We start from the raw sequence: 234377 nt of genomic DNA, 5'->3' as shown, positions 1-234377 counted from the left end.
TATATATATATATATATATATATATATACCTCAAATTACAGAGGTATAAGTTTGTTGAGTATTCCTGGTAAATTATATGGGAGGGTACTGATTGAGAGGGTGAAGGCATGTACAGAGCATCAGATTGGGGAAGAGCAGTGTGGTTTCAGAAGTGGTAGAGGATGTGTGGATCAGGTGTTTGCTTTGAAGAATGTATGTGAGGAATACTTAGAAAAGCAAATGGATTTGTATGTAGCATTTATGGATCTGGAGAAGGCATATGATAGAGTTGATAGAGATGCTCTGTGGAAGGTATTAAGAATATATGGTGTGGGAGGCAAGTTGTTAGAAGCAGTGAAAAGTTTTTATCGAGGATGTAAGGCATGTGTACGTGTAGGAAGAGAGGAAAGTGATTGGTTCTCAGTGAATGTAGGTTTGCGGCAGGGGTGTGTGATGTCTCCATGGTTGTTTAATTTGTTTATGGATGGGGTTGTTAGGGAGGTAAATGCAAGAGTTTTGGAAAGAGGGGCAAGTATGAGGTCTGTTGGGGATGAGAGAGCTTGGGAAGTGAGTCAGTTGTTGTTCGCTGATGATACAGCGCTGGTGGCGGATTCATGTGAGAAACTGCAGAAGCTGGTGACGGAGTTTGGTAAAGTGTGTGGAAGAAGAAAGTTAAGAGTAAATGTGAATAAGAGCAAGGTTATTAGGTACAGTAGGGTTGAGGGTCAAGTCAATTGGGAGGTGAGTTTGAATGGAGAAAAACTGGAGGAAGTGAAGTGTTTTAGATATCTGGGAGTGGATCTGTCAGCGGATGGAACCATGGAAGCGGAAGTGGATCATAGGGTGGGGGAGGGGGCGAAAATTTTGGGAGCCTTGAAAAATGTGTGGAAGTCGAGAACATTATCCCGGAAAGCAAAAATGGGTATGTTTGAAGGAATAGTGGTTCCAACAATGTTGTATGGTTGCGAGGCGTGGGCTATGGATAGTTGTGAGCAGGAGGATGGATGTGCTGGAAATGAGATGCTTGAGGACAATGTGTGGTGTGAGGTGGTTTGATCGAGTAAGTAACGTAAGGGTAAGAGAGATGTGTGGAAATAAAAAGAGCGTGGTTGAGAGAGCAGAGGAGGGTGTTTTGAAATGGTTTGGGCACATGGAGAGAATGAGTGAGGAAAGATTGACCAAGAGGATATATGTGTCGGAGGTGGAGGGAACGAGGAGAAGAGGGAGACCAAATTGGAGGTGGAAAGATGGAGTGAAAAGGATTTTGTGTGATCGGGGCCTGAACATGCAGGAGGGTGAAAGGAGGGCAAGAAATAGAGCGAATTGGAGTGATGTGGTATACAGGGGTTGACGTGCTGTCAGTGGATTGAACCAAGGCATGTGAAGCGTCCGGGGTAAACCATGGAAAGCTGTGTAGGTATGTATATTTGCGTGTGTGGACGTGTGTATGTACATGCGTATGGGGGGGGGGTTGGGCCATTTCTTTCGTCTGTTTCCTTGCGCTACCTCGCAAACGCGGGAGACAGCGACAAAGTATAAAAAAAAAAAAAAAAAAAAAAAAAAAAATATATATATATACATAGTAAAGGAACTAAGAAAAAAATTTTGAGCTTAATTTTCAAATGATGATACATGTATGAACTGTGGTGTCAAGACTCTCCTGGATCAATAAGAAAAAAAATCAACAATGAAAATTCTTTCAATTTTCAATATTTGTTCACTCAATGCATATTTCTAAAATGTCTGCTATTTCCCTCAAGTCAAATGGCATTACATGGCTAATCCTTTGTCTTTCTGCACATATAGAAACATTTTGTGGCAGCTCTAAAAATGCTGCACAAATATTCCCTTTTCCTAATCTGTCCTTGTCTCAAACCCAAAACAATAAACAGGTTAATGATGAAGATATTTAAAGATGAAGGAACAATGCTACAAATCATCATGGTTGTACACTATATCTATACCCAAAAACAAGAAACCACATACTGTAATATAAAAGACAGATTATATCAATGAAACAATTTCACTATCATTAACATCAAGTAAAACCCTGACAGACAAAAGTGGAAGACAATAAACATTTGGAAGAGGAGGGAGACTATAAGAAGAAAGGAAAGAGAAGAATAAACAAGTTATAATTTGCTTTACACCAACATATTTGCATTGCAGTTAAATAATTCATGAAGCACTGAAACTTAAGAAGTGAATAAAACTTTACCATCACCTATGAATATCATGCACGGGAATATCTTGTGAACTTTATTCTCAAATGAAAACTTATCAAATTCTGAGGTAAGAAAGCAAGATTCAAATCAGCACTGGCTGATGTACAATGATCAATTTTGAGAATACAAGTTGTTTCACAGGCTCTTCACAGTAATCTCAGATATAACTGTGACAAAGTAATGATCCATTTTCTTGGTACTATGGTTTTTATTTCTAAATGCAAAACTACCTTATATGTTCATCTCTTAATATATGGAATGAAACCATTTCACTTATACAAGGATATCTTTTTTACTTACTTCATTCCTTCCAGTCATATATACAAATACATAATTTTCTTGAAAAGAAGATGCAAATAACAATCAAAAGGGTATTGCGTGGAAATAAATAATAAAAGCTGCATCTATTAACAGGTTATAATTTTCATCTATACATCATAAATGTGAAGATAGCACAAAGTACCTAATATATGAATATCTTGTAACCCTTCTTATTAAATGAAAAAGTTTCCAAATTCAATACATTAAAAACTAAGTAATGGCTATGCACAGGAAATTGGTGATCCAAGAAATCTGGTCATGAATAACCTTAAGAAGTACATGGTAATAACTGCATTGGAAATAAGTGATAACATCATTAATAAAAGTTGCATCAATTACTGGCCTGTAATCATTGTTATGTACATTAATATATGAATATGCATTTTGTAATTATTACATATATCAGCACGTGAAGATGCAATTATTCATAAGTGACAACATGAATTTATCATTATGCAGCAGACATTCAATAAACCCATTACTAAAATCAAGCATATCAGTTTTTAGAAAGAAGTCATTATTCAGTGGAAAACACACTTTCTGAAAGGTTTGACACCCACGATTACATTTTACTGTTGAAAGAAAAAAGCTCAAATAATCATTCTATACTCAAAAATCTAAAATCTGTAGGAAAATGGCAATTAATGAGAGCTCTTAAGATCCTCTTGCCCAAGTAATGGATATCAATACTGACTTCAAATAGCAAATGTTGTTCATTATATCATGTTTCCAACACACAACAGTTAACCTGTAAATAGATCATGTTTATGACCCTGTAAATTTCTCATATATATAAGGTATTAATCACCGAAGTATTTTTGAAACCTGATGACTCTTACTATTCAAAATCAAATGTTTTGAAAATCATTCACAATAAAAAAGAGCTAGCTAATTCATAAGCATCTACACCATTTTTTATCAATGATTATCCCCATGACCAATAGCAATGAAAGAGTCCTTATGTTACCCAAGACCTTTCAAAAGGCTCCTGCAGTCAAGAGGATACACTACTATTTCCTGTAGCAGGGGAATGTAGACTCCTTGGGAGTGACAATGTCTTTGACAAGACTGTACTTCTAATAATACAGCCTCACCAAAGGGGAATTTTCACTCATGGTCTAACATCAAGCAGGTATAGTCCAGCAACATCCCTTTACAAGATTTACACCTAACAGTACTGCAACAAATACAGAAAAAGGATTGTCAGTCTGTTTGCTCAGCATCTACTGCCAACATGAAATTCTAGAAAATACTTAGCCAGGGTGAACATTTTCCTTTCTTGCCCACTCAATAGTATTACTAAAATCACATACAGAGTGGCTGGAGTGGGACAAAAATGTATCTAACTATTTATCACACACCATATAATTCAGATTCAATGTCTTATCAAAGTAATTTCTTTATTTCCATTTAAGCATTGAATAACATGTCCTTTAGTGGAAACAATAAATTTTACACAAACTCAGTTTCTCTAATATAATATACAAATAATACGAGTATAAAGAAGTTCAGTGAAGTCAAAAAATATGAATATCCTCATCCTATCAAACATTTTGTTCTATGCACATTGTCATTAAAATTCTTAATCAATACCCTTAAATACTAAAATACAACAGAGCTAGAGGTAGTTGATAAACTGTAAAAGTGCATATATCAGGACTAACTGCTGCAAATACATAAACTGTAAATCACTGGAGAAAGACGGATCTAAAAATTAAGGGGATAAGGAAAGGCAACAAGGTGACAATCACTGAAGTACATTAAAAGTATACAGTAATAGTGATACATATGATCTTAAGATGTTTCTAGAGATGTATTTCATTTATCAATACCACTAAAAATCTAAAAAAGTAACTGAGATAAGAATTACCAGTTTCTAAAAAAAAAGAGGTTTTCTTCTGTTTTTCATACTTGTTCACTGTTTCCTGCATTAGCAAGGTAGGGCCAGGAACTGACAAAGCCGCATAAATTCTTTTTTGAACAACTCAGTGAATTCATCCTACTATATTGTAACAATTGTTTAAATACATTCAAATAATCAATTTTTCAACAAGAATATGGATTACATGTTTAACAAAAATATAAATATACTACAAAAAACAATGCACTATATATGCCATAAACAACACAGTTGTGTACTAGCAAACTACTAGGCATAGTTTTGCAGTAAGTTATCAATCAAACAGCACTGTGACTTTATTTGGTTAGGCAATTTATTTAATGAAGACAAAATACTCCTTGCCATAAACGATAGCTTATACTCCAAGGCTAACGGTATATTTTGTAAACGTAAACAACTAAGTGAATCCCACACACTGACTTCATATCATAAACCCTTACTGCTACCGAATATAAACCATGCAAATCTCCACCTGATTTACGGTCATTCCCAAAATATAAGGGCAGGAGTACTCTTGCTAGACTGTGAGTCAGTGAATGAATTAATCATTTCATCTGTCCATCCCAGCTAAAATTCCACACATTTCCAGGCAAGATTATTCAGCTGCTCATTATGAGCTTCAAAGGGTCCCTTCTGAGTGTTTTGTCAATACAAGGTCTATGGTCATGATAAGAAAGCCTCTGTTTCAACCAACTTCTATAGTGTGTACAGTATACTGCAATACATAATGAACTTATTAAAACTAAAACTAATGGGTCATGTAAATGCGCAGACACCCAATAATTTTTCACAATATTGTCTTTTTATATAGATGAAGTTTACTGCATGCTAAATTATTCTAAGTGAAAGTTCATATTTCTATTCTATGTATACTGTATGCACACTGCACCTCTGGGTGATTTAGAAGATTAACTAAATACAGTCTCCAGTTGCTTTAAAGAGGTTGATATATATTAATTCTTTTTTTAAATCAAACATGATGATGGTTACCAAAATTTCATACAAATCCTAATCAAACAATCTAACAACACAAGAATTCTTTGGAGGATACTAAATCCAGTTAAACATCCTGCCACTATGCCTTCCCACACTCTTTGGAGGATAACTGCACCCATAGAGGTCACTTTTCTCTTTATATAAAACTATCACATGCTTTAAGTATATATCTATTTATCACTTAAAAGCAATTTACATGTATTCCAACCAAATGTGACCACTCAGTCCAAGACCACAACACATGACCCTATTAACAGCGTGTTAGTGTTGTCATATGGCAGTGAAGAGGAATATTGTGATTAACAGGGCTTGGTACTAGTCATGTTTTGTCACTTATATTAGTGACAAAACATAACTAACTGTTCCATTCATCCACTACTCTTATACTAAAAATTTCTTTACATCCTTTTTAACAAGTTTCTTGTTTATTTTCATATTATGTCCTCTGGTTGCTTAATTCCTACATCTCTCAATGAATTGGTCACTGCCCAAATCGTCAATTTTTAAAAGCTTAAGGTTGTAATCAGGGTGACATCATCCCTCACTCTTCTCTCTTCCAAGGTAGGCAAATTCAAAGCCTCCAAACATTCTTTATAACATAGCTCTCTTCATTCTGATCCCATCTTTGTTGCCCTCCCCTTTACCTTCTCCATAAGCTCTATGTGCTTCATTAGGTTCAGTGAACAAACCCAAGAACCATATGCCAGTTTTGGCCTTATGTAGAATATGTAAAGCACTCTAAATATCACCTTATCTACTTATGGCTATTCTGATATTTGCTAGAAGAGTTTCTCTCCTTAAAAATTCTCCTAATACAGGACTCTGGCAACAGGTTTAGGGATGTCAACTCTCAAGTCCTTCTCACACACAGAATCCTGAAGTTTATTCCTGCTAGATAAAATCATACTGAGGCCTTCTTTCAATTTATACCATGCTAATTACTTTTTCTGCTCAGGCTGAATTTCACCAACCATGTATCAGACCAACTTTGGAGTCTGTTTTTGTCCCCTTGTAAGCTAATGCAATCCTCCTTGCTTTTCATTTCCATCATGACCTTTGCATCTTTTGCAAACACATTCAGGTTAGATTCCATCCCTTTAGACAGAGGTGTGTGTGTGCGTGTTTGTGTGTGTGTATGCGTGTGTGTGTGTGTGTGTGTTTCTATCTGACTGTCTGTACATACATTTTTTCCCACTACTCTATCTTCCTTTAGATCATACAATTATTTTCAGCTTAACACCATCTCGGAGCATGAAAATAAACAGTTCATTATGGGGAATTCTGTTTCTAAAAATCTATATGACAACCTCTGCACATCACATGTAAATATACTTGAGCACCATTAATCATCTGTTTGTACAACAAATTTCAATTAACCAAGCAATAGAGATATAAGGACATCAGAGTATCTAGATCACAGAAATTTGAATCAATCATTCACCAACATGATTCATACTTAGATGCTGGGCATCTATATAAATATGATAATAAGCAAAAGCAAGTGAAGGTAGCTAAATTAATCACAATGAAGCAAACCTCTCCTCAGCTAAACACAGAATGTGTCATAACATCTATGAACCAATCACAATTACATCTTTCCCACAACCCTCGTTTCTGCTGAACACTGCTTAGCTTGTGTAATGCTACAGTTCTATATTTACTGGGTTACTTTCCGCTGGACATGGTTATGATGCTGCATCCATAGCACCAAGCTACAGATTAATAATAATTTACAGTTAAAAGGTTCTTCTGCCATTCTGAGTGGAGGAATTGTGAAAACTTTCTTCTGGCATCAAAAACATGGTCCTCTGGATCAGAAGATACTCCATGTTACATTCAATCTTTTTCACTTTTTACAACTCTTCACCTGATATCATAAATGTTCACACAATACTTTTCACGTTAAAAGTCATAAATTTCAAGATGATATTATAGTTAAACAAGTACACACATCAAAGAAAGGAGGATTAGGCATAAGAGATGTTCCTAGGGCAAATGTTTTAAGTCTTATCATGCTACAACTGCACTTGTGTAATGAAGTACTTTCAATCTATATCTCTGATGCCCATTCCCTCCAGAAACTTCCAACAAGGGAGTAGCCAAGGCAAAAGGGTCTTCACTTATCCCTGTACTTACATGTCTCCCTCACATACACCATTCCATGCATTATTCCTCCATTTCTATCCCTCTAGTACTTTTTCACCCTATTTCCCCCATGTCACAGGTTGTCTTTCTCTCACACCAACTATTTTGATCATATTAGCATACATTCTCCTTGTAAACTCCCATCTTGCATTCTTTCCACATGCCCAAATCATCTTAAAGTATCCACATGCTCAAACCACCTCAAAGTATTGTGTTTCACTCACACTACCACTTCACTATTCACTCACTTTGCATTCCCTGCCATACCAAATCACTCATACACCCCTTCAATACTTCATTCATTCAATCTAGTCATACCACATGTTCCTCTCAAATAACTCATTTCCACAGCCTCAATCCTTGACCTCTGTCACTCATCTCACAACTATGTTTCAGCTGCATAATTAGAGCTGGGAGGTTATTCAAGACAATATATCCAGTGATGTTTTCATATTTTATTTTGTTTACTTCTATATTGTTAAAATACTTGTGTTTAAATGTATAAATAACTAACTCATATGAAGAAATAACAGAAATAAGTGTACTTTTTTCATTCATGTTATGCAACCCTGTTTATCCCATCTATGATTGATAACTCTACATCATGCCCTACCTGCTCATGTGAGAAGGCAAAGCACATCTGCATAATCAAGCGTTGCAGTGTGTATTCTGTTGAAAAGACAAACATGAATACAAAAACAAAGGGACAACTCTACATTACAAGAGAGCTCTCTTTCTATATAATGTATCTGATAAATGCAATAAACAATGCTATATGCTTAAAACAACGTATGTATTAAGTTGAAAGAATGAATGAACATTAACCTATTCACTGCAGCTGGTATCTATATGTGGTAAAAACCCCTGGGTGGGAGCTTAGCAGGCAATTACTATGATAGAAGACCTAACTGGCATCATCTATAATGGTGCCTAAGATATGGGCATTTTTCAAACTGTACGAGTCAGCGTGCTTGATCACAGCAGGAGGGGTGGTACAATAACAACAGGTTTCTGCTATGCTGTTCCAACCTGACAAATTATGCTGATATTTTTGCTGGATTTGACTCAGATCAACTAGTTTATTAATAAGAGAAGATGAATGTCCATTTAATTAACTTGAGACACACAGTGACACTGGGGGAGAGGAGACGGTGAGGGTGAACATGATCCACGCACATTTACAGTCACCAAAACAAAGTCGGTGAGTGAATGGTGGGGATGGAGCAGTGGTTGTTTATGGGCTAGCAAGCTATATCTTTACACCAAAAGACTTTTTGTTTGATTCCTCAAATTCAGGTACTTGATATTTTCTACAGGTTATGGACATGGATATAATGCATAAAAATTGTCCTTTAAATTTGATGATTACTGCCACACAGGGGTATACACCATAAAGCCAACCAGCCAGAAAGAATGGGTTAAACATAAGTTGAGGTACTTACAGGGAGAGAAGACACATTCCCTCTTAAACTTTTCCCTAATGTTGCTAACCCTACACATCATCTCTTACTCTAATTCAGATACCAAGGGCTGAAGAACATAAGCTGAAAGTAAATAATGCTCTTCTACTTCAACCTTAAATGATTTATCACAGTCATAGTTAGTCATACAATTAACCAACCTGTTTCATAAAAGTGAAATTGTGAAACTGCAGGAAAATAACCAAATGATACTGAAAATGAATTACCTTATGAACACTCTGTTTACCAGAAAAGTTACTGTAATCAGACACATACATTTCAGAATGCTTCCTTAGTATCATAAATTTAACTATGAATGAATATTTTTATTACCAAAGGAATATAACTTTATACTATCTTCAAAGAACAGGGAACATTCTACAAGTTTTTTTCAATACTCTATCCTTTAACAATAACAAGCAAGCACATCAAAAAAATTTTGGTTTCCATTTTTAGATATCTTCTCAGCATGCACTATGCTGGATGCATTTAAATATCATAAAACAATTTATGAAACTTTAATAATCAATTAACTTTCCATCACTTCTATTCACATACATACAAGCTCTTTTGTTTAGCTTTGCAGAAAGGTGGATCATCCAGACTCTCCTTACTTAAATACCACAGATAAATCTAACAAAACTCAACTTTCTACATTATCACTTTTTAACATAAAACACTTAACAGTAAAAGAATGTTTAAGGAATTACAAGTTTATGAAGTCTCATGCAGAGTTCAGCAGAGAATAACATGTTACTGCAGAGTATTTTTTATGAAAATTAGGAAACAATACTAACAGGTACATAACTGACCAAGTGTACTCAGTGACTCATGAAAAAAACAACTATAAGAGGAGTAAATCTACACTTTCTTCTACAGATAATTCTCTTGTCTAGCCACATCACTGATGTGGCAATAATGTGTTATATTTCACTTTTTCTCAAGCCTACATCTTTCATAAAGATACTTTTCAAGTGTCTCCAAGAGTTTCTCCATAATTTTAGTTTTAATGTTTCTCAAACTTTTGTTTCCTTTAGTTTATGATTACTAAGGCAACCATCTTCCTTCTAACAAATTCTAATTTCTTATAGTATAACTACCTGACACCTGCTTCATATATGAGGCATTCAGCACAACAGTGATGAGATTGGTACAGGCATTCACATGATGGGCTCATCACAACTGTGCTGAAATTTCAATGGTTTTAAAGCAGTTGATCAGCTATGCACTCAGGCTACAAAATGCAAAAACTGAGAGTGCTACAATAAGGAGCCCACCAGAAGCAAGAACTAATGAGTGTAACAGTATCAAGCTTCTGACTCCCTAAACCAATGAGCATCAAGCCAAGCCTCCCAGGCTAGTCTTTCACTCAACATTGAATATAGTAATAGTTCATCTGATAGTAAAAATGCAGCCTTGTGTGCCATGCTACTCTCAAAAGAGAAAGAGGAATGTACAGTAGTAGAAAAGTATGAAAGCAAAGCAGAAACCTTGTCCGATTATTATTACTATTATACCTTTTGCAATTTGTTATCCTTTCTCATTTATCATTCCCATAATTTTGTACAAAATTCCTTCAAAATGAGATGAAATTCATACAAATCCATGAGTTCTTGTTAGTTATACCCATGTACTTTCTTGAATACTGATGCTTGTTTTCTTGAACATTTAATTTGGCATGCTCATCACTGTCATATTCAATGCCTCATGTACAAGTCAAATCAAATCAACAAAAAAGATATTCAGCTAATGGTTGCTTTAAGCACTGATTTAGGGTTAGATGTCATAACATTTAGAGGTGACTACATGCATCACCCCAATTTAACTTGCAAAACTGAGACAGAAATAGAAATGCATTCTCTTCATATCTAATTCATAATCTGTCCATCTCTATCTCTAAAGCTGGTTCCCTTCAAGAACTCCAATGCTGCTTTAAAGCCAAGAGTGCCTCACCCTTAACAGGCAACTGGCAGAGGGGGTCTCTAAAACAGTGTTTTCAGAGGCTCCTATTTAATGTTCCGACTGACAATTTCGTAGTATCACAACATTTCCCAATTATCAGAAAATATCCTATCCCATTCCTGTTGACAAATAGTTGTCTTAAATCACACCATGAATCACCTTGCATACAAAGAAATATAATAATGGCTGCTTTAAAAACCATGACCGAGAACTCAAACCATAATTCAATGAATAATGTTGTTGTCATCCTTCTCTGTTCTTCATCTTCAGTAAAAATCTGAAATATATAGTGAAACCTTTAACAACAGCTAAATGTCAAAATCTCTCTTAGCAAATCGTACCTCCTGCCCTTCCATTTAAAGTACAAAGGCCAATCATTCTAAAAATATCCTAAAGTTCTTCAAATATAAAGGCTACTGCAATCTAGCTAGTACTCATCAAAGCTTGCACTTTGATGAGTACTTGAGCAACACCAAAGTGCACCACAAAAGAAACTCAAAGAGAACAATAACCAACATGATAAGAGAAATCTAAATAAATATGCAAAGAAAAACTAAGCAACTCACATGTCAAAGTTAAATGTCATGAAACAAAATTACTAAAAACAGTGAAAGAAACTCTAAAATCTTAAACTTATGTTACAACTCAGAGTCAATTGGTCTACTAATTACAGAAAATGGTGAATTAGACAAAAACAATGAACCACAGCAAACATCTTAAATGACATTTTTCATGTTTTTTCCAGTGAATACAGCTCATGTCCCACACCCAATCCCACTCTTAGGAGAGGATTACATTCTACGACACAAAAGATTTCCTATTAACATTAGATGGAACTGAAGTAAATAAAACAGCAGGGATATACTACCAGCATTAGACAAAATAAAAGTAAATAAAACAGCAGGCCCTGATAAATAATATTTGAGAACAAAAGAAGCCAAAAATGAGTCAGTGAGTCACTGGCTACAAGGGATGTTGCACAAGTCTGAAAATTTCAATATATAACACTGATATTCACAAGAGGTAATAAGTCCCTCCCCAGTAATTACTGCCATCATGCAAGACAAGACTGTATATCATTTACAGGATCACCACTTAAACAGTGATTTTCAGGATGGCTTTTGACATAATTGTTCATGTCTGACAAATCTGCTTGATTTCTTTTATTATATAATCAACATGCATGATGAATGTGAAGAGGATAATGTCATTCATTTACATATGAAGAAAAAATACGATAAAGTCCCACATCAAAGATTACCAACAAAAGTTAAGGCAGATGGTATAGTCCATGTTATAATTCAGTGGTTAGAAAATTTGGCGACTGACTGTAACTACAAAGCAATGATAATAGTCAATCCTCAGAATGCGAAGATGAAATTGTGGTGTGCCACAGGGATTAGTCTAGGGACCAATTATCTTTCTCAAATACATCAATGGCAATGATAATAGGCTGAGTTGTAAGAAATTCATAAACAACAGCAACCTCAGAAATAAAGCTACAACAATGACTTAACATCCACAGCTTTGTCACAGACAAACTGATGGAATGGGCAAAAATGTGGCAAAAGAACTTTAATACTGATGAATGCACAGTTGTAGAAGGTAGCAAAAATGAAAAGGCATGCTAAATTTGGAATTCTGTAGGGCTACAAAATGTATATACTGTATTGAACAAGACATAGATATATTAATCTCTGATGACCTACATAAAACAAATAAACAGACCAAAGAGGAAGTCAAATAAGGTGACCAAAATTCTGGGATTCATAGGAAAGGCATTCATACTTAATACCAAGGAAATAATCCTCATTCTTTACAATCCACTGGTGCACCCCCAACATTATTCTTTTTAATGAATCATGCATTACATAAGCACTGCCTGTATTGTATGCATTTGCATTTTGTTTTTGTTCTATAATTAAAAATCAGACTAAAACCATTAACTGTATCATACAGGCTTATGTATAATATGCAAAGCAATAAGCACATAATACAAACTTAATGGAATTCATTTACAGCATCAAACAAATTTCCCATATGCATAGGAATAAGCATATCCACAAATGACAAATTTCTTCTACTTCATTGCCAACATTTTCCTCAAATGTACCATCATTACTAAATCCCAGTAATTTGTAAGCATAGGTATGCTACCGTGTCTTATACCCAACTGTGAAAATAATACTGGTTTGTTTAATGCCCTTAAAAAAGGAAATTCCACTCTAATTTACACATGTAAATAGGACATAAACTGCTTGCACTGAAGACTCAGAATGACAAATCATGAGGTGACTGGCAAATGCTTTGAAGATATATTGTGATGACAGTGAAGCATAATGGACAGACCATGGGACAAATGAAAGGACAGACAGAAAGAATGAGTAGACCATGGTACCAATGAAAAGACAGACAAAAAGAATGAAAGAGAAAAGCCTAATTTTATGAGTTATTTATTCTTTATACAAAAATAAAGCAGACACAAACATCAGCAGGCTTTGAAGACATATCCCTAATGTTAAGAGCAGCAAAGCACAGAAAATACACAACAACTATCATTAACACTCACCTGTTAGCATGCTCCCTGAAGTTCAAAGGCTACATAACAGAGCATCCACTATCATTCTTGTGGTCCTTTGTTGATTGATGTACATCAACTTCCTTCACTGGTGGTAAATCACCCTCCGCTTTCTGGGCTGCTTTCTGATGATGAAAAAAGGCTCTTTTTATGTGAACAGTTCTTATTTTCTTATTACAAATAACAAATCTAAAACTAAATCTGTACCTTTCACTTTCACACTACTATGATACTCCAGGATGAGCATGATTATGGATCACTCATCCACATCTATGAAATGAGGTGCTCTACTTTACAAATGTTTCATTTAATTCTTAAAGCAATGACTGGCTGGCTCAGAGGAAACAGCTATTGGGATTGTAGATACTTTATCAGAGCAGCTGAAATATGCTCTGTGTACAGTTGCTTTGACTGATAAGGACTGTTTAGCATGCATCATTAGGATCAGATGAGTGCAAACAAAAGCTATAGTAGTGAAAAAAAAAAAAGCTGGGAAGTAAAGAGAGAGAGAGAGAGAGAGAGAGAGAGAGAGAGAGAGAGAGAGAGAGAGAGAGAGAGAGAGAGAGATTAGTACTCACTGGATTAGCACTGGGATCCTCAGAAAGGTTCTTGGTTAAGTCAAATGCGCTATATGTGACTGGTGACCACAGTGGGGCAGCTGGAGGAAGTGTATAATCATCTGGAGACACCAAGCCATACGTTGCTCTTAATTCCAGTTCAGGAGGATCATATGGAACTTTCTGATGGTAGCTACAAAAATAAATGTTAGTGTAAATTAATATCTTTACCTACCAAAATCTAGACAGATGGCGATGTGTCTGATAGAAAATTTGAGATATGGAAATGTTCAAGTGTTAAAATTTGATATCAAAATGACTAAAACAACAAAAGTAATTAAGAAAATACATAAGTTAGCAGATAAAGAGATAATAATAAACACTTGCTTAGTATAAGATTTTCTTATCACAATACTGTAAATGATCCACTTCACATAACTGGGCAAAGATAAAACAAAACTTTGTAATTACAAATCAAATAAAATACTTTATTCATTTATTATACTTTGTCGCTGTCTCCCACGTCAGCGAGGTAACGCAAGGAAACAGACGAAACAATGGCCCAACCCACCCACATACACATATACACACATACACGCCCACACACATACATATGCATACCTATACATTTCAACATATACATATATATACATACACAGGCACATACATATAAACTTGTACATATTCACACTTGCTGCCTTCATCTATTGCCATCGCCACCCCTCCACACATGAAATGGCACCCCCCCCTCACACGCACGAGGTAGCGCTGGGAAAAGACAACATAAGCCACATTCGTTCGCACTCAGTCTCTAGCTGTCATGTGTAATGCACCGAAACCACATATACATTTCAATTTTACCAAATCAAATATATTTTTTATTTCTTAAATTTATTATACTTAGTCACTGTCTCCCGTGTTAGCGAGGTAGTGCAAGGAAACAGACAAAAGAATGGCCCAACCCATCCACATACACATGTATATACATAAACACCCACACACACACATATACATACCTATACATTTCAACGTATTCACATACATACACAGACATATACATATATACACATGTACATATTCATACTTGCTGCCTTCATCCATTCCCGTCGCCCCCCTGCCATACATGAAATCGCACCCCTCTCTCCTCCCGCACACACACGAGGTAGTTCTATGAAAAGACAACAAAGGCCACAATCGTTCCCACTCAGTCTCTAGCTGTCATGTACAATGCACCAAAAAACATCTCCCTTTCCATATCCAGGCCCTACAAAACTTTCAATGGTTTGCCCCAGACGCTTCACATGCCCTGGTTCAAATATATTTCAACTCAACCCTTTCATGTTCTGGCATGTTGCTGGCCAATATAAAAGGTCATGATATGCAAAATTTCACCCACTCCAGCATTCCCACAACTAACTTCTACATTCTTTTCTTCTGAAAGTAAGTCTACATAATGAACTCCCAAAATCTTCTCCTTTTAAACTAAGATTACTGTAACTGCCCATTTCTTCAAAAACTTTTTACAGAAACTGAGCTGCTAGTCCCTTTTCAAAACAAGAACCTCACTCATATACCCCTACTTACTTTCAACATCCTCCTGAATAAATACATCAAAAATGCAAACCAACATTCTACCAAATCCTCCTCACATTCAGCTAACAGAGTAGCACTATCAGCATGCAACACTTGTGATAGAATGCAACCCAACTTTCTACCAACTCCTCCTCACATTCAGCTAACACAGTAGCACTATCAGCATGCAACACTTGTGATAGAATGCAACCCAACTTTCTACCAACTCCTCCTCACATTCAGCTAACAGAGTAGCACTATCAGCATGCAACACTCGTGATAGCTTTCATTCTGTTCCACAACAGTTCAGTCACAACCTAAAACAGCTATACAGTACTGTTATGTTGCACAATACCTAATTCACACAAATACAAAATAATCATGGTGACATTAAACAGCCATAAAACAATCCCACATCTATTTCATATCATTCAATCATACCATTTATTACAGTAACAAAAGTGAAACTTCCATCAAATGAGCTCTAAAGAGCTTTCAAGATTCTTTTGTATATTACAGAAATAGAACTTCTCTGGCCATTTAGCAAATGTCTAAAGGTTTTCTAATCCTTTTAAATGTACAGTAGATCAGCTTCAGCTTCCTTATTAAGTTCATGGCATCATTTAGATGACTGGTAGGAATGACTTGAGAAAAAGATATAGTCCACACAAATTCATCATAAAGTACTCACATCATGCCATTCTCCCTCTCACACTTTTCAAGGGTGCGAGCAACTATTGGAGCCAGCCGGCGGAAGAACTGATGTTTCTCTGGTTTAGCCTGTGACCCTGGTCCCTTGGTACGTGCATACTCCTTGCAAAGGTCACCAGCCTCCTCATATTCTTATATGAAACAAATACTCTGAATGTAAAAATGTTTCTATCGGTAATCTGACCAATACGACTACAAAAAATTGAAAAATCATTTCTACTGCTTCTAAGAGTTCAAGCTACAATTCAACATTTTATTTCCTACAATAAAAACAGCTGCAACAAAGATGAGGCTATTATGTTCAATAAAGTTAATGGCAGCTTCCAATACTATTACAATTCATTACATAAGACCTCCCTACATCTTGACTGCCATGTAATTCCTCTTTGGCACCAGTAATGGCAGCTAGCCACCCAAACTCAATCTGGAAAAGACATCTGCCTAAGTGTGATTAATTCCTCTTTGGCACCAGTAATGGCAGCTAGCCATCCAAACAACTCAATCTGGAAAAGACATCTGCCTAAGTGTGATGTGTGAGAGCAATGGCCTATCAAGAAGAAACCAACTACATAAGTAAAGAAAACATCCTATATTATAGTTGTTTTTCATGTATGATGAGTAATCGTTTCAAAAGGTCATCCACATGTGTCAACAAGTACGAATGGAGAGAGCAAATTATCCACACTCAATGATCAAATCTAAATCAAGCATATTTTCTAGTTCTCATGAGTTCACTTACGAAACTTTGGCATGAAAATCAAAACATTAAGTACAGTTCAGATAAACTGGAATCCTAGACATAAGACCTACTTAAACAAAAAGTTTCTCCAAAGACATATGCAACATTAAAGAAGTGTAAGTACAAATATATTTGTCTTTAATAAGGCTTTTATGAAACTCTAAATTAATCAATTAAAGATAAATCAGCCAACCACCTAAACAGTAAATCCATACTTAAGCATTCTTAAATGTTCCAGATTGAAAACTGTTAATGATTCATCATCAAACCAGATGCATCTCTAGTAGACACAAAAAAGCACATAGCAATGCACCATCAAGGGCATATGAAGAGATCTTGAAGACTAAGAAAAGGATACAGGATACCGGAAAATGTTCTTTTACTAATCATACCCCTGACATAGACTCTGCTATGTCATATGATCATCTAGTAAACAAACAGATAAATGACAGGTGATAAGAATTGCTTTATAGCTCAAAATGAAGAAAAAGATACATGGCACTCAACGCCATGCTCTAAGAATAGGCACAACCTTAAAGCTGCAGAAGGCTAATCAAAGGGGTCTTGGGGTTGCACAACTAACTAAACTGTATCACGATAAAGTATTCTATCATTTCAACATTTACAATAATAAACATTATCTACATTAAGTATACATAGAAGAAAAATTCAAATATTTCTTACTCTTTTTAGCTTCTTGCAGTGCTCGGATAGCTTCCCCACATTTGTCTTGGTTCAGCATATTCTGTCCTGCATAATTATATGCCTGTGAAATAAATAAGAGCATCACAAAAATAAAGGTAATCACAGAGAAGAAAAAGAAGACTAAATTTTTTTTCTATTCACAGTTTACATATGTGGTGTAATCAGGGCAAGATACATCAAACAAAAATGAAAAATCATGTAATTCTTACATAAGCAGCATAGAAGGCAGCTTTTAAGTTAAGGTATGTTGTCCAATGACCAAACTTTTTTTCCTCCAGTGATGATATAGCATTGGCAGCTGTTGTGAACATCTTCGAGGTTTCATTGGAAAGGGCAGATATCAGTCCAGCATTGTGTTTCAACTCGATGGCTCTAGCTATTGTTACTGAAAATACTTGAATTATCAGTCATGAATCCAAAATACTATAAGAATCTAACACACATGAAGTGGATATCTTGTTCAAATACAAACACTCTAAATCCAGCAAAGAGCTTACTAGGAATAAATGGGGAAATGTAATTAATGTCACAACATATCACAAAAATTAGAGCAATCTAAACAATCACTAGCTGTAAGCAATTAAATCATCCAATGCCTGCACAATGAAACAAAGATACTTCTAATTCAATTTCCCTTCTGGTTTGATCAAGTAAGTAATGAAAGGGTGAGAGATGTGTGGAAATAAAGAGTATGGTTGAAAGAGTAGAAGAGGGTGTGTTGAAATGGTTTGGACATATGGAGAGAATGAGAGAGGAAAGGTTGACAAAGAGGATATATGTGTCAGAGGTAGAGGGAACAAGGAGAAGCAGAAGACCAAATTGGAGGTGGAAGGATGGAGTGAAAAAGGTTTTGAGCAATCAGGACCTGAACATACAGGGGGGTGAGAGGCATGCAAGGAATAGAGTGAATTGGAATGATGTGGTATGCCAGGCCTGACATCCTGTCAAGGGACTAAACCAAGGCATGTGAAACTTCTGGGGTAAACCATGAAAAGGTCTGTTGGGCCTGGATGCGGATATGGAGCTGTGGTTTCAGTGCATTGCACATGACAGCTAGAGACTGAATGTGAACAAATGAGGCCTTTTTTGTCTGTTCTCTTGGCACTACCTCGCTGTGTGTGTGTGTGTGTGTGTGTGTGTGTGTGTGGCAGGCTGACACCACAGACGTGTGGATACACATATATGTCTGTGTATGTATACGCTGAAATGTAAATGTATGCATGTGTGTGTATGGGCGTTTATGTACATATATGAGTATGTGAGCGGTTGGGCCATTCTTTGTCTGTTTCCTTGCGCTACCTCGCTGATGTGGGAAACAGTGATTGAGTATAATAATATAAAAAAAAACACATTCAACCCTGGGTGTCCCATGAATATGCAAATCAGGCTATTGTTTGTTTATTCCTGATACTATCTCACTATGGCAGAAAGAACTGTGTATAAAAAAAACAAACTATGAATTATCCAACTAACCTTCCTGAGCCTCAGCTGTGGCCTGATTGAGGTAAGCTGTGTGAACTCTAGGGTCACTATCACTGCCTCCTTCTGGGGATTCCAACAACTTGTTCACCCACTCCTCATTAGCATATTTCAGCAAACCAGCTCCACGACGTAAACTACGATGTACTATCTTTGCTTCATCCATGCTTACCCTTGTTGTTCAAAAAGGCATTTGACATTAAAATAAGTACCATATCCCAACTCGCAAAAGAATAAACGATACCTCTCCATGGTAACAATAATGCAAACATACAATTAACAAAAAAATTAATACACTTGCTGTATTTTACACTTTAAACAATGGGCAAAGACTTTTGATATATTCTCCCAGGTTCTCATTATGTATTGGTATTCCAGTTCTCCTTATTTGGCAATAAAATTTTTCTATATGTTGGTTTGTTTACGTAAAGTGCTAACTATGCTTTTGATTTTCATCTTTTCACTGTATAGCACAATACAATGCCCTCTTTTATTTTTTGAGGCAGATACAGCAGTATTTTCAACACTCTTCATGGTCTAGATCCTTCAATTTTGACACCATCCAAATCATACACACTTTTGCACTTTCTCCAACATGTCTATTTACTTCTGTCTCAAAGGTTTTGGGTTTCTAATGATAATCATGATTTACAATTTCATTTAGTGCTCTACAAATATACCAAAAATAATCAAGACATCATTCACAACACTTCTTTGACTATGGACAGACAATACATATACATCATGCCTCTCAAAGGGACACAGCAATAAAACAATGATCAATAACTATCAACTAACAAAAATTAAACAAAATGCTCTAATGTCAAAGAAAATCATTCATTACACAATACTCTTAACATTTGAGTGAAATGGTATATAATAAATCTGTGCTTAACAATGAAAGGAAAGTAAAACCAGGTAAAAAGTAATGTAAAAGAAACTCACTCCTCCTGTGCAGATATCTTGGAGGCATGTTTCATGTACCAGAAGGCAGCATTCTGTAGAACTGACACCAGTTCAAACACAGCATCAAAGTGAGACCTAAGTAATATAAAAATTTAAGAATATTCTGTTACAGATATCAAAAGGAAAATACAATTATGAGTTTTTCAACTATCTAAGATACTCAGAAACAAAGGTAATTTCCAAAGACCCCTAAATATCTTAATAATAATAAGTCTTCATAAAGGTCTTCCCATATGAAGCATAGATATGGACAAACACAGATTTAGTGATGAAGATTAAGCACAGTTTATTCTTTTCAAAGTTGTATTTGAATGGAATATTATTATAATTCTGTAATGAAGGATATGGTTCCTGTGATAAGACATGTCTTTTGAAGAGATGCTGCTCATTACAAAATTCAACCACAACAAATAAAATCATTGAGATAATAATCAAGCAATAGCATGGATGAGATATTTTAAGATGCATTCTTCAAAGAACAGCTAAGAAAACATATCCATGGCAGAAAATGATTATTAATGGGCATCATGAACATAATTTTGTGTGAATATGAAATGGTTTGTGTGTTGCAAACATGTTATTTCATCATAAGGATATTCATAAAAAAAAAGGGGTGACAAGATAGGATATAAGGAAGTATAAGTACTGTGATTTTGCTAAGTATGAATATGATAAGAAGCATACATGATATAAGACCTGTAAAGGCTTTTTAGTTAGGAATTAGGCTAGTATATTGTTTTACAAAGTCAAGGACTAAGACTGAATGAAAATGCAGATGAAAATGTTGAGAAGCTGAGGAATGAAATTATCAATCTAAATTTCCTAAAAGTGTTACAAGGTGAAGCTGAAGGACAATCATAAAACAATACAATATGAGATTGAAATGAAGTGGAAACACCTAAAGGGTACATTAACAGAGGCTGCCTTAGAAATACGCACACACACACATAGGGGAGAAGGAATACTTCTCACGTATTCCCTGCGTGTCGTAGAAAGCGACTAAAAGGGAAGGGAGTGGGGGGCTGGAAATCCTCCTCTCTCATTTTAATATTCCAAAAGAAGGAACAGAGAAGGGGGCCAAGTGAGGATATTCCCTCAAATGCTCAGTCCTCTGTTCTTAATGCTACCTCACTAATGCGGGAAATAGCGAATAGTATAAAGAAAAAAAAATATATATATATAATAATAATAATAATAATAATAATAATAAACATATATATATATATATAATATATATATATATATATATATATATATATATATATACATATATATATTATCCCTGGGGATAGGGGAGAAAGATTTCTTCCCACATATTCCCTGCATGTCATAGAAGGCAACTAAAGGGGGGGGGGGGTCTGGAAATCCTCCCCTCGTTTTTTACTTTTGCAAAAAAAAGGGGAACAGAGAAGGGGGCCAGTGAGGATTTTCCCTTCAGGCTTAGTCCTCTGTTCTAAACGCTACCTCGCTAATGTGGAAAATGGCAAATATGCATGAAAAAATATACATATTTGGTTCATCTTCAGAAAATGGGCATAACTGATTAACCTCACAAAAAATTTCTCTACATGAGATTTTCTACACATTTACACACATTACTATGCAACGAATGCCATGAAAAAAAATTCATCTAGCACATGCTAATGCAGCAGATATTTTACTACTCTATGACTACAAGACATATTTCCAATATCATCTAACATGTGTGTTCAGTGACTTCCAAAGAAAATTCACTGGATATCCATGTCATACTGCTCAGGTTCACATTAGCATAAGGATTTATTCAGAATTTGAACGTACTCTGGTGTATTTCCTAACATGGAGTGAGTCCAACGAAAGCGAATAGCATGCCGCATCTTGCTCCATCCTGAACTCTCCCCCTCTGGTGCTTCTATAACACCACGTAACAGGGACAGGTACAACGTAAGGGCTGGTTCCACAACATCAATTTCATGATTAGCATCAGGCAGTAACTGCAAGAGTCTTGATCTCGCCTGCCGTAGATCACTAAAATGAAACAGACACAAATTACAGGAAATCAACCTGCTTTAACTCAAATACAAAACATACTACACAACTGTAAGGTAAACCACTAGCTCAGGGTAAAGCATTCATATTCTACAGTACAATACAAACATCTCAAAATCACTATTAAACATACACTATCTTATACTGCCCTATCATCAATCAATACATTCTGTAAGGTGATAATGGCAATTATATCAATGTTATCTTTATCTACTTACACCTACTGGATACACTCACTGGAATGAGTCTTCAAATATATATAACTAATTTTTTATCATAAATGAGGATTCTTGAACTTTATACAGACTTATTCTATATTTCAATGATGTGACTGATGACAATGTCAGGGATTGAAGAGATTAAAAACAAAAGAAACAACTAGAATTCATATTCAGAGGATGACTTGATACATTATAATGAGAGGAACATAAATGGAGATTAATCTTTTTCAAAAAATATGAGAGACAGATCTCAGTATTTCTCAATAACTCAAGTGGATTCTGACACTAGTTCATGCTAACTTGCTCACTACGAATTTGAGATTTTGAGTCCATTTCCAAATAGACAGCAGTGGTTCATTAGTTATTTGGCAGAATCATTGTTCAAAAGGCTGTTATTTCCAAGATGAAAATGGTTTCATCAGTTCCACATCAATGCAAGAACACTGTCTTCCTCAGATTAAGGTAAGTTGTATGATACATTTCAGTCTTTTGCTGTAACTAGAGGTGTGCTGGTCACAGGAGGGATGCCAGCTGACAACACAGATCCACATCATATTTTGTTAAGATTCCTAAGAACTTTAGTCCGTTTGTAAACCGATTTACAAAGTGAATATATATCTATAGAACCTGTGCACAGCAACGGGTGGATGTTTGCTGTCAGCCAACCACAGGACCAGCAATCTGCAAAGGGTCTCACACAAAATTCAAGCTTCCTCTTGTTCATGTTCTACATAATGGATTGTGATAAAACTTTGTACAGTAGTTATGAAGAGGATTTGCCATACGATTTCCCTCTACTTCACTGCCCTGCCCACTTTGTGGGAAGTATACCTGAAAGAGTAGAAGCTAAACATGACATACCCCACTATAATAACACAGAGTAAAGAATACATTAGTACCACTTTCATTAAATCAAAATCTCTCACCTGGACTACGTGCGTCTTTCGATAAATTCGACAGCGCCTTGCCCACTTTCGGGAAATGTTTGGTATACCAACCATAGTCCTTAAGTTTTCCAATGAAACAATGAAAAAGTCATTCAAGCTGCACCGCTAAAGTGCATTTAACAACATTTTGAAAACCAACTGAAAGTCGACCAATACATATCGATGACTCAGTGTCACTCGTCTATGACGTAAAAATAAGGTGCTTCGGCTGAGCGATTAACTGAACATCACAAAATAACAATTGGTATACTTCACACACATAAACTTTGCAGCCTTACCTGCATATTTTTAAAGCCTGACTATCAGATGCTACCATTTTAAGGTCAAACTTGACCTCAGCCGTAGCTTTGAGAGGATTTCTGTGGAACCAATGTGCCATGTTTGTTTACGTCTAAGCGACAGTATTACCAACTTCTCCGCTGAAATTCTTGTATATAAATCGTGATGGTTTCAATTGTAAGTTATCTATTAGAGTATTTTGTTACTGCTGAATACATAGAAATGAGAAAATTGTCTCAAAAAAGGTAACTGTTGAAAATTTTGTGTTCTGAATACACATTAAAATGTCACTACGACTGTTGTACTCCTGTAATCTGCGTAAAGCTCATGGGTGCATTCCGACCACATAATCTGGATCAAATCAATTATAGTCATAATTTCACTACATGTCATACACCACAATTCTACTTCTTTGCTGTCAAATAGTGTTTACTGATATTCCCATATCTGGGATCCACCTCTTTAATTCTACTGATAAAAAGATAATTCTTTGTTCACAAAATAATTTGGAAACGATATTTTGAATTAGAAAGCAACATTCCTGTCAATATAGTGCCCTTTTTTCCTGTTGTATCTGACCAGTTCATTTTATTTGGCGGCCATCATCAATCATAATGACGGTTACATAACCTATTAAAGAGGTGGATAGTTTCTTCCGGACCATTTCAACATTTCTCAGGAAGAACTATCATACATTCAGGTTTATAGGATCCCTGAATAAATACAGTAGTCAACCTCCATTCGTGACGGCAATGACATTATGTGTAGAGGAAATGTGACAAATTATACTAGCGAGCGTGATTAGGTACATTTACTGTACACTCTGCATAGCATGACGTTCAAAGGGTTAGCTTTTTCCGCCCCCCATCCGGTCGCAGTCCGTTTGTCGTCTGCGCCGCACTTCAACCTGCAATTTAATTTGGTCACACCTTGAAAAATCTTAATCAGATACTCAAGAGAATCTACTTAGTTATCTCCCAACACCTAAAGACTCGAATGACATAAAATCCACCCATATTTCTATTTTGAATTTTGTCTAAGTTATGCCCATCATGGAAATTTTAAGCCTGGATCTCAACCAAACCTCATGAAATAAATAAAATTCTTTTCAAAACCCTAGTCTGAGACATGGGTCTTATATAAGTCCGCCAGTTTTTTGAACGAAGGGAAATAAACTTTATGACCAAAGTTCCAGTTTAAACCTTTTTATATAGGTGGCATAACTCGGGGAAACCCAAACTAGCTTCCCCAGTTGAGAAAAACTCCGAATAAAGTTTCAAGTCATGAACAAGATCAAGTTGCAGGTTAATGTGATTCCAGGCGACACAGAAACAACGACGATGGACAAAGCGATGCATCAGCCCTGCTACCAATTCAAAAGGAAAATGCACTATAAATGGAATGCATTTTTTGGCGTTAGTTCATATACTACAATATGATAAGAGAGCGGAAGGAATGCGTGTAAGACTTCGCTTTCTCGACATGCGAAATATTTACAAGATTTTATTCAGACTTCATAGACGTGAACTAAAAGTACATTATAAGTACTCATTCAGCAAGTTAGAGGGAGAGAGAGAGAGAGAGAGAGAGAGAGAGAGAGAGAGAGAGAGAGAGAGAGAGAGAGAGAGAGAGAGAGAGAGAGAGAGAGAGAGAGATTAAAACTTTCAATCTTTTAAATCTTAAGGTAGAAATATTATTTCATATACGGAAATTTAGGATGAACAGACAGAATGTCACATCACGAATTTCAAAACTGATTAGGTAGTTATATAATTAATCCTAACCCATATCTCTAGGTGTGAACTCAGAAATGACAGCTTTTAAATACGCAACGAGTCTTTGATACTTCTCTACACGATCTACGTGTGGGATGTCTTGTTTCTGAGCCTGAGGTTTGATATCCGGACAATATTCTCGAAGATACAATGTCACACTGCGTGAAAAAAAAAAAATTATAATATCTTCATTTTCTTGTATTATGAATCATTTTTAGTGACACCTTCCCTATGTCGCTCAAAAGCCAATCCTGCAAACAGCCATGGTACTCCTAAGTCCTTCCACTATCGCCTTCTCCCTCCCCCAGATAATGAGCAACAAAGCCTTGGGAAATGTTAACCCGTGCAGTCCACATAAGCATTACTATGAAGTGCCTGTGGCCTACACTTAATAGTGTCCGGTGCAAACGCTCTCGTATCGTACGTAGGAACGCCTAACCTTTAAACCATGTATAACCAGCGCTGGTCACCGTTAAGGCTTTGTATACAACGATATTTTGGTGACTTGTGATTACGTATAATTCAACGTTAAAAGTCTTCATAATCCTGGCCATGCTCAACTCTCCTTCTTAGATTATATATGTAAAATATGGGTGCCATGGCGCATGACTACAATTATTTCAATGAACTCTGGTTTACTGCTTCATACCGGTATGACCTAAGGTTACTATATAATCAGTCTTCTATCTACATAAGCCTCAGTTACAACTCAAGCTTTTCCCCAGCTTTAATCATCCATAGAGGCGGCCAAACATATCTGAAAGTATGATGAACAAAAAACAGGAAACTACCTCAATAGGAATGATAATTCTATTTGATAACATTTGATGAAATCTTAAAACAGTATTATGAGACAAAAACATATCCTCAAAAGAAGTAAATCATAATGATCCATCAATGAAAATTTATTCTATAAATAGCAGAGGAAATTACAGCTACGTTTAACAGAAAGAATTATTACGAATGCATTAAGTTATAAACTTAAAACCCTTGCTTCGCTAACAAATATCCTGACAGAATTACACAAAAGTCTCTGAGCTTACAACCCATTGTTCACAGACAACTAAATCTACGGACTTGCAATCTTTGTTTCACACTAACATAAAAAATAAAGTCTACAGCAGCGTTTCCCAAACTTCTTTCTACGACGATCTATTTCAAGTTTTACAACATTATGGTGACGCAACCCAAAAAAAAAAAAAAATAATTGGTAATAATAATAAAAAGAAACGACAGTAAATCTAGGAATATTAGTTAATGAACAAAGTAAAACAACGCAGGTTCTAATAACTCGTTTAAAATAGTCAGTGACGCGGGAGAACTGCCAACCATGTGCCGACCTTGGCAACAGTAGACAGGTCTCCATGGCCTCATCACTGGTCTACAGATTTACATCCTACGCCTCATGACAGAAACTACACACTTTCAAACAGAGTTTCACGCAAAAATTCTGCGCACTTATGACCCACGTTTTACAATATCATCCGTCCAATTGTCTGTTTATCCATACATCCAATTTTTCATCATCTATGCTCTCGTCATCAGTACTTCTGTAAGTTCATCTGTCTATCCATCTCTCATCCCATCTCTTAATGAACATTGTATCATACATATGTCTCACACTGATCGAATCTGACCATATCTCGAACAAAGAGAAACGTCTGTCATTCAATCAATGTAGATGACTTCAGCACATGTTATCGTTGTGTATTCAAGGAATTTTAAAGAATTTTGGCTAAATGGCTTTCAGGTGATGCCATCTCTTAAAAATCCAACAACAACACACATCTGATCCATAGCTGAGATTTGCGAGTCGATCACAGCGGCATACGAAAGGTCGCTAACCTCGTAGAAAAAAAGCTGGGGTTCTGAAGTGTTACGGTAACTGACGTGAGGTGTAGAGTTATAGGGATGTCTGTAAGTCCTTGTATATCTTAAGATTCAATCTCATGGTTGTCACTTCTTGCTTGCTGTGATATAAAAAAAAAAAAAAACCTCAAACTTCAGATTTATGAATAAACCGAAACATATCGTCCATCAATTCATTGCTCAGTATCACAAAGCCTTTATGTATCAGTTTTGTATGGTGAATTGATGATAATCAAGAGTGGAACAGAGAACGCGATCAACGAGTAAGGCACGACATATAACAAGACATATGAAATGAAGTAATTAACACCTCACGAAAGTATTCGTCCTCCCTGCCTTTCTCCGTCTTGATCGTTCCAAACTTCACACTGAAGTCTTTCATATGAAGTTCCCGGAGTTGCGACAATCGGCAGCGAATTTAACTACATTGCTGCTCTGAAAACTGTTCCTGTTCCATCTTAGGAAAACTTTATATACGATTGATAGGAACCATCACATACATGCATATGGACTCATGATCTATGTATTAATCTATTAATCTATCTATCTATCTATCTATCTATCTATCTATCTATATATATATATATATATATATATATATATATATATATATATATATATATAAAATAACTATAAGCGAGAATTCCTTTCACTCCTAGACAATCCACTCACCTTTGACCTCATTTGTGACTGCCTTCCGTGTTTATGAGTCTGTGAAGTGTTTACTAATGAATGTGTGTTTAAGTCTGCCCTTTTATGCAATACATATTTTCCCAGTGAAAATAAGATTCGTGTCTGAATACATGAATAAGTCCCTTTAAACAATTTTTTCTCTTATTTTTAGGATTTTGTGATGAACGTAAGTCTGTCACAAGCGAGCTGTTTATGCATCCCTTTTACTGAGTCTGTTCGTCATTATTTGAACTTCATTGATTGCTTTGATATCTAGTATGCCAGCACGATACATCCTCGGGTATACTACATTCCACCTATCTCCTCTTCTATCAGCAGATACGAAACAAGAGCAGTGTTGTGTGTGGCTGCGACTGAGGCAGCAAACACCACGATTCTTCCCGTCTTTTAATAATAAATTCGCACATGCGTCGTACCGATCCCTCTCCCTCCCTTCCCTTTCTTCCAGGATTAACGCACAGGCACACCTAAACCGATTTACGCACAATCTTCTATATTTTTTGTTCGTGTGATACATAACGTTTGACACAACAGATTATATTTCTACTATAGTCACAGTCTTTCCTTCGCAGACTTGTGAAGGTCTAGCTGGGAGGACGTGTCTTATGTGCCAGTAAGAATATATTTCTTCTTCATAATGCATACACATATATGGTTATAAATTTCAGGAAACACAGGTCACGAATCAGGGTGGCAGCGTAAGTGATCTGGCAAAATCTGGCAATGAGTATGGCAGCGCGGGCCAGGGGTCCGTCGTGAGCGGTTCAATTTGTCAGTGCACGTGACAACCGGAGGTGTTGCTACCGGTGGGTGCACTTGTATCCCTCGTCCTCTACAACCTCCCTAGCAAGCTCAGACCATCTCAACATTGCCCACTGTGTCATCTTATCACAGCCGCTGGAACTATATCTAATACTCGACATCTTACGTATCATGAACACTGGCTTGTGCTTGATTATAAATGAGTGTTGGAACTTGCTAAGACGAAGGACCGCTCTGTGACACAGTCGTGACCTCGTGCCAGGACCAACACAGGGTTGACGATAAAGTTGCTCACGTCCGCAAGTAATGAATCCCACTGTGCATTCGAATTACCGCTGGTCGGTTGGTTATTAGCCTACAACACCGTGAAGTATTACTGCCTTCGATAAACTCAAATATATGTGGTAAGGGTATATAACTTTATGTAGTCATTGATTGAATGTATGTATATTCACACCATTTTTTTCATATTCGTACTGTATTTAGAAAAATTCTTAGAAAAATAAAAATAATCGTTAAAGGTATATTCTGTATACGATCATTAGGACTAGATATGATGTAAAAGATTATCAACTGATTAGAGCTACGTAATGTATGTGTACAGAGGGGGATTTACAACTGGTGCGGGAGAGTGTGCCTCTCCAGCGCCGTGGTGGCGTTTGTATTGCTCCTGGAAGGGTCTCCAGCGGAGAATATGTGGGTAGCTGTGTCGCCGCCATGATCGACAAGTTTACAGATCTCGGTTGGTTGGCTGCTACACGCCAGGGTTAGCCACGATATCCAAAGGACTTGAACAGGAAAACTAGAGCACAATTTTTTTTTATAAAGATAACACTCTGGGAACCTAAATTCACTTTTATGTATAACCTCTTGTTTGCACAGTTTATAAGAAATGCATATTCAATCTTATATGTTTCTGTGATTTCAATTATTTATGAAAATGTCGACTGCAACCATTTGGTACCTTAAAATGTCTGTACACATATATATGCGTCTGTCGTCATAGTTTGTTTACAATATGTGCATCATGACTCGGATGTGCTTTTAGTGTAGTCTACGCTAAATTATTCCTTAAACTCGTATTTCTTGGAAAATGACTCCCATGAACCCTGAGGACCACAAGGAATACATATTGGCTGCCCCATTTGGAAGAAACACGAGTGTATACTGTATTGATCTCCCTCAATGATTATTCATGGCTCGGTAAGGAAGGCAAATGTAGGTAGGGTATCGAACGATCGTGTGGAGACGCGTTTTATAAATATTCACTTGCGGTTCAGGGGAGACGAGATTATAAGATATGCGATAATTACACATCTTGATACACTTGTTCAGTATTGATTTAACCAGTTTAGGACCCAAGCCGTTTTGTCAAGATGGACTTTAATGTGAAAATTTAGTGTCGAGTGCAAAGCAACGACACATTAAAACAGGTAAACTGTTACTACATCTATTCAGTATTAGTAGATATGAAAACAAAAGTTTTAAACATTTTGCTCACCTTCCTCGTGATCCCCGCTATGTTCTCCGAAAAGAAAAAAAAAAATATGGAATCATCACCAGCCGTAAGTAACTTGATTCTAAAAGATGAAGCCAGTTATTAACGTCAGTTCTATCAATTCTTTCACGTTTCGGTATTCAGATCATCAACACAAGCACGATTTCATTCATTGTCCGCTGTGTAGATGCAAAACTGTGAAGAAAGAATCTAATGGGACTGTTTAAGGAATACTGGGCAGTGATGTACACACAAGGTACAAAACCCAAAGTATCATCACACCATAGAGCCACTTCTATATAGGCTTCGTGGCTGTTGCGCTATACGCAGCAGGGAAGCGTCGGAGTCATTTGGGGGTGAGAAGGTACTCGACGCGAGGGTAATTCCCTTTCCGTTCACCGACGATGTTAACAGCCTCGCTAGAATGACTTCTCGCACTCGAGTGTACCAGTTACAGACGAAATCTGGTTAACACCAAACCCGGAATAGTAGTCGTATATATTAATAAACATACTGGTAGTAGTAGTAGCATACTGACGCATAGATTTGTCGGCGGTACCAGAAAAAGCAAGAAAAATACTTCATTTCGAAATAAGGTTGTACTACAAGCATATCATCATTAGACGATTATGGGTTTTTCATGTTTATATGTTTATAGGATATGGTTTTGGCTGATGTATTTAGCTGAAGCGTATCATATTCATTTCGATGGGAATATATAAATAGGATTGTTACAAGGTTACGACTCAAATTACGCTGAGCTACACAGTGTTTAGGACATTTAAGTTCAATAAGTTGAAAATAAGTTTATCGAGTATCATTTAGGCCTATTGCCCACTCCTTCCTTCCGCACGCCCTTCATATACTCATACCTCTACGTCTATTTACATCCAGTAATATATTCATCCCTCCATTTTCACGACCACGAACTTGTTTGACTAGTTTTCTAAATCAGGGACACAAGGACGTTAAAGCACCAACACTGAATAAATATTGTTCGATCTCCCGTAGTATAGGTGTCAGGTTAGCAGCGGCGACGGTGCTGGGAACACCTGCCGTGACCCACTAAACCAAAACAAGACGAGGCCACTACTTTACGCGTTCACCTGCAGTGTATCGAGATGGATTTCTTTAGGGTTTAACTTGAGGTCGATTTTCACTATTTACGAAGCACTTCCTATGAGTGTTATGCTGCATATAATCAGACTGTGCAATCCCCACCACCATTAAGGTTTAGTTTGTTTACCAAAGTATTTGCCAGTATTATATGCACCAGAGCGCCACCACAGTGTGCTGTGTCGCCTTTTATTGAATTCAAATGTCAGTCCTGCAAATAATAAACCTTGGCCTTATAACAAGAGTGTATAATAATGTATTTATTAACGCCATTGTTTATACTATTTCATCAATAGTGGAAAGGCTTCTAAGAATCAGATACCATCTGAAAACAACTTTATCTATGAAATCTCTACAGTCACCTAGACATCTTTGGACTTAGGAAAATAAACTATTAAACACACACACACACACATAAACAGTTAATTTTTAGGTAACCTTGACTGACAACCTCATTAAGGCAGAGTGATGACGCATCGCGGTAATTGTGACCTTGGCAAATGTTTTTTTTTTTTTTTTTTGAGCTGGCCTTCTGCCAGCATGCCCCCCTTTTGCTTCAGTTTGTTATGGCTTTGCTCAAGATTTATCGTGGTGTCGCGCGGGTGACTCCATTCATATCAACACCGTACGTAAAGTACCTGAAATATACGTTAGCCAGGGTTTTGCGTGCATGACCACGATCAAGCAGGTAAGGTGACAATCTTTTATGTCAATCCTCGTCAAGTTTTCCATCGATCACGTCATCTTAATTACGTCACGTATTGATTCTTGTGGGGTCAAACTATCAGTCGTTAAGTCATGTCTCCTACTGATCCATACACGTCCGCTGTGTGGCCGTCAGTCACGCCATATCTCATCTATCCAATTCAACCTGGCAACCGGTGATGCTTCACTGCTCACTATAGAGGGTCAGGTTAGTCATATGAATACCTCACAGGCTGCAGAGCTCTTCCTTTTGTTGTGATCTGCCTTGGTGTATTGTTGTCGCTTTGTGAATACCCCTCACGTGGATGTTTCTTAGAATTATGGTTTATTCCTGGGATGATGTTCCCTCGTTTTCGTTCGGTCAGTGATAATGGTATAGGACTCTTAAGACTTAATCTAAGAGGCCCATAAAACCCCTTCTGATGGCTGGTAACCAAAGAGAGAGCAAGAAAGCATCACTTTGAAAAAATATAGAGAGAGTTGGCGTTGAAGGAAGACTAAAATGAGTCGAATATGAGCGATTCGGGTTCAGGAACCCAAGTGCCGGCGAGCTGGGATGCTAAATGAATCGGTAAGCGCTCACTTCGTTTTATTTTCAAGCTAGTAACTGATACGGCACGAGCAAGTGTGAACACCCTAACGAGGGCCATCTCAATGATATATATACACACACACACACACACACACACACATATATATATATTTTTTTTTTTTTCTTTTAATTTTCCAAAAGAGAAGGGGAACAGAGAAGGGGCCCAGGTGAGGATATTCCCTCAAGGGCCCAGTCCTCTGTTCTCAACGCTACCTCGCTGATGCGGGAAATGGCGAATAGTATGAAAGAAAAAGAAAAGAAAGATATATATATATATATATATATATATATATATATATATATATATATATATATATATATATATATATATATATATATATTAGATTAGCATAATCCAGTTATCCAATATATCGACTAATCCCGAGGGAGCATGAAAAGCTGGGTTGGTTACGGGTCTATCTGCCCCACCAGGATTCGAACCTTATTCGTGCCCGACTCCGGGAGCATGCATTACGGTCGGCAAAGTTAACCAATACACCATTAAACTGGTTCATCCCCCATACTTTATTTACAGATGACGCGATACTAGGACAACAACTACGTAATCCATTGATAAACAATTTACATGAAGTTAATGTACGCTGGGTTATAGCGAAAATACATATTAGCGTGGATTTGCGAAAAATACTTTAAATGAGCCGAATATGTAAAATCATGAGAAAAAGCTGAAGATACTGAAACTACCTGATAGAATATTTAAGACTTCTGATACAAGGATACGAGAAAAATAAAACTAGGCACAGTAATGAAGCAATGATTATATACGATGTGATGAATAGCGAGGCAGCATCGATGACTGATTGGTCGCCTAGAGACCTATCGATTAATAGCCTCGCCTTACATGCCCCTCGCTTCGTACTATACTTTTTTTTTCGCCGTGTTATTCTCGTCAGCAAATCACTTTGATGTTTAAGCAATATGAGTGACACACTGCGTCCCCTATAATACTGTGATATACAGAGTAAACGAATAGGTCTGTGGCCTGGGTATGAGACCGTAAATGATATGTTTATGGTCCTGGTAAACTTACATGTAAATAACAAAAAAGAAAGATATGTACCTTAGAAGTGTGGGTAAAGATAAACTGGTAAAGCACTACTGTAATTATTTGTTTGTACATTGGGGCGAAAGGTGTTCAATCGTGTGGGCCCCATCTTTCATTAAGACGTTCCTGGTCTTCATTACTAATAATTAATGACCATGGTTACTGAATATGGTGCAAAACTAGGTTAAGCTTCAAAAAAGAAAAAAAAAAGTTATGTGGGATGCCAACTCTAGGACTGGCCACTGGTATATAAGCCCTACGTAATTTTCTGCCGAGTACGAACGAAAAGCGCTCCATATCTGATAAGTAGCTGTTGGAAATGGATTACGATAAGCTAAACACGCCAGCTAGTAACAGCAGGTATTCGATATACGACTGAACATGATGTATATTCATGCTTTAGTACCGATGCACGAATAAGTTCACGGTAAAACTACATGCATGCGTACACAGAAGTGCTTAGACGCACACGCACACAGGTGACACTTATACACAATGCACAGAACATATCGATCAGGTTCACGGACGCACTTCACAAGCACACATAACGAACTCGTATTTATACTCATGCAATGACGTCATATGTTTAAGCAACATTCACGTACATTACTTATATGTACAGACGCATACAGTATGCTCAAAACAAGATCACGTAATTACATAAGGCCGATGTACGTGGATGTACGTTACATGACCCGTGCATAGAGCTACAACCTTGTCTTCCACTGTGTCGCACTTCGCCCACTCACATAACAGCACATGACACTGTCCAGAGTCACGCGCTGCCATACTCATGCATGCATTTTCATGAATGGATGGTGTCACGGCTCCTGATGACGTCAGCAGGACGCCACCTGCCCCAATACACGCACACTCAACACTCCCCCTGTACTTACGTATCACACCTCCTCCTACTCGGTGTTAAATGTACCTTTAGTTAGAGAAATAAATGGAAATTCAATCTTACGACACCAGACTAATAGAACCTCAGAGCAGCGAAGATATTAAAACGAACATGAAAAATATGAATAAGCCTTACCCAACGAAACAGTATAGATTCAGAGGCCACCCCCCTCACTTTTTTTTCCACTTTTACTGACAATCGTATTAATGGACACTTGTAGACAAAAGCAAGTATGGGGTCCCAGCGAAGAGATCAGTGGCGGTCTACAATTTATGGCAATACTGGACGCTGTAGGGGTGCAGCTAAGCGACGCCCTCTTCAACCCCTCCTTGGAAGGGAATATGCGCATGGTCAATGGTTCTCATCTTTGTGGACAGGAACTAGAGTGTCCTTTGTAAGATGACAATGTGGTGACAGGGCCTTGACTGGGACAATAAATCATGCGTTTTTTGTTTGTTTCTTATTGTTAACGCTGGCCAGCCATCCTTCACTCCTGCCTGCCCATCATACTGATCCCCGTTAAACTGACGCACCATTTTTTACCCCAGCCTGGATCAGTATATGATACTCCCAGCTGTAATCTGCTAACCTGGGCACAAGTACATCCAACTGTGTTCGTATGTAATTTAGTTACCGGTTAAAATTATACAAGGTTAAGAAATAAGACCACGTGTAAAACTCTTCCTGTAGCACACACACACACACACACACACACACCAGTGGAGTGCCGCAGGTTTCTGTACTAGGACCGTTACTCTTCTTGATCCGTGTGGATGACTTGCCAGAAGGTATAGACTCTAGACTCCTATCTGAATATTCTGAAGGTGATGCAAAGGTGTCATAAGGGTACTGAAAAGCGTGAAGGATTGCACCAACCTACAAAGGGACCTAGACATACTCCACAGTTGGTCTAACATAAATGAGTTTAGTCCGAGTGAATGTAAATTAATGGGGATATGACACATTGAAAGGCATCCACATGAATATCATCTAGCGGGGAGCAGCCTTCAGAAATCTATGTGTAAGAGGAAGATGGGAGTTGATAGCGTCACTTACCCGTCACCATAACCCCATAGTTCAATGATAAAGGAAACAAATTAACTTGACAAATGTCACGACAGCATTCAAGAATATGGAAAAGAGAATACTCAGTTATATGTTCACATCCCACATAAGGCCAAAAGTAGAATGTGCTTCTCCAGTTTGCTTACTGCACTTAAAGAAACACAAAGAGCTAACAGAGGTCTAGAAGAAGGCAACAAAGAAAGTGCCAGAATTAAGACAGTAAATTACACGCGCATACAACCAGGTTTATGACGTTCTTTGAAAGTTACAGGGATAGAGCAACTAGAGACTATGACAAGAAATTTTAAAACTTGCTAGAAAGGATATAAAAAGTGCTTTTGTAGTAGGAGTAATGAATGAATGTAATACACGCAATAAGAATAAAGTAATTGCGGAACAGCATACAGAAATATCTGGTAGCTGGGATTGGGTCCCACAAGTATAAAAGCCCTTCCCCTTACTGTAGAAATAGGTAATTATAGTACACCTTGTTTTCTTGGATATTAAATGAAAACATGCATTTATATCCTCGCGACAGATGTAGAATGGATACGTTGTAAGGATCTATGGCTAAATGTCCTGTCAGCATTATAAAACGCTGATGGACGACTTTTAGTTTTTATATAGCGCAAGAGTTAGAGTAACGAAGTAAATATAACCGCGTAGCTTTATTTCATGCTCTCTTTTCCCCCCATCAGTATCGATGTTGCTGTATTTTAAAAAGAAAAAAAAAATCGTATAGATATGAGCCCTATGGCTGGCAAGGTGTGAATGAATTGTATACGTATTGTGTTTTGTGCTGGCATAGTGCCCAACTTACCTATTGAGTGCGTGTGTATGGCTGAGAAGGTGCGCGTTTGTATGTGCAAGGAGCGCGCGCCACGTCCTTCACTACTTAGGGAAGGTCACAGAACCCAGTAACGCTAGCCCGCCGCCACCACCCTGGTGAAGCCGCCTCACGGCGTACGACAGCCTATTATCACCGGTAATCCCCTCCTACATTACTACTTTAAATCCCTCCATTACCTCACGTCCTGGCCACCGTTGACTAAAGCCCGTGAAGACTGGGTGAGGATCAGTGAACCCTGGATCGTCTCTTGCTTAAAATTATTTTGGTTAGGAATCATCCGCATTAACGAAGTCAACCACGAAAAAACTAAGTAATTTAGGGCCGTATATATATATATATATATATATATATATATATATATATATATATATATATATATATATATATATATATATATATAAGTTGAATACTGTTGAAGGCATTCTAGTTCGGGTACTGTGCATCATTTGGTATACTGTGTTAACCAACTCATCGCCTAAAACGCTAAGTTTTTGTAGCTTTTATACCGAATCAAATGGCGAGATAATAACCTTGATGACTCGTTCCCTTCATTTTCCAAATGATATTCAGAACAATAAATACACTTACGTACTCGTATTAATTATTCACTAACTTAATTGGTCATGGGCTCGAGGTCCGCGGGGGGAGGAGGTCCCAAAATGTTCTGGATTATCTGTGATCGACCCGGCCACACGCTAGGCTATCGACATTAAATTCAAATACAGTAGCTAAAGTAAGGCGTTAAAGACGTATATTTTCAATACATATTTCACAAACGCTGAAAAAACAAAACATGGAGTAAATACTAACCTTACCTTGCCCTGTTTTTCAGAAGTTAAAACTCACTGGGAACACTTTGAAACAACTAGGCTACCCTACTCTACGATGGATGATGGACATGAAAGTAACTCCGGCTGGGAACCAGTTTTTTGCTACAAAGACAAGAATTTAGTGCTCAGGTGAAGATGTGTCAGGAACATATCCCCTGAGTCTTGTTCGTTCTTCAAAATCCCAAAGCAGCCAACCTGTATCGATGAACTTCATATACGTTCTAGAATCCATTGAGACCAACCAAGATGTGGCATTTGTGCATGATGATGATCGTCACAGCTTAAGAGTTTTGCTCAAGTTTCGCGTCGCTGATGGATGGCTTCTAGAACGTTAGTACTACGAGATTCTCACCAAAATGAGCGTTACTGACAAGATGAGGAATAACAAGTTGGAATATTTCCTCATGAAGAACCTCCATCCAAGTGTCTACAACAACATAAGGTAAGTTGTAGTCTATGTTCGTTTTAGGATTTGGATCAAGTAATCTTAGGCTGCAGTAGCCAGGCTCACCAGTGGAAAACGGCTTTAATGTGATGGCTAGCATGCAAGGACGTGATTAATCCGTTTGAATAACGGTGCTCAGATGGCTTCTGTCGTGCTGCCATGTACGCATGAGGAAGTGATCTTTTCGTTTCTTAGGAAATCGGAAAGCGGAAGTGTTGATTTTTTTCTATTACTGATAAAACTTTCTCCTAAGAGAAACTCCAGAATCAGGTGATAAAGTCTGGAAGATTGTGTGAAAGATAAGAGTAAATGTGAATAAGGCAATGAGGTGCAGCTGGGGAATGAGACAGAATGGTTGGAAAGTGAGTTTGAATGGGACGGTTCGGACGGAAGGGGAGTGGGATGAGAGAAGGAGCTATAGCTATTACTAGGGAGATTGTTGAGCGAGTGGCAGGAGAGGACAATAACTGTTACAGCAAAGATGGGTATCTTTGAAGGTGTAGCAGTCCCGACAATGCTGTAAGACTGTGCGTCTTGGGCCCTGAATGCAAAAGAATGAAAAGGGTTGACGTCATGGAAATGAAATACCCGAGGTCGCTATTTGGTGCAAGGCGGGTTAATTGTGTTAGGAGTGACGGTGTAAGGGAGAGGAGAGGTGTAGTAGTGATCACATTATGATTGAGAGTGTTGAAGAGGGTATGCTGTTTCAAAAGGTTCGGACATCTGGAGAAGATATATGAATAAAGAATGAGAGGAAGGAGGTTTGGGGGCCCAAAGAGAAGATAGATTAGAGGGAAAGAGGCTCTTAAGTATCAGAAAAAGAACATTCAGGAAGGTAAGTGGCGTAAATGGGATAGAATTAATTAGACGGAGTAGTATACGGGGGGCGACGTGCTGGCACTGGCTGCATCTGGGCATATGCAGTGGTAACAATGGACAACTTTTCCACACTAAGTTGGTGTCAGATTTTACCAAAAGTATAATTCTAATCTGAGGTTGTTATTTAAAGACAACGATAATCAGGATTCACAACTATTCTTGCGGTAGCTATATATTCCTTAATCGGTCTAATGTTTTTTCTGGGTGAAGCAGTGTCACTGTTAAGTGCATATACGACCTCATAGTTTGGCGTCATTTGCAAGCACCGAAGCACTGCATACCTGACTTTCTGACTTGGAGTGCCAAGCAGTGGTTTCAAAAACGAGGAATGGCTGATATGCAAATATTAAAAAAAAGACAAATGACAAAAGTCTTAAGCTTAATGACCTCTTATAGCAGGTGAACAAGTCTTTTTATTTTTTATTCTAATTATAAAACGTTTTCCGATCTCAGGTTTGAAGAGACAGAATAGCCAAAGTATGTGATTACTATATGTACGTTAAGGGGAGGGAATTTTCTACTCATGCTTCCCTCTCAATATATATATATATATATATATATATATATATATATATATATATATATATATATATATATATATATATGTATAATGTCTTTGTGTGTGCGCGTGGAATGAAAATAGTGCCGTCGATTGCCAATAAATTTAATAGCGAGCACTTGACTTTGATGTGACAGCCACACTCCTGCATTTGTATGTCCGTTTGTGGATATAATAACGACCAGACGAAAAGTTGAACTGCTTTCATGATCTTTGATGAAAAAAAAAATGATCTGCGTTAAAATGACTTATGATGAACTGCTGGCTGTTAAAATGTGTACTGAACTGACCGACTAGCTGTTAAAAATGTGTACTCCTTAAGTTACGACGTATATAGAGTGTGAGGTGGAAAGGAGAGGAAGAGTTAATACGAAAAAAAAAAAATGATTTATTGACTATTTGATGTGGAACACAAGTACTTTTGCCACGCGGCGATAATGGCTCTGGATATTGAGTGATTTTGTTTTGCAGTGATCGTGTGGTGTTTACAGAAGAGAACAACAAGGGTAGTGGGGCATTATACTTTATTCCCTGATATTGCAAATGGCGACTTTTAAGAAGCATATTTTTCAGATCATGCCTGAATTAACATCTTTGCCGTTGGGTAAGTTAGGCGATGTTTTCTGCATTTTGTTTCTTTCCGTTATGTTAAGATTAAGTGACATATTTTACGCTTAAAACAACAAAATAACTCAATTTCCATAGCTCTCAGTACGGCGTGGGTAAAGTACTTATTTATCTTACATAAGAAAAACAAAGATGCTACGTATATAAATCATGTTAACAGCTAAGAAAGACCGAAGAGCAATCACTTAGGAAAATCTAACAAAACTCAAAGTACAGCAGTACCAGTACAAGGAGCAGGTCCCTCGACAACTGGAAATGCCTTGTTCTATAAATCAATGCCCAGCGGTAGCTCCATATGACGTGCAGTCTTCACGTGTGTGTGTGGCTCTTGATGATAGCCATTACTTCCTCCTGCACGACTACTAGTTAACCAGGAGTTCTCCATTTTCTCCGCGGGCAATGCCGTGTATATGTGTTGTTGTTGGACTTAAATGGCAATCGAGTATTGAATAACTACTACGCTACAACCCTGTACATGTACGTTGTAGTTGTAAATATACAATACGCAGTACTCCCTTTGATGTGTGAACTTTATGCCATGTATTTGTTACAAGTAGCTTACTGTACAACCCGTTTTTTTTTTCTTTCTTTTCTGTGGCAACTGAGTTGACATGAAACATAGTGTGCGTTGTTAGTGTGTAAATATTTGATTGTGAGTAAAGTAGGATCTTTTTTTGTGATTGTGTATATGTTGAGTAAGATGTGTCACACACAAAAAAAGCACTATTTTCTGTGTGGCTATAGTATAGATAATGTACGCCGGTTTAGTTGTGTGCTCAGGGGCTGGTGCGTTAGACATGAGATCGTGATTGGTCAAGAGCTTCGCTTTCGTGCTAGTATATTGCACTTTCATGATGGCAGGGACGTATCAAGTCCTTTCATATTACTCCTTGTACTTTGATAGATACGTCCTTACTAGACTTTTTCGACAGAACACCACGGTGATAGTGCCACTGTACTGTGATGAGAAGGTATACCCCATTTTCTCTGAAACTGACACATTTATGTGGCCCCTGTGATGACATGCAGGGTTAGTAGTCTGTGTGTTTGATAAATTGTGTGAAAAATGTCTTACTGATCGGTTAACAACTATGAAATCGAAGATTATACAATCAGCGCATTTGTTTTCTTACACGTAAGTATGGATCCGTCCAATCTACATTCGTTCACGGACAAATCGAAATATCTTATTTCTAAACCGAAAAAACTATAGGACCTTTGAGAAGGAAAACATAATATGAGCAAGAGATTAAACTTTTGGCAAAAGCGAGTCATGCTTTTTATAACTTTAAAATCAATAATAATAATAATAATAATGATAATAATAATAATAATAATAATAATAATAATAATAATAATAATAATAAAAACATTTTCATGGAAAGTCGATGCACTGCGAGAAAATGTTTCCTCTGGAATATTTCTACGTCCATTTGCCTAGTCTTTGCCATAGCCCCTGCCTTCCGTCCTTGCTGACGTTAGAATATCGAATAACACAGGGACGACACGAGCATCATTTGCTGAAATGACACAAGGACAACTCGGACATAATTTGTGGGAGAATTACAAGATTTGTGTAGCTCCCACGCAGGGGTCACCCGTTTCGTTATTTGGCTTTACTAAATCTTAAAAGTCGCATTGTGAGAACTTTGGACCTGGTCCATATTATTAGAATAACTCTGGTCAAGCTTTGATTATTTAAGATCATCATGGATTATCTGTCGCAAAGGTCATCTTGAACTTTGTGTCTGAAATCTTAGGTTAACTTTTTATAAGTTTATAGATTATCCTGATTGACGAGAATAAATACTGAAACTAAGAGTAAAACAAGCTTAACTGAATATCTTTAAAACTCGTGTGCTTTCTATCCAGTTCTATAGTCATAAGAATATGTTGTTCATACTGAATTGTCTTGTAAGAAATGAAAAATCTATGAAGTGAGAGAACTGGATAGAGATCTGGGCAGTGAAGGGTGAACTCAAGTCTGTCTTGGCCTACAAACGCTTGGTCATTGATGATGTTTTTTGTTTTTTTTTCAGGTTCATGGCTAATCACGGAAGAAATTTCCAGATTTCTGTTAGGTCGTTTAGTGTTATATTTCATTTCATAAAGAAACTGAAATTTCTGTTCACTGACATTAATGTTACAAGCTCTTATATTATTGAGTTACTGCAGAAAACTGAATCTCTCTTAGCCAAGTGCATGGTCGGACCTTATCTTACAACCTAATGTATAACGAATGAAAAACATTTGATATTTAGTAATTTGTAGTTAAAATCCAGCTTCTGTTCTGCTGTGAGACTTAAATAAAGAAATGCAAGACTTCATTTTCATGTAAATAATTGTCACCACGAAAATTCAGGGGAGAAAATTAATTTATGTCTCACCTTTCCCTGGCATTAACGTGGACCAAATGATTTGTTTATGTCTGAGTCTTGCACCTGAACAGTGTGGCTTAACACACTCTCCTCCCCGACTTCTTTATTGGTTATTAAATAGATTTCTGTTACCTGAAATCGCCGGACTGCCTTGTTGCGCTCTGACTTTGTAATTAAACCCATGCACGCAAGTTGAACTGAATTATCATTTTTATGCGTGCAACCCATTCGTTTATGAATTTTCTCTATAAGTGGGTAACTTCGAGCATGTCTTGACATGCGTATGACATTTCGAGAAAACGTTTACATATACATGTAATAAGATACGACCATGAAAGACTGGTAGACAGCGGTTGGCTCTTACCCATAAACTTAATTGCTTTATTGATATGAGTTGGCCGTGATGGAGTTAGATTTGTTAGGTGTGGGAGTATCAATTTGAGCCTTATGATGATTGTGGGCCTGTAACAGTTTAATGGGTATGATAATCCCTGTATACTGACAGTTGTGCGAGATTAAATTCCCTTCCCCGCCTACGGTAGAGGGTGGGCTGAATATTACTTCAAAAATTTCAATAAATGTGGACAGGAAGGCCTAGCATTGCAGAGTGCAGCGTAAAATGACAAAGCAGTACTCGCAGCTGCATCAGAATGGTACAAAATAAGTTATATCTTAAATGACTTATAAGAGGTAGCTGTTTTGACTCAAAGATGGTGGTGGCATCAAGCCAAGCAGTACGAGTTGGACGACATACCTTCACTTGAATTATAATGTGTTCACGTGCCGCCTGCTTCCAATTTTTTTTTTTCATATCTAATTGGTCGAATTTACCAACACTGCGGTAGGAGAGTGCAGGAAGTGAAATATCTGGTAACACACTCCATGAATGAGTTACTCTGACCTTTAGACTTGACTTTTAAATGAGACCGGGTGGCATTCTCATCGGATACAATACGAGATGTTATCTTAGTCCAGTGTGGTACACCGTGCTCGAGAATGTGGGATTTTAATGATTTTCTATCTAGATATTTACTATGATTAGATGTTTACATAAAAATAATATCACTTCAAAATATGCAGAAATATGAAGCTTCCTTTATACAGTTTATGGCGTGTTTAATGATTTACAATAAATTTGTTTTCATAAATTTGTAGATACCTGCAGGCGCTCAAATGCTGACTGAAATAAGGTTAGTTTAGGGAATGACGTTCCAACACGGGCACAAAATACACGCCACTGTACTTCATACATGTAGCATTAAGTAAACAGCGTGTTTCGTATATTCTAAGAAGGACTATATAAGCAGTGAGCAGTCTTGGTAATCGCGAGGAAACATTTCATGAATTCTCAGTTGGACCAAGTATGCAATGTATGTACTTTACGTTTTAATTTTTCACGTGACGTAATGTTTGAACAGCTTCTTAAGGATATGAAGCCAGTCTCCAAGTTTTGTGCTCTATGGGAAATATTACGTGACAAGCTCACTTTCAGCCAATAAGGCCTTAAATTTACTGCAAATATCAATACATGCTGTAACAGGTCCCATAGGAGTATTACCGAATTGCAGCTGAGAACGTCAAACTAACGTTTGTATTAGTTTAATAAACTGACAAGGTTGATATGTAGGAATTTGTTAACGTTCGTTTTGAACTCTTAAATACTGAAACAACTGGTTCTAATTTGTTATTTAAGCTTTCTCAGTACCTAGCATTTAACTAACATTCCCTGACATGCACAAATGTAAGATTACTAAGGAAAAAATCACCATAATTCCGGGATAAATGTCTGTAAACAATCGTAAGCATAAGATAACTAATTTTGGCCTGGAAGGAAAAATGAAAAAGAAAATCGAAAATGGACGTATACATAGTAACAGAAAACATACAGCTACGACCAGGCGCCAGCTAGGCTACGAAGTGTAGCTATGCCGAGCGCCCACACATAATTCTTACACAGGTAAATCATGTAGTGTTGGTTTAGTTCCTCCTAGCGCTAAAGGTGTACTGAAATTATTCTAGTCGTACTGTACATTAATAACCAGGTAACATACCAAGTTTGAACGAGTTCTTAGTCCGTGTGGTCTGCTGCCGCTGCTCGACGTCATTTTTGTTCCTCATTATGCCAAGATTATCTGTTGCTATGGGCTCAAACCGGTGCCAGGCAAAGACCCTCTCATTCCCGAGAAAGTTTTATAAAGCTTCATAGCTTATCCTAGCTGTCCAGATCAAAATCACTACGTAATATTTAGCAGCAAACATTTAGTAATCCACTGAGCTCTGTGATGTTCACCTTTGTTATGACGATGAGCCTGGTGCGACGCCAATACGAGGCGAAATGGAAGGTGGCACAAACAAGATAAATATGAACTGCGGAATATGAGGTTTCATTTTAATTCCCTAAATATCTTAATGTTCAAGGCCTTTGATAACCATGCTGAGCTATTCTGCTGATTTATAAAAATTCATTTTTTATGATTTCCAGACTTTTTCGAACAGAATCTAATTTGGAAAACGGAGTTTTTCTTTTATATACATTAAAATGTTAGCTGCTGTACTTCACAGTCTGTTGAACAGAAATAGCCAAAGGAAATGAGCATGTTTATGGCTTCATGTGGGAATACTAATCTATTTCATGCACGCACTAACATAAACTTTCACCCATCTGCAAATGCATACAAAGTAACATACACAAAAAAATACTTTATCACACATTTATATCAACTTTAATTTGAAAATAAACAATCATTAGAAAAGGACGACTGGCTTAAAGGCTCGCTTCCCCTCGCCAACCCCAACACTGGCTATGGTTACATGATATAAAGGTGTATATGATACCCTTTTTCCGGCATGTTGCTAATAAAATTATTTGTTTCCTAATAATAATATATCCTTAGATTATGTGACTTCTCGTTATGCTGATGAGGATTTAAAAAAAAAAAAAGTCAAAAGTTTGATTGAAATCAGGTTCAGTTAGAGATCTTGCATTTGCTTATATATATATATATGGAACAAAGGACGAGACATGGGGTGAATTTATTTGGAATGAAGCAATTCTTCACATTTTACACAAAAAATATCTACCTAAGAGCCCAATACACTACAGCTACACATGGGTCACTCCGTACCATTAACGGCACCTTGGGCAAACACCCCCATTTGTGCCAGTAGCGGCACACTCGAGAACAAGTTGGCATTGACAAGAGTCCAACCCAAGCTTACTCTTGGCGAATCTTTACACACACTAGAAATGCTTCCATTGGAAACGGCAGCCCGTGGCCAGAGTCTTGCGCACGTAAGTACGATCCTATGACTCAATCCTTAAAGGTCAGAACATCATATCTCAGAGCCGCCTTCGTGGTCAAGGACTTAAGCTCAAAGAAGGTGCAAAACCGTGAAATACGTTTGCGTGCGACACCACCACTGACGGGGGGGGGGGGGGGGGTTGCAAGAGTTTACCCAAATCATAAGAAATAAACACAAGGCCACAGTGACCTACATCTAGGGTGATGGCATGAGAATGTCTCCCCAGATGGGAGGAGTATCCACCCGCCATCACTCCATCTACGACTAACATACACCAGACTAGTCATTCAAGTCTTTCTCTCTGAAAGAAAGGAAAAGAAGCAGACTGATTATAACGAGGGGTAGGTGGGACTGATTTACAACAAAGGGTAGGTGGAACAGTAAGGAAGGTTGTGTATAAAGCCTAGTTAGTGTCATTTTTGCAGGAGTCGTCAGAAAGATTTCAAGATGGCAGTGTTGATCGTGAGATTGTCCATACCCTACTCTACCTATGTAATAAGAGCAGATATATAAGATGAAGACAGATATTTAGAGAGATGAATTCATTAGAATGTAATTCTTTAAAAAAAAATTACATATATGTGAAACAACACTGCAAGCCCAATTTGAAGGAAATGGATTTGGGTGTCATTAAAGAGATAAGTCACAGGTAATAACAAAACGATATGAAGTATTAGAATGAGTGCTTGAAAAATATTAGGCTGTATGTTTGAAAGGGTTTAAACACAGGGAAAGAATCTATGTAGATCTGATGTGTAAGAAAGTGTTTAGGCAGCAAGGTGAAGGTCAAATACGAAGGGAGTTATCAGGTACAAAACCCTAAAGAGATAGTGGTGTGTGAGGACATACTATATCGCCCACTATGCCTGATTGTAATAACTCTTTTAATTATAACACAGTGATACTAGTCCTATAATTATACTGCAGCAACACCCGGGCCTAGCATTACTCCACGTTCCCGCTCCTTCTCTCTAGCCTATCTCGTCACGTAGCTCCATAAAAGAAAAATCTTTAACGCTGATAATATCTTGTCTAACGTCAGGTTCCGGGAATTTGTAATTTCGGGTGTATGAAGCCGACTGCTGGATCCTCTCTATCTCTCGTTTGATGAGCTGATTGTAAATATGGATGTAAAAGACCCGGATACAAATACGATTGTGATTATAGATAAATACAGAAAATTATATCTCAGGGCAGAAATAGAAACCTCCAGAGATTAATATCTGTAAGGACGTGCTGCATGAGAGAGGAGGTGGTGTTCTGTTGGATTTAAATATATTTAAATACAGTAGACACTGTTGAAAACGAAGCTTATGGTTCTTAGATTGTGCACGTAAACTGGTAAGGAAAATAAAGTTTAACGTAATAAACAAATCCCAAAACAAATCGAGGAAGAAAACGAAGCTAAAGCTAATCTCAAGCTAACTCATGGAACGTACTACAACGGGTGAATGTAAAAAACGAAAATCTTGGTAAGGTACGTAGAGAAAGACAACAAATATAGTAACGCCGAGAGAAATGGACCGCAGTAAGAGATTGTAATGACTAATATTTTAAGCGGTCGACCTTGGAATGAGCTCGGGTGAAGCAGTTAAGTGGATATTCCTTCATGTGGTTGAAGAAGTCTTATTTTTCTTCGTGTGTTTATTTAAAGTATATCTCCCAGATCCTCAAGTACTTTGCGTACCAACATGAAAATATTATGTAGAGAATTTAAGTATGTGATGGTACTCTCTCTGTGTGTGTGTGTGTGCCAAAATGCGCCATGATTTCAGATATGTAAAGTGGATGAAAATGAGGTATATGAAAACAGTTATATCACCAGAAAAAGTTCGGTTCCAATATCGAAAAAATATTCCGAGCCTGAAAAAAGACAGGCCACCAGATGGAGTAAAAAAAAATCAATCTTTGAAAGTGAAGTTTTTGTTGAAAAAGAAATACTCTGAGAACGTTGTTTACGATGAATACTGAATCAAATTTAGTAAAATCAGAATTCACAAACGATGATGAAAAAAGTAATTTAAGAATTTTACACATAAGTATACGGGAAAAAATAATTATAGGATCATTTTCAGTGCTTAATAAAAACGGGACCATCATTTACATAGTGAAAACTTCCTAATCCCTGGTTTAGGTTTAAGGCAACTCGACTGGGAATCATTGGTATATGACCTTAATATAATCTTGAACATGTTAAAAAAAAGGTGTTCAAGAACTTTTCGGTTTGTAGTTACATTATGACAGTGACGACTTTTATGACCCCGACAATCGACAGGTTTAAAGCCCAAATAACCAAGCAACGTATGAAGGACATTACTGTTGTCCTAAACACGCCAAGGAAAGAAAAAGATAGATGGATATAGAGGAAGAGAAGTGTATATTTGAAAGGCCCAAATGACCTCTCATCCAAGGTTTCGATAGCATTAAGTCTGAGTCAGGGTTTTCCGTTGCTGAAAGTTTCATTAATATCACCTAAGGACTGGAAGCCATTAGTGTCACCCACATAATGAAGAACGCTGATAAGAAATTTCCAATAGATTACCGTCCAATTAGTCTCGCTTCAATAATCGAGAAAATTACGGTAATTATAACGAGAAGTGTTCGTGTGTGTGTTGGTGGGGTAAGCGATCGCCTGCAGACGTACAGACGCGACGCTGCCTTTCTGTTATGGCGAGTTATACTGACGTCACTAGACATATGATTGTTGTTAATAACTCATTTTTGCGTGTAGTGAGGTATAGATTATTCGTAATGCAGTAGCCTGGATACTCCTCTCTTGTATTATTGTCTGGATTTAGTCCATAACGCGTCCTTGTACGGCGACCTGACCTTGGAACCCATTCCCGCTCCATATATGGCCATAACTCGGGAGGGGCTTCTCTCCTGGCTTGATGGCGCAGTCGTGCTGTTTCACCCAACCCTAATCATAAGCGATATATATATATATATATATATATATATATATATATATATATATATATATATATATATATATTATATACATTCGCCATTTCCCGCGTTAGCGTTAAGAACAGATGACTGAGCCTGAGGGAAAAATCCTCACTTGGCCTCCTTCTCTGTTCTTTCTTATCGAAAAGTAAAAACTGGAGGGGAGGATTTCCAACCCTCCGCTCCCATGACGCCTTCTACAAACACGCAGATAATACTTGGGAGGTATTCTTTCTCCCTTATCCCCAGGGATATATATATATATATATATATATATATATATATATATATATATATATATATATATATATATATATATATATATATATATTACTGGACTCTGAGTGCTTTTGGTTTAGATGACCCCTAGCGGCAGCTTTTATAAGACTTTTATTGCCGAGACTATTATGAGGCGGGTTGGTGATGGGTCTGACCCACATATATATATTGACCACACCTCCCATGACCCTCCGCAATTACGTGATCCAGTGTGTGATATATTCTTAGAACAAAAGTTACTTAATGTATTGATGTCTAATTATATGTACACGCGACAGTAAATTAGTAGCCATGTTAACCAGCCCTCAGCGTAGATATCGGGTTAAATGATTTAACTTCAGAATTTATGGGCTGGACTTCGTAAATTGCTATTTTCATAGTTGAAAATTTTGTATTGAAATTTCAGTTTGATTGTCCTTAAAAGATTTAAATGTCAGTAAATCCTAAGATTGTGGGCTGGACTTGGTAAAATAGCTATTTTCATAGTTGAAAATTTGCATCGAAGTTTCATTTTGATTGTCCTTACGATGTGTAAGTATGGGTATAGCTCTAAAAGCGTACTTACTTACGCGCCATAACGAAGTAATTCGTAAGTATGAACTGGGAAAGCCTTTACTCTGACAAAGTCTAGTATTGTTCAGTGTTGTGCGTCTTTGCATATCAGTATAGCTCATGGCTGACAGCCAACACCTACGAACTTTTATTAAGATTTGGATTTATATAACTTTCTCCTAATTTATTTACATTCTTTGCATCTTACCCGCTTGATTACGACGGTATGACCCCTTTGATATGATGGCTTGGCCTTTTGACCCGACCTTTGATAATAAGGTCAAATCACATGCCATCAAACCCAAGGGTCGTACCGTTATGTTCAATGGATCGTACCGTCACGCTCAAGAATTGTACCGTAGCGCTTAAGGGTCGAACGATCGTACCGTTGTGCTCATGGTTCACACGCTGCTGTCTGATTGTGTTACAATATACACAGGACATACCTCTAGTGTTGTGTTGTGTCGCAAGTTGGGCAACACTGCAGTGGTCGTGTTTGGCAGTAAGTCGTCAACGTGGGCGAGTCAACCTGGTAAGTACCTGTAATTCATATAATAATTTAGTTCTGTGTTTCGTGAATTAATAATATTCAAAACAGCAGTGCAATAGCATTTACCACTCGCGGAGGTCGTCATGGTTGTGATCACTGTATTGTTCCTTAACTGTTTAACCACGATTATAACCACTGGATTATAGTTACTTCTTTTATATACATTTTTCTATATATTTCTACCATTCATGTTTCAGTTGCACACTTGCAACGTGCCTTTGTGTAGTACTAGTGCTATGTCAGGGTCATTTAATACCACTAATTTACATATTTACATTCGATTAAATTTTCACGCTTTTCACTGGAATGGTATTTTCACGTTGCTGGATGTGTGTAGTTTCAATAAGATCAACATATCCTAAGTTAAATTAGCAAAAAAATTTATATAAAACTTTAATACTTCTATGTAAAGCATATATATATATATATATATATATATATATATATATATATATAAACACACGTGTATAATGTCATTGCATTTTATAGCTTGTGTTATTCCCATTTTCTGTTGGTATATATGAAAATCTTTTTCTGGTTAGTTTCCCATCGTGTCATCAACTTGAAGGCTGCCCCTCAGCTTCAGACACTTGCTCAATATCGCCCGCATGGAGGCCACTGGGGAAACCTGAATATATACATAACACTGCCTCCCCTTGACCTATCTGCTGATGTGGGTAACTGTGGATGCCCTCGTTTTGTACCGAAAGGTCACATCACTTTGTTCCGGTACATTATTTGTGGCCTGCCAACGTCTCTGTGTGACCAAACTGACAATACAGATTGTAACTTGTTTTTAATATAATGGTTAGACTATCACCATGAACATGTCCGTGTGTCTGAGGGTTAACCGGTCACGGACCAAGTCGTGATGCGTTTCAGTGGCGAACCTTCCCACCCATGTAGGGGATGCTTGTGAGATGTTTGTTATCATTATTATGTCAGGTATAATACATGCCCGTTAAGTAACTTTTAATCCATGGAAGGAACCTAAAGAAACAGAAATAGGAGTCTAATGCGGGACGCTACCATATTGCGTCTCCTGGTAGTATAGTAACACAGAGCCAGGCAGCCGCTGAAAGCAATAGCCAGGTTAGGTAGTACAGATGTGGAGGACTTTGACAGTAATGGAACTGTAGAACCCAAGGGTTCATCCATTCTTTTTTATACCTACACAAATATGACTTAAAACATGGTACAGATATACAAATTGTGGCGAAGGGGCAGCACGAGTGTAAAACTCTCTCCCCGTAACACACAGTTGGCACACACACACACACGACTACATATATGCGTGACCTCGTTTAATTACATCTCGATCTGTTTTCCAAGAGCCAGTGGAAGTTTTTATCAGAAAGTAAGAGAGTGGAGTCATGCCGGGACGACGACAGCTCCGCCTTCCCCGATATCCGGTATCGGATCCTGGTCGCCTCCACTAGCTGAGCCCCTCACAATATTTTCCTCCTCCCTCCTCCACAGTTGTGAACCCAGCACAGTTTCCTACGTCACCCGACTTCAGGTACTCTGGTGGAGGAACTGTACTTCTTCCAACAACATCTCGAACTATGACTCTCAGGAGTTTTAATGTTCTTGATGTCGTGAAGTTAACTTTTAAAGGTGAAGGTTGACGATAATTAGACGAACGTTGTCTAGAAGTTGACTTTAGCGATGCGAGACACTGCCTCTTCCCCTGTGACCCACAATAGGTCACTTGAGTTCACACTGTCAGCAGCACACCCCCCCCCCCCCCCACGCACGCCCCCCCTAGTAGCGTCACGCCTCCACAAAGTGACCTGGGAGAGGTCACTGTGTCACCCTGTTAGTGACTCCAGGAGTGTCACGCACACAAACAGCAGCTGTTGGCGTGTGTGGCTACATCGATCACATCACTCCGCCGCAGCTGCTGTGCTTACTGGAACCCAGCCGTCCATTCAGCGGCACCTTCCCGGACCTTGCTGGTATCTTCGAAAACCTTTAAGTACGATGAGACGACCCTCATGCACGACGGTACGACCTAACTCATAAGGGTCATCAGATCAAAGGCCCATCGTGAGTGCTCATTTCATCCACCGTGTGAGCCAGCCGCAGCTTGCCGCAGCCAGGACAGGTTTTTCCCAGCCGTAGTTAAGACCAGGTGCATGTGTGGTGCCTTAAGACGTATGTCCACCACTCGCCCGAGGGTTCTCGCTCAGACCATCAGCGCCGGCACGCTATCAACCTCCCCCTTCCCTCCACACGGTCCTTGGAGAGAGAGAGAGAGAGAGAGAGAGAGAGAGAGAGAGAGAGAGAGAGAGAGAGAGAGAGAGAGAGAGAGAGAGAGGTGGAGAACAGGGTAGTCTTCATGCCACCCTCCAAGTCTCATCACATACGTTCTCTTCACTTGTCATGTGTTTCTCCTCCGTATATGTCACCGACCACTTGTTACTGTCTCAAGATATCCTCATTCCCCGTTCGTATCCCCTCACTCTACCTCACTCCACGCCCTTGTCATGGAAAATCTACTGGCTGTCATTTCTCCAGCCTCCCGCTACTTCTGCTGCTACAGTCACGTTGATCAACACTTTTGGCCAGCAAGTCCCCAGCTGCAGACCTACCCATGTCAGCAGTACTATAAGTGCTGCACATCTCGCCATCTCTCCTTCATTTGTTTCCTGACTAACCGTAAACCTCCGGGCGTTTTACTGGCTCTCAGTGCTGTAATATCTCCACTGACTGCCACTCCACCATCACCACAAAATTTACCATCCAAACATGTGTTTAAACTTTTCATTTGTGTCTACCTATTCGTATTCAACCGTCGGGCTGAAATGTCGTAACGTCGTGCTCAAGGATCCTGCAATCGTGTTCAAGTTGATCCAGTCCCTCCCAACACTGCCACCTGCAGCACATGCTCTACTCCCTGTGGAAGTTTTCACTGGAATATCACTACATAAACTCGGTTTTAGATAAAGAACCGCTTTAAACTCTCAGCCCAAGATGAACGACAGGTAACAAATATGTGTGAACAGTAGACTTGGGGTAAACAAGAGATTCTTCAAGCCACAGTGCGATACATACACAACCGTAGGTAACAACAGTGTAACCCTCTCTGGAGGTACATAAGGATGGAGAGAACACATATACAGTGGGGCTCCACGAGTGTAAAACTCCCTCCGCCGTCCACTGCATACAGTAGTTACACACATTCGCACATGCACTGTAAGCAACAACACTGGAAAGTACTGCACAACTGCGACTGGTTTCACATGACCCAGTGACCTTCACCTTAATTAAACTATTTACCTCAGAAAACACAGCGCGAGGAGGAGCTGCTACTACATGTGACGTCTTCATTATATAATCATCAGGCAGCAGGCAGGCAGAACTCTCCAAACCTCACAGAATTTATAGCCTCAATCTTTTTTATAATAATTTCGTCAGCCACCTGATAACTCACGAGCAGTGAATATCATTATTACCAGTACGTGTCACCACTGTCCAGCCTCGCCCTCCCTCGTATTGAACTCAACACGTAGACCTAGCCGCTGGAGATCCTGGTTTCAAAACATTTATCATAATGGTAATCTAAACTCCCAAACAAACCGATTACTATCTTTATATATCCTAGGACATTCTGTCCATCACTCGTATGGGTGTGTCGACTGTATGGTATGCAGGAGAACAGATTTACCAAATGAATGTCATTACCTCAATCCATGTCCGGTTCGAAACCCTTAACTGAGTAACTTGCAAACCGCTGATCAAAATATGGGCAGAAAAGTTTTTTCAAAAATTTTCTCGCTCGCGCATCAAAATGAAAGAAGTACATGTAAAAGTAAGAACATATTAAGATAAATGAGCTAACATTCCCTGTATGTCCGCGGTATAACGCTGAAGTTAACGCGTATGGATCCATACCGCTGAAGTTAAGGGGTATAGATCTATCATGGGAATGGTGGAGAAAAGGGTGAGGAAGTTGTGCGTCACTGAGTCGTTTACGCACGCAGCCACGCACCCGCGTTAGGCATAATAAACCAAGGCCACACCAGGACCTATACAAATGTCATGTTACTACCCCAAAGTTCAAAGCCCCCGATGTTTCCAATGCTACCACGATTCCCGTCGTTTAATGTTTTCATCACAAGATTTCAATGATAGTATTCTAGACCTTAAAAAAAATGTTTCAATATCCATACCTAGTATGAACCGGAGTACCTAACTATAGGTTACGTTACAGACAGACTGACAGATGCATTCCCTCATGTTCACCCAAAACGCAGAATCATTCAAATATATCAGTTCCATATCTCACAATAGTTAAGAAATGCATGAAAATTAATCCTCGTCCTTGTATACCGTAAAACTAACAGTGGATTCAGGCGTGGTTGGTAAAGGCTTCCCTCTTGTCATCCAGCTGGCAAACGAAGCCAATTGGCGCTGCTGCTGCTGCTCTGAACCAATTAACGCTCACACAACCCAAGGATAGTGACATCCTGTCACAACGAAGGGACACAAGACGTGTAAATAAGTAACGAACAACCTTCAGCTCCTCCTTGGGGAAGAAGTTCAGGGCCAGTGGTGGCGGTGAAGGTCGGCAGGACCGGAGAAGAACCTGAGCGTTTGCGCATCATATTATTAATTCATCTCAAAAAGAAAACTAAAAGTTGGAAGTACAGTGATATTCTTAAACTCGTTGTAATCGAAACCATTTCTTTGTCGCATCAGTTTCCAATGACTCAAAACGAAATATGGGAAATATTGCCGAAAGAGCAGTTGATGATTCTTGGTGCCAGTCTTCTTCACGTAACGAAAGACAAGACACAACAGCGTACCAACTAATATGTATAATTTTCGACCTCAATTGTAGACGCATGATGGTCCGTTCCTATTCATCCTGTGGTAGTCTAGGTAGCTCCATATTTCAGGTGGTTTTTTTTCTACTTATTCTGAATTTTGGTCTTCACCTCTCAAAGGAATGACTAAGTTTGATGAAAGATCCAGTCATCTTGGATAGATATTAGATTTATTTATGACTGTTTGAAGCCCTAGGTATTAAGATTGAAACAAAAAAAAAAAAGACTAATTGGGTCGGAGTGAGATTGTTCATAATCGTTGTCTTGTCTGGTTACATAAAGTTGGGTTTGTATTTACTGCTTTTCCTCATCTTAAATGGATCGTTCATCTTTGACATGGAACTAACATTTTACATTCATTTTTCCATCGGCTTTATCAGTTCTATCTCGCGTGTTCAAACTACCCAGAAAACGCCTTCAAGCAACCAATAAGTTTAAGACTGAATTGTCTTTACCGTCTTAACGGTGGTGTGTTTTGGAACCTTAGATAGAGCGAGGCTTCGTGCCTCACGGTAACCGGAGGCGCCCATAAGCCTAACTCTTGAGGACCGACTGGTTTCATTAATTCAGAAAGGTCACACAGATACAAGGAAGGGAATGTCATTGACCCTTGTTTATCAAGTCACATCGGCGTGTTTATCATAGTACGTGTCATGGTGTGTACTGCATGTTTCTCTCTCTCTCTCTCTCTCTCTCTCTCTCTCTGTTATGAAGTTTTATACTCATGTCTGTTAACTTTATATATATATATATATATATATATATATATATATATATATATATATATATATATATATATATATATATATATATACACACACACACACACACACACACAGTACCCCAACTTCAATCAAGTACCCATTTGTCGACCAGCGCCGCGGGGAGAAATGAACACCTGGGTTGGGTGTACGCCAACTGGGTCTCCAGGAGTCTAACCCATGCAAGCCACGCGGCTGTCCTAACTCATGGTTATTAATTACAAGATTACATATATATGACCACTTATTTGTAATGTACGGGGAGGGAGTTTTACACTCATTGGGCCCCATCTGTGTGTGTGTGTGTGTATGGGTAATTATGTATTTGCACCGTGTTGGGAGAGTGTTTTACACTCGTATATGTAGGTTGACGCTGTTTTACACTCGTATATGCAGATTGACGCGGCCAAGCAAGCCGTAGTCAAGTATTTGCTCTGCCCGTTTTCCCCTAAAGAATGACAGTCATTGGGCACAACCTTATATATCATGGCCTAACTTTTAAGGAATCCTTAAGTCGGTTCAAAGGCCATACCATGATGTGCAAGGGTAATATCCTCTTTAAGGGATTAATGAATTTCGTTCATTTAATCGCAACATGATTTTGTAGGTCACTGTAAGAAGTTTTCAAGCTGGGTCAGAAGGTTCGGGCGTCCAGCAATAATTGAGCATGATTACCATGCTATCAGCTAGGCAGATCTGACCCAGGTACTGCTAGTCCCTCACGCAACTCCTTATGTGTCAGGTCAGTCTTGTTGTCAGCTTGACGACAGTGTCAACAGACGGGCAGACAACTTAGCAACGGTGGTGCACCATACTCAGGCAAGCCTATCGTTATCTTCGCTTACCCTCAGTTTAAGCCAGTTTTATGAATACGGGTATAGATATGATCAGCTCAATGCTATATACTCTTAACAAAACTTAGGAAATAAAGCCAAATGGTTGGCAGAATTATCATTACACCCAGCTCTTGGTATGATGTTTTCTTCGTGTTGGACAGAATTCTTCGTATAGTCAGTAATCTCGAAATAACATCTATGCACTGTTTCAATATAATTTTAGAAGTCTGTTCAGAGACAATATCACACTGGTCTTTCGTATGCATTCTGTCTTGATGCAAATATGCACATGTCTTTCTTGCTGACTCCATCCCTTCCCCTGGTTGAGGAACAAGGTGATATTGCAGGAGTGTTGACGGTGTGGCTCCCCAGTGACCCTCACACCCACGAACGTTACATAGATCGTCCGTAACCTGTCACGTACGGATCATGGACGGCATTCACGACAGTAATTGTGACTGAACACTATTGTCACAATGGTGGATGGTAAAATTAACCACAGACGCCACTGTCACCTTTAGCCTGTACTGCAGACCCCATCACAATTACTTAAGAAGCTAATTCTACAAACAAAAATATATCCAATTGTAAATCTTGTTGCCCGGCAACAGGTGCGTGTCAGCACTGGCCTGTCTTAGACCAGACATGTCATTTACATTGATTATTTTTTTCACTGGGAAAGTGGGCACAGTGTAAACATGCCTCATATTTACAATATTGGATACACTGTTGCCAAACCAGTTTTGGATACGCAGTAGTTGCCAAACCAGTGTTAGTTACAACTGGTGTTAGACGAGCGTTGGATACTATGTTGTCAGACATACTCTCTAGTCAGCCAAGTGATGGTACACTGTGCTAGACTAATGTTGAATACGCTGGGGTACCTTGGTACCTGAGAATTGTTGAGTACGTTAATCCCAGACGTGAATACTAAATGCACTGGTACTTAAATTGTACTAGAGTCTGGAGTCATAATTACATAACTGTAATTATATTCGTCATAATTACATAATTTCCAGACTGATGTAGAGCACAATGTTAACTGGGAGTATATGGATAAGCCGGATAACAGACCTGACGGTCTACGATGAAGTTATCTTTTGGAGGATAGTAATAGTATACTACATTCCTAAATTAAAGAAATGGAGACAGGATGGTAAAGCAGAAGGCCAGCGGATATATACCAATAATTCATCTGGACGTAAAAGACGATTCGCTTTAACTCAACTTCTTTGCAGAATGCAAGAATAGTATATTTGTCCAATAATAGACAGTTATGAAATACCGTTTATGTCACCTCACTATAAGAAGAATGCCATCTATATATAGGTTACTTAAGTCTACGTTGTTATCAATATAGATATATCAACCTTCAAAAGTTTGTGGCTAGAAATACTGAGTGCTTCACTCCCACTATTAGACCAGAAGCAAATGTTGTCCATATCCTGATATTTTTCATATAAGTAGAGACGGCACAAGCTGCTGAATGCTCTAATCAAAGCCATATCATTTATGCTTTTTACATATATATATATATATATATATATATATATATATATATATATATATATATATATATATATATATATATATATATATATAGCAAATCAGATACCCAATTCATCAATCAACTCAAAAGGAAGGATGAACAGCTAGGGGAACTGCTGGCCGATACGATCCCAGGATTCGAAGTTGGGAAGGCGCATGTGTGATAATCACAATATTATTCCATCAGTATTTAAGCTCTTTAGCACAGCGGTATGGTCTTTGAATATGGTGTCCTAGCCTTTATATCCCGGGATCTTATCGTCGTGCAGGGATTAAACAATCATGAAGAAGCAAACCTCGAAATGGTCAAACATAATCTTAAATTCCATTAGATGAAGTCTTCTGGGCTGTGTCCGGCTACTTGTCACGGTAACTGTTAAAAGGACAAAGGGATTCAAACATGTCAGATGTTTGCGTTAGGCTTCAGGCTGCTGAATTTATCAAAACTTTGTTTCAGTAACTGTTTTTAAAAACATGGACAACACTGTTCTCTTGTAGATGAATAGTGGAAGATACAATTGTTGTTAAGCTCGTGTGGACAAGATGCCCTAGCATTTTGACCTGATGGTCACCAGGCCATCATACCCTATCGTAAGGCTTACCAAACATTGTCGCTGTGGATGTAATTAAAGCCCCGTATCTGTGTGTAACTGTCTGTCACCGTTGCGGCAGTTACTGATAATAAGGACGTGTGTTCCAGGCTCTACGAGGCGGTGATTGTGCGCATCGGCAACTCCCTATCCTACAGACAAGCGGTGCTGACGGGGGAGGACCTCTACCTGACGGAGACGCCGCCCCGCACGCTCACGCACCTCCTCACCGCTGCCAACATCACCGACGTCCAATTGGTGAGCTATCTGTGCTATCTATCTATCTATCTATCTATCTATCTATCTATCTATATATATATATATATATATATATATATATATATATATATATATATATATATATCTCGGTGAAAAATCGCACGATAATTTCGCAGCTCTGCGTCAAAAATCAGATTAAAGGAGCATATTCTTGTGACGCCGATGTTTCTAAGGACCTCATGAATATCATATGTGACAGATCCTGGATTTCTGATGAAACAATTTAAAGTTGTTTTTTTCTTAAGCTTTTATTTAGACTATAATTCAAAGACGTCACAGAGACAAGGAATCCTCAAATCACTAATCTATTTGAAAGTTTATGCTGCTTTGTCACACAATTGATTAATCCTCAGAAGTCTGACGTCAGGGAAGCCTTCTGTTTGTGTTGGGTTGGGAGGTGACAGGGGTCAGGATCTTCTTCAGTTTTATGGCGGATGGAAGGACTTGATAAAGCCTTGAACATGACAGTATGATCCTTAGAGCACGACCCTTGGGTGTGATAACCTACCCTTTGACCTAACCCTTAAAGATCAGGTCATACGTAATGCTCTCATACCCGAGGGTCGTATCATGGTGTCGAAAAGGTGTAAATCGACCTTTGAGCAAGACTAAGGAGACCAACTGTGCATCATTAAGATGTGCGTGTGTGGAACACTGTGCTCGACATCATTTTGACTTAAGGCAACAGCTGGTAGTGTAGCTACGCCGCCTCCCAGTGATGATAATGTTACCACAGTTCCGTCCTGGTCCCAGACACTACCACCTCCATCCCCCCCTTGTGTTGTAGGTGGAGCAACGGGCGTCCCTTCTCCCCTTTACGGTAACCCTTCCCTTACACTCAACCCTCCCAAGTATACTGTAGTTCCAACCCCCTTCCCCAACCCCCACACCACACACACACACACACACACACACACACACACACACACCAGTCCCTGCCTCGGCCGCCCCCGTGGTGTTCCCGGATCAATCCCTCCCATAACCACTTCATGTTGTCGGGCGGGTCCGCACGGTACTGCTGGGGTCAGTAGAAAGCCCCACACTGTGCCACCTGCCTCATTATAACGATAATCATAGTATTACAGGCCAAGTCTTTCTCCTTCATACAGTACTGGTGACTAGGTCAATACAGTTTTGAGCCACTGCTGCCTGGATTCGTACAGTGTTTCATGCAATATTTTTGTGTTTGTCGGCGTGCAACATTTTGTATTGCGTCCACATTCAGTTTCTCATAACTCAGTTTATTCCATTCATTCAGCACAATTGTGATAAAAAGTACTTCTTTCCGTCCTTTCTTACATTTTTTTTTATAATTTCAAGTTATGGCCTCTAGTTGCTCTACCCTTGTATTTAAAGGTTGTGATTGGGTCATTCCCCTAACTCTTCTCTCTTCTTTGGTAGAACAATTTAAGGTCTCTAACCCACGTAATGCAGCGTTCTCAACTCTGGTACCATCTTTGTTGCCCTCCTCTTGACCTTTCCTATCAGCTCTTTGTGCTGCTTAAGCGCGGCGACCAAACCTGGGAAGCATATCAAACTTTGGGCCGACTGTACCATGTTAAAAGCTTGCTGAATACTTCCTTATGCATATACATGACTCCTCTTGTGATATACGTTGGCAGACAGTGTATCTTCTTAACTATCGTCCTAAAGTGGGACTCTGGCGCTAAGGTTAAGGACGATGTGTACACCCAAGTCTCACAGACAGATTCCTGCGGCCTGTTTCCTGCTAGATGATAGTCATATCGAGGCATTTTGCTGGCGTCTCCTCATTTCGTTTACATATACCTGCGCTGAATTTCATCATCTGACAACCTTTGGAGTTTGTGTAGGTCCTCCTTGTACGGTGATGCATTCCTTTTCGTTTTTCACTTCTCTCATGACTTTGACATAATCCTCAAAGACATTCTAATAATTGCCCAGTCCTTCTGGCAAGTAATTTCCAAAGATCCAGAAAAGTAATGGACCAAGAATAAACCCTAGCGGCACGCCACTGGTGACCTCAACTTATTTCGAGAAGGCTCCCCTGATGCGTGTCCTTTGTTCCCTTCCGCAAAGATCATCCATCCGTTATTCTTCCCCTTATTCATGTCTGAAGATTCAGCTACTTGCCAGATTCCCAGGTACAATAGCAAATGCTTTCTGTTAATTCACATACAGGCAATCCACCTAGCCTCCATGTTCTAAATAGAGCTCACTCTCTCGTAGAAATCTAAGAGGTTTGTTTTGCATGACACCTTTCCCTGAAACCTTGTTTCTTAGGTACTTTTGCCTCAACAAGAAGTCTTATCTATTTGCTCTCCGATTATCTTTTCCAGTGTGTGTGTGTGTGTGTGTGTGTGTGTGTGTGTGTGTGTGTGTGCGTGCGCGTTTACCAACTGGGAAAGATGTTTGTCGAAAACTGTCAATCTTAACTGAGGAACAATGAACATAACCTTACAGCCCCATGTCACCAGTTATCACGCTAAAGAATGATTTTGTTCATGGATTTTACGTGTTCATGGTAACGTATTACTTATGATACCCTGAGGTATATGCGAGTTTATGCAGATCTCTTATGTGACACTGTTCATAGAAAACGACATCAGTTGAGTTGACAGACATCTAGAAAACTAATGCATTTATTAATTACAGTTCTCTGTTAATACTGTTAGTAGATATATCCTCTAAGGTGAAGGTATAATATTAAAAAGCAATAATTACTTACAGTTATTAGTAAGATTAGTGTGTTGAACGGATGGAATATTAAATACGTAAAAATACGATACTAGCATGTCGCGTCTCCATGACAACGGTTGCCATGGCAGGTAAACAAGGCGACCGGCGGCCTAGTGAGTGACTGACACACACTCGGTCGCTCTCGTGAATATGAGGATCAGATAAGCTATACTACCGCTCGTTATGTTATCTTGCCGTGGCCTTCACGTTAGGTTATAGCTACAGATCTCTGTATCGTCTTACGTGAGGTAAATTTGAGAATACACACGCTACGGGATAAAAGTTATTGAGATTTTTACCTGAACCCTTCTTGTAAAACTCAACTGAAATGCTGCCCTAACCTCTCACCTTTACCATCCCCACACTCCTGTTTCCTAAATATATCCTTCGCGCGCTCTTTCTGTTTTACCCTGCCTCTCACGTCCTCATTCGTCGCTCATTTACTTGAACATTACCCGTGCTCCCTTCTTTCATGTCGACCTTTACATTCGTTAAGGATTTCCCGGAGCCCTCTGACGCTACCCACACTAGTCTCGTAGATTTATGAGCTCCTAAAATTATACTTCTACCTAAGTCAGTACGATGGGTCACGAACCTTGAGATCGTAGGCTATGTCAATGGATGGGTGACATGTCCTTGGGCCATCATGTCCTTGGGCCGGGTCACACTCTATTATGTGAGCCTAGTCGCATGGTACGTCATGGGTCATAGGCCGGGTCATGGTCTAGGTAACTGGCAAGGTCATATTGAAGGTTAAAGGGGGCGGGTCTCACACTTGGTAACAGGCTACCGGCTGGGCCAAAATCTAAGACGATCTGGTTTACCGTGTGAGACACTGAGGATCACACCTCCCGTACGCTAGGTTGTGCAGCACTACCTCACCCCAGCCGTGTCTCACAACACACCTTGGAAGCTTCTTTTCTTAATAACTAACGTCCTCGTACATAGCTTATGTAAAACCCGTCGTTTAGCCGGAATATGTGTGTGTGATTACTATTTGTAAGTAGCGGGTAGAGAGTTTTACCCTCGCGTTGCCCCGTCTCTTAACCTTGTATAGATGTACCATGTCTTGTTTCCTGTGAATGCACACACACACACACACACACACACACACACACACACACACACACACACACCTGCCTTAGCTAGCTAGGTATGGTGTGTTTGTTTGTCTGTCTGTCAACCTGTTTGTCGGTGTGTATCAGTCTGTTTGCATGCATGTTATCATTTGTATGTACGTATGGAAGGAGCGAACTTTACTCTGATGTAAACCATCCTCTCATTTTTATTTTACTGTCATATATTTCCTTAAATTTTCGACGGCTGTCTGCGCTTGTTTGTTCTCGGCTCTGTTCCACAAGTCCAGAAATTTTAGCCATCTTCTGATCGTATTTGAGGAAGTGTAAGAACCGATCAAAGGATTGGGGGGGGGGGGGGGGAAATCATAATTATTAAACGAATGTAGACACTCAGTCGAAAGCCGAGACTGATGATACTGTGAATGCAGATGAGATGAATACGTTTGAAATATATGTAACCTGAGAGTGCTTGAGGTCAACCCCCCCACGAGTGTAGATCTCCCTTCCCATAATGTAGGAAGGAATAACCACACCCACACACGCATACAAATTTACGCCAGATAACCATTCATCGATCTGCCCCAAAGGGAAGGATGAGCAGTTGGGTTGCACCAAGCCGGCTGGCCTTTCCAGGAATCGAACAGAGGCTCTTGAGATTTTCAAGTTGTAGCGTCAACTGTACACTGAAGGCTTGTACACGAGTGTATATGTGAGTTCAGTTTTGTTTATGCGTTTATTACAGCATACAGTTTTCCATTTCGTGTAATCCCGTATGAGGCTCCATTTCTTGGAACTTTCTCTTCTATTATGTAACTTAAACTTGTATATACGTTCCACGTTAAGTTTCATCCATCAGTATATTCCATTAATCCAGTGGCCTTATACTACAAAAATACTTCTTTACATCTTCTCAGATAAGTTTCTTGCCTAATTCCCTGTTATGGCCTTTAGTTGTTCTACCTTTGCTTCTTTCGTAGAACTGTTCACTGTTGCCATCCCTGAACAGGGTCAAAAACGTAAAGGTTATCAGATCACCCCTTACTCTTTTGCTTTGTCACATCCTCTTTACTATACATATACTTGGGTTGAAATTCATCAACCTGATACCAAATAGAGTTTGTCTACATTACCTTGTAGGTTCATTCAATCCTCTTCATTTTTTGCTCTCTCAAGACCCTAGCACCATCCTCAAACATATTCGGGTGGGAGCCAATCCCTCTGGCAAGTCATTTATAGAGATGTAGAGAAGCTATACACCAAAAGCAGTCCTCTACTGGTGACTTCAACCCGTTTCAAAAAGGCTCCTTTGATAAGCATCATTGTTCTCATCCAATAATCTTGTATCTATTGAGTCTCCCTCTTACTTCTGCTTGAAGATCCAGCCTCTTCGCCAGCCTTCTTTGTGGTTCAGTGGCAAATTCTGTCATTCCAGGTGCAGACAATCCACCCATCCTTCTCTTTTGTCTAAAACAGAGCTCTCTCTCTCTTGTAGAAATATATAAACATTAAAAATGTCACTACAAATGTCACTACGTTGCTACAGTTTCTTTCCTTTTGGTAGGGGGAGAATCGTTTTCTACTTGCTTACATGAAGGTATGGGAATATACAAAAGCAGCTGGGAAACGTGGAGATGAAAGTGTAGAAAAAAAAATCCATCGTACAGTGTCATCAAAGCTACCATCAGGATCATATCACTCGAAGCTAAAGAGTGTCGGCACTTGTGGTGGATGTATAACTCTTGAATCTCAGACATATCTTTCATTAACAAGAGGTACTAATTATTGTCTCGGTTGAAGGCAAAATATATATTCTGCATTTAAAAAAGTATTCATCTGAGTAGATTTAACAGTATCTACCTACAATTATACTGTACTAACATTGCCTAGTTGCTTGCCTGACTAAATGTCTTTTGGGAGAAATGGAAGATGGGTGATTGATGAAAAATTTGTCATACTGTGGTTGAAGCTATGAAAGACGGCAGACCACGAGAGAGCTGGGAATGTGCGTCAGTGAATGAATTACTGAAGGCAATTAAGTCAGGAGGATTTCAGAGGCGAAATATGACTAACTATGCAGTTGTGGTATTATACTTTTGAGGTTGAGTGTACACGCTTAATGTGAATGTTCCTGATTATGAAGGGCTTTAGTAATGTGAAACACATTGTTCTCTGAATCACTTTGGATAATAGTTGAGGGTTGTGTGGGTGAGCTAGGAAGCTGTATAATTAATCTTCATGTTAAGTGTTCTTGTACCTAGCCAAGCTTTCCTTTCTCTAAGTTTCCAAAAAGGGTCCTTTCACAACTATGCCATGGGACAAGCTAATCATTCGTCGTCATTAACAAGTACTCTTTTCACCTTGTGACTAAATGCAATGACTTAACTTCCCTTCCTGCAGATACATGACCTTCCTGAATTCTTGCGAGGGGGTGTGCGAGATAAGACGACCCATATCATGGTGAGATATCGTCCTGCTACCCACTATTTTGGCAAACTCAAGACACCAAGACAAGGTCATCCTGCCACTTATTCAGAGCCCAGGTAAAAGAGTTGTATAGACTGTTACAATTGATATTTACTGCTAAGGAGTTTATGGGAGGCTTTCATAGGTTTTGGTAATCATTTAAAAATGCATTATCCGCTTTTACACCAGTTAACTCCATAATCTTATGGACTTTCCTGGTTTAGCTATAATGTAAGCACTCCTGACTGTGATGCATTTACAAGCCATATAAATTCAACTGGTCGCGGCATTTAGTTCGAAGTCGACTCAGCTGTTCATCATTCTCCAAGGCTGGCTGATAAATTGGGTATCCTGTCTTTTTTTTTTTCCCCAAAAGGAGGAACAGAGGGGGGCCAGGTGAGGATATCCCACAAAGGCCCAGTCCTCTGTTCTCAACGCTACCTCGCTGACGCGGGAAATGGCGAATAGTTTAAAAAAAAAAAAAAAAAAAAAAAAATATATATATATATATATATATATATATATATATATATATATATATATATATATATATTATCCCTGGGGATAGGGGATTAAGAATACTTCCCACGTATTCCCTGCGTGTCGTAGAAGGCGACTAAAAGGGGAGGGAGCGGGGGGCTGGAAATCCTCCCCTCTCTTTTTTTTTTTTTCATTTTCCAAATGCAGGAACAGAGGGGGCCAGGTGAGGATAATCCAAAAAAGGCCCAGTCCTCTGTTCTTAACGCTACCTCGCTAACGCGGGAAATGGCGAATAGTTTAAAAGAAAAGAAAAAGAATATATATATATATATATATATATATATATATATATATATATATATATATATATATATATATATATATATATATATATATTCCTATGAGTCCATGGGGAAAATGAAACACGAAAAGTTCCCAAGTGCACTTTCGTGTAATAATCACATCATCAGGGGAGACACAAGAGAGAAATACAACAGTCAGTTGATATACATCGAAGAGACGAAGCTAGGACTCCATTTGGTAAACATGTGATTGGACAATCACATGTTTACCAAATGCACAGTACATGTTTACCGTGGACTCATAGGAATATCCCTGGGGATAAGGGAGGAAGAATACTTCCCACATATTCACTGCGTGTCATAGAAAGATAGATCGGTCTATTGTAGGTATTCCTGCAATTACAATGAACTTCCCAAACCAGCGAAGACATAAGTGAACATTTCCCAAAGCTAACTTCCATGAGGAGTTAAAATATACTTCTGTCTGTTGGACCTCAGTCTAAGACCAAATAATTTGTTGAGATTGTAAATTTTCAGTCACGTCCATTTGAAAATGTTTCCATGACTGACCACTTGTTAATATAGTTGCCTTCTTTGTGTTTTTGTTTCCTCGTTTATTATTTTAAATTTACTGTGAAATAATACAAAAAATTTCACGGGTCTTTCTCAACTTTCAGTACTACCTCCATCGACGAAGAGGATGAGCACGAGTCAGGGCCTGGCACTCATGCTGCCCATGCTTTGGCCCTTGCAGCCCATGACACTGCTAGCATCTGCAGTGATCCAGTAGTTTCTCCTCGCCTCTCATTGGATTCCATGCCCACTAGGAATGCTGACATACTTCCTATAAACAGGTGACCCACATTCTTTTTTTTTCTAGCTGTGATCAGTGTTAAAGACTTGAATAAGCGGCTAGTATCAAAAAGAACCATAAATTTCCGAATTAGTTATACAGAAACAGCTATGGAGTTTGAGTGATTTTCTTCTGCAGTGGGAGTGTAATGTTTGAGAATACAATTTGAATTGTGGAGCATGATTTGAACACTGTATCTTATTCTGCTTCAATAAATAGTAGGAAAACTAAAAAAAAAATTTCAAAAGCAATACCAGAGGCGTTGTTGTTGAGGTGAGGCAAATGCTGACACCACTGCCTTCACTTTTGCATATAAACCTTCTCCTGTCTCATCTCGGTCAACTTTTGATGTTGAAAGAGTTAATGACCATATAATTATTCTCCGCACAATCTGAAGACAGTACATTTATCATCAAATAATTCAGGACCTTCTACCTGGTCTTTAAAGATATAGCTAGAATTACTCTCCACACATGTGAAGACAGTAAATTATCATCAGATAGCTTTCTCTTTAGAAAACCTGAACATTTGCTCTCACTGGCATGGCCAGAGGATGAGTGACAGTGATAGGAATGTACTGTGCACTGCTACCCAGTCTTAGTGGATGGCCTTGAAATTGAAGTGAGAACTCATTGCACAAATATTCATTTTTAGTTGTACTTCAGCTTACGTAAATATCCATCTGTAGGTGTTGAGGGGTTAAAGACTTCTGATTAATATTGTTTTTTGAAGGTCACATGCACAGTTTTAAATTGATGTTAATTTCATCCCCATTGTTTTTATTTGACAGCTCGAAGATTAAAAGGTGGGAAGGGAACCTTGCCACCCATCACAGTTTGGCCAATGGAACTCTTGGGTCAAACAGTCGTTCCTCACACTTAACATTAACAGCCCACAATACCTTGTCTTCTGTAAATGGTGCCAAACTGCCAGTCAGGCCACAGTCTCCAAATTTGGATAATACGCTTGATGACCGCTCTCACACACCCATGATAGCAGACCTTCTGAGCCGAGGTAATAATACCATAAAACATTGTGTTTATGGTTGTGCAGTGCAGACATATGAGGTATGTATCAGGACTTTAATGACTATGTTTTCCCTTGCTGTGACATCTCATTTAGCAAAGAAAGACCAGCACTCACAGTATGATAACCCTAACAACCCCATCCGTAAACAAATTAAACAACTATGGAGACATCACACAGCCCTGCCGCAAACCGACATTCACTGGGAACCACTCACTTTCCTCTCTTCCTACTCGTACACATGCCTTACATCCTCGATAAAAACTTTTCACTGTATATATATATATACCCTAGCCTGAGCCAGGTACCCATTTGATGTACCCATTTGATCGACCAACCCCTGGGGGTGGATGAACAGCTTGGCTGACTGTGGACCAACTGCCAGCACCAGGATTCGAACCTATGCACTCAATCCTGGCCAGCCCGTGAATACGTCACAGTCAGGAACACTAATCGCGATACCATGAGAGTTTTTGCTTATAGAATAAGATTGTTTCCTCTGTATATATGCCACTTTTCCTTTTCAAATATACACAAAATGCCTAATTCCATGTCTGTTCTGTTTCAGAAGTTTATTAACCTTGGGAATCTGCTGGTACTAAGAAACAAAAAATATCTCTTGACTGCCTCACAAGTGGAAAATGACAAACAGTCATGAAAAAATAACTCCCATATGATAACTGTGTTATGGACATAGTTCATAGCTTATTTGGCAAATACTTCTACAGGATGTTGTAAGAATGGAGGTCTGTACTGTATGAATCCCACCATTTGCTGAACGACATTCAAGCAAATGCCTCAATACATAATTCTGAGAATAGTACTGTATGAATTCCACCACTTGCTGAACAACATTCAAGCAAATGCCTCAATACATAATTCTGAGAATTCCATCTGTTTTCTATGATTGCAAAAAATCATTGCCTATATAATTTAGGAACAGTTTGTCTTATTTGGCTTGAGAATACTTTGTAATCATGATTTAGAAAGCATGTATGTTTTAATCTCCCAAAGTCTGTAGTAGAACTGGATCTAAAATCCTAATTTTTTTATTCACCCAGTATCAGGTCGACAAGTGACTCGCTCCACAACTCCAGATGCACTGCCTCATACCAAGATACATCGCTCTTTAAGTGCTCTTGAGAACTATCACCGATCATCGCCACTTGGTCTTGACATACCAACCAGGAGCAAGAGTGTCCTAGACAAACCCTCAACAGGGTAAAATCCATACTTGTGCAACATATGCAATACAATATGCAACAAATAGAAATATAATTAGTAAAGGAATTGGATTAGTATAGCTTAGGTTACTGGACTCTACCTGCTTGAGGTTACACCACGAGTGAGAAGGCACCTTTGGGGAGACTATCATTGGGAGTACACTCTTTTCATATAATTTCGAACTCCAAGGGAGTCTGCATTTCCCTGATACCAGAAGTAGCACACGCATGGGCTACAGGGGCCTTTCAAAAGTTCCTAGGGAGGGAGCGAAGGTTCTGGGGGTGCTTAAGAATGTGCAGAAAGAGAAAATGTTATCTGAAAGGACAAAAATGGATATGTTTGAAGGAACAGTAGTCCTAGCAATATCATATAGATGCAAGGCACAGGCTATAGATAAGGTCATGCAGAGGAGGGTGAATGTATTGGAAATGAAATGTTTCAGGACAATATGTGGCGTGAGGTGGTTTGATCAAGTAAGTAATGAAACAATAAGAGAAATATGTGGTAATAAAAAGAGTATGGTTGAGAGAGCAGAGGAGGGAGTGCTGAAATGGTTTGGACATATGGAGAGAATGAGTGGGGAAAGGTTGAGAAAATGGACATATGTGTCAGAAGTGGAGGGAACAAGGAGAACAGGGAGAGCAAATTGGAGATGGAAGAAGGAGTGAAAAATATTTTGAGCAACTGGGGCCTGAGCATGCAGGAGAAGGAAAGGTGTGCATGGGATACAGTGAATTCGAATGATGTGGTTTACTGGGGTTGACATGCTGTCAATGGACGGAACCAGGATGTGAAACATTTTGGGTAAACCACAAAAAGTTCTGTGGGGCCTGGATAGGGAGCTGTGGTTTTGGTGCATTACACATGATAACTGAAGAAAGGATGTGAGTGGATATGGTGGCCTTTCTTTGTCTGTTCCTGATGCTACCTTCCCAATGCGGCAAAAGATGATTAAGTATGAAAGATAATATATATATATATATATATATATTTTCTATTTCTGAAAAGTATTGTACACCTGCCCTCTACATAATGGAATGAATATCATCCTGAAAAGTTGTTAGGTGTAATTCCAGTCAGCAAAATCTGATTTCTCACTGACTTTCATTGTAAAACTGGACATGAAGGAAACCTTTAAAGTTTTTCTTTTTATAAACTTTGTTTGCCTTTCTAGTGTTTTTTGGTAATAACTGAAAAGAATTTCTAATTCTTTTTACTTGAAAGTCTTATAATTATTTGTTTTCAGAGGGTTATGCAGCTTTAATATTTCACTGTATGATTATGGGAGAATTTACCCAATTATCTGTGAGAGAAAATCTATTGCATTATTGCTGGTTTTTTCATACGTTCAGGCTTAAATTCTCATTTTACTAATACAATTTCATTGTCACCTGCACAGGCATGCACCACAGCAGAGTCACAGTCTAAACTTCACAGATGTCACAGACAGTAAAGAAGATGAGAAAGAAGTCCACCTTTACACACTCTCTACCTCCACCTTACTCTTCCACCTCCTCCATTCCCTTTGGGTATCATCCTCCTTGGTAAGTGCTATCCAATTAAAGAAGTGAAGGGCAAGGGTAAAAATATTTCAACAAAGAAATATCAAGATTCTTCCTCACTGGATCCATTTAGCTCCCAACCATCACTTGTTGTAAGCACCTTTTCTTTATCCAAAGTTGACATCCATAATTTCTATGATAATTTTATCCCACAGAAGGTCAGACAGCAAAAGATGAATAAATATACAAAAAAAGTAAATTAAGGAAAAGTAATGGAAACTGAAATGGTAACTGAAAAAGCAGTAGTAGTAAAAGTAATAATAATGATAATGATAATTATAATAATAATAATATAGATAATGATAATTTCCCCTTGGGATAGGGGAGAAAGAATACTTCCCACGTATTCCCTGCATGTCGTAAAAGGCGATTAAAAGGGGAGGGAGTGGGGGGGGTGGCTGGAAATCCTCCCCTTCAGTTTTTACTTTTCCAAAAGAAGGAACAGAGAAAGGGGCCAAGTGAGGATTTTCCCTCTTAGGCTCAGTCCCCTGTTCTTAATACTACCTCGCTAATGTGAGAAATGGTGAGTATTTACGAAAAAAGAATCAATAATAGTACACTAAATATCAAGGCTATTTGTTGTCATTGGATGGGAAGGAGTACTTTACAATACTGTCCCTACAGATCCACCCTGTTCCATAATTTTTTAGGCAAGGCCCCACATCCATTCCACATCATTGTTACTACTATACCCTTAAACATACCCATCTTTGCCGACACAGACAGTGACCCCTCTTTCCACAAACTCCTCAATGCACCCAGGACCATAGTTCCCTCACCCACCCTATGGCTCATTTCAACTCCCAGAGTTCCACTTGCTGCCATGTTTGCTCTCAAGTATCTAAAACATTCCACTCCTTCTAGGTTCTCTCCATTCAAAATAGCACCCCATCTGATCTGTCTTTCTCTGCAGCAAATCCTGATAGCCTGCTTTTGTTCACATTTACTCTCAGGTTTCTCCTTTCGCTCACTTTCTCCAACTCAGAAACCACCTTCTGCATCTTCTCTGTTAAATCTCCCATCAGTACTGTATCATTAGCAAACAGTAACTGACTCACCTTCTAGACCTCCCCATTCCTGACAGACAGCAGAGTTGCCTCTCTCTCTCTCTCCAAGACCCCTCTGTTCACCTTCATCACCACCCCATCCACACACAAATTAAATAGCAATGGTGATATCACACACTCCTGCTACAAACCCAGCTTCAATTAGAGTATGGCCCAACCCACCCCCATACACATGTATATACATACGTCCACACACGCAAATATACATACCTACACAGCTTTCCATGGTTTACCCCAGACGCTTCACATGCCCTGATTCAATCCACTGACAGCACGTCAACCCCGGTATACCACATCGATCCAATTCACTCTATTCCTTGCCCTCCTTTCACCCCCCTACACGTTCAGGCCCCGATCACACAAAATCTTTTTCACTCCATCTTTCCACCTCCAATTTGGTCTCCCACTTCTCCTCGTTCCCTCCACCTCCGACACATATATCCTCTTGGTCAATCTTTCCTCACTCATTCTCTCCATGTGCCCAAACCATTTCAAAACACCCTCTTCTGCTCTCTCAACCACGCTCTTTTTATTTCCACACATCTCTCTTACCCTTACGTTACTTACTCGATCAAACCACCTCACACCACACATTGTCCTCAAACATCTCATTTCCAGCACATCCATTCTCCTGCGCACAACTCTATCCATAGTCCACGCCTCGCAACCATACAACATTGTTGGAACCACTATTCCTTCAAACATACCCATTTTTGTTTTCCGAGATAATGTTCTCGACTTCCACACATTCTTCAAGGCTCCCAGGATTTTCGCGCCCTCCCCCACCCATATTATATATATATATATATATATTATCCCTGGGGATGGGGGATTAAGAATACTTCCCACGTATTCCCTGCGTGTCATAGAAGGCGACTAAAAGGGGAGGGAGCGGGGGGCTGGAAATCCTCCCCTCTCGTTTTTTTTTTTTTTTTAATTTTCCAAAAGAAGGAACAGAGGGGGCCAGGTGAGGATATTCCAAAAAAGGCCCAGTCCTCTGTTCTTAACGCTACCTCGCTAATGCGGGAAATGGCGAATAGTTTAATAGAAAAGAAATATATATATATATATATATATATATATATATATATATATATATATATATATATATATATATATATATATATAATATGGTGTACTTGCTAATGTAATGGATCATAGAAGATTTCAATATATTCTGTTTTTCTTTAGATCAAGACACAGAAGCTAGAAAAGATAAGACCTGCATTCCAAGAAGTTTGTCATGAACATACTCTAGATCATGCTTTTGGTCAGCTGCAGGCAGAGCTGTTGGCAGCTTCAACTCTTGAGGATCAGTTCTCTATCCTACAGGAACTTCAACAAGGAATCAGGAAATACAGTACCATCAGGAGGCTTGTTTGGAGGGTTAGTTGTTACTGATGTTCCATAGCTAAGTAATTCAACAGGTTTATCCTAGTGGTACCCAGATTTATGGAGGTTGTCGCTAATTTGATGCCTGTAAATTTTTACAGTATCATTCTGGGATATAAACATATGTCAGATTATCATTTACACTAATGGATCTGTATTTTTGCATAAATATGCTACAATGGAAGGGTTAGGATAAATGCTGAAATGTACTTGTAAATCGCTGTTAGGGACCTCTTAAAGGTATGATACCACTTATTTTTCACGGATGTTATCATACTCACCTCTGTGAGGTTACATCGTGACTAAAAGTCAACCTGGGTGATGCTGTATCATTGGGAGTACAGTTTCATCAAAGAGCTTCTCACTTCAAAGGGGTCTATATTTCCCAGTATTGGATTCAGTGCAGCCTTGGGCTGCAGGAGCCACTGGAAAGAAGTTTTGAGAACCATATTTTCACTTGGGAGCAGTAAAATAATCCTTTCCAAACAGCTAGTAGGAAACTGAATTGCACCAAGGTCTACCATTTTTCATTAATGAGTTACACAATTATTAAGCTTCATGATGGAATTTTTTTTTGTCTTTTATAAGACTGTTTTTGATTATGTCCCTAAGGTTGGGATCTGTAATTAAGCAGATGATCTTTCTTGGTTCATTGTTATATATAATCTTATAGTAAGATAACATTTTATCATTTCTGCATTCAGTAAACCCTTGATTTAATGGACCCCAATATAACGGATTTTGTACTTAATGGACAAATAATAACTCAGTACATTAATCAATAATATTCTAAGAAATATACAAATAATATATCTCAAATGCCGCACCATGTGCATTTCATATCACACTTGTTTTTGGATAGTGTGTGGGACTTGCTTTGTTTCGGCCTCAGTCTGCCTCAAGCTATCATGCAGTCAGGTTGTATACATAGTGTTTCTGTTATTTCAGAATTGTGACCTTATTTTTTAAATAATTTTGCAATCCTTTCAATTCAAAATGGCATCACGTGATTGTAAGGAGTGCAGTGAAAGCAGGTAGTCCATCCTCACTTTGTTGAAAAGAAGTATCCTTTCACAGGGGAGGGGTGGGATCACCTCTTTCTCAGTTTGACCCCTGCCTCCAACTGCCCAGCAAACGTTCCCATGCTGCTAGGTGCCCGCCACCCAATTATTGTATCACACACTAAACATAGTGATACAAGAGTTAAAAGAAAGCATGTGAACTTAAACATGACACAGAAATAGGTTACATTTGATTTATTGGAGTTTCAGCATTAATGGACACCCCATTTGCCCCTCTTAGTCCGTTAAATTGAGGGTTTACTGTATTTTGTGTTTGGTTAATATTTTCATTATAAGTAGTGTTTTATTGTATAAAATAAGACAAAAAATAGCTACTAATATTGCTTTTCTTTCAAGGATTCTGATGTCATCAGTAAAATGAGAAGTTTCATAAAGCAATATATGAAACATTCCAGTAGTCCTCGAAGAGGAGAAGATACAGAGGAAGAGCTACAAGTGCGACAAGATGAGCTTGAAATGTTAACCTTGACACTAGAGACTTTGACAATGTGCCTCAGAGGTACTCAGTGGTGTCCATTCAAAATGAAGGTAAACAACATATTAAAGGTCAATTTGGTACATTTATTGTATGTGCATTTTGCTGTACAGCTTAGTGGTACATGGACAAGCTCTTCTAAACACCTCACTTCTTGCTGATCTGCACAGATAATCCCTCATACTTTCCCTGCACCAAATTCCATCAACTTTTGTCATACATTTTCAATTTTTTTGTGTCCTTTCTTTCGTTATGTCCTTACTTCCTTCCCATTTCTGGTGATTTGCATTTCTCCTTTCACCATTCTTAGGGTACTGGATTTACTTGATTTTCATGTATCATGTATTTCAACTTCCAGCATATTAATCTGACAAAATATAATACATGAATATTTGCTCTGGCAGGCAAAATTTTGATGTCCGTACAGCACCAAATAAGGTTAAGTTTGACTGATTTTTCTGGTTTAACTTTTCTTGATATTTTCTGTTACTTATTTGAAATAGAATACATATATATATATATATATATATATATATATATATATATATATATATATATATATATATATATATATATATATAAATATCCCTGGGGATAGGGGATTAAGAGTACTTTCCACGTATTCCCTGCGTGTCGTAGAAGGCGACTAAAAGGGGAGGGAGCGGGGGGCTGGAAATCCTCCCCTCTCTTTTTTTTTTTTTTTTTTTTTTTCCAAAAAAAGGAACAGAGAATTGGGCCAGGTGAGGGTATTCCCTCAAAGGCCCAGTCCTCTGTTCTTAACGCTACCTCGCTAATGCGGGAAATGGCGAATAGTTTGAAAAAAAAAGAAAGAAATATATATATATATATATATATATATATATATATATATATATATATATATATATATATATATATATATATATTCTTTATTTTGTGTTAAACCTTTAAACAGGGGCTTCATTAATTGTCAAGGCTTTCATAATCTAAGGGTTGAAATAACATTATGTGAACATGTGCTATACAGTATTGTACAGAAGCTCAACTTGTTTTCTTTTTATCTCTCAGAGGCCACATTCTTCCCCCCAGATCATATACTTTGTGCATACCACTACCCTCTCTTACATCATTATCTCACCCAGCATGCCAGATATACTCAACACATTTTTTTTTTTTTTTTTTTTTTTTTTTTTGTCGCTGTCTCCCGCGTTTGCGAGGTAGCGCAAGGAAACAGACGAAAGAAATGGCCCAACCCCCCCCCATACACATGTATATACATACGTCCACACACGCAAATATACATACCTACACAGCTTTCCATGGTTTACCCCAGACGCTTCACATGCCCTGATTCAATCCACTGACAGCACGTCAACCCCGGTATACCACATCGCTCCAATTCACTCTATTCCTTGCCCTCCTTTCACCCTCCTGCATGTTCAGGCCCCGATCACACAAAATCTTTTTCACTCCATCTTTCCACCTCCAATTTGGTCTCCCTCTTCTCCTTGCTCCCTCCACCTCCGACACATATATCCTCTTGGTCAATCTTTCCTCACTCACCCTCTCCATGTGCCCAAACCACTTCAAAACACCCTCTTCTGCTCTCTCAACCACGCTCTTTTTATTTCCACACATCTCTCTTACCCTTACGTTACTCACTCGATCAAACCACCTCACACCACACATTGTCCTCAAACATCTCATTTCCAGCACATCCATCCTCCTGCGCACAACTCTATCCATAGCCCACGCCTCGCAACCATACAACATTGTTGGAACCACTATTCCTTCAAACATACCCATTTTTGCTTTCCGAGATAATGTTCTCGACTTCCACACATTCTTCAAGGCCCCCAGAATTTTCGCCCCCTCCCCCACCCTATGATCCACTTCCGCTTCCATGGTTCCATCCGCTGCCAGATCCACTCCCAGATATCTAAAACACTTCACTTCCTCCAGTTTTTCTCCATTCAAACTCACCTCCCAATTGACTTGACCCTCAACCCTACTGTACCTAATAACCTTGCTCTTATTCACATTTACTCTTAACTTTCTTCTTCCACACACTTTACCAAACTCAGTCACCAGCTTCTGCAGTTTCTCACATGAATCAGCCACCAGCGCTGTATCATCAGCGAACAACAACTGACTCACTTCCCAAGCTCTCTCATCCCCAACGGACTTCATACTTGCCCCTCTTTCCAAAACTCTTGCATTTACCTCCCTAACAACCCCATCCATAAACAAATTAAACAACCATGGAGACATCACACACCCCTGCCGCAAACCTACATTCACTGAGAACCAATCACTTTCCTCTCTTCCTACACGTACACATGCCTTACATCCTCGATAAAAACTTTTCACTGCTTCTAACAACTTTCCTCCCACACCATATATTCTTAATACCTTCCACAGAGCATCTCTATCAACTCTATCATATGCCTTCTCCAGATCCATAAATGCTACATACAAATCCATTTGCTTTTCTAAGTATTTCTCACATACACAAATTTATACCTCTGTAATTTGAGCTGTCACTTTTGTCCTCCTTGACTTTATATAAAGGACCTATATATGCATTCTGCCAGTCCTTAGGGACCTCACTTTGGACCATTCAAACAATTAATAACCTGGCTATCTATCTATGTCTCTGATGCCTCTTCCAAATTGAAACTCTCTCAAAGGGGTGGCCACAGCAATAGTCACCATAACAAGTGAACTCCAGTGCCGCTTCATAGCCTTTAGTGACTCACCCTTAAAAGGCCACTGGTAGGGGGTAACTCTACCACAGTGTTTGCTGAGGCTCCTACTTAATGTTCCTACCGACTACCTCTATCTAATGTTCCTACTTCTACTTAATAACCTGGCTAACTAGTCAACGTAACTATTATCACTTTCTTTTTTTTTTAAACTGAATTGCAATTCCTTCCACTCCTGTCCTTTGTCACTTCATTTTATGCAACATTATCCTACTTTCTCTGTGTTCACCCTTTGTTTGCCATGACTCTCAGTTTGCACACCACCTTCTCTCAAAAATGCCATATCTTCCATCCATTCATCTGTTTCATTCAAGAGCCCTTCAAAATACTAACTGTCTTTTTTTATCTCTTTGCATGTTTCCTTATCTACTTTCCCCACTGTTGTTCCAATTTTTCTCACTGCCTTCCTAAACATTTTTTGGTTCTCTCTGAAATTTATCAACACTTTTTCATGCTGTCTTTGCTTTTCACTTTCTTTATTTTTTTTAACTGTAGTATCACTCTCTTGAATTCTTGCTGCTTTCTTTTGTACCCCTCCCAGTTACTGGCACTCTTTCCTTGCAGATACTGTCCACACATCTTATTTTCTTTCATAAGTAATTTAACTTCCTCATCCCACCACTCACTACACTTTCTCATAGGTCCACATCCCACCACCCACATGCTACACACTGCACATGCACGGAATTACTTCTCTCTTAAGGACCTTCCACTCGTTATGTATTTACTCTCACGGTATTCCAGTCTTCCCTTAATCTCTCATGGTATCTCTATACTAAAGCCTCTCTCCTAAAACCCATACACATTTACCACTTTTTTTCACACATATTCCCTCTTTTCCTGATAATATTACTGCTGCCTCTCTCAGCATGATCACATTCACCAACCTCTCCTTTAAATTCCTGTCAGTCAACACATCATTTATACACTTATCTATAATTGCCTAAAGGACCCCTTTGTGAAAGGGTCTGGGTGTTTCCCCAACACCCTTTCACCAGGGGCTTCTGCAGCTCCTAGCCTGTACTACACTCAGTAACAGGGACAGGATGGACTCCTTCAAAGTGAGAAGTTCTCTAACGAGACTGTACTCGCTGATGATGGTAAAGCCTTGCCAAGGTGACTTTCTCTACCAATGTAATCACAAGCAGCAAGAATTTTGTGGCCCATAAACCAACTTAAACATGGAAAAAATTGACAGCCAACAAATATGTATGGGGCCAAAGGGTTAAAGGCAAGTAATTAAAATTCATTATTTATGTGTATCACCTACTTATGACCTTGTGACTTATGACCATCCATATATATGACCGGAAAAAATACAAACAAAAAAATATACATAAATAAAAAACTTAAGCTCGGTCATACATCTGTCAGTACTAACAGCTGCATGCATACAACAGTGACTGTCAGATATACCGGCATTATGTACATCACAGCATCTCTCTCAGTTCTCGTTATCAGTTACCAATCAGTAAGCAAGCATTATTCAAATTTTTGTGCTGGATTACACCATTTTTGTATTAAACCCCAAAGAAGATAACAAGTAAGAGGAAAAACCCATCGCATGCTGATAGATATAGCAAGAAGCTGAGGAAAACTCGATTTAGAACTGAAAATGAAGGTAATCAATCAATATGAAGAAGGAAAAAATATTAATGTGACTGCACGTGGTTAACAGTTGTCCCATTTGATGGTCTCCCTAATTTTAAAGGACAAAGAAAAAATACATGAAGCAGTGAAAGGTTCAGCAAGTATGAAGTCTATGATAATAAAGCAACAACAAGGGCCCATCCATGAAATGGAAAAGTTGTTGATGCTGTGGATGGAAGACCAAATTAAAAAATATGTACTGCTAAGCTTCCTAACGATTAAGATGAAGGCTAGAAGTCTTTTTGAGACTTTGAAGGGGTGAGCAGGCGAGGATTACATCAAGAACTTCACAGCAAGTCATGGTTGGTTCAGTAGATTTCAAAGATATGGCTTGCACAATGTTTGAGTCACAGGTGAAGCAGCAAAAGCCAATGAAGGAACTGGCAAAAATGTAAAAAATAAACCAAAGAATTTTTTTTTCAATAAACCAGAGGGTGATTTAAATGTTAATTCATAAAACTGGTCAAACAAAATTGAGATATTCATGATAGAACTTGCACAACATAAAAAATAAAAATGATGAAATATGAACTTTCTTTAAAGAAACTACAGAATCATATAATAAAGCTGGTTAATAAGAAAACAGGATAATCATGATAGAAACTGAGTAGGATAAAAGAATGCTGTACAGGTATATGAATTCTACATGCCAAGCTGACATACGTCCAATTCGAGATCCGACTGATCAGTCAGAACGGAACTCAGACTTATGTCGGGGATATATAGTAATTCTTATCTGCTTGTAATAATAATAAAGGTATTTGAAAGCAGCATTTCCTTTTATTTTACTTCTGCTCTGAGTGATATATCATGTCCCACCGGAGATTTCAAGGACAGTATCAACCCTCTGGGTTCTAAGACCCTTGTGACCTCTGTAATCCTTTTGCACTACTGATCCCAGAATGAGCATGGGGTGCACAATAAATTTGCCAGTGATACTGGCACAAATCAGTCAAAATAAGAAATGCATGGTGTGTACCACTTTTTTTTGTTAGCTGAGACAGCACAGCTAATTGAAGCCCTAATCAATGTCATCTCATTAATGCTAATTTTATATATATATATATATATATATATATATATATATATATATATATATATATATATATATATATATATATATATATTTGCGCCCTTCACTGAAGTTCCCATTTGCTCCCTTGTCTTACGCACTTTATTTACCTCCTTCCAGAACATCTTTTTATTATTCCTAAAATTTAATGATACTCTCTCACCCCAACTCTCATTTGCCCTCTTTTTCACCTCTTGCACCTTTCTCTTGACCTCCTGTCTCTTTCTTTTATACATCTCCCACTCAATTGCATTTTTTCCCTGCAAAAATCGTCCAAATGCCTCTCTCTTCTCTTTCACTAATAATCTTACTTCTTCATCCCACCACTCACTACCCTTTCTAATCAACCCACCTCCCACTCTTCTCATGCCACAAGCATCTTTTGCGCAATCCATCACTGATTCCCTAAATACATCCCATTCCTCCCCCACTCCCCTTACTTCCATTGTTCTCACCTTTTTCCATTCTGTACTCAGTCTCTCCTGGTACTTCCTCACACAAGTCTCCTTCCCAAGCTCACTTACTCTCACCACCCTCTTCACCCCAACATTCACTCTTCTTTTCTGAAAACCCATACAAATCTTCACCTTAGCCTCCACAAGATAATGATCAGACATCCCTCCAGTTGCACCTCTCAGCACACTAACATCCAAAAGTCTCTCTTTCGCGCGCCTGTCAATTAACACGTAATCCAATAACGCTCTCTGGCCATCTCTCCTACTTACATACGTATACTTATGTATAACTCGCTTTTTAAACCAGGTATTCCCAATCACCAGTCCTTTTTCAGCACATAAATCTACAAGCTCTTCACCATTTCCATTTACAACACTGAACACCCCATGTATAGCAATTATTCCCTCAACTGCCACATTACTCACCTTTGCATTCAAATCACCCATCACTATAGCCCGGTCTCGTGCATCAAAACCACTAACACACTCATTCAGCTGCTCCCAAAACACTTGCCTATATATATATATATATATATATATATATATATATATATATATATATATATATATATATATATATATATTGAGCTACCTCGCTAACGCGGGAGACAGTGACAAAGTAAAATGAATATAATAATAAAAAAATACACTCTACCCTCAGCCAGTTACCCATTTTATCAACCAACCTGCTGCGACCAGGATTCGAACCTTGTGCACTCGACCTTAGGCGACCCATGAATGTGTCATGGTCAGGAATTCTAACTATTACACTATGGAAGGCCACAGAAATTTTTTTTCAATTCTTAAGTATATGTAATTTGTAAAAGTTGATTGGATCCTCCATATTCTTATGTTTTGAAATATAGTTTTAAAAATCTACTAATGTAAGGTTTTTGTGGTTTCAAAGGTGCCACAAACTGGCTTTTCAACTTAATTTTATGTACAAAATAATTTTTTGGGATTATCCATCTTTCTATTATCAGCTTTGTTTCTAGTTCCACAAGATGGATCAGATACATATATCCTTAACTCATGCCCAGTATGTTCATGTGAAGCATTAACTTTTTCTTTCAAAGAAGTTACCTTCTTATTTTTATTATTTGATTAATTGGTTACTCATTTGCAGATGCTGAAACACAACAAATATGAATGTTTACGCAACTTAATAATGGAGACAGTGAAAACACCCGAGGTTCCTGCCTCCTTCAAATTAACATGTAGGCACTGGCTGACTGACTTTAGAGAGTTATCATCACATGCTTGGGAAAACCTCCCAGAAAGTGAGGTAAGGAGAATTATTTGTAAGATGTTCATTTGGAGACAAGGTTATCAGTATTCATTATTGCTGATAAGAGTTAAATTCCTTAGTTCATGTTACAGTTCCAAGTACAGTAGGCACTGAGGAAATTCTTATGAAGTTTCTGTGGCATCAGCTCATAACACTGATTTTTTCATTTTCATCATGTAAACATACAATTATAGAATTCATGATAATGCACCTTTATCCTTTTAGCTCCTGAAACTTGTCCAAGAAGTAACACATACAAGCACCAGTGCTTTGTATGAGTTGCTAGGGTCAGTCAATGAGCTTTCTTGGGTCTATGATGTCCAGCCAGATGCTCAAGATATCACACCCAACTTAAATGCTCTTCTTCAGGTAAGGAAATATGTAATTATAGCATTTTTAATGGCAAGAAGATAGAGATTAGTTGTTTTCTTCATGCACTAAAGTAGTAGGATGACTACGCTAAATAATTAGGTTACATTGCTAAGAGGAAATGTCCTTCTCAGAGATAGTTCCTTAGTAACTTATACAACACAGCAACACATGGGCAGTCTGCCTAACATTCTGAATGCCACAATTAGTAACTGACAGTTTTTTTCTGTGAATGCTTTTGTTTCTTATTCTTCTTCATTAGTCATACTTTCCTGTATGTATTTTTAGAGGCAACCTGTATTTTTTGCTCATTCAAATTTCTGTCTTGAGGAGCTGAGAGCAAAGGATTACTCAACCTAGGCCAACTATACTTTGGAAGTGCAAACAACCTCCCATGATGCTTAAATTCAACTTTGAATGGGAGTGGTTACTTAAGTTATCAGAAAATTTTTGTCCTTAGATTTATTAACACTGTATAGATTGCTCTTAAGCTCAAACTATGAAAAGAATACAAATATTGTTGCCACTTTTTAAAGATTTCAGCCCACTAGTGGACTTGAGCTTTATCTGTTTAATGATTTATGTATAGCTGGGTACCATGAATGTTTTTTCTTTTATTGATGAATGTATGAAACATCAGGCAATTACCTTTATTATGAGGCTATTTTGATCATGATCAGTTGACATGAATATTTACCATCCTCAGTGAAATTAAACAAATTGCTTTATGTCAAAAAACTAAGGCATTTTTGTACAGGTATATTTGTATGTAAGTTTGAACCTTCCAGACATTGTGGTTAGTGTGGTTTTATTTCTTTTTACCAGTTCATAGCCTTGGGGAATACAGTGATAGCATCTTACAACAGCAGTAGCCTTTCTTCTTCCTCATCTGGTGATAGAGAAAGGATTGAAGCTTGAAAGATCACACAAATTAAGGATACATAATAATGAGAGGAAGTAATTTCGTGGTATCATATCTTTAATTCAGTTAACTATAAGTAGTTAACAAAAAAATTTAGGACAAAGGGAACTTTGACTGTAGTGATCTCATACTGTTCTCTTCTGGGCTATACTGATTGCCTTCACTTGTTAATCTATTAGGGATCAGGCTTAAAACATAAAATGGTTTTACTTCAGGGCATATTCTTTAAGCAGTGCTGATTTCCTTGATACCTCATCTTTCATCAGGCTTTGAAATGGACTGTTACCAGACTCGGAAAACTAATTAAGAAAGGTTCCCACATTATTATTTTTGACTGAGGTGTTTGCATATTACTTCTTTGGTTTGTTTGAGAATAGGCTCTAAATTTAGCTAAATACAGCTACAGAAGTCTATACTGATTGCCTTCACTTGTTAATCTATTAGGGATCAGGCTTAAAACATAAAATGGTTTTACTTCAGGGCATATTCTTTAAGCAGTGCTGATTTCCTTGATACCTCATCTTTCATCAGGCTTTGAAATGGACTGTTACCAGACTCGGAAAACTAATTAAGAAAGGTTCCCACATTATTATTTTTGACTGAGGTGTTTGCATATTACTTCTTTGGTTTGTTTGAGAATAGGCTCTAAATTTAGCTAAATACAGCTACAGAAGTCTTAACATTAATGATTGCAGCCAACTAAGGTGCACTAAACATGATCATGATGTGCTTACTCAAGCTCATTTGGTAAATATAGTTAATCCAATCATGTAAAAAAAATCACCCATGACTTGCTCAGGATAAACAAATGGCAAAAGTTAAATTTTCAACCAACGCACACACAAGAGAATTAAAACAAATGCTTAACCAAAATATCAAGAGGATTCACAGCCCGTAAGTAAAGAAACAACTGAAGAGGGGAAAAAGAACTAGGAGAGCAACTCTGGGTCATGTGAAACCAAAGGAGATGATGGAGTTTTGGTACATTATCACCAGTTTAGTTTGTTTTTACCCAAATGTCTGGCTTTTTATAGAATTCATAAAGTAAGGTCTATACCTCTGTGTTGGAACCATGAATAAAGTTCCTTGAGAGTAATCAGTTTCTCAAATTGTTGAAAAATTTTTTCTCAACTATTTGAAGTAATAAACCCTCATTCCACAGCATGTTCCAGTTGAGGGCTGGCTGTCATACAGTGTCCCACAGCTGCTGGTCCTGTTGCAGCCAGAGCGTGTTGGTAAAGACACTGAGAGTAATCCTGCACTTATCCATCAGTACTGCAGTGTCCTGGCTGTTCTTCTCCACCATAGTCCACGAGCACTGCAGTACTGCACTACACATTATGCAGAAGAACTCAGGTAAGGTACTTTATACTTTTTAGGTTATTTCCTATCATCTATAGAATGTAGTCAATGTAATGATTTGGAATTACTCATTTAATAGTGCTGTATATGTTGAATATATGAAGGGGATAGTATGGGTATAATTAACAGTTGAGAAGTTGTTTGATTTGAGCTGGTTGTGATACAGACAGTAGTTATGAGTGGCATGAATAGGCCTTTGATAGTAAGGCATGATAAGACTGGACCAACTGCATGTTTGAGCTCATAATAGGTAGCTTGGGGTTGGGTTGGATAATAAATTGGAAAGTCAGACATGGTTAGGTAATGAGTTGTTGGTTGTAGGAAAGATGTTTGTGATAAAGACAGACCATAGGTAAGGTCTTAGGAGGCCAAGGAGTATGTTTTCTTGTCTTGAACTCATGCAAGTTAAAATTTCATAGGTGACATGCACTAAGTAACAATTACTGTAACTTTGAAATGTAAAGATCTACAATTAAGCTCACAGACAGTCACCATCCAGATATATATAATAATTAAGTATTAAAAAAGGTATGGCATCCATGGTCCCATCTGCTAGATATATCTCTGTACCATGTTCACCCAGAAGAACATATACAGTATTTATGAAGTAAACCAACATATTATTCTAGTAGTATTTATAAATTAAGCCAATATATTCTAGTGGTACAAAACAGCGTTATATGTATATACAGCCTGTGAAAATGTGACAAAATAGGGCCAGTAACTCATTACTGAAGTGGTAAACTACTGTGTCATATACTTAGCAACCCTGTGCCACCCTCCTCATGCACTTGTGTTGTATCTCACACTCAGAATACAGTCCCATTTGATATTACTTCATTTACTTTATAGAAAATAACTATGATTTTTGTGTAATTATTTTATGGTTCACATTTTCAAATATTGTAAAGTTCCTCAAAATAATGTTGTAGCACGATTAAATAATACTACCCTATGTTTATCCAGTACTACCTTTTCTTATATTGGCTGAACTTGAGTATTACACTGTTTCCAATGTAGCAAATGCAGAAAGGGCTGATAACATCACAGTGCAACATCTTGCATAGAATGACAACACTTTTTTTTGATGTGGCTGAGTTTTTTGTCTGGTTAGAAACTAATGTATGGAAATTCTTGCAAAATGTTTCTGATATGAAATTTCTCTCAATACAGTAGTGTTGGGAGTGCATCCCTATTTTTCTAATGAATTATTTCCCCTTTAACCACAGTTCCTGTAGATCTGTGTTTTCCTGTAAAGGTGATCTCTTGTAAATCTGGGATTTGAGAAAGCAGTTGAATTTCACCTGATCCATGGTGGCAGTGTAAAATGCTTAAGGCCTATTCAGGCATGGCATGGGAAGGCTCTTAAAGAGGAGTGCTAAGTGCAAATGACATCAAGCAACATTTGCTCCCTAGTGATAAGGAGTCTAGTGATCCAGATAATAATCTGTTTGGTGATGATAAAAAGAACACTGCATCAAAACACTACATAAACAAGGTGGTGACAATTGAGACATGTCAACAAAAGGCTGTGTAGAACTTGGTGCTATTTTAACAATACAATCCCACAAGTTTTTGTTTTTCCTATTTCACTTGTTTCTGTGTTGTCTTCTTTTTCATATATGACGGTCTTTTATTTCATGAGAGAAAGTATTCTCCCTTTCCTTGAAAAAACAGCCATTTTTTTGAATCATCAAAAAAAATTTTATGCCTTCTAGGGGATAAGCTAGCTATATGTGGATTACCCACACACATTTTTCCAGGATCATGTCCCCTCTGATTACTGTGCATAGCTGAGGAGGCTCCTTATTATATTTACATCAGGTGTTCTTGGGCTTCACCTGCAAGTGATTACACCTTGAGCAAAAAGTCACCTTCAACGAGGCTATATCATTGTCAGCAGATTGGAGGGCTACAGACTCATCAAGGACCTTCATATCCCAAAAGAGCCTAACTTATGCTGTTCCATGTAGCATGAGCCTTGAAGCTGCAAGAACCCTAAAACAGTGGTATCGGAGTCAACAAGCAAACAGATTACATATATCAAACACAACACACCAGTTTGTGCCAGATACCCATTCTTTGACCATTTCCAATACTTACACAGCAGTGCTACATAACTAAAATGTTTTGCATTGAGCAAACCTTTTCCAGATAAAATCGAGGAAATTTTGTTAATTCTTCAAGACTTTTATTACAAAACACGCTAACTATACTTTTTCCTGTATGTATTCTAATGCCTATCTTGTATATCCCTACAGATACTACGTTCATGAATCTTTGATAAGTTGTCGCCTTAGTGAAAGCTGCCCAATCCGGCCCCACACACTGAAAATAGTGCAGATGATAGCTCAGTTAATAAGGTCTAAAAGTAGTCTTCGTGCAAGATGAAAATAAATTAGTTGAAATAGAACAGGATATTGAATTTAAGTAATTTTATGCAACACAAATTTTTCATCAAAAAATTCTATTCTGTAATATATAAGCTAAAAGCTGTAGGGAACATTAGGTGGGAGAATTAGGGAGAAGTAGTACATTGAAACATTAGGCAGGAACTTTAAGTAGAAGTAGTTGGTAGAAACATTTGGCAAGAGCCTCTGAAAGCACTACACTAAAGTTGCCCTCTACCAGCGGCCTGTTAAGGGTGAAGCATTAAAGGCTAAGAAGTGGCACTAAAGTACGCCAGTTATGGAGACTTTTTTTTTGTTATGGGCACCACCTTGAGGGAGTTCCTGAAGGGAATGGGCATTAGAGATGTAGATAGATACATAGATAGGGCTGTACAGAGTTTAGGTAACTAAGTCATGCTCTCTCTTTCCCCTACTTCCCTCCTTTTTTAGATCTTAAAGTACCTCAGTCTTCTGTTTTCAGCACTGTGGCTGATGAAAAATAACTATAACCTACAATTGTAGTGCATTATTTATTATACCTTTATCATGACTCCCCTCACACATGTTCTCTCTCACTTCTTTCTTCCGTACCTTTGGTTTTCCTTTTCATCTAGTCCCAGGCACCCCATACTTTCACAGTACGTCAATATGTTGACTTTTGCCTCATTTCCCCTGATTTCCTGCTTCTTTTTTCTGTCCACTCTAAACACCCCAACCATTTCATGGAAGATCTTTCCAAACTGTTTGTACTCCCACTACAGAACCATGTTTTACTAGCATACACTAATAAGGATATCTCACCATTGCCTCATCTAACTGTTCACAATATTTTCTTAATTGCAAGTTTTGAGTTTACTGTTTTGTTTTGTTTTTTAATATGTTGATATCTCTTTTCTGCTTAAAATAATATCAGAATATTTAAATTTCTAACTCTTCATTAGTCACTGACGTTAAAGATACTACACGAGCAATAGAATTTTAACCTCTCTTCTGCCTGTCAAACAAATTTTCATATTTTGACTTCTGTGTCAGTCATAACCCAGCAAGCAAATAAATGGGTTGGATTATGTGCATGCAACCTTTCAACAGTCTTCCACAACACAACAGCCATTTTTAATTACTCACTTTACATCAAGGTTAGTAATATGACTAATGCTTTTATTCACACGTCCACCATCACAAATAAAATGTCTCCCTTGGAATCACTACCCAGGCAACCTTTTTGGAAATATCTGAAGCCTTCAACAGTTCTCTTAATGCATATTCAATTAAAGTCTTCCTCTTATCCATGTATCTTTAGCCATACAATTGTTTACCTTTTTGTCATCATATCTACCATATGACCAACATGACCTTTTTGTCTTTAAACTTATCTGTAGGCCTCCAACAGTTTCTTCAAGCTAACTGTAGTTTTTACATCTTCATTCTTCTATCTATGCATTTTCATTTAGCCATTCCTTTTTCACGGGGTGGATTTTGTGTATACAGCAGCTATAGCTTGTCATATTAAATAGTCTCTCATCTTGCACCAGTAAGCTAAAGCAAACATACAATTCAGTTTAGTGGCTACACCAGTCTGAGAATCAAATACCTGAGTTTGCTAATGGCAAAAGGTTTAAACCAAGCTCTGCCATATTATCATCATCTATTAATGAAAGCCACTAGCCACTCTTCTTATGTGACGACCTGTGGAGCACTAATTCAAGTAACCTGTTTTGGGGTGGAAAGTGCATTGACATCTTTTTATGAAATCAAAACTAGGTTCCCAGATTGTTTGCTATAATGAGATGTAAAAGGTGACTGTAAAGCTTTTTAGGTGGCTAGTGGCTGTGTTACAGCTTTACCTTGCTTTCTACATGTGTCCTGTTAATGATTACAGAAGTACAAGTGGAACAGCACCTCACTGATTTGATGTAAAAGCCTCACAGGCCAAGCCTTAAACAGCATAATCTGGCTGTATACCACCAATTAGTATTCCAAACAAAAGGTGCACAAGCAGAGAATGATGACGTGGCAAACTGAATGAAAAATTGTAATAAAGGAGATTACGCTGGAAAGTGTCAGTTTAGAGTTCCCATATAAAATAATTTTTTCTGTTACTTTGGCATTAACACTAGCTAGTAATTATAATAGCTACTTTAGGTGTGCTTGAAAGGAGCACAAAAGAAGGGCAGGGTGAAATGGGACTTTTTCGAGTCTTTGGTGGCTGGGAATACATGCAGGAGCTACACATCTATAACACTTGAACCATGAGATGAATTGCAAGCCTCCCATAATCAACAGGTGGCTGTAACTGTTGTGAGGGCTCCTATTTACTGACCACCCTTGTCCCTTTTACTGTTCAGAAATATAGTCATTAGCTCAGAGCACACCCACATCACCAAATGGACAGAAATAGAGGCCTCCACCAATATGTTTATATTTTGGAAACACATGTAAATAATGTGTTAGCTGCTCTACACGGACATAATAAAGGTGTTTGTTTTTTAGTGGTGGGGTTAGTAAATAATTTCTTTCCTATGCCCTATAGTGAATATATATGAGAACATATACATGTATCTTCAAGTATATTTAAGCAGAAAATGATATTGAAGTTTTTCTTGCTTGTTTAAAATTTGTTGTTTTTAAGACCCTGTATCCTTAACCATAAATCATGGGAGTTCTTGATATATCAAAGTCTCCTACATTTTAAGGTTCATGGCTTACTATATGAGAGTTTTCTTATTTCGAAACTCCATAGAGTGGGATGTGCATATTAGCCTTTGCTTTCTTTGCAGCCACTATGTTTAGTCTAATTCTGTGATGAAAAAAGTGCCGCTTATTTAAATGTATTTTTGAGTAAAATGTGTGCTTTTTAATTATTGATTTGTAAAGTTTTACATTAATTGAAAGTATGATATATGTCTGGTTAGAGCATATTGCTTAAAAATTAAGAAATTTTGAAATAAATTTCATAGGTAACATATTTTATATATAATTTTTTGGCCAATTCACATGGGGAAAAAAGGCCAAAGGTGTCATGATCTGAGTTTTCAGATCTGAATGTGATAGTCATATGCACAAATGCACCTGTTCAGTATTGCCAAAGATATACTGTGAATGCAATTATTTAGAAGTGTTTCAGTCTTGCATTTTAGTCTGTAAGACACTAAGCAGATAAGTGCTGTATTGTATTCAATATGCACATCAAGGAAGTGATTTAACTTTTTTGTGTATGATCACATGCATCTTCCTCCCATAAGAACTCTTTGTTAGTTAAACCTAAGAGTCTTAGCAAATACATAATACTGTACTATTTGTGTGCCTCCAGCACAACCACTACTAAAGCCTCAGCAAACACAATGCAGTTTTCCTTATTATTTTTGCAACTTACATTGCAGGGAATTTTCAGTTTTATATGAGGTACCTATTTTGTGGTCAAAGAAAGCCATGTGCTTTCAAACAAGAGACTTGCATGCTTTAAATGACTGTATAATGTAGAAAGATTTAGTATTTGACTGTTTCTTGGCCAGATAATGATTTTAAGGATGATGGCAATGAATGCATAACCTCTTCAAATGACTGATATGCTGTAGACAAATAGAATGCTAATGGTAAAAATATTTGGATATCAAATCTCCCCCCCATTTAAGTAACACATACCAGCATGAGTATTTCTTTTTACTTATCAATCTGGCATGGGCAAAATGTGTGCCAATCAAAGGCCATTTTGGACAAAAAATGAAAAATGAAATATAAATCAAAGTTCCACAAGTGTTTGTAGACCTGATGCTGAAAGAAAGGTTATGTGAAGAGGGAAAGTGGCTGGTCTCCAGGTAGAAACTGGGAAACAATATCCAAATGCATGCTTTGGGTCCAGCTCAAAAGAACAGTGGCCAAAATAATACTTGTAGAACAGAAAGTGAGCTTCAACATCATGACCTACAATAAAGGAAGGTTGAACAGAGATGATACCAGGAGAATTAATAAGCCTAAAGGCATTTCATTCCACTGTGGTTCAGAGAGAGGTGGAGGATGATCTAACCCAGATGTGTGAGCAGAACTCCATACCTGGGCAAATATGACACTTGCAAAAATTAAATAGCTGCTCACAAGGAAAATAAGTATGGCACTCATATAACATTCCCAACTTTTAGGAAGCAGATTTTACACTCGTGGGGCCGCATCTCTTGAACTTTCTTAACCTATGTGTGGAACTTAATGCATTCTTGTGCATGTACTAGTGATGTGTGTTATAATTTAAATTCAAAGTTACATGCATACTCGGTTCATCCTAATTATAGTGTGGTTTACATTAGTTCCAAAACTTATTAAGGTCACATAAGAGCTGATCACTAACTGAAAAGAATGGACTTTATGTCATGAGGTTTACCGACAAGAAATTAAAGCATTCTACACTGATACCATTACAATTTTATAAAGGAACTTATTAAATCAAGCATTTAGTCCATGATGTTTTGAATTCTTTTTTTGATGACTATCCAAATTTTACTTAATACCATTATTTTTTCATGAAGTGGCAGCATTTAGTCAAGTTAACGTTTGGATAGGTCAGAAAAAGAAAAGGGTTAAAACTTAGAGCTGTTGCTGTTTACATTAATCCTGACTTGCAAGGATAAAAAATTACAATCAGGCTAATTTTCTATTAGTCATAATTCCCATTCCTTGGTAGTAAATACCAAGGTTTCAGAACCTTACAGTTCATTAGCTCATGAATGAATTATACTGAAATCTCCAAAAAACTACCAGCAAAAAATGTAAACATATGAATAGTTAAAACCTAACAACAGACTTGAATGTGATTTCTTTGATATTCTGTGTGTGGTTTTATAGTGACAGATAAATCATCAAAAACAGAACCACCATATATTTATTCCAACTTTTCACGTGAAATCAGGAATATGCACTCAAGTCTAGTTACAATAAAACTACTTTGTACCAAGCTGTGCTTCAAGAGCACTATTGCTAAACAAAATGAAAAGCCAATATTTTCAGGTAAAGCTATTTACAAAAACCACCAGTAGTGCCTCTGTTAATTGTAAATTTACTGCTATCTCACCAAGTAAGGAACATGAACAGAAAACCTGAGTGTTTTCATAGATACTGATAAATGATACAAATGCTTGACACAAAGGTGATAAATATAAAACAGCACAAAGATACTAGGAACGAGTGAGCAGACATTTCTTATCTTCATTAAAATGAATATAGTTTCCATTAACTATCAAGAATAATTCACATTTGAAAATATTTCTATACTGCTCCTATAAAGGAGCAATACCAAACATGAGTAGATATTCATAAGTAGTATTTATATATGTGGACATTGGCTGTGCAATAGTAAGCCAAAGCCAGTGGCCAGTTACAGTGAAAGCAATAATGAAAGTTGACAGCTTTCAGCAACAGTGTATCCAGATAAATTTGATGAAGTATGATACCATCACATCATACTCAGAATTTTAATGTAAAGAAAATCAACTTTACATCCAGCTGTAAAAACATTCTAAATTTGAATATAAGTTGACTGCAAAATTCCTAATTTGTAAGTAATCTGGGAAAAATACTTAAAAATAATGCAAAAATATGATTGCAGTGTTATGAAATTTTCAAGCAACTTTAGTAAGTGAATTTGTTTTCTAAAATGAGATGCATCTAGTGTTGCAGGTCATAATCAACACAAACTTTTGTGTAAGCCACACTGGACACTGACCTATACAGTCAAAGCAACAAAGGCACTTTCTCCATAGTCAAGAACAACTTAAAAAATATACAGGCTATACCATAAAAGATACATATCCATTAGAAAATATGTATCTACTGTGTAACTGGGTGCCTCCTTTTATACCAATAAAGGCTTGTATATTGTGGTTATATATTTATTTTCTTTTTAAAGAGCATGGAATGTGACAATTTTGGTTACCCTTTTTATGAAATATCAGAAAATCATCAAAGCTTTTCTAGGTTTGCAACTTATTGTTATTGAGATCTTTGTGCAGTGTTCCATACTTGGTGATATAGCAATAAAATATGAATATATCTACAAATATTGCTTTATATTTTTTAAAATACATTCCAAATATTTTATGATCTTACAAACTGTTATTGGTGATAATATTAGATTCTTATGGAACACTTGTAATTATTATCTAAAGTATTTATGAAAAGCTCATTATCTACTGTTTTAATTATATTTCAGTGTTTACTTGCAAAAATACATTGTATATAGTGACTGCATTGTATCATTTTCCATGTGGGTCTTAAATATTCATGGTCTAACAGGCATGATCTGTAAAGTAATATTAATGAAAAATCAAAATGATGCTAGTAGAGAAAAGATTTAAATGAGAAACAACAAGGTGGTCAGAGAAAAGAGGTCCTGCATGAAGAGTTTTCAAGACTGCAAAGACAGAAAGCCGACTAGCATCAAAGTACAGTAAGGGATGGGAGGACTGCGAGTTCTAGGACTGCCGCTGTTCTACACTAGAGGGTGATAAAGAAACAGGGTTTCCAGGCAGGCATAAAAAGGGAAACTCCTTCAGCATACTGAATAGCATCTGAGACAAAAGAAACAAAGGACATGTAAAAGGTGCTTTCACAACAGGGTTGAAGTAACCAGCAGTGTTTCACAGGGCTGTTTTCAGGCCAGTGTTATTTCTATGCACAAGGAAACTTGAACTATGTGCATCTTCTATATACTAATATTCAGCCTCCAAGGACTTTCTCAAAAATATGTCCTATCAACACAAATTTGAAAAATGAGTGGAGGAAAATTTAAGGAAGTGAAGTGTTTTAGATGACTAGGAGTACCCTTGGCAGCGAATGGAACCATGGAAGTGGAAGTGAGTCATAGAGTGGGGGAGGGGGCGAAGGTTCTGGGAGCAATGAAGAATGTGTGGAAAGAGAGAACATTACCTCGGAGAGCAAAAATGGGCATGTTTGAAGGAATAGTAGTTCCAACATTACAGGGCTGCAAGGCACCGGCTATAGATAGAGTTGTAGGGAGGAGGGTGGATGTGTTGGAAATGAGATGTTTGAAGACAATATGTGGTGTAAGGTGGTTTGATCAAGTAAGTAATGAAAGGGTATAAGAGATATGTGGTAATAAAGAGTGTCGTTGAGAGAGCAGAAGAGGGTGTGTTGAAATGTTCTGGACATATGGAGAGAATGAGTGAAGAAAGGGTGACAAAGAGGGATATATGTGTCAGAGGTGGAGGGAACAAGGAAAAGCAGTAGACCAAACAGGAGGTGGAAGGATAGAGTGAAAAGGATTTTGAGCAATTGGGGCTTGAGCATACAGGAGTGTGAGAGGCATGCAAGGAATAGAATGAATAGGAATGATGTGGTATACTGGGGTCAATGTGCTGTCAATGGACTAGACCAGGGAAAGTGAAACATCAGGGATAAACTACAGAAAGGTCTGTGGGTCCTGGATGTGGATAGGGACCTCTGGTTTCAGTGCATTACACATGACAGCTAAAGACTGAGTGTGAGCAAATGTGGCCTTTCTTGTCTGTTTTCCTGGTGCTTCCTTGCTAAAGTTGGGTGTAGTGATGCTGTTTCCTGTGGGGCAGGGTGGTGCAAGGAATATGTACATGTGTTTACATGTGTATGTCTGTATATGTGTATATGTTGATATGTGTATGTGTATATGTACGTGTATGGGCGTTTATGTATATATATATGTGTGTATATCAGTGGATGGTTCATTCTTCGTCTGTTTCCTGGCACTACCTTGCTAATGCGGGAAGCGGCGACAAAGTACAGTAAATAATAAATATATATTTTTTATATGTATTCACCATTTACCACGTTAGCAAGGTAGTGTATGGAACAGACGACTGAGTCTTTGAGGGAAAAGCCTCACTTGGCCCCATTCTTTGTTCCTTCTTTTGGAAAAGTAGTAGAATTGGAATTTCCAGACCCCCCCATCCATTCACCCTTTTTAGCTGCCTTCTATGACACACAGAGAATATGTGAAGAGTATGTATTCTTTCTCCCCTAGCCCCAAGGATATATGCATATATATATATATATATATATATATTTTTTTTTTTTCATATTCACAATTTCCCGCATTTGCCTCCTCATAAGTTTTAAAGGCAACATCACACTTATGTTTTATTATTCTATCATCTCTTCTTTAACCTTCATTACTATCTGCAAATGTCTGGGCATGGAATTGGGAAGGTTCCTGAAGTATTCTATGTCTATGTTTTAGGTCTTGATCTCATGAAAGAAGCATGAGGTGATGTAGGAAGCAGCCACCCGATCATGCATTCTAACTGCCCAGTGCACCTACAAATCTCATAAGTACCCACATTTTCCTGCTTCCAGGTGAGAAGACAGGCTTTTTCCTCCTTAGAAATGTATGAGCCAACCATCTTGAAGCACAGGTGGAAGAAATACAGCATGTAAAAATTAAATTCCCCAAAAGAAATGACAACTTGGAAGAGTATAGAAAGAACATCCTTCTTTCAACAACTTGGAAGAGTACAGAAAGAGCATCCTTCTTTCAACATAGCCTGAGTCACAATGAGACATGTTGCTGGTACTCACACTGTTAAAAACACTAATCTTATCAACCAGATGTATGATGACCACCATGAAAGCCCTCAAATGCTTGTACCTACAATGAACCTTATCAGTGTAATGCCTATGAAAACATATGGGGTGGAAGGGCAATGTTTTTTTTTGCATACAATATATATACAAAAAGGCCAATCCTTACTACTGGCAGCAATGGCACAAGGCCTTTGAAAATATATGGGGGACGGACAATGTTTTCAGCGAACAACATACAGATAAAAAGGCCAATCCTAAGTACAGTCAGCAGCAGCACAGAGCTTGGTGATAAAAATAGCAGGGGCACTGAAGTAAGCACTATAGATGCAAAGAAAGGCATGAAAGGATCCATCATGATCATTAGAGGGTTACTGAGGACTCTAGGATCTCCAATGACTTAACCTTTGTTTGGGTTGCCATCTATGGCCCATAATTCAACTTGTGGTGGGGAGCAATTGGAGCCTGCTACATAAGTGTCAACCGGTGTAAAGTTACACAAATACAGTAATTCTAAACCTGTTGTAGTTAAATTCCTTTACTAATAATCTAGAGCATACTCACAGGCAATCAAACATCTCTGGAAAGCCACTCACCTTTCATAAAAATTCTTATAACACTAACAAGCCTGATCGTACACCAAGTACTCCATTCCAATCAGAAGTTCCACTAAACACTAACCCTTAACTCTGTCTTGGACTTACCTATCTAAATCAAATCCTAAAAATATATACAACTTTCATCACCATATATTCATCATTATTCATCTCAAACTCCTTAGAAAAAAGAATTACAAAGCTGTACTTCTCTTGAAATTCCACAAATTGACTGAATATAATTATCTGTATTATTCAATATCATACAAACAGTGAAAACATAAAACAACCAATCTAAACAAAAATCATAAGGTAGATATAAATATCTTTCCTTTTTTAACCTTCAACAGAACAAAAACAATAATAACACAAAATACTTCATACAGAAAAATAACTGTAATAAAGTAAAACAAATTCTCCCCTGACCTCTGCTTGCGTTCATCGGGCTGATATCCCAAACTTTTTGTTCCACTCTTCATACGAATGAAGGTCTCTTTCAGAGACACTGGCTTTGATACAATGCAAAGCACTTGTGAAGTCATCAGCAGAGATTGGGCGTACCTAATGAACAAGCATATAATATAAAACAAGTTAAATGTGCTCTCACATAATGCTACCTATTCTGATAAATAATATTACCATGTGTTTATAATCTACCAAAATTCATCATGTACTATACACATAGGTGGTGTCAACAATATCTCCAACATCATATTTATTGCATTTCTTATATATCTATATACATTTGACACACTTTCCACCACTACTTTACTACTAACACAACTCTCAAGTAAACTCATTCATTCATCCACACCATACCTTCTTTTCCATCCTATCTCAGCACTACCTTTTCACTACTAACTTTCTATTATGCAAATCACTCAATCTAACCATCCTTCTGACTTCACCTTCATCTCCCTACAATCCATCTCAACTTCCTTCAATCTCTTACTTCACTATTACAGGCCAAAGTTATTGCTAGTACAACTTAGTGGATTAAACAATTCTTTGCAACTGTTGCTATACCCAAAAGCTCAATTTTTTTTTGTTTTCCTTTTATCTGCTTCTTAGAACTCTTAATCAGTTCACTAACAAATACTTCCAGCCACAACCTCTTCCACTATTGTGCTGATGAAGTAAAAGAAGCAATCATTCTTGATTTACATTCAGAGTGGTATTATATTAACTGAGGTCCCCAAAGAAAAAAAATATGGTATATGGTTTGATACCTATCAAACTGTCTCCAAAAGATCAGCTATCTCTCACTTGGAGCTAAGTGTCCCATGCAGAATCTCCTATGTGATCTGTACATTATATGTGCAAGGAAAGTTAAATTTGTAAGTTTTGAATGCTTGTCCAACTGTAATGTATGATGCAAAGCATAATCTTTCTTTGTCCAGACAAGCCATAATACAGCAAGATTCAAGAAATCAAAGAGCAAAAAAAATATCAGAAAGGCAAGATGTGTACAGAAATCTTTAATTGCATGGGTAAAAGCTTTTTATGCTCGTAATGCCATGTATATGGCAGAGCAGATGTTGATGAAGATTTATGGCAGCACAGTTGAAGCTGCAAGAAGTGTTAAAAAAGCATATGCAGTAAGTGAAAAGTTTAGAATTTTATATATTCAAGATGAGGCTGCAGAAGCTAAAGAAGTCTTAGACACATGGATGAAAGCTTTTTAAGATGGTTTTTCCCAGTAAAAGGCACTGCAAATAATATATTGGTCAAAATATATGGTAGCAAAGTTGAAGCTAAATGTAAAGTTACAAAGCAAGAGAGATGGAAAATGCAATAAGAGAAATGTTTAAAACTAAATTGCTTCAAGTGATGCAGATGCAGCTTTTTGATTGGGTATAATGAAATAATTCTGTGTGCAAAAATTAAAGTAAGACCAGAAATGACAGTCTTGTCTCATGAATCAACTTAGTAAGTTAAGTAAAGAATTAAGCAGTGCTTCTATCACCGCTGAAGCCTATGATCACTGCAGCACACTGGATACTTGTTGAAGATGTATCTGAGTGAAAAGAGAAGCCGTATGCTCTAAATTCTCCCCAGTGTAAATAAGAATTCCTTATGCACCAAATCCACCCCAATGTAAATAAGAATTAAATCTTTTGTTTCATATTTGTTCACCAGTTTCCATTTAAGTACGATAACACCAGTAACAGACTAAGCAATGGCGTCATGAAACATAAAATTCATAAAGAATGTCTATCTATAAATGCATACACAGTGTTTCACCAAAACGTACAAGCATAGCAGGATCTAACAAATGGAGAATGTGATACAAAAATACTCGTTGCTTTAGATGTATTACATACCTGATCAACGGAGATGTGATGGATATCACCAAAGTTAATGGACCTAATGGGTCCTAGTGCAGCTTCCCGACACAGATTAGACATATCAGCACCTGAGTATCCATCAGTTATCTGGCAGATGTGATCAATATCACAGGGCATTAAACTGTGCCTCTGGTCTGCCATCAGTTTTTCCACAATTTGCTGGCGAGCCTAAAATTCAATGTTATGAAGAGATAGAGTAATCAATTATACTACAAAAGAAATCTCAACATGTTCCAGTACTGGTCAGATACATGGTTTATGATATTTAACTCAACCAAATACACGGTGACAAAGACTGGACAAAAAGAAAATTAGGTCACATGACATCCTTTTACATGGAGCAAATTGCATGAATCCACCTTTTAAAGAGATTGACGTAGTTTATTTCCTTGTCACCAGATTAACAAATTCATTTAGTTATAAAGAAGGTAAACTATATACTAGTCAGTGTTAAAACTACCTGGTAGTACAAATATACAATACTGAAACTCCAAGATCTAGTGACAAAGTTTGTGAAAGAGTGTAAATGTGAACAAAACTGAGAATGAATTTAAATGGGAAGGCCTAAAGGAAGTGAAATGCTTTAGGCACACAAGAATGAATATAACTGATGAAACCATGGGAGCTGAAGAGAATTGCAGGATCAAAGAGGTAGCTAAGGTCCTGGATGTGATATAGTCCCAACAGTGATATATGGAGGTGTCTTAGACTTTTAATACAAAAGACATGAGGGTGGATGTGTTGGAAATGAAAGCTCAAGGAAAATATGTGACATTCTGAAGGATACTGATATGATGATATTTCCCTCTGTACTTCATACTGTTATCTTATCTTTAGGCTGAATACAAAATAGGCAGCAGGAGGGGAACAGGATATCCACATAATTAATCTTAGCAGAAGAAAGCTGTTATACTTCATACTCTTCTTTAAGTAACTAAGAGATGGTAGTGAGTATTGTTCATAAAATTCAAAAAGACATCATACCTTAAAATCAGGCAGAGGTATATAAAGCTTTTTAACCAATCTTCTTCGAGCTGCCTCATCTAATTCCTGTGGCCGATTTGTTGCTCCAACCACCAAGAGTCTCTCATCATTTCCTGTTGTAGCTCCATCCTAAAGATATATAATTAGTTATTCATTTATTTATCTATCTATCTATCTATCTATCTATCTATATATATATATATATATATATATATATATATATATATATATATTATCCCTGGGGATAGGGGAGCAAGAATACTTCCCACGTATTCCCTGCGTGTCGTAGAAGGCGACTAAAAGGGGAGGGAGCGGGGGGCTGGAAATCCTCCCCTCTCGGTTTTTTTTTTAATTTTCCAAAAGAAGGAACAGAGAATTGGGCCAGGTGAGGGTAGTCCCTCAAAGGCTCAGTCCTCTGTTCTTAACGCTACCTCGCTAATGCGGGAAATGGCGAATAGTTTGAAAAAAAAAAAAAAAAAATATATATATATATATATATATATATATATATATATATATATATATATATATATATATATATATATATATGTTTATGGATGGGGTTGTTAGGGAGGTAAATGCAAGAGTTTTGGAAAGAGGGGCAAGTATGAAGTCTGTTGGGGATGAGAGAGCTTGGGAAGTGAGTCAGTTGTTGTTCGGTGATGATACAGCACTGGTGGCTGATTCATGTGAGAAACTGCATAAGCTGGTGACTGAGTTTGGTAAAGTGTGTGAAAGAAGAAAGTTAAGAGTAAATGTGAATAAGAGCAAGGTTATTAGGTACAGTAGGGTTGAGGGTCAAGTCAATTGGGAGGTAAGTTTGAATGGAGAAAAACTGGAGGAAGTAAAGTGTTTTAGATATCTGGGAGTGGATCTGGCAGCGGATGGAACCATGGAAGCGGAAGTGGATCATAGGGTGGGGGAGGGGGCGAAAATCCTGGGAGCCTTGAAGAATGTGTGGAAGTCGAGAACATTATCTCGGAAAGCAAAAATGGGTATGTTTGAAGGAACAGTGGTTCCAACAATGTTGTATGGTTGCGAGGCGTGGGCTATGGATAGAGTTGTGCACAGGAGGATGGATGTGCTGGAAATGAGATGTTTGAGGACAATGTGTGGTGTGAGGTGGTTTGATCGAGTAAGTAATGTAAGGGTAAGAGAGATGTGTGGAAATAAAAAGAGCGTGGTTGAGAGAGCAGAAGAGGGTGTTTTGAAGTGGTTTGGGCACATGGAGAGGATGAGTGAGGAAAGATTGACCAAGAGACTATATGTGTCGGAGGTGGAGGGAACGAGGAGAAGTGGGAGACCAAACTGGAGGTGGAAAGATGGAGTGAAAAAGATTTTGTGTGATCGGGGCCTGAACATGCAGGAGGGTGAAAGGAGGGCAAGGAATAGAGTGAATTGGATCGATGTGGTATACCGGGGTTGACGTGCTGTCAGTGGATTGAATCAGGGCATGTGAAGCGTCTGGGGTAAACCATGGAAAGCTGTGTAGGTATGTATATTTGCGTGTGTGGACGTGTGTATATACATGTGTATGGGGGTGGGTTGGGCCATTTCTTTCGTTTGTTTCCTTGCGCTACCTCGCAAATGCGGGAGACAGCGCAAAAAAAAAAAAAAAAAAAAAAAAAACCTTTAATAATGTTACAGTTGTGCAACAAGAGTAGTATAACATCAACTTCAGTAAAAAACTGAAACACTAACAGAGTAGAGCATTATATTACTAAATAGGAATTTCCATTTCTGTTTTGGACTCTTTATTGAAATAAAACAATTCATATCTTTTGGACCGTCAAAAAATCATTCTAGTGACAAGATTTTTAAAAAGATAATCTAATTTACTTAATTTAGCCTACTCAAAACTACAAAATCAGTTTTATGGAGTACCGGAATAAGCTACTCCATGAAAACTAAAAAAAATATCAGCAAGAGCAAATGTAAGTACTGAATCATCTAAAATTTACAACTTACCAACTGAACAAGGAATTCTGTTTTAATTCGTCTTGAGCTCTCATGCTCTGAATCTGAGCGCTGGGTGAGAAGGGAATCAATCTCATCTATGAAAATAACAGCTGGCTGGTGACATCTGGGGAAACAATTTTGTTAGTTTACACTGATTGAATATATATCTTAAAATCTGCTTAATCTAATCCTTTAAATATTACTAGCTGAAACACAAACAAAATGCAAATCAGATAAATCACAATGCATCAAGCCACAGGCCACTGATCTGAAGTGATTTATAACAAGAGCAATAAACCACAGAATAATGTATGTGAGGAAGGCATATAAGGACAGGGATAAGTGGAGACCCTTCTGCAGTGGCAACCCCCTTGATGGGTTCCTAGTGGGAACAGGCAAAAGAGATAAAGATAGATAAACAGACAGAGGTGAAACAGTGTTCGGGGGAAGAAGGGAAGTATGTCTGCAAATCTGCAGTAATGGTAGTTATGTATTCTACAACCAAAGACGTACAATGTGAGAAGTGAATTTTCCTGAGGAAAGCCATAAACTTCATATGAATACAGTACAAAGCCAGTGAGTTAATTGGCCTTTAAAAGAGAATGAAAGATTAAAAAAACATGAGTAACCAGATCTCAGTGAAGTGAAACAATAACAATATAGGGAGTTCCACATTTATCATGCAAGCTGAAAATTACAAAGTACAAACTCACCTTGCCACAGCAAACATGGCCCGCACCATCTTCTCACCTTCACCAACCCATTTGGATGTCAAAGATGAAGCACTGATACTGAAGAATGTTGAACCACTTTGACATGCTATGCATTTACCTAGGGAGTTCCAAGTCATATGAGTACCACTCAAACAAATGTATATGATGGAATGCAAAGACTGGATGCTGGGAATGTTCATTTCAGTACAACAAAATTCAATGGCACGAGATCATACAACAGTTACAGTTTAAAAGTATTAAGGAAGGAATGCAAGAAAAACTGAATATGAATGCAAACAAAATCACTGTTTCAAAAATCACTCATGAGAAAAAATATATCAGTACCAATCATAGTTTTTCCTGTTCCAGGGGGACCAAAGAGTAGTATTCCCTTTGGTGGACCTCTTAATCCAGTGAAAATATCTGGGCGCAGCATTGGCCATACCACAATCTCCTGTAAAGCAAGAGTATTTACAAAATATCACACACATACTCTAATATTAGTATGTAAAACACATTTACTCCTTAATTACATAATTTCACTGCTTCAGATGATGTTAAGAGCAAACTCCAATAAACATATAAATGTTTTTTCCTAACAGATGACTGTTTCCAGTACAAGCAAGATAGCACCAAGAACAGCAAAAGAAAGGCTGCATTTGCTCAAATCCATTCTCTAGCCAAGTAATGGCAATCAAGTTTGAAAAAATCTTATTACTATTACCAGACTCTGCCTGCTTGCAGTTACACCATGAGCAAAAATTCACCTCTGACAAGGCTTTATCATCACCAGAAATGGAGTACAGTCTTGTCAAGGACATTTTCACTCCAAAGGAGTCCATGATTTACCGGCTTCTGATTGTAAAACAGCCACCAAAGTGCAGAAGCCACAAAGAAAGAGTCTTCAGGTTATCTTTACATAATAATACTGAAAATAATACAAATAATAAAACAGTATTTACAATCGCTCTAGGACACCATTCTTGAATGGGTCATGGTTATATTCTAGAACAACTTTTGCAGAAGCTCCTAAAGCTATATAGCACTGTACTACTTGCAGTAGCAAGGAAATGTTCAACTCCTTTGGAGTGGAAAGTTCCTCAACAAGGCCGTACTCCCTTTCATCAACACACAATGATATGGCCTTGCCGAAAGTGACTTTTCTCTTGCAATGTAGCCACAAGCAGGTCGAGTCCTGTAACACCAATGGTAAAATGTATATCTACAAAATGCAATTCAACATATAATCAATGAATCTAACCTGAATTGTACTCTTAGCCAGTTCTAGGCCAGCTATGTCATCCCATGTTACAGATGTCCCACTGTCCATAATTTCATTCATTATAAGTTCAACCATCTTCAGCTCAATATTCTGAAAGATTAATTCACTGTATGACTTTCAAGGAGACTTTAGGAGGCTATAAATGAAAGATGCTGTTGCATAATGCCTGTTTTGAATGATAAAAACTATACTGCAAATATGTATTTATAATTCAACCATACAGTATGTTCTTCACAAAGATTTTTTTTGTTTTGCCTCTAAAAAACAGAGCGAGAATTATTCTAACATCCTAAGCATCAAAATCTGAGTAAACCTGTGTATCTACATCTTGGTTAGTCTTAACATTCAAAATCAGTTCTCAGACAGTGTTTCATGCACATTCATGTAACTTCATGGGCAGATGCATAATGATAAGCAACTTATCCATGCCACTAAAACTAGGTGACCCTGATTCACATTTCACACCTTAGAAGTTATCTTCATAACAGGATATTACCAATGTTTTTATATAAATTAAGTGCTGTAGAGATGTTGATGCTTGTCCTTCACATTCCGAACATCCATCTAATCTACTGATTTTATGTGGATGATTTAAGTTCTACCTTCAGAGAACCCTATACATTAACTGGCCTTGGATACACACTTAAGCACTTCTATCAATATTTTTTCTTAGGAGGATAATGGTTCGTCTCTCTGCCAGTTTTAACCCTCAAGTACTCTGACATTTGAACATGAAGTTTTTAAATCTGAAAGTTCTCTCTAAAATGTGGGTAACATGCAAAAATTACAACTAACACAACCAGTATAAGAAAAACTAATTTCTCTCAAAACTGGCCAAACATTAAAATATTATGAATCAATGTATGACATGCTGGCCTTACCTTAAGTCTTTCATCAGTCATGAGTGCAGCATAAGGGACTCTCTTCAGCTTCACTGTTGCCACCTCCACGGTGCCCAGAGGTACCACGTGGTATGCATCTCCTAATTAACTCTTCACTATCTAGAGTACTGTAAAACATAATATTCCAGTTACTATCATCAGAGAGGTGCATAAGACTAATGCCTGGTCAAGACAAAGACTGGATGTCTGTTTACATATATCTAAAAAGCCATCTCTCTTTTAGATTTGGTATCACTTGCACATCTTTTATAATTACAGTACACCAGTACACCTTCAAACACATCTATACATATTCTGCTATGGAAAACCACACAACCCATTAACACATACATGTCTTCCAAAATTCTTGATGGTGTGACAATTGCATCATAGGATTAAGTAGAATGCCTTTCTGTTTCCATCAAGATTAATGTTATAAGTCACCAAGAACAAGTGCCCATAAAAAGATAAATCCAAGCCTAATGAGATCTAGATATATGAATGGCCATATAGCATGAGTGATGCACATACAAATCATTAAAAAAAATAATAAGAAGAATGTGATACTCAAGAAAACTCCTGAAAAAACTTTCTGCAATAAAAATGCTTCTCATGGGAATGAAACCTCACTTAAAAATTAATACACTCCAAGACTACAAACACCCTAAAATGAACACAGCTTTCGTTTCTTAAGTGAACAAGAAATTTAGGCTCCAACAGGATTAGCAAACCTTAACAGAATATGGACATATGACAAACCATCTGGCAGGATAATAAATATACTATATTCTAATCATAATACTCATATTTGTAACTTTTAAAATACTTCTCCTGACACTGAACAAAGATCTTTTTAAAATAAAAAAGGTTAATTATCACTAGTGACACTTTGAACCCCATGGGCGTTATTTGTTTTTAGACAAAAGGTTGAACAAGCAGTCCTTCCTGATTATCCTACTGATACAATTCTACCAATTGTGCAGACAAGAACAACTGCCTTTTTTGTAACTTTACAGCAAACAATCAACAAACAACATGGCTTACTCCTCCTCATCATCCCTTCTCACAGGTGGGACAAACTTTGTGTTGACAGCTCTTCTGAGACCAAGGGACCGCTTGCCTGTTCCATATGAGGCTCCACTCACTCCTCCTCTACCATACTTCTTCTGTTGTTCAAGCTGCTGGAAAATTTTTGCCTTTCTACTGAGATGAAACTGACAACTATGCACAATGTATAAAAATGTAGATATTAAGTATAATCACAGTAAAACCATTAGGTTGCACTTTTTGATCCACAGTATTTCATACTACATTATATGTCCATAGATGAGAAATTTTCTCCCCCATGGAAACAACCCTATGAGCATAAGAGAAAACATTTAATTGGTGCATCCATCATCAACCTTTATCAGACATATGGGACCAGCAGATGCTTTCTTCACAGGGCACAGTGACAGCACAGGAACCCACCTAGGTCTATGAAGTCATGGCTCTGAGTGGAGGTAGGGCTAAGCAGCCAGCCACCTTCATTCAGATCACTTCTGTGCTATGATGCTGCACAAACCTACATACCGTTTCTTGATGTTAGCTTATAGTGTCTTTCATTCATAGTTTTCCTTGATATGGATCATAAGAAATATGTAGTGTCTTGAGAACCAGCATATCTACAGGTGCCACTGGGATTAGCTGCCACAAGAGAGGCAGCAGAGGTCAATGATATGACCTTACTTTAGCATATTTCAAACTACATTTATGTTCCCTTCAATAAAGATCCAAGAGAATATGATTATGAAACTGACTGCTTTTTCAGAGCTCGGTAATCAACTCACCCTTCTGATATGTAACCAAAATACCAGTTAGATTACAACTCATCTCAGGTTTTTCTGGAGGATTCTGACAATCTGACTCTAACAGGATCAGCATCTTCGACATTTTTTTGTTATATCTTTCATGACTAGAATAAAAAGGAGGTTAATATGTTTCAAACCTTTCAAATGTCCACAACAGACTGACCTATATCTAAAGCAAAGGGGAAGATTGCCACAAAGCATTTGACACTATATCACATAGGATGCTGGTTAAGAAACTGAATCGCCAAGCATTAATAAAGGGTGAATCCTTCAATGTATACAAGATTATCTTAGTGAAATGGATTAAAGAATACATGTCAGAGGAGCCTTCTCAAAATGGATGGAGGTCACCAGTGGATGCTCTGCTAAGGACCATACCTCTTCTTGATCTATATGAATGCTTTGCTGAAAGATATGAACTCCTATCTGAATAAGTTTACAGATAACACAGAGGTTACGAGGAAAGGAAAAAGCAAAGAGGATTGCATATACTTACGAAAGGACCTAAACAGACTCAAAAACTGATCTGATGTATGGTTGGTGAAATTCAACCTGAAAAAATGTGAAGTAATGAGGATGGAACACAGTGGATCAGTGAAGTCATTTCTGTAGTGCTCTGTGATTGGCAATGGGCAGACCCAATCAGACTGACAGAGGGTAGAAATGACTTATAACCAATATTCTTATAGAATATCTCCTATACTAGCAGGCCAAAGTTTAAAAACCAAAATCTTTATGAAAATATACTTCAAAATCACATGCCATTTATATAAATATACTACCTCTATCAATTTCATTTAAATTCTTTTATATATGTTGACCTACCAGTTGATGAGAAGCTGTTTTGAAGCAGGAAACAGATGAACTACTCTCAGCCTTGCCAGAACCATTCTCACTAAATTCTTCAAAGTCACTCTTCCAGTAATGAGTCCCTCCACCTAACCAAGAGAAATAGTTAAAGAAAACAATGTTTCTTATTTCTAAAATTCAAATCCCACCATATATACTTTTTCAACTAGAGACTGAGTGTGAGTGAATGTGGCCTTTTTCTTTGTCTGTTTTCATGGCACTACCTCACTGACACGGATTGGTGATGCCGTTTCCTGTAGGGTGGATGACGCCAGGAATGGATGAAGATAAGCAAGTATGAATTTAGTGACTGAGTTTGGTAAAGTGTGTGAAAGAAGAAAGTTAAGAGTAAATGTGAATAAGAGCAAGGTAATTAGGTACAGTAGGATTGAGGGTCAAGTCAATTGGGAGGTAAGTTTGAATGAAGAAAAACTGGAGGAAGTAAAGTGTTTTAGATATCTGGGAGTGGATCTGGCAGCGGATGGAACCATGGAAGCAGAAGTGGATCATAGGGTGGGGGAGGGGGCGAAAATCCTGGGAGCCTTGAAGAATGTGTGGAAGTCGAGAACATTATCTCGGAAAGCAAAAATGGGTATGTTTGAAGGAATAGTGGTTCCAACAATGTTGTATGGTTGCGAGGCGTGGGCTATGGATAGAGTTGTGCGCAGGAGGATGGATGTGCTGGAAATGAGATGTTTGAGGACAATGTGTGGTGTGAGGTGGTTTGATCGAGTAAGTAACGTAAGGGTAAGAGAGATGTGTGGAAATAAAAAGAGCGTGGTTGAGAGAGCAGAAGAGGGTGTTTTGAAATGGTTTGGGCACATGGAGAGAATGAGTGAGGAAAGATTGACCAAGAGGATATATGTGTCGGAGGTGGAGGGAACGAGGAGAAGTGGGAGACCAAATTGGAGGTGGAAAGATGGAGTGAAAAAGATTTTGTGTGATCGGGGCCTGAACATGCAGGAGGGTGAAAGGAGGCCAAGAATAGAGTGAATTGGATCGATGTGGTATACCGGGGTTGACGTGCTGTCAGTGGATTGAATCAGGGCATGTGAAGCGTCTGGGGTAAACCATGGAAAGCTGTGTAGGTATGTATATTTGCGTGTGTGGACGTATGTATATACATGTGTATGGGGGTGGGTTGGGCCATTTCTTTCGTCTGTTTCCTTGCGCTACCTCGCAAACGCGGGAGACAGCAAAAAAGAAAAAAAAAAATGTATATAAATGTGTATAAGCGTGTGTGTATCTAAGTGTGTATATGAGTGAATGGGTCATTCTTCATGTTTCTTGATGCTACCTAACACAACCTTGCTAATGCAGGAAATGGTGAATATGTATGAAAAAATATATACATATATACTATTTTCCACTGTACAGTAAACTGGCCTGTACAGCATCTCTCTCTGTGCACTTTAATTACAGTACTTAATATCATAAGCGACTGTGATCTAATTTTCTTCCTACCTTTTCCTCTACCACTCATGTTCTTGTCAGAGCCACCATATTTCTGCCCATATGAATTGAAAACAGACTCAGTCCTCGAGTTATCTCTAGGCCTGTCTGATTTCTGTCCAAAACATCTTCCTTGTCTAGAAATATCAGATGCTCCACCAGAGGCACCAATAAAAGGGTCTTGTGGCATCCTGCTGGGTATGTTGCTCCTTCCTCTACCAATTAAATCTTCATTGCCACAATATCTTTCCCTACTTGTACCAGGCAAGTCTTCTCTGTTCCATGGATAGGAGGATCCTTTTTCAAGAAATCCTCTTCCTCTACTGATGACTGCAGCACTGCTGTAGAGCTGTGAATCTGTCTCTCTAAAAGGCCCTAAAACAGAAAATTCATCAAAGCTTAGCAATCCACAAAATAAGAAATTACCTAAAAGTTATGAAAAATGAAGCTAGGCTGTGCATCAAAATGTGTGAGAGAATGTAGATGAATTTGGTTTTATTAATCAATTTATTTGAAAAGTACACCAATACAAAGCACACTAAAATAATGTGAAAATTCAAACAAAAGAAATGTACTGATGCAGTAAGTGAACTGCTTTGGATCGGAGGTACCTAGATACTAAGGAGAGAGGTATCTAGAAAAAATTCAGATGAAAATGCTAATAGAATATTTGTTGATCTAGTGCAACTGAATAATTTAATGCATAGGGTGGTGATGTGAATGTATATGCTAATCTCAAATGACAAGTCTACTTTGTGTACATATGTGAAAGTAGAAAACTAAGACATGCTTAAACTAGCATGGAAGCCCACGTTTACTTTTTCATACAGTGGACATAATGTGAGGATGTGCTACAGAAAACTGTTAGATTGTTTTCACTTAAAGTAACCCATAAGAATGGAAACAGAGTCAAAGATAATGCACTAAGTTAATGCTTCATTAACTCATTTGTTTTGTCTCGCTTCTTTGTTAACTGCTAGTGAAACAAAAAATGGAAATTTATGGTCAATACCTGATGGGAAAAAGTGCAAATGACTGAAAGGAGTACATGAGAAAGCAATACAAGTCATGGTCAGGGTATGAGAGCTGAAAAAGAGGGCAAGTGAGAGATGGGGAGAGAGCATACTGATAGAATTAAGAGAATATAAAAATGATGAGCTGTGTGAGGAGAACAACTGAACAAATGGAGGTGATAATGAGAAGAGTGAACTGGGAAGTGGTAACAGGAAAAGGCCTCCTGAATGTGTTAAACAACAGGCAGGTGGACAAGGTGAATCTGGGATGAGGAATGAGAGCTGTAGTAAATGAGATGATAAAAAGTGAGAAAGTAATGAAAGCACTGCACAAGGTGAAATGCAGTAAAGCACCGAAAGTGGCTGAGATTGTTGTTGAGATTCTAAAGAAAAGGGGTGATGTTGATGTTGATTCATTAGTCAGGCTGTTTGACATATATTTGGATAAAGGTGATATAGGCTGCCTAAGAAATGGTGAAGTACATGTAAGGTGCCCATGCAGGCACCCAAGGCCAGAACGTCCTGGAGGGTGAGGCATGTGCCCTGAATAGAAAGAATTGGAGCAATATAGTATACAATGGGCCATATGTTATCAATTGGTTGAACCAGGGCATACGATGCAGTTATGGTAAATAATGAAGTAGTCTGGGGTTTTGTTGTAAACACTAAACTCTGGTCTTGGTGTTTTATATATGATGGAAATAGTGAATACAAGCAAATGAGGCTGTCATTTGTCTGTTCCTGATACCACCTTATGAGACAAAAAGTGGGTACGAAGGAAAATATATCTTAATAATGGTGATCCAGCCTAAGAAGAAGAATTAGAGTTAAGGTCAGTGCAACAGAATACCATGAAACTCAATACTTTTTTTCTGCCCACTAACTAATGTTTTATGCATTCAAACTGGAAACATAAAAATATTACCAACTCAAAGCTCAAAGTAAGTAAAACTTCATATTTCCATTTTAGGTCATATACAAAATATCAATTCCCTCCCACTGGTTTTGTAAACTTTATGTGATAATAATCTGGGATACCTACCACTGAATTCAGTTAATGCGCTTTCATCAGGTGCCTCCAATCCACTCTGCAAACATGTAATATGTGTTAACTATCATTCCTGGAAAATCTATCAGAACTTATACAAATAGGAATATAACTATCACAAAACTGAATTCCTAGAATCATCTTGCACCTTGCATGTACAGCTTGATCATTTTGCTTTGTCTGTCATAACTAAGCTACTGTTTAAATTCCACCCTACCAGACATATGCTCACTGGTAACTATATTCCCCAGGAACAGAGGAGTTAGGCCTTCCTATCATAGTTACACTTATTACCTTTCCCTTACAAACACCATAAACATACTTTTTTCTCTTTACCTCCGGTTGTAACACTCATTTTCTCACCCTCTCTTTACATTTAAGAATTTCACCTTTTTTTCACCACAGAAGGCCTGGCCTCAATGAGGACTTCTTTCTATATCAAACTTTCATAAAAATGTACATCTCTATCATACCCATATTTTCCTGCACTACCTCAATCACAGCATATCTTATAAGTTAACTACAACCATGAGTAAAAATACACCTTTTGTCTGTCACTTCACTTTGAGTAAAAATACACCTTTTGTCTGTCATTTCACTTTATCTTTGGTCCAGCCATATACCAATATTTAGTAACCTTACTCTACACTGTATATATACATGTATATTTCTTTTGTCAATTTCCCCAAACCCATTTTTTCTAAATGGCCATACTACTTTACCATGTCAGCCATTATACTGGGAAGAATTTCTTTTACCTTTACAAATGTTTATAACTTTTCATCTACTTTTACAATTTTTTTTTTTCCGCTGTCTCCCTGCGTTTGCGAGGTAGCGCAAGGAAACAGACGAAAGAAATGGCCCAACCCACCCCATACACATGTATATACATACGTCCACACACACGCAAATATACATACCTACACAGCTTTCCATGGTTTACCCCAGACGCTTCACATGCCTTGATTCAATCCACTGACAGCACGTCAACCCCGGTATACCACATCGCTCCAATTCACTCTATTCCTTGCCCTCCTTTCACCCTCCTGCATGTTCAGGCCCCGATCACACAAAATCTTTTTCACTCCATCTTTCCACCTCCAATTTGATCTCCCTCTTCTCCTCATTCCCTCCACCTCCGACACATATATCCTCTTGGTCAATCTTTCCTCACTCATTCTCTCCATGTGCCCAAACCATTTCAAAACACCCTCTTCTGCTCTCTCAACCACGCTCTTTTTATTTCCACACATCTCTCTTACCCTTACGTTACTTACTCAATCAAACCACCTCACACCACACATTGTCCTCAAACATCTCATTTCCAGCACATCCATCCTCCTGTGCACAACTCTATCCATAGTCCACGCCTCGCAACCAAACAACATTGTTGGAACCACTATTCCTTCAAACATACCCATTTTTGCTTTCCGAGATAATGTTCTCGACTTCCACACATTCTTCAAGGCTCCCAGAATTTTCGCCCCCTCCCCCACCCTATGATCCACTTCCGCTTCCATGGTTCCATCCGCTGCCAGATCCACTCCCAGATATCTAAAACACTTCACTTCCTCTAGTTTTTCTCCATTCAAACTCACCTCCCAATTGACTTGACCCTCAACCCTACTGTACCTAATAACCTTGTTCTTATTCACATTTACTCTTAACTTTCTTCTTTCACACACTTTACCAAACTCAGTCACCAGCTTCTGCAGTTTCTCACATGAATCAGCCACCAGCGCTGTATCATCAGCGAACAACAACTGACTCACTTCCCAAGCTCTCTCATCCCTAACAGACTTCATACTTGCCCCTCTTTCCAAAACTCTTGCATTCACCTCCCTAACAACCCCATCCATAAACAAATTAAACAACCATGGAGACATCACACACCCCTGCCGCAAACCTACATTCACTGAGAACCAATCACTTTCCTCTCTTCCTACACGTACACATGCCTTACATCCTCGATAAAAACTTTTTACTGCTTCTAACACCTTGCCTCCCACACCATATATTCTTAATACCTTCCACAGAGCATCTCTATCAACTCTATCATATGCCTTCTCCAGATCCATAAATGCTACATACAAATCCATTTGCTTTTCTAAGTATTTCTCACATACATTTTTCAAAGCAAACACCTGATCCACACATCCTCTACCACTTCTGAAACCACACTGCTCTTCCCCAATCTGATGCTCTGTACATGCCTTCACCCTCTCAATCAATACCCTCCCATATAATTTGCCAGGAATACTCAACAAACTTATACCTCTGTAATTTGAGCACTCACTCTTATCCCCTTTGCCTTTGTACAACAGGCACTATGCACGCATTCCGCCAATCCTCAGGCACCTCACCATGAGTCATACATACATTAAATAACCTTACCAACCAGTCAACAATACAGTCACCCCCTTTTTTAATAAATTCCACTGCAATACCATCCAAACCTACTGCCTTGCCAGCTTTCATCTTCCGCAAAGCTTTTACTTCCTCTTCTCTGTTTACCAAATCATTTTCCCTAACCCTCGCACTTTGCACACCACCTCGACCAAAACACCCTATATCTGCCACTCTATCATCAAACACATTCAACAAACCTTCAAAATACTCACTCCATCTCCTTCTCACATCACCACTACTTGTTATCACCTCCCCATTTGTGCCCTTCACTGAAGTTCCCATTTGCTCCCTTGTCTTACGCACTTTATTTACCTCCTTCCAGAACATCTTTTTATTCTCCCTAAAATTTAATGATACTCTCTCACCCCAACTTTTACAATTTACAACTACTTATACTGCTCAACAGCACACACTATTCATGGTGTATCATTTGAAATGCAAAGCCTCTAAATCACTTATCCTACCTGACCTGTGTTGTCTCCTGCACCAGATTCTGCGATATTTTCATCAAATAAGTTAAAGGACAACACCTTGTTCTCCTGGTTCACATCCTGTTGCTCAGAGGCTGTTATCTTTCTGCTTCCAAAACTACTGTTTCCTTTAACTTGTGGAGGCATCCTCTCATCACTTTTGTTCAAGAGAAGTGCCAGTTTCTTGTATTCTTCATTGTGGGTACTGGACATAGATGGATGGGGTTTCAGGTACTTACTGATGATGTCATTAGGTTGCAAGTTACACTTCCAGTTCTTGCTGTCTGAGTAAAAAAGTTGAAGACACTCTTATTCATAGTCACTCCACTAATATTCATCTAGCTCACACTACCTGAAGAATCCCTCATTCACAAAGACAAGAATTCCAAGTTTCTCTTTTATATCCATGCATCAACCAAATTAAACCACAGAGGGTTACAATTTACTTCTGCTAACATTGTTAAAATTAAAACCATGAAATCACTTCTGTACTCTGCATTACTTACTATGATCTTTTAGAGTATAGAGGTTACTGCTTTCCCATGTCTTTATACAATTTAAGAGTACCCACAATCATTGCTGGTATGCTTCTGCTTCAAATCTGATCCATAAAACTCCCAGGATGATTCTGAGAACTTACATCATAAGCTCCTTAAGGATGCTGACATTCATATCAGTATGTACATTTAACCCTCCAAATAACAACCCAGCATGTACTGACACAAAATGTTACTTTGTATAGGTAAAACTAAATAGTTCATCAAAATTATGGTGAACGAAGAAAATATACTTATTCATATGGGCTCTACACATCATCATATCAAAACGTGTTTGTTTGTATTCAAGAGACATATAAAATCAACCCTAGATCAGCTGCAGAGGTACATGCTCTGGCCAAATCCTCATTATGGGTTTGGATTAATATCACTTGAAAGCTAAACTTTCTACACAGACTTCCCGAACTGATCAATAAAAATCTAACCAAAATCTAAGATTAACGAATAGCAGCCTAATGCAAACAGTTACTGATTATAAAAGACTTCAGAAATTCAAATGGCAAAGATGTGTGGTCAACCTACTAGTTTACTGCATAATGTAAAGAAAGAATCCACCCCCAAGCACACTAAGTGCAAAGGAAGAGAGACCTATCATCAAGAGATATGAAAGCTGGCTTAAATGGTCAAGAGCAATCCAGTATGAAACATGGACAGATGAAGTGAAAAAGCTAACAGGTTATATGGATATTTCTGGTGAAGACAAGAGATTGACTGGAACTTGTATGCAACAGAAGTACTCTGTGTGGAGTTGGAATTAATGGATACACTGGTCTCACTGACAAATCAAACTAGCTTGTAAAGTGAAAACGAAAGCAGTTTTTTAATATGGAATGTGAAAAAATATGAAGCCAACGTTCCACTTTATCACAAATACCATGTGTGATCCTTTGGTCAAAGGCACTAAGTGGTCTAACCTTTCAAAAGAGGGGTTGAAACGCTAAACAATTTTGAAGATCATGAAGATAGTGAAAAAAAAACTGGGATTAGGTGGGTAACAGAGATCAAATACATATTAAGATGTAAGTTATGTAAATGAAGCATCTGCAAACCTTTCTGCATGGGGCACTTTGCTGTACAGCGGTGAATAAGACATATGACACCATATGACAGGTCAATACTCAATGATGCAGTATTATATGGTCTTTCTTAAAACCAAAATAGCATTTCATGAAAAGCATATTCGACAGGAAAATAATTTCCCTGAATACTGGGATAACGATACCTGAGTGTGCTCATGAAATGCCCATTGACGTAAGGAAGAATTCCTCAGAAGAAAACCTTCGAAAATTCCCACCTAAGTAGTGCAAATGACAATGTGTAACTATGCTACACAAAATACACACCATTTTTACTATTTCCAATAAGGGTGATAATAGGATCTGCATAGTTGTTAAGCCCTCCTTCTTTTTCTGTCCTGTCCATGAGCTTCCCATACTCATGCAACAATTTCTGTGTTTTACTTGAAACTGTTGCATCATCAATATCACTGAAAAAGAGCAAAATTTTATGTGATACACATGAATAAATGAAAAGGCTAAATCACTAATTCAATGCATAATATGACTATCTTACAAAATTTCCAAACTCCAGGTCTCCTGTGCTGATCTGAAGGTATCTGATGTCAAAATTTCAGGTTATGGGGTAAACACTGACCTACTCTCAAATCAGTACAGACCAACCTAACCTAATTTCTTAACTAAAGGGCTACTCCCATTAGACCCCGACCAACAAGGGGCTTTGGAGATCATATACGAAATTGATTAAAATTTCATGATATCAGCCAGAGAAAGTAAAGAACTTTATTCATTTATAAAATTCCAATCCAATCCAACTTAATCTCACTCAATCCGATCAATCTAACATTCTGCACAAAAAATAGGTAACCATTTACTTTCCTTACCATTTCATTTGAAATATTTCCAAATTTCTATATAAAAAAGTTTGAAATATAAAAAAAGGACACATTTGTGAGGGAAGAAAGAAAATAATGACGACTTTTAGCCCTTAAACGGATATATTCATAGACTGACTATGCAATGTTCATTGTTATTACCATCAACTAATGATCCAATTGTTCATGTCTTCTTTTGAATTTCCAGCTGATATTTGATTCCTTAATCATCCACAATTGTTCCCTAGCATTCTTCTACCACAGCTGGTTGAATCTATCATAGGCCTTAATCTCCACATGTATCATTATCAAAAAGGTTTACGTTCCATAGATTACCATCCTCTCTCCCCATGAAAAACACTAAGTAATGGAAATTAATGAGTATAAAAGATAACCATCTGGTCAATTATGTCAAAAAAAAAATTGTAAATATAAGTAAACTTACATAGAAAAGGTATGTGTGTGGCATGTATAGCATATAAACCTACACAGCTTTCCATGGTTTACCCCAGACGCTTCACATGCCTTGATTCAATCCACTGACAGCACGTCAACCCCGGTATACCACATCGCTCCAATTCACTCTATTCCTTGCCCTCCTTTCACCCTCCTGCATGTTCAGGCCCCGATCACACAAAATCTTTTTCACTCCATCTTTCCACCTCCAATTTGGTCTCCCTCTTCTCCTTGTTCCCTCCACCTCCGACACATATATTCTCTTGGTCAATCTTTCCTCACTCATCCTCTCCATATGCCCAAACCACTTCAAAACACCCTCTTCTGCTCTCTCAACAACGCTCTTTTTATTTCCACACATCTCTCTTACCCTTACGTTGCTCACTCGATCAAACCACCTCACACCACACATTGTCCTCAAACATCTCATTTCCAGCACATCCATCCTCCTGCGCACAACTCTATCCATAGCCCATGCCTCGCAACCATACAACATTGTTGGAACCACTATTCCTTCAAACATACCCATTTTTGCTTTCCGAGATAATGTTCTCGACTTCCACACATTCTTCAAGGCCCCCAGGATTTTCGCCCCCTCCCCCACCCTATGATCCACCTCCGCTTCCATGGTTCCATCCGCTGCCAGATCCACTCCCAGATATCTAAAACACTTCACTTCCTCCAGTTTTTCTCCATTCAAACTCACCTCCCAATTGACTTGACCCTCAACCCTACTGTACCTAATAACCTTGCTCTTATTCACATTTACTCTTAACTTTCTTCTTCCACACACTTTTCCAAACTCAGTCACCAGCTTCTGCAGTTTCTCACATGAATCAGCCACCAGCGCTGTATCATCAGCGAACAACAACTGACTCACTTCCCAAGCTCTCTCATCCCCAACAGACTTCATACTTGCCCCTCTTTCCAAAACTCTTGCATTTACCTCCCTAACAACCCCATCCATAAACAAATTAAACAACCATGGAGACATCACACACCCCTGCCGCAAACCTACATTCACTGAGAACCAATCACTTTCCTCTCTTCCTATACGTACACATGCCTTACATCCTCGATAAAAACTTTTCACTGCTTCTAACAACTTTCCTCCCACACCATATATTCTTAATACCTTCCACAGAGCATCTCTATCAACTCTATCATATGCCTTCTCCAGATCCATAAATGCTACATACAAAGTAAAGTAAGTAAAGACCTGAAAAATAATATAAATTGTGTATTTTTCTTAAATACACTTTAGTAAACACAAGCGAAGATAAGACACTTGTGTAACTAAATAACAGAACCTATGACAACCTCATCTAACTTCCCAAACCAACCAACAAAGATCGTATTTCTAATGTTAATTAAAACATATCATGTGCAGTCTTAGGTGTGAATCCAGTTGTGGTGGTGTACTGTGTGAGAGTTCAAGTGCATTCAAATGTAAACTAACAACTTAAACTGTACATAACACATGACAGGAAGGTACAGACAACCTAACACTATTCACTGGATTTCAAAAAAGGTAATAATACCAATACAAACTTATCACTGAGACATATTTTGATATTACCACTGAAAATATAGTAAACCTCACCTACAACAAGATGTCAGATATTTCATTGATGTTTTCACTGAAGTTCGACCTTCCTAACAACTTATCTCTTACCCGTTGGGAGAAAAATTCTAATTCATGTTTTCCCTAAATAAATAATTCTTACTAGGTAACAGGATAAGCATTTCATCCAAATTCATATTATTTCGATAAGTTGGAACAGTGCCAAATATCTTACATACAATTAGTTCTTACCTAAAATTATTCTTCAAGAAGTCTAACTGAGCTAGGTTGAATCTTATAACATCAGCCTTTCCTGACACACCTTGTGTTTCACTTTCAAAGTTTCTTATTTGCCACAAATGAAGAAAAATATCTCCTAAATTATTAGCCTCCATACTCTTATTTTGTTGGAGGCGCCGCGCCGCTCGGCACATAGGAGGATACAAGCAGCAATTTATTTACCACAACACATCAATGATTTTATGAAATATACCATATTCACCACTCACAATCTCTCTGTTCTGATAGTTAGTTAAAATATCAATCAGATTTATTAATGAATGAAAGTGAAAATGGGCATGTATAAGGGTAAATTCTAATCTATTTCTTAATGCACATACAAATTTGCATATGTATTCATATTCAAAAATTTTCGTTACTGCCAATGATTTTCGTAATCCGAAGTCCCTAGCCGAGGAATCAATGGAATACAACTTCCTAATTTAATTAGGTAGGTCTCCACTAGCGCGAGATTTATTTACAAATTGGTGTGAGACTGAAGGGGGCGACCTTCTTTTACATTAGTTATGGACTGTGAAAAATGAATGACAGCAGCCTAACTTTCAAAGAAACGGAGGGGAAAGACTCCGGTATGTACCTTGCTTATCACATATCTAATTATATACCGTTGTACTAGAAAAAAAAAGAGATCAAAGTTAACGGGAATCCAAAGTTCACAACTGGGGAATCCTAGGAGTGCTTTTCCTTAGAACTTTTGGTGAGATTGGAAGACTGCCCTATTATATTCATATGATGAAAAAAAAAAGTATATATTGGGGTGTGCCTTTGATATGATAAAGTCTGACTGGCGCCATAAAATTTGTCTTGATATTCATCAAGAAATTGTAGTATTAGATGTTGTCTATGCTTAGTTTTTTTTTTTTTTTCAAGCTGACCTTACCTTAATTGGTTAGGCGATATATAATTTGAATTTCAGGTCTACCGAATGCCAGAGTCATGAAGGCCGTCAGCATCAAGTAATAGCTACCTGTCGAAAATCTCATACACATTTACGTGCTTATTCTAAAACCATACACCCATACACACTCACTGCATTCATGGCTCTTTCTTGATCAGCTAGTTCAGTTGTTATTTTGGCTTTATGCCTATTGACTGCCGAGATAAATAAGGCCGTCAGCGTGACTTTGTAGCCATCAAATGAAAACTCTTGAACCCACTCAGGTGTCCAATATAATTCGATAACCTTAAATCCTTCACCCGTCACTCACTTCTCTCTTCCAAAGTAGGAAAATTTTAAGCGTCTAGCCTTTCCCCGTAACTCAGCTCACCTGATTCTGGTACCGTCTATGTTGTCTTCCGGACATGCTTAGTTAGCTTTGTGCTTCTTCAGTTGCGGTGACCAAACCTGAAAAACATTTTGTTTTGGCCTTATGTAGGATGCGAAATATTTCCTTATCCATACAACTGAAAGCTACTCTGATATTTGTCAGAAAGCAGTTTGCCTCCAGAAATATTCTCATGTGATTGGTTGGGGATGATATCAACTCGTAAGTCTTTCCCCAATACAGAATCCTGAAGCTTATTTCCTGTTAAATAATAACCACAATGAGGCCCTCTTTCCATCTTCAATGCTTTACACTTGCTCGGATTGAATTTCATGAACCATGTGTCACATCAACGTTGGAGTGTTTAAGACCCTTGTAGACTGATGCAATTCTCCTCTTTTCAATCCCTCCATGACTTGTGCATTGTCTGCAAACATATTCAAGTAGGAGTCCATACCTTCAGGCAAGTCATTTACAGAAATCGAATAATGGCCCAGAACAGAACCCTGTCGCACTCAGCTTGTCACCTCGACCCATATAGAGAAGGCTTCCCTGACATGCACCCTTCCTTTGCTTCGACGGATTTTGTAGATTAGGATTTACGATCATCGTTTTCAATAAATGTTATGTATCTTATGATCTTGGATAGGATTTACGATCATCGTTTTCAATAAATGTTATGTACCTTATGATCTTGGAGACGAAGTTTGGTCTACCAATCACCTGTCCTGTTACTGCAAACTATTTCATTTTTCAAGTATAATCCTTGCTTATTCGTCGTGTTCCATTATCAAGATCCTTAGTAAGACAAGCTGCATTTCCTTGGTCCCAGCGGAAGGTGATAATTGGCAGCTGCTAGTAGTGTTGGTGGCCGTGATGGGGACGCTGATGGGAGTAGTTGTCATATTGGGCGGAGTTTGGGTGTGTGTGATGTGTAGCAGACGTAGTAGCCGCCTTGCGAAACGCAACTCCCGAGGACAGGAGCGTGCGTTTCCTCCAGTCCAACGGGAAATGGTCGAGCTCGGTTGGCTTCCGGCTTCCCTGCGCAACCATAGGTTGGACTCGCCACCTCGTGCCATCAACGACTATTCAGGTATGTATTACATTCTCCTCACCTGAAAGGCAATCTCATTCCCGTGAGCACGACAGTACAACCCTTAGGTATAACGACGTGATCTTTAACTTTACACTTTAGTCTAACTCATAATACTCAAGGGTCCCCACTGTTCTGCTTAAAGGTTTCCAAACTGTTAGGTTTTGTGATTGAACTCTTTCTCCAAGCTACTGTCCGGTCTGTACCCTCACATATTCGATGAGAGTGCAACTACCTGGTGACTCTGTTACCTGGGCGCATATATATATATATATATATATATATATATATATATATATATATATATATATATATATATATATATGTATTACACAACCGCCGTCTCCCGCGTTAGCCAAGTAGCGCGAGGAATGGCCCAACCCACCCACATACACATGTATATACATAAACGCCCACGGACATATACACATAAACATATGTGCATAATCATACTTGCTTGCCTTCTTCCATTATGGCGCTACCACGCCCCACAGGAAACAGCATCGCTACCCCCTGCTTCAGCGAGGCAGCGCCAGGAAAACACAAAAAAGGCCACATTCGTTCACACTCAGTCTGTAGATGTCATGTGTAATGCACCGAAACCACAGCTACCCATCCACATCCTGGCCCCACAGACCTTTCCATGGTTTACCCCAGAGGTTTCACACGCCCTGGTTCAATCCATTGACAGCACGTTGACCCAGGTATACCATATCGTTCCAATTCACTATTCCTTGCACTCTCTCACCCTCCTTTATGTTCAGGCCTCAATCGCTTAAAATCTTTTTCACCCTATTCTTCCACCTCCAATTTGGTCTCCTGCTTCTCCTTGTTCCCTTCACCTCTGGCGCATGCATCTTCTTTGTCAATCTTTCCTCACTCATTCTCTCCATGTGTCTAAGCTATTTCAACACCCTCTTCTGCTCTCTCAATCACACTTTTTATTTCCACACATCTCTCTTATCCTTTCATTATTTAATCAAACCACCTCACACCACATACTGTTATCAAACATTTCATTTCCAACACATTCACCCTCCTCCAAACAACCCCTCTATAGCCCATGCCTGGCAACCATATATATTTGGAACTACTATTCCTTCAAACATCCATTTTTGCTGTCCAAGATAACGTTTTCTCCACATTCTTCATCACTCCCAGAACCTTCACCCCCCTCCCCCATCATGTGTCTCACTTCCACGGTTTCATTCACTGCCAGGTCCACTCTCAGTTATCTAAAACACTTCACTTCCTCCAATTTTTCTCCATTCAAACTTACATCCCAATTAACTTGTCCCTCAACCTTACTGAACCTAATGACCTCACTCTTATTCACATTTCCTCTCAACTTTCTCCTTTCACACACTTTCCCAGAGTCAGTCGCCAGCTTCTGCAGTTTCTCACTCAAATCAGACACCATAGCTGTATCATCGGCGAACAACAACCAACTTACTTCCCAAGCTCTCATCCCCAACAAATTGCATACTTGCCCCTCTCTCCAAAACTCTGCACTTACCTCCCTAACCACCCCATCCATACATAAACAAATTAAACAACCATGGGGACATCACTCACCCTTACCGCAGACCAACCTTCACTGGGAACCAGTCACTCTCCTCTTTTCCTACTCATGCACATGCCTTACATCCTTGGTAAAATCTTTTCACTGCTTCCAGCAGCTTACCTCCTTCACCATATACTCCTTAAGACATTCCATAAAGCATCTCTAGCAACCTTATCATATGACTTCTCCAGATCCATAAATGCTACATACAAATCCATCTGTTTTTCTAAGTATTTCTCACACACATTCTTCAAAGCAAACACCTGATCCATACATCCTCTACCACTTCTGAAACCACAGTGTTCCTCCCCAGTCTGATGCTCTGTACATGCCTTCACCCTCTCAGTCAATACCATATAATTTCCCAGGAGTACTCAACAAACTTATGCCTCTATGTTTGAATTTGAATTAAAAAATTTTGTCTTTCATCCAACAGGGATTTCAGGAGGTTTAGGTCTAGGAGTTTCCTATCCAACAGAACATATCCCTTCTCCTCCTACACCACACAGCTGGACCCCTAGTCCCCCATTTGACTCTCATCCAATCAAGATCCCAACGCACAGGCTTCATGTGCCACAGCCTGAGAGCATGGCGAATCCTGCAGCAAATGGGTGGATCAGTGAGAGGGAACATGAGGCAAGGAGTACTCTATATGGCAGTAGGGCGCAAACATCTCCATACAACCCACGGTACAATACCCTTGCCACTGGCATCTCCAATGCTCCAAGTATCCATACCCACTCCTCAAGTTATCATACACATCCAAAGCCTACAAGTTGGAAGAGCAAGGCGCATGAACAACGGGAAATTCTCAGTGATCCCCACTATTGCAAATGCTCAAAAACCACTGCACTCAAGACTTCCAAGAAGGCTCTGAGGAGTCGGAGACATGGGACACGTGAGGAGCTTGGCAAAAGTGATAGAAGATGGTATCAAAATCCTCGGATCTGCCTACAGGACCCTTTGGAAAATAAGATAGATCTCCTGTGGGAAGAAAGCAGCAGCGAGCCACCTGCTGCACGCTCAAGCTGCCATGGCTCCCCACACCGCCATAACCCTACTTCAGTATCTAGATCTGCCAGTTGCCATCTTGGCCTTTCCAGGGTGATTCCCTTAAATTACATATGTCCAGATCAGCTACAAGAGTCCAGGACAGGCTCTGGGAAGGAAAGCAATTACCAGCGGGAGAGCCACCTCCCAACTGCCCGAAGCAGACGGAGGGCAAGGCCACATTTGATGAGAGAGCAGGAGGGGAAGACCAGGCCCAGGGTCCCAAATTCCACCCTGCATGCTCCCAGGCCTCACTGGATGAAGCATTATAAGGTAACCTTCAGCACAGATGCTTTGTTAGTTGTCTCCAGGCCGTGCTATTTAAATCACATGAACAAAGTTGTCCAATATTCGTCATTAAGACTGTGAGGAAAGATTACAGTGAAATGTTTCCTGATGCTACCTCACTGATGCGGGATATGGTGGTCAAGTATTATAATAATGGTAATAATAATAGTAATATATATTATTTTTTTTATTTTCTCTATTATGCTTAGTTGCTGTCTCCCGTGTTAGCGAGGTAGTGCAAGGAAACAGATGAAAGAACGGCCCAACCCACCCATAAATACGTGCATATATATAAACGCCAACACACACATATACATATGTACATATTCATGCTTGCTGCCTTCATCCATTCCCATTGCCACTCCACCACACATGAAACAGCACTACCCTCCCCCCTACCTTTATTCATTCCCATCGCCACCCCACCAAACATGAAATAACAACCCCCTCCCCCACATGTGTGCGAGGTAGCACTTGGAAAAGACAACAAAGGCCACATTCGTTCACACTCAGTCTCTAGCTTTCATGTGTAATGCACCGAAACCACAGCTCCCTTTCCACATCCAGGCCCAAAAAATCTTTCCATGGTTTACACCAAACACTTCACATGCCTTGGTTCAATCCATTGACAGCACGTCAACCCGGGTATATCACATCGTTCCAATTCACTCTATTCCTTTTACATCTTTCACCCTCCTGTATGTTCAGGCCCCATCGCTCAAAATCTTTTTCTCTCCATCCTTCCACTTCCAATTTGGTTTCCCACTTTTCCTCATTCCCTCTACCTGTGACATATATCCTCTTTGTCAATCTTTCCTCACTCATTCTCTCCATGTGACCAAACCATTTCAATACACCCTCTTCTGCTCTCTCAACCACACTCTTTTTATTACCACATGTCTCTCTTACCCTTTCATTACTTACTTGATCAAACCACCTCACACTATATATTGTCCTCACCTCAAACATTTCATTTGCAACATATCAACCTTCCTCCGCACAACCTTATTTATAGCCCATGCCTAGCAACCATATAACATTGTTGGAACCACTATTCCTTCAAACTTACCTATTTTTGCTCCGAAATAATGTTCTCGCCTTCCACACATTCTTCAACACTCTCAGAACCTTCGCTACCTCCCCCACTCTGTGACTCACTTCCAGTTCCATGGTTCCATCTGCTGCTAAATCCACTCCCAGGTATCTAAAACACTTCACTTCCTCCAGCTTTTCTCCAATCAAACTTACCTTCCAATTAACTTGTCCCTCAACTCTACTGAACCTGATAACCTTGCTCTTATTCACATTTACTCTCAGCTTCCTTCTTTCACACATTTTATCAGTCACCAACTTCTGCAGTTTCTCACCTGAATCAGCCACCAGCACTGTATCATCAGGGAACAACAACTGACTCCCTTCCCAAGCCCTCTCTCCAAAATTCTTGCATTCACCTCCCTGACAACCCCATCCATAAACAAATTAAACAACCATGGAGACATCACGCACCCATGAAACAAACCAACATTCACTGGGAACCAATCACTTTCCTCTCTTCCTAATCATACCCATGCCTTACACCCTTTGATAAAAACTTTTCACTGCTTCTAGCAACTTACCTCCCATGCCATATACTCTGAATACCTTCCAAAAAGCATCTCTCTCAACTCTGTCATATGCCTTCTGCAGATCCGTAAATGCTACATACAAATCATCTGTTTTTCTAAGTATTTCTCACATACATTTTCAAAGCAAACACCTGATCCACACATCCTCTACCACTTCTGAAACCACTGCTCTTCCCCAATCTGATGCTCTGTACATGCCTTTGTTGTCTTTTCCTAGCGCTACCTCGCGCACATGAGGGGGGGAGGGGGTTGTTATTTCATGTGTGGTGGGGTGGTAATGGGAATGAATAAAGGCAGACAGTATGAATTATGTACATACGCTGAGATATATAGGTATGTATATGTGCGTGTGTGGACATGTATGTATATACATGTGTATGTGGGTGGGTTGGGCCATACTTTTGTCTGTTTCCTTGCGCTAACTCGCTAATGCGGGAGACGGCGACAAAGAAAAATAAATAAATAAATATTTTTTTTCATACATATTTGCTATTTCCCGCATTAGCGAGGTAGCGTTAAGAACAGAAGGACTGAACCTTAGAGGGAATATCCTCACTTGGCCTCCTTCTGTTCCTTCTTTTAAAAATTAAAGAAAAAATGAGAGGGGAGGATTTCCAGCCCCTTGCTCCGTCCATATATAAGGAAGTAAAGTGTTTTAGATATCTGGGAGTGGATCTGGCAGCGGATGGAACCATGGAAGCGGAAGTGGATCATAGGGTGGGGGAGGGGGCGAAAATTCTGGGAGCCTTGAAGAATGTGTGGAAGTCGAGAACATTATCTCGGAAAGCAAAAATGGGTATGTTTGAAGGAACAGTGGTTCCAACAATGTTGTATGGTTGCGAGGCGTGGGCTATGGATAGAGTTGTGCGCAGGAGGATGGATGTGCTGGAAATGAGATGTTTGAGGACAATGTGTGGTGTGAAGTGGTTTGATCGAGTAAGTAACGTAAGGGTAAGAGAGATGTGTGGAAATAAAAAGAGCGTGGTTGAGAGAGCAGAAGAGGGTGTTTTGAAATGGTTTGGGCACATGGAGAGAATGAGTGAGGAAAGATTGACCAAGAGGATATATGTGTCAGAGGTGGAGGGAACGAGGAGAAGTGGGAGACCAAATTTTAGGTGGAAAGATGGAGTGAAAAAGATTTTGTGTGATCGGGGCCTGAACATGCAGGAGGGTGAAAGGAGGGCAAGGAATAGAGTGAATTGGATCGATGTGGTATACCGGGGTTGACGTGCTGTCAGTGGATTGAATCAGGGCATGTGAAGCGTCTGGGGTAAACCATGGAAAGCTGTGTAGGTATGTATATTTGCGTGTGTGGATGTATGTATATACATGTGTATGGGGGTGGGTTGGGCCATTTCTTTCGTCTGTTTCCTTGCACTACCTCGCAAACGCAGGAGACAGCGATGTTACCAGACTTTGTCTTCTTGAGGTTACACTGTCAGTGAAAAGTCACATTTTCCAAGGCTGTATCATTGGGAGTACAATCTCATCAAAGACCTCACTCCAGAGGAGTTCATACTTCCCTGCTACTGGAAGCAGCACTATCTTTGGCAGTGGGAACCTCTCGAAAATTATTCTGGGGTAATCACAAACAAATTATTAAACATTTTTATTCTAATCAGGTGAAGGAGACGAGCACCTTGGCTTACAGTAGTATCACCCACAGGACTGCCAGGACCATGGCCTGTGGCTGCCCCAACAACAACCCAGCTCCCTGCTGTCCACTCCTCACAATCAACAGGGCCCACATGTTGAGCATGACCAAGCAGTGGCTAGACATCTCGCACTGAAATATGGGTTTTGTCCAGCTTGCGGTGTCCAAAAATCATTAAAACAGGTAGCTTAAAAATACACTATATACACAGAGTATACTTACTCCTGCCGCAGGAGTCCTATCATTATGGGGCTTCTTCAGCACTTAGACAATCTATATGCAAGTATAGAAGTGGTAACCTAAATCTTAGGGAGAAATTCTTTATATACTACTCTCTTTTTATACTTGTTGACATAATTTGATGGTTATATTTTAAGGTATAGGAGTCCCAATAGTGTGATATGGACATGAGTTTTGGGTTTGACTGCAAAAGAATTGGAGTGAATATATAGAAAATGGAACATCATGGACATTGTATGGTGTGAGGTGGTTTGACAGTGAAAGGCATGGCAGTTTAAGTAAGAAGTGTGGTAGTAAACATGGTGCTGAGAGAGCTGGGCTGGTTGTGCTGAAATGTCAGATGTATGGAGAGGATGAGGAAGGGTCAAAGTGAAAGAGGGGCTCAATATGATTATTATCTAAATTAAACTTAGGATTCTGTGTGAGGACTTGGGAGCTGACATCATTCCTTACCTTTCACCAGAGTCCAATATTAAGAGAATAGTTAAGGAGACAAACTGTTGGCTGGCAAATATCAAAATAGCTTTCAAGTATATGGATAATGAAATATTTAGCAAGGTATTCATATCCTATACAAGGACAAAACTAGAACGTGTTTCACATGTTTGGTCACTGTACCTGAAGAAGTAGCAGCAAGAGCTAACAGAGAAGGCCCATAAGAATGCACCAAAGATGATACCAGAATTACTAAAGCTGTATAATAGGGAAAGGGTAAAGGCTTTAAATTTACCCACCATGTAAGAGAAGAATAAGAGGTGACCTAATCACAACCTTTTGAGTTTTGAAAACAAGACTGATGATGTGGATAGGGAAACATGTTAAAAAGTTTAAAACAAATCCTTTCATAGTATAAAAGTGGCGGATGAAAGAAACAGTGATTGGGGACATGGTTAATGAAGACAGACTTCGTACATTTAAGAGGTTGTTTGATAGAAGGTTGAAGAGATGGGGCCCCACAATGTAAAACTCCCTCCCTGTACAGTACAAATAGGTAAAAAAAAAAAGTAAGAAACACTGATTATGATCTCGTGTCAGAAATGAAGAGAAAAAGGGGAAGGCCAAAAAGAAGATGGATGATTGGAGTGAAAGAGGCATTAGCATATCAGGGTCAGAGCTTTCAAGATAAACAGGGGTGACATGCTGTTAGTAAGGTAAACTTCAGAATAGTCTGTAGAGCTTGGCTCTGGATAGAAGGTTCTCTTTTCTGTGCATTATACATGACATCTAGAGAAAGGATGGATGCAAATGATGCCATCTTTTTATCTGTTCCTGACCCTACCTTGCTAAAATGAAATAAGCAATTTGTGCATGAGATAAAAAAAAAAAATGCTGGTTTCACACTTGTAATTTGCAGTACATGTTTGAAATAATCATTATCCTTACATCATTTTACTCTCAGTATTCTTGAGGATCACTTTATATTATCTGTGACTATGTTGTTCTCCCTAGCAGCCGAGGATCCCAGGCTGTGCACCTTATGGTAATCAACAGAAGAGTCGATACACTCAGACAGAGTGGGATGACCTTAACTCGTCCATTAACAATAGTCTCAACCTTACCTACGATCCTACTCCCTCAATGTCATGGGACAACCTCACCCCAGACCCCTCACCAGTCCTCACAAATACACTGGAAGACAGTCGGGCACTGGAGGCTTTAGCTGATGTAGCTGATGGTGGTGAAACTCTTGATGAACTTTCCACTCCGGCTGGTGTGCAGGTAGACCATGTCAGTGGTGGAGAAATGGCTCATAGTGTTCAATACCCAGGTGAAAGTAGTTCATGTAATGGTGAATGATGGCATCAGTGTTGGTCTCCATACATTTCTTTAATGCTACTTACTGCACATATGTTGTAACTCCCATGATTCTAGTAGTCCACAATCCTACTATAATAACCTAATTGATGTCATAACATTAACTTTAGTGTATGATGTATACTTTTAACATGAGTAGGTTATAATGTAAGCTCTTGCTCAATCAAGGAATTCCTTGTATTCGTACACTTACAAACATTATTTCACAAGAAGTCAGTTATTGTTCCAGATAAATTATGAGACATTACTTTTACAGTTACACTCATATGTCTTTGATGATCCTGAATCAAGTCGTCCCTGATGTTGAAACCAAACGACAGTAAATATTCATTCTTGCATGAAACTGTTGCTGTACCTTTAAGCTTGCTCAGAGTTATCCCTTCTTTCTTTTCTTGGAATACGTGAGTCTACATTGTTGTAGCTAAGTTGGGCTGTTTTATCATACGAGAAAAATAAAATCAAAACAGCATTCAGCACTCAGTTTTGCCAGTTTCTAGACTTAACACTTCATCTGTGTTACTGTAGCATCCTTAACACCTGAAAGATTGTGAACTAGCAATAGCAATGATCCATATATGCTAATACTGAAGACAAACAAGAGCCAGGACAATGCTGCTGGAAATCTAGTCATATTTGATTCTAGGTGTATAACTGTCCTTAAAAGCAAAAATAGTCAAACTCCTTGTGATAATGCATATCCTCCAGTGAACCACATGAATGTTGTAGGTTTCAATCCTTTAAGTATGACAGTATGATCCTTAAGCACAACAGTATGACCCTTAGCCTGGCATTCAAGGGTCATTCATTGTACTCAAGTGGATGAGTAAACTTATAGATGATGCTGTCAACCACAGCATATGCAACCCAGCTTGTACTTGTGCCATCCAGCACCACAGTTCTCATAACTTTAGGCATCTGCATATTTATGACTTACCGATGTTAAGAGTCATGATAGCCCTACTAATAAGTGACTTGGTAATAGATGTACCATCCACCATTATATCTGCAGGTAATAACTGACGTGTCGCCTGAGATCAACAGACCATCCACCACAAGTGATGTGTAACCTACAAATACAGGGATCATCCACTCCTATGGCTGTTGGCAGGTATTTGTGTATGACCTGAAGATACATGGACTATCCACCATGATAGCTGTTAACAGCTATTGTCCTGTGAACCAGAGATACATAGGAAATTCATCTCATCATAGTTCTCAACGTTTAAGTTGTTCCATATAAGTGCAGCATATCTTTGGCTGTCAACTAAATAGTACTTCTGCTCTTAGTTCCTGTATAGATTCTAGCCTGATGTGTAAAATTATCCTTACTCAATGATAAATATTTTATCCAATTCATTTTAATTTTCTTATTAATATAACTCAAGCAAGTAGAACAAATAGTTTTATTCAAAACCCTTTTGGGTTTATCATTTTCTTATGTCAGGGTTACTTCCTCTATAAGTAGCAGAGAGTATTATGCATAATAACTTATGTTCCACAAGTAGGTCTAACTAGGAGGAATATGGCTGCTGTTATAACATCATGTCAATGCTTGTAAAGGATTGCATTGAGTCTATAGGGCATATCCTTAACCTTGAGAAAATTTCTTATTTCCTGCTTATATTCAATTAATTCCAAAGTCTAGTTCTTGGCTTGCCTTCTCCTATTACCTTAATATTTTATTTATTTATTTTGCTTTGTCGCTGTCTCCCGCGTTTGCGAGGTAGCGCAAGGAAACAGACGAAAGAAATGGTCCAACGCACCCCCATACACAATGTATACATACACACTTCCACGCACGCAAATATACATACCTATACATCTCAATGTACACATATATATATATACACAGACACATACATACATATACCCATGCACACAATTCACACTGTCTGCCCCCATTCACTCCCATCGCCACCTCGCCACACATGGAATACCTTCCCCCTCCCCCCTTATGTGTGCGAGGTAGCACTAGGAAAAGACAACAAAGGCCCCATTCGTTCACACTCAGTCTATAGCTGCCACGCAATAATGCCCGAAACCACAGCTCCCTTTCCACATCCAGGCCCCACACAGTTTTCCATGGTTTACCCCAGACGCCTCACATGCCCCGATTCAATCCACCGACAGCACGTCAACCCCGGCACACCACATCGATCCAATTCACTCTATTCCCCGCCCTCCCCTCACCCCCCTGCATGTTCAGGCCCCGATCACACAAAATCTTTTTCACTCCATCTTTCCACCTCCAATTTGGTCTCCCACTTCTCCTCGTTCCCTCCACCTCCGACACATATATCCTCTTGGTCAATCTTTTCCCACCTTAATAGTTTCATTTATAACCACTCCATACTGCCATATCTTCTTTAATGTATTCTGTTACTTTTTTAAGTGGGAATGATTTATTACATATATGGGGATTGCACTTGGTTTTGCTGCAGTATCTGCTCCTCCATTTCCAGTTGCTTATAAGTGTCTTAGAACACTACAAAAGCTGATGTGCTTATTCACAGAGTACCATGGTAAACCACAAGGACAAGGTCTTATTTAAGACACAGGAATATAAAGACCATAAACCAATCTATGAATCTGAATTGTACATTTACTTACATCAATGCTCCTTGTGTTGATGGCTAAAAAACAACCTCTCACGTCCAACCTGGAATCATCAGTAAAAGTATGAAAGCCATCGTGCTCTTTCAAATTAAAGAAACATATATTTATGATAAAGGAATATTAGGTAGAAGTAATTGGTGGGGACAACTGGTGGAAGCATTAGGTAAAAGTAGTATGTTGAAATTTCAGGCAGGAATATTAGGTATAGGTAGACTCACTAAGTAGTAGTAGTAGTAGTCAGTAGGGACATTAGGTAAAAGCCTCTGGAAGCACTGCACAAGAGTTGCCCTCTGCCAGTGGCCTGGTAAGGGTGAGGCACTTAAAGCTAAGAAGTTATGTAAACTCTTTTGCCTTGACCAACCCTTGACAAAATTCCTGGAGGAAACAGGCATCAGAGATACAGACCGATATGTAATCACCAATATTCGTCATTTAATGAATGTGGGTCAGAGGGTTAATTCCCACCACCTCTGCAGGGGGGAATTACACATTATTTTTAGAGCTATCTCACAGCTATGTAGTGTTAGCTCTCATTTCTACATATATTTAATATGTACATGTAATTCTTTCACTAACAGTGATGGGGTCATTACTCCACCTGCTCCTCATTCCCAACACCACCCTTAACCAACGGCTCTATGTGTTAACTTCCAAACAATACCATGGTCATAAAGGTTATGTCCAAAACAAGTCAGTTATACATCAACTTATGAAATGGGGAGATTCAAGAGCCCACATACAGACCATGCAGCGAGAATCTGATGCTGTCAGGATGAGCAGAATGCAATTATGACCTACAATGTGGTAAACGAAACTAGTAATGCAGAGTATATTCAATGTTGCTCTTCTCAGATACTAACCAAATGAAAGCAGCGGACCAGAAATAGACATAAAAAATTTATCTTCAAATTACTTTAAAACCTATTAAATTAGTTTTTTTACATTGAAGGCTTCAGTCATGGACAGCAGTCCACATCAAGGCTGTGCCCTAATTGAAATATAGAGAGAATTATGACAATGAAAAAGAATAGCATTCATTCATGTTCAAATATTAAGAAAAACAATATACAAGTTCAATGTTCAAGAGCTTCCATGTTATAATAAAGGCAAATGAAACATAAGTTCATGATGTACTTCTAATAATGTTATGATAAATGTAACTGAAACAAAGGTTAGTGGTGTACTTCAAATAATGTCATAATAAAAGCATCTGAAATGGATAATAATGTACTCCTAATAATGTTACAATAAATGTACCTGAAAAAGAGACAAATGTTATGTACCATACTATATCAAGTCTTTCTATGGTAAGATTTGTAATTACAACTAGAAATAATATTAATGACAAAACTCTAAAATGTGAAAAAATCACTCCTGTTTTAAAACCAAATACAAAAGGATACATTGCATAAGAAATTAAATGCAAAAAAGTAACCTTATCTAGTGTCCAAAAATATGAGATATAAAATTTTCAGCATGATGCAACCCTCAGGGAACGAACTGAGTCTATTTGAATGAAGCAATTCATCTAATTTTATACACAGAAACAGTAATAAGCATCAGCAATTTTGTTCTTTTGTAAGGCCCACCATCTTCTCTGAAATAAGCCACAACTTCTCTGCTGCTTCATCATCTTGGGCTTCAGGACTAGCATGGCCAAGAGAACAGTCACTGTTTTAGAAAAGGAAGAGAAAGGAACTTACATAAACAAAGGTGACTAGAGTTGCCCAATGTCTTGCCATGAATTAAATATTAAGGAAAGTTAATAATCTTCATACCATGATATTTGTGTTCTGCCTAATACACATTTTCAATTTGAATTTCCAGTCACACAAAAATGCAGTTACAGAACTCAGAAAATAGGATTTTCCTAATTAATATGCAATTCTACACAACTGCATATCACAAAATCTGATCAATTTGTCATTTTCACTATTGGTGCCTATGGTGTAAGTAAGCAATGCATATGAAAAAACACACCTGTAGTAGTAAGGGTCCTCCTGATTAGCTTCAAGGGCACAATGTAATGTGGTCTGTATGCCCTCAATGGTAGTTTTCAGTAAAATGGTAGAAAAACTCCATGCTGATAATCCCCCTACAATATGGCGACCTAGATTTGACTGTACAATTCCTGGGTGAACAGAAAACACCTGGATGTTTGTACCTAGAAAAGTGGAGTACAATGAATTTTAACTTTTGCATGCTTAACAGTGGAGATACAAATGAGGTACTGAGTACATGTGATACCCTTCTGTGCTGTACAAACAGTACATGTAAGTAAATTCTAAAACATTTCCATTACTAAAGTTTCTCCTCTGTTTATTAAACCCTAACTTGAACTGCTAATATGCTGATCATTATTCTGGTCCTCTTATCATATGCATTTCAGTTTGTGTTATGTGATGGACTTAATCTAATGAAATACTAATTATGAAGGAAGAATATCATAATAAAACACTATTTCACTTCCTGAGAAGGATAAAAGGTAGGACAGTTGAGGGTTATCACTGGGTCAATATGTTTACCTTTAAGTCTCTTTGCCAACTGGCGAGTAAAGAGAATGTTGGCTAGCTTGCTGCGTCCATAGGCAACAAGACGATTATAATCTTTCTCATTATTCATGTCATCAAATCTAATAACACTTCCTGGAATGAAATTATTTCTTTTGAAAATCTAAAGAAAATGAAGATACAATGCAAGACTGATAGCAAAGTGTCATAAAACTGCTCTGTCCAACTTAAATGAACTACCACTGAAGAAAAAATCTTTTTAAAAAGATTTTATTCATTTTCATCTTTCACTAAAAATTGAATTTCTTTATAAATAAACATAAACTAGTCCCTACAAGAAACTAATAACCTCAAAATTAACTCGCAGCATAACAAGTCTACTCCAGGGAGCTTGGCATCTCTGCCCATTTCTGACAGAGGCTTTTTCATGAGAATTTGACGTACCTAATGGAATGGACATAATGATAACAGATAGACAGACAGAGAAAACAGTTTTTATCCTACGACAAAAGATTTAAAGGACACTTGTTTTTGTCTTCTCTCTAATCAATATAACTCACCCCTATGTAAAGCAGGCCCATGCCACTCTTAAAAAGCATTCATCTCTCAAAACAGCCCATCATACTGATAACCAGTATCCATCTCTTAAAACAGCCCATCATACTGATAACAAGTATCCATCTCTTAAAACAGCCCATCTTACAGAGGCTTATCACAGTCCTGAAAAGAGTACACACAAACAATCAGTAGGGTGTATTTCCAACCCTCCACAAGCAAGCAGTCAGTATCATTCCTACAAACAAACAGCCATAACACATCATCAATCACCAAATGTTAAAACCACTACAGCCATATATTTGACAATAAAAAGTTGTACAGGTTAATTCATACCTGCATGTGCCAGAGAACTGACAGTGATAATGCATGCAGGTTCAGAATGTGTCAATAATGGCAGTAAAAGGCAAGTCAGCAAGAAATGGCCTAGATGGTTGGTGCCCATCTGCATTTCAAACCCATCTTCTGTTTTCATAAAGGGGCACATCATAACACCTGAGAAAACAGAAACAAGCACAAAAGAAGATTTAATGAAACAACTGCAGAAATACAACTTCATAAAGGTGCAGGTAAGTTAGTTACACCTATGACAGAGGAACATGAGTTACTTTATTAAATATATAGGAGTTGGAAAGGAATGAAAAGTTCATTCATCAGAGTACAGATAAATGATATAAAAAAATGTACATGCCACAAAAGCTAACCTGCATTATTGATCAACATGTGAATCTGAGTTTCTTGGGATTTAACACTAGCAGCAAGTGCTCGGACAGATGTCAAAGATGCAAGATCCAGCTTCATGACCACTAACTGTCCACCAGTCTGGCTACTTATCTCCTTTGCCACTTTCTCTGCTGTCTTTGTGTCTCTGCATGCCATGATAATTTTAGCCCCTGTAATAAACACAAGCAATGAATATAAACTAATGGGGGAGCTAAAGATAACTCTTAAATGTAGGGTAACTAAAACAAAAACATTCAAATAGAGGAAGGGGACTACCAGAAATACAGACATGATGTCATCCATATCTGTCTCCATTGTGATTAACTGATTCTTTTTTCTTTCCAAATCATAACATGGTTATAAGTGTACCATTTTATTCTCTTCATAGAGGATACATCTCAAGCTTCTGATACTTATAAAACCACAGGTTTGCCTGCACTCTCAACTATCATTCACATATTAGATTCTTTTGATAAACAGTTAATCTCATCTTAATTGAAGTAATCACCTTCATCTAATTATTCTCTTGAAAAAAAAAATCTCTGCAACAGAAATATATAATAATCTGCCTATCTATCCATTAGCACTACGAATCATCATCATCAGTATCACCATAATAATAAATGGTTTGGACATATGGTGGGAATGAGTGAGGAAAGATTGACAAAGAGGATAAATGTGTCAGAGGTGGAGGGAACAAGGAGAAGCAGGAGACCAAATTGGAGGTGGAAGGATGAAGTGAAAAAGATTTTGAGCAATGACAAACTTTCCTAAAATCAAACTTTTCAATCAGATTACATTGCCTACAGATTACATTGCCTAACAGATTACATTGCCTACAGGTTACATTACCTACAACTTCCTTAACAGAAAAAGGAATAAAGTTACTGGTCATAATAGTTGCATTTAAAGTATAACTTCCTAGCCTGACTATAATTTTGATCTAAAACTCCTCACTTAATCCATGAAACATTTTGGTGTATGTTCAATGAAACAAAAGAACAGCACACATTAAATGTCATCAGTCAATGAACAAGGATGACAGTCTACAATAAGAAGCTGGTACGAGTCACTGACCTACACTAACCAACACTGCAATGCTGTTACATACCATGCAAGGGTACTAACAATTCAAAATCTGTCCTTCATTCCTACACAACTTTCTTCAACACTAAAACAAATCTTTAACCATATCATGGACACAAACTTTCAGATATTTATACATATCACCTCTTCTGCTCAAGTCCCTTGCAGTCTCACGTCCAATTCCAACATTGCATCCTGTGATGATAACAGTTTTCCCATCCAATCGTTTCGTGGATGTACATATCCCGCCAGCCAAAATGCGACGAATGAGCACAATCAAGATCATGTGACTCAACATGCAGAACAGACTGTTACCTCGAAGTACATCAATAATACATGCTGGAATGGAACAAATTAATAGTACTGTAAACAAATACGTAAGAATGGAAATGTCATCGTTATACATGAAAGCACAAATGCATCACACACTTTTAAGACATATTTGAATTTCGAAAATGCTTTCAAAGTAAAGATAACAAGCATCAGGTATCATGCATTTCAGGTTATATACAACACTCATTACTTTGATGTAGTTGGCTAGCCTGAAATCAACGACAGCATACATGCAAATTCATACAGCTGAAAGAAAAGACACTGGATTATAGACTGACAAAACAATGAAATGGGCAAATACTTTTAGCTAGGGTAATCTGATCAAATGCTAAAAATGAGATAAAATGCAACAATAATCTACCTGCCTGGTATGAAATAATCTGTGTCATAATGGACTTATTATCGAGTGAAAAGATGAGACACATCTCGTGAAGATGCGTAAAGTATATGATCAGCTTCATAATACAAAATGTAAATCTGAAACATGTGCAACTATGCTTATGTATACTGCTTTAACCATTAGACTGCAGCAATGGTCTGAAATGATACTAACTCAGTGCACAAAAAAATAACAAAATCTAAAAAAATTCATACACAATATTTCTGTATCATATGTTATATATAAAAAAAGAAATTCTTTCCTTTCTAAAGGTGCAAGGGAGTGTGGAGTTGACAGGGTAAAGCCATGACTGACAGCACGGATGCTCTTAATTCAAGCAAGTATATGATGAGTATGGGCTTTTCCTTAGTGTGATTTTCTTCTACAGAAACCTAACCACATTGCACCCTTCATGGTTTTCTTTCAAACCATGATTTTACACATCTCATACTTATCATTTATATATTGTTTTATGTCATACATATTTCTATGTATTGTAAGCAATATCTATGTATCTATGTATAATATACACATGCACAACATTCTTTACACGAATAAATGAAAAAATATCCTTATATTTATCTATTTATCAAGCTTAAAAATCCAAAACAAAAGAATTTTTCATCCATAAAATTGATTATATCAGTCTCCATATATTTCTGGCATCCTACCCTGATAGTGCAATCACACTCTCTTTGACGATTTATAGGTGACTGTGTTGCATATTTTTCCAACATGTGTTTCTGGGATGGTAGCGACATCTATGGATAAGACATAAAATCATACATCAGCTGAGAATTTAAAACATTAACACCAAAAGTTTAACACTACTGGCACAAGGTATCCTGTCATGCAGACTACTCTACTGATATATCACAGTCTTAGGTTTAAAGCGGAAGGTTTGTTGACATAAAAAAAAAAAGAGAGAGAGAGAAGATAATGGAGGGAGCAGATCCAAATCAGAAGCTCAGGTGACTGTGATAAGCTATCTGAATGCATGGGTGAGTCACAAAGTCCTTGGTGTCATATGAAAATAATCATAGTACTGTAATAAGATAGAGGCCTCTGTGCATCAGTGGATCTTAGTGCTGTTACATGTCATTAAAAACAATTCAATTCACAGAATGGCAAATTTTGCAGACAGGGAAGGAGGATAACATATACTTCCTGACTCAAGATGTTTACAGAAAACTTGATATGGATAAGCTCATCCAAAATAGTATGGAAAAATAAAAATTAGAGGCAAGTACAGAATTATCAAAATGCCTTTGCCTTGGAAAATAAAAAGCAAGCGGTAAGTACAGTACTATCTAAATGCCTTTGCCTCTAAAACCAAGAGGTATTGATGCTGTCATTATCAAGGCAATAGGGTAACCAGGACAGACTGATATTCAGTCAACTTCATGAAACATATATCTAATAGACAGAACTGGTAAATGTACAGGGTGGAATTGTACACTGTTGAGGAGTGTAGCGTTAACTATATTTTGTGAGAGGATGTGTTGGGGGCCTCAAATGCTTTGTTGATGTCTATTGCTATCACTAATGTGCATGAAGAAGGTGTGTGTAATATTTTAGTGGCATTGTGGGTTGGGTTGCCTGAGTGGAGTAATAAAAAAAAGTAGTCAGTGAACAGTTCATGTAGCATAATCCAAGTGATCTTTTCGTGTCACACTGGGCTGAAATCAGTAACATGCAGAACCAATTGTCCTATTGGGTCCAGTGCTTGTATCACCTTCACAACCTGAATCATCCAATTGTGTCTTAACAGATGGGAATGCTAATTCAGGCATGTGTAATAAGTCTAGTGTCTTTATAGAATATAATGGTGATTAACTATTATTCAAGAGGACTTATGTGGTCATAAATTCATGAAATTTAAAACCTCAGTTCCGGCAAAGTGCTTTTGGCTCTCATGAAGTTAACATTATAAGTGTTTTTATACCAGGAAGAGTTATTTAAGACAAACAAAAATTAAGCACACTTTCTGTTTTGTTCGATAAGAATTTATTTGGTTAAACCAAATGAGACACGGACAAACTTAACAAAGATTGGTTGCACTATGAGGCACTCAAGGCAGGTTGGAACCCTCAGCTGCCTATTTGGAAATCTCCTAAGTAATCTTTGTTATGATTCTTACTTCTAAATAATAGTTTTTGGCTGCTGCAATGGCAAAGCCTCCAGAAGTACAAATGAACTGAACTAAACTCATCTCTGGGCGGGTCTCAAGCAGTTGAAGTCCTCCTCAAATAACCCAAGAAAAGCTGGAACTGATTTTCAAACGAAAATTAATCCAACAACAGCAGTCTTCCATTTTTCTATTGTATTTCTTGTTTATGTGGTTATCATAAATTACTGGTTACCATAAATTATAAAATTTCTGTAACTCTTGATTATGACTACATTTTTGGTAATCTAGTGGCAAGCCTGTTTGCAGATGATACTGTGTTGTTTGCAAGAGTGAAGAGGAGTTGCATAAAGTTTTAAGTGTGTTTTATGATGTGAGTAAGTGAAGGAGATCGAAGGTAAATGCAGGTTGCAGTAAAGTAATGGTGTTTGAAACGAAACAGAGTGAAAGTGTAGATTTTGTAAAACCATATAAGGTGAAAGAAGAAAGTGTACTAAATTGTGCAGTGGATATGGAGGGAAAAAGACTGGAAAAAGTGAGGGAATTTAAGTATCTGGGAGCTGCCTTGAGTAAGTGTGGTGATATAGGAGAGATAAGGGAGAAAGCAGTATAGGGTAGAAGAGTCACCAGGTCCCTTTATAAAATGATGGAGGGTTGAGGTGTAAGTATGGAGGTGTGTAAGTATGTAAGTGTGGAATGAGGCACAGAGGTCAAGAATTCTGGCTGTGAAAATAAGCTATTTGAAAAGAGCTTGTGGTATGACCAGATGGAATGAAAGAAATGAAAGGGTAGACGAGAGATGTGGTATGGCAAGGAATGCAAAGAGAATGAATTGTGGAGTGGCAGAATGGGTGAAACGTAACACTTTGAGGTAGTTTGGGCATTTGGAAAGAATGCAAGAATGGGAGTTTACCAGGAAAGTATATGATAGTACAATGAAAGAGGTTGGTGCACTAACTGTAACATGGACAAATAGGGTAGGGGAATACTGGAGGGAGAAAAACAGAAGAATGCGTGGAATGGTGTAAGTGAGGGAGGCATGTAAGAACAGGGATAATTGGAGATTCTTTTGCCATGGCCACCCCTTGATGGGAGTTCCCAAGGGGAATGGGTGTCACACACACACACACACACACATATATATATATATATATATATATATATATATATATATATATATATGAAAATTTAGATTGATAGATAAATACACTACCAGTTAAGTTATGCATGAAAATTAGCTTTGTATATTGAGTGATTTTGTTTTGTAATGCTAGTGTAGGATGAAGAGAAAATCATATATTGCACAGCACAACTTGAAGCATTATATTTCATTCAGTATTACTAATAGAGACGATTATCGAGTTATCAATATCAGGGAAAATATGGGATTAATTTATGTTAAAGTATGTAAAACACCTGTAAAAATTCAATGAAACCTATAAGAACCTCACCTAACCTCTCATAGCAACCAAGAGATATACAAGAGTAGAAATGTAGCATTAAATTGGTGTGGTGCACAAGGAATAACTGCTCATAGGGAGGTTCGGTTGATGTGAATGGCCGCTTGGTCTGTCATATGTGTAGACAATTGTTGGCAGTTAGCACTATACTCAATCGTGGATGCGTCTGAAATTTTGACCAGAATATTGAAAATTAACAGAGCTCTCAGCTTCCTGGGAGGTTATCATGGGTTCTGTTGGTAAGAATTCTTACAAGTGCCAAACTTACTTGTACATTACCTGACCACATTCTCCCTCATATTCACAACACTCACTACAACTGCCTTGTGTGATATGCTGCAGCACATTATATCATACTGCAGCAAATTATTCTCTAAACAGTGCATTTACACTGCAGAACAAAATAATTCAATACCCAAAGTTACTTTCAATGCTTCAAGGAACTGGTAATTGTCTAGAATTGCCCTGCACTGCTACTAGCTTTGAATATTCACAGAATGTGACTAGAGAATACATGTTTTCAGTAAACACAAGAAGTTTTGAGTTTGATTTAAAGCATTTTTCTAAAAGTTACCAAAGAAGGCAATAAGGGTTCAACATATCAGGGAAAATGTGGGTTTATCTAATATCAAATTAGGTAATATATTTATATCAACAGAATCTATTTACACCTAATAGGTGAAATGATAGCTGAAATATAATAACATTATATCAATTTCTTGCTGGAGATAACAAGGCCACTTCTGATGTCTTGTGTGGACATTCATCACCATGTTGGTGGTATAATTTCAAGGGTGTGACTGGTATATTTCAACAAGAATATTGAATAATAAGATACATGTTGACTACTGGGGATATTAGATGAGGTTTGCATAAGTTCTAATGATACTTTCAATTGTATCAATTACCTTAACACCAGTTTCCCTACTATATACCTACTGTTTTATTTTATCATTTCATACAAAAGACAAGGTAGATCATTCCTCCTCAGATACTTCTGTAAAACAAAAGTGGCCATTTTACCAAAAAAGTATCAATACAGAGATAAGACATCTTTTATCGCGAATACATGATACATAATTCATAGCTGTTCAGTTTAGCTCCTGGTAGGTTGTTACAGAGTTGAAGTGAATTCGAACATAAATGTACTAGTTGCAGCACACATCCTTCCGACATGAAGGGAAAGAACAGATGAAAGCATTTGTATATATCATCACATCTATGGAAAATACGTTATTTCTAAACTACTGAGGGAAGTTTGGTAACGTTTCCATGGCTTGTTTTATTCCTGAAAACCTCCCAACTACTTTTCCATCAAATAACCTCACACTTTCCTGAGCTTCATAACCCCTTTGCTTGACAGCCTCCCCATTAGTGACTATTGTAAATCAAAATTTCTCATCTTGATAATTTCCCATTACTAGAATCAGTTCAACTGCCTGTGAAGTTACTTTTAAAAACCTCAAGTAACTACTCAAATCTTAAGAAGTTTCCGCTTAGATAAACTTTTTTTTTTTTTACATACCTGTACAGTAATGTAAATGTCATTCTAAAAGCCACGTACTGTCCGTTTTACTATTGTTTTATTCTTCTGTAGAATTACCTAGGCAGTTTTAAACATTATGAGTATGGTGCTTGTTACAAATAACAGTAAATACAACTGTACCTATATAAACCTAATCCAACTACCTTTTACCTACAATTTAAGTTTAATGTAGATAATGACATTTGTTCTCCGTTATTTTCGTTACAAAATGTAGTTTAGCCAAAGTGTCGCACACCGTTACCAAATATTTGAAAATGGAAAACATTGTCTTTGGGAACGGGGATGCTGTATGAAAATCTTTCCTGAATTCTCTCACAAGATTTCATGAGGTCATAACCTATTATTGGTTAATACATAATTCATAATATATTATGACTGAAGACAAAACACAATTGTTATGAGGACTTCAGAACAGCTACACATCTGAATGTCCCTCCAGCCTTACCCTACACCACTTTCATCAGTTCTGAAGGTTTTATCTAAAGAAGCACTGCATCACTTATACAGAACGACAATATTCTAAGTTAAAACACATCAACTGTACCCCAAGGTTAACATCTTTACATTTCACTTCCAAACAGTGTCTATTAATACTGCATTTCTTAAATATTGCTCAATACACTATCATCTACTTTCGTTGATCATTTACTCTTACTAACAAATTCAACATAATGTCACTTACCTAACGTGCATAAAACTGAGAGACCGTAGTATTCTTGCTCGAAAAAGGTTCCCCATCCTCTGGTAAAATAATGCACAGACACCCAATGTAAACTTAAGGAACTGCGTACTTTCTCCATAACTCTCCGTCCTTTGTTCGAGAAATCACTGATGATGGCGAGTGTGCTGGAGCATCTTTTGTCAAGAGCCCCAAGGTTGGGATGGGCGTTGGGCTTGTTTCCCTAGGAGGAACGAGAACAATATCCCCTATAGTCATATGCATGCGATATTATTACGAGGTAAGTCGTGGCTGACTCCCAACTGGTTGGAGTCGATACCGACGTCACATGTATCCTGCTTTGAATATATAAATCATATTCCACATACAAACACAACTAAGATGTTTTGAATGACTTCTGATACTCAAGGGTATCCTACTTCTTAAGAAAGCACATCACATATTCTTGTTAACCTCTTAACAATGACGAGGCATTCCTTGGGTATGATGGCGTAACCTTAAATCATGAGTTATCCCGTCGTATTCAAGTACTTTACCATCGTCAGAAAGGATATTAATATCATCCTTTAGATTAGAATACCAAATACAATGAACGAAACGAAACGATTTTTAGGAAGTATTCAATCGACTAACTTAGAATTTAATACTTTGCAGAAGACTTAAAAGATTCAGTGAATAACTTAATGCAGAGGATTAGGATCTCTAGAGCAGCTCAAATTGCAGTGATAGGAAATAGCTGAGCTTTTCAGACAAGCAAAAAGTGACGGGATAAATCACGTATTTACCCATCAATATCATTATGCAGTTAAGGGGAAAGTATGCAGTCTGTTGTGGATGAGAGAGCTTGGGAAGGGAGTCAGTTGTTCGATGATGATACAGCGCTGGTGGCTGATTCGTGAGAAACTGCAGAAGCTGGTGACTGAGTTTGGTAAAGTGTGTGAAAGTAGAAAGCTGAGAGTAAACGTGAATAAGAGCAAGGTTATTAGGTACAGTAGGGTTGAGGGACAAGTCAATTGGGAGGTAAGTTTGAATGGAGAAAAACAGGAAGTGAAGTGTTTTAGATATCTGGGAGTGGATTTGGCAGCAGATGGAACCATGGAAGCGGAAGTGAATCATAGGGTGGGGGAGGGGGCGAAAGTTCTGGGAGCGTTGAAGAATGTGTGAAAGTCGAGAGCATTATCTTGGAAAGCAAAAATGGGTGTTTGAAGGAATAGTGGTTCCAACGATGTTGTATAGTTGCGAGGCGTGAGCTATAGGTAGAGTTGTGAGGAGGAAGGTGGATGTGCTGGAAATGAGATGTTTGAGGACAATCTGTGGTGTGAGGTGGTTTGATCGGGTAAGTAATAATAGGGTAAAAGAAATCTGCGGCAATAAAAAGAGTGTGGTTGAGAGAGCAGAAGAGGGTATTTTGAAATGGTTTGGTCACATGGAGAGAATGAGTGAGGAAAGATTGACCAAGAGGATATATGTGTCAGAGGTGGAGGGAACGAGAAGTGGGAGACCCAATTGGAGGTGGAAAGATGGAGTGAAAAAGATTTTGAGTGATCGGGGCCTGAACATGCAGGAGGGTGAAAGACGTGCAAGGAATAGAGTGAAGTGGAACGATGTGGTATACCGGGGTCGACGTGCTGTCGATGGATTGAACCAGGGCATGTGAAGCGTCTGGGGTAAACCATGGAAAGTTCTGTGGGGCCTGGATGTGGAAAGGGAAATGTGATTTCGGTGCAGTATTACATGACAGCTAGAGACTGTGAACGAATGTGGCCTTGTCTTTTCCTAGCGCAACCTCGCGCACATGCGGGGGAAGAGGGTTGTTATTTCATGTGTGGCGGGGTAGCAGTGGGAATGAATAAAGGCAGACAGTATGAATTATGTACATGTGTATATATGTATATGTTTGTGTGTATATATATATGTATACGTTGATATGTATAGGTATGTATATTTGCGTGTGTGGACGTATATATATATATATATATATATAATATATATATATATATATATATATATATATATATATATATATTATATATATATATATATATATTATATATATATATATAATATATATATATATATATATATATATATATATATATATATATATTTTTTTTTTTTTTTTTTTTTTTTTTTTTTTATACTTTGTCGCTGTCTCCCGCGTTTGCGAGGTAGCGCAAGGAAACAGACGAAAGAAATGGCCCAACCCCCCCCCCCCCATACACATGTACATACACACGTCCACACACGCAAATATACATACCTACACAGCTTTCCATGGTTTACCCCAGACGCTTCACATGCCTTGATTCAATCCACTGACAGCACGTCAACCCCTGTATACCACATGGCTCCAATTCACTCTATTCCTTGCCCTCCTTTCACCCTCCTGCATGTTCAGGCCCCGATCACACAAAATCTTTTTCACTCCATCTTTCCACCTCCAATTTGGTCTCCCTCTTCTCCTCGTTCCCTCCACCTCCGACACATATATCCTCTTGGTCAATCTTTCCTCACTCATTCTCTCCATGTGCCCAAACCATTTCAAAACACCCTCTTCTGCTCTCTCAACCACGCTCTTTTTATTTCCACACATCTCTCTTACCCTTACGTTACTTACTCGATCAAACCACCTCACACCACACATTGTCCTCAAACATCTCATTTCCAGCACATCCATCCTCCTGCGCACATCTCTATCCATAGCCCACGCCTCGCAACCATACAACATTGTTGGAACCACTATTCCTTCAAACATACCCATTTTTGCTTTCCGAGATAATGTTCTCGACTTCCACACATTTTTCAAGGCTCCCAAAATTTTCGCCCCCTCCCCCACCCTATGATCCACTTCCGCTTCCATGGTTCCATCCGCTGCCAGATCCACTCCCAGATATCTAAAACACTTCACTTCCTCCAGTTTTTCTCCATTCAAACTCACCTCCCAATTGACTTGACCCTCACCCCTACTGTACCTAATAACCTTGCTCTTATTCCCATTTACTCTTAACTTTCTTCTTCCACACACTTTACCAAACTCAGTCACCAGCTTCTGCAGTTTCTCACATGAATCAGCCACCAGTGCTGTATCATCAGCGAACAACAACTGACTCACTTCCCAAGCTCTCTCATCCCCAACAGACTTCATACTTGCCCCTCTTTCCAGGACTCTTGCATTTACCTCCCTAACAACCCCATCCATAAACAAATTAAACAACCAAGGAGACATCACACACCCCTGCCGCAAACCTACATTCACTGAGAACCAATCACTTTCCTCTCTTCCTACACGTACACATGCCTTACATCCTCGATAAAAACTTTTCACTGCTTCTAACAACTTGCCTCCCACACCATATATTCTTAATACCTTCCACAGAGCATCTCTATCAACTCTATCATATGCCTTCTCCAGATCCATAAATGCTACATACAAATCCATTTGCTTTTCTAAGTATTTCTCACATACATTCTTCAAAGCAAACACCTGATCCACACATCCTCTACCACTTCTGAAACCGCACTGCTCTTCCCCAATCTGATGCTCTGTACATGCCTTCACCCTCTCAATCAATACCCTCCCATATAATTTACCAGGAATACTCAACAAACTTATACCTCTGTAATTTGAGCACTCACTCTTATCCCCTTTGCCTTTGTACAATGGCACTATGCACGCATTCCGCCAATCCTCAGGCACCTCACCATGAGTCATACATACATTAAATAACCTTACCAACCAGTCAACAATACAGTCACCCCCTTTTTTAATAAATTCCACTGCAATACCATCCAAACCTGCTGCCTTGCCGGCTTTCATCTTCCGCAAAGCTTTTACTACCTCTTCTCTGTTTACCAAATCATTTTCCCTAACCCTCTCACTTTGCACACCACCTCGACCAAAACACCCTATATCTGCCACTCTGTCATCAGACACATTCAACAAACCTTCAAAATACTCATTCCATCTCCTTCTCACATCACCGCTACTTGTTATCACCTCCCCATTTACGCCCTTCACTGAAGTTCCCATTTGCTCCCTTGTCTTACGCACCCTATTTACCTCCTTCCAGAACATCTTTTTATTCTCCCTAAAATTTACTGATAGTCTCTCACCCCAACTCTCATTTGCCCTTTTTTTTGCCGCTGTCTCCCGCGTTTGCATATATATATATATTTTCTTGCAAACTATTCGCCATTTCCCGCGTTAGCGAGGTAGCATCAAGAACAGAGGACTGGGCCTCTGAGGGAATATCCTCACCTGGCCCCCTTCTCTGTTCCTTCTTTTGAAAAAAAAAAAAATATATATATATATATATATATATATATATATATATATATATATATATATATATATATATATATATATTTTCTTTTTTCTTTCAAACTATTCGCCATTTCCCACATTAGCGAGGTAGCGTTAAGAACAGAGGACTGGGCCTTTGAGGGAATACCCTCATCTGGCCCAATTCTCTGTTCCTTCTTTTGGAAAATTAAAAAAAAAAAAAAAAAGAGGCTGGAAATCCTCTCCTCTCGTTTTTTTTTTTTTTTTTTTATTTTCCAAAAGAAGGAACAGAGAAGAGGGCCAGGTGAGGATATTCCCTCAAAGGCCCAGTCCTCTGTTCTTAACGCTACCTCGCCAGCGCGGGAAATGGCGAATAGCATTAAAGAAAGAAAAAAAAAAAAAAATATATATATATATATATATATATATATATATATATATATATATATATATATATATATATATATATAACTTCCATCTTCCAAGACTATATTTCCATATTAAGCACGAAAAATCTCAGTGGAACAGATTAGATATATCTGGTAAGGTTAATGATTAAATGAATACGGCAAACTCAAGCATTTTTTTTCCAGTGTGAATAACGATATCTACCTTGTCATTGGCCCTAAGGCTTCAGCGACGCACTCAATTGCCATTGGCTTAGTTTCTCTATAATTGCCAGATTCTTCTTTCAGAAAACTTTAACTCATCCGTCTGTGTTAGAAATTCCATTATACATTAAATACATTTCCTGTCAATTGAAGTCGTACATTGTGTCACTTTTTAACTGATTTAACATTCGCTCACGTACATGTGTATCCTCATGGGGTCTTTCTCGATTTATTAACCACTTTCACTATTTTTTTTTTCTTTGTATGAGAGTCGGACTGGATAACTCGGTAACTTCACACACACACACACACACACATCATTAAACATAGTAACCCTAAAAATAATATGTCCAAATGAACTTTGGAAAACAATAATTCTCATAGGTAGATTCGCTGAAATAAGTCCGACCACTCAGTTCTGCAGCATCACAATGGGCATCACAACGGTGAGATTTGAAAATGTGAGCTTGGCACTTACGTCTCCCAAGGGTGTTTTGTCATTTTCTTCAAGTCACCTTTATTGGGCATCAAAGGATCACGGAACCCCAAAACCTAGGAACAATCTACTTAAACTTATGTTTAGTCCAAATGTGCATAATGTCCAATGCGAACTATCACTGCAGTCTGGGCGGAGTGACTGACGCTTTTCACGAGATCACACGTGACCATGGAAGAATTATCGTGGGCAGTTTAGAACGGGAGGTTTAGCATAATTAAAGTGAATTAAAACGATCTGTAATGGGTAACACGCCTGTGTTGATCGCAGCCACGATAGTCTGTCGCAAAAATAGATGATTTAATAATCAAGTTGAGCCATCGACCACATATTTTCCAATAAAAACGCAAATCTCCTTTAACAGAAAATGTGGTTAATTAAAAGGAATATACTTATCTGAAAATATAAAAAATTCCTGTATAAAAATATTACCCTTATCTTTCACGATTTTCAGTAACTGGAACAATATTTTCCTACTTGACAGAACGAGTAAATGTACTAAATTTACTACACGGGCATTGGAAGCCCTCTTCCGAGTCTGTCATTCTCTCACCTGGCTAAGTGTTGTGCTCTGTTCGGTATATCCCTGTATTACATGTTCAAAAGCTTGTCTAAAGTAACTTATTGTACTGCGTAGCTACACTATAGGCTTGACTTAAAAAACTCTTTGCAAAAAGCGTTACAGGTCTTATATGCCTTATTTTTCACCAAGAGGATGTCTGATTTGTTTTATGCACCAAAAATGAACATGCAACTGTGCTTAAATGTTCTAAGTGTAGTAGGTACAGAGAATTTGTTAAAGTGCGACAAAAGCTGATCATATGGTACCATGTGATATATATGTGTCTGCAGGTCCTGCAATGTTTTTCCCTAATACCCGTGCCTGGCGCCATTTTTGTAACATGAATAATGACTGATGTTAATGATATTGTACTAATTAAGGGATCAATCTTTCAGTAGTAGCATCATGTCTTCGGGCAACTAACCTTTGTTATTTCTTTCGTGTTACTGGAAACCTATTCCTCGACCTTAGGGTCTTGCAAAATCATCTTGCTGATGTTCGGAATCGTCTGCCGCCTAAGTGACGTACTGTTTTGCTTCCCCGTTTTCTTGGTCATTCTTTGATTTTCGAATCTAGCATTCGTTTAGGGATAATATATATATATATATATATATATATATATATATATATATATATATATATATATATATATTTTTTTTTTTTTTCTTACATATTCGCCTTAATCTGCGTTAGCGAGGTAGCGTTAAGAAAAGAGGAGTGATCCTTAGAGGGAATATCCTCACTTGGCCCACCTCCCCGTTCGTTCCTTCTTATGGAAAATTATAAACGGGTAGGCGAGGATTTCCAACCCCCCCCCCCCTCCCTTCCCTCTTAGTCGCCTTTTACGACACGCAGGGATTGCCGCAGCCAGGATTCGAACTCATGAGGGATAGACGCCGGGCGGCCCATGCATACATCATTTTTGTTACCGGTAACCGATGTACCACGATTGTGCACATGGGAAGTAGGTTGTCAAAGTGTGCATGCATGTTTGAGCGCGCACCATTACAGTGCTTCTCGTTTGATCTTGCTTATTTAATGAACATTATCACGACTTCCTGTGAAAATGATGTCATGTGTAAACTTATTCTGCAGCAGTTTTACTGTAATTCTCTCATGTGGAAGTACAGTTAGGTACGAATAATGATTACTCTGCAATTGCATTTTTATTATATTATAGAAACGTGTACGTGCTATTAATAAGTTATAGACGGAAAAAAAAATGAAACTAAAAAGGTGCCTATACATCCAATATATTGTTTTAATATATTCACTTTGCAGATGCAAACGAAATGAATTATTATGTGCATAATTTTGATCGTGTTTCAATTCAAAATTTTTGATTTATGAAAAGCTATACAGTTACACAGTTCATAGTTAAAATTAGATAGAATGCCTACGTGTCTGAGAGTGTTTGGCATCTACTGGGACTCGCAGTGGTGGCCAATGGGAGAACAGAGCGAGTGAGACCACAGTGGGGTGAGGTGGTCTACACACATCTGCAGATTCATTTGTCTGATCAACAGGGTTCTCGTTGTTATTACTTCAGTTATCCTTCGACAGTACTGTCAGAGTAAAAGGTAAGCTCATTCCGTTGTCATGCTCCTCTTATTATGACAGTGTGAAACTGCTTGGTTATTCACAGGCGCTTACAACAGCTGACTGTCAAACCCGGCAAAGGAGTTGTGTACCGTTGCGACTTGTGGTTGATGTATATTAAACTGAAGGAAATTTGCTGCTCTTCATACGTATTTCTAGATTTTATTGGCGAATAACATAAAAAGGTGATATTGTTCCATATTAAACTGCTGTACATTATAAAAGAATTCCAACGGGTGAAAAGGTTTTCTGTTGATCACATTGTAGCGGTTTTGATTAACCCCGGTAAAAAGAACAATGGATACCTAGCACGTGAGGAGATATATTTCTGAGGTTTGTAAAAGGATTATGTATGTTTAACACTTATATATTTTTGTTTCGAAAGATTTGATTACGGCGATGTTTATCAGCGTTGGGAGTTGGGTTGTACGGCATTGAGGTAAAACCAGTTTGTGGTGTACAGGGGAAGGACTTGAAGGTACTGATCACTGGCCTGTCTTGTTTAAGCATAGTGTAGGCAAGATGCCTCGGGAATGAATTCAACAATTTGATGAAGAATTAGTAACTTAGTTCTGAGGTATGTGGGTCTCGGTGAATGGTAATAAATGAAAGCGTACTGTGCCCGATTTGTGTAGAATTGGGTCGAAACTGTAACCCGAAGCTAAGCCAAAAATAATATGTTTTTTTTATGGGGAAGGAATGTTAATTTTCCTGGGTCAGCTTCTGCTCCCACGATAGTAAGAGTTTTTAGGCCTGTAGGAACAAACCGCTCACCATTTGTGTGACTCTCAGAAGTGGACACCCTTTCATCCACTGACCTTTTCATGCACCGCTCAAAGGATGAATGATCCTCTTGACACTTTCAGTTGAACGAATATCCGGTAAATACTACAGGGTATTGAATATGCGACTGTGAGAACTGGTTATATTACGTTTGATTGACAAGGATGTCTAATTTCCTCATACGTAAAGCAGTTTTGACCTTTGACATTGTTAGTACTGCTTTTATGGTATTACGACCAACACGGTGTTAACATATCTCCATTTAGTCTGCACCACAGAGATACACTAGGTGGCAAGATATGCGACAGGGTTACATAGTAGTCAGCATCACAGAACCACTAACCAGCACGGTAGGTGACGGGTCACAATATTTGACACCATAGAACTGCTCTCACTATCACGGCATGCTGGCAGGGTCACTGGGTAAGTACTGCTGTACGGTGTTTAGGACCGCCAGAAAGTATTACCCAGACCTACGATGGCCAGCACAGCACAACAGACAATACAGCCACCAAGTCGTCAGTTTTACAGTAGTGAGTGAGTTCATCAAAATGATTAACAGCTTCATAAAGTTGTCAGTTTAGTTATTCAGGTAAGCACAGGCTTACAGTAATTTCAGGTAGAGTTACCGTGGGAAAGTCTAGAATCCTTAAAGTTGTCCACTGTGCAAGAGAGAATAGGAAGCTATGACCAAATTTCAACCACTATGTGTAATGAAGTGACTAGACTTTCATGAAAGATGTATTGATAGAACAACCAGGGGCCATAATAAGAAATTGGGCGAGAAACTTGTTACAAGAGATGGAAAGAAGCACCCTTATTGTGTGAGTAGAGAATGATTGGTAGGTAATATGAAATAGTATGGTATAGTGTTAGATCCCATACTTGTGGAAACAAGCGTAAGATTATCATCAGATTAAGGCAAGGGTACAAAATGATAGTAATGAGTAAGTTTTAAGAATTAAACAGTATCTCTAGACATGTTTTGCAGACAAAAAATATATACGAGGATTTTATTCTAGAATGGGTATTTTTTTCGAACATGGACCAACGTGTATTTGATACATTTTGACGAAAGTGGTACCACTGGAATCCTTACATTCTGTGGCGGCCTAAATGTACTATGTCGTGTTATAGATGTAGCACCTTTGATAATTATTTAGTATGTCACTATTTACGTGAGGTTAGGTGAGGGCTTCATATGTCATGTGATTGTTGGATGTTCAAACGTCTATAATGATATAGGGATCGGATTATTGCATAAGGGATTTCGACTAAAGGTGAATAAGTGACTGCAAAGTATCAGACATGGAGACTTACTAATATAGCAGTTTTGATTATTTGTTCGGAATTGACGTGGCATACTTATTTTTATATTAGGTGTAAATGTTTTCTAGTCGAATTAAAACCCGTTCATACACGAGAGTTTAAGTTAGGAGCTTGTTTTATCTTCCTTCGTCCGATGGTCCGAGAGCAACTGTCTGATGATTCTGTTGAGTGGTAGTTCGTTCGTCCAATCAGTTTGACACAACCTATTCAGTTGTCATCCTGTCATCTCCCTCCCATAGTGATCAATACAGCTGGCCAGTGTTAATTAGAGCCACAGAGTAGTCATCACAGCCGTACAGTAGTCATCACGACGACAGTAGTAATAACAAAAATTAGATTGTATAAATCACGGTAATCGGCACGGTACATTGTACATTAGGGAGCACCTGTCAACATAGCAACAGCGTAGTAGCATAGCCTCTCATCCGAGCAGAAAAGAGGTAATCACGTGCACGATGATCAGTAGTATAGCAACAAAGCACAGTAATCTCGGCGAGGCGAGGAATATCATAAGTGGGCTGGGAGTAGCGTTGCCACAGTAACGCGGCGGATTGCGTGGCACCGGTGAGATATGATGGCTTTACTCGTGCACAAAGGTCATGTGCTACGCTTGGGATGTGGAGGTGCACTTCCTCGTATGATGTCTACGATTAAGTACCTTATCATGGCCGGGGGAGGGGGGGGCCTCAGTTGTCTAGTCAAGGGAACTGATAACCTCTTACCTCACCAAGTTAATTGATTCGAATTATGTAACTGTAGTTGTGATGGAGGTGTTGCCAATCAGTCATGATGAGGTAAGGTGTTGGCTAAGTTTATTTAAGTGAATCTTTAGAAACAAATGAGCTAAATGAATACCATTGTATGTTTTCTATCCATTTTGAATGATACATGGCTAGAAGGGTTGGTGATATTCATATAAAGAGGTTAATATGTACTGGTCTCGTATTCGAACTCAATGTTGCCATCGCGAAGACTCTGGAGGATTAAATCTACACGAACTTGTGGAGCTATTTTATATACTTTGGTTTTCTTTGGAGTCATTCATTATTGGGAAAAGCGGGGCAGTCAGTGCCTTTGCCGAATGTTCATCATGTTTAATGTTTTTGCAATATTACAAAAAAAAATCGGATCTAAGATTTCAGCGTGGGTTCTACTCAAAGAAAGTTTGGTAATTGATCAGTCAGTGAATAATGGCGTTCTTCTCGAATCACCTGACATGATGCAACAAAGGCAATTGGTTTGGAACATCTTGATAACAAAAATCATATTGAAATGATATGTCAGAGATCACGACTTCCTTGTCAGATTTGTTTTTCCTTCTTGGAACTTAATGTTGACGAGGAGAAATTGGTTTATCCTCATGTGGAGGTGCGCAAACTTGATGGAATGGTCTGTGTTAGAATGTGTCTGAAAATGCAAGGTGCGCAAACTTGATGGTATGGTCTGTATTAGAATGTCTTTGAAAATACTTATATTGACAGGGCCAAGTACAATGATGCTTGATGTGGAACTCCGTTCAAGAGCAATAAAGTTTTTTCTTTGGGAACCCATCCGAGTCATGTAGGTGATGGACCTCTTTGCAACACCACGTGGGCCATTTCAATCAGCCCGTTTTACCCTGTGGGCTTTCCTGCGTATCCTGTTTTACTCTGTGAACCTTCCGTCGTATGCTATGAAGACGTGGACCTTTTAGCGTGGTAATATTAATCTGCGGACTTGTGAATCGTTCTTATTATACCGTATGGCCTCCTCTGAATAATTGGGAAAGTACTTTCTGAACCTTGACAGCTATTTCTAAACGGGATCAGCAACTCCGTTGCGTAGTTCGGAGAGTTTGACCCCCCTTGATCTGAAAATTTAACGGCCCATGTGATGTAGACCGTCCCGGATAAGCATGTAATGTTTGTTATTCAGAGGTTCGTCCAGTTTGAGCTTGGGGGAGGACCTTTCCCCTGTACCCACCACCAGAAGGAACATTAACCTGCAGTTTATATTTAGACCTGGAGCTGGATTTCTCCTGTGTCGTACCCCATTGACAAAAGATGTTTACTCTTCGGGAAAAGAAAATCTTTCCACTTTTGAGAGAGCAAGGATTGTTTGATCAAGGGTCGTCCTGTGGCCGACATTTGTTCTTGATGGATCTGTCCTGCATTTGTGACGTTGGTTTTATGTTGTATTGCCTTGGAATATATAAAAGACGACTAGGGGTTTTGATGATCATGACGGTTGCGAGCTGCTTTGTCTAGACTCGTGTTTGTCTCTCACTCGTCACGACGACTGGTATTGACAGCACTCTCAGCCTCGGTTTACCCATTCAGTCGTTTGTCTCCTGTTAGCACGAATGATACGAATTAAAAACTAAACAGTTGCAGGTAATCTGTTCCGCAAAATGAGATTTCCGTCTTTTTTTCAGAGATAAAAGGTCACAGTATAAGAGATCAGTTACTAAGCCGTGTTCCGGCTCCAGGAACCCCCCAGAGCGCGAGCTGCAAGCTGTTGGAGCGAAACGTTCCCTCTAGTGGAAGCCTTACGAGATGTTTCGCGAGTCTCAACGATGAGGATTTGTGATAGGCATCAGTTGTTTAATTCTCCCTCAGACTCACTGTCGAACGTTCGGGTGATTTACTCAGAGCTAATTCTTAGATGTACCAATTAAACGAGATGAGTTCCAGAGGAAATCCTAATTAATGATTGCTTATTGTTTCACTCTGCCCCCAAAATCTCCAGAGAAGTGTGTCTCTAGGCGTGTGAAGCCTCAGGGTCAGGGTTAATGACGTCAGCCGTCGCCGGCGGCATTATCAGCACCAATTAATCTCTGCTGACATATGGTCTCCCTTGTCGGGAAATTTAGCTGTCGCCAGGAAAGACGCATGTTACTGCACTCGCAGGGGAATAACCGTAATTTATCGAATATGTTGTAATAAGTAATATGTGTAACAAACTTCTGTAGCGTTTGAACGGTAAGGCTGATGTAGAGCCAATCCATGATCATCCGAGCTAGGATGGAATAGAGCCATGATCAACATCGGGCTGGACTAGAGTAGGGCCATGACCAGCTGGGCTAGCTTTGAGTATATCCATGCCCATCTGGGCTAGGCTTGAGCAGAGCCAAGCCATGACCAGTGGGCTAGACTGGATTAAAACCATGACCAACCGGGCTAGGCTAGAGAAGACCCATGACCAACCGGGTTAGGCTAGAGAAGAGCCATGACTAACCGGGCTAGGCTAGAGAAGAGCCATGACCAACCAGGCTAGGCTAGAAAAGAGCCATGACCAACCGGGCTAGGTTAGAGAAGAGTTATCCTAGCTAGAGGGAGCCTAACCAATGGGGTAAGTTGAGTAGAGCTCAGTAAATCGGCCGTCGCTAACCAGGGACTGTTCCGAGCTTAACCCGACGCTGTTTACCCGTAATTGATACTCCGGGATCCAACAGATAGTTACTTTATTTCTTCCGTGTATTTATCCTTAACTAGGACCTCAGAATCAACTCGGTGTGTTTTGTTTGTGTGTCGCTGGCTGCACCACTGCTGGTTGATCCTCAAGGATTACCTACATGAGGATATTTTCGGTTTGAAAGGGTCGTGTTCCATTATTGGTGGAGACGTAAGGTTGATTTTATCAATTGTTAGCGTGGGTGGAGGCTTGCTTACACAAGATCCGTGTGGCTGACAAGATCTGTATGTGTTAACATGCTCCTTAACGCTATACCCAGACTGAATTATTAATACCTCGTTTAACATTGTTAGGACTAGATGCGATTATTTAAGGGTATTGGAGGTGATTTGTTTGTGAGGTAGGGTGAGCGATCGTTTTTGTACATTTGAGAACCCTCGATTATTCTCTTCTTTCGAACTCTTCTTTCGAAGATGCACTCGTATGGAGTGAGTCTTCCCCTTTTTGGATATATGTTAACGTAATATTACATGTTTGTTTCATTTTGCCTGAAGAGCAACTATAGCCAGAGGTGTGTGCCGGGGATATGGTATACCGCTTCTGTCGTCAGACTTGATGAGGAAGAAATTTGCCCTAGGATCAGGCCCCGTCTCGTTAGTTTACGAATGTAGTAAAGCGGGAAACGTGTACTGCTGATCCTGCGGGTGATCCAGGTTAACTATAGTGTAACTTGTGACCACACTGTTTTTGGTATAACTGTTGAAACAGCGAAGGAGAGTACATGGGAAAGCCAGATAACAGAAGAGCTGATGGTCTTTGACGAAATTATCTGTTGCAGGACATTACATGGAGGTGTATGGGAAGGACAGATAAACAGAAGACCAAATGTAATATAGGACAAGGCTCTCTGCTGAAGGCCAGTCGTAATATTTTAATCTCCTTATCTCTATAGATGGAGAAGTGTAAGGTGGGCAGATCTCAGCCTGATGACCTTTCCTTGTAGCTCATCTCCCTTAGTGTTTGTCGCCTACTGGAGGACTTGTGTTCCCCTACCAGAGTACCCTTATGTTGCTGGGGACGGCATATTATTGCTGTTTTATTTAATTTTGAGCAACAGATATGTATATACAGAATGAAGGATAGCACACATGGCACACACACACACACACACACACACACACACACACAGTATAATTTTTCGTATATTCCGACGTTATCTATGTAGCGCCAGGAACAGACGGAGGAAAGGCCTCATACTGTAGCAATGAGTGTAGTGGAAGGTGTATGATACTTGTTTTTAATGTCTTACTTTTGTGTACAGGAGCGAGGATGTCAGCCAAGGCTATCAGGGAGGCCACGGGCAAGACCCTGCTCAACAACAACCTGCCGGCGGGCGTCTGCGCCACCTGCCGCTTTGCCGCCGTCACCCAGGACACCCAGTGGGAGGAGCTGGTCCAGGAGCACCCATGGCTCAAGACAGAGGTAAGACACAGTGGCGCTGGGGACGAGGGCTGTTCGTGGTGGGGAATCAAGAAAAGAACTGAAGTATACAGGTTGAGGGAGATGGAGTGCGTAGTGTCGAGAAATAGTCCCACTTGTGTGTGTGAACTGGGACAAAAGGTGAATAGTTCGTGAGGGGATCTGGTAAGGAGTATTGTATGGATAATAGACGAATGGAGGGACAAGATAAGGAGGCCAGGTGAAAGGACTAGGTGAAGAGATCCTAAAAAAGAAGGGGAACTTGGTTAGATGGCTGGATGAGTTGCTCACAGAGGGGCCCAAAGCGATGAGATATTAGGGTAGTAGACGATTCAGGAGACTAGGTAAAGAAAAAACTGAGGTTATAATTAGGGTTGCTAAGCAAGTAGGGAGACTAGGTGAGGGCGCAAGGTGCGTTGGCCACAGAGGGGCTGGGGGATGATGAGAGGGATAGGTAAGGATGACACACCTAGAGGTGGCCTCACCCGTATGGTCCGAGACATTGTCTCCTACACACACACACAACACGTGTGTGTGTATATATATATATATATATATATATATATATATATATATATATATATATATATATATTATATATATATATATATATTATATATATATATATATATATATATATATATATATATATATATATATATATATATATATATATATGAAAAACACGTATACACAAACAGGAGAACTCATAAATGTTCACATCCACTCTCAGATGCATTTGTATTTCAAACACTAACAAAAACTTAAACAAGAACACACACACACACACACACACACACACACATATACACACACACACGCATACATACACATACACATTGTTTCTGTGGCTGTAGTGACGTGTTGGTTATGTTGTTGTTACAGAAGCTGGTGGTGAAGCCGGACCAGCTCATCAAACGTCGCGGGAAGCTTGGCCTCATCAAGGTCGGGGCCGACCTGGCCGGCGTCCAAACCTGGGTGAACGATCGCATGAACAAGGATCAGCAGGTAGGTCGTCTGGGACCACGTGTTACGCCCCTTTCTCCTCCGACAAGGTATAGTACCTTTTTTTTTTTTTTGTATATCTAGCCACCTCTTTTACCAAGGTACAGCACCTCTAGCTGCCTTATGTACTGCACTCAGACAAGGTACAGTATCGACTTCACTTTGAGCTGTCTCAGTACCGCACTCTCTGTAAATTTGCTTTCTTCACGTACCTCAGACTGAAGCATTTCCTATCGATTGCTTTCCCTCTGTTTCCTCTGAACGCGAGTCGGTATCTTTTGGTTTTGCTGAGTAGGTCGGCCCAACTAACGCCCGTCCGGAGGCGCTCGGGGAAAGCCCTTACGTAAGGTTAGGAAAGTCCCCATGTTAGGTTAGGGCGCCTCCGAACTTCCCCGCTTGGATCCGAATGCAGGCATTAGGGAGGAGCAGGTTGGCTTGCGCCGTGAGGGCATAAAACCACCAGGAGGCAGCTGTCCCGCTGCCTCGCCTGCTCCTTTTCAAGAACCTTCACCCCCCCCCCCCTGACTAGTGTCGTGCACATCCCCCTCCCTTGTGGCGTGGGACGCTGTCTGAAGGAGCGATAATTCGAGGGTTGGCTGCAGGCCGACTTCATTTGATCCCTTTCACCCCACCTGACCAGAGCATCATACCGTCGTACTTAAATGACATATGTGCCACATACCCAAGGGTTGGACCGTCTGTAATTGGTGCACGGAGCTTATATGTTGCATGGTACACCCGGGTCAAGAGGCCCGTGAGCGGCATGATGCTTGCACGTGAGGCCACAGATAAGGCTGAAAAAGAGAAATCTGAGTGTCGGGGAGTTGGATGGTGTCCAGGCAGAGGTGATTGGGCAGCGGTTGAACTGTCACTAGGTGGGGGTGGGGAAGACCCCTGATCAGTGTGACAATATGGTTAGGTCTGAGGCAGGGCAGGAGTACGTTGGTGAAGGTCAATAGATCCTCGTGTCTGCTATTTTTTTTTTTTTTTTTTTTGTTTATGGATATGGATTGGAGCCGTATGGAGTGATGTTAAAGTTGAATAGCGGAAAAAAGAATGACGATTCCATTTTGCCGGAGACGGTTTTGAAATATGGCAGTTAAGACATCAGTGTAATATACTTGTAAACGAGCGACATCACATTTTCCCAGATTGGTGGAAAATAACGAAAATGTATATACGTAGATCACACGTTGTTTCGGTGGATAAATGACTGATGAATATATATATATATATATATATATATATATATATATATATATATATATATATATATAAGCTTTTAAGTAATTTTCGTTAGTTGTGGGAGCGTTTAACGGTAATTAGTCATTTACACGTTAAGGATTTGTAGACAGCATTACCCTGACGTTGAGCCCGAGGCTAACCGGCAGCAGCCGGCCGGCCAGCTTGCTGCTTGAGCACACACTAGACCTAACCCGTCACCTGCTTACCTCCCTTACACTCACTGATTCCCTTGCCTCCCTCTTACTTCACGCCTTCCATACCTTATTCATCCTCCTTTATCCACTTCTCGTATCTCCTTTCATGTCTTCCATGCAGCCCCGAAACCCATTTATTTGACTCTACTCTCTCAGCCGGACAGACGCCTTCCCCCCCGCGACTCCCAAGATATAATCGTCACTATCAGTCGAGGGCGTTAGGCTAGCGAGCGGTCACCATATCCTGACGTGATAGGCATGTGACTGTTCAGTGTCGTGGTGTGGTGAGCAGTTTGCTATGTATGTGTTCCCTGGGGCAAGCGTTTCCAGATTCTGTCCCGTGAGTAATAGGTCACCTCGGCGAGGACTGTATCGTCGTCCCTAAGACGGGAAGAAGCACCATTGCGTCAAGGAACTTCTCACCTCAAGTGCATTTTCCCATTTCTTATTGGAGCGCAACCTTAAAGCTGCACGAGCACTATGAAAGGGGGTCGTGGTGTTTTGTAATGAGATTATGTAACTTGAGGACACCCTATTGAAGGACCCCTCAAGTTTCGAGTCTGACCCGTGTGGGTCCTTGGCAAGCCTATACACCTTTTCTCTTTTTTGACGATGATGCAGCCTCGCCGGGTGACAGTCTCGCTCGTATGGATAGATTTGAGAAGTGAACGAAAGATGGCATTTCGTAAACTTGCATTTGTTGTTAAAATTTAGCTCAGACTACCGCAGTTTGTTATTACGGTAGCAGGATGGCTTGGTTGCTTAGGAATAGCGCTTTCTCTGCCATCCAATACTCTCATCTGTGTTTGCAAGGTTCATATTTGTATTGTCCTTAGGAGAGTTTTAAGTGATGAGTAAGTATATTTTCGACTGGAGCTTGGCAGGAGACTTGAGTTAAGTGTCCCTCCATACGTCATGCGAGTGTAATGGTGACGTTGTTGCGACAGTTGTGCCACATACCCGTGAGGTAAGGGAAGCGAGCATATACAGAAGCCTCCTCTTTCAAAGCTGCTTCCATGGGTGGTATAGTCTCTGCAAAGCTGACAGTCTCTCTCCAGGAGTGGAAGTCTCCATGAACAATAGAGGTTCTATAAATGGTGGTCTCTTAAGGAATGGCTTCTTTTCGAACTTTTTTTTTTATAAATAATGCAGACTGGGTTCACTCGGGCCTGTATAACTTATTACTGTTTGGACATTATTGTAAAGTTTTTGAGATTGTGGTATTGCACATATTTCACTGCATGCTGATGTAAAAATGTGAAAATAATTTTTGTAAAGTTCTCGTACCTCTTGCAGAACAATTGGTTAGACATGTACCTGTTGAGGCATGTTACACTAGCAGTATTGCTTCCTTCACAACGTTCATCCATTGCTGGAGATGGTGTGACGTTTTCTTGTCTCGGACGTGTGTGTCAAATAAATGTATTTCGACATGTCTGCTTATATTGACGGGGTGTCAGCGTCGTTCTATTAGTGTAAGTTACTTGCTCGCGCACGGTATTGCTTTGTAATGTTTCAATTGGGTTGAGTCTTGCATACCTGTTGGCGGCTAACAAATGTGTCTTGGCTCGGATTGGGCGGCTCTCACGCAGACGGAAGTTGAACTTGATTGGTTAAAACTGTCTGTCGTACGGTTACGCTCGAGAAACCCAGAAGCTGTTTCTCTGACCTTTCGTAGAACAGGAACTTCATGGTCATTTAATGTGTAGAAATTGCCTTGATGATTTTGTGCCTTACTGGCCTCTACCTTACCTTATCTGTTGAATGTTAGTCTTGGCTGACTTTTAGACGCCATATTTAGATAAGGCGGATTCCTTGGCTTACGGTTAATCGATGTGATTTGTTGATTAAATTGTCGAGATAGCACAGGTTTACAGCCGTCTTTTGTTCATTATCTTGATCTTAGTGGTGCCGTTGAAGTAGTGATGACGTTAGTTTTTTTTTTAGTATCTTAGTGTTAGTGGAGCCGTTAAAGCAAATTTGTCCATTGTCATGATATTAGTGGCGACGTTAAAGTAGTTTGCTCATTGTTTTAGTTTGGCGATTAATGTCAACGTTTTTCCATTCCATATTAAGTGATACCATGTCTTATTTCTGGTTGGATATAAGCGATTTTTCAATGTATATTTTTTGAATTTTACTAATGCTCCTGGCGTCGTTTGCCCTTTGAATTTTAGGGGTGCTTTTAACGATGTTTTTCCAATTTTGAACTTCAGCTTACCGTATAAAAGCGAGATTTAGCTTTTAAATCCTTTTGATTCCCTGGTCTGCCTCACTAGTATTGCAGTTTAGACTCAAGTCTCGTCTTTGTTGGAGAAGGTTGTGTGGTTAACGTCCTAGCGGTAATAGGGGCGGGATAGATTACAAAGCTGGTATACCAGCGTTGAGTTGCTTCGGGAAGGCTGAAGCAGGAAGGCTGGCAGCAGGCGAGCTTAGAGTGCACGGTCCTCTTTAATCCTCTGAGTACGACGGCACGACCCTTCAACATGAAGGAATAACTTCTGAGTACGACGTTTCGCCTTTTGGGTACGTCGGTTTCGCCTTCGACTGGAAAGAGGCTCATTTAATATTTGCTCTACCTTAATGATTATATGTTATCTACATATCCAACTATCTAATCAGGGCACAAAGCCTCCCAGCGCGTTAGGTGGTAACCATTACACCATATAGAGTATATCTCTACCAACTGCCGCAGGCTGTTTTATTCTTAATTACATTTAGTCGACGCGATTCATAAATTATACAAAGTGAATGTGTTTCAGTTGTTTTATTTTGTAAAAAGTTGCATCTTCATTTTTATGTATGTAAACATTTACTAGATATTTGATAGACGTGATTTGTGATGGGAAACTGTACAGGTTCGCATCATGTGGGTGGAGGGAGGCCTAGGGCGTGACTCACGCGGCACCAGGTATTGATCCTACTCCTCTTTGCTCCACCCTGTCTAGCAGCAACTTACCTTCGTTATTTACTTTTTCTTTTCTTTTTTCTCTCTGCTGTGGACGTGGGTAGAGAGACTTAGACTGTGGGTTCAGAAGGAAGATTGACAATTAGATATTTTCGTTTTCTGTCAAATTTCTTAACATTTGAATGGCGAATTCAGTTTTTGCACATTGTATGTGTGTGTGTGTGTGTGTATATATATATATATATATATATATATATATATATATATATATATATATATATATATATATATATATATTATTGTATCTACTCTTTTTGTAAGCACAAATTGTATTAAGTCGATCTAAGCCAATAGACATTATTCTAACCTAAACGTAGTGGCCATGATACTGTACATTGCTGGCATATGTTGTAAGAATGAACTTTTCCATAATCATGAAAATGGAAAGAACATTAATTATCGCTTAAAGGTTTCCTTGGGAATAGTATTTTATATTTGTATCTTGGTATGGTGTGGGATGATAATTACAAGTTTAATCCTTGAGTTAAACTTATAAAGCTAAACTTCCTACTGTTTGAGATTTTCTTTGTATGAAATGGGATTAGCGGTCGTGTCGGATCGTGCTGTGGAAGAGAGTGCCGCAGACATCATGGGGTCGACCGTTGGGGCCGGGATGACTGGTCGCCGCCACCTTAAAACTAGACTGCTCAGTGCATCCGTCTCCTTAACTTTTTCTCGTACTGGAGGGCTGGACGTGCGAGAGCGACTTAAATGGCTGGCATTCAAGACATTGGCTATCCTACTTATGTGAACATCCCTTTCTTTTTTTCTCTCCTTTTTCATATGACAAAATGAATTCACAGTATGGATTTTCGTGCAAGTCGATAATCATGTTACCCCGAGCACTGATATCCGATGCCCGGATCGTATTTAAGCATGTTTTGATTTATTTTTTAGGGGCTAATTGTTTGTCAGCATCTGGGAGCACTATGTTTGAAGGTTATGTTATAGGTAAATATTTTGCTCTCGTCAGCGTTCCATCAGGGGATGATGGGCATCGGCCTGAATACATACTCTTAACTTTATGTGGTGTGGGCTCATGTGTGAGTGGAATGTGGTGTTGTAGTGTTCCACGAACGGAGGTACCTCGTTTCTACATAACCTGGTACAGCAGCAGCAGCCTCCGGTCCCTTCCAGTGTGATTATTATTACTCACTCTCTCTCTCATCTTAACCCATTGAACGCAACGTTACGACACTTCGATATGATAGCCTGGCCTCTCAGGGTCAGGGTCACTCGTTTATACCATACTCAGTGGTCGTGACGTCGTACTCAAAGATTGCGCCGTCTTGCTCAAGGGATGAAACCTGATCATGAATCTTCATGCAGTCGTTTGGTCGTTACCTTGGTTAGCTGATCCTTTACTAAGAGAGAGAGAGAGAGAGAGAGAGAGAGAGAGAGAGAGAGAGAGAGAGAGAGAGAGCGAAGGACATGTAACGGGTAGTGGTGCGACCGTTACTGTGGCCAGCAACATCTTGTGTCTGGCGTGTGGCCTCCACCTGCCAGTATTCTGTGCTAGGATACCCGTTCACCGTCTGCCTCACTCCTGCTAGAGCTGCTCATGGCGCCGCCCTGTTGCTGCTTCACCCCCCCCCCCCCCCTCACACTTTGTTCTCGCATTATGAACCCTCCCAGTAGAGCCATTACGGACTACCGCTCATAACCCTGGCCATTACATCCAAAACTTCGCTGCAACGTCCATCTCAACCCAGACCACATAGCGTAGCCTTCAAAACGTTCCACCCTCAGACTGAACCCTTCGCCCTAATGTTCCTGAGCCATGTCTGTTTAGTCTTCACATGATGCCACTTCAGGAAATGTAGATGTTTCCTCTTGCCACAGTTATGTTGCCCGAGACCCTGCCTATTACAAGGCCAGCGGAACTTGCTGTCAAAGTTACGGCCGCCGTCACCTTTAGCGAGGCTGTGTCGTTGGAAGTACAGGTTTTGTCAAGTAACTTATCGCTCCAAAGAAGTCTACATTTCTCCACTACTGAAAAATAGCGCAGCCTGAAACTGTATGAGATTTTAGAAAGGTCCTAGGTAACACACACACACACACACACACACACACACACATATATATATATATATATATATATATATATATATATATATATATATATATATATATATATATATAATCACGACAGTACTACTTTTAAGGGACAGGTGAAAAAAAAAGTCATCATAATCCTCAAGGATCATACTGTTGCTGACTATAATCCTTGGAATTCTTTCTAATTTCCGCGAGTGAGACTTCGCACTCCTCCCGGAGTGTGCGTCTCCAACCCTGGCGGGTCCCATGCTGTAATGACCCGCCACCATTACCCTCCCTCGTCTTTGTTTCTACACTGCCCGTCCTTGCTCTTCCTACCGGTGCACCCACCCTACCGCCCCCCGCCTTGGTCGTCCTCACCCCGTCACCCGAGCCAAGGCCGGCGGTGCATGAGAGGTGACGGAGGTCTTGGCACCAGCAGGAGCCCTAGTACAGTACCCCCCGCGACTGTTATAGACAACCTCTCATCTCACTCCCGCAGCACTCAAGTATTATTACGACACACTCTCACTATCACTTCTAATCTCTTTAGACTTATCTTGCTAATACTGACTATGTATAACCTCTTAGGTTCTTTCATTAAGCTTATTGAGAAATGATAGAGCATCGAAAAGTAAAAACATGCAAAGCTTAACACTTAAACAGTAACAGAAATAAAGTAAGAGACAAGACATACAAGACCAAGAAGTGTTTAGTAAATTTTATAGTGGCAAGTCTGGCACTGGCTGGGGAGGCGTGTTGGGCGACGCTAAGATATGCAGGAGGAGGGCGATGGCTGACGTGTTCCGGACGGCCTTGAGGTCAGGTAGGCAAGGGTTGACCAGCCCAACATGATCACCTGGGCCTGGGTATATATAGTAAGTAGTAACTCCTCTAGCACGCAAAACTTACGCAACTTGACAGACACCGCTACACCCACCCACGTCACATTCCTGCTCACGTCACACGCTTGCTTACGTCACAGCATGCGAGATAATCAAACGTCTTTCACCTCAACGCAAAACTACAATTGTTGTGTGTTGGTCCTTCGGTTGACGCCCCTCCTTGCAGAGGTAAGCAGATACCGAAATCACAATCCTTGAGACTCAAGCCGGAGTTCATTCCATCTCCGAGGAGTCTTACCGTCGTTTCCAAGGGACGAGGGACTTACTCGTGTAGATGAGGTTACTGAAAAGTATGACCTTATTCATCGATATCCCAGCCACCCTTTTTTTGTTTCTTATCCCGATCAACCTGGACGGGAAGATGAGACACGGTGGTTATTGTAAGGCAGCGGCTGGCCTGAGCTGTTGACCAGAGGCGGTGTATCCGGGTTTGACTTGGTGTAACACAGTGCGTTCAGCCTCGTTAGGGACCCCGACCGTAAGTGTCGACATAAAATCTAGTCCGAAAGAGAGCGATCAGCACAAGGGTGTGGAGGGGAGGGCGGCTGGAATTGCGAGCCGGCTCGATGAAATGTCAATAGCCTTACCCTACCTAGATCCTGACAAGACGGGTTAAGGATTTTTTTTCCCCCCCGCTCACCCCCTCACCTTCCCGTCTCGGCTAAGTAGCGGCAGGAGCAGACGACTGAACCCTCAAGGAACTTTCTTCATTTGGCAACTCCTGTGGTTCTCTCCCTGATTTTAGAAGTATATGGTACAGGAGGGGAGGATATCCACTCCCTGCTCTTGTTCCCCCTATACTCGTACGACATGCAGGGAACACGGGATTAATCTGTTTCTCGTACCACTTGGGGTTGATATGTAGCACCTCCAGTAAAAGGCAGTTTCGTAGAACTTTTTTATAAATGAAGGCCACATACCTGTAGTGTCAAGCTGGGCTACGATTTTGATTTTTTGGCCGCAAGTGCGACGTGATAGTAGTTAAGCACTCCAACCCAACCTGTGACTGCTTTTGAGTTCCTGGAATTTTTGATATCAGTTTCTCCGTTTGTGTATGATACTGGTGATCGTTACTGGCAGGAAGGGTTCGCGATAGGCTTCTGGCCAGCCGTGCAGCAGCGCTATAACACTGACCCTCAGTTTTTATCTCACTGGTGAACAAAACACAGGTTTGGTATAGCAAAGGGAGATAGCAAATGTTGTAACGGGAAATGATTCAATTCTATAATTTTTTTCTTCAGAACTTGGAAATTAAAAGATTATGTGGACGTTATACATTTGAACACGACGATATTAATGATTTACGGATAGAAAAGGATAATCCATTGTATTTTTCCATCACTCATTAAGATGAGCTGTGTTATATCTGTGTTTCGTGATGTTACGGTAGGGATGCATGTCGTATGTAACGTCGCCTGTTCTCTACCCATCCAGTCACAAGTGATCATCCTAAGGAATGAGTTTTGGCTCTTTGTTTTCTGTGTATAAGGTTGAAAAAAAATGGATTTAGATTCATTGTGTTTCAATGATAAAATGAAAATCTGATCCTGTAATGTCATCATGTACCGGTGGCGGATTTCCTGTTACTGTTTTTGCTTTAACAGTAGTCATGTGTATTTGTTGGGTTCTTGGGTAGTAGGCTGGAATAGCTGCTACCTGAGGTGCCACATGCCAGGCGGACTTGATACCGTTGGTGTACCCTCAAAGATGAGAGACGAAAGACGAGGGCTAGATCAACCGTTCAACATTCTCTCCACTCGTGATACGGAGCCTCTAAACAGGGATGTCATAGCAGTTGACCGATTTGTTGTTTTGAAGTGTTGCTTTTAGTAACTCATGATCTGTGACGAGGATTGTTACAGAAGTGCATGTTTGTGTGAATCGATTGAGGTATATGGCGAGCAGTGGTGCAACATTAGCGAAAACACAAGAGGACCTAAAAGTGAGATTAGGGCAAGATCACTCAGTTAAGGAAAGACAAGGCAACGGTGGTCTGGTTGTAGGACTGGCGGCGGTACTGTTGTGGTCAGAGCCGCTCCACGATGAAGGCAACTGGTTTCGACACTTGATTTCGTGCACTGTGTGAGGCAGGCAGACAGGCAAGCAAGCAGAAAAACCCGTGCTAAGTTATGTGTGAAGAGTCGGGGGGAAGGGCTTGGTGCGACCGAGTGGTGGGTACAGTAGGCCAGCCGCTGCCTCGCCTCGGGCACCGGTGTCGGGCAGGTCACCGCTAACTCGTCCCTGCTTTTTTGTGTGTGCACCGGATACTCGGTCTTAAACTCTTGAGCACAACATTACGACCTTTGACCACGACGGTACAGCTCTTGGGTACGAGTGTCTGGCCCCATGCCTGAACAAAGGCCATGCCATCATGCTAGAAACTAGAAACTTGTTCCACCTTCTTTAAGCTGTTGTATACCAGCTGATCTCACTGTGAGTAGCCTCGTCGTGAATGATATTGATTTGTACTTATCGAGTCATATCTTGTAAATAGAAATGGTAATAGTGTCTTATAGTACATGGCAGTACATGGGTAAGCCATGTAACAGAAGACATGATCCATTAATTTATCTGCTGATGAATAGTACACGGGAAAGCTAGTTAACAGAAGGCCTGATGGTCTATGAGGAAGTTATCTGCTGGATGACAGTAATACTGTTATAAAGTATTTATTTATGTCGATGGAAAAAAGATGGTAAATTAGAGGGTTCACATTTATTTTTGAATGAAATATAGTTACACCTGATTCATGATAAACTTGTCTTATAATTTGAATAGTGCATTTTAGCTTTCGCACTGATAATGTAAGTTCAGGTTGATTTGTGAATGACTTTATTGTTTGCATGTGTTTTATCGAGTGGAAAGTTGGTGTCATGTCATTAAACATGAAATTTCGGTTATACTGTAAACCCTGCTGGATATATCTTGAATTTTATGACCTAGTGTCACCACACATTGACCCAAGCTTCAAAAATATTGTAGGTTGACATCTGCGTCCTGATGATTTCGATATATTCATCCCACAAACTGCTAACCCAAATACAACAACTTGGTTGTAATGATGAGGTAACATGACGCCGTTTACGTGCCGTGAAGGTTGATCATTGTTTTCTGTGGTACGATCGGGATATTTTGATAAGGTTTAGTCATTATTATTTTTTTAGATCAAGATATAGTAATATGGTTAGTCCAACGACGTGGTTATCGACCTCGTTACGCTTGCGATGATGACTTTGGTATTTTACATGTTGGCCTCTATACACATGATCTGGAATGTTTGATACTAGGATGCAATGCTATTGCTTTATTATACTCTCTTGAGAATTATTTCATTGTATATGGGAGTAATGTGGTTATAACCCTAACCCCTTTTAAAACCCTCCCAATTCACATGGGAGAGTTTTACCAGCAACATTAACCCAACACTTCGGTGGCTTTACCAACCGTAGGAATGATAGAGGAACTGATCATGTGAGAGACTTTATGATTGAACAAAGAAGACTCGTGTGTAAGAGTTCTGCTTCATTTCCCCTGCCTGTCCCCTTTTAACATTGCCCTCGATTGTTAATTCCTGTATAGCATTGTAATCATATGTAGATCGAAGCGTCATATTTCCAGATTATTTGTAGACTGTATGTGATGGGTCTGTATTGAAGCAGGTGTGCATATATACACCGAGCCTGACGTAAGCGGAGCTTTATAGTATGGTGTATTTTGTGAATGAGACGTGTAATGTATGGGAGATATGTTCTTGAGCATGCACTAGGGTAATTTATTTTGGGATTTGGGAAGGTTTAAAAGCAGTGTGGTGACAAGGTTGAAAGCTGTACAGATTCTCGTTCGTATATGGTGTTACCTGGTCGGTCTTAACCCAGAGGAACAAGATTCCTTAAGGGTCAGTGGAGGCTGGGTGGCCAGGCCGGGGACATTAGTGAGGTTGCCAGTGTAAGCCCTTAGAGCCCTCTGATGGCCTCTACTGTCACCAGTACAACTGGTGGCAGCTATTCAGCATTAGTTACTAATGTTACTTTACCTGTCTGTCGTTTATTCCACATGGGAAAACAGCGATGTTTTCGTTCACATAGCCTTTGTCCGAAACTACATTGTTAGACTTGCCATGGATGATTTTGTTACAGTGCATACCGAACCAGCTGATGTTCTTTTACTTTACCATGTTTTATGACGAGTTTTGTTGATTACTTCTGCTGGTATCGTTGACTGATGTCGGTTTCGTGTTGGCGGCGCCTCAGATGTATCAATGTTCGTTTGGCGTCCGTGACTTAGGTGTGGTGCTAGGTTGTTGGATGGGCGTGAGATCTCACGTACTCACAGTCTCCTCGTGTGATGTTTGCCTCAGAGTGTGTGGACTTGGAGATACGCCACACTGGGACGCGGGTCGTGAGGGTCGGCATGAATGATAACCTTGAAGCCAACTCCCAGATCTATCCTCCTGCAGGGTATTGATTGTCTGCCTCCACGCCCCGCCCTTCTCACCTGCTCTCTCTCGCCCGCCCACAACCACCGCCCTGCCCCACCCTCCTGCCTCGCCTACCATGGCTTTCTCTCAGCCGCCAACACCTTCGTAAATTCCCTACATTCCTCCTGCAGTGTTCCTTCCCCACGCACCTACCGTACCTCATTCTCCTTTCTTTTTGTCATGGCATCCCTTTGGCCGGCCACACCGAGTGACCCCACCTGCACCCTTACGACCGCCAAAACCCACCAGTTTTGTTTTCCCATCTTATGTGCCTCTCCTGGTTTCGTAAATCGTCTGTCTCCATCTATTGTGCTTCGCCCTTCCTCGTGCCTCTCTTGGATTCCCTTTGATTGCTGATATATAGCCGTTTCACCCTTAATATGAGCCATGTTATGGCTTACCCTGTTTTACCTACGATCGCCTTTACTGCTGCACGTTCCCTCCTGCCTCCCTGTTAGCCATCCACGATTGTCTCCGGCTTTGCTGTCCCTCCGTGACAGCTATAGCTTTCCTATGATCCACCACCACACTCTCACCCCTCCCATTTTACCTTCCTGGGCAACCACAATCACCCGTTGCTGGCTGACCCGGCCATATCCCAAAGCTTGCCATACCCATACTGCCCAGCATCCGCCACCAGCTTCCCATAGCATCATGGGCAAACATTTTTAAATGTGTTAGAATATGTTCACAGTACTCAGTCATATTTTATCGTCTGGATACAGGAAAGTAGTAGTACCATTGCCTGTTCCAGTTAAACCCCTTTCATTCTTTCGCCATTCCGAAAACGCTCGTCATATCCTTTTCTTTGTTTAGTATTTTTATATTCCTCGCGCGGATTTTCCCATTACAGTTGCCTGCTTATGGTAAAGCTTCAGTGTAAATATTTATTGATGGACTGTCAAATGATTGACATTTCAAGGGGATCAAATTCCCCCTTTCTATTTGCAAGATTTTTTTTCAGTTAGCTCGGGGGATTTTGAAACGGCCTATTCAAAATCTTCTCTGATTGCTAAAAATGTCATATATTCCTGACAAGTCATCTTCACACACCATACTATATTTATTAGAACCAGAATTACAACCGTGCATATAAGACCAAAGTAAGTAATCTGACAGCTCTCTTTTAGAAAGGAAAATTTAGGGTTTTCTGAAAGAACTAGATTATATATTTTATTGAATAAGAGGGAGAAAACAGGAACAATGTCAGCAATACCGTATCATAAACAATTCTACATAGCAGACCAGAGCACATTGAATTTCAAACGTGAGAGAAATAAAAAAGAGGGGGGTTAGGGGAACCAGCTGCTCTGAGGTAAAGACTTCCTGAGACACTATTGAACTGCATTGAATAGTCCCTCTGTATCTTACACCACCGCCAGTTTGTATTATTATTCTGTTATTCTTGTATACTTGGCGGTCTTATCCTCTTTCCAGCACTCGATTGGGTAATTTAGTGATTGATAATAGCACGTGAGGGTGATTTGGATTTCATGATACTGCACCTCAATCGGCAGCCTGCATACAAGATACTCGATATCTAGTACGATGTCTGTTAGCGAGACTTTAAGATTTCTTTCATTCGGAACTGTGCTATATTATACGGTATGTGAGATAGTTCAGCCATTAGGGTATATTTGCCCATGATCATAGTAATGGCGATAACGTTATATATTAGTACCAGCTAGCCTACCACATACATTAAGGCACTGTTGGTTATACTGTTATATATCAGGCTGAAAATTGTTTTCTGGCACCTTTATGTTACTGGGCATTAGACAGTCTTTTTCCGGAGAGAGAGAAATGGAACTGCCTACACACATGACCATTCGTCTTGTAGTTATGATGATTTACTTGATTATGGCCCCGAAATCTTATTTTCTGTACTTGTTGTGTTAATAGGTAATTAATGGTCATTAAACTCTGAATCCATGCCTTAAACGTCAAACAATATTATTGCATGGCCAGTATTTAAGGAACTGTTCTATGTTATGATGTTGATGTCTGGTTTTGTAATATACATATAGTTGATCAGTTGCTTACCACCCTAATATTTGTGTTACTATGACTAAGATACTAACCACTTCATGGCCATGTTAATGACTCCATACATGGTTTGATAATGATAGACTGTATTGCTGATTTTGTAAATTTGTATATGTAGTTGCGTTTATCATTGAATTGCTGTTTTTTATTGTTTATGTTTAATACGCATGCAGTCTTCTATCTGATTTTTGCGTAGTGGAATTGATGAGAAAAGAATTAATGCAAGGATAGGCAACACAAAAATATATTGTGATTAAGGAAAAGCAGTGCTTGTTGAATGTTTTTAATGTTTATATGACAAATATACAAACCCCTTTGTCAATGTCATAATTGTTCTTTTTGTAGTGGTGGTGGAGAATAGTGATTTTTTAAGCAGTCTTTCTTGTCAGGGTATTTCATATTATTATTTATGATTCTCAGGTTGGTAAAGCTGTTGGGAAGCTCCGCAACTTTATAATTGAGCCATTCCTGCCTCATGAACAAAGTGATGAGGCCTATGTATGCATATATTCCAGCCGCCATGGGGACACAATTCTTTTCACTCATGAGGGAGGAGTAGACATTGGTGATGTGGATTCTAAAGCTCTTAAGCTTGAACTTGGCATTGAAGAAAGACCCACAGAAATTCAGATAAAGGAGCAACTTCTCACACATGTCGATGGCCCGCGCAAAGAGTATGTATTTGCTTTGCTTTGTTAATTCCATGTGTTAGGTGCATCATAGATTTGAAATTCAGGCAGACGTTGCTAATCTAATGTATTTATGGAGTCTCCGGTTGGATCCAAATCATATAAATGAAGCTATGGTGAGAATTGTCAAGTTCATGTTTTGTTAGGTATAGGTAGATCCCAATTTACTAAAAGGCTTCAGTTGTGAAAAACCTTTTGTGAATGAAAAGTTTGTAAATAAAGCACATCTTATTATCAACTTCCATATTAAGATTTGAGATATGTTTCAATAACAGAAAACCCCAATAGTCTTGAGATGCTACAAAATGCTACAAAACGTTAGGACATCTGAAAATGGGAAGACCAAATTTAAGATAGAAAGATGGAATGAAGATGAATTTGAGTAATTAGGGCTTGATCATTTTGAAATATCCTTGCTTTCTTTCAAATTACAAGATGATATTTCTGTACTTGAGATTTGTTAATGAAATTTATTTTCCATATCTTGTCTCCAGCAAAACTGCTTCATTTATCAAGACGCTGTATGATGCCTATGTTGATCTGTATTTCACGTACCTTGAGGTCAACCCACTTGTAATTACCTCAGACAATATCTATATTCTGGACTTGGCTGCCAAACTGGATGCGACAGCAGAGTTTTTGTGCAAAGCCAAATGGGGTGATGTTGACTACCCACCTCCATTTGGTCGAGATGCCTTACCTGAAGAAGCTTTTATTGCTGACTTGGACTCTAAGAGTGGAGCTTCACTGAAGGTATGATTGTTTTTATGAAGTGAAATACCTCATTATGTGTAGACTGGTATACCAGAAACCTTGTTCTAACATTACCAAATAATTTTCATTTTTCAATTTTTTGTATTGATTAGATTTTAGATATGTTTTTATAGTTTCATCATTTTGCAGTATACAAAGGACTAGTGTAAGACATCCCTTTTTACTTGTAACAGTTGGACCATAACATGGAATGTCAGACTTAATAAACAAGATATTTGCCATCCCCTTGACAGTTATGATATATGTATTATTTTATCAACAAAACGATGAAACAGTCATAGGTTATTCCCAAGAAATTACTTTAGATTATACAGGTAACTTGCAATTAGGAGTACTGTCCTTGTACCTATGCTGATGTGTTACTGTGAAGCCAAGTGTATACAGTATATATAAGTTAAAGGTAAGAGCAGATGATTTGCATTGCATATATGAACTTGTGAGGGTATTTAGAGCAAAGATTTTATAGTTATGTGGCATGAAATAGTCATTAGAAAGGTGCATGGATGAAGCTATTTTAAGTTGATATGGTCAAGCATAATGTATGGCAGATGATAGGTTGGTCAAGAAGATACATGGCCGCACAGTAGAAGGTACAAGTAGGGGAGGTATACCATGGAAGAGATTCATAAATGTAGGGAGAGGATTGATTAGGGCCAGGGATATTTGAAATGAATATACAAGAAGAATGAGCAGTAGAAGTGAGGTGGTATGAATGGAGACTTAGATCTCATTTTTTCAATGAGTGGATAAAGTGAAAAAAATAAACATTTTTATGCTTGTAAGTCCTTGTTTCTCTTTCGAACTCTGGGCATAAGTTAAGGATGTGTGTAAGTAATATGACAGAGACTGTACATACTTAATCAGTTCTTTTCATTGGGAATTAAGTGATGATAATAGAATAGTTGGAAATGTATGATGGATGAGACGGTAATTTAAGCTGTCAGTATCAGTAATTGTTTGGCCACTGGTAGTATGAAATATAGGAAAGAGTATCATATTTTAGAAAAGGACAAATTCTGTCTCATAAACCATATTTATATTTTTACTAAATTTTGATCTACAATTATAATTGAACATATCCTGTGGTCATTTACAAAAGATTTCATGTAACTCAGAAGAATAGATTATTTTGAAGTGTCAGCAGTTGCAGAGGTGGAGTTGTCTATATGTTGAAACTGAAATTTGGGTTTCAACACAAAAGTGGATAATATTTCTTAATTTTGTGGGATATCTTGGGGCAAACTGACAGTATCATTTTCCATAAAATTTATCCATTCATATTTACTTTTAAGTTTTACTGATATTCTCTTAAGTGTATTTGCACTTGATGTTGACATTAGATACCTACAGTGCATCTTATAAATTCTAGATAAGAAATTAGGTAGCACTTGGAAAACAGTTCATAGGGACTGCAGATTTATAGGAATTGATATTTCTTGTTCAAAAAATAGTCAACAGTGCTTAAAACATTTGTTCATTGTCTGCATTGTGATTTGGTTAGCTATAGAGATCATACTATTTGATCCATATCGTTGCATAAGGAGATGAAGTAGTTATAGATCACATTAGTTGTGAAAGTACTTTATAATCAGTAGTTGTCCTTGGTTCTAAGCCAGTGCAACTTGCTATTACCCTTTTTTGTATATATTTTTAGTGATATTGACTGTCTTTCAGCTAACTATCCTCAATGAAAAAGGTCGCATTTGGACCATGGTGGCAGGCGGTGGAGCATCAGTGATTTACTCTGACACCATTTGTGAATTAGGGGGCGCTGCAGAATTAGCCAATTATGGTGAATACTCAGGTGCACCATCAGAGCAACAGACTTATGAATATGCAAAGACCATCCTTACTCTCATGACAAAAGAAAAACATCCTGATGGCAAGGTATTGTCTTTTGAACATTTTTGTGTAGTACTTAAGCATCTACAAAGAATAGAGTTCTCTTAATGAAGGAAGGAAATACATAGGTTTTGGCAGAATGCCTCTATAGTGCCATTGTACAAAAGATGTGAGGACAGAAGTAAATGTTTTAATTACTGAGGTATAAGTATGGTGAGAGTACAAGGTAAATTGTACGGGATAGTGATAACTGAGAGGGTGGTGGTGTGTACAGAGCTTCAGTTTGGGAAAAATTCGGGTGTTTTTAGGAGGGTAGAGAATGTGTGGATCAGCTGTTTGCTTTGAGGAATTTGTATGAGAAATACTTAGGGAAACAAGGATTTATATGTGGCATTTGTGGATCTGGAGAAATCTTATGATAGGGTTGATAGAAATGCTTTGTGTAAAGTTTTATGAATATAGAGAGTCGGAAAGGAAAGGAAAGTAGGGTATGAAAGGCACTAGAAGCAGCGAAGTTTTTATCAAGAGAATAAGGCTTGTGTGCGAGTAGGAAGATAGGAGTTTGAGTAGTTTCAGTTGAAGATGGATCTGCAGGAGAGGATGTGTGATGACACTATGGCAGTTTGATTTATTTGTTGATGGGTTGGTTAGGGAGACAAATGTGAGGATCTTGGTTATGGTAAGCCTGCAGGCTGGTAGTTGGGGTTGGCCTGAGAAGTCAGTCAGTTGCTGTTTGTTGGTGACATGTCTCTAGTGGCAGATTCCAATGAGAAACTGCAGAAGCTGGTAAGAGAATTTGGCAGTGTGTGTGAAAGGAGAAAGTTGAGTGTTGATATGAATAAAAGTAAGGTTGTTTAGTTGTAGAGAGAGGCAAGTTGGTTGGAGTGTGAGTTTGAATGGAGAGAACTTTGATAAAGCGCAGTATTTTAGATACCTGGAAGTGGATATGGCAACAAATGGGAGCTGTAGTAAGCCATAGATTGGGTGAGGGGGCTAAGGGCCTAACTGCATTGTAATATTATCTTAAGATGAAGTTTGGGGTGATTAATAAAAACCTCCAGTTGCTTTGAAATAGAATTTCTTCTACCATAATAACTATAATTTCTTATTTATGAATAGAGCATAAATGTTTTATATTAGGTCAGCCTAATAGAATAATCAGATATTTAGAGCAGACTATAAAATATTGATATTTTTAACTGCAGATACTCATCATTGGAGGAGGCATTGCCAATTTCACAAATGTAGCAGCAACCTTCAAGGGTATTGTGCGAGCATTGCAACAGTTCCAGGCAAAGCTGGTTGAAGGGAATGTTAGCATTTTTGTACGGCGTGCAGGACCAAACTACCAGGAAGGTCTTCGGTAAGTTGCGGAAATCATAGATAATATATAAATAAACATTAATGCTTTTTTTTTATTGGAATGCCAAAGGCTTTTCTGTTATTTATCAGGAATTTATTAATGGATTGGTATGCATGGATAATATTATCATGTGAAGAATGATAGTTTGGAAATTTTTGGAGGAACAAATATAGGGGACTGTGAGGTCTTGAGTAATGACCTTGACATCATATCGAGATTGAGCATGGGATAATCTGGAATATATTTGAAAATAGTTACTAATTTGTAGAAGTAAACTATATTTTCCTATGAAATTTATTTGTTCCCAGTTTGTTATGCAGTGTTAAGCATCTTGCAGACTTCATTTAAGTGGATATAACTGTTTTATATAGTGTGGGATAATAATTTTTTCAGTGTTATGCGGGAAGTGGGCAAAACACTGGGCATTCCAGTCCATGTTTTTGGAAATGAAACACACATGACTGCAATTGTGTCCATGGCCCTTGGAAAGAGACCAATCCCAAAGGAACCAATTGTGGAAAGTCATACTGCAAACTTCCTTCTTCCAGGAGGTCAGAATACAGCAGTAAGTTACAGCCCACACTGTTTTTGAAAAGATGTGCAGATATTAATAGAATATTGTGATAACGATCATTTGTATAATTAGGTACTTTCATGATTATTGTTGGTAATTATTTTCATTATTATTATTAGCAGTGGTAGATTTAGTATGTACTTTATACCTAGTTTCTTCTTCCACCTTAGAAAGGTAGTGTCAAGAACAAACAAATTGTGGCATCATTTGCTTACATCCATAGCCAAACCCCACAGACTATTCCATGGTTTACTGTAGCTGCTTTATATGCCTTATTTCAGCCCAATGACTGTACCTCACTTCCTTGTATCCCACATCAATCTAATGCATTCTTTTCCTTGCTTGTCTTGCATCCTTCATCTCAAAGCCCCCTTCATCCCAGCCTGAACATCATTGAACATCAGTATGGTCCAAGATTAGGTGCCTGAGGATTGGCAGAATGCACAGACAGTACTTTTATATAAAGTCAAGAGGAAAAATGAGTATTTGAATTATTATTTATAATCATTATTATTACTATTATTTTTTTTTTTTTTTTTTTTTTTTTTATACTTTGTCGCTGTCTCCCGCGCTTGCGAGGTAGCGCAAGGAAACAGACGAAAGAAATGGCCCAACCCCCCCCCCATACACATGTACATACACACGTCCACACACGCAAATATACATACCTACACAGCTTTCCATGGTTTACCCCAGACGCTTCACATGCCTTGATTCACTCCACTGACAGCAAGTCAACCCCTGTATACCACATCGCTCCAATTCACTCTATTCCTTGCCCTCCTTTCACCCTCCTGCATGTTCAGGCCCCGATCACACAAAATCTTTTTCACTCCATCTTTCCACCTCCAATTTGGTCTCCCTCTTCTCCTCGTTCCCTCCACCTCCGACACATATATCCTCTTGGTCAATCTTTCCTCACTCATTCTCTCCATGTGCCCAAACCATTTCAAAACACCCTCTTCTGCTCTCTCAACCACGCTCTTTTTATTTCCACACATCTCTCTTACCCTTACGTTACTTACTCGATCAAACCACCTCACACCACACATTGTCCTCAAACATCTCATTTCCAGCACATCCATCCTCCTGCGCACAACTCTATCCATAGCCCACGCCTCGCAACCATACAACATTGTTGGAACCACTATTCCTTCAAACATACCCATTTTTGCTTTCCGAGATAATGTTCTCGACTTCCACACATTTTTCAAGGCTCCCAAAATTTTCGCCCCCTCCCCCACCCTATGATCCACTTCCGCTTCCATGGTTCCATCCGCTGACAGATCCACTCCCAGATATCTAAAACACTTCACTTCCTCCAGTTTTTCTCCATTCAAACTCACCTCCCAATTGACTTGACCCTCAACCCTACTGTACCTAATAACCTTGCTCTTATTCACATTTACTCTTAACTTTCTTCTTCCACACACTTTCCCAAACTCAGTCACCAGCTTCTGCAGTTTCTCACATGAATCAGCTTGGGAAGGAGACCTGTGTGGGGAAGTACCAGGAGAGACTGTGTACAGAATGGAAAAAGGTGAGAACAATGGAGGTAAGGGGAGTGGGGGAGGAATGGGATGTATTTAGGGAATCAGTGATGGATTGCGCAAAAGATGCTTGTGGCATGAGAAGAGTGGGAGGTGGGCTGTTTAGAAAGGGTAGTGAGTGGTGGGATGAAGAAGTAAGAGTATTAGTGAAAGAGAAGAGAGAGGCATTTGGACGATTTTTGCAGGGAAAAAATGCAATTGAGTGGGAGAAGTATAAAAGAAAGAGACAGGAGGTCAAGAGAAAGGTGCAAGAGGTGAAAAAAAAAAGGGCAAATGAGAGTTGGGGTGAGAGACTATCAGTAAATTTTAGGGAGAATAAAAAGATGTTCTGGAAGGAGGTAAATAGGGTGCGTAAGACAAGGGAGCAAATGGGAACTTCAGTGAAGGGCGTAAATGGGGAGGTGATAACAAGTAGTGGTGATGTGAGAAGGAGATGGAATGAGTATTTTGAAGGTTTGTTGAATGTGTCTGATGACAGAGTGGCAGATATAGGGTGTTTTGGTCGAGGTGGTGTGCAAAGTGAGAGGGTTAGGGAAAATGATTTGGTAAACAGAGAAGAGGTAGTAAAAGCTTTGCGGAAGATGAAAGCCGGCAAGGCAGCAGGTTTGGATGGTATTGCAGTGGAATTTATTAAAAAAGGGGGTGACTGTATTGTTGACTGGTTGGTAAGGTTATTTAATGTATGTATGACTCATGGTGAGGTGCCTGAGGATTGGCGGAATGCGTGCATAGTGCCATTGTACAAAGGCAAAGGGGATAAGAGTGAGTGCTCAAATTACAGAGGTATAAGTTTGTTGAGTATTCCTGGTAAATTATATGGGAGGGTATTGATTGAGAGGGTGAAGGCATGTACAGAGCATCAGATTGGGGAAGAGCAGTGCGGTTTCAGAAGTGGTAGAGGATGTGTGGATCAGGTGTTTGCTTTGAAGAATGTATGTGAGAAATACTTAGAAAAGCAAATGGATTTGTATGTAGCATTTATGGATCTGGAGAAGGCATATGATAGAGTTGATAGAGATGCTCTGTGGAAGGTATTAAGAATATATGGTGTGGGAGGCAAGTTGTTAGAAGCAGTGAAAAGTTTTTATCGAGGATGTAAGGCATGTGTACGTGTAGGAAGAGAGGAAAGTGATTGGTTCTCAGTGAATGTAGGTTTGCGACAGGGGTGTGTGATGTCTCCATGGTTGTTTAATTTGTTTATGGATGGGGTTGTTAGGGAGGTAAATGCAAGAGTCCTGGAAAGAGGGGCAAGTATGAAGTCTGTTGGGGATGAGAGAGCTTGGGAAGTGAGTCAGTTGTTGTTCGCTGATGATACAGCGCTGGTGGCTGATTACTATTATTATTATTATTTTATCCCTGGGGATAGGGGAGAAAGAATACTTCCCACGTATTCCCTGCGTGTCGTAGAAGGCGACTAAAAGGGGAGGGAGCGGGGGCCTGGAAATCCTCCCCTCTTGTTTTTTTTTTTTTAATTTTCCAAAAGAAGGAACAGAGAATTGGGCCAGGTGAGGATATTCCCTCAGAGGCCCAGTCCTCTGTTCTTAACGCTACCTTGCTAATGCGGGAAATGGCGAATAGTTTGAAAGAAAGATTATTGTAATCATTATTATTATTATCACTCATTATTATAATTCTCTTCATAGTTATTTTATTATCATTGATGATATTATTAGAGTGATAGGGCTTTTTGCATTATTATTGTTATTATTATCATTAATTTTATTATTATTATAATTATTTTGATAGTACACATTTACTTCCCTGTTGATAATAAGATAGCACGAGGAGTAAACACATTCACTTTGTAGCTGTTTCGAGTAATGTACTGAAACCGGAGCCTATGATTATTTATTTATTTTGCTTTGTCGCTGTCTCCTGCGTTAGTGAGGTAGCGAGAGCCTCTGATAATGATAATTATTATCATTATCATTATTATTATTATTATTATTATTATCATATATGTTACAGTATGTTATATCAGTTTTTCACACTTGATCTCCATTTCCTGCATTAGTGAGGAGCAATTATTATTTTTAGAATTTTCTTCCATTTTTATTTTTATTTGTTTTTGTGTGCAGATTGCATTCCTTTAATAGAAACTGGATGGCTTGCTGTTGCTCTTGCCCATCTATGGAAACACTTCTGTAAACTATCTTGCCCATCCATGGAAACACTTCTTTAATGAATTTTCAAAAGGATAAATTTTTTCTTTATTGCCTTGTGCCTAATCATTGTTGGTTCTCTTACTTTAATATTTCCATTCTTTTTTCAGCCACACTGTGGGGTATGTCATTCAGTTTCCTTGCTGTTGTTTATACAATTTTCTTTGCAAATACACCTGTATGTGAAATAATGGACACTAGAGTATCCATGCATGTGAATTTCTACTTGTGTATATACTGCATGCCCAAAAATTTATAGAACTGGTTGTGTTAAGTGCATAGGCATTTTGATTAGATATGTTGGTATAGTATGTTACTCATCCCTGAAATCTGAACTTGTACACTTAGAAGAACTAAAGGATGCATTCATTATGCTACTGGTTTTGAAAGCGAACATACATACTGAGAAGCTTTATATTCCCTTTTTTTTGCCAAGTCATCTGGACTCTTCTTCGTGCAGAGTAAGGGATTGGAGGGATGTAATTATCAACTTTTCCATGATTTTTTCTGCTATCAAAGTCATGACATTTGGTGAACATCTCTAGCGTAATTCATCAAGAAAAGGTCTGATAAATGAGCCTGATAGTGAGCTGAGAACACTAGTTCTCTGAATCATGCTTCAGTCACAGTTGGACAAACATCATGTTGAAAATTCAAGCAAACAAGTATGATGACCCCATATCATTTAACTTTTAAGTGTTGGAAGTTAGTGGCCAACACTCAGTGCAAAAGAAGTTTCAATATTTAGTTAAAACTCAGTAGATGATGCTAACTCAATTGACCCCACAGTGCTTGTTAGGGCAGCTATTTACCTGTGTCCAGAAGGTAGAGAGTGATAAAAGTATAGGTCTTTCCTTTCTTGTCTGTCAGATAAATCTAGGTGCATAAATTGTATCAAGAGGAAATGTGGATTTTTTTAAGCAATTTTTAAGTAAGCTGGTTAGAGATGGCAAGTCCTCAAGTTTGTTTAGATTCTTAAATAACATAAAGCCTGATGTGTGTGATCATAAGTGTTGAGTAAGAAGTGAATTGATCCTCTCAAAAGGGGAAACATATGAAGTGTTCATAGCCAGCTGGAAACAGCACAGTTTGCTCAGTACCTTCTGTTAGATTTCAGGACGAGAGATATGTACCAGAGGGTGACTGGCTGTGTAATTTCTTTCTTATATGTAGTTGCCTTTCCCACCTTTATGAAGTAGTGCCAGGAACATACAAACATTGGCTCCTGTTGTACATATTTAGTTGCGGTCGTGTATACGTTACTGAAACGTGTCAACTATATATAGCCATGCCCCAGAAACTACAAGATTGTTTACCCTGACAGCTTCATATACCCAAGTTTAGCCCATTTACAATACATTGCCTCTATATACCACTTTGCTTGAATCCTTTTTATCCAGTTTGCTTCTCTTGCCACCCTGAATGTTCAGGCCCTGTTACCTGTAAGCCTTCACTGTATCCTTCTATCTCCTCCTTGGTAAATAAAGTATTATTCAACAATTTTATATATCTTATCTAGAAAGATTTAGAGTAGACCAACCAGTGTGTCTTTTGCCATTTATCAAGTAATTTGAATATAAGAATGAAATTAAAATCTTTTCTGAGCATGAGCCTTCTGATTCATTCCTCTTTTAGTTGATGTAGACAATAGTTATTGATTGCATGAGAAGGACATCCTTTGGCAGTCTAATATAGTTAGTGATGTATGGCAATTGGTAATAATTAACATTCAGTCATTGTTGGTAGTCAGGCTGCTATTCTGGATTGTATGGGTATCCATGAACCATGTCTTCTAAGGAAAATTATGGCAGAGTTTCATGGTACTTTTTTCTTCATACCCATTCAGTCTTTAACGTGTTAGCGGGGTGGTACTTGGAATAGACAAAGAAAAGCTGTCATGTTTAATGAACTGTGAACACAGCCCATCTCTCCACAATGAAGCCCAACAGACTTTCCCATGATTTTTTCCTCGTTGCTTCATGTACCCTGGTTCAATCCAATGACTGCATGTCACCCTCTATTTTTTTTAGTAGTATTATTACTTTTTATTTTTTTGATACATGCTCATTATATTTCTAGGGTTAGGTGAGAAAGAGTACTACCCACATATTCTCAGCGAGTTGCAGAAGTTGACCTAATTTGAGTGGGAGTGGGGGTATTGCCTTGAAATCCTCCCTTCCTAAGTGAGGATTTTTCTTGAAAGACTTAGTTGTCTGATCCTTTTGGTACCTCACTAAGATGGGAAAAGCAAATAGGTATGAAAGGAAAGAAGGGAGCTTGTGAGTAGTTACATTTGGCCAATGTGACATCTTGACAGGTAGATTCTGATGCTTTTCGGTTGGAGAAGTTTGGACACATTATATGGGTATTTTGGTTTTCAGACACTATTTAACACCACTGAAATAGATATAGCTGGGCATAGGAGGATGTCATGAAAACAAAACATTTTTGCTTATGATTTTGACATTTGTTAGCAATGTTGATACTGTATTTATAGAGAATGTTTGAATTACAATACACATGTCCATTATCCTCTATCCTTTCCCTGTTTATGCAGTGGATTAAGTACACTTAGCCTCTTCATATCACCCACACCTCAATCACATGCCTATTGTTTTAAAGTGAAACCTAGACTTCCACACTGATAAGAGTTACTTTTATTTTTCATTGTACAGTGTACTTTGTAAAGTGAAACCAGTGTTTATTTATACCTACTCAGTACACAACATGCATCCATTTCATCCAATCACAATCATCCCTGTGCCATCATCACCTGATATACCCCTGTCACTGATAGATTTTTTTAGTTCATCTCCCATTCTAACCTATATGCAATATTATAGATCACCAATATGGGTCAGGTGCTAAAATTCAAGGTCAGTGCCACTTCATGAAAATTTCCAAAGACAATTATTTGTCCTTTTATTGACAAATTTTTTCTGACCACATGACTGAAAAATAGTATGTTCTTGATATTTTACTGTACCTTATTTCCTTTTTCCTGTGACTCAGATAATTGACAGTTTTTATCAATATTTTTGTTAAATATTTTAACTTTGTTCCTTTTGTAGGGTCCTCCTGTGGAAATATCATATCTGAAGGAAATCTTTTCAACAGACTTGAAATGGGTATTTTTGAGTGATTAACAAACCTCACTAGTGTGTACAGCTATGAGACTAACCTTAAGGAAATTATACTATGAGTTTTAGCTAAACCCTTGTACTTCTCTGCTGTATTACTAACTGATATACTTAATTTGTGGTAGTGCTGCTGTAACTGTAGCTTAGTATATGGACATTCAATCGAATTCATATATCTGCTGGTATCCCTTTTTTCAAAAGCAACTCACAAACCAAGTTACATGTTTATGGGAGGTGAAATCCAGAAATTTGAATTGGTGGAGAGTTATTTGATGTTGGAATAGAAGTATATAAGATTGTATCTTGTTATTAAAGATTTTATACTATAGTATTTAGATAAAACTGATGAAATACATCAAGAAAATATTAAACTTTTTTGAAAAAGTGAGTGCTTACGTTAGTAAGAGTATTGCTGTAATGTAAACAGTTTATGATAAATACAAGACATTGTAAGAAAGGAAATGTGGTATGCTGTTTTCAAGAAATAGTGTTATTTGTTTTAGGATTATTGTTGACGTAAATTACAAACCATTTCGAAGTTTCATTTAATTTTTTGTCTAAATGGACTGGAACATTAAAAGAAAATTTATTGGGATAGAGTCAGTTTTGTTTCAGGAGTTGGTAGAGAGAGACTTAAAAGAACACAGTGACTAAGTTGGGTAGCTGACTAATTGGGTCTTACAAACTAGAAGATGGTTCTTGTTAATATTGTCACTTTTAGGGCATCATTCATCAGGATCTTGATGGTCATGTGATATGGCTCTTTATTCCCTGTTTATTTATCCATGATGAACCACTCTGTTTTACAGTAGGAAAATGGAGATAGGATAAAGGATAATGAAAAATATAATGGGCATTTTATAAGGTAGGCTCTCTTAAGATTTATATACAGATCCCTTAAAGATTTTCTAAGGATTTTGTCCTTTTTTCTACACTAAATTGGTAGATTAGGAGGAATCTGTCAGTGGTAGTGAAATGATTGAGGAAAATGTTAAGGCTTTGGTCATTCTGTTGATGATGGTTTATTTCTTATGTAGCTTTAATGTTGCATCCTGCTTTATGGCCAGCCATTCATTCTCACATGTTTGTTACATAGGCCATCAAAGATTGTAACTTTTTATGAGTTTTATGTTCTTAATTGTTTTATCTCACTCTTTAACTATTTATCTGTTTTTGCTGTCTTGTATGATTTGTTTAGTTTCTCATTTTCTTTAAATAGACTTTTGTTTGTCAGAGCAGGGAGGTGGTCTGTTTTTTTAAGTAACTAAACCAATTGTCAGTGTTCATGAAGTTAGATATCATATTTAGAGCGTTAGGGTACTAGAAAATGGGAATGATCATATCTAACAAGCTAGATAGGGATTCTTATGGGAAAGATATGCTTTGAGTTTAGAAATATCTTGTTTGAACACAAACAATTGATACTTATCTTTAGAATTGCAAGGAAACACAGTTCATGATTAAGAAAATCTCTGTTAACTCTTTACCCATAGAGCAAGGATCACTACTCTTCAATATAGTCATTTTATGCATTTGAATTTTATGTAAACCACTTGAAATTTGAGTACAGACCTGCATTTAAATGTCCATGTATAGCAAGCCAACACTTACTTTATAGAGTCTTTTTATTACATCTTTTACTATTATTACCTTTGAGTGTAGTGCCTGATTGATGAATCTTATATGAAGTGTATCATATAAGAGAAATGTTGTCGTATGGCATGTATTTAATCCTGTGTATGCTATAATGCTGGTAACAAGTGACTTTGGAGTACATGATATTTCAAATTACATAATGGTTATACATTTAACATGTTTACTTTTATGCATGAGAGGGTTAAGTATAGGTTGCTTAGATCTGCTCTGTTACAATCATTGCTTGCTGTGCCTTCTATGGATGTTTTTTCTTTTTGCACTTCAACACTGCCATTGGTGTATTCCCAGAGAAACACATATTTTCTTTTTTTTTCTTTTTTTTTTCTTTTTCACACTGCCTTTTTTTTTATTACAGCCAGATCAAACTGCTGAACACTAAAGCAGATATTTTTAATGTTACTGTGAGTCTCTTGTACTTAGACTGTGCAGACAGTAACAACTGAAGATGTAGGGGTTTCTGGTGATGCCATTCTCCATTGATGATAAGAAAAAAAGTATAGAAAATGTGGATAGATAAATAGAAATTAAGAATACTCAGTCATTAGTTGTGTTGAAGGTTAAAGTGGTCCATGCTGCTCAGTTATATGTTTCAGAAAAATGGATATAATGGGTATTTAACTGTTATGAGAATTCAGAATGTTGAGCTATATTTTATGAGTTGACACGGCATGTACAGAGTATGTATAGGAAGGAGAGGTAATCATAGAATAACAAATAATATGAAGGAACAGGTTATGTTAATGCTGTTAGTTTGAGATAGTATGGATATATGAAGTGATTGGATGTGTCGGAAATTATTGGAGTGTGTTAGAATGGAGTTAGAGCTGTTAATGTTAATGAGGTTGAAGGTTAGGATGGAATGACTCATGTTTATGATAGGAAATTAATAGCAGTAGGAATCTAGAGAAATGTCCAGAAAATTGAATTTGTAGAGGTGGTTCTACATAAGCCACCTTGCTGTATATTGTAAAAGCTATAGACTTTAGACTGATGAATAGGCTGGTAAATAGAGGGAAATTATTTAAATTCACTTGTAATGATGTTTCTTGCTAAATTGAGTAGCTGTCATGTCCATTGCTTTTCAATCATCAGTAACCTTGCTTCATATTTCGGATGGTGTTTTTAAGGGTTTTAATGGTGTTTAAGATTATACTTTGTAGTAGAGAGGCTTCTCTCAACTTCCACAGACAGTGATAGATTTGTAATTCTGAAGGTGGGCAGGGTTTGCTGTTGTGTGCACAAGCACTGGTAAGGGTTAAACTAACTCTTCTCCCATGGGGGAATGCTGACCCTCAGTAGTGAAAGACTGTCTATGATGTTTGTTTTTGGTTTTTACTCTGGTTATACTGTATGGATATAACTGCTTTTAAAAAGTTCATTGTTTATTAGATCTGCATCCCATTGCACTTTGATCTATTTTGATATATTTAGTTCATATGATTTATGGAGCTTGATTAAAATCATCAGTAGCATTAGTGTATTATCTTGATAGTTTATTGCGGCTTAGATGTATTCATACACATTGTATATAGAATACACTTTGTGTGTGTGTGCATGCAAACACCCTTTTCTTGTATATTGTAGTAAGTTTTTAGATTTAATATTTGTGGGTGACTTCTCTGGATTTTTATAGTGCTGTTTGTTAATGCTTGATGTATATTACAATAGTTGGAAGTTGATTTTTATTTTTTACCCAGATTTGATCTGTGTGATAAAAATATAGACTTTATTAAGGATGATCATCAGTTACTTGGCTAACATAACTTTGGCATTAACAGCAATCGCCTCGACCGGAGCGGAAAAAGGATTTAGTTGATCAGTCACAGGTGTCGGGAAAAAGAGTCATGGGTCAGCTCTTCAATAGGGGCACAAGAGCCATCATCTGGGGTATGCAGACACGTGCTGTACAGGTAAGCCTTTGTTTCATCAAGCAAATTTATATCTTAAGTTAATAGTTATATACAAGGAATATCTTTGTCACATTCTTTAAAATTGTGTTGTGGTTTACAGAATGCCATACTGTACGAAAAGTTGTTCTTGTCTGTCTGCCTCTGGTCTATAAGCATGTAAAGGAAGTTGCCAGATGCATGATGACACTATCACACAAAATTGCCAATAATTCTTTTTTCTCAGCAGGAGAGAAATTGATGGTAGGAACATTAGGTAGGAGCTTCTGAAAGCACTGCTCTAGAATTGCCCTCTGCCAGTGGCCTTTTAAGGGTGAGGCACTAAAGGCTAAGAGATGGCCCAGAATTTCACTAATTATGTAGACTCTTTTGCCATGATGTCCCCTTTGAGGGAGTTCTTGAAGGGAATGGGCATCAAAGATGTAGATAGATACAAATTTTACCAATATCTAATTCACAGAAGTTTCAGCCGATTCAGGAGATTGTTAGGATATATCAAATCAAGGCTCGAAGCTGGCCTTGGAAAATATTTATATGTGCCTGAGAGAAAGGTACTTTATAGTAATACCAACCGAAGTATCATGAGTGCACCAAATGAGAGTCTGCTGTCAGGTATTATGTTAAAGGCAAGGGGAATGGACTTTTCTGCAAAGGACACATGTTTTTGTAGAATAATCTATGTTAAAACATTTGACTTTTGATTTGAGATGGGTAAGATTAGAAGGCAGAATCCTTGATAAGCCATTGCAACAATGTTTTGTTACAGTTATCCAATTGTGTATAGTAAGTATTAGCGTGCATATTAAGAATGTTTCAACTTGTTTGCAGGGAATGTTGGATTTCGACTTTGTTTGCTCACGACCTGAACCATCAGTGGCAGCTATGGTGTACCCCTTCACTGGTGATCACAAGCAGAAATTCTACTGGGGACATAAAGAAATACTTGTTCCAGGTCTGTAATTATAACTTGTATCTTCTGGATGTGAGATCCTTTCATAGATTGTTTCACGTTTTTATTTTTGTCAGGGTGCTGTAGGATGTAGAATTCTGTTATATGTGGCCTTATTGCTGGGAGCCGTAATAGATATTGGAACAAGCTAGATAGTAAGCTTGTGTGCAGCTACCTATTTTTGTTTTGAGAGACAGAATTTTTGCTGCCTTGGTGACTCGTAATAAGACGTTTGTTGTGTTGATGAAGCCCATACTGGGGAAAGCCCTTAGACCTTTCTTTTTTCTCCTTTTTCACTTTGCCATATATTATAAATCTTAGTGAGTCACTTTACATGTATACCTGAACAATGATGATACAATTACTAAAACATCTTGTTATTAGTTAACACTAAGACCACTTCATATTTCACTTATGCATGCGTGGTTTCTCTGACCAGTCTTTCCACATCCATGTTTTCATATACACACTCTGGTCCATAGGTGAAGTAGTAAGTGAAGTCTGATTGAAAAGGCTGACCAGGGTGTGCTGAAATGGTTCAGGCCTATGAAGAGGTTAGGTAAGAAAGACTGACAAGGAGGCTCCGCATGTTAAAAGTTGAGGGAACAAGGGAGGAGACCTTAGAGATGAAAGTATGAAGTAAAGGAGACTTTAGAGTATCAATGCTTGGATCATTTAGTAGTGAACAATGCATGTCTTAGATGAAATTAATTGGATCACTGTGTTGTATGGAGGGCAACATGCCTGAATCATGGCATAGGAAGAGGTCAAGATGAATCATGGATAAATCTGTGAGGCACGGTTGTGGCTGACAGGCTCTGGTTTCTGAAAATTTTGAATGACATTAGGGGACTAGGTGTTTAGAAATGAGGGTTTTGTTCATTTGTTCCTAACACCATCATGCTAGTGCAGGAAAGGGAATTATGTGTAAAGAAAAAACTGACATTGCTATTGGGTCTTAAGTGTTAGAAGATAAAATTATTCTAGGGAACTAGTTGTACCAACTTTCTGTGAATGTGGAAGTGGGTTTTACAAGAAGTGTAAGAAGAAAACAATGATAGCAAAATGTTTCTTTTATTGCAGTGTACAAGAGCATGGCAGATGCCATGAAGAAGCACTCAGATGCAGATGTTCTCATAAACTTTGCTTCTCTACGCTCTGCCTATGATTCTACCATAGACACTCTGTCTTTCCCACAGGTTTGTTAGTAATAATTACTGTAATGATATACAGTTAATCGATATTGATGTTTTAATGTCATTTACATTGAAAGCCTTATAAATCATTATATTAGGTTATTTTTACAAAGTCTTTATCAGCTGCATTTCAAGATATTTATTTTAAATATTCATGAGTCTGAATTGACTGGGGTGAAGGAGAAACATAATAGAGTCTTCAGATTTCAAACTTTATGATTATTGACATGGTTTCCTTCTTTTGGTACTGAACATGACAGAGAAACAATAATATGTTATGAGAATTTGATACTATATAGTTACTTTGAACCAAGTATCAACATAGTCTCCAAGTGTAAACAGAACATGCTTAAGTGTGACTAAGCTCGACATAAGGATTCTCTAAATATTTTGCACTTGGTTTGAAAGAGGCAACATCATAAGAAGTCTCCCCAGAGTCCCTTAAAAAGGATGACCAGACATTTATAAGACGGGAAAGGATGTCACTCGTAGGTGTCATATTGTAGATTATGTCATATGTACAATGGAAAGTCTTAGACTATTCACACTGTGAAAAGATGGGGTTGAAAATGTAAATCAGGAGTTTGACTGACATATATATATGAAAGAAAAAAATCTGAAAGTCAAAAGCAGATTTCTCATTCTGTGTTTTGATATTACATAATAGAAGAGTTAGATTTATTCCAACTCAGTCTAGATTTAGTTTTGATTTTCTTTACATACATGTTATATTTCTAATGTTGCTTATCATTTGTTTTCAGATCCGCACCATTGCCATCATTGCTGAAGGAATCCCAGAGAACCTGACACGAATTCTAATTAAGAGAGCCAATGAGAAAGGAGTATCCATTATTGGACCAGCCACTGTTGGTGGAATCAAGCCAGGGTGTTTCAAGATTGGAAATACTGGAGGCATGATGGATAATATTCTTCACTCCAAACTCTATCGACCTGGAAGGTTTGTACTTCATTTAAGGGCCTAACTTAGAAAAGTATTTTTGATATTGTTGTAGTTATCATTATTATTATTATTTATTATTTATTATTCATCCCTGGGGATAGGGGATTAAGAATACATCCCACGTATTCCCTGCGTGTCGTAGAGGGCGACTAAAAGGGGAGGGAGCGGGGGGCTGGAAATCCTCCCCTCTCTCTTTTTTTTTTTTTTTAATTTTCCAAAAGAAGGAACAGAGGGGGCCAGGTGAGGATATTCCAAAAAAGGCCCAGTCCTCTGTTCTTAACGCTACCTCGCTATCGCGGGAAATGGCGAATAGTATGAAAAAAAAAAAATTATTTTATTTATATTATACTTTGTCGCTCTCTCCCACATTAGCAAGGTAGCGCAAGGAAAGACGAAAGAATGGCCCAACCCACCCACATATACATGTATATACATAACACCCACACATGCACATATACATACCTATACATTTCAGTTTATACATACATATACATACACAGACATACATATATACACATGTACATATTCATACTTGCTGCCTTCATCCATTCCCGTCGCCACCCCACCACACATGAAATGGCATTCCCCTCCCCCTACGCGTGAGGTGGCACTAGGAAAAGACAACAAAGGCCACATTCATTCACACTCAGTCTCTAGCTGTCGTGTGTAATGCACCGAAACCACAGTTCCCTTTCCACATCTAGGCCCCACAAAACTTTCCATGGTTTACCCCAGACACTTCACATGCCCTGGTTCAATCCATTGACAGCACGTCGAATTATCATTATTATTATTATTATTATTAAAGGGTGTTCATTGGTGCCTGGATGTGGTAAAAAAAAAAAAAGGCACAGCTTAGTTGAGAACCTTCTTACCGCAAAGGAGTGCACCTTTCTTTCTTTTCATTTGAAACACGTCCTCGAAGCTGTAGGAACCTCGTAGAAGGGGTCCTGGCTTAATATGATGCCTTTATTTGAATTAACAGCATCTTGGAGGAAAGACTCAAGGTTTTCTTCCGGATGCTGTCTTGAGCAACTTCTATTTGTGACCCCTTTGCTCATGAAAGAGTTGAGAATTAGGGTATAGGAGCAAATTATGGCACATAAGGGTTTGTCCTTGCAACTAATTTTCATTTTCTTATTTTTGTTCTTATTTTGCATATTACTTTGGTGTTGCAGCAAAATATTGTTAGATTTGTATCTCGCCCAGTACATTTCAGTTTTCATCTCACCTACCAGCACTCTGCTCATAAAACATCTCATAGTGCACAGCCATCATTTGTGCTATTATTAGTACCCCAATGAGGCCCCTATGTATCACTTAAAGGTGAGAATTGCCGCTGGTACATATTTCCATTGGAGCTATGTTTAATTGCCTGTTTAAGACTTTTCTGTGTAGTGCACCGTGATTAGGAACACATCCCTGCAAAAGTATGATGATTACTGTTTGAAATGATTTTCTAGCATCAGCTTGATATACTCACAGGGCCAAATTCATTATTTGAACACTTTTTTCCTTGTAATGTCATTCCTCCCAAAAAACTTGGACTACGAGACCAGAAAGTTCACTGATCCAAGCCAAGATTCTCCCCACTAGTCGCAGACCTTGCATAAAAAGAAGCCAGATCAGACAAAACCACTCACCATCTTTAGAAATCAGAGAACAAATCCAAATTCTAAACAACACCATTGTGAACCTTGTTAAACAGATTGCATATTAGCTTTACTTCATCAAAACAGTGGACCTCAAAACCCACAGCAAGACTCTAGTGCATGTTAAAGAAGACCTAAACATACCACACCAATGCAGCTCTCACACATGAAGTACTTCTGACCCCGTGCAATGACATCCATTTACCAAGAGAGTACACAAATGTTATCATTAAACATTACTAAAAAATGAGCTACAAACCAGCAGTATTCTTAAACAGGAAAGTAATGATAACCTTACACAAAATTCACTTATAAGCAACTGCTCACCTACCCTTCTTTTCCCCTGACATTTTCAGTGCAGTCAAAACCGTAAAGATCTTGTCCTACTTGCACATGAAACACTTTGATCCCATTGCATTCTAAGCACTTACAGATATTTCAAACACTCCTGGCCACAAAACAAAATTCCTGACATCTGGAAGATTCCAAATATAGTACCAATCGTAAAACTCACCAAACCACCCAACTCCCCCTCTTCACACAGACCTATTTCACATGTCTTCTGTATCCATACTCTGAAAAACTGATCCACAGCATAAGCAAAATATGCCAATCTCACGCATACAATATGGCCTTAAACTCAATCACTCCACTACCACACTACACACAGACCTCGCACATCCTAGATGGTTTGACCAACCACAACGTCATCTTCTGCACAGCATTAGTGGTGGTAGTCATCACAAGAGCTTTTGATACTGTCCTGTTACATTTTCTCACTCAGAAGATACTTCACATCATCCTCCATAAAAATGATAAAAAAAGTGATTGGCCAGTTTCATAGCTGGCCACCAAGCCAGAGTCATTTTACAAAGAAGTCCATGGTATATGTGTATATATGATAATGAAAATAAATTTTTATACATACCTGCCTTTCCCACCTCAGCAAAATAGCACCAAGAACTGAGCCTTCAAGGAAAAATCCTAGCTTTGCTTCTCTTTCTGGTCCTTGCTTTAGAAAGTGGTGATAGAGAATGGGTAGTATTCTTCCTACCTTATCTCCAGCTAACTAATCCTTATTTTTAATGAAAATGAAACAAGAATGAAAGGATTAAGATTTTTACATAGATAGGCTTTTGGGGTTTCAAAATTTAAGCTTTTTATTGTGTTTGCAAATATATAAATGTATGGAAGTTGTGATTATTTTTTTTCCTATTATCTAAAGTGTTATATATGTTTTATAGAAGCTGTAATTATTTTTTCCTATTTCATACAGTGTTGCATATGTATCGAGATCTGGTGGAATGTCTAATGAGCTGAATAACATAATCTCCCATAACACTGATGGTGTTTACGAAGGTGTTGCTATTGGGGGTGATCGTTATCCTGGGACTACCTTCATGGATCACCTTCTGCGATATCATGACAATCCTGAGGTAGAGTGGAATTTATTACATTGACAGATTTTGCAGGTACTGATATTGATAGGTTTTTAAACTCCAGATATTTATTATCTACCTGGCATAAGAGGAAAAATATACTAACAGATTACTTTTTTCAAATATTGGACAGGTGAAAATGTTAGTTCTTCTGGGAGAGGTGGGCGGTATTGAGGAATATGAAGTATGCAAAGCACTAAAGGAGAAACGTATTGTCAAACCCCTCGTTGCATGGTGCATTGGGACATGTGCTGGTGAGTTAGAGATTTTGTATTTTATCAGTATTTCTATATATACATGTGAGTGATTGGCATGAACTACTAAAATTTTGACAGGGCTTCTGACAGTTGTGAGTGAAATTTAAAAGGTTTAGGGGTTTGAATTCTTGCTGTTGGACAGCATTATGTGTTCTTTCAAAGTGCACATTTATTGCACTCTGTTAGTGTTCATACACCTCAACATGCAGCAGTAAGATCAGTAAAACTACTGGCACCTAGCTTCTGTGAGCCTGACAGGAATTATTGGTTAAGACCCTTTTGCTCATGAACATGAGATGAAGGGTATTTGGTTACTAGTGATCACATTGCCATTTCTCTATTATGGGCAGCTTATCTTTGTTAGTGTTCCCAGCCCACAAGCAAATGGTAGGGGGTTTGAATCTTTGCTGTTGGAAGGCATTATAGATTCTATGGAAGTACACATTGATTGTACTGTATTTATATTTATTTTTTTTCATACATATTCGCCATTTCCTGATTTAGCGAGGTAGTGTTCCAAAACAGATGACTGAGCCTTAGAGGGAAAACTCCTCACTCGGCCCCCTTCTCTATTCCTTCTTTTGGAAAAAGTAAAACTGGAGGGGTGGATTTTCAGCCCCCTTGCCCTGCCTTCTGCAACACACAGGGAATAAGTGCAAGAATTTTGGAGAGGGGCAAGTATGCAGTCTGTTGGGGATGAGAGGCTTTGGGAAGCGAGTCAGTTGTTTGCTGATGATACAGCTCTGGTGGCTGATTCATGTAAGAAACTGCAGAAGTTAGTTACTGAGTTTGGAAGAGTATGTGAAAGGAGAAAATTGAGAGTAAATGTGGGTAAGAGCATGGTTATTAGGTTCAGGAGGGTTGAGGATAAGTTAATTGGGATGTAAGTTTGAATGGAGAAAATTGGAGGAAGTGAAGTGTTTTAGGTACCTGGGAGTGGTCCTAGCAGCAGATGGAATCATGGAAGTAGAAGTGAGTCACAGGGTTGGGGAGAGGGTGAAGGTTTTGGTAGCGATGAAGAATGTGTGGAAGGAGAGAATGTTATGTATGTATGTGTGTATATGAGTGGATGGGCCATTCTTCGTCTGTTTTCTGGCGCTACCTCACTGACAAGGGAAACAGCGAATATGTATGATAATGATGATAATATATATATATATATATATATATATATATATATATATATATATATATATATATATATATATATATATATATATGTATATATATATATATATATATATATATATATATATATATATATATATATATATTTATCTTTCTTTCCTTCTTTCTTTCATACTATTAGCCATTTCCCGCATTAGCGAGGTAGCGTTAAGAACAGAGGACTGGGCCTTTGAAGAATATCCTCACCTGGCCCCCTTCTCTGTTCCGTCTTTTGGAAAATTATATATGATTGTATATTGTTAATTTTTCATCTGTTTTCTGTCAGGTATGTTTTCCTCTGAAGTTCAGTTTGGACATGCTGGTGCATGTGCCAATGCTGATCATGAGACAGCTCTAGCTAAGAATAGGGCTCTTGCTGATGCTGGTGCCCATGTCCCTGCTGGTTTTGATGAACTTGGTGTGGTAAGTTATTGCACTTTGCTATGTACAGATTTGTTTTCTTTAGTCTGTGTACATTCTTTGTATGGATATCTATCTATATATGTATCTATCTATCTTGATATCTGACTCCTGTTCCAACCTGGAACTCCCTCAAAGAGGTGGCCACAGCAAGATAGTCTACATAATTGGTGAACTCCAGTGCTGCTTCTTATCCTTTAGTGCCTCACCCTTAAGAGGCCACTGGTTGGGGACAACTCTAGCACAGTGTTTGCAGAAGTTCTTACTGACCACTTCCACCTAATGTTCCTGCCGAATTTAACTACCCACTGCTTCTACCTAATGTTTCTACCTAATGCCTCTGCCTATATATTTCTACCTACTACTTCCGTCTATTGATCCTACCATTTTGCCAAAAGGCAGAGCTAGAACATAGTGCTCTGCAGGAAAATCTAGTCACAAAGAATGGGTTGTGTGAGTTAAGTGTTGTCAAGTGTTATCCATGACAAAGAGGGATGTATGTTTGTGAACAGAATGCCAGTAGTCCATGTGTGGTTTAGATAGAAAGATATCTTTATATTTATTTTTTAAAGCTTGTAATATAAGAGGCAAAACAGACAAATAATCCCAAATATATTATTGCAGTTCTTGCTGCTTTCTTAGTTTTTTATACCTAATTGTTTTCTAGCTAGTGTAGTTTGTCTTTCTTTGACACACATCTGTGAAGGAGTTTGACACTGAACAAGTTGGAATTCTGAAGTACCTCAAGCAAAATTGAAAAGGTGGAGCAAAAGAACTATCTTGAAAGGCTGAAAGAAATTGAAGGTATTAAGTACAATGTTATATAATAAAAAGCCTCACAGTTAGGAAGAAACAGTCATTAAGTCTGCAAGGATGCAATAAAACTTACCAAAAAGATACCAAGCAAAAAGATACTAGAGCCTTGCGAGAATGATAATGACCATGCCATGAATTGCTGGGAGAAATAAGATACATGCATGGGAAAATGATAGAAACATTTAGAATAAAGCCCTTTACATGGTTTGAAATTAATCCCAGATGAATCCAGAAATGATAATTGTGTCATTACTGTAGTGGCAGAAACAAACAGCATTATTCAACAAAGCATAACGTGTGGTGAGCACTGTGTGCTGGTCCTGCCTTTTGGCAAAGTCACTTCTTCATAGAGAGGTTCTACTTCTTTGAGGCAAATTAAGTTTCTGGTAAGGTTACTATATTGCACCGGAGCAAGAAGCCTCTCTTTCATGTTTTTGCATATGTTCTTATACTTTGCATGATTAAATTTTGCTGTTTCCTGTTTCTTCACCATTTATCACCATATTTTGATTCATATATATTACTTTCTTACTTTACCCCATTTGTATATAATCGAAGGAAACCCTTAGTCTTTTCATGTAGTCAGCTGGCAACAAGCAACTACTTAATACTTTTGATAGACTAACTAGAATGCAGATTCTTCAGTAAATATTGCATCTGTGGTTGTTTGGTATTTGGCACTTTTAGCTTGGGAAGGTGGTTTGAATTAAGATAATCTGCATGTACCACCCTGTTTGACTGAAGAAGACTTGCATCCTTGGGATGGCATTGATGTAGCACACATATAGAATATGAAATACATAAGTTTCCATCACTATGTCTTGTTCATTTGTGAATAGTCATAATGAGTCAGAAAACTTGTGAATACACATCTCTTTTAACTAAACTGAGCCTTTGTACTGCACTGATTATGATGAAATGAAGTTTGGCCAATATATTATGCTTTCACTGATGAGTAATGCTTTATGTCATTGTTCCATATATAATTGGTGTTCTTGCATTACAGGAGATTAGCCAAGTTTATCAAAGGCTGCTTCAGGAGGGCATCATTGTCCCTAAGGAAGAAGTTCCTCCTCCAACTGTGCCAATGGACTTCAGCTGGGCCAGGGTGAGTTGTGAATTACGAAAGCAAGTCTTCCAATCTTTGTGATAAATGTTATCCATTTCAGTTTCTCAGGTTTTTCTTTCATATTCTTCCCATCACTTTCAGCATTTGAAAATTTTCTTTTACCATCCCCTCAGTGAACTACAATCTGGTCTCACCTTTTGATAGTGAGATTCACCAAAAAATTCAAAAGAAAAATAATTATCAGATTTTGTGGAAGGTTACAATGAAGTGATTGTGGCAGATCTTTCCAGATATTAAGAACAGGTGTTTGGATATGAATAAACTTCTTTTCTTAACTCAGTCTTGGAGATAATTCCATCATCTTATACTGAATGATTTGATAGTATTGTACATCAGACTGAGAATTTTAATATAGATTTCTTTTCATTGTTTTTTTTATTAGACAGTGGAATGTTTTTAGATAGACTTTATATAATTGAATGTTTGGTTTCAGTTAGTTTATATCAGTGTTATAATTTGATAGATTTTTCTTTTTCACATAGGAATTGGGTTTAATTCGTAAGCCAGCTTCATTTATGACCTCAATCAGTGATGAGCGAGGACAGGAGCTTCTGTATGCTGGCATGCCAATATCTGCTGTCATGGAACAAGGTAAGGCCTTGGAAAGTGAGAATTAATTTCATGTAGTGTTGATTTAGATTTATATATTTATGGCTGGCTTTAAATAGGTCTGTAGCTAACACATTCATTAAAGCAAATGCCATTGATGACCTTTCCTGTTTCATTTTCGGCCAACATTCATTTGGAAACAACACCAGAATGTAGTAACATCATTCATTGGTTGCAGGCTTTTCATTCCAATAATCGGTGTAAGCTGAATTCATCTGATGATAGGCTGTGATATAACAGAATGAATCATTTCAGAGTCAGGACAACATTTCTTGCAACTTATGTTCAAGCTCATCAGTGTATCACAATTCTTCACATTAAATCTGTACATGATGACCATGTTGCTCTTATGCATTGTTCAAATCCTTCACTAACAAATTAGAGGCAAATGTCTCCATCGTGGCTGTACATTGGTCAAAGTTATGATAAACATGACATTGACACATCCACAGGCTGCCCAGGGGTTGAGAGCATAGGTTCATATTCTGTTTGTGGCAGTCATTCCACACTCAACTCAGCTGTTCACCCACCCCTAGGGGTTGGTCAGTAGAATGGGTGCCTGGCTCAGGTTAGGGTATGTATATATATTTCATTCATACTATTTGCCATTTCCCGCGTTAGCGAGGGAGCATTAAGAACAGAGGACTGGGCCTTTGAAGGAATATCTTCACCTGGCCCCCTTCTCTGTTCCTTCTTTTGGAAAAGTGTTAGTGGGATGGCCTTGATCAGGGCCTGAGTTGCCCATGCCATCTCAGATAACATAAGAAAAAAAGAAATCAGAAGACATGTGGTATTCAGTGAATTTGAATTTTAAAATCTAAAGGGAAAACATCTGATGCCTTCATGTCAAGATGGACAAGAATTTTCAAAAATGTAAGTTTCTTGGGGGTTTATAGCTCATGTGGATAATCAAGGTTTATACCATTCCCCAACTTCTAGAGTTGTAGGATTCTTTTAGCAAGGAAAACTTAAATGAGGCTGTTTAATGAATTAGAAAAAATAAAACTACCATTTTCAGTGATGTTGGTACGATAATCAAAAAGGTAGTAAAAAAATATTAAAGCTTAATCTTACTTAGCCAAGGCATTGTGTGCCAAATAAGAGGGATAAGGGATAAAGTGCTAGTGGTATATTCAACTACTACTATAAAGTTTTCATCCTTTAGAAACAACTACGTAGAATGTTTTAAAAGTAACTTCACTTTGCTTTGGTAAAAGTCATTAATGTGAGCAGATGAGCTAGACCAGTATGTATTCTTAGCAGAGTGCTATTTTTGTTTTGATACATTATCCAGCTCTCTTTTTGTAGGTTGTTAGACCTTAGTAGCCATGATATCCTTGTACAATCTGTAGGGATTGTTGTAAAAATATTATGGTCAACTGACAGGAATGGCAACTCCATGAGGCCATTCAGCAGGAGATGCATGTCATGGACTGTGAAAGATTATTGAGGTAGCTTCCTGAATGAGGTTGTTTAGAAAAGAGGTTTGGATTTCAGATTCACATGAAAAGTTTTCTTGTAAAGACCTCTTGAGTGAGGAAAGACAACAAGCTGTTGGTCACTACTTATGTTAAACATCCAGTATGACTTGATTAATGTACTAGATATCATATAGTTATGATAAATGCATCTTATTTCCAGGGCTTGGAATTGGTGGAACTCTGTCTCTTCTCTGGTTCCAGCGGCGTCTCCCTCATTATGCAACCACTTTCCTTGAGATGTGTTTGATGGTGACTGCTGATCATGGACCTGCTGTTTCTGGTGCACACAACACCATTGTTTGCACCCGAGCAGGAAAGGATCTGGTCTCCTCTTTAGTATCTGGATTATTAACCATAGTAAGTACTACGCCAGATATGATTTAGCAGAATAAACTAATATTGTCTTGTGGAAGGGTACAATTTAAGTGCTACTGCCCAGCTGTTAGTCTATCTTGTATCATTTTACAGTGTAATGGGATGAGTAAAGTACATAACACCTCAGCCTATCGTAGTTGTGGTAAATGGAATATAGACTTAAAGATTCATGACGTTTCTTCATACTTTTGACTTTACATGCTAAGTCAGTGTATCAGATGAGACCAACATATCCACTTATGCTATTTTAGTACACAAAATGCCTCCATTGCATCTGACCCCTTGTCTCTTGTGTAGCTACTTCCCCTGAAATATCCTGAGCCATGATCACGTCCATCCCCTTCAGTCTACCTCTTCTCCTTGTGTCCTTTGTTGTACAGTTGTATGTCTTCTTGACCAGTATATCTGCCATACATTATATGTGACCTTGCCATCTTAAAAGGCTTTCTTCACTACACCTTTCTTATGACTTCCCCATGCCACATAGCATTCTTATATATTCATTTTTCTTTCTATCTGTTCTTCCTCTTTCAGCTGTACTCTTTTAAGTTATCCATCCCTACTGCTGTTATTTTTAACCAATTCTGTCCTGTATACACTTTGGCTAAACATATAACAGTGTTGTAAGTTTTTAAACTTAGAATTTTCTCATTGATCATAGAGTTCAGTGTAGTAACAGTTTTTCTGCTTACATAACTATACTTTTAGCTCCAGTATTTCCATAACCATCCTTAACCCTTAAATGGTGGCCAGCATCATTTGGTGTTTTCTTAGGGTATAGCAGGCAACATTATTTGATATTTTAACTTTTTTTGCTTTTGTTTAAATATCCAGCTGACTCATTATACTACTAGTAGTTTATTGAGGGCTCCTTTATTGCCAAGAAGACATGGGAAAAATTTTTGCTCTTATGAGTCCCTCTCAGTCATCATTGTAGGTGCATGTCCATCAGTGATAAGGGAAGACCGTACTAAAAAATTATTATAAAGCTAGAATACTTTTTAGCATATTTTGAATGTGAAATATTAGTCATAGAGTATCAGGCCTCCCACTTACTGATGGGTTACATTCCTGGAAACTTACCTTGTGAGCAATTGAAACCCATTTTATAAGGGCTGACATTCTTGAGGTTTAACAGATACTCAGGTGGTAGTACCTCCTTGGTTTGTGGCTACCTACTTCTGATAGAATACTGCCTATAAGACCTGTATATTGCATGATATACCATTCATTGGAAAATGCAGCAAACTTGAGTACTGATGTGAATATGTTGCTTACATGTGGGCTCACTACATGACTTTGTTTCACAGCCAGGAGCTCCAAATGTTGATGACATTGTTTGGGAGTGTTTTACAACCAGACACTCCAGAAGTTGATGACATTGCTTTGGAGAGTAAGTGTGATATGAGAAAGTTGGAAGTAAATTTGAACCAAAGAAAGGTAATGAGATGTAATAAGGGAATGAGATAGGATGATTTGAATGTAAGATTGAAAGGTTAGGATTAGGGGAAAGTGGAGTGCTTGAAGTACCTGGATGTGGATGTGGCAGTGAATGGTTCCTTGGTGGCTGAAGTGAGGTATAGGGTGCATTAGGGAGCAAGTTAGAGGATAGGTCAGTGTCTTTTAGGACTAAGATGGGCATTTTGATAGTACAGTAATCCCAGCAGTGTTGTATTTGCTGACAATGTTGTCTTTGGCCTTAAATGCAGAAAGAAAGAGGATGGATGTTTTGGAATGAAACGTATGAGGACACTTGCTTGTGAGGCAGGATGATCATGTAAGGAACGACTGTAAAAAAGATCTCTGATACTAAGTGCAGTATGATTGAGAGAGTTGATCTTGGTTTATTGACATTGTTCAGAATTGTAAGAGAATGAGCAAAGATAGATTGAAAGAGGAGTTGTATGTTAGAGGTTAAGGGAGAGATCTCCTCTGTTAGGAAGATGGATATGTTTGAAGATATGCTAGTCCCATTGATGTTGTATAGCTGTGATTCTTGGGCCTTGAATACAGAAGAAAGAAAGGGGTGAATGTATTGCGAAAGAATGGCTGAAGATTCATGAGTGGGAGGTAGGTTAATTGTGGGAGGAATGACTATAAGAGAGTTGTAATGCTAAACACAGTCTGATTGAGTAAGTTGACCAGGTTGTCTTTAAATATTCACACATGGAGAGAGAGAGAGAGAGAGAGTGTGAGCAAAGACAGGCTTACTTGAGGATTTGTGTCAGAAATAGAGGGAGCAAGGGAGAGGGGAAGCAACATACAGAAGGATGGAGCAGAGTTTGTTTTGAGATATTTAGACTTGAACATTCATGAGGCAAGAAGTGAGATTGGGTTAGGGGATTGGATGAGTGTTTTGTATAGGGTGGGTAACATGCTTTCAGTGAGCTAAACCAGGGCATATGAAGCATTTGTGGTAAACCATGGAGTAGTTTGTGGCTGTGTAAGATAGTTTTAGGTTTCAGGACATTACTCATAATAGTTAGAGAGTGTTAACATGACACTACCTTGCTAAAGCAAGAGAGGTAGTTGTGTATATAAAAGAAACTGTAATTCTTTTGTGTACTAACATTATTGAATTTAAGATTATAGCACAAGATTTCATAGGCAACCAGTTTCTGGTTTAATCCCTCCATGTATTTCAGCTCATGTTTTAAGTTGTCAGATTCTTAGTGTATGTAAATGCTACATGTTCTGCTTCTCATGCTTTATTACCTTACATTTCAAACATTGTAGTGAAATACTGATATTGTATTTTATTTAAAAAGATATATGGTATTTGTAACAAGTAAGGATTATTAAGATACCATACACCTAATATTTTTGTCAGTACCCTCTTACCTTTTCGTACATTCATGCATAAATTTCTCCATGTATTTTGGTTAACAACCATCTCAACTTCAGATGTGAAGATACAAAAGCAGAGCATTAAACATTTGCCAACGAATTTTGCTATCATAGATGTGTGAGTGAGGATTGCCTTATTAGGTATATACAAGAAGATACACTTGGGAAAATAGGAAGAATAAGATAGAGTAATGAGTCAGAAGAAGCATTGAGATAGTTATGGAAAATTTTCACATTTGAGGTAGAGTGTGTAGTTCAAGAAAATGTGTTATACTACATGCTTCTAATAAGTAGGTTTAGTGTGACTTCCACCCTCCACCAAAAAGCAGCATGAAGATATTTTTGTACTACATTTTCATGCTTTCATATATGTGTCATTCCTTTAAGGGTGATCGCTTTGGTGGAGCTTTAGATGGTGCAGCTCGTCAGTTCAGTGAAGCCTTTGATAAGGGTCTGCTGCCAATGGAATTTGTCAACGATATGCGTAAGAAGGGGCAGCTGATCATGGGTATTGGCCATAGGGTCAAATCAGTAAGTGCTTAAAATTTTTTGTTCTTTATGAAAACAAAATAAGGACATAGAAAAACACTTTACTTACATGAACAAAATCAGTGAGATAACTGTTTGATATGAAGTGGCATTTAGTTCTATTTTTCAGTTTTACTTTTCTGTTGTATTTTTGAATTTTGATATAAAATATTGATCATCTGGGGGCCAGCATATGTATTTTACACAGTAGATAATAGATGAAATTTCAAGAATTGTCTCAACAACTTAAGTATCAACGACAACAAGAACCACAGGTAAAATATAAAAAATGTGTTGACTAAAATTCATAGTCCATTGCATTCAAGATTACAGCTGATATGGAGCTCACATTTCCATTAAATAACTTCAAGAATAGTTTATGACGTGTTGTTTTATACAGTGTATATTTGTTTACATTACACTTGAATGATATTTAAACTTTCATTAGGTATACAAAACACTAATGGTTGCAATAAGGTCATACCACAATTTACAACCCGTGGATTTTTCTGTGTCATAGTTTTCTGGTAACTAATTTGTATAATTTGCAGATATATTATATTGCCTTATAGTAGTTGATTTTTTTACTATTGTTCATGTCATTTTTTCCATTATTTACATGCCCAGATCAGTCAGCTGTTGCACTGGATGTGAATTTTTTTTGGATTGGTATTGGGGTATTTCAGTTTATATATTTTGCTTTCTTATTCCTTTTATAGTGATAACCATACTCATTAGTTCTTTTAAGTCCTTGATATTCTTTTAATCAGTTAACACCTCAGAAGTCGGTAAATAATTATTATTCTTCAAGAGGAATCTTGCTGTAATTACCGTTGATTTATAAATATCAGTTACTGATTGTACCTGTATGATCAGATGTTATGTATCTTAACTTAAAACCTGGCTATAAAATGTCTTTTTTGTTTCAGTGGGCTCGCTTTGTTCATAGTCATCCATTGTCTTAACATTCAGCTTCACCATACTCATAACTGTAAAACTACCTCAGATACTCATTAAATCTCTTACAGATTTTTTTTGAGTATCTAAAGAAGTTTGTATCATGTCTCCCTTGATGACTATGCTGCACTGCAGATGACATAAATATTCTGTGGAACATCCTTCTAGTTCTTAGTATCATAAGTACTTTAATAAAGCTATAATGACATGTCATTAAGAAATGGAACGTCTACCTGTCTTATGTAGTATGCATTTTATCCCTTCTTTACATGTGCTGTTTAGTCTTTCCTTATATAGCTTTCACAAAATGACTGCTTCATAAGCATTCTAGGCAGAACAGACTCAGTATCATTAGACAGACCAAGGGGCTATAAAAGTTGGATGTCATTCACATTCATTATCATTTCCTTGTGTTAAATGAAGATTTTTGTATTCCAAAAGGGAGGGCTTTACCAATAATAGATGTATGGATCAGTAAATCGATTGATTGGATGAATGTACAAGACATATTTGCATGTCTTGAATTATGAAGAACCCTGCATTTTAACATGCTTCCTATCCACTATATAGCAACTGACTTTCCATTTGATTTGTGTAATCCCTATATTTTGCCATGTCATGTGCATAAATTTTTTTCATCTTTGAGACATTTTGTGTTTGTGCATTTTGATTGGAAAAAGTAGTAGAAATGCATTTTCTTTCATTCCAGCTAACAGACAGTGTTCAAGAGACACTGAAAGTGGTTTGGTGGAAGAGCTGAATTAGTAGCGAGATTAGGAAAGATTTGTGACTTAGTTCGTATGTTTGAGGTTGGCTTGGTAATCTGTTTTACAGTTCAGACTTAGATTTGACATTCATTTGTATAACTGACTGAATATGAAAGCTGTAACTCCCAGAGCTTGATACTTTTGGAATGAATGTAGAGAAAGTCTTGAAATAAAAATATAATTTCTTTACAGCTAAACAATCCAGATAAAAGGGTTGAAATTATCAAGAACTTTGTCAAGAAAGAATTCCCTTCTACTCCTCTTCTAGACTATGCTTTGGAAGTTGAAAAAATCACGACTAGCAAGAAACCAAATCTCATCCTTAATGTAGATGGTGTAATAGGAGTAGCTTTTGTAGACCTACTGCGCAACTCAGGATCTTTCACACGGTAAGGGACTTACAAACTGTATTATGAGTGGATGAATAAGTACAGAACTTTTGCTCTTGTTAAGACTTACAGCTAGAGAGGTACAGCAGTAGACATGAATGTCTGGAATGTACTGGAAAATAGGAGATTTCTTAAAGACAGCAACTTTCTGTTTTAAAACAATTATTGCAGAAGGATAAAGTTTGGTGTCTCATTAGGTCTTTCAGGACGGTGAAATAAACATTTCCCAAACTTACGTATTGTCATATTCCAGAGAGAAGTTAATCAGACCTATTATGCATTTATATTTTCCATATGCATATAGCTGTGTAAGTATCCAAACCAATGTGTTTGGTTGTGCAGCATATGTTTTGGTTGTTTTGTTTACTGACTTTCCATTGTTGGAGGATTCAGAGATGGATATTGCATGTAATGTGTGATTGATATCTACAGTGATAAAAATCTGCTTGACAAAAATGAAATTATAGCATTATTTACTGCTGCATCAAAGTGGTGTAACAAGGTTTTAAAATTTCATTCACTATTTCTGTTTACAGGGAAGAAGCTGAGGAGTACATCAACATTGGTGCCATTAATGGGCTGTTTGTTCTTGGTCGATCGATGGGCTTCATTGGTAAGAAATGTGCAAGAAATATTATGACCATTTTTGTGTGGTGATAATCACTAGTCTAATATTATGCATCTAATATGCAGTACATATACCATGGTCCAGCAGAATAGCTCATTCGTTACCTCCTCCGCACTTCCTAAGTCTTTCAAAGCTCTCATTCTCTGATTATGCTTTTACTGAAATATTCTTCTTGAAAGGTAAGTCAGTAACAGGTATAATTTTTTTTTTATGAATATATACCTGCTTTTCTCTGAGAAAATATTTTTGGGAACATATTATGATTTTCATCTGATTTTTCTTTGGCATACTTTATTTTATCATCATCAATAGGTAAAATACACATAGAAATAAATTAAATGAGATGGGAACAAAGGGCATGGTGATATGCAGAAAAATTTATACATTCCGTAATCTTTTTAAAAATCAGAACAAAATTTTTCCTGATTTCTTTTACATCAGCACATATTTATCATACCATTGTTTACAACAGCTGCAGTCATGTCTTCTTTTAAAAATCTATCTCAAATTTTGATATGGGAGATCCATATATGTATATTGAATGGGTAGTTCACTTTGTTGACATGAGTGAATGGAGAGAAATTTTAATCACCTTTAAATAAGTAGAAAACTCAAGGTGTCTTGAGGAAAACTAATTGGAAGACCACTTACACTGCTGTTTTTACCAACAGGTCACCATCTGGACCAGAAGCGTTTAAAGCAGGGTCTGTACCGCCATCCATGGGACGATATCTCTTACGTCATGCCAGAGCATTACTCTTCTTAATTCGCTATAATCATGTTGCTTTCATGAGCTTTTCCCATTTTTTTCTTCAAGAACTATGCTGTCAAAGGTGAAAAAACTGCTTTACTAGATGTATGCTGTATGATACTATACTAACTTTACTATTTGAATGTGATAGACAACTCTCACATGTCCATCAGGAGTCCAGTATTGCAAAGTATTGAATTAAGTGGTCACCATATGTATTAGACATAGAGTTCAGGCTAGTCCCTATAATTTGCTTCTCAATGAAAAGTGATTATCTGGGATACTTGTATATATATGGAGAGAAATTTTAAAGTTTTACAAAGATGCTTTAGAAAGAATCATTAAGCATAAAATTTTCTTTAGAAAATGTATTATTGAATTTATTGATTCGTATACTTTCACAGTAAGGATTTTTAGTGGTTAATTTTTAAATAGCTGTCTAATTTTATTTGCTGCAAAGAATACTTTTTATGATTTTAGTGACCATGATGATACTTTAAAATACTTTATTAAGAAACAGTTTTCTGGTAATGCAGCATATTTGAAGTTCGTTTTCTTACAGGTAGTTCTCTTAACAGTTTTGTCATTTGTTTGAACAGTATTTGATGATTATTCTTATAGAATTGTTGAATATTGGAATTATAGACAATAGACTTCTCATAATGGTAGGTGGTTTCATTTCAGTTACACAAAGCCAAGGAACTGGAGGTCCTTGACCTCTTCCAGCCTGCAAGGTTAGAGCCAAGGGCCACCAGTTTTGCAAATTAATCTTGAAAATAGGTGTATGTGGCTTTGTAGTATGCACTTGTTCTGTTTTGTGTAATTGGGATGTAAAATAAGTTGATAGATAAAGGGAAGGTTATGGACATTTGCTTTACGGTAGTTGTATTTAGTAGCCTATTGTTAGAAAGGAAACTGAAAAGTCCAGATAGTATGCATTGTAAGTACTCTTGGTGAATCATAAAAACTGTGCACAAATATCCCTTTGTTAAAGTGAGTACAGTATGCTGGATTTGTGCTTGCAGTATAGATTAATTTCAAGGCTAGTAAACTGAAGTTGATGATCATTCCTCATAGTACAGTAGTAAATACCAAGAACACAATGTTCACGCATCATTTGAAAGCTAGATCTTGAAAATAGACATTTCTTTTAATTGACTCTTAAGTGATCTTTTCATTTTGTGTGAGATTAGCTTGGGGAAAGCTATTCTGTTTCCCAGCTAGTCAGACTTCGTTGATATGCCACTTTTATATTGATTCAAATAGTTGCCCCTCATTATCCAAAAGTTTAGCGAGTATTTTTTAATACTTTGGCAGTGAAATCAGATTATATATATATATAATAGCGTATATAAAAGTGCAATTGATAGTAACATTGAAGTTAGTTTGTCTGGTGAATCCTGTGACAATATTGATGTTGCACACAACCTAGTTAAGTCTGCACTCTAATCCCTCCAGTCAGTGCTTTAGGCAAGAGAGTACCGGGTATTTTGTGAAATTGTAGATACTTTTTGTCTAAGTAGTGTCCAGGAAGGAACCATTTTCATCATGTCTTTTACTTCTACAATGTAATCATTACACCAGTAACCTATTTGTTCCTAACATTAATTAGAATTTCTATTTCTCAATATCAAAGCTTTCTTATTTTACATTGTATATTAAATATGAATTATTTTACTTGTTTGAACAAGTAACTTGCATCTAAAGCAGTCAATTGTACTTTAAATGGTGAGCTATGAATGATGCTTACTAAAGAATGTCTTAATATTAGTCTCTAGAAATATGATAATTTAACATTCTTCATAGTGATGATTCTTCTTGAAGGTCATGATTATTTCTGAACTTTTCTTCTGATGTTGCTGTTTTTGTTTCATAAAATGCGTTCAATCTGGCATGACTTGCACCTTCTCGAATGTTTGTGCCATGCCAATAGGCATTTGACAGACTGCTCAGTTTACAATCCTGTCTTTGAATAAGATGTGGCCCACAACTGCGAGCTAAAATTGTCAAAATTGAAGTGCCATATGAGGCTGGGATAGTTCAAGTGCAAAGATCAGAAGTCTTATCAGTACTTTGTGCTTTTCAAATATGACAGACATGATATGGAAAGGATTTGCATTCTTGTATGATAGGGAAGGTAATGGATGTTTATCCATTTTTTTTAGAGAAGGGATTTTGTTCCATCTATTAGCAGGATTTTGTCTACTGGCAGACTGTATTTCTTTGTTGCTAATTTTTGTCATGTGTATGTAAAGGTCTGAAAGTCTGATTTTTGGATAATTGAAAGTTATGAAAGAAACTTTTATGCTAAAATGGATCTGAAAACAGTCTTGAATAGACTTAAAAATGGTCTGAGTTTTGACCTTTCAATATGTATGGACCCTGTCCTATTTTTTTTTCACAATAGACAACACAGAGGTTTATTCAGCAAGATGGCATAATGTGGAGAGAAAATGTCCTGAATTTTTCTCTACCTGTAGATTGAACAGCATGGGTTATGGAGGCAAGTTAGATTGCAGTAACCAGTGTTCAATATTCCCAGTAAGGACAATTCTACCCTTATCATAGCAGTTTTTAGAGGATGTAATGATTTTGTATTCTGTGGTCTTGACTCTACTGTGTTAGTGTTTGGGATCATCATTTAAGGTCTCACTTTACCTATCTTTCAGTTGTTAGCTAAAATGACCGGCAGAACAGGCCATAAGTACTGTACGTGGGACCCATTTTGCTCTCTAACCCTTATTTAAGACACTGGGTATGCTAGTTCCTAGGGAAAATGTGCCCTTTTGATGAAAGGATCTTCAGATAATTATCTTGAGGCAAAAAACTGGGTGCACACCAGATGTTTATCTGAATTTCAAGTGGAATGAGATGTCTTTTCACTACTCCTATAAGTACATGTACTGGCTGTTGCTTAATATATGTATGAGTATAATGTTAGCTTAGATTAATTGTGTAATGTCCCCAGAGTCAATTACTTCAGTGTGTGCCAGTGTTTGGCTGCAATTTCAACAAGGATACAGTAATATCTCAATGCCCAGAATAGCATAACTTCTGGTTATCAAATAGTCTTGATTGCATATGAATGGGTTAAACATCTGCTGCTTAGTAGGATGGGGAACACAGTCGTGCAAGAGTGAATGCTTTGTGAAAGCAAAAGCTCTTTGTTTTTGTTTTTCTAAATTCTAATCAGAAATTTCTACTATAAATGTTGATTGCAAGATATACTAGATTCTTCTGAACTTCCAAGTTTGAAGATGAAATAGTTGTTAATGTATGGAACTTGTGTTGTTTTTATAAGCCTGGTGAGCTACTGGAGGTTAACTATACTACGTAGTGGATGTCATGATTGTTTTAATGTGGTGTGTATAGTTCATCTGTTACTGTGAATGAGTTCTGTTTTTGGCTATTGTGATTGGAATTATCAATGATAGTAAATTTGCTTGCTTTGGTGCTGGATTCAGTTGTCAAAAATTTTTACTGTAGTTTTGCTATACAAATACATTCCATTATGTATTGGTATTATGGTTGTGTACAGGAATTGAAGTAATTTCTGGTTAAATAAAGTATTTTAGTTTTTTAGGGATATATGTTTTTATGTAACCTTAACAAATGTATGTAAAATTAATGTAGAAAACGTGTAAATAAATAAATAAATAAGGATGACACTGTCATCCACCCCTTGTATACTTGCCGAACCAGTACCTAGAATGAGGGTCTCTGCTCTTGCCTTGTATGACATGTAGGGAATATGTGGGAAGTATTCTTTCTCCGCTAAGGTGGGAAAAAACAATTCCTTGAAAAAAATTAATTTTTCTTTCATACATTTTTGCTATTTCCCAAGCAACTGTGGTAGTATTCTCTTTCCTTCTTTTTGACTGTTGACTGTGTTTGATGACATGGTGGTAGAAGTAAGGGGTTTGAGACAAGGAAATACAATGGATTGGTGAAATAGGAAGTGATGAAAGCCTTACATCATATGAAGTGTGGCAATGCAGCTGGGACTGCAGTTGAATTAATCTGTCTATTGATGGAGTGGTGTGGGGAGTAAATGTGAAGCTTTTAGAGATAGGGGTAGGTCTACAGTATGCTGGAGTTACGAAGTTGAATTGGCTGTTGTTTACAGATGACGTGACAGAGAAGCTATGTGCATACGAATGCAGAGGCTGGAGTCCAAGTTTGGAAGATTGTGTGAAAGGTGGAAATAACTACTAATGTGAATAAAAGTAAGGATGTTAGGTTGGGGGGGGGGGGGGGGTTAGTTTGAAAAGAGAATCTGGAGATATACAGTGGTGTTTCTTAAACTTATATATATATATATATATATATATATATATATATATATATATATCCCTGGGGATAGGGGAGAAAGAATACTTCCCACGTATTCCCTGCGTGTCGTAGAAGGCGACTAAAAGGGAGGGGGCTGGAAATCCTCCCCTCATTTTTTTTTAATTTTCTAAAAGAAGGAATAGAAAAGGGGGCCAGGTGAGGATATTCCCTTAAAGGCCCAGTTCTCTGTTCTTAACGCTACCTCGCTAACGCGGGAAATGGCGAATAGTTTGAAAGAAAGAAAAGAAAATATATATATATATATATATATATATATATATATATATATATATACACATATGCCTCAAAATATTGTGGAGTAAGTGATGTGTCTAGTAACAGAGCAGCACATGTTACAGGTCACACAGCATTTATAAACAATATCTTGCAGTGAAATGTACATCATCTTATTTAAGAATTTGTTTTAATCATGAAAACAAACTTATGGAGATACTTTTTAAAGTATTTGAGAATATCCTTTACACAGTGTGTACCTTTTATATTTTAAGACTGTTGCAGTGAAAAGGTTTATTCATGGCCCAATAAATATTCTAATGATACTAATTATCAATTTTGGAGTACACACAAAATGCACAATAATAGCTTAGAAATATCAAATGATGTTTTCAGAAAGAGTGGCCAATGTCAACTGATGTTCTAGCTTTCCCTACCTCTGTTTTAATATCCAGGAGACCTATCACACTATGATTCTACAGAGGTCACATCCATTGCTATCCTCAGTAACTACAACTACCATTATGACTGGATGATCATACACGTAATGGTCAAGCATACATGGTGATCCCACATGAAATATGTAGGCTATCAGATGGCTTGAGGTATTAGGAGGCTATCTTTCTATATCTCTAACAACTGCTCCCTTCAGAAACTCCCTCAAGGAGGTAGCCACAGTAAAAGTCTCCATAACTGGTGAACTTCAGTGTCACTTTTTAGCCTTAGTGCCTCGCCTTCAACGGGCCAGTGGCACAGGACAACTCTAGTACAGTGTTTTTAAAAACTCCTACCTATTTTCAACCAATTACATCTACCTAATGCTTCTACCAACTACATCTATCTATTGCTCCCACAATTTTGACAAAAAGGCAGGGCTAGTGCTTTTGCGATCACCGCAGGAAAAATTTGAGTCAAAGAAAGAGTTGGGCAGGTTAAAGTGCTGTCAAGTGTTATGTGTGACAAGGAGAGTTTGTATGCTTGTGGAGAGAATGCCAGCAGTCTATATGTGAGTGAGGTAGAAAAAAACAGCTACCCGGGTCAGAGGAATGCAATTTAACAACCAATGAAGTGCTGGCTTAACTACACAGCTGTCACTAAGTGCTGATACCAAACCTGACTGGGTGCAGACATCGCCACAATGCCAATGTGACTATGCTTGGTATTTCTTGGATAGGTCCAGTTGCTGTTATTGGCTTGCTGTCTAAACGTAGTGAATCAAATCAAATGTTTATTTCTGCTTCCAAGAAGAACATGAATTTATTCTATCACTGATGTAGATTAACATCTTGTGCAAAAGTCAATACCTTTCTGCAATGAAGAAAGGTTAATCAAAGACAGACAAAAAAAGCCATATTATAAACCACATACTGCCCTAACACAGCTGTTGAGCCAAGTGACTTGAAAACAAAGCCTGTTCAAGGTCAGTTACGGGATAAAATGATGACTGTCCAACTGTAAAAGCAGTAAGCAACCAAACACCTCTCTCACGGCTCGGCCATGAGAGGAATATACCACTTTCTTTGCAACTGTGTGGAAAAAACAAAAGTACTGTAGTGGTGAGGCTGTTTGAAATGAGAATCATTTCCTTCTTGCTCAAAACAGATACCTATGCTTGGTCACAGTAATTACAATGAACAAAAAACAAGAATAAATAAGTTACAAAAGAAGATATTGCAAAGTGTAACCAGGCTTTAAAGGAGTATATAACGGCCTTGTAAAAGTATTGTGAGGCATACAACCAGTGAGACGAGAACTATACCGAGCAAGCAATGACCTGTGAGGATGAGGAATAACTGTGGGAAGAGAACCTTCTCTTCTTTTAAGCTTACTTACACTCTTTTCCCAACCACCTCTAATACTCATTTGTATATGTGACCTCTTATCAGACAGAGCTTTGTATCCATCAAATACCTGAAACGGAGAGTATGGCTGTGTTCTTCTTGGTTTGGGTTTGTTTGGGGAATGATGGGCCTTAGATCTAGATCGTTTAGTTGCTGGTGGGTTGAGAAGGGCATCCCCTGATATGGCTTGATCACGGTAAACAGAAGATTGCAAAAAACTTGGGACCTGGTTAGGTGTACAACATAAATATACTCCAGGAATCTGCACAATAAAGGCAGAGCCATACGATTCCTCTCCTAGTTTATATATCTTCTGTATCTGTTCAAATGTTACATCGCAATCTCCAATACCAGTAGGATAGATAGAACTGGCAGTGCCTTGTGCAGTATCTTTTGAGGATGAAAACATCACAATATTGTCTGGTAGGCTTCTCACAAAGTTTGTCATCACATTTACCAGTCCAGCCTATAATAAAAAGAAAATCAATTTTGAGATATAAGATACATCTTTCTATATTTCTGTAATAAAACAATATTGAGATACATCTATGATCTCTTTCAGAAATTCAAGACAATGAAATAGTCAAACAGAATCCCAAGATATCTGAAAAAAGTAATTTCCAATTCAATCATCATTCAGAAGACAACTTGACTGCAATGGATAAATATACTCTTACTACCTTCAGTGATCAGCGATTAATCCAAACCCCCACCACGTGACAGCACCTCCAGCCACATGTAACATACCACTTAGGAAATTATTACTTTTCTTTAGAGCTACCTCAAAGCCATGTAAATTAGCTTACCTGTTACTACACATCCTTTACATTTTCATGTATTTTTATCATAAACATATATGAAGAGTCGTTACTGAATTTACATCAGAGGCTCATCCCATCACTCTTCCTTTGACCCTCCCTCTATCTGCAACCCCTAACCAGAGCCTTTAAGCAGTGACTTTAACACTATAACCTGGGCATACAAGTGAACTTAAATTTTCTTTGGACATATCCTTAACTTTTACATGAATCTCTTTAATTTCCTAATGGGGAACAGAAAGTCTGAAGACTTAATTATTTTCATTCCCATTGTGAGTTCCAGACAGAAAACAGCCCACTATTTAATAATTAAGGTTAGATATAATTATACTGTATTTTTTTATTAACTGAGATGGCATGGGCAAGTGAGGCCCAAATCAAGGCCATCCCATCAATGCAGGGGCTAGGGATGCTGTTTTCCTGTGGGGCAGGTAGCGACAGGAATGGATGAAGGCAAGCAAGTATGAATATGTTCATGTGTATGTATGTATGTAAGTCTGCATATGTGTGTATATGTATGGATATATGCATATGTGGGTGTTTATGTATATATGTGTGTATATGAGTAGATGGGCCATTCTTCGTCTGTTTCCTGATGCTACCTTGCTGACGTGGGAAACAGCAATTATGTATAATGAATAATATATATGTATAAATATTCATTTTATCTTTATTATACTAACTGCTCTTTCCCACATCAGCGAAGTAGCACCAGGAAACAGACGAAGAATGGCCAATCCACTCATATACACATATATATACATAAATGCCCATACACACACTGTTCCTGTTTACATGAGGTGGATCAAATATATATGATCTCTTAGCTCAGTCATACATACACTCCTTTTGTGTACTACAATGAATAAAAGCCACAACATAAAGTATTTCATATCCTTAATTTGCCTCATTTATTTATGTGCAAGACCTAACTCTATCTACATACACTGAAGTCTCCCTCATCTACATCAGTTGGGAACAGACCTCATCCAGTTACGCAAGTTTTCTAGTGACTCAGTTTCTAGCTGTCATGTGTAATGCACCGAAACCACACGCTCCCTTTCCACATCCAGGCCCCACAAAACTTTCCATGGTTTTCCCTAGATGCTTCATATCCCCTGGTTCAATCCACTGACAGCACGTCAACCCCGGTATACCACATTGCTCCAATTCACTCTATTCCTTGCATGCCTTTTACCCTCCTGTATGTTCAGGCCCTGATTGCTCAAAATCTCTTTCACTCCATCCTTCCACCTCCAATTTGGTCTCCTACTTCTCGTTCCCTCCACCTTTGACGCATATATCCTCTTTGTCAATCTTTCCTTACTCATTCTCTCCATGTAACCAAACCATTTCAATACACCTTCTTCCGCCCTCACCACCACACTCTTTTTATTACCACACATCTCTTTTACCCTTTCATTACTTACTCAATCAAACCACCTCACACATGTTGTCCTCAAACATTTAATTTCCAACACATCCACCCTCCTCCGCCCAACTCTGTCTGTACCCAAAGCCTCGCAATCATATAACATTGTTGGAACCACTATTCCTTCAAACATAACTATTTTTGCTCTCCAAGATAACGTTCTCGCCTTCCACACAGTCTTCAACATTCTCAGAACCTTCGCTCCCTCCCCCACCATGCGACTGACTTCTGCTTCCATGGTTCCATTTGCTGTTAAATCCACTCCCAGATATCTAAAACACATCACTTCCTCCAGTTTTTCTCCATTCAAACTTACCTCCCAATTAACTTGTCCCTCAACCCTACTGAACCTAATAACCTTGCTCTTCACCTGAGTCAGGTACCCAATTCATCAGCCAATATGGAGCAACTGCAGCAACCAGGTTTCAACCTATGCATTGACCCTGGGCAGCCCATGAATGCATCATAGTCAGGAATACTAACCACTGCACCACGGAACTCCATAGTAATGTATGAAGAAAAGGCACACAAAATACTAAACTTATGGGCATACCATAAATTTAAGGTCACACAATGGTACATATGATCAATCTTGGAGTCAAATCCCACAGATAAATAGGTTTAATGATTTTCATTCATCCTGGTACGTGTACCACTAACCACATTAATGTTAAGGACTGTGGGTTGGTTTAAGTTTGCTTCTTAGCATGAAAAATATGTCTATAAACTTAAACATATTTGCAAGGAATTATAAATTTTGGCTCCTTTAAAAGATACTTACAAACTTACAACTCTTTATATAGAATCATATGTTTTGGCTACCTTCAAAAACTCCATAACTTGATTTACATGAACATTACTGTCTAGAAACTCTCCAAAACTTTGATCCCTTCCATGTTTATTATATAATTCATAATTGACTCTAATACTTCTGTTTTTTTGGCATTTTGTTGGTCCATGTTCCATGGTAATACTGCAGCTGCAGGTGTCACACACGGGCAGATTTCCTCTCTAATGTGTGACCATTAGTCAACACAGTAAAACCAATACTCAGTCATCAAAAAATTCCTTCAAAGTGATGTTAAAGGCTTGGACTAACTTTCTGTAATCTTCCTGTTTTTCAATAACTGGACTTTATCCACATTTTTGTGAAACAAAACTCACATACTCTGACTTCTTAAATAAAGTACAACAAGCTATGCTGTATGTAGAGAATAATCTAACAAAAAAATCATATGCAAATATGCATGATTAAGAACATAAAATTTATGATCAATCCAGTTCGGTCACTGGAATAATTTCCTGTTATCCTTGCATTAGATGCAAAAACACTGTTTTTATAGTTAAGAACATGGCTTTAAGGCATGGTGGCAGTGGAACTATCTAAATTAAAACTATTCTATTTATAATACTTAGTCACTGTCTCTTGCGTTAGCGAGGTAGCACAAGGAAACAGACAAACGAATGGCCCAACCCACCCACATACACATGTATATACATAAACGCCCACATACGCACATATACATACCTATACATTTCAACGTATACATACATATACATACACAGATATATACACATGTACATATTCATACTTGCTGTCTTCATCCATTCCTGCCACCACCCCACCACACATGAAATGGCAACCCCTCCCCCCGCATGTGCGTGAGGTAGCGCTAGGAAAAGACAACAAAGGCCACATTTGTTCACACTTAAGTCTCTAATTGTTATGTGTAATACACCAAAACCACAGCTCCCTTTCCACATCCAGGCCCCACAAAATCATTTTAATTAAAAGTTCTACCCATCTTATTATAAAGCATAAACTATCACATACATAAGAAATCAACAAAACTATTAGATATTTCTTGTCTCTTCCATATTTCACCTTTACTAAATGCAACTTTGAATACTAACCAATAAAAGACAATTAGATGTGTGTGCATCAAGGATATCTCGGGTACTAGCTGTTGGTGACTGAGAGATGGCATGAGTCAAGCGAATGTAGTAGGGTCGTGCGATGGGCGTAAGGCTGTTTAGGAGAGCAGGAGCTCCTAACGTGAGAAGGCCAATGAGTGCCCCCACATGCTGACCCCATGGATGACTGCTGCTAGCAACAACTCCACTAAGTATATTTACAACTGTCTCCCAAGTTCCTCGACACCCTGGTTCTCTTGAAACAACCTTCAAAGAAATATGCAATTAAGATGAATGTACATATATCCTAGAATATATATGTGTAGAATGTGGAAGGGACAAGAAAAAAAGGGAGACCAAACTGGAGATTGAAGGATGGAGTGAAAAAGATTCTGAATGCTTGGGGTATGAACATGCAGGAAAGTGAAAGGCGTGCACAGGAAAAGGTGATATGGAGCAATGTTGTATACAGGGGGCAATGTGCTGTCAATGAACTGATGTAGGGCATATGAACAAACCAAGGGAAATCATGGAGACTGGGTGTGGTTTAAATGCATTAACATGTATAAATGCTGCAAAGACATATTTCCAACAACAGGATGTCCAAAAATGCATGGAGCACAGAAAGAGGGAAGGCAGAATAGATAAGAATTAGTAATTTACATGATATGGACAATGGGAGGGTTATGTGGATACATATCAGATCATAAGCAGATTAGTCTTTATTCTATATGGTTAAAATTAATGTGAATAAAAAAACAGCAAGAAGCACAAAAGAAATGTTAGAGAATGAAAGTGTAAAATGTAACTTTCAAGAAAAGTCAAATAAGAAACTTAAAAAATACAGGGAAACAGCACAAAAGAGGTTGAGACATTGCAAATGCATCTGCAAAGTGCATTAACAGAGGCTGCTACCTATACTGTGGCACTAAAAATAAGTTGTGAAAAAAAAATAATGGCATGATAGAATGAAGATTCAGGGAAGAAGTTGGATCCACCAATAATAGAGATGAACAGAAGGCATCTTAAGGCAGTTACACAACACTGTCACTAAATATATCAGACATTCAAACAATACCCCTTCTCACTATCTACTCACCTGAAGTAACACATTACATGCCAAGCTACGAATCATGTGAGTATCTTGTGCAGACTTCCGTTCAATGATGATGCAGTACACCAAAATGTTGATTATGTCTCTCATCTGCAGGTGAAGTATTCAACTATTAGAACTTTTATTCCTTTTTTATGAATATGTTCATAAGTTTATAACAAATACGATAAATACAACAATATAAATGTTAAAGAAAAATGAGATGTAAATATGGACTAATGGAATGATAATGGATAAACAGTTACCAACTGCCAAGGTAATTTTGCCAGAATCCATACCAAACGTAAAACATACAAAATACAAAAACCTGTGAATACTAAAACCAAGTAAGTGAAGCTATGAATATCTTTTGCTACTGACTGGAGAGAGAGGGGAGAAGTTTTTGGAGATGAAGAACCTGGGTGGGTCTTTGGTACTGCAGTGAACAAGAAATCATACTGTCAATTTACTAAATTCAAGAGTTGTTTCATTGTACTCATAAGTACATATGTTCTTGGATTTAAGGGCTATCAAGAGCTAACATTTATTATGCTAAAAGCTTTACCATATGTCAAACATGAAAAGTACAATAATTCATAAGAATTTTTGGGATGTGTTGTATTATCTCCTTGAAGAATCATATTCACGATAGATATAATAAGCAAAATCTACATAATATAATGCCATGAAAATTCCACTTGAGAGGAATAATGGAGAGATCCTTAAACAGTGATGGCAATGTAATATTTCATTCAAGTTTGGTACATCTCCAAAAAAGGTGTAAAGAGATCTTATTCATGACTGAGCTGAACACAGTGCCTAAATATACATATGTGCATACATTCAGGCACAAATTAAACAAAAACCCATCAAAGTTAGTGAAAATTTCAGTAATAAGAAATATTGAGACTGCAACTTGATACATGCACAACGGACAAGATTAACCACAATGCATTAACGCTGTTATATTCATAAAGGTGTAAGATATATTTATAAGAAACACTTATTACTCACATAATTTTGAGGCCCTAGGTGCAAGTGAGGATTCACAAGAAGAGCTCTTATTACCAACAGAATTCTCCTGAGTATGCATGGCTTTTGTCGAGCACGCTGTGCACCTCGAACAATTCCTCCAACAATGGGACCTACTATGGAAATGATTCCTGGTGATGTTGAAACATCTTCACACATGATCTGAAAATATCAAAAAAATATCATAAGTACAAATTTCAATGATAATATTTATTTTGAGGAATGAAATCATTTTCCTTTTCATTGAAAGATGAATGGAAGAGTGAACACTCACAATTTTATGACTTTGCAATGCATATATCACTGATGTAAAACTGAACTTCAAATAAAAACAGCAAATGAAATGTATAAAGTCAGTATTTTATTCTTTGACCACAAGTTTCACAGAGCCATAAAACTCCACAACTTTTGTCATGTCCTCCTGCTCTCATGTTACTGTACATAACCTGTCCAAAACCTACACATATAATCACAGGATTTGTTTATCTATATAAGATATATAACATACTTCAATAATCACATTTATTTGGTAAACACTTCAACTTTCTGTCAGGTCATTCCATTCACTTTTGCCTGTAGTGCTTTTGAATTAATGTAAGTTTTGTTGGTAATATTTGATTGCTATCTTTACCCATACTCTCATCAGCTCTTATCATCTCTCTAATAAAATTACTTGGTCATGCACTAATATCTGGATTGTAATAACTTATTCATCGAGCCATTTCTCTAACTCTGCTACAGAAGATTCTTCAAGTTTCTTTAAAAACTTCTCATTCCAGTTTTCAAGTTCTCAGTCACTAAAGTTATTCCACCAGCAAATTTTGGTAACACTGGTTTTACTTGTCATCCTTACTTGATATTTTTCATATTTCATTCCAGACTGTGATTTATAGCAAATCTCTCTAAATAAGTACAGCACAGGATTTACTTTCATATGCTAGGTACCCTTTGAATGCCATATCTTTTAGTTAATTCTGTCAATTACTCACTGGGTTCCATTTTTAATGACAACATATATACAAATGTATTTTTACTACTAATGATGATATTTATAAGCTAGACACTTTCTCATCTGGGCATAGGAAGACTACTGAAAAGTAAACTGGAACAATACCTGATAAAGATTTACCTTAAACAGATCATTAGATGGTCCAGCAATAATTGTAAATAGCATCTGATAATACTGCTGGTGGTCAGGAGACAGTGGGAGAGGTGCAGGCACAGTATCTCCTCCACCTTCACCTTTCACCAGTGTGTGGCCACTGATGAATGCCCACTCACCTGAAAATCAAAGTTTAGTAGATACTGTTCATCATCTATATTCAGGCAGCTACCACAAAAGTTATCTACTCACAGCTTTTGCTTATTCTAAACCTCCCAAAAGCTCTTACATAGATATATCTCTATTTCACCTTTTTTTGTTTCTATACCACTCCCTTATTCCTTCTCCTGTCTGTATCACCTCAAAAATTATCATCATTCTTTTCATGCACAAATCAATTATACTACATGTACACACAGGAGCAAAAGGTTTTCCCTGTATAACTGCTAACTCAAACTGAAGTTTTAATCGGTACAAGAGTTGAACTTTCAGAAATGCATGCTAACTAAAACCATCATTTTCTGCAACACTTCTGGGTATTTGGCTCATTACTGCATAAGAATTAATCTGAGGATTATTCTTCATGCTCTACACTGAAAAGAAACAGATTTGGAGCTGAAGAAGGAGAAAAGTTAATAAGCTATGCAACCCCAAAATCCCTTTCATGAGGTTCACACAGCTTCAAGGCTTTGCTCTATGCAGGAGCAAAGTAAAGTATGCTCCTTTGGGTGGAAAGGTCCTTGACAACACAATACTCTTTCATCTGCTGATGATGATACAGACTTGTCTTGGGTGACTACTTACTCGTGGCATTACCACTTGAAGGCAAAATCCTGGAACAGTGAAGAAGTCACTGTAATATGCAAGCTAAATTAGAACAAATCTAAAGCCTTCCCCTTTTTTTCCCATTTCTACTGGAAATTCCTAATTACGTACAGTATTTCATTTAATATAAACTTTTCAATCCTTGATACTAATGTCACTCAGCATCAAATATGCAAAATATTCTATTTCAAAATAAAAATCTGATGTTTATAAATTTTCAAGTACCCAACATTACAAAAGAAGTCTCTCCATACCTAATATTTCCAGATTTAAATGCTGGATCCAGATCAATGAACACCTGTATGGATATCAAATCTAGAAAATATTTACACTTCCTGTCATCAGGATGCATCCTCCTTGGTAAGAGGGATTAGCTTGGTCTGAGGCTTAAATGCAGTACTTGGATACCTACCTACCATAACCATCAGTGCTGAATGTACCTAACATCACCAAAGTTATATGACACCTTTTATACCTATTATATCTGTACAGATATTCAAGAGATGAATATGTTACAATCAAAGAATTGTAATACAATATAACATACAAAAAACTCTGACCTCTAACACATGGACTGCCAGGCTGGTGGAAGATGTCCCCACTAAGAGCTGTGCTGGCTAAATTGACAGTGGGGTCATGTGGAATGTGAACTCCTACATCTGTTATTCCCTGCCATTCTACTGGTTCACTGCCTGTGTATCTGCAAATGAAATTCAGTCACAATGCTTTCTAAAGCTTCTAGTTGAATAACAATACCTTAGCTTACATACACTCTGTTATGATTTTAGAGTAGACTTCTATCCAAAAAATTCAGTCAGTAATCAAGCTTCTCTGGTGCTAGCCTAGATTATCTGGGGATTTATTACTGGAGCCTCCATTTATCATATGTTATGCAGCCTGGCTGGTCTGATAGTACAACTTGAAGGGAAACTATCCAGTTCTTTTTTAAAGTTCACAGAGTCTTCATGGAATTCATATGTATTTGCAAAAACACATACATACTGACTGAAATTATCCAAGAAGCACTAAACAAGTACCCATCCAACCCAGTCTTTAACTACACTCTATGAAACACACCCATCAGAAACCAAACTCCCCAGACAAACATGTGTTACACTTTCCTGTCTATACTCCAGACATCACCCATCTCTACAACACTAACAACGACATTGCAACATGTCCCAAGATCCTTCATGCTCACAATGCAACTATCACAACGAAGACACCAAACATTTGTAAATCAATTGCACTGCATTCTCTGCACTAAGTAGCATACACAACATCACTATCCTTCATGACTTATGGTCCAGTCCGGTGGACATGGCCAGTTTCCTGAGTACTGCAGGAGCTTCATAAATATAGGAGGCACTCCTGGGGCAGTATATATCCTGCATCATTATACAACAGTCTCATCAAAGAACTTCTAACTCCAAAAAAGTCCATGGTAATGGAAGTAGAACAGCCATGGATGGAGTCGCTGGAGCTCCTGAAAAAGGGGTCCTGGAGGACCTCTAAGGCTCTTTTAAGAAGGGAGTCCAACGGCAATCAAGAACAATTAATATACTTATGCCTTATGTTACTTCCTGCCTAGGATCCCCTTCTTTGGAGATCCCACAGTGTTCAAAAAGCTGATCATATCCACTGGGTAGTACTACAAGCCAGGAAGTGTGATGTTGCATTTATGTTTTTGTGGGGGTGAGCAGAGTGCAACTGAGGAGTAAGTTCTCTGTGTCTCCACTGTGGAAGTTGCATTCTGAGCAAGATGGGTATACTAATATCTTGAAACAGTGTTTATAATGATGGAGGGATTGGGTTGTGTTCAGAAATCAGATGAAAAATGATAACTCATACATGCTCAGAAAATGAAGTTTTAGATGGATGTATGTCTAGTGGAATGGTATTTAAGACTGGATTAGAGGAACACTTGTTTGATGCTCACTGAATCATTTTGGTGTGCATGTTTTATTAATACTGTGCTAGTTAGCAGGAATTTGTAAGTATGGGTTCATAATGTGAGAAATTAGCATAACTTTATTATTCTACTAGAGGGATGGCAGTTGGCTTTGGAGTGGTTTACATGGGAACTATTTGGTGCTGCCACAAAATCCTGAGTGTTGGGAATCCTGAGGTGAAGTGCACTGGAAATATTTTTGTTTCATTGCGAAAGATTAATATTTGTGGTTGTCTGGCAGCCAGTGATTGTTTTGAGTCCAAAATTTTGTGGTTGCTAGGCTGCCAGTGATTGTTTTTTAGACACAGTGGATGACCAGGCAGGTAAGGCATAATTCAGGGTGAAGTAGATGAATTGTTTGAAGATTACATCAAAGGATTCTTTTTCTCATCTAAATCTCTTATTAGTAAGCATTCCGGTGGTGCTTAGTTTGTCTATGGCTTTATGTTAATGTTTGTAGTGTGGGAAGTGAATGTCATGTGTGTCATTTTTACAACCCAGTATCAATGGAGCTTTGTTGAGTAAGAGTAGCTGACCACCAAAAGCGATGGGATGTTGCAGGTTGGACTCACATCTGTCAGAGACTAAGAGGGTGACAGTAGATTTCTGGAGTAATGCTGATATTCTGTTTTGGGTTAGCCTTTGTTCTAATTGTGTGATGTTATGTTGCATATCTGTTGTTGCTTGATGTAAGGTCATCTGCACATGAAAGGACTTTCAAACTTTGGTCTGCAGGAGGTGATAGAAGGTCATGTAGGAAGTGAATGACGAGGGCTGAAGAAATAACTGCTTATTGAAAAACTCCACAGTAAAAATTGTACCTTTTGCAGTACAATGTGTTTGGGGATTAGAATGCTCTGCTGGTATCCACTGCCACAAGTATTGTTTGGGAGAGGGCAGCATTTCACATGCAGAGTACAATAAAAGTTTAATAGTTTAAAAAGTACACCAGTGAAAATGAACACCATGCAACATTTTATCAAAGAAATACATACCCCATTATGGAGGGCACATCCATCCACTTCAAAGCACGGTTAACATCATCTGGGGTGAGTCGGCGACGCTTAGTATGTCTCAAAAACTGGCCACATACCTGATATATTTACATTGAAATTATTCGTGAAGTGAAAAACTTAGTCATGAACTAAATAACTTTTTACTCAACTCAATAGTAATAGACTTTTGTACTCTGGATACATACTCTGAAACTCTGTATGTATTAAAGTCAAGCAGTCAACTGAAATTTTTTTATTACTCTTAGGTAACTATAAGAAAACAATTTTGTCTGAACCAGTAGCAGAGATAAAATACAGCTTTAAAAATCAAGTAGCACAGATAAAATACAAATATACAAATAAAATGTTATGCAGCATACTTTGACAAAGGCATGCAACATTGTGCATGGAAGTAAAATTCCTATTACATCATCTGACAGTCCTTTGAGACTTCATATGCTATATAACTGTACTCATCAAACCATCACAAAGCTAAGAGCAGTATTAGTACTGTTTAAAGCAAGTGAGCAGTCCACGGTTGCAGAGCAAATTTAGTCAGGTAAAGTAAAGACCCACTGGACTGAGTTTGCAATGTAACAGAATACTATGTCATTCCTGACTTCAGCATATGATGCTAAGCATGTGAACAAGTAACATTCTGTTACACATCACCTTGGTGCGATTTCACTTTACTTCTTAAACATATAAAGTTCTCTCTACACACATATACATAAATTCACACTGGTTTAAGGGTGCAATATCATTCTTAGTACCTTTTCAGCTACAAAAATAGTTTAAGTTGAAATTTCATGACAAAATAAGACCTTGCTGTGTCACTGCCCACTAGTCTGAGATAAGCACTTGCTTGATCAACACAAAAGCAAACTCAATGCCTATGTTCTCATGCAACTGCAGTATTTTTGAGGCACAAAGGCCTTTGTTTTTGTGTCATTTCATATAGGATAAGAGTGCTGTTAATGATGCATGTGCTACATGGTCCAGTAAATGACTGAGCATCATGAGCATGGAGAAAGAAGCACGCACCTCATACATGCCCCATTTCTAACCAGGTGATTCAAGTGACTTCCAGTGAACATGGAGCTCATTTTTCTGATTCAGATTAATCTCTGCTACTCCCTGAACACTTCCAGCCTCTGGGTAGGTGACCTACAGTATGAGGTACAGTTCCATTTCACTTGTTAGTCTTGTTACTAATGCTCTTTGGAAAATTCAGAGAGCAAAAAAAAAAATCTTGCTTTTACTGGCCCATCCTTTCCCCTAGTTAGTCTGTCAGAATGGGGTTTTACTGAGTACAAGTACAGCAACTAATGTTCTTTAAAACCATTCAAAAGATATCTTTCGTTGATTCCATAACACGAGCAGCTGACTGCCTTAACCTGCATAGCATGTTTTACCATTATTCAAACTCACCTATAAGAACATGAATCTGCTTTTATGTCATCTTTTCATTTTTCACTTAATCTCAAAATATAACTCTTACTCTTAGTCTTTTATGAATTACCAATAGTTCTTTTCCTAAACAAATAATGCAAGATACAAAGCATGACTGTAACATTTCCTACTCCCTATTCAGAGGAATGAATATTGAAACATATATCATATACTGCTCTATATAGAACCCTGCATCTGCAAATACTAACTAATTCTTCCTCTACTCATGAATGAATGCTTAGTTAGGAAAAAATATTTTAACTGTAATACTATTTTTTTCAATCACCATTATGTTACTGTACATACAGCTGAAGGTTACCTTACTGGACACACCATACTAATTCTTACTTCCCTTTTACAAAAATGTACAAAGAAAATGCGTAACCCATTCTCAACTGATAGCTTAAAACCTGATGTTATCTCATGTGTGGCACATTTGATGAAACAAATATTACTCTCCAATACCATCACAAAACATTAACATTACCACACAAAGTAAATATCACAACTTTGTAAATCCTAACAAGAGAATTAGAAAAGCCATCAAACTTTAAGTTTTAGGGCGGCAAGTGCTGCCAGCTGAAACAACTTATATGTCAAGACAGCCAAAGTGAATGGGTGATATGAAGCATGTAAAATTAATAAACATGACATCTTCCTAATCTACCACCTGATATTTGGAAGTTGCAAATGCAAACTCATGTACAGCACCACAATACTTACCTTGAAAACAAGTACTACAAACACTGTCAAGAATAACTTACGTTCAAAGTCTGGCGTAATCTATAAGTGACATCAGCAGCTATAGCACGAGCCATATCTTGAGAGATATCTGCTACACCTGCTGCCTCACCCCATGTTATGACACTTTCCACTGCCACTTGTGCACAACGTCTCTCCTCACCCTATCACAAAACAGATATCACATGAGAATTAACATCTATGGTAATTTGGTACTGAAGCCACTGAATTAAAATTACTAGTTTATTGTACACATTCTTTTCGAGACTATCTCCACTTTCCCATTTCTCTGGATATAAATACTACTAAATGTACACCAATTATCAAAATGAAATCAATTTTGACTAAGGTATGACTTCTCCCTGTTCTACAATAAAATAGGACTGAATATACTAATGTCCCTTCTCAGATGACTGAAGTCTACCAGATATTCTAAAAGGGTGTTACATGAGAATAAATATTTTCTAATAAAGCAATTCCAAGTCAGTTCACTGTCCAAAAGCTAGTCAAATACAAATCATCTTTGTCTTAAATGTATGTAGTTTGGTATTTAAATAATATTGTAAATAAAATATAAGTCAGCTGTTGGGAAAAATAAGATGAGGTTTTCAGAGATTCTGTTTTCTTCTAAAATTGTTTCACCTGTTAGCCCTGATCTGCATAGCCTTCCCAACTATCAACTCATTTATCATCATATAAAAGGAATAATCATCATTAAACTCTAACTGTCTTACTCTATTCTGCACAAAGTACACAACCATCATAAAACAATTTTGATATTTCAGAACCAGTATTGTGGTGCCTGTAAACTGAAACTTCACAACATCACATCTCCATGTGAATCAGGAACAGCACAAAAATTACTATTGGATGTGACAATAATGCATATTAATGTACTGTCTTACCCTAAGTAAAAGTGATTTAAAAGGCACTGATGAAATATCAAGTAATCAAATGAAAATAAACAAAAACCTACTGCTTTGCCATCATCAATATCAACACATGGCTCAAATGAATTAACAATAAATGTTATAGAACACTGAGTAATTCATTAATTGAACCAGGCACTTACTCCAGATGACAGATTTTGACGAAAGTGGTGCTGGTGGATTCCCTACACTCCCTAAAGTCTATCAGGAGTGTGAAATTTTAAGTGTAGCATCTTCCAACAATTTTCGTCAAAATATATCAGCTAAAACACGTGCGTCCGTCAACTGATAAATTACTATATTGAATCTTTACAAGCAACTAATATGGTGGAAAGGTGACTGTGCATCTGGTACATTTCGAGTATTACAATAAATATCAAGGTAAATAACGGCGTCTACGTGTTTCCATATGTTTTGTTGATCTATGCTTATATTTCGCTTGGTTTACCCCTTATTCTACTTCTAATCAAACCACTTATACTTCAGAAGCGAAAATAATGAAATAATCAATATCCCTAGATCCAAATCACTTTAAATAAGCATAAATTCATTAATATCTTTCCAACCAAACCCATGTAAATAATGTGGTGCCCTTAGAGTGATACTTTACCCAGATAGGTTTGAATTTCATAGCAAACCATATGTAAAAATCTGACTTTAATTAATTCTGCTGTAACTTACCCGCGTTTCATTTCGATCAACCATGTCACAAGCAAGAGGGAGGGAAAATAACTACATCTCAAACACAAAACAACCAATGAACTCTGACGGTTTCCATCTAGCGGGCTATAAACAAACATCAAAGGGCGTTTTGCACTGGAATCCGGATTGAAATTCCTACATTCGGATTCCACTTCGAACTCAAATACCCATAAGCAAAACCTAAGATAATAGTAATTATAATAATAAGAAAAAAGAGGGAAACATTCATTCACGGTTAGCTAGTTTTCATACATAATTGCAGCAAATGGTGTTAGTGGGTAACGGGTGTACATCTCACTTCATTTAGAACCCGACCGTGTAATGGTGACGTTCGTGCTGGATTCAGAGATGATCCCCCCACAACTCAGATGGCCACCTTTGTGTAGCCGTATAGACACGCCCATGGCCTTCTTTTATTCATATATCTATGTAGTCACCAACATGGCACGGACAAATCATATTGCAATCATGGCCACCGCAATTGAAATAAGAGTATAGGAAAAAGAATGAAGAAATTAATTCAGGCTTCTCAGGTGTTTGTAAGCCTTAATCTTGAGGTAGAAAAAATGAAGGAAGAAAGACAGGAGGAGATAAAATGCCACAACTTCAATAATCAAGGAAAGGGGGATAGCATAACGGTCAATCCCCGTGTGGCTGATCACACAAAAACCAGGAAGCCCCAACAAACGCTTGGTACGGTCATATGCGGACAGCTCATGAGAGCAGTGGCCAAAATGATATCTAGAAACCGGAAGGGCAGTAACATCACGGCAAATGGAAAGGGATGGTTGGAGTAAAGTGATGCCTGAATGAATGGGACGGAAGGCTTTTAATTCCACTGACTAATGGGAAGGTGCAGGAAGAACCATCCCAGGTATATGAGTGATATCTAAACATTGATGCGAATAAAACCCCTGTAGGTATGAAATAGCTGCTCATAAGAAAAAATCACGGTCCTATACAACACCCGCAGTAAGATAAAAGTAGGAGGAAGTGTACAAAATGGAGTCATCAGCGTAAGAATGAAAAGGGTTAGAAATGACAAAAGATCATTTACGGAGAGAAGAAATAGAGTATGCGATAGGACAGAACCCTGAGAGACACCAACTGATAGGGATAAAAGGGGGGGGGGGAAATGTCGCTTCAACACCCACCGCTGCAAGGGGTTGGTCAGATTGAAAGCAATACGTCAGGAAACAGAGAGGAGCAGAAAAAGCCAAAGGGAGGAAGGTTAAGAAATGGAGCCTTGTCGAATGCTTTGGGGATATCGAGAATCACCAATAAAGACACGTTAAAGTCTATGAGACAGGAGGATCAGAGGGGAATCAAACAGGAGACCTCGTACCGCGAAAGCCATATTGGTAATCTGAAGGAAGAGAATGGGATTCGAAGCGTCAGAAGTGTGTAGAGCTTCACAACCTCGACACAAAATATTAGAAGGGTTAGAACGGCCTTCTCTCTTAGGGACAGGCTACTCCAAAGTATGTTTTCAAGAAAAAGGAAGAGTGTGGATATTCGAACGAAGTTAAAATAGGCGAACACGGACTGGGGCAAGCTCAGAGGTAGTGAGGTAAGCTCAGAGGTATTGGGACAAGCTCAAAGGTATATACATTCCCCTAAGGCTTGAGGAGGTATGCCACCTGGGCCGTACGGCTCGCAAACTTGAAGCTGGTAGAGTGCCCGGCTGTACTCTGTGAGGTCACACAACAAACCACTTTCCACAATACGTCCCACCCTCACCAGAGAAAAACTTGGCTACCTGCCTTCACTTTTACAACAAACACTGAGTGTTAGAGAACTGGAGAACCAAGGCACGACCCATAGGCACAACGGTACAGTTCCATAACACGACCCTTGAGCATGTCGGTACATCCTTTGAGTATATAAGAAAAGGAAAAGTAGATCATAGGGTCCTTTCGGGATGTTTGTATTCAGAAGGACCAGAAGCAGAGAGGTTAGTTGGATAAGAGTACGAAAGCAAACAGATGACTTATGGAGAAATACCTGCAAACTTTGTACGTAACTAATGGAGAGCAAATGATGTCAGTATTTTAGAATTTCGTAGGTTTATTCTTAAACGTATCTATGGTGTTCCTTTAAGCTAATTTTATTGAAAAATCATCCCATATGTTAAGTCCTGTTGAGGGAAAACAATTCAGCAGCATTCACAGGAGAAGTTAACCCCTTGAGCACGACGTAAAGGCCTTTTGGTATGATGACCTAGCCTTTAAAAGGGTCAAGGGTCATGCCATTATACATTAGGGTCGTACAGTCGTCTTTAATGGGTCAACGTCGAAGATATAGCGATGGAAAGGCACAAAGTGATATGATGAGAGGTGTTGTGAAGTACCTGAAGGTTCCATGAACAGAGAACACAGATGTGACTCCTGGTAACCCCAGGTTGAGGTAACAGAGCAACACTGTGGAAGAAACAAAGCTCTAAGAAATCTAACTTGAAAAACAGAGATAGTTTGAAATGAGAAGTTGAATATCACAGTAAATGCTGCTTTGCGAAAGGTACAGAGAGTGGAATAAAGTCAAATGAATGATTTAAAAAACGATGCTTATGAATAACACGAAAACAAATGAGGATCACATAAAAAAGGACGAACTATTTCAAGCGATCTATTTTGAAGTGTGATAAACAGGTGGAGAAGAGGTCCTTGCGAAAAGTGAAGGTGTACGAGACAAGTCTGGAGACTGCCTGTGGCAAAGGGGGTGAAGAGACTATTCTGAAACACAAAGTGTGGACGATAGTAGCTGAGTTTTGGATTTTGGTACTGTAAGATTGGTTATACGAAGGATACGTATGGGCGAAAGGACAACTTTGCAAAGGGAAAGGCAAGAAGAGAAGTAACGAGTAAATTAAACGGGAAAGCTGAGGTACCGGTGGAATGGCGAGTGAGATGGTGAAGAATGGAGGTGAACCTGATGTTGAATGGGTTTGGAAAGTGTGTGAGACACCATAGAGAAGTAGTGGTGCGACAGGTGACTGGACGAAAACAGTAATCGTTCTTTTGTGTAAAGGTCAAGGAAGTAGAAGTGACTGGTGAGAGAATTACGGAGGATTAAATCTCCGTAACATGACTGGCAGACCATATAGCAGGTCTGCAATAACAGAAGTAAACTAAACCTTCAGTAGGTGAAGAACAAGATGAAGTAGCCTAGGAACATCAGAGCAGATGTTTACACTTAGCTAGGCTGTGGAACAACGTTCTAGAGAAAAAGGTAGAGATTTTATGCAGAAAAGGCATATCGTAAGGTTAACTAAAAAGCCCTTTGGGAAGTTCTGACTACATGATATGTTTAGAAGCAATGTTTGTGTAAGAGTGAATGGTGGTATGACTAAGTAGTTTTATGTAGAGGTAAGATTATGTCGTGGGCGTGTAATGTCACCAGTGTGGTCCAATTGTTTTTCTTTATGGAAGGTGCCATACGTGAGACACGAGTGAGGTCGGGTGATGACAGTATACTGATAAATACGGTGCTACACCTGGGATTGGTTGCCCATGGGACGACCGCCGTGGCTAGAGTTCGTGAATCATGAGTTGTGATGTGCGTGAGGCTGGAGATGTGGATGTGTCGTTACTCTCTCCTCACGGATGAACTAAAACGTGTAAAAGTGCAAAAAAGTTTCGAATTGTTTATATTACACTGAAAGATCGCACAAGCTTTACTGTTCAAAGGCTGTGTCAGTGGACCCCAAAGGCTATATGAAGTTATCACATCCAATGAAACTGAGGAAATAAAATAAAAAAGACAAATAAGAAAAGATAGGTATTGTACTTTACCGTTTATGCAAGAGATGGGCACTATGGAGTAGACCAACCTGTACCACAGTTTTGTCGAATAACAAATTACTCGCTGACGACTTCCCCCACCTTGATAACCACACCCCATCTGACAGTACATTATCCGTGGGTGTACATGTATTCTAATGGGTTGTGAACTAATGCACCGAATAGTACCCCACCCTATAAGAACCATACTTACATACATACGTTTGAAAGACCCTTGTTCTCTTGTTTTCTGCAAGAAATGAAACTATTTCTTTATGATTGTGGGTTTATGTGGGCTGATATGAAAGCGTCTGAGCTGGTGTGTACGCGTTCTGTTAAACTATTTCAATTTATCTTTACCGGTTATTGCATCACCGTCTAAATGACAGAGTACATTACCTAAGACATTGAAAAAAAAAACTGCTTTGACCAACAAGAGGTCGCTTACACGCAGACGAGGTCAAAAGCACCTTGACCCAGACGAGGTCAAAGACACCTTGGCCTAGACGGGATCTGTCACCCCTCAAGAAACCAACAGATGAACCAATCAAATGGACTTCATGATGCTTTAGCGATACCACTACACTCCTACACATTTAATACCCAAAGTGAAGTGTGAGACGGGTTCTCAGCCCAAATGAGAAGTAAACATAAAGAAGAAATATATCATCACAGAAAGTCTACATAATATGTTGTAACCTTTTGGCCTCCTAGATCTTAGCTACCAATGGAAACGCTGACAGAAGCTTATTAGATAGCGTCGCGGATCACATGTCCCTCCCCGGCATGACTCGGATAACAGTACGTCCACCCTCACATCGCTCCTGGACCAGGCGGTCAGTCAGCCTGAGGCCAAAACAATGCGCCTATCACCTTATGATGTAATACGTGTGATACAAAACTTTCACATTGTCACACACACAAATATATATATATATATATATATATATATATATATATATATATATATATATATATATATATATATATATAATCGCTGTTTCCCGCGTTAGCGAGGTAACGCCAGGAAACATACGAAGAATGGCCCTTCCTTTCATGTAAACACACACACATACACACATATATATATATATATATATATATATATATATATATATATATATATTATATATATATATACATAAAATACACACACACATATATATATATATATATATATATATATATATATATATATATATATATATATAAAAGACCATATACGCACATATACATATCAACATACACATACACACAGGCATTTACATATATACACATGTACATATTCATACTTGCTTTGCCTTCATCCATTTCTGTCGCTACCCCGCCCAAATGAAACAGGACCATTTTCAGTCCTAGTTTTACCCAGAATCTTTTCCAGACTCCTGCACGCCAGCAGGGCTGCGCTACTTCCAGAAGTAGGAAAATACTGTATGCTTTGGAGTGAGATTTTTTTTCTTTTGTACGAGACTGTACTCTCAATGATACAGCCACGCTGAGGTGACCAATTATGGCGTAACCTCTTGCAGGCGGAACCCAGCAATATATATATATATACATATATATATATATATATATATATATATATATATATATATATATATATAAATAATGTGATTCCTTAGTAAACAGAACCGCCATGTGTCAAGTAGTTGCTTCTGAACACGACTGCCAACGTGTTCGAGGGTCCTGCATACTTTTCTTTGCCACATTTGTTACTCGCTGGTTCTCGCCATCAGAGTTTGATATCAGAGCCGATCAGTGACAGTTACTAACATCCGAGTCAGAGAGCCTTGTATAACACTTGAGTTTCCTCCTGTCTCTGGCTTGGTAAACTGGATTTGATTTGATGTTGCCAACGATTCGAATTCAGAATCTTTTTTTTTTCTCCCCCGAATCTCGTTTGTTCCCTTCTCTTGTAGATGAAGCTGCCGATAAAATGCTTTGTCAGAACCGTCATTTCCATTCCTGTTTGTTTTCGGCGATTTCTGGTAGATCCTCTTCTTGGAAACTTACGGAATTTCATGGCAGAGGGATAATAGCTGAGCACACACCAGATGCATGTGCCACTTCAAACAATCACCTGTGCAACCAGTGAAAAATATTTCAGTTATGAATTCAAGCATTCCTGGGAGTGATTTCTTAACAGTGAGGGATTCGTCGTATAGAATAAATGCGAACTCATAGTACCA

General features: G+C 38.4%; 7 protein-coding genes across 19 annotated transcripts in view; 3 read left to right on the top strand and 4 right to left on the bottom strand.

The window, feature by feature from the left end:
* Positions 1–24052, bottom strand: part of LOC139747269 (BRO1 domain-containing protein BROX-like) — a 264456-nt gene extending 240404 nt beyond the window's left edge. For 2 of the 5 annotated variants that reach the window (XR_011712361.1, XR_011712360.1), the window contains exons 1-9: positions 23770–24052; positions 22096–22302; positions 20275–20370; positions 19324–19502; positions 18060–18235; positions 17830–17911; positions 16387–16537; positions 14145–14316; positions 13558–13691 (exon numbers count right to left, since the gene is read on the bottom strand). Coding sequence is in view for 3 of the 5 variants with exons in the window: in XM_071659363.1 (XP_071515464.1) it covers positions 13587–13691; positions 14145–14316; positions 16387–16537; positions 17830–17911; positions 18060–18235; positions 19324–19502; positions 20275–20370; positions 22096–22302; positions 23770–23870 (1269 nt within the window). In the remaining 2 variants the exon portion in view is untranslated. Of the gene's footprint in view, positions 1–2607; positions 11266–13557; positions 13692–14144; positions 14317–16386; positions 16538–17829; positions 17912–18059; positions 18236–19323; positions 19503–20274; positions 20371–22095; positions 22303–23470; positions 23633–23769 lie in introns of those variants that run through there. The other 3 variants (XM_071659363.1, XM_071659362.1, XM_071659365.1) reach the window with 3 other exon arrangements.
* Positions 24053–28895: 4843 nt separating this feature from the next.
* On the top strand, positions 28896–91316 carry LOC139747268 (uncharacterized protein C12orf56-like). The gene is made up of 14 exons (XM_071659361.1): positions 28896–29273; positions 37498–37937; positions 58694–58841; positions 65057–65199; positions 66582–66758; positions 67548–67771; positions 68845–69004; positions 70407–70551; positions 72828–73022; positions 74447–74638; positions 81633–81791; positions 82020–82163; positions 84248–84441; positions 86709–91316. Exons 2-14 carry the CDS (start codon positions 37852–37854, stop codon positions 86836–86838), a joined length of 2097 nt encoding a protein of 698 aa, XP_071515462.1. The 5' UTR covers positions 28896–29273; positions 37498–37851; the 3' UTR covers positions 86839–91316.
* A 150-nt stretch (positions 91317–91466) lies between these two features.
* On the bottom strand, positions 91467–118143 carry LOC139747266 (fidgetin-like protein 1). Its single transcript, XM_071659360.1, is given in 16 exon segments — positions 91467–96553; positions 98317–98508; positions 99325–99453; positions 101293–101407; positions 101997–102114; positions 102342–102450; positions 103258–103368; positions 104160–104195; positions 104197–104287; positions 105204–105340; positions 106835–106947; positions 108323–108685; positions 110366–110411; positions 113245–113534; positions 115151–115293; positions 117971–118143. Coding segments are annotated over 16 exon segments (2259 nt in total). The 5' UTR covers positions 118114–118143; the 3' UTR covers positions 91467–96430.
* A 325-nt stretch (positions 118144–118468) lies between these two features.
* Positions 118469–131216, top strand: LOC139747488 (uncharacterized). Of its 4 annotated transcripts, XM_071659869.1 has the most exons (6): positions 118469–118587; positions 120116–120376; positions 122377–123263; positions 126570–126740; positions 128247–128516; positions 129622–131216. In XM_071659869.1, exons 1-6 carry the CDS (start codon positions 118539–118541, stop codon positions 129676–129678), a joined length of 1695 nt encoding a protein of 564 aa, XP_071515970.1. In that variant the 5' UTR covers positions 118469–118538; the 3' UTR covers positions 129679–131216. The 4 variants fall into 4 exon arrangements, with proteins under 4 accessions (XP_071515970.1, XP_071515971.1, XP_071515968.1 ...); XM_071659870.1 differs by lacking the exon at positions 128247–128516; XM_071659867.1 differs by having other exon boundaries at positions 128250–131216.
* On the bottom strand, positions 126500–149125 carry LOC139747489 (retinol dehydrogenase 12-like). Of its 4 annotated transcripts, XM_071659871.1 has the most exons (10): positions 149003–149125; positions 142631–142850; positions 136247–136441; positions 134998–135186; positions 134630–134788; positions 133754–133873; positions 133209–133392; positions 132818–132899; positions 131223–131271; positions 126500–126689 (listed from the first exon to the last, which is right to left on the bottom strand). In XM_071659871.1, exons 2-9 carry the CDS (start codon positions 142746–142748, stop codon positions 131224–131226), a joined length of 1095 nt encoding a protein of 364 aa, XP_071515972.1. In that variant the 5' UTR covers positions 142749–142850; positions 149003–149125; the 3' UTR covers positions 126500–126689; position 131223. The 4 variants fall into 4 exon arrangements, with proteins under 4 accessions (XP_071515972.1, XP_071515974.1, XP_071515973.1 ...); XM_071659873.1 differs by lacking the exons at positions 126500–126689; positions 131223–131271 and having other exon boundaries at positions 132351–132899; positions 133209–133359; XM_071659872.1 differs by lacking the exons at positions 126500–126689; positions 131223–131271; positions 149003–149125 and adding an exon at positions 143081–143206 and having other exon boundaries at positions 132351–132899.
* An 894-nt stretch (positions 149126–150019) lies between these two features.
* ATPCL (ATP-citrate synthase) lies at positions 150020–210599 on the top strand. Of its 2 annotated transcripts, XM_071659504.1 has the most exons (23): positions 150020–150158; positions 157004–157164; positions 158047–158169; positions 172459–172712; positions 173222–173480; positions 175176–175388; positions 176549–176706; positions 177100–177271; positions 184064–184120; positions 187567–187698; positions 188524–188647; positions 189728–189843; positions 190602–190798; positions 193730–193889; positions 194026–194146; positions 195603–195739; positions 197559–197660; positions 198164–198272; positions 199932–200128; positions 203381–203524; positions 205438–205634; positions 206171–206247; positions 206934–210599. In XM_071659504.1, the coding sequence occupies exons 2-23, from the start codon at positions 157012–157014 to the stop codon at positions 207026–207028; spliced, it is 3297 nt and encodes a 1098-aa protein (XP_071515605.1). In that variant the 5' UTR covers positions 150020–150158; positions 157004–157011; the 3' UTR covers positions 207029–210599. The 2 variants fall into 2 exon arrangements, with proteins under 2 accessions (XP_071515605.1, XP_071515606.1); XM_071659505.1 differs by lacking the exon at positions 184064–184120.
* On the bottom strand, positions 206949–228517 carry LOC139747325 (TAF6-like RNA polymerase II p300/CBP-associated factor-associated factor 65 kDa subunit 6L). Of its 2 annotated transcripts, XM_071659507.1 has the most exons (10): positions 228386–228517; positions 226799–226939; positions 224583–224680; positions 222197–222336; positions 220839–220990; positions 219692–219871; positions 218684–218788; positions 217585–217851; positions 213491–213886; positions 206949–207086 (listed from the first exon to the last, which is right to left on the bottom strand). In XM_071659507.1, exons 1-10 carry the CDS (start codon positions 228407–228409, stop codon positions 207075–207077), a joined length of 1515 nt encoding a protein of 504 aa, XP_071515608.1. In that variant the 5' UTR covers positions 228410–228517; the 3' UTR covers positions 206949–207074. The 2 variants fall into 2 exon arrangements, with proteins under 2 accessions (XP_071515608.1, XP_071515607.1); XM_071659506.1 differs by lacking the exon at positions 206949–207086 and having other exon boundaries at positions 211788–213886.
* Between the last annotated feature and the right edge of the window lie 5860 nt (positions 228518–234377).

The sequence above is a fragment of the Panulirus ornatus genome, chromosome 68 (assembly GCF_036320965.1).
Source record: "Panulirus ornatus isolate Po-2019 chromosome 68, ASM3632096v1, whole genome shotgun sequence".
Classification (NCBI taxonomy): domain Eukaryota; kingdom Metazoa; phylum Arthropoda; class Malacostraca; order Decapoda; family Palinuridae; genus Panulirus; species Panulirus ornatus.
Note: the sequence above shows the minus strand (reverse complement) of the source record. Positions and strands in the feature narration are given on the sequence as shown.

Coding starts and splice junctions, on each gene's coding strand:
- LOC139747268 (XM_071659361.1), top strand. CDS start 37,852: ATGAGCGTTACTGACAAGATGAGGAATAACAAGTTGGAATATTTCCTC. Junction 70,552..72,827: donor TTTGGGTATCATCCTCCTTG/GTAAGTGCTATC, acceptor GTTTTTCTTTAG/ATCAAGACACAGAAGCTAGA. Junction 84,442..86,708: donor CATTATGCAGAAGAACTCAG/GTAAGGTACTTT, acceptor ATATCCCTACAG/ATACTACGTTCATGAATCTT.
- LOC139747488 (XM_071659866.1), top strand. CDS start 118,539: ATGAATGACAGCAGCCTAACTTTCAAAGAAACGGAGGGGAAAGACTCC. Junction 120,377..122,376: donor TGCCATCAACGACTATTCAG/GTATGTATTACA, acceptor TTCATCCAACAG/GGATTTCAGGAGGTTTAGGT. Junction 123,264..126,569: donor ACTGGATGAAGCATTATAAG/GTAACCTTCAGC, acceptor TATCACCCACAG/GACTGCCAGGACCATGGCCT.
- LOC139747489 (XM_071659871.1), bottom strand. CDS start 142,748: ATGGAGAAAGTACGCAGTTCCTTAAGTTTACATTGGGTGTCTGTGCAT. Junction 136,442..142,630: donor CTCAGTTTTATGCACGTTAG/GTAAGTGACATT, acceptor GTTCCATTCCAG/CATGTATTATTGATGTACTT. Junction 135,187..136,246: donor AAGGGACTTGAGCAGAAGAG/GTGATATGTATA, acceptor TGTTTATTACAG/GGGCTAAAATTATCATGGCA.
- ATPCL (XM_071659504.1), top strand. CDS start 157,012: ATGTCAGCCAAGGCTATCAGGGAGGCCACGGGCAAGACCCTGCTCAAC. Junction 198,273..199,931: donor ATCTGCTGTCATGGAACAAG/GTAAGGCCTTGG, acceptor TCTTATTTCCAG/GGCTTGGAATTGGTGGAACT. Junction 200,129..203,380: donor TATCTGGATTATTAACCATA/GTAAGTACTACG, acceptor CATTCCTTTAAG/GGTGATCGCTTTGGTGGAGC.
- LOC139747325 (XM_071659506.1), bottom strand. CDS start 228,409: ATGGTTGATCGAAATGAAACGCGG. Junction 224,681..226,798: donor GATTACGCCAGACTTTGAAC/GTAAGTTATTCT, acceptor TAAATATATCAG/GTATGTGGCCAGTTTTTGAG. Junction 220,991..222,196: donor TGGCAGTCCATGTGTTAGAG/GTCAGAGTTTTT, acceptor TTTGATTTTCAG/GTGAGTGGGCATTCATCAGT.